The sequence below is a fragment of the Trachypithecus francoisi genome, unplaced genomic scaffold (assembly GCF_009764315.1).
Source record: "Trachypithecus francoisi isolate TF-2019V2 unplaced genomic scaffold, Tfra_2.0 Lachesis_group17, whole genome shotgun sequence".
Lineage (NCBI taxonomy): Eukaryota > Metazoa > Chordata > Mammalia > Primates > Cercopithecidae > Trachypithecus > Trachypithecus francoisi.
The window spans coordinates 101,519,351-101,807,708 of record NW_022681462.1 but is presented as its reverse complement, the minus strand read 5'-3'; the positions used below and the strand labels follow the sequence as shown (position 1 = coordinate 101,807,708).

Below are 288,358 nucleotides of genomic sequence, written 5' to 3'. Positions count from 1 at the left end.
CTCTGCAAGCTTCCTTATCTTTTCATTTATGACACACATATCCTTTACGTCCTTGAGCATAACGATAATAGCTGCTTTAAATTTCTTGTCTACTAACTCCAACAACAGGGTCACCTTGGGGTTATTCTCAATTGATCGATTTCTTTCTCTTGATAATGTTTTACATTTTCTTGGTTCCTTGTATGTTGCATAATATTGGATTGTATCTCAGATATTGTGTATATCACATTATGGAGACTCTGGATTCTGTTATAGTCCTCTAAAAAGAATTGAGTTCTAGAGGGCAATTAGCTTTCTTTGACAAGAACTGCACACCTTCTTTTGGATGTCAGCTCAAATCTTATACAAATATTTTAACTTTTGCTGAAGTCTATCTTGAACATCTGTGATTTGTGAATTAGCCAGATATTTGGGCAGAGTACATACACAAAATTTAGGGCTTCCCCCTTTTGGCTATCTTTTTTGCAAGACTGTCCTTCATTTCCCAGTGGTCTCATTTCATAACAGAAAGACACTTATGTCTTTTCTATCAGGGTTTAGTCACCAAGGTGGAGCTGACATAGGCCTATCATTAGGCTGAAAATCTAAGACATTCCTTTCTTCCAAGCTTCAAGTCCACTCTAAAATCTTCCTCTTTTCTTTACATTGCCTGCAGCACATTTTTTTCCTCCAGAGTTGACAGTTGTTTTCCACAGGAAGTACAGCTATGATAAGAGCTTACTTAGTCATACCAGGTGCAGAAACTACATGGCATTGAGCAGAAGACACTTTAGCTGAGGAATTACATCTGTTTCTAAATTATATAATGACATATTTGAACCCAGATAGAAGAAGGGAAAAATATGACTCAGAGAACAAATTGCCATGAAGTCAACTTTTCAATCCGAGTTTGTTCATATCTTTTCTGCTTCTGTACAAGTGATCAATGCATTCTATATTTCAAAATTCGGTGGTGAAAATGAATACTGACTTAGCATTGGCAAGAATTGAGAAACTCCATTTGGGATCCCATCAGAAAAAGAAAGATGTATATTTCAGAGCCTTCTGAAGACCAGGTCTGTTTTCTAAGATAATTTAAACTGTCACTTACAAAGTTGTGTATAACAAAAATAAATTTGAAGGATGTCTGCCCATTTCTCAAAGTCAAGCTCCATTCCATTCCCTATAAATTTTGTTTTCTAATGTGTGCTTATATCAATATTAACTCATTTCACAACTGCCTATGCCATACCCAATAGTCCTTTGTTATATATTTACTTTTATATTTGAGAATAATAAAGTTAGAAAGAGATCAGTCATATAAACTCACTATAAATGAGCATATTACGTATATGTTAAGATATAACATTATTTTCTCTGAGAGAGAGAGAGAGACTCCCAAATCACAATGCCTTGAACAAGATAGAGATGAATGTTCCTTTCCCATAACAGTTCAAGGTAAGCAGCATGGGCAGGTAAACTGACTCTACCGTCTCAACCTATAACTTCCCTCTCAGAGCCAAAGTGACTTCTTCAAGTCTTGTTATTATCTTCCAATAAGCAGAAAGGCAGAAAAGGACTATGGGATCTGAGCACAACTCTCTGTAAGAGCAAAACAGTCCTGAAGAGGTACATATTTATCTGCTCACACCCCATTGGCCAGACCATACTTCAGTGGCACATTTTCTGCAAGACAGTCCAAGAAATGCAGTCATAATGTAGAAAGTCATGCATCCAGCTAAAATTCTGTCACCAAGAACAAGCGGTAAGTATACACTGGGGGACAAACAGCATTATGTCACTCTCTAAATATATGAAATTTATGAGGACTAAATCCTGACATATTCTTGACTCCTTAAATTTGCAAATACCTCTCTCCCATATAACATATACCTTAAAATGCACATTGAACAACAGATAATCACAGAGCTGCACTGACATTGTGGTGCTGGGCTGAGCTGGCTCAGCCCTCTCCAGAAAGGAGTGGTTGGCTATTTTCCAAGTCTGCCTCACAGACTGTGATTTAACTTCATGCTTTGGAAAATGGTGAGTTAGTAGCTGGCCATGTGACTTCAACTTGCTTAAGAATATTTGAAACTATGTAAGTGGATCAGTGCCTGATCCCAGCTGCTCATCAGATCAAATGGAAAACACACACACACATACACACACACACACACACACACACCCCATTCCTGAATAGTCTAACTTAATAGATCTGTAGCAGGGGTCATGGCATCAATTTTTGTAAACCTTGCACAGGTGATTCTAATGTATAACCAGAGTTGGGAACCACTGAGCTAGGACACTCAAACTCCATGTTAGCTGTGGGAGACATCAAAAAGCACTGGGCATGTCTCCTGGCCTCAAAAATATTTTAAACTGATTCATTGTTCATATCACATAATTTGTACTTTATTATATATTCTAATCCTCTAGTGTAACTTCTGTCTAGACTGTAACTTTGAGAATTAAGCAAGAAACATGAATTGCCTGTCATCTTTGTACCTGGCACTTTCGGGGTATGATGACTTTTACATAGGAAAGTGTCATGGTTCCTTCTCTCAAGGCACCCCAGTCTAGCAGACAGAAAGAAAAGTCCAAAGGATCTAGTCTGTTAAGCTCTAAGCAATCAATCAATAATTGCATATAATTGATTTCAGTATTTTTCTCCAATATACATTAGTATTTGATATCTCATGGGTTCTTTTTATTTATTTTATTTTATTTGAGATGGAGTCTTGCTCTGTTGCTCAGCTGGAGTGCAGTGGCACCATCTCGGCTCACTGCAACCTCCACCTCCTGGATTCAAGCGATTCTCCTGCCTCAGCCTCCCGAGTAGTTGGGACTACAGGTCGAACTCCTGACCTCAAGTGATCCACCTACCTTGGCCCCCCAAAGTGCTGGGATTATAGATGTGAGCCACCACACCTGGCCTCATGGGTTCTTTTTAAATAGTTTTAGTCCTGGCTGGGCACAATGGCTCACACCTGTAATTCCAGCACTTTGGGTGGCTGAGGTGGAAGGACTGTTTGAGCCAAGGAGTTCAAGACCAGCCTGGGCAATATGGCAAAACTCCATCTCTACAGAAAATATAAAAATTAGCTGGGCATGGTGGCATGTGCCTGTAATCCCAGCTAATTGGGAGGCTGAGGCACAAGAATTGCTTGAGCCTGGGAGGTGGAAGTTACAGTGAGCCGAGATCAGGCTGTTGCACTCCAGCCTGGGTGACAGAATGAGACTCTGTCTCAAACAACAACAACAACATTTTAGTCCTATATGTTAGTGAAGGTGTCCTAGGTTCTTGGTGCAAAAAGTAAAAGAATATACATTCACCTCTGTGTGGATCAGAAACCCAAATCAAGAATGGCTTAAACCAGGTAGAAATGTGCTCATCACATGTACAAGGAGGCAGGGCCCAGGGCTGTGGTGGCACTCCACATGGGAGTACCAGTCTCCATTCATCTTTTCGTCCATCTCTCTGGTTATAGCGTTGAGTATGCAAGGTCCAAACATTATCACAAGACATACAGGAAAAAGAGGTCCTAGCAGAGGAGCTAACCAGGTCCAAAACAAAGACTGGAATCCATTAAAAAGGGATTGTAGCCAACAGAGTTTGCATTTTCCCCTAATTTGTTAATGATTCTAATTGAGTTTTTAAGCACTTGTCAATTCTCCTCTACCTGACTGGAAGTGTTGGTCCAGAAACAGCATGCTTCATTTACAAATGCACACGTGCCCCTTACTTCGGCCATAAGGACATCAAGAATTTGTCTACTTTTCATGACCACTGAGGCCAGAGAATTTATGGACTGCTGTTGGGCTTTTTGGCTCCGACAGTTACCTTTCACCCTTGTTACATCACGACAGAAATATTAAGCACTGATCTTTCAAGAAGGAGAATATCACCAAGCCAAAATAGGCCTCTGGCTATTGCATATTTTATTCCTGGTTTTTCTAATATAGGATTGCCATGTGCATATCCTTGCCAGTTATCTCTCTGTTTAATCTCCGTATGATGTCATAGAGATAAATGATCTCCTGTTTTGGTACGTGTGAGGGAATGCACTTTCCGTAAAAGAGACCAAATTGCGGATGTCACCCAACGATGCTACCCTGTCAGTGGGCTTTAAAAATAACAAATTGGAGACCATTGCCCCTATAGTAAGCGTTCCTCTCCAGTGCCTGGAGAGGGTTAAGTGTAGCCTGGAGCCACAGAGAAAGTAAAGCCCTGTTCCCTGAAGGGATGGTGCTATGTTGTGATTCATGAGGGTTCCAGCTAAGTTTAGTCCAGGTCTTATACGGTTACCTTCCCTACATCTAATTAGAGCATCTTTAGAATAAGGATATCCATACTTAATATAGTCATCCACAGTACCGTTTGGAGCTTTACATGCCGGGAGGGAAGAATCTTTTTGGTAAATACAGTTTCAAAAGATCAGAGACAAAATATGTTCCAGCCATATTAAACAGCCCTCCTTACAGGGGCTGTTGGTCCAGACAATCCCTGTTCATCCACAAATTTGCAGATCACTGTCGTTATCAAATGTCATACAAGAGTCCAGGATTCCATGTGTGGGCATGTTTGGGGAGGATCATGTGTTATTTATTACCTGATAATAAGGTTGGTAAGGGGTGGCATTTCTGCCCAAGTAGACATTCCCATTGGGAACTCCACCTGGGAGGTCTGGCTAGATTGTTAAAATTTTTCCATAGTCTCTCCCAATGTTTGTGTCACCCTTGTTCCTTCTTAGTCTCCAGATCTCTGTGCTCTCAGCAGTTACAAGCATAGTGTTGCAATATTTAAGGTTTCCCACGTATGGTCCTTTTCCTTTGCTCTTACAGCAGAGACAGGCATTTGTTATCATTCTATCAACTTCACCTAGTCTAAGGGTGAGAGTTTTACCCTCGGGGGTGTGTCTTTCTGGGTGGGGTTACAAATGCTCCCATACTATGTTCCCTTTATACCTATTAAGTCCTTAATGGTTTAAGGTAAAGTCATCAGAGAGAACCTTAAGATGGTGAGTTCTGAATAATCAAAGAGTCCATTGGTGTTATTAAACTGAGTAAATTGTTCAGGGCAAACACAGTAATCAGTCTTGTTGTACGGATTGGTAATATCTGATATTGTAGGGGCCAAAGAATGTGAGGCATTGCTACATTTAACAGTGAATGCTAGTAAATTTGATAGTAACAAAATCTTCATGTTTATCTCTTATCTGTGACTACTATCCCTGCTATATGAATAATAACTAAGCAAAACACTATGGCAATTGAGACTCTTTTCCCAATATTCCACTTAGAAGGTGCCACAGTATATAGTCCTACTGCAAAGAGCAAGGTGAGTACAATTCCCATATGTGTGAAGTAATAAAATTCCATTTTAAATCTTTCTCACCAAGATATATAATTTTTTTGTGGGGGTGGTTTATGAGGTTATGAATATAATCCCATGGGTAATCAAAATCTGCCTGTAAGTATATGACAAAGTTCTAATATCTAACAGCAAATCTCAAGAAGAAAGGTAGAAATGACTTTGGTATCTGGTAAGGTAAGGGTGGGATTGAACTGAACAGAGAGTTCTCACTCATTTTCTTATCTTCTGTATTTTCAGTTTGAAATCCCCGAATGCTTCATACTGATATCTGGGATGCTTTTCTGGGATTTCAGGGGTCATTCTAGGCCTTGACTTGAGTGTGATGAATCCAAGAGCCCAGTCCCACAAACTTCACCGCCAAGTGGGTGGAGAGGATGGTATAAAGTCCCTCCCAGCTGGGACATAGAGAGGGGAAAAGAGAGGAAAAAGCCTTCACCAGTACCAAGTCTCCTTGGTCGAAAAGAGGTGGCCCTAGTACTTGGGGTTGGAATTCTGATAGCTGTTTTAATTCCTGCTGGAAATGGGCCAGGGAGGTTACATGTTTAACCAATTCAATTATCTGATCTAATATAAAATCATTGGTAAGGAAAGGCCATCCATACACCATTTCAAAATGGTGAAGGAACACCCCTTCGACCCTAAATTTGAAGGGGTGTTCCTCACCTGCACTAAGGCTATAGGAAGATAAGCAGTTTAGAGGAGGTGAGTTTCTTGAGGTGTCTCTTAATGATATTATTTGCTTTTTCCACCTTCCCTGAAGACTGTGGTCTCCAAGCACAATGAAGATGGTATTGTATGCTCAGTGCTTTTGAGACCCCCTGGGTAACAGCCACCTTAAATGAGGGGCCATTGTCACTTTGGAGGTATTTAGGGAGTCCAAAGCGAGGAATTATTTCATTGACTAGTGCTTTTATCAGCTTAGAGGCCTTTCTGTTTGACATAGAAATGTCTCTACCCAGTTAGTGAAGGTATCCACCCATATCCACCCATACCAGGAGTTGTTGAATTCCCCTTATCTTTGGAAAATGGGTAAAATCCATTTGCTAGTCCTCCCCTGGGCAATTTCCCATTCTTTGAGTTGCTGGGGATGGGGAGATGCCATTTGTTGAGGGGATTGTTTTTGAGGCAGATCTTACAAGCATTAACAACTTGTTTGACTGTTTTTGGTAGATATTTACCTGAGAACAACCTCTGGGCTAGTTGATGAGTTTTGTTCTTTCCCAAGTGAAAAGTTTGGTGAAGGATCTTAAGAATTTTCCACCGACTGGAGACTAACAAATAACATTTGCCATCCTCTGATTGTAAACATCCCGAGGGCTGAAAAGTGCATCCTCAAGAGGTGGCCCATTCTATCTCTGCAGGGGAATACCGAGGCTTTATCTCCCTTATGGAGCCCTCCCACATTACAGAGGCTTCAAGTGTGCTGGGACCTTGTTGCGGGGGGGGGGGGGGGGGGGTCTTCTTACTGCTGACTCAGCTGTTTGGTCTGCTAGCCTATTTCCTTCAGCTATTTCATCCATCCCCTTCTGGTGTCCTTTGCAATGTCTACTTGCCACTTCCTGCAGAAGGAAAACTGAGGACAACAATCTATTTCCTAATGGTATTTAACGAAAGACCCATTAGCATTCAGGAAGTGTCTTTCTTTCCAAATAGCAGCATGAGCATGAAGAACCAGGAAAACATACTTAGAATCCATATATATGTTAACTGCCTTCGCTTTGCTTAGTTCAAGCACCCTCATGACAGCAATTCAACTAATTGAGCACTTGTACTTGGTGAGAGAGGTGCGCTTTGAATGATGTCATCCAGGGTGACTATTGCATACCCTGCCCTACAGGTTCCTTGTTCTATAATAGAGCTTTACTTGTAAAGAGAGCCCAGTCTCAGTTTTCTAGAGGAGTTTCCTGGATGTCCTCTCTGGCTGCATAGGTTTGCATCACTATTTTTTTCACAATCATGTTCAGGTTCTCCAATTTCATCTGGAAGGAAAGTGGCTGAGTTCAGGCAAGGACAGGCCTTTAACTGAGCTGCAGATCCCTCCAGCAGCAAAACTTAATATTTGAGGAGGCAATTATTTGTTAGCCAGAGACTTCCTTTAGATGATAACAGTCCTGCTACATTATGGGGAGTCCAAACAGTTAGGTCATTCCCCATGGTCAACTTAGTCATTTCTGGCACTGGCAAAGCAACCACTGCAACTGCTGGGCTGGCCCTCTGGCCTGAGTTAAGACTCCCAAAGCTACCCCCTCCTTTCTGAGATATGCAGATTAAATGCCCTCCCTATGGGAAGACTGTGGGTTGATGCTTTAAGTAAAGTTTGCTTTAGCTGATTAAAGGCCTTCTGAGCCTTAGGTTCCCAGATCAGTGAGTGAGTTTTAGCTACTCGAGTTTCTTTTATAAGATGATATAAAGGGTGAACTATTTCACTGTACCCAGGTATCCACAGTCTGAAAAAAAAAATCCTCTTAGCTGTTTGAGGGTTTGAGGAAGGGGAAAGGAGGAAATAGGCTGAATCTTCTTCTTATCGAATGTTCTGGTCCCTTCTGACAAGACTAGATGTAGGTACCTTGCTGAAGTTTGACAGAGCCAAACTGTAGATTTGGAAATTTTATATCCCCTACCTGCTAGAAAATTAAGAAGAGCTTAAGTGCATTTTTTAGAAAGTCCCTCAGTTGGGACACAGAGGAGAATATCATCTACATATTGTAAAACTTTAATCTGAGGATGAGAGAATTCAGACAGGTCTTCTGATAATGTATGCCCAAACAAGTGGGGGCTGTCTCTGAACCCCTGAGGCAGTACTGTCCAAGTCAACTTGGTAGCCTGACTGGAGGGATCCTCTAAAGCAGACAAATATTGGGAGTCAGCATACAATAGCATTCAGAAAAAGAGTTCCTTTAGGTCCCAAACTGTGAACCATTTAGTTCTCTCAGGCATTTGAGTTAGCAAAGTATTAGGATTAGGAACCACTGGATGGATTGGAATTACAGCTTTATTAATGAGATGGAGGTCCTGAACTAGCATCCATTCCCCACTGGGTTTCTGTACCCCTAATAGTGGGGTGTTACAAGGGTCACTGTAGGGTCCAAGAAGGTCCTGTGCTTTTAAATTATTAATGATGGCTTATAGTCTTTTGAGGGGTACTGCATTAGGGGGTACTGCTTCCAGTTAGGAAGGAGGTAGGATCCTTAAGGTGAATCTGGACCAGGATAGCAGTTGCAGCCTGGCCAATTTTCCCTTGATTTGCCTACACCCCTGGGCTAATATTGATTTCTACTAAGGGGGGACAAATAGTCTGTGCTGGAACTATAGGGATGGTGGCTCCCATATGGGCTAGAATATCTCTAGTAAAAGACTGGGACTCTCAGGCATGATTAAAAAGCCATGAGTAAATAGCAGTTCCCCGCTACTACAACTAAGGGGATATGAAAAATATTGGGTTAAAGACTTTCCTGAGACGCTCACCATGGTTGTGCTATGGGAGGAGAGAAGGCCAGGACTGGAGAAGAGAACAGAGAGGGTGGCTCTAGTGTCCAGAAGGACGTCTACCTTTCTCCTTTCTACATCCAGAATCACCCAGGAATCCTGGATAGTAATGGCAGTTCGAGTTGCTGGAGCCAAGAAATTAAGCCCCAGGACCCATCAGTCCTGCTGGACCATCTGGGAGACTGGCTCTGGAGCTAACGACCTATGTCTCCAGGGACAGTTTGACTTCCAGTGGTCTCCACCACAGGGTGAACAGGGTTGAGGTGGCTTCTTCTTGCTGTCTGGGCAACCCCTTTGAAGCGCCCCAGTTTGCCACAGTGATAGTGATTAGCAAATGCACCCCAGGGATTCTGGATTTTACAGGCCTCTAATGTGACCACTAGAGCCTCTGTTTTTTCTCATATTTCCTCTTCTTCTCCTGGGCTTCCTCCTGGACTGTATTGTAAAAGACCAAAGTAGCCACTTTCAAGAGGTTCTCTAGAGTACTATCTGGACCTATGGCCAGTTTCTGCAACTTCGTTTTGATATCAGGGGCTGCCTGGGTAATAAACTCATCTTTTAAAATTGGCTTTCCCTCAAATGAATGAGGAGATAGGGAGATGTGTTTCACTAATGTGTCACAAGAAATTTTTATCTGGTTTTTGATCTATCATGGATAATTTACAATAATTAAGAGATTTGGTACTGGTCCTTCTCAAGCCTTCCAGTATACACATTCGAAAGTGTTTTCTATTCAACTAATCTGTAGGATCATTGGCATTCCTTGGGATTTTCAAGGAATACTGCCTCCCTCCCTATTGGTAATAGAGATTCTGCTACTTGTTCACCTTCCTTTTCTCTTTTGCCCTCCCTTCTTTTAGACTTCTTCCCTTCTGAACTTTTAGACTGGCTATAGGAGATATATTGTTCATCTATGAATGTTTCTGCTTCCTGTAAGGCTGCCTGCTCTTCTGAAACAGTTAGGGTTTGGCTTAAAAGTAGCATAGCATCTCTCCATGTAAGATAAAACATGTTAAATTTTGGAAAGACTCTATACATCTATCAGGGTCATCAGAGAATCTGTCTAAAGTTGGGAATTTCTTAAGTGGCACAACCAGAGGAACTAATGATTTGGCTACTGGGAGTCCCAAATAAGTGAGGCAGGTAGGGCACACAGAAGTTGCATTTGAGGATTCCCCAAAGGGTTTGACTCTTTGATTTTGGGGAATTATCTTTTGTAGGTTTGTCTGACATGGCTGCCCCGAGTGTGGGGTCAACTGTACAATGCTTACAAAGATTTGGGTTGTCTCGTAGGGCAAAGAAAGCTTGTACATAGTAAACCTTGGACCATGTACCCTCCCACCTACAGAAAATATCTAGTTGTTGAATAGTATATAAAAAAAGACTTCCCTTAGAAGGCCAGGTTTGTTCATCCCCAAGGTGGTAAAAAGACCATGTCCTTGTACAATAGAACATAAGCCATTTTATCATCAGAGCCTCAGGGTCAAAGGAGTTCTACTGATTCAGAATGCACTAGAGGGGAGTACAGACTGCAGATGGTTTGTTATCCATCTAATAAGAGATGGGAGGCAAGGCATCCCTCAGTCCCCTTCCTCCTTTCTGTGCTACCCAGGGTGGACGGAAAGAGAGAAAAGGCATTCCCCTTCTACTTTCTTCTCTCCTCTGGGTCCCTGCAGCCATCATAGGTGCCGCCCCGTGGATGCAAGCATATCCTTCACCCATGGATCCAGATGAGCCAGTAGGCAGGGCTAGTCATGCTTACCTGCATAAAGCTCTAGCTTTCAACCCTGCTGGATTCCTAGACCCACTCAGCCCAAAAGGCTCTCAAGGTACCCCAAGAGGCCTAGGAGAGATTATGTAGTAGTTGGGTTTGGGCAAGACTCTTTAATGCAGGGAATGTCCTAATACCATCTGTGGCTTCCCTTGCTATGGCCCCAGTGAAAAATCAGAATTCCACAGGATGGGACTGATTAACACCCAAACATAAAATTCTTTTTTTAAAAAAATCCCATTGTAGTTGAATGCAGAACAGGTGCCTCAAATGAGTGTAAGAATTGAATGGCTGCCATTCCTTTGATGGGGACAGTACTGAAGCTAAGGTCTGTCTTATCAGGATGGCTACCTCCCAACTGTTGAAAGCAGATTTTTTTTTTTTTTTTTTGGTCTACAAATAGGACATGGGGTCTGATCACTGAAAGAGGTACATAAAAGGGAAAAGAACTGGCAAACAAGAGGTTTGGGGCAGAGGAATGACAAGGCTCCCCACAGAAAAAAATTCCTTTCTACTAGGTGGCACTGTAGGGTTAGAAATGTTAGGTAAAAACTCTGACTCCAAATTCTTTTCAGGCAAAAGTTAGAAAGAGAGATTTGGGGTTTGATAGGTTGCCCCCATAGCAAGCCCCCCACCATAACAAAATTAACTTCTCTCATAAAAGAACTGCTTAAATTCACTGGACAATACTGAACTCTTATATCGGAAGAAAACACAACCCAAACGGAGAGGAAGATAATCACTCCGGGTGAAAGATCCTCCCATATGGTGCCATGAATGTCTATTATTGTGGGACAGAAAGGCCCTTACTAGGTGAAAATTTAGAGTGAAGTCTTGAATTCCCTGTTTCCAGGAAATCACAAAAACAACTCTTTGAATTACATTCTTGATTACTAAGACACAAACTAACTCTACTCAGGAAGATTATATCCCTGGGTTACAAAAATACCCACAACATTGCATACAAAGAAGAGGTAGGAGACATGATAGCCACAAGAAGATAGAAGGAAAATGCAATAGGAAAAGAGTGGAAGTCTTTGTGCTGATTCCCTGATGGGCTGTAGGGGACTGGAGTTAGTCCAAGGGCCTTCAGATAACACTGAGGGGTAGCCCCAGTCAGAAACCTTCAGTTGCCCTGGGACCTTCCAATCCCACTTGACAGCTAGGCCCTCTGTGAAAGGAAACTAGATTGCAATAGACAAGAAGCCTCAGAAATGCAAGTAAAGGGTGAGAGTTAAAGGTCAACTATTATTCATCCTTCTAATGAATTCCCTTCTTCCCAGCCAATGCACCAAAATATGTTGTAGTCTTACCAATGCACCAAGATGTAACAGTCTCCTATTGTCTTAGATAATACCCAGAGTTCTTTGTCCTACTTCCAAGAAGATTAAGGAGTGCAGACACGAAGGTGAAGTTGGAGTGAAAGTTTAATAAGTGAAAAAATAAAGCTCTCTGCCAGCAGAGAGGGGGGCTCTAATGGGGTGCCCACTATGAGGCCAGCTGTGGGGGGTTTATGGGCTGCAAAGGGGAAGGAATGTGCATAGTCTACCAGCTGTCTTGGAGAAGGCGTGACTCAGCTTGGCCAGGCACCCTGGCCCAGGACCAATCAGAAAGCCTGGCCTAGGACCTTTGCCTGGGACCAATCAATGGCTGAAGTTATGATTCATAGAGGCCAGACTCACAGTCCAAAAACTGGAAAGGAAAGTGCCCACTGGAACCCACTGGAGCCCACTGTGCCCATGCCCACAAAAGGAGAAAAATCTTTTTCCTGGGAGCCCCCTGACTATACAAAAGACAAAGGCGTTTTTTATGCCAGGACTTGTTCCCTCATCTGAGGGGGAGCCAGAGGTTTGTGCAAGCTTTTATCTGAATGGGCCAGAGGCTCTCCTATCTGTGCAGCCGCAGGCATGTCTCCAGGCACAACACCCTGTGCTAGTTCCCTTATCAGTGCCTGCAGTTTGATTTCTTCCCCAGGCTGCTTTTTACGTTATGTGGGATGAGGCACTTACCAGTGGGCGGAGGGCTCTCTGGGGACCCTTCCCTTGTTATTTACCTAAGGTAAGCTAATTCCTTTCAGTGTCATCCTTATCTCTTGGTCCTTAGATGGCTCACTATCACCTCTGAATACAGTTGATATGAAGAGTTAAAGGAGAAAGGGATAATATCCCCTTGACATTTCAGATATTCCTTCTGCTCACATACTATTGGCAAGAAACTAGCCAGTCACCCACCTCTAGCTGTAAGGGAGCCTTGGAAATGCACTAGGAATTCTTGGTACCCATGTACCAAGCTAAATATCACATTACCACGGAAGAAAGGAAGAATAAAATTTGGGGTAACTAATGGTCTATCACAGGAACAGAAACAAAGCTCATCTTGCAATGAGCAGAGCCAAGCAAAGGATTACTGGCCATCAGTTTTAGGGTAGGAGGTGCTATTTTACCGAATACTCGTAAGTCATATATACCTATCGGTATATAAAAAGTCCAGGTGTACAAAGAATGAATTACAAAAAGTCTTTAATATTTGTAATGAAGAAATGATATTTAACATCAAACAATAGGCCTCCCCTTTCTCTGAAAGCACTTTGACCACAAATTCCACTTAGCCTGTCAGCTCACACCTTTCAACTTCCTTTACCAAAATTTCCCTCCTTTATATCACAATATTAAAAGGGGAACTGAAAAAGCACTTTTCAGACAAATCAATATGTACCCAGGATGACAGCACAGACTAGGAAACCACAGCAAAGTTTATTCATGTGCAAGGGACATAAAGATACCTTAATTGTTTGTTTTTCTAGGCTGCCAGTATAAGTTTTTCAAAATGTTTAAAGTAAATAAAACCAATAATACAGCTAGATACCACACTGCAAAGAACCCTAATGCTATTTATCAGCTTTAAAATACTTTCAACTGAAACCAGTTACATTTGAATATACATAGATACATTATATAGAAATTACCTATAGCTCTTTTAAAAATCCTATGACATTAACTTAAAACTTTATTAGAATTTAATATTCTATATGCAAACCTGATAAAGCCTTAAATTTAATTATTTGGGGGTAATGTCCTCTTAAGAAATGGTAGATAGGATAAAATAATTTACAGTTTTATCTGCTTTTGAACTGGAAGGAATTTTAGGTAATCACCTGGTTCAACCTACTCCCTAAAGCCACATAGCTCTATAATTTCCCCTTCACTCAGCTACTTTTTTCTATCTAAAGATATCTCAATGCGATTTCATATGTAATCATGAGACATTCAAGTGCAAGATAATTTACCAAGAAATCCCACTCCAAGATCCACTGTACTTACTGAACAAGACAAATTAAGTTTGTGTAATGAAAATACACAACAAACATTGCATTTAGCGTTTTGACTCCACTTTTAATTAGTGAATCATAGCTCCTACGCTGAGGAAACATATATTATGTATAGATCAATATAAATAAATTACTGGATTGGCTAAATGAAATGCATCCAGTTCAATGGAAAATGTGCATTCTATTCAGGGCCATACTTTAGATAAAAAAGAAAAGGAATGTAAATAAGCAAAATATAATTCAGAGAAGATTGGTATATTTGCGGTTAGAACATCTTGGCTTGAATGTCTTTATATATGACTCAGAAGCCTACCAAAAGGGCTCTGAGCCTCAGACACAAGATCAATGCCTTCTTTGTAAGTGTTCCTTACCCAAAAATGGCCCTGCAGGAGTGTCCTTGGATAGCCAGGACATATAGGCAGCCTCTGCAGAAACACTTGGCTCTAGAATTTGGGACTGAGGGAGATGCAGCGAGCCCATCATGATGAGTGCAACCAGATGTGGAAGAAGCCAGTGATAGGCACGTCACGATCTCATCAGCATGCCCGTGTAGAAGGAGGGGCTACGGAGGCTCCCTGCTGATCCGGAAGATCTTCTCTGCTGCTTCTGTACACTGCATGCTGTCTGAGTAAGACAGGTCTTCCAGAGATTTGGTAGTGATGAAGTGAAACATACGTTCCAAGAAAATGTTTACTATGCCAGGAAGAAAGCAATTGCTGGCCTCTCACTGGAACATGATGAGAGGGTCCTTTGTGATGACAGGTCCATCAGTCAGAAGAGGGTATGATGGCTGAAGTAAAATTAAGATGCCTGGTCTCCAATTTTCTGCCACACAACATGCTTGTATAACAGAAATTTGGGAACACTGTGTAACAAATGGTGGATGCAGATGTTTCAAACAACATCTAATCTAGTGAGACATGGCACCTGGCCAGAGTAACTACAGTTCGTTAAAACTATTTTGGATTAGGCTTAATACCGTCTGCAGGACCTTTTCTCTGCAGGGGCTGGCATCAACCACATGGCAGCCAGGATTCTCCATCCGCTGGTAGGACATTTCTACCCTGGGGACAGGCGAAACACAAAGAGTTGGTCTACTTTTTCACACAACTATTTGCATTAATGTTCGTTTCCTACCATAGCATAAACAGCTTGAAACAAGCTTCCCATGTCATTTATCTCACTGTAACTAGCTTTGCCCACAGAAGACGTTGAAGCATTTTGTTTAATAAATAATAAATGAATAATAATGTTTAATAGCTAGCATTTGTTGAATACCTGTTTTCTGCCAAGCATTAGCATTTTGCATGATTTTTCTCATTTAGTTCTCAAAGTGACCTTAGGAGGGAGACTACTGTCATCCCTCTTTTGCAGAGAAGGCAACTGAAGCTCAAAGAATTTAGGTAATTTGTTCAGTGGCAAATTTCCCCCAAGTCTGTGCCCTGCATAATTTTCATACAAGCCAGAGTCCTTAATATATGCATGAGACTCTTCCAATATTTTGCCAGAAATCTACATATCCTTTCCATGCTAGCTAGCCTTCATGTGTATACAGAGTGACTAGTGCCTATTTCCTTATGGAATCCTCACAGCACTGCAGTTAAAACAGGGGTGTCGAGGTGGATCGTCTGCACTCACAACTCTGCTTGACTACTTCCTAGCCAAGTGGATTGGTCAAATCTCTTATCCTCCGTGTCTCAGTTTCCTCTTCTGCAAAACGAAGACTGAAACCATACCTCCCTTGCAAATGTTCACTGAAGTTTAATGGAATTAATACAAGTCAACTGCTTAGCACAGTATCTTAACCCACAGCAGCTACCATTATTCATAACATTCCTATGTTATGGTAATAGAGCTGTCATTATTTAGTTAGAGAAAATATTTCTGCTTCAGTTTTTAAAGGCAGTGCTGTAGAACTGATTCATACTCAGTCATGAGGCAGGAGGCCTGGCCAGACTCTCTTCTGCTGTCGTGTTTATAACTTTCTAATTAAAACAAAAATACTGGCTGCAAAATCAGAAAGATTTTAATCCCGGTTTTACTACTGAATAGTTATGTACATTTAGACAAAGCACTTAATCCTTTGAGCCTTAAAGCTGTAAACTGTAAAATGCGGCTAATGTTTTCCTCGCAAGGATGACATAACATCAGTAAAATGCCAGACACACGGGAAGCATCTAATAGCTAAATGTTATTGTGAGCTCATTATCTAGTGCTCTGTGTGATTTTGCTATGACTGGGGAGACTGAGGCACAGTCACTTACTGTCTTACCCAGGTGCAGCTGCTCCTAGCACAGCCAGGATCAGCGGCAGGGTCTGATCCCTAATCTGATGACCTTTGCTTTAAGATAACAATGCTGCAGACCTGTGGTGACAAGCCCATTGGAAGGGGATGAAGTAACTTAGAGGATGTTGCCTCTTGCATTTGAAAACTGGAAACAGTATCACTTCCTCACAATCCTAAAGCCAGTGCCAGTGGCTCATCTCCCTTCAGGAACGCCTGCCGCTCACATTGCACTGGGACACCTACTTTTGACGAAATACACTGTTGGCCTCAAGTTCTGCTTCTTCCCTGGTCTTCTCCATGCCCCGGCCCTGGAGCCTCTGCAACCTCTCCTCAGGACTCACGGTGAGCAGCAGGATGAGGTCAGGTTTAAGCAGGTCCTCTGGCCACTGGTATACAGGGTGATGGGCTGGGGGCAGGTGCTGGAGACCCCCACTCACCTCGGTGGCTATGGCATAGGTGGCAGTGCTGTGCCAGTACCTGAGAAGGAATGGGGTAGTGAGTTCTCTGTCTGCAGAAGAAGTCAAAGTAGCATCTGAAAATCAGCAGCCGGGAATGATGAAACCAGGTTTGGCTCTACAGACGGTTTTCTAGGATTGTATAAGTTAAATAAAATTAAATTTTATAAACTAAAAAATGTTATACAATATTGTTTAAAACATAAAATTGACAACAGTAATAATGCAGTGTGTTCACACAGCTCCACTGACGTATCTCAAACTACCATTCAGTGTGGCCTCCGCCATCACATCTTTTTGGTCCTGCTGTCTGAGTTCCTCTATGAAAGAATGGAGGGTGACGGGGGACGATGAACCTGTTTGGCAGTTCATTTGTATTTAAGGGCTGTGTCTTGGCAGACTAAAAACCTGGAAAGGCCGTGTCAGTTCCTACACTGTTTTCACCTTGAACTTGCCAGTGAAATTCACCTTCTGGGACCCCTGGGGTAGAAGCCTCTTTGTTTCTCCCAACTATCCAGTCTGCTGATGGTGCCTCAGTATGAGACAGGGAGACACATACACCCTGCCCACCTCCACGGAAGTCCTCACTGAGCAAGTCAGTCGCTCTTTCTGCTGGCTGTTTTAAAAAGTAATTTGGGGGGAGGAAAACAAAGTCACTACCATCAACAAAACTCAAATCAGTCTCTATTTAAAAATGCCTAGTGGCTTCCTCCTACCTACAGGAAATGCTTGGTCTCCTGGTAAGACCCAGATCATCCCTGCTCGTCTGTACCTGCTTACCTTTTCCTCTGGTGAGAGTGATGTTCTCCACCAGCAAAACTCTCCTTCGCTTCAGACTCCTAGGAAGCCCCCAAGCAGAATCGATTGTTTTCTCCTCTGTGCTCTCAAAATTCTTTAAACGTGACTCTACTGAAAAACTCCTCGTTGCAAATTAGAGCTACTTGTTACAAGCGTAATATCTATTGTCTCCTCCATTAGGTAATTTCTTGAGTGGGAAATAATTTTTAGTAATGCATGTCTGGCACATAATAGATATGCAAAGAATGAATGTTCTTTGGGTGTATAAAGGAATAAACGAATTAGAATGATTTCATTTATTGGCATAGCGTATTATACTCTTGCCCTGTTCATGCCATCTTCCAATTTTAAGTGACTAAATGGACAATTCAGATCCAATATAAAAAGACCATCACCAACAATCAATATTTATGATATAAACATTCCAACGTAGAGTTACCCAGGGGCCCCTCCTCATCTGTATTTTCAAATTACCACCTTCAGTTCTTTTTTTTTGTTTTTTTGCTCTTGGTGTTTTTGAGATGGAGTCTCACTCTGTTGCCCAGGCTGGAATGCAGTGGCACGATCTCAGCTCACTGCAACCTTTGCTTCCCAGGTTCCAGCAATTCTCCTGCCCCATCCTCCCAAGTAGCTGGGATTACAGGCATGCACCACCACGCCCAGCTAATTTTTGTATTTTTAATAGACATGGGGTTTCATCATGTTGGCCAGGCTGGTCTCAAACTCCTGATCTCAGGTGATCCACCCACCTTGGCCTCCCAAAGTGCTGGAATTACAGGTGTGAGCCACCATGCCTGGCCCAATTCTTTAAAATCCTAAAATTTTTATCATTTTAGAATTGAGGAACTCCCCTCCACAGTGGAAAGTACACAGTGGTATCCACATAATAAATTCCCTGTGTCACCTGAACTGTGCGTCATTCTGCCTGTGCCCCCCGCCCCACTTGTTTTGTAGATGTAGGTAAAAGTCATCTTAGCTGATATAGCCTCAATCTCCTGATCTGGAAAACAGAGATCATGCAAGGTTTGTTTTCCTTCCATAGTTGTTGCAACCTCTCCTCTGGACCTCTGTGCTTTAAAAAAAACTGTATCACACTGTTACTATAAGATAAATGTCTAATTCTTATCAGACACTGGTTATAACTAAAGCCAGATCATTGCAAATTATGATAACAGAATACAGGACGGCACTGAAAAGGACGCAAGCAAAAAATTCACTTGTGAGTTGATAATTCCGACACCATTCATCCTTCAAAGCCCTTGCTCACCTCAAAAAGTATGCTCTGAGAGCTTTAGGCCACTGCGAGCTCCTGTGAGTTCTGCCTGGACACCTTCCTATGTGTTACTTACCCAACTCCTGTTACTCACAAACTTGTACTTTCAGCTTCTCTGTCAGACGGATTTTGTCCCGCAAGCTCAAAAATGCCAATCAGGGTCTCAGTTTTCTTTTTCTGGTACTTAAACTAGAATTTACACCATGGTCTGCGCATGCTCCAGATTCATTGAATTAAATGCCCACTGATGAATAGAGCCTGATATCATCTTATTTTTAAAGTCTTCTTTATTGTAGAAAAATCGCCAGCAAGAATAGATTTTTCAAGGTAATAGGGGTGATTAAGTCTCCAACCCTAACCACAGTCCCGTTAAAAATTACTGTCTCTCATATTTTTCAGCTAGATGATGGTATTGTCTAAAATGGGTTTCATTAAAATCTTTAAACATGAACAAAACCCACAAAGACAACAAATCACTGCTCTTTTCTTTTCATCTGACAAGGTGATACAGGATTTCTTTAAAGAACTAAATTGCAGACAATTCACACACACAAAGAAGACAAATCAAGGGAAGAATTAGGGACCTGTTTTCTGTAGAGTTCTCCCATTGACAATACAGCTGCTTGTTTTAAATAATCACACCCTTAGCCCATCCATTTCAGACGCTTCCCACTCTTTAGTATTCTCCAATCCTGCCGTCAGGGAAGCCACATTAGTTCAAATCAAAAGCAATTTGCCAACGCATACACAGCTCATATTATAATGCTTTATATTTTAATAGCAATTTCCTATTTTCAGGGCACTTCCACACACATCCGCTCACTGAATCTTCATCACAACTCCTGACCGTAGGAAGGGAAGGGGGCATGAGTATCCCCACTTAACAGATCAGAAAACTGGGGAACAGAGCGCAGAAATCCCTGCCTGCACACAGTGGCCAGTGCTGCTTCAGGATCCGCAGGCATCCTAGGAAATAATGTACCTCGAAAGTCATACCCTGCTGGGAAAACCTTAGTTTTTTCAGTGCTTTTCAGTCCTTTTCAGTGCTGTCCTGTATCCTGTTATTATAATTTGCAATGATCCGGCTTTAGTTATAACCAGTGTCTGATAAGAATTAGATATTTATCTTATAGTAACAGTGTGATATAGTTTTTTTAAATAGTTTTGATACAGGACTATATCAAAAAAGATTCAATTTGGTTTGGTTCTTTGTCCCCACCAAAATCTCCTGCCAAAGTGTATTAGGTTGGTGCAAAAGTCATTGCAGTTTTCGCCATTTAGAATAATATCAAAACCCACAATGACTTTTGCACCAACCTAATAACTCTCATTGTTGGAGATGAGGCCTGGTGGGAGTTGATTGGATCATGGGGGCAGACATCCCCCTTGCTGTTCTCGTGATGGTGAGTGAGTTGTCACAAGATCTGGGGGTTTAAAATGTGTAGCACTTCCCCCAGCTTGCTCGCTTTGTCTCTCTCTCTCTCTCTCTCTCTCTCTCTCCTGTTGCCATTGTTTCCTCTTCAACTTCTGCCATGATTGTACGCTTCCTGAGGCCTCCCCAGCCATGCCTCCCATATAGCCATGCGGAACTGTCAGTCAACTAAACCTCTTTTCTTTATAGATTACCCAGTCTCAGGTATGTCTTTATAGCAGTGTGAGAATGAACTAATACAGGTATCACATATGATAACATTGGGCACATTAACAACAGGGCAAAAACATTTTCCAGGCAAAGCATTCCCATAAATGATCGAGATTTCGTATCCTTCTCAGTTCATCCTAAGATTTCACATAACTTGCCAACTTTGAAATTCTTATTGTGTTATCCCCATTGCCATCCCCATTGTCATCCCAGGGTTAAAACGACTCATGGGCCATCACAGTCTGGACTGTAGCAACAGCCTTCTAGCTGATTATTTTTCCTTTCCTGCCCCTCCCCCACCACACACTTTATTCTCCACATGCACTCAGGGCGGTCTCTTGATGGAATATTTCAGACATACAGAAAAGTGTACAGAGAAAGATATAGTTTCAAGAAAGGAGTAGTTGTTCTGTGTCCCAATATCACGAATCAGCTTTTCAGTGACCAGCTTACCCACCAGGAACAAGTGGAAACGCTAGAGGAGTCAAAATTAAAACCTGCTAATACTAAATGTCAACAGGGTTGTTAGTCACAGGGACTTGACAAACACTGCTGTTGGGAGGGGAGGAGACTCAACATTCTTTCAACCCCTTCAGAATACTTTTTGCAACACCTACCAAACCTGAACAGCCACAAACCCCATGCCCCTGCAGTTCTGTTCCTGGGAACCTATGCAACAGAATGGCATCCATATGTGCACCAAAAATGTATGAAATTAGTTCACAATAACAGAGACAAATCTTCAAAACACATGTGGTATGAAAGAAGTCAGGCGCAAACAGAACTCCATACCTAACAAATAGTTGCATTTGTAGGCAGTTTAAGAACAGGCAGAACTAATATATGGCTATGTCAGTTGGGACAGTCACCACCCCTGGGGATGAAATGGGCAATGACTGGGTGGGGGCAGAACAGGGGTGTAGGGGCTGTGGCAGGCTCTCATTCTTGATCTGGGTACAGGTGACTTGACTGTGTTGACTTCTTGAAATTCCTTGAGATTTACATTTATGATTAATGTTATTTACCAACTATGCCATACTTCAATGCAATTGCTTATGTTTACAAAAATAAGTAAATCTTTGGAGACAATGAACATTCAAGAAATGTTAAGAAATAATCCAATCACAATCGAAGTCCTTCTGAACTCCTTATCAACCACATTTATCTCTACTTCCCAGAGAACAACTTTCTTAAATCTGCTGTTCAACATCCTTTCATTTCTCTACTCTTTGCAGTATGAGTAACTGTGAGTGTATTCTACTGAACATCTTTCGGCAACTTGACATTTTCATTCAACATTATGGTTTTGTAATGTGTGTGCTCTCATGCATTGCACAACATATTCACACTGTTGCTGTATGGTTCTCCACCTTATAAATATGCTGGTATTTATTCATGCTTTCTCCTGTTGATGGGCTTTAGGTTTTTCAAATTTTGCAACAGTATGAAGGAAGCTGAAAGAAACTTTTGTGAGTGTTTCTTCAACAGGCAGGAGCAATCTTCCACTTTGCTACATCTTCTCAAACTGCTCTCCAAGTGATTATGCCAGTATCATATGATATACTCGGACCAGCATCATATGAGAGTTTCTGTTGATCCATATCATATGAGGAAACTTTTAGTTACAGTAGTTTCACCAACTAGATGGGAGTAAAATGAAATCCAGATGGGAGTAAAATGGAATCTCACAGTGACTGTAATCTTTTCATCCCTGTGCCATTGTGATGTAAGTTCAGTATGACCTATTTGTCATATTCTTTCTCCTTTCTTATAGTATTTTTAAAGCTATTTTTATCTTCTTTTTTGTGTTTTTTGTTTTATTGTTTTGGGGATTTTTTTTTTTGAGACAAGGCCCCTCTTGCTCTGTCATCCTCTTGCTCTGTGATTGTAGCCTTGACCTCCTGGACTTAAGAGATTCTCCTTCCTGAGTCTCCTAAGTAGCTGGGACTACAACTGGGTGCCACCATACCCAGCTATTTTGTGTGTGTGTGTGTGTGTAGAGATGAGGTCTCACTATGTTATCAAGGCTGGTGTTGAACCCTTGGGCTTAAGCACTCTTCCCACCTCAGCCTTCCAAAGTGCTTGGATTACAGGTATAAGCTACTGCACCTGACCTAAAGCTATTTCTTACAGATGAATTTTTAAAGTACATATCAGTTATGTCTCTCCTTTATCAGAAACATTCCAGTGGCTCCCCAGTGCACTCAGAATAAAATCCACTCTATGCCATGGCCTACAGGCCCTACAGATCTGCCCCAACCTTCCTCTTCCCATTCATCCACAAAGCACCTCCTCATCTACTACGTTTCCAGAACATAGACCATTTTCTAGTTGTCAGATATGTTAGCTTATTTCAGTTCAGTCTTAGCTTCATTCTTGCAGATTCCTCTCTCCACACTGCTTTCTGTTACCTGGGAATTTTCACATTTGGCTTTTCTTTTTTTAAATCAGGGCTCTAATGGTGCTTTCTCAGACAGGCCTTCCTAAACCATATCTAGTGGGAGGTTAGCCATTTTCTAGCACATTACTTTGATTTTTCCTTTTCCCTGCATTTATCATGCTTTGATATTGTCTTATCTCATCTTATGTATTATTTTATGTATTTGTTCACTTGATACTTTTCTTCTCCTAAAATGTTAAGTTTGCTCAATGAAAGTAGGGAATAACTATCTCATTGGTATGGTTTGGCTGTGTTCCCACTCAAATCTCAGCTTGAATTCCCACGTGTGGTTGGAGGGATCCAGTGGGAGGTCATTGAATCACAGGGGTGGGTCTTTCCCATGCTGTTCTCATGGTAGTGAATAAGTCTCATGAGACCTGATGGTTTTAAAAAGGGGAGTTTCCCTACACAAGCTCTCTACTCCTGTCTGCTGCCATGTGAGATGTGCCTTTTACCTTCCACCGTGACTATGAGACCTCAGCAACATGGAACTGTAAATCCACTAAAGCTCTTTCTTTCGTAAATTGCCCAATCTCGGGTATGTCTTTATCAGCAGTGTGAAAATGAACCAATACAGTAAATTGGTACCAGAAGTGGGGTGCTGCTGAAAAGATAACCAAAAATGTGGAAGTGACTTTGGAACTGGGTAACAGGCAGAGATTGGAGCAGTTTGGAGGGCTCAGAAGAAGACAGAAAAATGTGGGAAAGGTTGAACTCCCTAGAGATCTGTTCAATGGCTTTGACCAAAATGCTGATGATATGGACAATGAAATCCAGGCTGAGGTGATCTCAGATGGAAATGAGGAACTTGTTGAGAACTGCAGCAAAAGTAACACTTGTTATGCTTTAGCAAAGACACTGGCAGCATTTAGCCCTTGCCCTAGAGATTTGTGGAACTTTGAACTTGAGAGAGATAATTTAGGGTATCTGGTGGAAGAAATTTCTAAGCAGCAAAGCATTCAAGAGGTGACTTGGGTGCTGTTAAAGGCATTTAGTTTTAAAATGGAAAAGAGCATAAAAGTTTGGAAGATTTGCAGCCTGACAATGTGACAGAAAAGAAAAACCCATTTTCTGAGGAGAAATTCAAGCTGGCTGCAGAAGTTTGCATAAGCAATGAGGAGCCAAATGTTAATCACCAAGACAATGGAGAAAATGTCTCAAGGGCATGTCAGAGACCTCTGCTGCAGCCCCTCCCATCACAGACCCAGAGGTTTAGGAGGAAAAAAATGGTTTTGTGGGCCCAGGGTCCCTCTGGTGTGTGCAGCCTAGAGACTTGGTGCCCTGTGTCCCAGTCACTCTAGCCTTGAGCAAAAGAGGCCAAGGTACAGCTCAGGCTCTTGATTCAGAGGGGGCAAGACCCAAGCCTTGGCAGCTTCCGTGTGGTATTGAGCCTGAGGTTTGGGAAGTCAAGAATTGAGGTTTGGGAACCTCTGCCTAGATTTCAGAGGATGTATGGAAATGTGGGGATCTCCAGGCAGAAGTTTGCTGCAGGAGTGGGGCTCTCATGGAGAACCTCTGCTAGTGCAGTGCAGAAGGTAAATGTGGGGTTGGAGCCCCCACACTGAGTCCCTACTGGGGTACTGCCTAGTGGAGCTATTTGAAGAGAGTCACTGTCCACCACACCCCAGAATGGTAGATACACCGACAGCTTGCACCATGCACCTGGAAAAGCTACAGATAACACCAGCCTGTGAAAGCAGCAAGGAGGTGGGCTATACCCTGCAAAGACACAGGAATGGCACTGCCCAAGACCATGAGGACCCATCTCTTGCATCAGCATGATCTGGATGTGAGAAATGGAGTCAAAGGAGATAATTTTGGAGCTTTAAGATTTGACTACCCAGCTGGATTTCAGACTTGCATGGAGTCTGTAGCCCCTTTGTTTTAGTCAATTTCTCCCATTTGTAATGGCTGTATCTAGGAAGTAACTAACTTGCTTTTGGTTTTACAGGTTCATAGGTGGAAGAGACTTGCCTTGTCTCAGATGAGACTGGCTGTGGACTTTTGAGTTAATGCTGAAATAAGAGTTTGTGGGACTGTTGGAAAGGCATGATTGGTTTTGAAATGTGAGGACACGAGAATCAGGAGAGGCCAGGAAGGGAGTGATATGGTTTGGCTGTGTCCTCATCCAAATCTCATCTTGAATTCCCATGTATTGTGGGAAGGACCCGGTGGGAGGTAATTGAATCATGGGGGCAGGTCTTTATCATGCCATTCTCATGACTGGAAATAAGTCTTACAAGGTCTGATGGTTTTAAAAAGGGGAGTTTCCCTGCACATGCTCTCTACTCTTGTCTGCAGCTATGTGAGATGTGCTTTTTACCTTCCACCATGATTCTGAGGCTTCCCCAGCCCCATGGAACTCTAAGTCCATTAAACCTCTTTCTTTTGCAGATTGCCCAATCTCAGGTATGTCTTTATCAGCAGCATGAAAATGGACTAATACACTGGTTTATCATTCAATCCTCTGAATTAAGACTAGTCTTTGGCACACAGGATGTGTCCAGTAAGTATTTGTTGAATAAGCCAATGAACAAATGAATGACTGAAAGTATAGACTCATTAATGTCCCCAGTATGCTATTTCCAGCTTACCTTGGCAAGTTACTTTACCTTTCTGAGATCTACAGTTCTCATCAGTAAACTGGGAATAGCACTTAACATTCACCTACCCAAGTTATAGTTCCAGATACTAGTATTATTATATATGTAATTCTCCAGCAAATGCCAGTGCCTGGTATAGGTAATTAACAATTCATAAGCAGAATTCCTATTATTATCATAATACAGTTTGACTTAAACACAATTTTTTCCTGGCATATACATGTATGTATACACACACACACACACACACACACACACACACACACTCTTATATATTAGGGAGAAAATGCCTAATTCAAGGCATCTTTATACCTACCTGTCTACAATCACAGGAGATTTGGCAGATTCTTTAGCTATTTCAGAGGCCACAATATAATTGCCCAAAGAATAAAAAGCTCTTCTAATGATAGTTGGTTCATCATCAAAGATTTTCCTCCACTGGCCAATGCAAGAGGGTGGTGACTTTAAGAGGACAGCCTTAAGCGAATCTGCAACTGACTGGGTCACCGTGGTTTTACCTGCAGATCATACACGAAGTATATATATCTTAACCACAGCCCAAAAGTTAATATTGATGTAGAAAGAGCACAGACATTCTCTCAACCTGCAAATCAAATGAGCAGACTAAATAACAGGATTCTTTATAAAAAGCTATAGACCCATAGGAAGGTAGGATTCCTCTGTGTGGTATTAGGAAACCTGGAGGAAAAACTCTCGTTAGTGATCAAATCTGATATTGGAAGTCTAGATACAAGAGCCCCTTTTATGTGTGACTTGTATTCCCGGCAGCCCAGCTACTGCTTACCCTCTTACCATGTTCCCACCCTGAAGACTTTCTCTCGTCTTACTGTCTGTAGTTGATGAACCCACACCTGGCATCCACAGCAACTCTTCTCACCCCTCCTCTCTTTCTACCTTCTTCATACCCTGCTTCCACTTCTGTGCAATCCCTTTCCAATTTCCAGGCCTGGTTCTACCACTCACTCCTGTGCTTGCCCCTTTGGGCTTGGCCTTTAGAGCTTTTGTATCTGCTTTAGGCTTCAGCCTTCTCCTCAAAGGCACTGCTCAGGCCTCATTGACTTTCTGACTCCCCCTTGCACGACCTCAGGTGACAGATTAGCCCCTTCCCAGAGCCCATCTCACAATTCTCAGCTGCTGCCTGGAGCTCAGGACAGGTGGTGATGAGAAGATGATCTACTCCAGCAAACTGTGCACTAGTTTCTCTGAGCTCCTACTGTTTCGATTTATTTATAAGTTTCTCTATCACACACTTAACACTTTATTGCCAACTGTCTATTTTTTTTTTCTTGGGTTGTCAGGATGGACCTTAACAGTAGCTACCATTTCTCAGTGTCTACTAGGAGCCAAGTACTCAGCACGTTATACTCCTAATTCTCCCAGTTACCCTGCAAAATAGTTATTATTAAATCACCTTACAGATGAAGAAACTGAGCACTGGAGAAGTTAACCAATTTACCCAAACTCGCCCTCCTGGCAGGCCTTGGTGCAGGATGCAAACGCAGGGCAGACAGAACCACTAGCCTGTGTTCTTTCTGCCAATCTATGCTATCTCCTTGTAACATTTGTATGTGTGGATGCTTGTGTTGAGGCAGAATTTTTGTATCTCCTGTAATCCCACCAAATCTAAATTAGTTGTGGGTACAAAATAAATGATCAACAAAACACATCAACTGAAGGATTGATGGTGTTACAATTCCCTCTGCAGCTGAAAGAAACTATGACTGGTCCTGGGCACAGCCAGTACACCTGAGTGATGACAGCTGGTCTCCCTGAAGGCCAGGACACGGCCCGATCCTTCATAGGGAGCCAGGATGGTCAACATGGGCCACATCTCCCTAGCTGGGTACACAAGTGCCTCTATATGGAAATTGCCTTTATATTATTAAAAGTCTGTAGCTCTCAAGTTTACACAGGAGGAGACACTCCTGTGCTGAACCACTCGGATGCTAGTTCTCCAGCATCAACCCTCCCCTCCGTGTGTCCTGGGCCACAGTAGCAGCACTTCTGCCCCTTTTGTACTTTGGGCTAATGTGAGCACACATTGTATTTTGACCTTAGTTTGACAGCTCAGAAGGCTTTTTTTCTTCCATTTCCTAGTTCTTCCACATTTTGCTCCAGAAGAATCTCTGAATTGCCTGTGGTTCCTGGACACACCACCCTGGTTCAAGCCCTGCACCTTTGCCCATGCTATTTCTTCTGTCTGGAGGATGTTACTTGCTTTCATCACCTGACTAACTCCTATCCGTACTTAAAATACAATCCAGGTATCACGCACTCCACCCCACAAAGCCCCACAGAGGCCAGATTCAGTGCCCTTCCTCTGTTCCGCCAGACCACTGAGGGTTCGCGCCCACACATCACGCTGCTTCATATTGAAGGTCTTATTCATCTCTGCATCCCAGGGCCTGCCTAGCACAGGGCCTGCCACACAGTAGGGGCACACAGAAGGCTCTATATAAAGTTTTATTTTGCAGGAAGTATTTCTGTTTCTGCACCTAATCAGTTAGTGGCATTGCCTATAACTAAAAGGTAATGTTATCTTACCCGTGGCATCCAGTCCTTCGATGGCAACAACCTGGAACTTTCCTTTCTGGACCTGTTTTGGGCACTGGTCGACCAGGTCAAGCACCGCCCGGGCTTCAGGAATAAAGGAGGTACACTGTAAAACAACGTCTATCCGTCAGCAATGAAGCCAGGGGGCTTTTGCAGAAATCACACCTAAATTGCTGAGCACAAGATTGCCGCATGCTTATAGGCCTAAGTTATACTGAGAACGTGCCAGACCATGGAAATTCAGAGTATCTGATGCTAGGATGGACCGGAGTGTTTTATTTTATCTCGAGTAGCCGAGGCTCAAAACAGCTGTCCCTGTCTGGATCGCTCGGTGGCATGCAGCCCTCACTGAGCAGCTCTGAGAAAGGCCAGGCAAGGCACATCATTAGTGTCCTGTGACACAGCAACATGGAACTACAGGCCCACTGGGAACACAGTGTCACAAGAATGGGAAATCAGCTACACAGTGAACTGGAGACAGCAGTCTGCATCTGCAGCATGTCCTCTCCCAGCCACTCAGGGGACTGAGCAAAAGAGCCAAGCACAGCAATCACGAAGCCAGCAGAGCACCGTCCCGCTGGGAATTTCCAGTTCCTCAATGTGCATTATCTCACTGCACGCTCACGGCAACTCACAGCGAGGCTCAGACACTTATGTGCTTGCTCTGAGCAAGGCAATCTTCTAAGTGCTTTACAAGTATTCAGTTGCCAATCTCTGTGATAGCTTTGAGGTGGTGGTTGGGGGTACTATTATAATTCCTAGCGTAGGAATTAAGGAAACTGAGGCAGAGAGTTGAAGAAACTTGCTCAAAGTGACACAGTTAATAAATGCCAGAGTTTAAATTTAAATACACGTGGTTGATCTTGCACTCTAAACTGCTCCACAACGCTGTCCTGTAAGCGTGGAAAATATTCCCAAGATCCATGGGGCATCCTCAGGGGTCATCTGTGTCACAGGAGGAAACCTGCCTAGCCTGCGACCAGAAAGCATCTTCAGTCTCTTTCTCTGAGTTCCTGCTGTGAGTCAGATGTTTCCTTAATCATCAGGACAACACCGCAAGGTGGGAATTGCACAAGTCAAAGGGCAAAACTTAGAGTAGTTGAGTAACCTGCACAAGGTTCATGACCAGTCGGTAGGTAAACACTATTTAAGTCTAAATTTCTTAAACCGCCTAAACTCATGCATTTTCTTTTTCACCCCAAGATCCTTGAAGGGTGATCATCAGCAAATAAAATTGCTTCCCAGCTGACATTATTTTTCCCTTACTCCCGGCAACCCCTTTACTCCCTCCGTAGTGCTGGTGGGATGCTTTTACAGCAAGCATCGCGTGGCCTGGTGTAGGTCTATGTTCCACATCAGGTTGGAAGATCCTTGCAAACAAGAATCTTGAAAGAGTTGCCTGGCATACAGGACACCTTCCCTACCTGATTTGCGAACGGAAATAAGCAAACCACCCAGGCAAGAACCCGCTTTACAGACCAGCCTCTTGGTCCAGTTCTCTGGTCTGAAGGGTTCAGATGCCACGCTGGGCGCTGGAAACTCTTACCTCCTCCAAAACGGCCCGGGCGGCTTCCCGGTCCGGGAAGACTACGGAACTAGGCAAGTCGGGCACCACCGGGTGCAGCGGGGGCTCCGGGGCGGGCACGACCTGTGCGCAGGCCACCTGCAGCCGTCTGCCGTCTTGCACCTCCCAGAGGCGCTGCCACAGCTGGCCGCGCGGGTCCGCCTCGAACTCGCCCAGATGCGGGCGTGGTGCCTCCTGGCAGGCGCCCAGCAGCTCCAGCAGCGCTTGCCGGGTGTCAGGGCCATCCAGGGGGTCGCGCAGCAGGAAGCCTTGCTGCGCGCCGGCCTGGCCGCCCGGGCAGTAGCAGAGCAGCCTGAGCAGCTGGCACCGCTGGAAGGGGCCGCGACGCAGCTGGTGCAGCAGGCGTTGGTGCAACCGCGCCGCCCGGACTCGGGCCCCGCAGCCGGCGTCCGGGGTCACCGGCACGCACAGCGAGTAGCTGCGCTCCGGGGGCCCCAGCAGCGCCGCCAAGCGGGGGTCGGGGGCGTCTACGTCGCCGGGGTCATCGGCGCCCAGGGCGAAATGAGCCAGGGTGCAGTCGGGGAGCTCCAGGACGAAGCGGCGCGGCGGAGCCATGGCCCCAGCGCAGACCCCGCGCCGCCCGAGCAGCTGCCCCGAGAGTGGCCGGCGCAGAAGCGGGCGGGCGAAGGCCATGGGCGTCTCAGCGACGCCGCCCTCGGCCCCGCCTCGGAAATGAAACCCGGCGGGAGCCAGGCGTCGGCGGGAAACGAAACCCGGCGGGAGCCAGGCGCCGGCGGAAAACGAAACCGAAGCGTTGCGGGGAAACTAAAGCCAGAGGCCCCGGCGGGGCCTGAGGCTGGCGCGCTCTTCCGGCCTCTCCTCCTGGCCGCGAGATTTGCGCGATAAACAGCCGGCGCTCGGGAGCAAACGCTCGGCCCCGGGGCCCCAGGTGCGCGGCGCCGCCGGCCTGCGCGGTCCCCAAGCGCAGGCTCCCGGGGCTGACACCGAATGAGGCCCTGCGTCCTCGGCCCCAAGGTAGCTCCGTGTGCGTTCTGCGGGTGGCTGGCGGTCCCGACCCTGGTTTGAGTTGCTCCTCTGCGGCATATGCCGGGTGCATGGAAGGGGGCGGGGGTGCACGCGCGAGGGACAGAGGGACAGAGAAGTCCCTTCCCGGTGTAACTGGCTCTTCAACGCCCACGTGCAGGCACACGACTGCCCTTGGATGACTGACCAGGCCCTGCAGACCCTCCCCGACCTCAACTCCTAGCTCTGACCACGCGTCCCCGCCCCTTAATCCTGCAGAACTGCTTTCCTGCGGGAACAGGGCACAGTTCTGGCTCTTCCCTCTCCTGTATCTTATCTCACTTGTTCACTCACTCATCGGTGCACCCACTCACCTGTGTACAAGCTTTTCCCTCTTCCCGGAATTGCCCTCTCCTTTTTGCTGACTCCAACTGGGAAGTGTCGCCCAGATTGACACCTCGAAATCGCCTTTCATCCACCAAATTGAAGTTTCCTGCACTAAGGTGACGTGTGTCAGGATAGCACCCTCTGCCTGCCACAGTCCAGCATCAGCACTGTTGCTGCCCAACAGTGTAACTGCCCAACAGTGTGTAACAGTGTCTGCCCAGTTATATGGATATTTTATTCTGTGTTTACTCATTAACTGATGGCTTTTAAAAATGATATCAAACAAACCAAAAACAAACAAAAGGATAATATTCTCCAGGGAAACTCTCTCAAAAATTTAGAATTGAGACAAAAATTGAAAACATTAGATGAGCTGAAAGCAGTTATATTTTTTATGTCTTAATAATTTTAGACTTAAACTTGGGATTATGTTTAATTCTGAGAAAAAGTATTTTAACAAATGTGAACTATAGATAGGTGGTTGGAATGTGGGTTAATAGGCTAAGAAGAATTAAGAGTTTAAAATTTTTTAGCTCTTTGAGAATAGAATAATTTATCAGGAATTTCACTTTTGGACGTTGAGCATGTGCGAATGGTTTCACGTGTATGTAGTATATGAAAGTAAGAGTCTCCCAGTCACTCTTTTCTTCTCTAAGACAGTACTGCATCCTCAAGCCTGCTTGACGTTTTCCCTATGCCATCCACCTCTCTGGATGTATTAGTCTATCTTGGCTGCCATAACAAAATACCACAGACTGGGCAGCCTAAACAATAGAAAATTTATTTTCTCGAAGTTCAGGTGGCCAGAGAAGTTGGAGATCAAGTTGCCGTCAGGGTTTGCTTTTTCTGAGGCCTCTCTTTCTAGTATGCAGATGGCCGCCTTCTCTCTTGTGTTCTCAGGGCACCTTTCCTCTGTGCTTGCATCCTTGGCGTCTCCTTGAAAGTCCAAATTTCCTCTTCTGGGAAGGACACCAGTCAGACTGGATTAGGGCCCACCATAATGTTCTCATTTTAATGTAATCACCTATTGAAAGCCTTATTTTGAAATAAGTCATACAGTGAGGAACTGGGGATTAGGGCCGTAATATGAATTTTGGGGGACATGATATAGCCTATAGCCCTCCACATATCTGGGTTAGTAGCCCCTCCTGTATCCCCCACCAAGGCTATTTGTATCCTGGGACTTTAACACTCCACAGTCACTTGCCAGTGCTCAGCTCCCACCACTGAGCACCTAGAGGGTAAGTAGGAAGACTAGCTTCTTCCTAACTTTTCTCTGAGCCTCCAACTGAAAGAAAACCTGACATACAGTTTGCCAAATGAAGCGTCCTATCTTTTTTTAATTTAAGTTTTCCTATTTTTCACCTATCTTTGCCCTGCAAAGAGATGTAAAGTTAATAACACTGCAGTATCTGGGCTTAGTCAATATTATGTAAGTGTTGAAGATGTTGAAGACATATCTTCATTCATAAAGAAACATTTCTGTTAGATTTTCAAGCCCCTTCAAATTTGTAGGACAGAGACTCTGAGAGCTACAGCTGGATGTTTATATTGGCTAAACGTGTCTGTAGCAGCCCACGCTTGCAGGTGGGAAGGAGAGAGGCTGCAGGCTGGGAAGATACTTCAAAGAGGTGTCTTTAAATGAATGAATAGCACAGCTGTATCATAGGAAAAGCCATAATCTTCAACATTTACAGTATTAAACAAGAGAAAATGAAACTTTTCTAGCCATTCTGCTCCTAAGAAAGAAATAGAACGGGAGAATTAAAAATATAAATAACAATTAATAAATAATAAAATGAAAAACTAACATTTTTGAAAAAGAACTTTGTTTTTAAAACATGTTTAAACAGATGTGCTTCTAGGTAGTTTATTCAATTGGAAAAAGAAAGAAAATGCAAATCAGAATAGGAATAAATGAGATGATAGAACCACAAGTTGAAAAGGATGCCCGAAAGAGAATATTACAAACAATTCCACATTCGTAAAAGTGAATATTACAAAATAAATGATGAGCTCAGAAAATAAGAATTAATAAAATGAGCCCAGGATAGAACGGTGACTCTATGACTCTGTAACCCAAATCCTAGGCTACAAGTTAACGAAAGGCCTAAAAACCACTGAGCGACTTTCAGAGATCAGCTCTAAGTAAATCATAAGACGCATGAAAAGAAAGTTTATAAAAGCAATTTTCTGTGCAAACAGGTTGGCTACAATTGAAAAGAAAAGAAATCGTATATGAGTCCTTCTCAGGATTAAACTTTGATGTTAAAAAAGCACTGATACAGAACTTTAAAATTTGGTCCCCTGTATTAAAACAAGATTTTCTTAAAATACTGATTTGCTCTTAGTAAAATTGCAAGAGGTTTTAATTTTTAATTTGCAAATCTGTTCCCTTAATAGTAATCCTCTAAACTACAAACAGTTTCTGTTTCTGGCATATTTCCTCCTGAGATCTATATAATTTTCCTGTTTTCAGGTTGTAAATGCAGCTCTCTTTCTCTTGGTCCTTGAAAAGGTAAATTCTTTTTGCATGGCCACAATGATAACCATCTCCTTCAACCTTTTTGTCATCTCCTGTAACTTTTTCTCTGGTTCTAACACTGCTGTCATGGCCTGATGCTAAAATGTTTATTGTGAAGATCTAGAAAGCCAAAGTTTTCCTTCATTATAACTTGATTTTACACTCTTGGCTTTTCTTGATGTGTCTGAATTGTTCATGTAACCAGGCAGCTTCCTGTGCTGTTCCTAAGAACCGAGGATTTCCGTGTTCAAGGTACTAGTTTTCTTGTTTACGTTTCTCTATAATAGCATACGCTTAGAATTCTGGATACATTCTTTCTGTGCCTGATTAAATTCAAATACCTTTTGCATCAGGTTTAACTCTCAGGTTATGTGAATAGGTTTCCATAAGGAGAAGCAATCATACTAAAGGAGGCTTGTTTCCCCTTTACCTATTAGGTAACTGGTCTAGTAAGCTTGGAGTCTGTGTTTTACTGAGATAATTCCTTTGCTTCATGTTGTTTTTATTAGGCTTTTCATTATTTAGGGAAACTGAACTTTAAAAAAGTTTAGGGTTTTCACATCCATGTACATCTGTATTCTTTTTGAAGTCTTCTGATGATCATTTTGTTTATTTAGCAGTGACCTATGATTCTGGTTCATCAAGTATTTTTAACCTTTTGACATCTTTGGCAGGTTTCCTCAATACCAAAACCCTAAACTGAGACTTTTTGGTCTTGTAGAGATATGAAATGATTAGGCTTATTTTGCAAATCATATGGGAAGCATATCAAATAAGAAATGGTGTTTAACTCCCTTTAAATTATATTTATATAACTATGTTACTAATATGTGTTCCAAATTGCATGAGATCTTAAAATTCCGAGATGTTATATGATATGGTTTAGATTCGTGTCCCCAGCCAAATCTCATTTTGAAATTGTAAACCTCAGTGTTGGAGGTGCAACCTGGTGGGAAGTGATTGGATCACGGGAGCAGGTCCTCATGAATGGCTTAGTACCATCAACTTGGTACTGTCCTCAGGATAGTGAGTTCTTGTGAGATCTAATTGTTTAAAAGTGTGTAGCACCTTCCCCCGCCCAACATCTTTCTCTCTTGCTCCTGCTCTGGCCGTGTGAGACATCTTCTCCCACTTTTCCTTCCGTCATCATTGTAAGTTTCCTGAGGACTCCCCAGAAGCCAAGCAGATGCCAGCATGATGCTTCCTGTACAACCTGCATAAGCATGAGCCAATTCAACCTCTTTTCCTTATAAATGAGCCAATCTTGGGTATTTCTTTACAGCAATACAAGAATTGACTAATATATCACAATATGTGTTATCAGTCTTGAGTATGATTGTTTTGTTAAATGATTGTGTGCCACAAAAATATCTAAATTTTCTTGCAATTATTTCTACATTCTTTCTTACAATTTCCTTGTAAACTCTCATCAGAGTTTTGATCATGGCTGTTTTGGATTTTTCTCATCCACAACTATTGTTTTAAATTCTTCTCTAGTAGCATTTGCAATCAGCTATAGCCCAAAATTGCTAATTAGGATTAAGGAAAACAAAATAAATAACTGAAAGTAAGTAATTGATAAGGATAATTTTATGACCTTTATTTAAAATGTTGGTTCTAAAATATTTTTTCAGATTCAAGAAATTTTTCTTTCATTAGCTATAGTTTACAATAATTTGGTGAAGTATACTTTTGTGCACACAAGTGGAAGCAATTGCCTTTCTCCCTACTTGAGTCCTCCAAAATTCAGACACTGTTTGTGAGCATTCTTATTGTATTTCTGTAAGTTCAGTAAACATCTGCTCTCTCTTTATAAGCAGGATACTATTGGAAATACTGATTATGTTACCAGGCTTTGACTGAAAAGTCATATTTAAGAAGGGTCATAAAATGCCTGGCTTCAAGAGTTCCCAGCCTTACAGTGAATGCATAAAACTTGTCACTTCCTGGTAGGCCCAATAACCTTAAGACCCTAAGTAAAATCTAAAGCCTGCCTTGATTTGGCTTCTTAGCCTCTAGAGGTTCTAAAACCTAAAAGTTCCTGTATGATTAATATGGAGAGAAAAAGTCATATTCTTAAGAAAAACTAACATGAACCTATTATTAGGTTAAAGCCCTGTGCCCTGTTTTCAAGTTCTGGTTTTCTACCTGTAGACTGGGCTGGATCCTGAGTTCTCCTAATTTCTTACAATATGTGGCTACAATTAAACCCTGATAAAGTTTACCAGCCCTCTTCCCTCAAGCAAAACTATAGAGCCTCTCAGGACATTTCCCCTACTCGAATTACTCAACTAGGGGAATTAGGTATTAAGATTGGAGAAAACTCATCAGAGCTCTGGTCAACACTGGGGCTACTCTGTCCATCCTTAACCCCAGCATGCTTTCCATGGACCCTCCCCGGGGTTCTGAATTCATCCAGATGATTGGGGTAGCCACCCAACCTATAATGGTTCCTAATCTTCACCTATTCTTTTCCAACTAGTACTCCTCATGGGCAGTTGTTTTCCTTTGGGCTTCCACACACTTCCTAGGAAGGGACTTCTTAGAAATATTCCAGGCCCATATTTTATTCTTCCAGAAAGGAGAAGTAATACTTGAGTTATCCTCACCAGGAGATTTTGCCACAGAAATACCTTTTACCCAAATTCCCATCTATTCAGTTATCCCCACCAGCACTACCTACCCTGTTCTCTAACAGTTATAATCCAACACTGATGATAACTCCTCAGATTATGAAAATAATAGTTGTTGATACTCTCAAGGATATAATTCATCTAGAAGGGTTAACCCTAGAAGGAGCTAGAGTAGGAGGGTTTTTTGGGTCCCAATTTAAACTAGATTCTGCTTGGAATTCATAAATGTTCAGAAACCCTTCCTGAACTGTTCACAGAATTGCCTGCTCCACCACCCAAGCGATCAGAGTGCAACAGAGGTCCATAGACTCCCTTGCTCATGTGGTCCTAGACAAGCACATTGCTTTAGACTCTCTCCTCCCTGCACAGAGTGATGTTTGTGCTGTTGCTGCCACTTTCTGCAGGGTAAATACTTCCAGGCAGGTTGAATTTGGAACATGTAAGATCTTAAGGCCAACCAAATCTCTGAAAAACAGCTTCAAAAAGCCTCCTGGCTGGACTTTCTAGGTTAAGTTTATGATCTCCAGATATTTCCAGCTGGCTTCCCCTGCAGTAGGGTTCCCTCTGCATGCCACCCTACAAGTCTTGATCCTCCTCCTGTTTGGGCTAAGCATTTGGCGCCTCTTTAAGATTTTCCTAGCCTATTTTAACAGATGCCTGCAAGAGACCCCCACTGGAATCGTGCTGACCTAACCTTTGAGACTTCAAACTTTCTCCAGCCAGAAAGGGGAACCAAGTTAACCCAAAAGAATTGGACTCAAATTTAACAGGCACCTGTATGCCTCTCATGATCACATGTGTATGCAGAAGTGAGATCTAGCAAAAAGTGATTTTCAATTGTGCAAGACCATGGCATGAGAGTTTAAGAAACTTTGGGCTGAGATTTCAAGGACCTGAGATAATCTACTATTGAATATTTGGTAATCATTAAGCAGACAATTTTGCAGATGTTAAATGTTAAGTTAAACATGTTTAATGTTTTATTTTAAGTAAAATAAGTCATTTCTGTTTCAATTCAGAATATGACAGTATCAGAATAACAGGAGCTAACCCTAACTGAACACTTCAAGTTTGCCAGGCAAACTTCATTTCTCTGGATTTCACAAAAATTGGCAGTTTTACTCTGCACAAAAGTCACATGAGATATGTGGCGTTGCTGATAAAGAAATAGAAATCCAGAGAAATGAAGTCACTTACTCAAAGTCACCCAGCTACATGATTTGTGGCTCTGGAAGTTCAGCTACTAGGACTCTTCCAGCTTTCTACAGGTGTCACGAAAGCACAAGACCACACACACACAGCTCTGATGGAAGAGGACTAAAAGGAAGATTTCGGTAAAAAGGTCAACAAGGCTTTCTAAGAAAACTGTAAAGATAAATAAACGATGGGTTGCAGTAATTCTCACCATCTAGGAAGCATCTTAGAAAAGCACTGGATTTCCTCTTAACTAAAAACATCTATAAAAAATGATATCAAAATACAGGAAGATGTAAATACCTAAATTTTAACACTGTCACCTTGCATACGTTAGGCTGAATAGCTAATGGAATAAGACATAAATTCAGTTTTGTTCCATGCATTTTTACTGTGATCTGAAAGGGGTCTTGAGGTGAATGATCCTGTACTCATCCTCCACCAGCCAATCAGTCTGTTTATTATTTGGCTCTAAAAAGAAACTTTTCCTGAGGACCACCCCCCACCATGATGGAGCAAAAACTATTACTTGGTTATGTCAAGACAAAGCAATGCAACAAGTACAAAGCGTGCTGATCAATGCGCCTGTGTCTGTCTCTATCAGACAGAAAGCTAGATATTGATAGAGACTACTATCCTCATCTGTAACTACATCAAGCTAGAGAGACCATTATAATACAAGTGGTCTGAGGCAGCCGTGAGTAGAGAAACCAGGAATGCTGGTCCCGATCTCTAGTCTTCAGTCTTGGCCCTGTTTCAACTTTCACTTTCATATGTGGAAAAATCGAAACTCTAACTCAGCTGAGTGTTAGTCAAAGAAGGTGTGTCCTGCTCCCCATGACAGGTTGCTCAGAGACTGCTGATTTCCACCCCTATATAAAGAGAGTCCCTGGCATACAGGGACTGCTCTGCTGCAGGCATCTGCCACCATGTGGGTACTCACGCCTGCTGCTTTTGCTGGGAAGTTCCTGAGTGTGTTCAGGCAACCTCTGAGCTCTCTGTGGAGGAGCCTTGTCCCGCTGTTCTACTGGCTGAGGGCAACCTGGCTGCTAGCTTCCAAGAGGATAAAGCAGCAGCTGGTCCGGAGAGAGCCAGATGAGACCAAAGAGGAGGAAGAGGACCCTCCTCTGTCCACCACCCCAACCAGCGTCAACTATCACTTCACTCGCCAGTGCAACTACAAATGCGGCTTCTGTTTCCACACAGCCAAAACATCCTTTGTGCTGCCCCTTAAGGAAGCAAAGAGAGGATTGCTTTTGCTTAAGGAAGCTGGTGAGTCTATGGTCCCAGACAGAAATCAGGATTCTCAACCATTGGGCAGTGGGGTAAGGCGAGAAGGGGCTGGGGGCATGCACAAGCTGGTGAGCTGCTCCAAAACTCAAGGTCACCATTTGCCATTGCACGGTGAGCATGTTGTCCTGGAGAAAATAATTCAGTGAATTTTGGAGTGGGCACCTAGTCCTTCCTAAATCACAGAGTTGGCCTGGAGCAGGGGATTTGTGGAGCAAACCTGTCCCTCCTGCCACGTGGAAGCGAGCAGGGGTCTATGCAAAGGGCAGGTCCCTGTCACATTCGGTGTTTGGAAAGAGGTGGTTTGGGAAGTTTGTACCACTTTCTGAGTGTGCCCACAACACTAATGAATTTGGGTTTTCTAGAAACAGTTACTAATAATTAGGAAAGTTGGAAACAAAAACAAAAACTTTGACATAAAAACAGCAGTGGTTGAATCTTATATTTAAGTTTGTGTATATTCTTTTAATAGGAAGCCTTACAATTTTTTTAGTAAATATGTCAAGGACTTAGCTCTGAAGACTGCTTACTGAGTATCACCACGTTAGTAACTGGCAGCATCTTGGAGAGTACTCAGCATGTGACCTTCGAATGCAACATCTTCCATTCCAGATCTGTCCTTCTTTCCATCCTTGTCTTCCTGTCTTTCTTAGAGTACCTTCTCAGCTAGTAACTTCAGCAACATCTCTAGCTTCTTTCCCTCCTTGTTTAACTTTTTAACGAAAGCATAGCATACATGCACCAGATTGCACATATTCTGGATGTGCATCCTGGTGAATTTCACAAAGCAGTCACACTCATTTTCTCCAAACACCAAAATCGTTAAGACAATGGTCATATTGTTGTCTCTTCCTAGAATGTCTGTCCTCAAATCTTTGTTGATGAACTTTCAAAGCTCCTTTGAATTCTCCTTGGTTCTCTGCAGCCATTATTATGCCCTTTACTTTTCACTTGTGAACTCATGGCACTTGCTACAAATGTGTCTTGCAGCGTTTTAAAATGTACTATTTTGTTCAGTTTTTTAAAAAATATCTGGTTCCTCAAAGAAATTGCATTCCAAGGTTGAATTTTACCCTCCTGTGTATCTTCATGCCTGGCAGAATGTCTAGAATGTAATAGAGGCTTAAGAAATGTTTTAGATAAATGAATGAATGCATGAGTGAGTGAATAAGGAGACATGTCGAGTGAAATTTCAACTTTCATTCAGAAGGCCAGGGTTTGAGTTTCTGCTCTAACATTTACTAGACTTGTCAAGACATTTAGCTTTTCTGAGTATCAGTTCCATGATCTTTAAAATTATCTTTAGATAATAATGATAACTGATAAACCAATCTCAAAAGTTGGTACAAGGCACAAACAAGGGAATGTTCATGTATTTTGTCATAAAAGATAAATTATTAATAGTTATAATTAATACTTTTATATAATATCCTCTTGTTTTAAGTAAATAAAACCAAAGTTAATTGAAATGCTTACAGGATAATGTAGATTGTATTTTCCTGTAAGAGAGATTTCTAGATAATGGAGGAAACCTAATTTTTTGGTTGTAAGAATTAAAGAAAGAGGAAAGAAACACAAAAGGTGGCTCCTCAGTCAAGGACAGGTTTATTTTAGAGAAAACAAACCTGAGAGGGGCTTGTGACTGAGTTAGGTCAGAGCCCATTTTCTTACAGACCAAGAGTTTTAAGGATTTAGGGTGGGAGAGTTTATTAGAGGCTTGGACTGCTTCTGTTTCTCTTTGTTGTGCTTATCTGGGAGGGAGAGTTGTGTGTCTGTTACCATACATCTTCCTGCAGCTGCAGGCATACCCACCCTAAATCTGCTTTTAGCTTCCCGATCTTAGAGCACTGAAGAGAAACGAATGTGCTTATTAAGGCCCACTGTTTTACTGGGGCCCATTGTATGAGAATGAAGTTTGACAGTTACCTAAGAGACTTCCCCTCAACCTCCCTCTATGCCTGAGCTGTCTTATCTGTGTTTTACTGTCTGCTCTTTTTGGCTGCTTGTAGTTAGAAGAGAAGTGACTTCCTTGAAATGCATAAGGCTAGAAAGGAGCTGGAACTTGAAGTGATAGTGTTTGTCTGAGATGATGATGTTCCTGCTCTGTCAGTGGTAATTAAAGGTTTAAATTTACATTGAAATTTAAATTTTAATATATATTTTATATATTGTATTTAAAATTAAAATTTACTATTCTGGCTAAAGATGGTTCTACAATATACTATTTACTTTCCTGGCTTTTAAACTGTTTTGAAATTCTATTCAGAAAGACTGAATAGAATTAAAAATAATGAGCATCAGATCTGGGCTGTAATATGATCACTCGTGCATGTTAACACTATTGTAAATCAATTACTCCTTGTCTAAGATCTTAACTATGCCTCTAAATTCTATTCCTTCCATTTCCTTATTTTTCCATCCCTTCTAAATATAGTCCTCAAAATTGTTAGCAGTTCTGTGCCACTGGCCAGGCCCCTGTCTTACTTTCTACAGTTTATCTGCCACTACGTCACCACACTACTTAGGTAATTATGTTTTATTTGGTTTTCGGGTTATAATGAGTGTCACTCAAGCTGCCTCCCAGCATGATGGATCATAAATAGGTGGTATAATGTCTCACTGTCCAATCATAGAGACGTCTGATCATGAAAGGGGGCACTAAAACTCACTCACAGATACTGTTTTGTCTACCATAAACCAAAACTGTTCCAGGCACACCAGCCTGGAGGTTTCTCTACTTAGAAAGACTCCAGGCTTTGGAGTCTAGGCATGTACCTTAGCTCTACTTTTCTCTAGTCTTATGATTTTCAGCAAGTTGTTTAACATTTCTTGGCTTCAATTCTTGCACTAAAAACCAGATAATAATTCCTTCCCCATGGGTTATTTAAGGGTTGAAAGCTTTAACCATATTCCCTTGGGTGATGTATGGTGAGACCAGATACAGATTAAGAGAGACCAAAAAGAGGTTTGCACAGGCTCATTCTCCTAGAACACAGGCAGGCAGGTGTATGACGCATAGGTCTGTCCTTCTAGAATGCAGACTGGCAGGTGTATGGCACAAAGGCCCATCTTCCTAGAATGCAGGCAGGCAGGTGTGTAACGCATAGATCCATCCTCCTAGAATGCAGGCAGGTGGGTGTATAACGCACAAGCCCATCCTCCTAGAACACAGGCAGGCAGATATGTAACACATAGACCCCATCCTCCTAGAATGCAGGCAGGTGGATGTGTAACGCATAGACTCCATCCTCCTAGAATGCAGGCAGGTGGGTGTGTAACACATGCAAGAGACAGATGTTCTTCTCTGAGAAAACAAAATGACCCCAGAGTAAAGACCAAGGATATTAGCAGTTGGAGGTTTTCCTGTGAATAAACCAGTTTACTTCTCTGTCTCTCTCTAGTGAAACCCTCCTTTGGACCAGCCCCTCCCTCCATCACATAAATTCCATTCAGCTATTTTTTGCCACACTGAAATTTAAATGAACAAATAAAAACATCAAAAGAAAAGGCAGACACCAAAACAAATACACAGAGAGGATGTAGGAAGAAGAAAACTTCCCAAAAAATCTGTAACTAGTAATTGCAGAGAGATAAGAGAAAGAATTGCATATATGAAACAAGAATAGAATGCCTGGAAAGGAATAGTCAGAATATGGAAATGTCTGGGGAACTAAAAATGGGGTTTCTAAAACTAAAGTCTTAATAGAAAGACGAAAAGGCAAAGTCTTGCCAAAATGAGACCAAAAAATCAGGATAGACATAGAAAGGAAGATGATAAGAAAATAGTGGTTAAATTTAGAAACTCCAATATTCCAGTAATATAAGTTCCAGATTCCTGCTTTTACATTTTTTTCAGGAAGCCTGTAAAGGGATTTTCTAAAATAAGGGAGTAGCCCAAGAGAGAGGGCGACATGGAATCCAGGACAAGGAGTGGGGATGGGGAATGCAGAGTAAGGAGGAGTGTTATTCCCAGGCCAGCAGCTGACCTGTGGACAGTCACGCCACATGGCAGGGATATGGCTTTCTGCTTTGCAAATCCTGGTGCTGCCTCATTGTACCCTTTGGTGTCTGAGCAATTCTATTCATCTGTGTAACCAATTCCCTGCATCCCTGTTTAGACCCCAAATTAAACATATGCTATTCCCCTTGGGTGGGATTGGTGTTGAGAACTAGGGTTAGGGGAGGGGAAGATAATGAGAAAATGTTATTTCTTTTTTTTACATTGAGAAAATATTCCTTTTGCTATTAAAATAATAATGTATATTTGTGAAGTGGTAAAATTCACGTATCACCTTGCACAGGTATGGAGAAGATCAACTTTTCAGGTGGAGAGCCATTTCTTCACGACCGGGGAGAATACCTGGGCAAGTTGGTGAAGTTCTGCAAAGCAGAGCTGCGGCTGCCCAGCGTGAGCATCGTGAGCAACGGAAGCCTGATCCGGGAGAGGTGGTTCCGGAATTATGGTGTGCTTCATGGGATGGCGCTCTTCTTATTGCTATTGTTATTGCTGGTTCTTCCATTTCCTTCCATCCTGGGCCTTCAGCCAGACCTGCTGAGGAACTGGAAGGGAGGAAAAACTAATCTGGCTTACTCTAATCGCTTTTCAAGCTGTGCACGGCATTATGGCAGTTTTACTTCCTTAGGGCTCTCAGTAAATAAGTTTGGCAAGTTAGATAATAGACCTTATTACTGAGATGACTATCTTATACATTGCAATTTAGCAAATGCAAGATCTATGGCCTTAGTTTAGACACTAGGTAGGAAAATTAACACATTTGACAGCTTTGTAATAAAATATCTCTGTTGGGACTGGACTGGATCCATAGACTAATTGTATCAGAACCTCGTGGTGTGTGGATTGGCCAGTGTGGGGAGCTCCAAGGGATTCTACCGTGTAGCCAGAATTAAGAACCGCTGAATTCTAAGTCTGCTGAGATTCCTCCCAGTTTTTGGCAGATGTCATGTCCATAGAGCAGTGCTTGAAACTTAGCAAGGGCTTGGAAAACATTAGCTCTTCTTATATGGACTGCCATGTTGGGAAACAGGTATAACCTGTTACAGTACAATTCTCTGTTCTTGTTTATATGAGCTGTTCGAGACTTGAAGTCTTTCCAAGAGAAGCTGCATTTATAATCTGTTAAGGATGTTGCTGAGACATCTCTGGTACGCCATCTGTGATGGTGCAGACATGGACTGTGGGGGAGGGATGCTGTGGATGTGGGTTGGAGGGTCCATCTGATAAGGGTTAAGCAGGTAGAGAAGAGTCAAGGTGTCAGGTGCAGGTGAATCAGGAAAGGCCTACAAGGCAGTGTGTAAAACCGAAACGGTAGTGAAGGGAGGCACTTTGTCACACTGGGGGTCTGAGGTTCAAAAGTGAACTTTGGGAACCATACTCAGAGAGAAAAAAAAGAAACTGAGGAAGCAGTGGGATTGAGAGTATCTGGCAGGATTTTCTGGGTGGTTGCCAGCCACTGCCCTTCCTCCAAGATCAGTCATCCAGGATGTCCTTGTGGTGTGCAGATCAGGGACAGTGCTGCACGTCCAGGTCGAATTTCTCAGGCTTGTGAGAGAAAGTGGTATAAATTAGTGAATTTAGAAGCATATAAGAAAAGTCACTGTCAGCAGCTTGGAGACAATAGGAAAGCACAAAGACTGGAGAACGGGAAGCATTGTGCCCTATTCCTATAGTGCATGCGTGGAGAGCCAACTAGGAGGTTTCATTGATTTTTGTGCAGCAAGATAATTTGGATGATCCTCAAATTATTAAACATAGATCAAAAATAGACAATTATAAATATTTGTAAATAATTAGAAATACTTTTAGGCATTGTGAGGAACAAATGTATATAGATGCCTATCTGGCCCATAAGCTGCTAATTTCCCACCTCTGGCTTAATGGGTCAGGGATGGGTCTATGTGCTTGAGTGGATGAAGAGAGCTGTTTTAGAACCCCACTGCCTCTCCAAGTTTGGTAATTTGCTAGAAGGACTTCCAACACTCAATAGCCAGCTATACTCATGGCTAGGGTTTATTAGAATAAAGGATACAGAACAGAAACAGCAGGGTGAAGACATATATCACCAGAGTCAAGAGAGTCCAGACACAGGCTCTGAGTCCTTCTCCATCCCAGGCCTCACAGGTTGTACTTTCTCTCTAGCAGTGAACTACAGGGACATAGTTGGAATGTGTTTGCATAGGGAGGTCCATTTGAGTCTTTGAGGCTTTATACAGGGCTGGTCATTTATGCACATGCTGCTATGTAACCAGCTATTGGAACTGAAACTCAGGACCCCAACAATGCAACCAAGGAAGTCGTGGATCTTGCTAAACAATCCTGAGAAGTCTTGACAAGTTGATTTAACACGCCCCATTGCCCCAGGTTTGTACACCTCACCAATGATATGTAGAATATTGTAGTCACCATATATGCAGGGGTTGGCCAAGATTCCACCATGGTTCCAGGTTCTCCTGGAAAGATATAGGGACTGAGCAAACAGATCTGCTCCATTAAATCTTTCTTCCCAAGAGCTCTGGCAAGGAAAAGCTGAGAACAGGAGGATAGTTATCATGGACATATAGCAAAAGTTGGAAAGGGGGCAGAATATAGCAATTGACTTACAGATCCTCAGATGACTTGTCTGACTTTAGCATAACTGATAAGTCTCTATGTTTTTGGTTTTAAACTTAATTTCTGGTCTGTTTGGAGATCAAGTGCTCAGTGACTTGCCTTTTCACAATGTAATATGCCATGAGGAATCGATTTGAGATCAATTTTTAGAATGTTTTGAGTTGTTTTAAATCATGGACCATTGCCTTATTCTGGCTCCAGTTTATGCTAGGTGTTTTGAGGGCATATGTTACATATGGATAACATAAAATTAGCCCAAAATAGGAGTCAAAATGACTCTTTTTGTAATACTAGAGGATAGCTGCTTAAAGAGTTTTTGGAATTTCCAGCTTCTATAATTTGAAAGTAATTTTAAGAAAAGCAGTCAACCTTAAAAACTCACAAAACTAGGAAAACTCTGACTTAATCAACTGCAAGGAGTGACTCAGCCATCGAGAATGCCTGTACTTAAGAGATAAGTGGATAGCATGAAGGAGCAGAGGAAACTGGAGGGGTAATAAGAGAGGTAGAGCAGAAACTAGCGTGACAGAAACCAAAGCGAAGGTAACTGTGAACACTTTCTGTACTCCCGAAATGACATGCTATCACAGCTCTCCACATACCGTGTTGCAAGGAGGGGTCTGTTTACACTTTATTCCCACATCAGGCTTCCCTTTCTCCTGGTTTTCTTGGCATCTGACACAGCTGTCCCTGACATCACCTAGAGTGTTTCTAAATATTTAGATGATGAATCAACTAGCAAGGAGATGTCCAGAAGAAGCTGATGAACTTAGCAAAAATACTAGGGATCTTCAGCAGAGCAATTTTATCTGTGTGACGGAAAGAAAAAGAAGTAAATTTGTAACTGTTCATAAATAAGTCTATAGGCATCCAAATATATCTACCTGCCTCAGAAATTACATACTTTGTATGCAGGAATAAATGAAAAACCTGATATATTTAAATATAACAGTAAGTGCTCACACACATACATGTGCAGAGTTTTCAAATAATCAAGTATTTACATCATTATTTTACGTATGTATTTAGTTTTTCAAGTTTATTTGACACAAGAAGAAAGTATAATTCATATCTCAGTGAGTTTTGTGGGTATAAGGAAAAGTGTCTTTTTAAAAATTAAAACAAGATATATTTTATCACAAGAGATATAATAGCCTGAGGGGCTTGGTGCTTGGATAGAAAAGTTTTAAAATGATCATTTTCCCTCAGGTGAATATTTGGACATTCTCGCTGTCTCCTGTGACAGCTTTGATGAGGAAGTCAATGTCCTTATTGGCCGTGGCCAAGGAAAGAAGAACCATGTGGAAAACCTTCAAAAGCTGAGGACGTGGTGCAGGGATTATAGAGTCGCTTTCAAGATAAATTCTGTCATTAATCGTTTCAACGTGGAAGAGGACATGACGGAACAGATCAAAGCGCTAAACCCCGTCCGCTGGAAAGTAAGTACACAAGGTCGCTTTTGCTGATTTCCTTCAAGAAAACATTCAGGAATGACTTTTTCCAATGAAACTGAAAATAATACTGACACAAGAGAACTCTGGACCTCGCCAGCCAGTCCAGAAGCCAGGTTCTTGGTCTTTCAGCTCTGTTAGACTTAAAACTGTACTTTTCTTTGCCTTACTTCCCGTTTCTGAAAACTTGAAATGATTTCCTTTGGAAATATTGTGAGGATAAACATAAAAAAAAAATGCTCAGTGCTTGGAAATGTTTGGAAGAATATGTTCATAGAAAGCCTACATTTCTTTTTAAAACTCTTGGCTTATGAATGGACAGATACAGGTTCCTCATAAATTCTGATGCAGTGAATTTCTAGAAGACATTAGGGGTAAAGTCATCCCCAAGTTGTAGCAAAACGGGACCTTTACTCCCAGATTCATGCTTTAGGGCTGGCGCCACTACCAGCTACTAAAAGCCTAAAGTCCACACACTTGCAAGCCATCTCCACATATGCAGCTCCCACTGTGTGCAGACACGCATGACTAAAATCCCAGTTTTCTACCTTTGACTGCTCGTCAGAGTCAACTCGGGAGGCTGTTTAAAAAGCAGTTTCTTGGGCCTCATACTTGCTGTCCTGAAACAGGGCCTGTGGTGAAGGCAAGCATAGCAGGGAGGGCTTGCACAAACATGTATTTCTAACAAGCAGTCCTGGGGACTCTTGTATGGCCACCCGGCACCTGTGTCTGGAGCCCAGCATAGATGCAATAAAAGATGAGATGCAGAGCTCAGTGCTAGCACAAACACACAAAAAGAGATGCGGGAAAAGTCACATAATAGAAAGCTATGTGTGTTATCATACCGTGAAATGGCAAAAGAGGCTGAGCTTAAGCGAAGGCTTCGTATAGGAGGAGGCATTTGGCTGTGCTCTGAAAAATGGAAAGAATTTTCATAGATGGCAAAGACCTGAAGAAGAAAGCCACATCCAGACTAGAGGGCTTGCCTGCACAAAGAACAGGTTTTCCTTCAAAGCTGCCTTGGCTGTTTCTTTAAATCCCATGTCAGCATTCCAGATAGAGTTAGGGAGGAGGGAAAGGGATATTCTATCATTTTCCTGAAGCTGTCCTGTAATATGTGGAAATGGGTTAGGGGAAGCTGGAGATGCTACTTTCAAAAATTTTTAATAGGTATGTTGAACTTGAACTTTTGGTTACATGTATAAGGCCATGAAATATCAGCCTCATTTCCAGGTGAAGAAGGAACTGGAGAAAAGCTAAAGAGAGAGGTCTGATAGGAAAAACAGGAACACGATCCACCAGGAAGGCAGAGGCTCCAGCTGGAGGGCTAAGCTACCTTAGAGACGTTGACTTTCCTGCCTGCCCCTCTCCTGTCCCCACCTCTCTCCTCTGCCCCATGTTTCCTGTTACTGTCTTCCTCATTGCTGTCTTTTGGCGTCCTTTTTTCAGATGTGTAAGTATTTTTTCCCCAAGCTTGGTGTTTTCCTGTCTCATGGCCTTTATCTCAGATATTTTGACTCCTACACCGGCTTCCATTCATCTGATTCACTCTAGATTTGCCATCAAGATCCTGACTCTTTTGGTGGAAGGCTAGCTTCTGCCTGTTTGGAAAACCAGATTGTTGATATATGCAGGCTTCCAATTGATGTAAATTGATGCTCCTGGATCAAGTGCCTGTTCTTAGTCCAATCGTACATTGCACTCAGAACCTGGTTTCCTGAGGCTGCCTCCTCCACCATGAGGCTGTGGGCTGGAAGGTATCACCAGCCGTGTCCCCGGGACAACAGCACTGAGCATATGATTGCTCATTGGGAGGCTTTGTTGTGACCTGTAGGCTTGCTCCAGCAACATGGCAGGAGGGAGCTCCTTCTACTCTTCCATGCCCAATCCCACGCCCTCAATATTGTTCCCCTTCCAGCTCCTACAGCTTGGTTTTCTCCTGCAGAGGCCCTTCCATTCTAGCTGGCTGATTCTGGAGTCAAAGTCCCTGGGAAAAAATGCCCATGATGTATGTTTTCTTTGATAGTCAAGTCTGCTCATGATTCAAACCTACATGGAAGGGCACTCCCTCCCTGCCAGGCCTCTCCTTACCCTGAGCCTGGGTGGGGCATGGGGATGGGTGACGACCCCTCCCAAGATGCTCACAGTCTTTTAAGGAAGAAACCATGAAAGCCGATAGCAAAGGGGACAGTGGAGGCAAATATCAAAAGACTGGGGAGCAAAAAAGAAGGGGAAAAAATAAAGAGTGAGCAAAAAAGGCAACATTGAAGTGTTGACAATTTCTTCTCATCTGACTACAGTGGCATCTGAGTGGTTCAGATGATGATATTAGTGAAATTCTGTGTAGAATAATCCTTTCCATTGAAACCCTTTAGATCTGGGCTTGTCCTGGGTCTGTCTTGGGTTAGCTGTCACCCTTTGTCACCTTGGGCAAGTCTCTTCACTTCTTGCCTTTTGTAGGACTGAATTTTATTTTCAAACGATGGTAGTATGTATAGAATAATACACTGTACATGCTCATACATACACATTTGTTCACTTAAAAGACTGTCAAAAGAGAATATTAATGATTTTGAAAAACTGTTCTTAGATTTTAAGTGAGAAACAGACATACACTAGAGGCTTTCATAAGAATACATTAAAAATCAGCAGAGAAAACAATGTTTTTAAAATGTGTTTTTCTTGGTTATGGGATTACACATGATTTATTTTTATGCTCTTTTATAGTTTATATTTTTTCAATAAATACCCATTATTTTGTCAGAAAATATTATAAAAATCAAACATAATCTAGACAAGTTTTTGAAAGTTTATATTTTAAGAACGTTTGTGCTTCTAACAGCATGTTCCTAAATTTCAGGGCTTGCTTTCATTTCCCAAATTAATATTTCTCTAGAATGTTCCTCAGCTCACAGAGTCTTCTTTACTCAGAAGAAATAAAGCTTGAAAAAGGGGAGTGAGGTTTGGGGGGAAACGTAATGGAAAGCTCTCTGCAAAGCAAATGCCACCATTGCCTTTCAGGTGTTCCAGTGCCTCTTAATTGAGGGTGAGAATTGTGGAGAAGATGCTCTAAGAGAAGCAGAAAGATTTGTTATTGGTGATGAAGAATTTGAAAGATTCTTGGAGCGCCACAAAGAAGTGTCCTGTTTGGTGCCTGAATCTAACCAGAAGGTTGTATAAAGCAAAAGTTGTTTTATCATCATACATTCAGATTGACTCCCAAAAGAGAAGTCTGTCGGCCAAGGGCCCCACACATTGTTATTTTAGAGGGTTCCGTGCTGAGAAATGGGAGGAGTGCCATGTCGGCAGATCAGGCTGAGGGCTGCCATTGGCTCTGCCACCTCCCAGCTGCAGGGTCTTTAGAGAGCTTCAGCTGCTCTATCCATGATGGATACAGTGGTACTTTGCAGATGATACAATTGTACGTAGATTCATGTAGATATTCTTTACATATGATTCATATATGTATAAGGTCCCTGTGTGTCATACATGTATGACATAGCCCCTAAACATAGAAAGAACTAACAAACACCACTCTATTGATATCAGCATTATCACTTTATTTAGTGGAATAATCTCTATGTATAATTTTGTTACGTTGCATAGAATATAGAAGAAATGTTTCCTGTTTAGTTTTCTAATGGAATGACAATTAGATCCATCCTCTTAGCTCAAATTTCATACACAGATAAAACAAGGTTGGCCAAAGCATGTCTACACTGTGGAGCTCTCAGGTATTACTAGAAGCAGGGGATCTAAAGATGTGTTCTCAGAAGCTACAGGAAAAAAAATCCGTTAATAAGGAACCTCTTTATTAATGAAAGATACAAACTTTAAAGAAAATTATGGCCAGGCGCGGTGGCTCAAGCCTGTAATCCCAGCACTTTGGGAGGCCGAGGCGGGCGGATCACGAGGTCAGGAGATCGAGACCATCCTGGCTAACACGGTGAAACCCCGTCTCTATTAAAAAATACAAAAAAAACTAGCCGGGCGAGGTGGCGGGCGCCTGTAGTCCCAGCTACTCGGGAGGCTGAGGCAGGAGAATGGCGTAAACCCGGGAGGCGGAGCTTGCAGTGAGCTGAGATCCGGCCACTGGACTCCAGCCTGGGCGACAGAGCGAGACTCTGTCTCAAAAAAAAAAAAAAAAAAAAAAAAGAAAATTATGATAGTATAATTGAATCCATAAAATTAAAAATATATGTCACACATATCATAAAATTAAAAGTGAAATATGTTAACATGTTATACTGAATTGTATAAAATAAAGTATTATATATAAAAAGTTATTTAAATCAATAAGAATCTCTTAACACCAAAAAAGCAAAACATGCAATGGACATAAATAGTTTACAGAAGAAAAACAAATGGTGAATAAACATTTTAAGGGCATTTGATATTGTCTATATTCAAAGAAATATAAAATAAAATACGAAGCATAAAGTTGCAGTAAGAGGCAAATTCATGTTGTTAGCAACAGTATAAATTATTGCAACTTTCCTAGAAAACGAATTGCTAACTTTATAACCTTTAAAATAGCCACATATTTGAATTTAGAAATTCTACCTTAAAGCATGAAATATTCACAGATGTAGAGAAATATTTATGTAAAGATATGTTACTGCAGTATTAAAAATAATACTGGCTGGACGCGGTGGCTCACGCCTGTAATCCCAGCACGTTGGGATGCTGAGGGGGGTAGATCACGAGGTCAGGATATCGAGACCATCCTTGCTAACACGGTGAAACCCCGTCTCTACTAAAAATACAAAAAATTAGCCAGGCGTGGTGGCAGGTGCCTGTAGTCCCAGCTACTCGGGAGGCTGAGGCAGGAGAATGGTGTGAACTCAGGAGGCGGAGCTTGCAGTGAGCGGAGACCGCGCCACTGCAGTCCAACCTGGGCAACAGAGCGAGACTCAGTCTTATAAAAAAATTAAAAGAAGAATACCAAAAAAATTAAAGATAGCCTGTCATTCAGCATAAAGAGAATGAGTAAACCTGTAGGTTCACCGAATGAAATATCACACTGACTAACAAGCATATTCCAAACATTTTTAAGTGACAAGGAGAAATTCTGATAATATAATAGTAGGTACGGATAAAAAACAGTATGCAAAATTAATTTGAAGTTTAATCCTAATGTGTAAAAAAAGTGCATCTTTACATATTTCTATGGTTATCTTGGAGTAGTGGAATTATGAGTAGTTTTATTCACCTTTTTAACTTTTTGAACTTTAAAATTTTGTAACTTAAGTATTAGTTTTATTATTTTAAAAACAGCTTCTCCATCTGCCATCCAAAAATACACATACAGGAAAATCTCTACCCCATATGCTTAAGTAATGCTAGGAACTCAAAGAGCAGACATTCATTCCTTATGTTTTAGACTTCTGAGGCGCTAGGTAAATGGTTCAAGTTTAAAAGGTAATGTTGAAGTGAACACGAATAAGAAAATCTCGGAATGGCGGACAGGATGACCGTGAAAAAGAAGAGAAAGGGGGTAGAGGAGGTTTTCCTCTATGCACGATTTGATTTTTTAAAACTCCATCTTAATTAAATAGTTAATATGACATTAAAGAAAATCTGGCTGAGTACCTCCTTTGTAAGAGGGACTGTTATACCTTTGGCTCATCGCTATTTTCACTAATGCTTCATGAGCCAGGTTTTATCATCTCCGTTGTATACACCAAGAGGCCGAGTGGTAGGTGCTCATTTACCTGACTTGTATTGGGGCAAAATCTGAATTTTGATGACCTCAAAGCCCATGAACCTTTTAACCCGTTTGTTTCAAACTTCATCAAATCACCTGGGATCTTGTGAAAGGGCAGACCCTTACTCAGTGGGTCTGAGGTGGGCCCACCACTCTGCACCTGGAACTAGTTCCCAGATGATGCTGATGCTACTGGTACCCCACTAGACATTCAACAGCAAGTCTGCTCCTATCCCTGCATAGGAGTTGGCAAATACTGGCCCCAGGGACGGGCCTGGCCTGCCACCTGTTGTAGTACAGGATGTAGCAAGTTAAGAGTTGGTGAGGGAAAACATCAAAACAAGAATTGTATTTGTGACCTGTGAACATTATGTAAAAGCTGTTTTTCTGGGCCCATAAATTAAGTTTCAGAGGAGCTCAGCCAAGCTATTTTTCTTATGTATCATCTGTGGTGGCTTTTGGGCTGCAAAGCACAGTTGATTAGTTGTGACAGACTGTATGGCCTGCTAAGCAGAAAATATTTGCTATCTGGCCCTTTACAGAAAACAATTTTGCAGACCCCTGTCTACAAGAATAGGGATAGAAGGAATACCTTCCCATCAACAGTACTGGTACAGCTTCTCCATACCTATAGAAGGCATAACTATTGACAAGTAATGTTAGGGTAATATTAAAATCCTCAGGTAAATCCACCTTTTAGCTCCCAAAAGTAGCATTCAAGAGTTCTGCTTTATAAATTGAAAAGGGGGAAAGTAGATACATGGTGGACACAGTCATTGGAAATATCACGTAAGGAAGAAAAGGGCTCTCCAGAAGTGTGAAGGGATGGGGAAATTGCCTTGGAGTTCACTGTCAGGGAAGCCTTCAGGATGAAAGTTCTGATGTTTGACCTTTTCAGCAAAGAGCAGAGAATCCAGGCCTGCTATGATCTGTTGGAAACCGAATGCACACAAACAGAGCCTTGTCTTGCGAGGGCCATGCCAAAGGCAGCTCAAGGGAAATGAGAAATGCTGGATCCAAAATAATACAATGCAAACACTCCAGGTGGACAGTTGAGCTCACATACTGAGAAATGCACCTGAAACTAAATTTGTATTAACTTCTCCTTTGCAGATGAAAGACTCCTACCTTATTCTGGATGAATATGTGAGTATTTCCAATGAGTTATAAAATTATCACTTAACTAATTAATTAGCAGCAGTGGCAGAGTTGAGGTCCATAAGCATAATTATCCGGTACCTATTTGTCCTTCTTAATTAGCACTTCACAGTTTGATGGTCAGTGATTACGATTATGCCAGAGCCCTCACTTCTCAGGGTCAAACGTGGAGCTAAACACTGGAACAGCACAAGCTTGAACCCAGGTCCCAGCATTGATTTGCACTGAGCACCATGTGGTATTGTCTGCCATATAGCTATGCATCTGTGGATGTCACATGGAACCCGTTATCACACACAACAAAGTCATCTGTTATGTAGTCCTGGGCTGGAGGCTCTCATGAGATAGGGCATCCAGCCTACTTTGGAGGAAGGCCATATCACTCTTCCCATTATCTTGGAGAAACCAGACACAGCCAGCTTGCCTTCTGATTGATAAACTTTGGCTTTGGTAAGGAGAAGCTTATGGTTCTGCTCCAAACACCACTGATATTATTCCTACCCCCACTGCCTTCCAAAGGAAGAGGGAAACCCACACTTCTCAAAATTGAAAAACAAATCACTTCCCCCTTTCCTCTGTCTTTTTTTTTTCTAGAGCTAAAACCTTTGCCGCTCTTTCTAGCAAGGGACAAATAAGTCCATTTGAAGACGTATTTTAAAAAAATGAGCTCCAGCCACCTTGAGTTCCATATTTAAATTGGATTTGTTTTTTGGAGAAATGCTTACTGTCACTTTTGATGTTTGTTTTTCTTTTCTTTTCTTTTCTTTTCTGAGATAGGGTTTCTTGTCATCCAGGCTAGAGGGCAGTGGCACAATCTTGGCTCACTGCAGCCTCAGCCTCCTGGGCTCAGGTGATCCTCCTGCCTCAGCCTCCCAAGTAGCTGGTACTGCAGGTGTGCACTACCACACCCAACTGGATTTTTATGTATTTTTTGTAGAGATTGGATTTTGCCATGTTGCCCATGCTGGTCTTGAATTCTTGGGCCTCCCCAAATGCTGGGATTCCAGGCATGGGCCCCCATGCCCACCTGGTATTTTGTTATTTTCAAGTTAACCAATCATTGTTTATAGCCATTTCATTTCTTAACAATATAAGCTCTCTTAATAGAGCATAAGGGAAAAGGTGATAAGGAAAATACTCAGTTTCTGGGTCCAAGGTAGAGAGGAAAATTCGAACAATTTATTTTTGGAGTGGAAATTATTATGATTGACTAGGGATTTTGACCAGCATCCCTCAACAAACTAGCTGGTCTCCACATATTTGGAAAACACATAGTTGAACCAAAATTTGCTTTTACCAATTGAATAACATTTTGCTTCAACAAGTATTACTTGTGCTCCTACGAAACACTCAGTGTAGGTTGTAAGGAGTGTGAAGAAATCATTTCTGCCTACAGAGTAGAATAGGACAGAATAAAACAAATGAAAATGGATGGAATAAGATTAAAACAAAGAGCCTTAGCAGGTCATAGAAGACTCTTGTTGATCTGGCATCTGCTTGCCTCAGCAGCGCCTCTTTACATCCTTTCTCCCTTTCTCAAAACAAGCCTTTATTAATATTTACGTGTGTACATGCATGCACTTTATACATGCACATCGCTTCTAGTCCAGAAACACCGTCTACCTCCAATTTCCCCAGTACATCATGCTATATCACACTTCTGTGCTTTTATGACACCATTCCCTCCAATTTAAAATCTCAACACATAATTCAGATGTCAGCATTTGGGGGAAGGCTCTCCTGATTACCCGTTCCCCCAGCGGAGCTACATCTGCCCATGCGGAGTGCATATCATTCTGTTTATCGTGCACTTAGGTGTCTACTGTGCTTAGCCCAGCCTCTTCCACCAGATCATGAGCTGGTTAAGTAGAGAGATGGACTCCAAGGGGTTCAATATCAGCCACAGATTTCAAAAAATATCTGTCGACGTGACTGGAATATCAAAAGCTATTTGGGATTAATACTCTAGATTGAATTTTACAGGATTCATCACATGGAAATATATACCAGTTTCTGTTATGAATTTTCTAGATGCGCTTTCTGAACTGTAGAAAGGGACGGAAGGACCCTTCCAAGTCCATCCTGGATGTTGGTGTAGAAGAAGCTATAAAATTCAGTGGATTTGATGAAAAGATGTTTCTGAAGCGAGGAGGAAAATACACATGGAGTAAGGCTGATCTGAAGCTGGATTGGTAGAGCGGAAAGTGGAACGAGACTTCAACACACCAGTGGGAAAACCTCTGGAGTGACTACCATTGTCTGCAGTACTATCCTGTTGGTATTTCCCAGTGGCTGAAAACCTGATTTTCTGCTGCACATGACATCTGATTACCTGGGGTCACTGAACACATAAATAACTTGGATAGCAAATCCTGAGACAATGGAAAACCATGAACTTTACTTCATTGACGTATAACCTTGTTGTTATTGAAACAGCACTTCTGTTTTTGAGTTTGATTTAGCTAAAAAGAGGGAATACACACAGGACACACAGGAATAATGACCCCAAAAAAGCTTAGACAAGGTCCCTATACACAGGACCTGACCTTTAGCTCAATGGTGCATTTGGAAGAAATAAGCTCTAGTGATATCTGTGGGGGCAATATTTAATTTGGATCTGACATTTTAAACAGTGTTTATTGTGATTTCTGTATTTCCATTTTGAAGCCATTTCTTGTTCCAGGTTTGTTCGTTTGACAGAGTCAATATTTTTTGCTAAATATCCAGATACCAGTTTTCACATCTGAGACATTATGAAGTATCTGCCTCAATTATTTCTGCTGGTTATAATGCTTTTTTTTTTTTTGGCCTTTATGCTATTGCAATCTTGTACTTTTTATTGTGAAGTATAGAAATAGTCAACAGATGTTTCCAAGAACATATGATATGATAATCCTACCAATTTTCCAGAAGTCCCTAGGAGATAACACATATTTACATGTGTACATGCATGCTCTTTATACGTGCACATCGCTTCTATTCCAGAAACACCGTCTACCTCCAGTTTCCCCAGTACATCATGCTATATCACACTTCTGTGCTTTTATGATTCCATTCCCTCCAATTTAAAAAGGGTGCAGCGCTGCCCATGGTGGCTGTTCCATGAATGCTGGCTACCTATATATGTGTGGTACCTGTTGTGTTCCTTTCTCCTCAAAGATCCTGAGCAAAACCAAGCTATGCTTTCCATTTGATGATGGAGTTGACATGGGAGCAGTGCGTGTACTGCTTTGTTCGCCTATCATTTGGCCACATGAGGTTGTCAAGCAAAAGAATAGGAGTGTAGTTGAATAGCTGGTTGTCCCTATGTTTCCAAGAGGTGATGGCACATGGGGTTGACATAAGATATCCTAAAATCACGCTGGAACCTTGGGTGAAGAAGAATGTGAGCAAGAGTAGAGAGAGTGCCTAGATTTCATGTCAGTGAATCCATGTCACCATATCATGTTTTGAATGAACTCTGAGTCAGTTGAAATAAGGTACCATCTAGGTCAGTTTAAGAAGCGTCAGCTCAGAGAAAGCAAGCGTGAGGGAAAATGTCACGTAAACTAGATCAGGGAACAAAATCCTCTCCTTGTGGAAATACCCCATGCAGTTTGTTGATATAACTTAGTATCTTATTGCCTAAAAAATAATTTCTTATCATTGTTTCAAAAAAGCAAAATCATGGAAAATTTTTGTTGTCCAAGCAAATAAAAGGTCATTTTAATTCAGCTGCAATTTCAGTGTTCCTCACTAGGTGGCATTTAAATGTTGCCTGTTGTCATTAAACACCATCCAGAAATTCTGCTTCATAATCTGTTTTCAAAACTTGGTGATTTTGAAAGTTTTGGTTTTTGTGACTTTGTTTCTCAGAAAAAAAAATATTCCTACTTAAATTTTAAGTCACTATAATTCAATTTAAATATGTGCATGTCTCATCCAGGATAGGATAGGCTGTCTTCTATTTTCCATTTTACCTATTTACTTTTTGTGTTAGAAAAGAGAAAAATGAATTATAAAGCTGTTCCCCATGGGTTTTGATTGTATCTAAGCTATGATGACCTTCATATAATCAGCATAAACATAAAATAAATTTTGTACTTAACATGAGTGCACTTTGCTGATCCTCACGGCACGGTGGCTCACGCCTGTAATCCCAGCACTTTGGGAGGCCAAGGTGGGTGGATCACGAGGTCAGGAGTTCAAGACCAGCCTGGCCAACATGGTGAAACCCTGTTTCCACTAAAAATACAAAAATTAGCCAGGCATGGTGGCATACACCTGTAATTCCAGCTTCTCAGAAGGCCCAGGCAGGAGGATTGCTTGAACCTGGAAGGCAGAGGTTGCAGAGCCAAGATAGTGCCACTGCACTCCAGCCTGGGTGACAGAGTAAGACTCCATCTCAGGCCGGGCGCGGTGGCTCAAGCCTGTAATCCCAGCACTTTGGGAGGCCGAGACGGGCGGATCACGAGGTCAGGAGATCGAGACCATCCTGGCTAACACGGTGAAACCCCGTCTCTACTAAAAAATACAAAAAACTAGCCGGGCGAGGTGGCGGGCGCCTGTAGTCCCAGCTACTTGGGAGGCTGAGGCAGGAGAATGGCGTGAACCCGGGAGGAGGAGCTTGCAGTGAGCTAAGATCCGGCCACTGCACTCCAGCCTGGGCGACAGAGCGAGACTCCGTCTCCAAAAAAAAAAAAAAAAAAAAGACTCCATCTCAAAAAAAAAAAAAAAAAGCAAGAGTTCAACTAAGAAGGGTCACATGTGTGAAAGCCCCAAGGACACTGTTTGATATACAACAGGTATTCAATCAGTGTTATTTGAAACCAAATCTGAATTTGAAGTTTGAATCTTCTGAGTTGGAGTGAATTTTTTTCTAGCTGAGGGAAACTGTATTTTTCTTTCCCCCAAAGAGGAATATAATGTAAAATGAAATAAAACTATAAGCTATGTTAAATACATTTTCAGCTGTTTTATCCACTATTATTCACGTGCCACGCCCACCCCCCTCAACCCCCCACTGCTGCCTAATGCACTGGCAGGATTTGCAAGGCCTTAATGTTTAAAATATTCAGATGTTAATTTCTCTTAAAGGGGAGAAATAAGGACTTCTAACATTACAATAAATTCAAATTCAGTCTATATAGTGTTTTGCTTTATATTTTCAGTTTTAAATGTGAGTGTTAGTTTTGTAAAACACATTTAATTGAGAAAGCAAAGAACAATTTCTTGGAGGTATCTTACATGTTAAGGGAAGATATTTTACATTGCATTTAATTATTTCTTTTTTTAATCCAAAATTGTATTTGACTGCGTTTGTGTAGAAGTGACACTATCGTTTCTTACATTAACTAGAACTGGAGCCTGGAGATAGAAAATAAGTCTAGTTACATAAAAATGTTAAATGTATGCACATTTGAATTTATCAATTACGAATATGTACACTCTACACAATGAATTGTGGAGAATAATGAAAGTAGCAAACCGTTGTATATTTCAAAGTAATTTCTAGCGCATATATGTGTGTGTGTGTGTGTGTGTGTGTGTGTGTATTACACTTTAAGTTCTGGGATACATGTGCAGAACGTGCAGGTTTGTTATACAGGTATACACGTGCCATGGTGGTTTGCTGCACCCATCAACCTGTCATCTACATTAGGTATTTCTCCTAATGCTGTCCCTTCTCTAACCCCCCAACCCTGACAGGCCCTGGTGTGTGATGTTCCCCTCCCTGTATCCATGTGTTCTCATTGTTCAACTCCCACTTATGAGTGAAAGCATGCATTGTTTGGTTTTCTGTTCTTGTGTTAGTTTGCTGGCAATGATGGTTTCCAGCTTCATCCATGTCCCTGCAAAGGACAGTAACCCATCCTTTTTTATGGCTGAATAGTATTCCATGGCGTATATGTGCCACATTTTCTTTATCCAGTCTATCATTGATGGGCATTTCGGTTGGTTCCAGGTCTTTGCTATTTGTGAACAGCACTGCAATAAACATATGTGTGCATGTGTGTTTATAGTAGAATGATTTATAATCCTTTGGGTATATACCCAGTAATGGGATTGCTGGGTCAAATGGTATTTCTGGTTCTAGATCCTTGAGGAATCACCACAATGGTTGAACTAATTTACACTCCCACCAACAACGTAAAAGCGTTCCAATTTCTCCACATCCTCTCCAGCATCTGCTGTTTCCTGACTTTTTAATGATTGCCATTCTAACTGCCATGAGATGGTATCTCTCATTGTCGTTTTGATTTGCATTTCTCTAATGACCAGTGATGTTGAACTTTTTTTCATACATTTGTTGGCCACATAAATGTCTTCTTCTGAGAAGTGTCTGTTCATATCCTTTGCCCACTTTTTGATGGGTTGGTTGGTTTGTTGTAAATTTAAGTTCCTTATAGATTCTGGGTATTAGCCCTTTGTCAGGTGGCTAGAATGCAAAAATTTTCTCCCATTCTATAGGTTGCTTGTTCACTCTGATGATAATTTCTTTTGCTGTGCAGAAACTCTTTAGTTTAATTAGATCCCATTTGTCAATTTTGGCTTGTGTTGCCATTGCTTTTGGTGTTTTAGTCATGAAGTGTTTGCCCATGCCTATGTCCCGAGTGTATTGCCTGGGTTTTGTTCTAGAGCTTTTATGATTTTAGGTCTTACGTTTAAGTCGTTAATTCATCTTGAGTAAACTTTTGTTTAAGGTGTAAGGAAGGGGTCCGGTTTCAGTTTTCTGCATATGGTTATCCAGTTTTCCCAACACAATTTATTAAATAGGAAATCCTTTCCCCATTGCTTGTTTTTGTCAAAGATCAGATGGTTGTAGATGTGTGGTGTTATTTCTGAGGCCTCTGTTCTGTTCCATTGGTCTATATATCTGTTTTGGTACCAGTACCATGCTGTTTTGGTTACTGTAGCCTTATAGTCTAGTTTGAAGTCAGATCACGTGACGCCTCCAGCTTTGTTCTTTTTGCTTAGGATTGTCTTGGCTATACAGGCTATTTTTTGGTTCCAAATAAAATTTAAAGTAGTTTTTTCTAATTCTGTGAAGAAAGTCAATGGTAGCTTGATGGGGATAGCATTGAATCTATGAATTACTTTGGGCAGCATGTCCATTTTCACAATATCGATTCTTCTTATCCATGAGCATGGAATGTTTTTCCCATTTGTTTGTGTTCTCACTTGTTTCCTTGAGCAGTGGTTTGTAGTTCTCCTTGAAGAGGTCTTTCACATCCCTTGTAATTTGTATTCCTAGGTATTTCATTCTCTTTGTAGCAGTTGTGAATGGGAGTTCACTCATAATTTGACTGTTTGTCTGTTGGTGTAGAGGAATGCTTGTGATTTTTGCCCATTGATTTTGTATCCTGAGACTTTTCTGAAGTTGCTTATCAGCTTAAAAGATTTGAGGCTGAGACAATGGGGTTTTCTAAACACACAATCATGTCATCTGCCAACAGAGACAATTTGACCTCCTCTCTTCCTATTTCAATATACTTTATTTCTTTCTCTTGCCTGATTGCCCTGGCCAGAACTTCCAATATTATGTTGAATAGCAGTGGTGAGAAAGGGCATCCTTGTCTTGTGCCGGTTTTCAAAGGGAATGCTTCTGGTTTTTGCCCATTCAGTAAGATATTGGCTGTAGTTTTGTCATAAATAGCTCTGACTATTTTGAGATATGTTCCATCAATACCTAGTTCACTGAGAGTTTTTAGCATGAAGGGTGTTGAATTTTATCGAAGACCTTTTCTGCATCCATTGAGATAATCATGTGGTTTTTGTCATTGGTTCTGTTTATGTGAAGGATTACGTTTATTGATTTGTGTATGTTGAACCAGCCTTGCATCTCAGGGATGAAGCCGACTTGATCATGGTAGATAAGCTTTTTGATGTGCTGCTGGATTCGGTTTGCCAGTATTTTATTGAGGATTTTCACATCAATGTTCATCAGGGAATATTGGCCTGAAATGTTCTTTTTTTGTGGTCTCTCTGCCAGGTTTTGGTATCAGGATGATGCCAGCCTTATAAAATGAGTTAGGGAGGAGTCCTTCTTTTTCTATTGTTTGGAATCATTTCAGAAGGAATTTGTACCAGCTCCTCTTTGCACCACTAGTAGAACTTGGCTGTGAATCCATCTGGTCCAGGGCGTTTTTTGGTTGGTAGGCTATTAATTACTGCCTCCATTTCAGAACTTGTTATTGGTCTATTCTGGGATTCAACTTCTTCCTGGTTTAGTGTCAGGAGGGTGTATGTGTCCAGGAATTTATCCATTTCTTCTAGATTTTCTAGTTTATTTGCATAGAGGTGTTTATAGTGTTCTCTGATAGTAGTTTGTATTTCTGTGGGATCAGTGGTGATATCCGCTTTATCATTTTTTATTGTGCCTATTTGATTCTTCTCTTTTTTTCTTTGTTAGTCTGGCTAGTGTTCTATTTTGTTGATCTTTTCCAAAAACCAGCTCCTGCATTCATTGATTTTTTTGAAGGGTTTTTCATGTTTTTATCTCCTTCAGTTCTGCTCTAATCTTAGTTATTTCTTGTCTTCTGCTAGCTTTTGAATTTGTTTGCTCTTGCTCCTCCAGGTCTTTTAATTGTGATGTTAGGGTGTTGATTTTAGATCCTTCCCACTTTCTCCTGTGGACATTTAGTGCTATAAATTTCCCTCTAAACACTGCTTTAACTGTGTCCCAGAGATTCTGGTATGTTGTGTCTCTGTTCTCATTGGTTTCAAAGAACTTAGTTATTTTTACCTTCATTTTGTTATTTACCCAGCAGTAATTCAGGAGCAGGTTGTTCAGTTTTCAGGTAGTTGTGTGGTTTTGAGCAAATTTCTTAATCCTGAGTTCTAATTTGATTGCATTGTGGTCTGAGAGGCTGTTTGTTATGATTTCTGTTGTTTTGCATTTGCTAAGGAGTGTTTTGCTTCCAATTATGTGGTCAACTTTAGAATAAGTGTGATGTGGTACTGAGAAGAATGTATATTCTGTTGATTTGGGGTGGAGAGTTTTGTAGATGACTATTAGGTCTGCTCAGTCCAGAGCTGAGTTCAAGTCCTGAATATCCTTGTTAATTTTCTGTCTTATTGATCTATCTAATATAGACAGTAGGGTGTTAAAGTCTCCCACTATTATTGTGTGAGAGTCTAAGTCTCTTTATAGGTCTCTAAAAACTTGCTTTATGAATCAGGGTACTCCTCCTGTATTGGGTGAATATATATTTAGGATAGTTAGCGCTTCTTGTTGCATCGGTCCTGTTGCCATTATGTAATGCCCTTCTTTGTCTTTTTTGATCTTTGTTGGTTTAAAGTCTGTTTTATCAGAAACTAGGATTGCAATCCCTGCTTTTTTTTTTCTTTCCATTTGATTGGTAAACATCCCTCAAACATTTTGAGCCTATGTGTGTCTTTACACATGAGATGGGTCTCCTGAATACAGCACACTGATGGGTCTTGACTCTTCATGCAATTTGCCAGTCTGTGCCTTTTAATTGGAGCATTTAGCCCATTTACATTTAAGGCTAATATTGTTATGTGTAAATTTGATCCTGTCATTATGATGCTAGCTGGTTATTTTGCCCGTTAGTTGATGCACTTTCTTCATAGTGTCAATGGTCTTTACAATTTGGTATGTTTTTGCAGTGGCTGGTACCAGTTTTTCCTTTCAATATTTAGTGCTTCCTTCAGGAGCTCTTGTAAGCCAGGCCTGGTAGTGACAAAATCCCTCAACATTTATTTGTCTGTAAAGAATTTTATTTCTCTTTTGTTAATGAAGCTTTGTTTGGCTGGATATGAAATTCTGTGTTGAAAATTCTTTTTTTTAAAAAAAGTTTCAATATTGGCCCCTACTCTCTTCTGGCTTGTACAGTTTCTATAGAGAGATTTGCTGTTAGTCTGATGGGCTTCCCTTTGTGGGTAACCTAACCTTTCTCTCTGGCTGCTCTTAACATTTTTTCCTTCATTTTAACCTTGGTAAATTTGACGATTATGTGTCTTGGGGTTGTTCTTCTCGAGGAGTATCTTTGTGGTGTTCACTGTATTTCCTGAATTTGAATGTTGCCCTGTCTTGCTAGGTTGGGGAAGTTCTCCTGGATGATATCCTGAAGTGTGTTTTCCAACTTGGTTCCATTATCCTCGTCTCTTTCAGGTACACCAATTAAACATAGGTTTGGTCTTTTCACATAATCCCATATTTCTTGGAGGCTTTGTTTGTTCCTTTGCATTCTTTTTTCTCTAATCTTGTCTTCACGCTTTATTTCATTAAGTTGATCTTCAATTTTTGATATCCTTTCTTTCACTTGATCAATTCAGCTATTGATACTTGTGTATGCTTCATGAAGTTCTTGTGCTGTGTTTTTCAGCTCTATCAGGTCATTTATGTTCTCCTCTAAACTGGTTATTCTAGTTAGCAGTTCCTGTAACCTTTTATCAAAGTTGTTGTTACCCAATTTCTAATTCTGTCAATTAATCAAACTCATTCTGTATCCAGTTTTGTTTCCTTGCTGGTTTGGAGAAGAGGCACTATGGTTTTTGGGATTTTCAGCATTTTTGTGCTGGTTTTTCCTCATCTTTGTGAATTTATCTACCTTTCATCTTTCATGTTGGTGACCTATGGATGGGGTTTTTCCACGGGCATCCTTTCTGTTGATGTTGATGTTACTGATTTCTGTTTGTTAGTTTTCCTGCTAACAGGCCCCTCTTCTGCAGGTCTGCTGGAGTTTGCTGGAGATCCACTCCAGACCTTGTTTCCCTGATTATCACCAGCAGAGGCTGCAGAACAGCAAAGATTGCTGCCTGCTCCTTCCTCTGGAAGCTTCGTTCCAGAGGGGCACCTGCCAGAGGCCAGCTGGAACTCTCCTGTATGAGGTGTCTGTCGACCCCTGCTGGGAGGTGTCTCCCAGTCAGGAGGCATGAGGGTCAGGAACCCACTTGAGGAGGCAATCTGTCCCTTAGCAGGGCTTGAGTGCTGTGCTGGGAGATCCACTACTCTCTTCAGAGCCAGCAGGCAGGAACATTTAAGTCTGCTGAAGTTGTGCCCACAGCCACTCCTTCCCCCAGGTGCTCAGTCCCAGTGAGATGGGAGTTTTGTCTATAAGCCCCTGACTGGGGCTGGGGCTGGGGCTACTGCCTTTCTTTCTTTCCTTTCTTTCTGATGGAGTCTGGCTCTGTTGCCCAGGCTGGAGTGCAGTGGCCTGATCTTAGCTCACTGCAGCCTCTGCCTCCTGGGTTCAAGTGATACTACTCCCTCGGCCTCCTGAGTAGCTGGGATTACAGGTGTACACCACCATGCCCATCTAATTTTTGTACTTTTAATAGAGATGGGGTTTCACTGTGTTGGTCAGATTGGTCTCGAACACCTGACCTTGTGATCCACCCGCCTTGGCCTCCCAAAGTGCTGGAATTACAGGTGTGAGCCTGGCTGGGCTGCTACCTTTCTTTCAGAGATGCCCTGCCCAGAGAGGAGGAATCTAGAGAATCCGTCTGGCTACAGCCGCTTTGCTGTGCTGTGGTGGGCTCCACCCAGTTCGAATTTCCCAGCAACTTTGTTTGAACTGTGAGGAGAAAAGAGCCTACTCAAGCCTCAGTAATGGCAGACGCCCCTCCCCCCACCAAGCTCAAGTGTCCTGGGTCGACTTCAGACTGCAGTGCTGGCAGCAAGAATTTCAAGCCAGTGGATCTTATCTTGCTGGGCTCTGTGGGGGTGGGATCCGCTGATCAAGAGCACTCGGCTCCCTGGCTTCAACCCCCTTTCCAGGGGAGTGAATGGTTCTGTCTTACTGGTGTTCCAGGGGCCACTGGGGTATGAAGAAAAACTCCTGCAGCTAGCTCAGCATCTGCCCAAATGGCTGCCCAATTTTGTGCTTGAAACCCAGGGCCCTGGTGGTGTAGGCACCCGAGGGAATCTCCTGGTCTGTAGTTTGTGAAGACCATGGGAAAAGCATAGTATCTGGGCTGGATAGCACCGTTCCTCACAGCACAGTCCCTCACAGCTTCCTTTAGCTAGGGGAGGGAGTTCCCTGACCCCTTGTGCTTCCTGGGTGAGGCGATGCCCCACCCTGCTTTGGCTCACCCTCCATGGGCTGCACCCACTGTCCAACCAGTCCCAATGAGATGAACCAGGTACCTCAGTTGGAAATGCAAAAATCACCCACCTTCTTTGTTGGTCTCACTGGGAGCTGCAGACCAGAGCTGTTCCTATTTGGCCATCTTGCCAGTCCTCCAAGTCAAGTTTAATTATACAAAAACCCCATATATGCTTAGGAAAACTATAGCAAGTCCACCTCAGATACTACTAAAATAGACTTGAAAGATTGTAACAATATTTATTTTTATTATTAAAAAATACACATTTGGAGGATATTTGAAAACAGTAAAACAAAATGAAGAAAATTAAAATTACCATAATTGTTTCACATAGAGGTAACTGGTAATCTAGCTTACATCTTTCCAGTCATATATATTGCTTAGTAGAATTGCATTCATACTCAATAATTTTATTTTTCACATGTCTTCTGAAGTTTTTTAAAGTCAATTAGCATTTTATACTTTAATGAGAACAGCCAGTTCTCAGCAATTCACACTAATAGATGAGAAAACATTCAATAGCATTAAAAAGTCAGAGTTAACTTGAGAAAAACCACTGGATTTGGTTTTCGAGTTGTTTACATATTTGTTTATGGATGTGAGTGGTATCCTGTTAATTTTGGTAATATTCTCTACACACACACACATAAAGACAAAGCTTCTCTGTGAAAGTTCATTCTTGGGGAATCTGGAAAACTGCCCAAACATTGTTTATTTTTTTCGTTCAGGGCTGTCTCAACTTGTTTCTAAACCCCTCTCAGCAACACATCTGAATAGACTGACCTTTGTCAGTTCTCTTCCTGGATTATACTCAGCTTTATCTTTTATGTTTTCTGACATCTACTCATGTGAATAACCAGAAAATCTTTGTATATGTGCAGCTGGTGCCATCTGCTTTTGTGAAGAATCCCTCATTTTTTCATTAAATCATAACTCAGATACCACTTTTTCCTGGAAGCCTAGTAGACAGCAGGCATTCGAATGCTTGTTGAGTCAAACTGACCTGAATTAGTCAGCTCAGGCTGCCATAACAAAATACCATATACCATGTGGCAGAAACAACAGACAAGTATTTCTCTGGAGGCTGGAAGTCCAAGATCGGTGCCAACTGTTTCAGTTCCTGGTGAGGCTTCTCTCCCTGGCTTGCAGATGGCTGCCTTGTCCCTGTTCTCATACGGAAGAGAGAGAGAGAGAGATCTCTCTCCTCCTGCAAGGCCACCATCCTTTTGCATAAGGACTTCATTTGAACTTAACTACCTGCTAAAGACCCTGTCGCCAGATATAGTCACAGTGGGGATCAGAGCTTTGACATATGAATTTTGGAAGGAGACAGTTCAGTCCATAGCATGACCCATCATTGAAATAGTAAGATGTAGTACACCTAATAGATTTGACCTAACTTTGTTGCCATTTAATAGATTTGACCTGAATTTGATGGCAATTAATAAAGCCACTTCTATTGAAATAGGCAGTGCTGTGAGTAGTATGACTTGGTGACACCTGGAAGTTTCCTATTGCCTCCCTCATCTGTGACAGAGCCTGAAATATCTTCGTTGTGATTAAACTTGCAATTTCTCCACTGATTTTCTGTAAAACTGAGGGAGTTTGGGGAAGTAGCAAACATTAATCTTGTTCTTCCAGTTGCTGTGGGGATGAGTCAGCCCCACCTTTCTCTCAGGTATTGGCCAGGAGAGAGAAAAGAAGGGAACAGAGAGCAAACTGAAGCTATTTCCTACCTATTTGCCTACCATAACCTGGTGATGCATGGCAAGATCCTTGTAGTTGAAAGGTTTAATTCAGGAACAGCTGGGTGCATATCTACCGTGTGGTGAGACCTGTACCAGACGCTATGGGGAATATCCAAGAAGAAGAGTTAGGCTTTTCAACTTTGAGAAATTTGCAAATGTTAGGACAAGAGTTAGACACACGAGAGAGTTAAACAACTGAGTAAGAGAGGCAAAGCAGTGATAGGAAAGGCACAGGCCATGGAGACAGCCCGGCTTGAGCTGCAGTACTGTGTTTGATTAAGCGTGAGATACTTAGGTTCACAAAGGCCCAGTTTCTTCATCAGCAAAATGAGGGATCAATGCAAAGATTAGAGTAAGGACTTGAGTTAATTACACAAACAGCTCCTGGTGGCCTCTGGTAACTACTAGCAGTAATCGATGAGTTCACATTGCGTGAAAGCCATTCTTCATAATCTGAGGTAACGCAGGACAAAATAGATAAAATCTCATGTCACAGTTTCAAGTCCTGATAATTGGCATGAGCAAAAAGAGAGGACATTTGGGTTTGGGGGAGGAACACCTTAGAGAACAGGAGGCTTAAGACAGCTGCCCATTAGTTAACTCACTCATTTAGTATGCACCTATGATATATCAGGTTTTATAGCAAGTGCTAAAAACGCAAAAATGAGCGTGAGATTGTTTTGTTGCTAAGGTGCTCAAAGTTTAGTGGAGAAGGCAGTCTTGTAAACAAATAGGTAAAATAAGTGTTGAAGGATGGTAGAAGTAGCAACAAAGTTTTCACACACACACGCACAAAAGACATGGCTGACTCTGGTCTCTCATTCTACATCTTAATGGGAATGTTGAGATGAGTGCTTCCCCAGAGCTCAGGTCTGAAAAATTCGGTAGAACATAAACTTCTAAAAATGTTCTGACTACTCATCCATAAAAAAGAATGAATTCATGGCATTTGCAGCAACTTGAATGAGACTGGAGACCATTATTCTAAGTGAAGTAATTCAGGAATGGAAAACCAAACGTTGTATGTTATCACACTTAAGTGGGAGCTAAGCTGTGAGGATGCAACGGCGTAAGAATGACACAGTGAGCTTTGGGGACTCAGTGGGAAAGGGTGGGATGTGGGTGAGGGATAAAAGACTACAAATTGGGTGCAGTGTGTACTGCTCGGGTGATGGGTGCACCAAAGTTTCACAGATCACCACTACAGAATTTACTCATGTAGCCAAACACCACCTGTTCCCCCAGTAACCTATGGAAAGAAAAAACAAAACAAAAAAACGCTGTGCTCTGTTTTGTGAAGGGTCCAATGTCGGCCTTCAAGTGGCTTCAAAAATCAGAGACACAGAAATGTGCGAAGCAACTGGATATAACACAGCACACGGTGGTGGGAACCAGGGCGAGGTAGAAAACATACTCCTCTTAGAGGCATTCAAGTTTTATAAAACATGACACTCCCCAAGTGAAATACCTCTGAAGATCTGACTTGTCTTATCAGATGCCTGTCTTCAAATTCAAGTCTCAGTGCCACCATGACTATCCCCTAATTTATTCAATGGTATGTCAGACATTAGCTGTTCACTGAAAACTGCTACCCTTAATCATTGTTCCTTGAAGGAAATATTTTTACTCCCTGTTATAAAGACTTTGAGTAGTCTTTCATACCCCCTTCTGTGAACCTGAGAAAATTTTACTTTCTCACCTTCTTTCAGTTAAGCAAAGCTACTCGTTCTGGCCAATGATGAGTGCGTTTAACTGCTGGTACAAGGCTTGACAACATTTGCTTCTGGGTCTACAGTGATTACAGAGGAGGTCTAATGTTGAGATGGCTGAGTCTGAAAACAGGCAACCTTGATCTTCTGTGCTTATTGGGAGGATAGTATTGAAGAGACAAATATGGTCATAGCAAACTGCATATAGGGGACAGTTCACCTTTTGAGATTACTTGTTACTCTAACACAGATTAGCCAGTCCTCACCAAAATGATCCCATAAGAAATAACATTCAGATTGTCTAAGGCTAATGATGGAGATACAATTTCAGTAGGGGTTAAGGCATTTGGACTTCATAGTCCCATTTCACAATATTGACCAAGATTTACATTCTCCATGGGGGTGGCTCTACAACTGATAGAATCACAATAATCTCAGCTTTGGGGGAATGTGCCTATGCCTCCTACCAGAGGACACACGATTCTTCTCTTAACTTAAACTATATGGTCCTTGAGGGTAGAGAGCATATTTTAGCAGCTAACAATTTTTGAGCCCTGAAGCAGGCATGGCAAGTATGGTGTTAAGTGCTTTGACTAATTTTTATTTTAAATGCTCAGAGAAACCATATAAGAGAAGTGTAATCATCCCTTATTTTATAGCTGGAGCGGAGGGAGTCTAACTGACATGACCACATGCATAACTAGATCTTGATGAAACACAGACTGACTTTGGCAGCCAAGCCCAAACCAAGCTCAGGGAGATGGCTTTGTCCTTCTTCCAAACTGCCTGGGACTCAGCTTCTGGGTTTCTGGGTTTTATTTGTTGTTGTTATGTGTTTGTTTCAATCTGTGAAGCCTGCTCCCCTCTTGATGATTAGAAACTGTGAGTGCATGTCTTCTTTGAAGGAAGTGGCTTGTGGCCTTGCCCTGTGATCCTCTGATAAGAATATGTTCTCAGAAATACAACCCAATAGACCAAACTTTCACACAAAGATATGAAATGAGAGAAGAAGGAAGGAGAAGACAGATGGATAGAGATCTTCATACACATGCAAGATGGGGAAAGGAGAAAGGAATTTGCATTCTTTCATTGGAATATGACATTCTTTCATGTCTAATGCCAAACATACAAATATAATAATATAGTAAGAGAGTAATAAAAGTGGTGTGAGCACAACTCAGCAGAAAGATTGGCTAACCCAGGGGGGTGACAGAAATGTTACTAGAGGTGTCAGTGGTGCACTGAAGTTTAAAAGAGTATGAGAAATTTTCCAGGCTGTCAAGGCGTGGGGATTTGATGAGAGTGTTTGCGTTTGTGATTGTTGTTGATGGGGGTGGCGATGGTGTGTGTGTGTGTGTGTGTGTGTGTATGTGTGCGTGTGTAGAAAGAAAGAGAAAGAGAGAGAGAGAGGAGTTTTTAAGTACTGTATGTATTTTAAGGAGATTGACTAATCTAAGGTTAGGAGCATTTAAAATAATAGCAGAATAAAAGTCAAATACTTAGAAACACACAGCAATGAAACAAAATGATCTCTAAAGGGGCTTTTAAGTATGTTTCAGTCCACAAGGGGTCTCTATAGCCCCTATTCTTATTTTTATTCCCACCATCCCCCAGAACTTTCCATTTTCAGGTGACATCCAAGGCTCTATCCATTCCTGCTCCAGCCCACCTGCCACCTTTATCCATAAAACCTGCTGGTCCTACCAAGTCAGACAGTCTATTGTCAGGAAAATGTTTTATGATTCTCTTCTTCTGCAGTCTTGCTGGAGCTCACTTTCCCCATCTTACTGTGTCAGGTCAGGTTCGCTGGGAAACAGACTCTGGAGATGGAGGTTGGCTGTTAAGAGATGCTTAGGAAGGGTTCCTGTAGAAGAATGAGGAAGCAGGGGAGCTGGGATGCCTTTGCTGGGGAACTCTGGGGCTAGGGAGCCCTTCAGTGTGGTCCCAAGGTATGCCAAGTGGTGCAGGCATTAGCCTTGCCTGGATCAGGCAAGCTGTTTTGGAAGCAGTTTTACAGGAGGCAGCTACCTTTGGCCAAGGTAGACTCCTGGGATGTGAACCTTCCACATCCAACAGTCCCAGCTCATGGGATCATGACTGCCTTGGTTCTGTAGGGAATCTGCACGAAGTATTCAAGCATCCACCTTGCGATATATCACCTGAGCCCTGTTCAGTAGGTGGAGCAGCAAGTCCTTCTTCTCCCCCGTGGCTCTTTATTTTAAACCTCATGTGTTACCATGTGGCAGCATTCACTAGGAATGAGTGGTGGGCACCTGATTTGTTGTCCAGGACACAGACCCGGATTCTGTACTGTGTTCCCCTTCCACCTATCTGCTACCTGAATTTCTTCCAGGTTCCCATCTTTTCCTAGCTGTTGGCTATCTGCCTCAAATGTGCTCTCATGTCTAAGACTGAATGACTTACTCTGCCTACCTAGCACTTTACTTGGGCTCTCCTTCAAGACTCAAGTACCTATGAATTGCTGCTACTCAAAACCAGTTTACAGTGAATGTGTTAGCTTTAGTTGTTAGTTTAGGCAAGACCATGCTGCACTAACAAATAAACCCTAAAATTTCAATAGCTTAACGCATGCAGGTTCAGATTCTCTTGAGAATCATCTTACCAGTGGGCAACCCACAGATCCAGCAGACTCCATGTGGTGGTCCCACCACCTCCATAAGTGGTTCTGTTATCACTGGGATGGGGACGGGCAAGTTCAGTGTCATGAAGGTCTTCTCTTTGCCTTGGCCCAGAAGTGAGGCTTGTGTCTACAGTCTATGGAACAAAATGAGTCACATGCCCTGGCCTGACTGTGAGGGGTCCAGAAAATCTAGGAAAGTGCGTGGCTATTTAGTGAGCATTAAATGTTTGCCCACGGTGAAGTCTGTCTGCTGTTAAATATAATCATTCTTGGAGATTTGAGAAAGCCTTTAAAAATTTTGTCAAGCCCCAGGGGCCATATTCAATTGATTACTATAGAAAGGCAGTGTAATAAAAAGTTAAAAGACCTCTGAATCAGCCTTCTGTAATAGTAGTACCACATGTGCCATGAGCAAGCAGGGATCCCGGATCTGGCACAGCCTCGGTAAACCTCCGTGTTTCCGTGAAGTGAAAAGATCAGACAAAACTTTCTCTCGGGTCCTTTTCAGTTCTAAGTAGAATCTATGGAGCTTGCATTTGAGCCATGCATAGAAGATCTGATTAATAGAGAACCATGGAATGTTCTTTCTTACATCCAACAAATGTAATGTCTTACATTCAACAAATTTTTTTAAGTGTCTAGAACTTATCTTGCCATTGCTGGATATGATGGCAAACAAGAGAGACACATCTCTACTTTCTAGGAGAATGCTAGGAAAAATATCTTTACTTTTAATTCACATGTTAATCTTTTCATTTATTGTCAATTATCTTGCCTCTGTGTAACACTTTTATTTTTATTATAACGCTTGTTCTCAAGTTGTAGTCATGAGTAGACACTTTCCATGTGCTTGTATTAGTTTGCTAGGCCTGGTGAAATAAAGTACCACCTTCCAGGTGGCTTAAACCACAGAAATTTATTGTCTCACAGTTCTGGAGGTGTATTAGGGTTCTTCACAGATACAGAATCAATAGGAGAGAGAGAGAGAGAGAGAGAGAGAGAGAGAGAAAGAGATTGATTTATTATGGGAATTGGCTCACATAATTATGGAGGCCAAGAAGTCCCACCATCTGCTGTCTGCAAGCTGGAGACTCTGAAATACTGGTGGTGGAATTCAGTCAGAGGCCAAAGGGCTGAGAACCTAGGGGTGGCATGGGGAGGGGGAAGCACGCTGTCATGTAAGTGCTGGAATCCTGAGGAATCCTGAGGCCCAAGAACCAGGAGCTCTGAAGTCAGGGGGCAGGAGAAGATGGATGTGCCAGCTGGAACAGAGGGAGCATCTGTGCCCTTCCTCCTCTTTGTTCGGGCTCTCCAGAGATTGGTTGATGCACGTGGGTGAGGGCAGATCTTTAAGGATTCAAATGCTGATCTTATCCGGAAACACTCTGAGAGATGCACACAGACATATTGTCTTACCAGCTATCTGGGTGTCCCTTAACCCAGTCAAGTTGACAGTTAACATCAACAGTCACAGGGGGCTGGAAATCTAAGTCAAAGCTCTGGCAAGATTGGTTCCTTTTGAGGACTGTGAGGAAGAATCTGGTCCAGGCTCCTCTTCTAGCTCCTGATGCTTTGCTGGTCATCTTTGGTGTTTCTTGGCTTGTAGAAGCATCACCCAAATCTTTGACTTCAGTTCACCTGGTGTTCTCCTTGTGTGTGTCTGTGTCCAAATTTCCCCTTTACATAACACCAGTCATATTGGATTAGAGCCCACTCCAGTATGATCTCCTCTTAACTAATCATATCTGTGATGACCCTATTTCCAAACAAGGTTACATTCTGGGGTACTGGGGCTTAGAACTTCAGTGTATGAATTTTAAGGGGACACAAGATGTCCGTGACAGTGCTGTGTTAAGTGACTGGAAGGATGAATTTCCTTCTTCACTTGCACTTTCTTTCTTGAAGTTTTGTCTGAAGCTGCTTGAAGACATCTCTGTATCCTATCTTATGTGGATGCCACACCCACTGCAGAGATTACTTGAGATGTCAAGGTTGGAAAAGAAAGAGAGGGTGCTTTTGAAGGGAGGAGGGTAAGAGTACAGAAAAGGGAAGCTGTATCAGTCTGTTCTCACACTGCCAATAAAGACATGCCCAAGACTAGGTAATTTATAAAGAAAAAGAGGTTTAATGGACTCACAGTTCCACATGACTGGGGAGGCCTCACCATCATGGTAGAAGGCAAGGAGGAACAAAGGCACAGCAGTCAAGAGCATTTGCAGGGGAACTCCCCTTTAAAAACCATCAGATCTCCTAAGACTTATTCGCTGTCACGAGAATGGCACAGGAAAGACCCACCCCCATGATTCAGTTACCTCTCACCGTATCCTTCCCACAACATATGAGAATTATGGGAGCTACAATTCAAGATGAGATTCAGGTGGAGGCACAGCCGAACTGTATCAGGAGCTTTGCCAAGAAGACCCTGAGAGTAGCGGGAACTCTTCTCTGTTCCTTGGCATTACCATGGGAAGGCTGTGTGGCTCACCTGGGGACTGTGCCTCCGGCAGGAAAGCTTTGTGCAGTCTGCTTCTGAGAGAAGGCATGGCTTCCTGAATGAGATGGTCAGTAGCACAGACGGGCTGAAGATGAGAGGTTACATTCCACATTCCCAGAACCATAATATCCCCTAGATTCCTGTGTGTCCCTAAGGAGAGAGAGTCAGAATGAGAACTGGCATTTAATTTCCTGCTACCCTAGAGAAACAAGAAATGGAATTTGTTAACTTTTAAAATTAAAAAATGTGAATTTTCTATATTTATGGAATATGTGATTATAAATTCACACAAACTTCCCTGTCTAATTTTTTTCCTTTTTTTTTTTTTTTTTTGTTTGAGACCGAGTTTTGCTCTTGTTGCCCAGGCTGGAGTGCAATGGTACAATCTTGGCTTACTGCAACCTCTGCCTCCCAGATTCAAGTGATTCTCCTTGCCTTAGCCTCCCGAGTAGCTGGGATTACAGGCATATGCCACCACGCCTGACTAATTTTGTGTTTTTAATAGAGACGGGTTTCTCCATGTTGGTCAGGCTGGTCTCGAACTCCCGGCCTCAGTTGATCTGCCTGCCATGGCCTCCCAAAGTGTTGGGATTACAGGCATGAGCCACCAAGCCCAACCCGTTGTCTAATTTTTTAAAAAAATTCAAGTGTGAGTCTGAGCTTCCCTTGATTTTGTGTCTAGAAGTGTCAGAATGGCTGTCTGCTTTCCCAGCCTCTGGGCCTTTTGCTGCAGCACTGAGTTGCCAGCCTGCTTCCCATGAGCAGAGAATTTTACCCATCTAGTAATCAGGAAGAGCTTGTTCAATGAGTGAAGGGTGAGTCACACTGCATTGGCACAAACACTTGGCAGCAATGAGTGTCCTTTACAATGGGCTCTATGGGACAGCCCTCTGGGGGAGATGGGCCAACCAGACCTGAATAGGGGGCTGGATTGAAAACTCACAGTGACAGCTGGAAGTGAACTTGAGAGACCCAACAAACTTGTTGTTGGAGAGAAGTAGGGCAGCTGCTCAGAGGCATAGCTCAGAGGACAGGATTTCACTCAGTATTTATTGAGCGCTTATTATGTTCAAGGCCCTAAGAGGGAATATGTAGAAAAATGCTGTTCTCTAGAATCTTAAGATCTAAGCATCAGAGAGTGAATGCCACAAACAATAAGTGTGGCAGATGCCATGACCAACATAGACAAAGACTAAGTATTACACCAGCTCAGCGATCAGAGATCTGGGGATGGGGAACGCCATGATAGGCCGGGAAGTCTTCGCAGAGAAAACTGCATCTGAGTGCCTTTTGAGGCCTGCTGCAAACTGTACTTTCAATGCCAGTGGCCCCTCTCGCTATCTCCCCAACAATGATTGCATTCACAAAGACAGAGCAGGGGAATGAAGTCACATGTGTTACCACATGAGCAATTACAAGTCTCGGTTGGGTTAGGGCGGTTTTGCACCTTAACTCTCTTTCTGCAGCCTCAGATGCTCCTATGCAGTCCCCCAGCTTGACTCTTATACCTCTGTATGTCATGAGAACGCCTGCATCTTAATACAGACCACTTTATTGTGGGGAACACAGTACAACGTCCACTTCTTGTGCATTTGCAGTCACCCACCCATGCATTCCCTGAATCCTTCATTCATAAGTAGTACTCAACCAAGAACTTCTCTGGTATCCCAACTCAGACATGGGAGGTGTGAATATATTTTTCATAAAGCTCAGGCCTTTATGCAGAACTATTTTCATCTTCTAGTGAGAGGCTGGAGTAACAAAGTGCTGTTGTTAAGATTCTTCCCATTGTGCATTTTTCTTGAATAATGACATTTCTAAAAAGAATCTGAAACTGAGGCATTAGAAGGCAAGTGCTCGTTCATATCTTTGAAGAGGTCAAATATTTACCAGAATAACTTCTCAACACAGAGGAGGCAGATTTATTTTATTTTATTTTATTTTACTATAAAAATGTATGTGTAGCAGAAGACAAATTATGCAGAGCTTTGAGTTAGTTAATAATCATCTGATTTAATTCTTTGGAGAAATGAGACAAATTGTAGCTAAGGACTATGGAGTTGCTTTAGTTTGCCAGTTATATTTAATTTGACTATCTATTTATTGAAAGACAACGTCTTACTCTGTTGCGCAGGCTGGAGTGCAGTGATGCAAACACAGCTCACTTCAGCCTTGAACTCCTGGGCTCAAGCAATCCTCCTGCCTTGGCCTCCCAAAGTGCTGGGCTTACAGGTGTAAGCCATGGTGCTCAGCCTATTTGACTTGTTTAATGTCTCCCAAGAACTCACACATACTATTGCCACCTCATTTTCCACATATGAAAATGGAAGCACAAAAACGTTAAGTAACTTGCTTAATGGCTAGTAGGTGGTAAAGCTTGCATTTAGACCACACAGTGTGGAGGGTCTGCCATTAAGGAAAAACGATGTTCTAGTGGGGTTTCCGTTTAATATTGCAGAAAAAAGAATCTTTATATTGAAGAAGGTGTTATTTCACGCATACTCGTAGGTTTTGTTCATATATGCACATCTGACATATAATTTAACATTTGTGTAACTTGAAGCTCCTATGGGGAGTGGCAGAAGATACAGGAATTCTATTAATACCTTCGCAGATCTTAGATTCTAACAAGCTAGATACCTGAAGAAAAAGAAAGAAATTGCTATGCTTGGATCCCAGATGTCCGTTCCACCTTTTGGGACCACCCGGGGGGCGGGCCCTCTCTTCTCCATCCTTCTAGACAAGCAGGTAGTGGGATGAACAGACAGACTTTCCTTGCGAGGGTTGGCTCAGGAAGGCTCTGGGCTCATCTCACAGCCCCCCCACCCCCAGCAAGGGTCTGGGACGCAGGTGCTGGCTCCGGTGGGGTCTGCAGCAGAGCGGGACCAGAGCCCAGGGCGCAGCTGCGCAGCTTAACGCCGGTTCGCGCCCTGGTTTAGAGCCCTGGGCTGGGTCACCCCTTGTTTCCTAGCTTGCTATTATATGTTCCCTCGGTGTGGGAATCAGGGGAGTGTCTTCTGGAGGCCACTAAAGCAGGAGTAGCATTTTCATGTTAGCGTGCGCAGGCGGTCTCCGCAGCCCCTCGTGGTCTCGGAGTCTGTCCTAGGGGCCTGCGGGGCGGCTCCCGGCCTCGGGCGGGCGCAGGCGGGCGACAGGGGGCGCTGTGCGGCTCGGGGCGGGGGCGGGGCCGAGCCTGCCGCGTGCCCGGCCTCTGTGCGCGCTCGCGCCCCGCCTGCGCCGCCGCCTCTCCCCGCGCGGGCTCTCGGCAGGCGGGAGGCAGCAGGGCCGGCGTTGCAGAGCGGGCTGTGCGGGGTGCGCGGGCGCGGGGAGGCGCGGGCGGCAAACGGCGGGCACCCGGCATCCCGCAGCCGGTACCGGGCGGAGCCGTCGGAGCCGCGCGCCGCGGACGAGCAGGCCCAGGTAGGGTGACGCGCGTCCCCTTTGTGTCGGCATCTCCCGGGCCGGCCGCGGAGCCGGGAGGGCGGGACGCGGCACTGCGGTGCCAGCCTTGGTGCTCGGGGCTTGCGGCCGCGCCTGCCCCGCTGGGTCCTGCCCGGGCGCCGGGTGGCAGCGGGCGGGGGGCAGCGTCCCTGGCGGGGACTCGCGGGCTCGGTGCAGAGGACGCCCGCCCTGCCCTGCCCATGTCCCTGCTCTCGTCCGTGCTCTGCTCCTGCCCCTGTCCTGCCCTACCTCTCGCTGGTGGCGCCCGCGCCTCAGCGCAGTGGGCGCTTAGGGACCTGGCGGCCCCCTGCTTGCGCTGCGCTGTCGCGGGTCTGCGCTGCGGCGCGGGATCAGGGCGCCCCGGGCCAGGGTCCCGCGGGCGATCTGCCGGCGGAGGCTTTCACGGTTCGGGCCCCGCCCGCAGACCCTGGGGCTGGAGCCTCGGCCCCAAGAGCAGGTCTGGGAAAGGACTACGCGCCCGGGGCACCGCCACCGGCGGGGAAGGTCGGAACTGGCCAAGAGGACGCCCTACACATCCCCTGCGCGCGGGGTCCCCGGCCACTACTGCCCGCAGTACCCACCGCGAGCCCTTTCCCGGGGAATGAGCCGCCGCCCAAGCCCCGGAGTTCCCTGCGGGTCTTACCCACCCCAGCCTCCGGCCGCCGCCCCCAAGCCGCCTGCACTGTGCTTGGCTCCCAGCTGTTTGGTCGCTTCTGCCATCCTGGAGGCTTCCTGGTTCTCCAGTGGAGGGGTGACTTCTTTACCCTAATGGTCTTCGTAGGCAGGTCTCAGGATGTCCACTCCAAAGTTCATGGTCTTTTTTCTAGCCAATAATAATTTTTAAAATCCTTTGAACAAGTATCCTGTGCTGCCTCCTGCAGGGTCAAGGCTGGGGTAACAGAGAAGTGAGACAGGGCCCCAAGAAACTATCCCCGGTGGATCCCTGCTGCCCTGCGGTGAGAGGGGGTCTGGCTCCTGCACTGGGAGACTGGGAAGAAAGCACTTCCCGTAGTGGGGCCTGGGAGATGGAAGGAGGACATGCCCCAGTGAATGGGGCTGGGGTTGGGGGTTGAGAGTTGATCCTGGCACCTAAGATGCATTTGTAAATGGAAGGCCAGGCAGAAAGTAAGTTGGTGTAGGCGCCTGTGGAGCTGTGGGAGTCCCTAGGAGTCAGGGTGGCTTTGCAAGGGAGGGGGTGTCTGAGTCAAAGCTTGCAGGTGGGTCAGGTCCAAGGTGGCAGGAAGGGCCTCTGTCCAGAGAGAGCTGCTCCAGCAAAGGAAAGGGGAGGGCCACCGTGAACTTTCCCAGGGGGTTCACCCAGTGGCTCCAAAGGAGACAACAGCCTTTTTGATTGTATTCTCTTCTCCAGTACTGAGATTAGGGAACCTCGATTTTTGCACTTTTCTAGTGCCTTTTACATTTTTGTTTTTATTTTTAAAGCGTGCAAAGGAAATGTGACTAGAGGGGTCGAATGAGGATAAATCGTGAAATCTTTGAATTCTAGGCCAAGACTTTGGGTTTGACTCTGTGTCAGTGGGAGCCATTGATGGTTTTGGAGGAGGAGAGTGATCTGAGCCCTGCTCCAGAGTGATTGCCACAGTGTTGAGTGGAAGGGAAGGCACAGTGCTGTGTGCCTACTATGGCTTCAGAGTCAGACCCCCACTGGCTGTGGACCTTCACCTGCATCAGGCATCGAAGGTTGTGCATGGATTGAGGACCTCATGAGAAAATGGGTGCAAATAACCCAATTTTAATGGGATGGAAATTTTCCAGACCCAGTGCAATTTGATTTTTGCAGTTTGTGTTTTTAAAGGGGCCCTGATTCTGATGTCAGGAACTCTGGAAGAGGAACTAATGAAGGGCAAGCTCAATTGCACGATGCAGGCACCCCCAGGTCATCTGTGCCATGAGGATTTGGGGAACTCAAAGAGCATTGTAAAATGTATGTATTTTATAAATAGATTCCAGTGCCCTCAGCTTGGTAGTTGGCAATCCCTGTATCCAGACTGTTACTAGAGTAAGTCACATCTCCTGGGGATTCAGTGTGGTTTGGGACTTTGAAGGGACCTCACACTGTTTGGCTGAAGCTGCTGAGGTTCAGGGGTAGACGTGCCACTCTGGCAGGCAGCAGCGGGGCCAGGAGCTACAAGCCACGTTGCCTGCCTCTGAGAAGTTTTTTTTCCCCTGTGGTCCACCATGTGGCCCCACTGCCTACTTTTGTTCACATTTCTCCCTCCTAGAAGCCTTTCCCTCTGGGGGTAGAGATGGAAAGGAAGCCTGCCCTTGGAGACTGACAGTCACAGAACCAGGTGGGCCAGCACCCATCTGCCCTACGAACCCTCATTGTAACCATGGGAACCTTGTAGCTTGGAGAGGAGGGGTAGGTAGCCCAGGCCACACGATAAGCTGTGGCTGGTCCAGCCCTGGCATCAGCTTTTCTGGTTCTGTCTGCTGTGCCTTTTTTCCCCACACCTCACTTGCAATAGTGGATGAAGCTGTGCTCACTGGCCTGTGTGTTGGGTGGTCTGGAACCACTCAGGATGGTACTGAGCCCTCAGACTCTCCCAGGGAACTGCCAAGCGAGGAACCCCTGGCTTCCCAGGATGTGGGATCTCAGAGGCAGCCCAGAGGTGGGGAATGGAATGGGATGCTTCTAAGGAAGAGGGACTCTCCGTATTTTCTCTGGGGAATTTTCTAACTTTGAGACCCAAGAATGACGTTGAAGGTGCCTTTCTTTTCTTTAAGAAGTAATCTTTTCCAAGACCAGCCTCTTTTCTCTGTTGTTTCTGCATTACTGAAACATAAGAATCCTCTTTCTGAATTCGATGAAGAAATTAAGTTGAAGCCACTGCTCACATACCTGCTGGGTAGTGCGGCTGAAGAATAGAGCTTATTCCAATTTCCTGACCCAGCTGTCTGGCCCTGGGCCAGCGTCTTAACCTCCCTGGATGGCTCCAGTGTTTTGAGGATAAAACTGAGGTGTTGGCCTAAATATTTTCCAAGATCCAGAAATAAAAATGTACTTGTGGATCATATTTTTTTTTCCAGGAGAATAAGTATTACCGGACGACTCACCAGGTACAACCATTCGTAAGGGTCTGTTTGTTTGTTTCCCAAGAGAAAATATTTTAACTTTCAGAAGAGTGGCTTTTTTCCACAGTGAAATGGTGAGAAATGAAGCTTTGAGGAGGCTGGCACATTGCCTTCACCTTGCTCCACGCATCACCCGAGACCTGAATTTAAAGGTGCTTGCTTCCTGGATGTTCTGTAGAACTGGAAGATGGCCTTTCTCTAAGGAGCAGGCTTATCAGCTGGATGCAGTGTTCCAGACAAAAGCAAGCTCCTTGATGGCATGAAGTGTGTCAACCAGTATTTTATCATCTCAGGTGTGTTTGGCACTCGAGGTGGAGGAGGTCGTGGTTAATATTCATTATGCGTTTGCCTGACTTTCAGGGTTTTGCTTGGATTGTGGATGCAGTTCTCACACAGCCCCATAGCACAGGCATAGGTGGCCGTCCCTAGCTGGCAGAGGAGCAGAGTGACACAGGGAGCAGGGATGTTATCCAAGGTCACACACACATCGTCAATTTTGAATCCTGGCTTTGAACCCAGAGGCCTGCAGATAAGGACAGATCCCATGACCTTGAGGAGGCTGTCGTCTAGGGAGCGGGAGGCTCAAACATGAACAGACGGTTTGAACTGTGGTGTCAGGGCAGCATGGGAGGTCAGGGCAGAGTGCAGTGGGACTCATAGGAGGATGCCTCCGTCAGCCCCGGGTGGCAGGGAGGCTGCTTGCTGGGGCGATGCTGCTGGTCTGGGATGGGAGGGACAGGTCAGAGTTAGCTAGGCAAATTAGAGGGTCAAGGTCACGGTCTGGGCCTGCGAACAGCAAGAAGCAGCCTGGGGTGGACAGGGAACTTAGGACCGGCACACAGGGCCAAGCTCCCCAGCTGCCCTACCACTGGCCTTTTTAGGGTGGCTGGTGGTCTCTGAGCTGTTTGGACCTAGATTTCTGTGTGTGACACAGCCGCTTTCATTACTGGCATCTCCTGGAAGCTCCCATCGCTGCATTTTCGTTTTCACTGTTTTGTTTTGGAGCCTCTTTCTCTGTGTTCCCTCCATTTCCTTTCTTCCTCCTCCAGTTCTACCTGGTGGGAGAGTGAGTTCAGGGAAAGATCCGGGAAACCACCCATAGCGACCATTGTTTTTACAGTCAGTCACGTTGCTCCCATGTCTTCCGAGTGACCCATAGTCGCCTGGGGCCAGCGACTGGGAACCTCTGAACTAGACATTAGCCCAGCGCAGGTGCTGGATATGGCAGTGCAGGCTCTGGGGGCTTCTGCCTGTGGGAGCCTGTGGGAATGCAAAAGGGAAGTGTTCCAAGTCCTGAAAGTGGATGTTGTCAGAGTCTTTTACTGGTTAAACGGGCTTTTGTATCTGTCCTAGGACTGTGCACATCTCTTACAACATTGTGTTCCTGGGAATAGTATTTAGGTTTCCCAAGAACGGCTTTCAGGTAATTCTTTGGAGCAGGGCATGTTTATTGTTGATGTGTGGTGTGTGAAGGTCCTCTGGAGGGCAGGGGAGTGCAGAATGCAGCAAGCTCGACTGCCTCATGCGAGCCATGCAGAGGGGACCTGCCCGCTTTTTCTTCTTTTTCTTTTTCTTTCTTTCTTTCTTTTCTTTTTTTTTTTTTGAGATGGAGTCTCGCTCTGTCGCCCAGGCTGGAGTGCAGTGGCGCGATCTTGGCTCACTGCAAGCTCCGCCTCCCAGGTTCACACCATTCTCCTGCTTCAGCCTCCTGAGTAGCTGGGACTACAGGCGCCTGTCACCATGCCTGGCTAATATTTTTTGTATTTTTAGTAGAGACGGGGTTTCACCGTGTTAGCCAGGTTGGTGTGGATCTCCTGACCTCATGATCCGCCTGCCTCGGCCTCCCAAAGTGCTGGGATTACAGGCATGAGCCACTGCGCCCGGCCGACCCGCTTTTTCATAGTGTGTCTCAGATTCCAGGGTGTGCCACCTGGCTGGTGATCTGGTGGGTTGCAGGAGTCCCCTCTGTGCACCCTCCTTGATTGACTGGTCTGCACCCTCTTCTGTAAGTTTCCAGCATTCGAGAGTGAACTCTCCGATGTGTGCAGCACCTGTTTGACCCCTGCTGCAGCCTCTTCAGTGAGGCCTGTCCGTATCCTCTGAACAAAAGGGAGCCTGACAGGGAGGCAGCAGCACTTCCTCATGTCCCCATTTGGCTCCTGGGTGTAGGGAGTGTTCCCCTTCACAGAAATACTCAGATGTCTGCATGAGGGGACTTTCTCCTCAAGTTCAAACAGTCACTGAAATGGAAATGCACTGTAGCTGGAGTCAACGCATGCCTTTTTTTAACTTTCTTGAGCAGCTTATCTGCTAAGCCTGTCGGTGTCTGTTAACACTTCTCTATTCAGACACCTCCAGCAACCCTCATTGCCCAAGTTACCTGTGAGCCCGCAGTTGAGTGTTCAAGCCTCTTCCTGCCTTGGCTCCAGCCTGTCTTTCCAGGGCTGATCTCAGCAGCTGCTGACGTGTGCCCTGGGATGCTCTCCCACCATACATGTGCCAGCTTCCTAATGATTCTTGAAGGCTCATCACAAATGCTGCCTTTCCTTCCAGCTGTAAAATTACCCACATGGGTGACTGTGGAGATGCTCTCCTCTGACACTGGCATTGCACAGATGAGAAGATGGAGCCACAGGGAGCAGAAGGGGAGCTGAGTTAAAGCCACAGGGTCCAGACCAGGTCCTGCATGCCCAGGTGCCTGCATTCTCTCTTTTCTCTTCCCAGGCACAAATGTTTTCCCCACCAGGTGCTTCCATAGCAACTTTTTTTTTTTTTTTTTTTTCCCAGAACCTGTAGTTGCATTTAAAACTCTCTAATCTAATTTTAGTGATTTATGTAACCATCTTATTTCCTCTCCTAAATTATAATCTCTGCACAGGTAGGAACTTACTCACTTTTACATTCTCTCAGTGCCTATCGTGCTCTTTCTGAATGGATTTTTGTTAAGTGATTGAATACAAGATAGGTTCAAGAGGGAAGCCTGGAACAGATTATGAATGAAAACATGGAATTCGAGTTTAAATTCTGTACTCCACCATGATCCGAGCAAATCAGATTCTCTCTTTAGGTCAGGTCACAGAACAACACACCGCAAGACTGTGAGAAGTCGGGTGGGACTCTTTGCTTGGGTTTAAGAGTGAGGATGGTAGAATGTAGCCTGGTGGCCCGGAATGCAGAGAGAGAATCCTGGTACCATGGTTGTGTAGACACCATGTAAGTGAGATCCAGTATAATAGCTGGCGAGGCTTCCATGGCCATGTTGCTGGGGGTCCCTGGGGCCCGAGGCACTCTGTGATGCACAGGAAGCATGTGACGTGGCCTTTGCTCATGATGTTCCTCATCCAGCAAAGGGAGACACATAATGCAGAATGGTTAGGACCAAGCTCCAGAATGTGCCCATCCGAGCGCATGTCCTGGGAGTCTGGTGAGGAAGCGATTGTGGAAACGGGAGTCGGCATAGGTGGGCTTTGAAGAGCTGGGGAGAGTAGAGAAGGGGGCGCTCTGAGCTGTCAGCGCAGCAAAGACCCAGGCCAGGCAGGGTTTGTTCTGAAGGATACTAAGGAGACAACATTGTTGGATGAACCCTCAGGAGCAGCAGAGGAGGGCCTCCCTCTTCCCTCCGAGGGCGGGACTCTCAGGAAACACTGGGATGCTTTCGCCAGTGCCTTGGAACAGCTTGCCAGGTAAGGCTCCAGGGCCAGAGATTCTTGTGGTTCTTCCTGTATCGGAGTTGAAGAACTGCAGCTGCTAAGTGTGCTGTGAAGTGTGTGAGGAGCCGTCCTTCGTGTTCACTGTGTTCTCTGTCTCTGCGGAATCCATTTTCTGAGTAACTTACGTGCCCTTGGTCTAGGGTGCCAGTTGTGCACTCACAGGCATAACGTAGGCTGTGTGCTCTGAGGGAGCCTGTGCTTTGGGAAGGGTGCGGGCTTGCAGAGACCTTGGGGCTGACTCTTTGATGGATGGAGAATGTCAGGAAGCACCCGGGTCCTTCTGTGAGTTTCCTGGCGACCCTGATTGCCACGCGGCGAATCTTGGTCGCGTATGCACTGGAGCGATGTAGTCTAGGGCAGTGGCGTCCAAAATGCTTCCAGGAGACTTTCTGAGTTGGCACCTTAGATCTGAACTCTCTTGACTAAAACACGTGCATTTCCTTCTAATCACTTGGCAGAAGTAAGAGGATTGTAATCCCTAGTGTGGACGGGATGAGGCTGGCTCTGTGCCACAGATCTCACTCACAGGTTACGGGTCTTTCTCTCTTCTTTTTGTCTCAATGAAGCACTAGCCAAGGCCCTGAAAACGCAGCCAGTCTGGTCGTTGGCGGCCGGCAGAGTGGTGGATAGGGCCAGGTGTATTAGGAAAAAGAAAAAAACAATCTCTTTAGTCCATCGTGTGACCCTAAGAAACCAGCTGTGTTTCAGCTTCTGTCCTCCTCCTCCCTCCCCAGTTGCTTTCTTTACTTCCCTCGTTATCATGTGTAGGGGTGAAAATGGCCAGATACGAGAGGAAGATTTCCCATTTATCCAAGGACAGAAGCAGGCAGGAACCTCAGGATCTGATGTGGGCAAGCCACAGGTAAAGGGCAGGTTCAAGGCCCAGAATACGGGTAGATGATTCTCTCTAATATCTGCCTGCATCTTCATGTGGCTGTCTTCTCTCTCTGTCTCTGCGCTGGGAGTGCGTCTCTTCTCACGAGGACATCCGTCATGTTGGATTAGGGCCAGCCCTGTTGATCCCATCTTCGCTTGATTGCATCTGCAAACACGTTAATAAGGTCACATTCATAAGCATCAGGGGTTAGGAATTCAATATGTCCTTTGGGGGAGACATGATTCAACACACACACATGTGCACACACACACACACATATACACATACACATGCATCGATACACACAACACATATATATGTATCAGTATCAAGTGTGGTGTTTGTTTGTGTTTGGATATGTTAGCATATGTTTGGCCAGCAACATAGCACTTACTAACAAAGACTTAAACAGCTTTCTGTTTCCTTGATAGCAAGGCACTGAAGGTAGGTGCTTGCTTCCAGGCACTGGTGCAGCGGCTTGGGATGTTACTGAGAGCCCAGGTTCTCTCTTCTTTCTACTCTGCCATCCTCAGCATGTTTTCCTTTGCTCCGTGATGCAAAAGGGTTGGCCACAGCTGTGGCACATCTGTGTTTCAGGCAGTGAGAGAGGTGGGGGATTTGGTGTCAGCTGCATCTGTCCATTTTTGTCAGGAAGCGACAAGCTTTTCCAAAAGTTTGGTGACTGACTGTATTCAGGGCCCAGTGCCAGAGCTGGGCTACATGGCTGGCTCCTGGAGAAAGAGAAGGCGAGAAAATGAGGGTCTCCCTGGGAGGAGGTCCTGGAGGAATGGAAAGGATAACACATGCAAGAGAACTGCCCCATGCAGGGTTTGGCCGTGCTAGGCCTTGATAAACTGCCTTTCCCTCTCCTACCTGCTCTTCCTGGCAAAGCAGGAGCCCATATGGATTAGGCCCAGAGCCATGTGCATGCAGCTTCAAGGCTGCAGGTGTGGTGCTATGCACACCTGTGCGTTCCATCAGTAGGTTCGGTGTGGGTGCATTGTGGGCCGGGAATCCCAGTCTTGTCCTCCTCGTCTTTGTACCCCTCTAGCACCCGGCACGCAGTCGTCTCATAGGAGGCGCTCAATAAATATTTGTTGAGCTGAATTTGCATCTTTTCCCTTCAAAGACTTTTGAGTCCAGAAAAAACCACACCCATTCACTATAATATTCATGAATATCTTACTCTTTATTTCTATTGTTGTTGTTATTTATTTACTTTTGCTCTTTTATCCATCATTTGGCAAAAACTACTTGGTACCTGGGATTCAACGACACACTGAGGACTATATAGTGAAGGTGAGGACTTGCAGAGAGGAAGGGATGGGGCGGAGTTGGGGGTGCCCTTTCTGAAACAAGGGAGAGTTTACCATTCTGGAGTCCACATGGCAGGGATTCATCTCTTAAACTTGAGGAATTTTATTGAGTCCAGTTTCACTGTAGTAAAAACAACCAGAACACATAGGAAGCCCTATTGGTTCCGTCAGGTTGCCTGCTCTTCACTTCTCCTCTTTGTGAAATAGCACAGGATTTTAGGTGCAGGGTTTTTCACATGCTGAATAGATATTTGTGTAGCCTTTGCTCTTGGCCAGGTACTGTGCTGTCAACTGTGAAAACCTGAGTAAGACTCAGAAGGACGTGTTGCAGCTCCTCCTGAAAGGAATGCACAATTTCTGCCTGCTGATTGGCCGAGGGAAGCATTTCTTATCTGTTAATACTTTAATCACTCCTGAGACTCTCTCCCTTTGGCCTACAGCTCTGCTTCCTTGACAGTGACCTTGTTTTTCTTTCTGTCCCTGGCCATGTGCAGTGGATCCGGCCTTTCCTCGGGAGGACCAGCATGACGGTGCCTGCCTAGGCAACTGATCAGGGCCTTGAGCTGTGTCCTGCTAGCCTGGCAGATAAGGGCTGCTTTCTGGAGGCAGGCAGGACTTCTTCCTCGTGTAGCAGGGAAAACAGAATGCAGACAGGCGGAGGGGAAGCGAGGACCTGGAGCCAGCTGTCCTCTGTGGTAGCCACTGGCCCTGTGGGGCCCCGGAGCCCATAAACTCTGGCCAGTCCCAGTTGAGCTGTGCTGTCAGTGGGTTTGGGGTGTGAAAAACAGAATGTAAAGTACCCACTCATAATTGTTATATGGATTCTATGTTGAGATGATTATATTTTGGCTATATTGGGTTAAATGAAATATATTACTAAAACTAATTTCCCATGCTTTTTAACAAGTATTAGCTCTAGAGTATTAAAAAAAAAAAACCAGAATTGGTGTTAACACGTATAACATGTCAATAAAATTTAACTCTTATTGACTTGATTGAAACTCCATGCATAGTTACATAGAAATTGTATTTAACCGGATGTGAGGGTACTTTTCAGTGTTTGGCATAAAGAGAGATGAGACCTGTGGAAGTCATGTGCCCCTGAGTTAAATACTGCCCTCGCCACCATATTTTATCTCTTCCCAACTGTCCTGGACAGTGGAGTTGAGACTCAGAGTTTGACATTTCTTTGTTGCACTTCCATAGGGTGAATGTACAGTGAGCTGGGCTCCTGGAGCTAAGCCGTGGGTGTTACTCATTTTGAATTTCCAGCACAGGACGTGGTATGCTGAACTTCACTCTGGAACTTTTCTCTGAACTCTCTCTCTCTCTCTCTCTCTATATATATATATATATATATTTTTTTATTTTAAATAAGGAATATTGGGATCCTGCCTGAAGGTCTGTGTTTTCTTTTTACTGAAACACCACAAAGTGGTGGTTTTCAAAACCACGCATGTCTGCAAACTGACCTCAAATGGCAAAAACCCTTAGCTGAGGTGCTAATAAAAATAATTATTGTGAAGCTTATACAATTGTAGTTTGGAAGACTTTAAATTATATTTGAATATTTCCTGGTATTGACATATGTTATCCACACCTACTGTTTATGTAGAAATCAATTTATTTAAAATACAACTACCATTATGTGATAATAAATAGCTTTGGAGATAGGATAAAGTTTTTCTTGTTAAGCATGGAACTGTTATTTAAAAAAAAAAAAAAATTCTAAGAGAAAGTAGCTAAAGTGCATTTCCTAATATGATGAAGTGGGCCCTGGTGTAGGAAGGAAATAAATGTAAGTCGTGTTGGCTCGGCGGGAAGAATGAATTTCTAGACCTAAACTGGTGAAAGGATGGCTTAAGGAAAGACGCATTATTTTTATTTGCAATGGTATGATTACTTTGCACAGTTGCACTTTGGGGAATCCAGCTCCAAGAAATGATACTAAATGTGGAGAAAAAGAAATGCTTGATGCACAAATGCATTTCTTCATGTTTTATAAAGAATAATAGCCTCAAATGGAAAACTTCTAAATATAGTTAAGTAAATATCATGCTCTAATTAGATAAGATTTTTGGAGATAGTGGGCGTGGGAAATGTTTATATTATTAAGTGAAAACAATGGTGAGGCAGAATAGTACACTTTGATGTACAAACTTGAAAAATGTGCTGAGGAGAGAGAGGAATCAGAACTCTTAAGGATTGTGACATTTTTTCTATTTTTTATTTTTCAATTATGGTTATATTTCATTTTTAGTGAAGTAAATTATTTTAGTTTTGTACAAAATTAGTTGTAAATTCAATCACTCGCTCAGTCCACACAAATTTTATTACTTCATATACCAAAAATATATGTGTACAGACACATGCCCACCACACACACACACACATATATCTATGTGTATATGTCTATATATATAGACACACACACACACACATAACGTGTATATATACGTATAATTTTTTTTTTTTGAGACAGGATCTTGCTCTGTCACTTAGGCTGGAGTGCAGTGGTAAAATCTCGGCTCACTACAGCTTTGATCTCTGGGGCTCAAGCAGTCCTCCCACCTCAGCCTCCTGAATAGCTGGGAGCACAGGTGTGTGCCACCACACCCAGCAAATTTTTATATTTTTTCGTAGAGGTGGCATTTGCCAGCTTGCCCAGGCTGATCTCGAATTCTTGAGCTCAAGCAGTCCTCCCACCTTGGCCTCCCAAAGTGCTCGGATTACAGGCTTGAGCCACTGTGCCTGGCTAACTATATATATTTCAACCAATACATCCACGTTATATCATAAGTGGACATTTTGCTGCCGTGCGGTTGAAGTGAAACAAGGAAGAAACCCTCCTATTATTAATATACTGGACAAAGCTATGCAGGCACGCACGTGGCTCCTAAAGGGCTGCCCTCCCAGGCTGACCTGATACTGTACACCTGCAGGTCTGGCTGAGAGTACTGTTCATGTCAGAACTGGGACAGCATGCCCGGCAGAGTCCAGAAGCATCTCCTAGTGCAGCGGTTGTGGTCAGTGCTTGAGCAGAGAAGGCAAGACTGTGGGAACAGAGACAGGATCCTGCTCAAGACTTCAGGCCCCACTGGATTTGTAAAAAGACCTGTGACCTCTCTGTAAATGTTCCTGTTTTATTCATCTCTAAAATGAGAATAGTACCAGGGTTACTTATTTTGTGGGAATCTTCTGAGGATTAAAGAAATCATGCCCATGAAACTTCAAAGGAAAACCTTGAAGGCCTATCCAAAATGCAGATCCACAAATTACCCTTGGAATTCCACAGGCGGGAAGCTGGGTTTTGGGAGTGGGGAGGGACAGGCCTGCTGACAGTATTCAGAGTCCACTGTGGAGAGCTTAATGGGCTTAATAAAAGACGGCCCTCTGGTCCACAAAAATGGAAGTATTTGACCCATGTAGTTTTTTCCCCCTAGGTTTCAGGTAAAGATAGCCTAGATGAAATAATGCCGTATTTCCATTTTTTCTCTAATTTTCCGTTTTGGTGGTGGTTTTGTTTTAAATTTATGGTGAAAATGCCAGTGGCTCTTGTGTTATCTAGAAGTGTGCTGTTTAATCTCCAGATATTTAGAGATTTTCCATCTCTCTTTCTCTTACTAATTTCTAGTTTAATTCCATTGTAATATGAGGGCATACTTTGTATGATTTTTGTTTTTTTCTTTGTTTTTACATTTAAGGTGTGGTTTGTGGCCTGGACTCTTCCCTTGGAACTAAAGGAATGTGTATTCTACTATTGTTGGATGGAATATTCTTTATCAAGTAGATCAAGTTGATTGTTAGTGCTCTTCAGTTCAAGTGTGTTCTTATTGATTTTCTGCCTGCTGTATTTGTCCATTTCTGATAAAGGGGTGTTAAAGTCTACAGCTTTTAGTGGTGGATTTGTCTGTTTCTCCCTGCAGTTCTGTCAGTTTTGCCATATGTATTTTGATGCTCTGTTTTAGGGTATTACGTGTTTAGCATTGTTTTGTCTTGGAAAATTGATCCTTTATTATTTTGTGATGGCCCTCTTTGTTGTGATGATTTTTTTCTTGCTTTGAATTCTGCTTTATCTGAAATTAACATAGCTAGTCCAGTTTTCTTTTGATTAGTGTTAGCATGGTATATCTTTTTCCATCCCTTTACTTTTAACATGAATCTTCCTGTTTGAAGTGGGTTTCCTGTGGACAACACAACATGTAGTTGATGCTTGCTATTTTAGCCACCCTGAATATCTGTACCTTTTAACTGATATATTTAGACCATTCACAATTATACATACTTTTAAAATAGAAAATACTGTGTATTGCTATTTGGAGATTTTTTTTTTTTCCTTAGTGTATTAGGTTACCTTATTCCTTTACAAAGTTACATAGCCAAAGGAATTACTTTCTAAGGTCTTTAAAATTGGTATGTGTTTTATCTCACCATTGTAAATAAACTATTTTTTCCTGTGGTAATGCCTCTACTATAACAAGCTTCTCATTTTGTGCCTAATTTGGTATCCGGTCGGGTAAATCAATTGGTTCTTTGTGAGCAGTTTAAGCCTAAGACTCAGCTTCATTTTTATGAGTGGTATCTTAGAATGAGGAATGGTGGCAGAATTAGCCAAATGCCTTTTATCACAATAAAATAATTTTAAACAATACTCAATTAATTGATAACCAATGAACCAACGAGTTTGTTCCATAGCTATAATTTGACAAATGTCTCCACTGCCGAAGAGTGTATTTTATTTTACCCCAGAGAAGACAAGCGCAAAATAACTCACTGCAGGGCAACTCTAAAGGGATCCCTGTGTTTCCCAGTATACAGACTGTTAGTATACGATGCATGCAAACAGAGAGGTGCTTTATCGAAGCGGGACAAGACCTCTATTCATAGTAAAGTCAAGCAAACCACACATGTGAAAACCTCCACTTATAGTGGCTGCATAAGCTTAACTGCACAGAGCTATACTGCTTTTTGAAATATTAACTTGTAAGTTCAGCAACAGCTACGAAAACAATCCTAGACTTGGAAATTGAAAGACTGGAGGGATTCCTTTGGAACCCCTCTGTGTGCATGTGTGTGAGGAATTGTAGGTAAGTGGGAGGGTCTCCCTTGAGCAGTATTTCGCTGTGATAACTGGTGGGCACAGAGTCTAAATGTTCCTTCATTATGGAGAAGAGGGAGAAAGGATATGGAGAAGGAAGAGCCTCCACTAACTTGGATTTCTATGTGAATTTCAGAGCAGACCCTGCTCTAAGGATTTGCTTCAGTGAAGCTGCAATGCAAAGAAACGCTGTCTTTTTGTGGCATTTTAATTTAGAGCTTGCAATGTGTTATACTTATGAGATACAATCCTTGGTGAGGCAAAATAAAAATAATTGTTTTCTCTCAGTGTATCGTATCTCATGGGTACTGTATCGAAAGTCTTTAGCCTCTAAAAATTTAAAGTTATGACTGCAGAGAGTAAAAAACAACTTTGAAAGGAAAAAAAATGGAGAATAAAATTCCCTTTATTCTAAAGCAATTATCCACAGCTTTTTTTTCAAGTTTTAATTCTTCTAGAAAAATTGTATTGTGAGTATAGAACTTAAATGTGTGTTCACAAATGGGATCATAGTGTATAAATATTTTTGTACTCTGACTTTTTATTTGCTGATACATCTTAGACATCTTTTCATGCCAAAACATGAAATACTAACTAAGGTTCCACTTATTATTCACTCATATAGCTGTATTATTTATTCAGCTTTTCTTCTGTTGATGTAAAATAAGTTGTGTATGTAAGTAGATTTTCCGTTTTTGCTGCTGTGAAGATTGCTTCCAGGGTTTTTTGTTTTTGTGTCATTTTGTTTTAACATACACATGATTTTATTTTATTTTTTTTGCCAATGTATCTCTAGAGTAAATACTTAGGACAGCACATGTGGGTCAGAGTTATGTGTGTTTTATGTTTTCATCTGTTCCGAAGTTGTTTTCCAAAATGACATCTATTGTTGTACTGCTAAAAAATGAATGAGAGTTCCTCTTTCTCCACATTCCACAGTATTGGGTTTTCATTCAACAGTATCAAGGTTTGTCATCATTGCTGATCTGACAAGTGAAACATGGTATCTTTTTACCTCACGTCTTTAATTAGGAGTAAGTTTCAGTGGGAGCTGAAAACAGCTTTTCAAATGTTTATCAGCCGCTAGTATTTCTCTTTCTGTGAACCTGTTCACATTCTTTACCTGCTTTTCTATTGCAGTGTTTTCTATTGATATTTTTCTGTATAAATTAGAAGTATTAATTCTTCATTACATGTAATGAGAGTAATTATTCCCAGTTTTGTTATTTACTTTTTACTTGTCTCATATTATTTTTTTCCAAATAGAAATATAATTTTTATGTAGTTAGAACTTTACCACTTCCTTATTTTTGAGGTTTGCTTTAAAGGCCTTTCTCCCTGCTGGGTTATACATATTTTAGTTATTTTTTTCCTCTGGTAAAATTGTAGTTTTACTTCTAGCATTGTTAGGAAACCAGCCTAATCTTTTTTCCCAGCCTATTTTTTCCCCACCTATAGCTATTTGTCTGAAAACTGCTTAGTGAATAACCCATCTTTCTTCTATTGTTCTGAGACACTACTTAGAAGTATTTAAAGATATCTGCATAGAAGACTCTGTGGAGTCCTGGGTAAGAGCAGAGCTCTGCATCTGGACGTGGGTTGCCACTGATAGCTATCTGACCTGGGCAAATATTTTAACCTGTTTCCTCTTCTGTAAGATGCAACTCTTTTGCAGTAGCTGTGCTTTTGCCAGTATTGTGCATATCACAGCCAAGTTCCGTGACTGTCACGTGGTCATCACTCAAAAAAAAAGAAAAAAACCACATGGTCAGGGTGGAGTGGGCACTGTCTGTGCTTCTCATTGCTGCTTCCAGGCCATTGCGCCTTCTTCCTCCCTAAAACTTCCCCTGCTCCCTTGAGACATGTGCCATCAGGCTTTACCGCCCCTCTTCCTTCTTCTTTGAACCTTCTACAGATGCCCCCTCCTTTTGTCGTCCTCCGCATTCATAGATGAGTTTAGCAACGGATTCACCGTCTTCATCTTCCTTCCTGTTACTACTTTAGCCATTTCAACATCTGCATAGCAGGCCATTTCAAAACTGGATCCCTCGCTTTCTTCTTTGGCCTCCTCCTTTTGGTCATCCTCTTTGTCTTACATTAACTACCCATTCCTTCAGTAACACCCAGTTCTTCTAAAATCTGGACATCCAGCATCCTGTTCTGAGGGCACCACCCTCTCCGTGCAGCTCTCCCTGCAGCTCCCTTTGCAGCTCCCCGTTCCTCCTCCCTCACTGGTCACTCTTCATTTCTGAACTGTGTCTCTTTGTTTGGACATCCGAGGGCCCCATGGCTCCATCCTCAGGCCTCTTTTGCTGTCTTTCCTGTCTACATCCCTGCCCAGGTGAGCTCATTTATCTTCCAGTGTTAATGTTAACAGCATGTAGATAGGATGGCCTCTCACTTTGTGTCACCAGACCACCCCCAAGAGCCCGTGCTTGTCGTGGGCATGGCAATCTGCACACCTACCCCAGGGCTTCTGAGGGACACCCGTGTCATGGACAGGGCTGCTCACACAACCGTGCAGGACAAAAGTCTGGAAGCATCTTTGACTTCTTTCTTTCCCTCCCTCCTTCCCTGCCACCCTTCCTTTCTCCCATCACATCTTTGGGAGGTACCTGCAGAATCTGTCGGTTTTCTGCTTCTCACTGCTTTCACTATTCCTTTAGGCCGAGCCACCTAAGGGAACAGTTCCCTTAGGAACTCCGGTGGCTCGGCCTACGGAAACAGCGAGGGCGGGTAGAGCTTCACTGTCAGTGCTTGTGAGGAGCAGTGAGCGTGTTTGTGGAGCATGTTCTTCCTCTGCACATTCTCATGCCCTGCTTGCTCATTTCATCCAGGACTCACTTGAGATATCACGTCTTCAGAGAGGCCTTAAAGACTAAGAAAATAGCACATCCTTTCTTTACCTGGTTGTGTTTTATTGTAGCTATTATCACTAGCTGATGGCATGTGTATACACACGCCCCCCCACACATACATAGATGCATATATACATATGTATACACATCCATGCGTCTTTAGATGCATGTGTGTGTGCATATAGAGAAATACTCAGACTGCAAAGTTCTAAAGGTTTTGAGTGGTTGTCACTGACTTTTTTTTCTCATAAGCCTTTTTATTGTAGTGATTTCAGCTGCTGCTCTTTTGGTGCCTTTATTTAATAAGGAGTCATCTTATATAATCTTTAAAAATCACCAACAGGATCCTTTTCTTTTTTTTTTGAGACGGAGTCTCGCTCTGTTGCCCAGGCTGGAGTGCACTGGCCGGATCTCAGCTCACTGCAAGCTCCGCCTCCCGGGTTTACGCCATTCTCCCGCCTCAGCCTCCCGAGTGGCTGGGACTACAGGCGCCCGCCACCTCGCCCGGCTAGTTTTTTGTATTTTTTAGTAGAGACGAGGTTTCACCGTGTTCGCCAGGATGGTCTCGATCTCCTGACCTCGTGATCCGCCCGTCTCGGCCTCCCCAAGTGCTGGGATTACAGGCTTGAGCCACCGTGCCCGGCCTAACAGGATCCTTTTCTATATTGATATACACACACTTGGTGAAAGAAAGAAATGAATAAAATAATTTCTTTAATATATGTTTTTGCATCAGGTTGACTTTCTCAGGTTATTCTGAACCATTGAGTCTTTTGTTCATAATTTGAAGTAGCATCTGTGTTCCCAGAAAGGTGTAAATTAATTAATTGTATTGAAATTACCAGAGAAGCACACTGGTAGGAAATGAGAAGCCTCATCCTGTCCTTCAGTATATCAGAGTTTTTTCAATGACACACGGTAGTGTGTGTGTGTGTGTGTGTCACTGAGGGCCAGGTGCGGTCTTATAGATTCCTACATAGTCTGAGCTCCTTGAGAGCAGAAACCACATCTTATTCACCTTGTTATCACTCCTACCTGCACATGGTCGAGGTGCAAGAAGAGGCTGAGGAGTGCATGAACATTTACTACAGATGTTTCTGCTAAAACCCAATACATGCATTCCTGGTGTTCTGTAAAACCAGGTACTAAAAATATGAGGGCTTCTTGAGTATTGAGGGACTGACCACTCAATACCCGTGTGGCTTTGTAGCCAGAGTAGTATGAAGAACAATTCTTGATACCTGGGCACACATGCAGCTTGGCTAGAGGCTGTTAAAATATGTTAAAAATATGGATGACAAACAACCAAGTGAAATGCATGGCACTTCATTAGCGCCTGTTTGCTGGTGCTGAGAAAATGCGGATGCCAGTCAGCTATGTGACCGTGGGCCACTGTCCAGTTGGGGGCAGGAGGCTTTGCAACCTGCCAACAGCCCAGGAGCCACACTGGGCTCCCAGCACACCCCTCTGGGCAGAGAGCTCTGTGGCCAGGCTCTCTTTATAAATCTTTTTATAATGCAGCTGGGAAAGGCTTCATTTGCCAGTGCACCAGCTGAGCAGAGAGCTTTTCTTCCTGCTGGAGGTTATAATTCTGTTTATAGGCTCTCTTACCTGGGAAACATGGCAGAAGCTGCAGTAAAAGACACTGTATTGTCTTTTATTTGAAGGCTCAGAATTTATTGCCAAGTAAAGGCAGAGAATAGATTTGCAACAAAGTGAATACCACTTTCTGGAATGGGTATCTAGATGCTGCTCAGGACTGAGGAGGAGCAGCTTTCTGGAGGTGAGAGGCTTGCTCTGTGCACCGCTGGTGATGTTTGGAGGCTGGGTCAGGACTCTCAGCTAGTGGAGATATTAGCATTAAAGGCTTTAGCTTGAGCAGCCTGGTCCTGAGTGTTGCAAAAAATCAGCATCCTCAGACTGCATGTGGGCAATGCTTGCTATTTTAGTAAAGGAGCAGTAACGAGGGAATATCTACCAAAAAGATACGTGGGCCTGTCCACCAGGCTGTGTCTTCTCGTCAGATGGAAACACTGGTCAGATGGAAACACTGCTCCTCTGATTCTCTGCTTTGAGAAAACTAGGATGGCCCTGCACAGGCAGACGGGGAGAGAGAAAGATGCAGTTGAATTTGTTCTTTGCTTCCCGAACAGAAATGCCTAAAGTTAAGCAGAGTTTACATATAGTGTTGCAGTCTTGATGAACAAAAGCTATACTGAGAAAGAGAACATTTGGGAAAACCTGAAGTAATCTTGCCTTCGTCTTTTACATTTTTTTCCACTTGGCATGTTTCTTCTCTCTCCTCTCCTCTCCTCTCCTCTCCTCCTCCTCTCCTCTCCTCTCCTCTCCTCTCCTCTCTTCTCCTCCCCCTCCCCTCCCTTCTCCCCTCCCCTCCTTCTCCTTTCCCCCTTCCCTCCCCTCTCCCTCCCCCTTCCTTCCCCTCCCCCTCCCCTCTCTTTCCCCCCTCCTCTCCCCTCTCCTTCCCCCCTCCCCCTCCTCTCCCCCTCCCCTCCACCTCCCCTCCCTCCTCCCCCTCCCCCTCCCCTCCCTCCTCCCCCTCCCCCTCCCCCTCCCCCTCCCCCTCCCCTCCCTCCTCCCCCTCCCCCTCCCCTCTCTTTCCCCCCCCCTCCCCTCCCCTCCCCTCCCCTCCCCCTCCCCTGCCCTTTCTTTTCTTTTTTTTTTTTTTTGATGGAGTTTCACTCTTGTTGCCCAGGCTGGAGTGCAATAGCGCGATCTTGGCTCACTGCAACCTTTGCCTCCTGGGTTCAAGCGATTCTCCTGCCTCAGCCTCCCATGTAGCTGGGATTACAGGTGCCTGCCACCATGCCCAGCTAATTTTTGTGTTTTTGGTAGAGATGGGGTTTCACCATGTTGGCCAGGCTGGTCTCAAACTCCTTACCTCGTGATCCACCTGCCTCGGCCTCCCGAAGTGCTGGGATTACAAGTGTGAGCCACCGCGCCAGGCGTCTTTCTTTCTTCTTAAATAGTAGTTTTATTAAAATAGAATTCAAACAGCATAAAAGTCATCAGTTTAAAGTACACCATTCTGTGGTTTTTAATCAATCTGTTAATATATTACTTTGGAAAGTGTTGCTATCTTAGCAACATTGTCTTCCATCCATGAGCATGGGATATCTACTTTTTTAGGGCTTCTTTAATTTTTTTTAATGATGTTTTGGTAGTTATTAATATACAGATCTTACACATCTTTTGTTAAATCTGTTTCTAAGTATTCTTTCTGGTGCTCTTCTAAATTATGTTTCTTGTAATAACATATAGTGTTACTCATTCAAACAATTCCTGCCATTTGAATGGAGTGTTTAAACCATTTAGTGTAATTACTGATAACATTGAATTTATGTCTGCCATTGTACTATTTGTTTTCCATGGATCTTAATGTCATTTGTGTTCTTCTGTTCTTCCATTTTGCCTTCTTTTTCATTAGCTTATTTTATCCTCTTTTAATTCTGTTTTTATTGTATTATATTCTTTTGAGTTATTTTTTTCATGGTTGCCCTGAAAAGCAAGCTTTTCTGTGGATTTGCACCTCTCTGTATAGGAGACTCACTGGGCAAAGCTGAATGGCTGTGATTGAAAAGGAGGGGACAGAATGAAGATCGAGGGGACAGTTTGTTATCTCAGAATTGTCTGTGTTGATGGATTTATTCATTAACTTCTTGGTGGATTTTTTTTTAACATAGTAAACCTCAGTTTTTTCTCCGGTGTTCTATTATGCCTCACAACTGTCTGACTGGATAAGATTTCTAATGTCAGTAGCGTTTCCTCTGGGCTTGAAGAAAGGCTTTGGACCCTGCTCTTCTCCTCCCTGCTTCTCTAACTGCCTGTGTTCTTCCCTTGTTTCTTAGGCATCCAGCACGCTGCTGACTCTGACATGCCCCCAGCATCCCCCAGCTCTGCAGGGAGCCCTGGTGCCGGAGACCTTCTCCCACTTCTCCCTATGGGCGCCTGACCTGAGGGCAGAGCTGTCTGAGTGTGCATAAGCACAGTAGGACATCAGGACCTGGCCGGAAGACACTTCCTCTCGTCCCCTCTGGACTTCTCAGAGGTAACTTTGAATTTGGAAAATGAAGGCTTGCAAACCTTCATTGATCTCTTCTTAGTGGAATCTCAGGCCATTGCTAGAAAAGATGGTAGGCCTGCCTGGGTGGATTTTTCTATACCTCTTAAGCCACACTATATAGGCAGTTTTCTAGTAGATTTCCCTGGAATGAATTTTAAGATAGTGTTCAACACATTATTTTATGCCATTGTAGTTATTTATACTTTGGAAAGATTTCCAGGTTTGTTCATTTGCTGTTTATAACAATCTTTTGAGACTCCTGTTTTAGATCTCCCTGATTCACCAGAGAACACGCGGATTGAGCCCCCGCGTGTGCCAGGCACAGCTCTAACTCAGAACACAGTGAGGCTGCACCAGTTCCTGCTCGCATGGAGATTCTGTATTTGTGGGGAGTACAGGTGGAGGATGGGGGTAGGGACAGGCAGGAAGAGACAGATAATTTTCATTTGACAGTAGCAGAAGCAAATTACATGCTATGCAACAAGCCCTAGATATTGTAGAGAAAAGAAAAAGTAGACTATTTAGTCCTGTTTAGTAGGACGGGGCAGGTTGCAGTTTTAAGTGGAGTGGTCAGGGAGGTCTCTAAAGGAGAAATTGAATATGGACTTTAAGGAGGTGCAGGAACTAGCCACTTAGCATCTGGGCAAGAGCGCTGCAGAGAGAAGGACTGGTGGCCGTAGCACACAGACAGCTGGAGGAGCACCCAGCCCAGTGTGGCTGGGAGGACACAGCACAGAGCCGTGAGCTGGGACTGAGCGGGACATAGCAGGACCTGACTGTCCCTGCCATTGCAGGCTGTTGGGGAATTCTGGGTTCACGATCAGAAATCAGTGTAGGGTTTTAAGCAGAGAAGCATGGTCTAATTCATTTTAATCAGCTTACTCTGGCATCTACATTGAGAATAAACTGTAGAAGGTGGAGGAATGGGTAGAATCCAGGAGACCATCTTGGAGGATATTGCAGATGGCAGAAGACAAGGCTAGAGTCCAGGAGACCATCTCAGAGGACTTTGGAGAGAGTGGAAGACAAGGGTAGAGTTCAGGAGACCATCTCGGAGGCCATTGCAGAGGGTAGAGGACAAGACTGGAGTCCAGAAGACCCTCTCAGAGAGCTTTGGAGATGGTAGAGGACAAGGCTAGAGTCCAGGAGACCATCTCAGAGGTCATTGTAGAAGGCGGATGACGAGGCTAGAATCCAGGAGACCATCTCAGAGGACATTAGAGAGGGTGGAGGACAAGGCCAGAGTCCAGGAGACCATCTCAGAGGATGTTGCAGAGGGTGGAGGACAAGGGTAAAATCCAGGAGACCATCTCACAGGGTATTGTAGAAGGTGGAAGACAACGCTAGAGTCCAGGAGACCATCTCAGAGGATATTGGAGAGGGTGGAGGACAAGGGTAGAGTCCAGGAGACCATCTCAGAGGATATTGGAGAGGGTGGAGGACAAGGGTGGAGTTCAGGAGATGATCTCAGAGGACATTGTAGAAGGTGGAGGACAAGGGTAAAATCCAGGAGACCAACTCAGAGGACATTAGAGAGGGTGGAGGATAAGGGTAGAGTCCAGGAGACCATCTCAGAGGATGTTGGAGAGGGTGGAGGACAAGGGTAGAGTCCAGGAGACCATCTCAGAGGATGTTGGAGAGGGCGGTGGAAAAGAGTACAATCCAGGAGACCATCTCAGAGGTCATTGGAGAATTCTACTTTAGTAATCCAGGCAAGAGATAGTGGGGCACACTCTGCAGATAGCAGCAGCAGCAGCAGCAGCAGGGAAAAGTGGCCACATTCTGGATACAGTTTGAAGAGAAAGCCCTTACCGTGTCCTTCCAGAGTGTTTGTTGAGTATGAGGAAAAGGGGAAGGTCTGTAATGGTTCCAGGGACTTTAGTTTGAGTAACCAGATGAAATTCTCACCAGTGGAGTTGGAGTAGGTTGCAGCCAGAGAAGGTTTGGGTGCAAAAAGGGATTCAGAGGCCGGGCACGGTGGCTCACGCTTGTAATCCCAGCACTTTGGGAGACCGAAATGGGTGGATCACCTGAGGTCAGGAGTTCGAGACCAGCCTGGCCAACATGGCAAAACCCCGTCTCTACTAAAAATATAAAAATTAGCTGAGAGTTGTGGCAGATGCCTGTCATTCCAGCTACTCGGGAGGCTGAGTCAGGAGAATCTCTTGAACCTGGGAGGCGGAGGTTGCAACGAGCTGAGATCACGTCATTGCACTCCAGCCTGGGTGACAAAAGCGAGACTCCGTCTCAATTAAAAAAAGAGATTCAGAGTTCAGTTTTGGACTTGCTGAGTGTGAGAAGATTATAAACCACCCACGTGGAGATGCCGAGTGGGTGATCCTATCCGGAGCTGGTCGTTTAAGAGGGCGGTCTGTGCCGGAGATGTGATGGGAGTCTTTGGCCTCTGGTTGGTGTTTCAAGGAATAAGATCAGATGAGATCTCCAGTGAAAGAAGAGAGGAGTTGTACGGACAGGGCCCTGGGGCATTCCAGCTTCATGAGGAGCAGAAGAGGACAAGCCAGCAAAGGAGAACAAGAGGGAACAACCAGGGAGGAAGCGGGGAAACTAGGAGCATGGAGAGGACTGAGAATGGAGGCTCAGGTCAGTGCTGGGGCCAGTGGTCCGGTGGCTGTGGCCACACATGCTGGACTGGAGAGAAGAATGCAGGGGAGGTAGTGGATACAGGGATTGTAGACGACTCAGTTGAGCTTTGCTGCAAAAGGGAGCAGAGTCTGAGGTGGTAGCTGGTGGGGTAAATAAGCTTAGGAGAATTGGTTTTCAGTTGGAAGCATTATCAGCATGTTTAGATGCTGATGGGAGTGATTGAGTAGAGAGTGAAATATTGATTATGTGGGATGGAGAGTTTCTGAAAACACTTCTTGAGTAGGCGAGAGAGATGGGTTTGTGGACAAGTGGAGTTACTGGCTTTAGGAGGAACATGGATAGTTACCAGTGGGGATGGACCAAATGACGGATACATGCATGGGTGGTGCTCGGAGGAGGAGGCTCCGCAGTTCTCTTCTGATTGCCGACCTTCCTTTGTGAAATGGGAGTCAAAGCTAGCATCTGAGCATGCCACATGGAGGAGGGGTTGGACGTCTGCAGAGACCGGGAGGCAGCAGAAAGTCCTCTAGAGAGGCGGAGGTGCAGAGCGGTCATCAGAAGCTTTCGCAGCCCTCTGGAAGCCCTGGCCGCAGACTGAGGGAGCCACTGTGGTGACTGCATCTTCTCTAGATAGCTCTGCTGGGGAGTTGGTGCATGCACATCAAGAATTGAGTGATCGTTTGGCCAAGCTGAGGGGGACACAGTGAAAGAGTGGCTGGAGTTGGTAGTGTGTGCCGGGGAGAGAGGATCCTAATCTCGGAGGGCACTGAGACAGGGAAGTGAGGAGCGAGGACAGCAGGGCTGAGGGAGGAAGGAGCAGAGGAGGAGCCATTGGAGATGCGGGAGGAGGCCGAGCACTGTGGGGCCGGGGCGATGGAGAAGGGACCTGCAGTGGCACAGGCAGGGATCTGAGGTGGTGTGAGGAATCCGGAATGTGGGGTGTCTGCGAGTGCCGCGGGTTCCAGTGTTCCTCCCAAAAGCTCGGCTTCTTAGTCATCCTGCCTCACATTTTCATTGTCCGTACTTTAAAAGGGCTGCTGGAGAGATCTGCCCCTCCACTTACCCGATTGCCTAGTTACCCCTTTGGTGGGTAATTGCTAAGGTGAAAAGGCATTGCTAAGGTGTCACTGTTGCATTTCCTGGCTGGGGCACTGTGGCCCCGATGTGACCACCAAGAAAGCTGACATTTGAAGTTTCCCCTCCCACTTTCTCTTCCATTCCTTGGAAAATAAATGCATTCTAACTTTATGGTTATTTTTTAATCTTAACATTAACATATTAGGATTATTGCATCTTTCCCTGCAGTGCTTTTGCTGGTCCTGAGACAGGGACTCCTCAGGTGTGAGGGAGACATTAAAGAACCCTGGAGAAAACTCATCATGAGGCCAAGTGGAATTTTGTGTTCTCTCTGTTGGCCACGCCCACCTCCCAGGACGCTCTGTTTGGGAATCTGTCTCAAACAAATTCCAAGAACTATGAAATGGCTTCATATTCACAAAAGAGTCGTGGTGAAATGGCCAAAATACTAGGAAATGACATTCCAGCATGAACAAAGATGTTTTTAAATGTTCAGGATTTATAAAGAGAGATGGTTTTCATGGACTGTAAACCAGCCTCAGTCCAGCCTTCTATGACTGACGTAGCTAAATCTGAAGTACAGGTTTTTTTTCTGTTTGGTTTTGTTGTTTTGTTTTTCCCAAGTGGAGAAATATCAGTAGTGTAAAAAGAAAAGAAATCATCGGTTAAAAACTTGGCCTTAGCCTTGGCCATCACTCAGCCTTGGGACCGGCCACGTTTGGGAACTGCAGCTTTGTGTGGCCGGCTCATTGCTGGTCTGCCTTTGGCTAGCTGACCTTTAGGGCAAAGGTCGTTTTTAAAGCATGAACTGGAAGCGAAAAGATCGATACCTTGCGCTAGTTCCTCCTGGTTTCAGAGTTCCTGATGTGGAGAAATAAGCAGTATTTTTAGAAATGGAAACAGAGATGCTCTTCTGAGATGCAGCGGCTGATGGTGTCGTTAAAACCAATCGTAACCACATTTTCCACATTTAGCTCAGTTACAGTTTTCTGGGGTTTGTTTTCTTTTGTTTTTCAGCACTTTGGGCCATTTTCCTCCGTGTTCTGTACTCTAGGCTATGGTGTTAAGTCAGTCTGTTGCTGGGTCAGTCTTCTCTGAGCCTTCTGGGTGTGTATACTTGCCAAATTGGAGGGGGCCAGAGAACTACTGGCAAGAGAACAGCAAGTGCCTGTTTTCTATGGCAGTATAGATTTCTCTAGAAAGATCAAGTCGGCATTTAATGAGCACCCATGATGTGCAAGGTCCCATGCTTGAGGCCCGCAGGATAAATGAGGAGACACAGGCCGACTTCTGTTTGTAAGATTGTGGGTTTTTTTGTTGATATTCTTTTTTTTTTGGGGGGGGTAATGTTGACAAGCTGAGGATGTGGACTCCAGTTCCCAAAACTTGGGCACAGGCCAGAGTAAAACTAAGACAATGAGAAATGGGTGCTGACTGTTAGAAGAATTCTCACAACCAAGACAGTTTTGAGCCTGCTGTGAGGAAAGACGTGAGGAGAACCTGGGCCCTGGAACAGCAGGGCTGGGGGGCCGCTTGGAGCCTGGAGTCTGAAGATTTCCTGTCGGGAGGAGGTAGAATCTGTCTCCTGGGCAGGAAGAACCATTCAGATGTGTCAAGGGTAGTGATGTGATTCAAAACAAAAGGGTTCTGGATGGTTGATTGGGTGATATCTGCTTCTGGGATAAAGGGAAGAAGACCCAGCAGGAAATGTTGCGTCATGAGGCTTAACAAAAACAAATATATTTTTGTCCTTATTTTAAACATATATTTCTTTTGATTATTCCCAAAAGCCTAACAACAGAGCTTCATAGACACATGCATATACATTCGTTAAAGAAATATCATGCCTACTCTCAGACTTACAGCTTCATCAATAACTTCTAATTTTAGCTCAGTTTAACACTGCTTTATTAAGTATTAATGAGAACACCATTAGTATCTTGCCTTTATAATTTGTTATAAAATGGGTAACATAATTCAATCACCTCAATCTTGATTTAAACCTGACCTTACTGATTTTAATAATCTGTTTTATGAGTTATGTTTCATAATTTATCTCTCAGTACTTTAAAAATTACTTTTCCTTTTTTCTTTCTCTCTCTGTAAATATATATAATATAAATAAATATAATACCTATAATTATAGATACATAAATATATAGTCAATGTAAAAACATTTATTTGAATTTAAAAATAAGGTGAAACCTCTTCTGATAGAACATAGGGTTGATCGATTTGACAGTGAGAACCTCCTTTGTTTCTTAGGTTATTAGAATGAGCTAAATATACAAATAATATTGACAAACATGTAATTGAAACATTTTTAATAATAAAATCGTGTATTAAGATTTTTTTCAGGCTCGTTCTGAGTATATTGACTTAAACAAGGTGGCTTTAAGTGAAAAAGTAATGAGTACAATTATTTATAAAGTCTTAGTATAGTCTCTTGATGTATTTCCCAGAAACTGGACTTGAATGACTAATGTCTTGGTTGTTCATTATTTACGTATCTGGTGGTTCCCCAAGGTTTACTTTTGTGGGAAGATCTGCTGATTAAGTTGTCAGCTGATCACTTAGAGTTAGTTTTTCTTTGATTACTATGTGGTTTTTGGCATGTATGTAGAAGTTCAGGACTTGAGTTTCATTTTTACAGTGTGTCTTCTAGTCCATCTGTGTATGTATGTGAACAACATAGTGAAGTTATTATAGCTATAAAAGTGAAAAATTGGAACAAAATTGATCTTGAATTGAGTCTTATTATACATATAAGTAATATTTATCTGTAGATATACAAACTTAAAGAGAAAAAAATCCAAATTCTTGTATTTTCAATAGAAGTTTATTTTTTAGATTTAAGAAATATACATTAATTTTATATTTATCCTGTTTTTATGAATTATATAATCATTACAATTGCTGTCATTTTTAATAGTTGGAACCTTATGGTAACAAGCTATTTCAAAAATTAATACTTTTCTTAATTTTTAAAATCAGTAAAATACTTCTGCTGATAAAATATAGACAAAGAATCTTAGCTTACATTACATGAAGTAAAAATTATGTCAGGAGAATAACAATGCTAATATAGTTTCAGAGAGATAAAGGAATGCTATAAAATTTCTGCCCAAGAAGAAAGTTTCTGCATATATAAAAATTAGTGATAGGCCCAAAATTAAATCGTTTTCAACTGACCTTGACTTATTTTTCAAAAGGCAACATGCCAGAAGTTACATCATTTTCAGTGATTTGTAGTTCTTATGAATTTTTTAGATGGCAACTGAGGGCGCGTGCAAAGGGCCTGAGTAGTTTTTAAAAATTATTTTAAGCCGTATTTAAGCCAAAAAAAGGGACAGCCTCTGCTGCAGGCCACACAGTGCCGATGAGAGGGTCTGTGGGAAGAGGTGGAGCTGGAGAGTTGGTGAGGCCTGGCTCTGCCCTGTCCTGCCCACGTGATCTGGAGAAGCCACATCTCTCTTGGATTTGTTCATTGTACAATGGGAATGGCAGATGCTCCCTCTAAGGATCAGATGTATTGAAGGATGGGGAAATTGTTCATAACGTGTGATCAACATTCAGATATTAGCCACTCACATGTTAACTATGGGCTAAGAACTAAATGCACACAAAATGACCACCTACAGCCCAATCTAGGTCCCGAGGGAAGAGGGAAGGAGGTCAGTATGTGCAGCTGGTGCAGCCATGCTAAATGGTGGAAACTCAGCAGATACAAACAAGATACCAGCGAGCTCTGTTGCTCCCAGCTGCAAGGAAGACTGGGTGTGGAGATGGTCTACATGTTTTATTCTCTTAGGGGAGAATACTGTGATGGTGCTGCAGGGCTGCAGGAATTGGGGAGATCCAGCTCTGGCTGAGGGATGTCTTCTGTCACAGCACAGAGAGAAGGGACAACTTTAGAGGAGGTTGATTTTGATTCTCAAGCTCTTGGAGCCACGCAAGTTTGGATCCTGCCCAGAGGTCTAGGGATGCATGAAATACCTCATGGTTGCTGCTGACAGCTATCATTTATTTATCACTTTGATGTTTATAAATGAAATTCCATTTGCATGGTTATTTTGCCAGCTTACACAATTCCCCTGTGAGCTATGGTGTTTCCCATCATCCAGCTGAGAACACTGAGACTGAACAAGGCTTGCTCAAGATGAGGCAAGGGGCCATTGGTGGAGTTGAAACAAGCCCAGGATGCTCCATTTCCAAATCTCACATTACCTTTCTGCCTGGTTAAAAATTTGGAGGGACTCTTAGGAGGTGACTCTTAGCACCAGGAAAGCAGGAAGATTAGAACGTCTTGGAAAATATCTTGATTCCAAATGGAAGTGATTTAGGATTGCAAGACTCTCCAGGGTCCAGATGGGCATGGGCCTGGTGGGAGTGGAGTGGATCATTTCTGGACATTGGTGTTTTGGAGGAGCCATTTTAAGGGCTATCAGCTGGTGTTTCATGTGCTTCAGAAGAGATCTTGAGTACCAGAAATAATGGTGTCCAGCAGTGGGAAGAAGCACATATTGAAATCAGATGAATTATTTTGCAGAGATTAGGAACATGACTGTGAAGTCCATTAGTGGATGAGGTCACTGGGGACAGAGGAGAGGCACCAGTGGGCTCTGGGGTGCCTGTCCATCCCTGAAAGCATAGGCCACATGGGATGACCACATGGGGCTTTTGATTTCTCTTCTGGGTCCTCTTTGCCCAATTCAAGTTGAAAACTTCGGTGCCGGCTAAAGTCAGCCCCAAAGAGTGTCCTATTATCACCAATACTTCCCAGAAAGAAAAAGTCAAATGCAATTTGAGGTTTTGAAGAATCAGAATGAAGAGCCTGCTGTTAAACATTTCTCCACTCTGTGAATAAGTCAACTGAATGTGAGGATTAACTACAAACAGGAGGTTTGTACATAAATGTTTCCAGAATGGGGGAAAAAAATTACAAAAATCACATTTCAGAATCTTTGAAGAAGGGGTTAACCTGGGGAAGGCATTTCACAGTCCCCTCCCCTCCCCTCCTTTTTTTTTTTCTTTAAGGAAATCAAGAAACTTCTGGTAGAATAGAGAATAAATTGAAAGTGCATCGTCCGAGGAAGGTTCTTATATAGGACAGGAATTAAAGGACATCCTCTGTATTAAAAGGATCATGAAATCCACAGACTGCTAGCTGACCCTGGAGGCAGTCTAGGCCTCTTTAGCACAGAGCTGAGTCTCTCCTGGAAGAGACCATGGAGTGAGTAGGGTGTGGGCGTTACCCGGGACTTCCATTTCAGAGACCTACACTCAGCCCTGGGCCATTTCTATGTTCTTTCAATTCATTGACGAATCAACACTGGATTTTTGAAATTCATTCAGGATCTGTCTTTGCTCTTAATCTTAACTTTTGTATTTGAGTTCTAAAAGTTCTCTAAGGAATTACTCAGTTAAGTAATTGTGGATAATTTATTTTAAAAATAAATATACATACACAGTAACATTATTAAACTACAGAGAGTGTATTAAGTTAAAATTTAAATTCTCTACCTTCTTCCCCAGAGAAAACCACTATCATCATCACCATTATTATTGTTATTTTTATTTACCCTTCTAGAAAATTTAGGAGGCATAAAAAGATACCCGCTTTTTAATCAGAACAGGATTCTGCCATATTACTGTTTTAAGCAGTGCATTTAAAGAGCTGTATTCAGTAGAATTTGACACATGAAAAACTGAGTTATGTCAGTTTTGGAGCATCATTCGCAAATATCTGTGAACCTTTCTTTCAAACGAGAGCATTGTCGATGTGAATGGTGCCCCCATATATTGCTGCCCTGGCATCCCACCTTTCCCCTGAGCTATCTACTAATCTTCCCTTGCTATTTTAAGCATTCTTTATTGCTAAACCTCGTATCCTTTTACTTGTTAACAATGATATTGTGCTATAGGTAGACTTGCTTACTCAGTGTTCTCTAAGATTTAACCATGTTGTTTTGTGTAACTGTATTTATTCATTTCATGTTGTGTGATATTTGATAATCGTAGCATCAGTTTCTTCATGCATTCTCCTGCCATTGGATGTTTGGATGATTTTCAATCTTTACTGTCAGAAAACAGTCTGCTATTAGCATTCTTGGTTCCTAAATACTTGGTCCATGAGTGCAATTTTTTTCTTGGTTATATACCAAGGAAGAGCACAGCTGGGCCTGAAAAAAAAAGCTAATTAATGATTAAGTTTGCAAGAAAATGCTGTAATGATTTCTGAAGTGTGATCATACCAATTCACATTGCCATCAGCAGTGAATAAGAGTTTCCTTTAAAATTTATGCCTTTCTTATCCCAACACTCGGCATTATTAGGTGTGTTAAGTTTTGCCAAATTAATAGATGAATTTAAGGTACCAGTAATGTTGAGCTTCTTTTCCCATGTTTAATCACCATTAAACTGTAAAATGACTGCTCATATTTTTGGTCTAGTTTTTTTTATTGGATTGTGTTTTTCTTGCTGGTTTGAACGCATTTTTCCTATATTCTGAAGACTATTGTTAGTTTCATGTGTTAAAAATATTACCTCCCAGTTTGTGCGATCCATTTTCACGTTCTGTAAGTTACCTTTTTAATAACTAGAAGTTCTTGATTTTAACATGCTGACTATATCAACCTTGCCCATTTATAGTTAGGGCCTTTTATTTAATACAGTCTTCTGTATTCTGAGGTCATAAGTCACTCTCTTATATTTAATAGTTTTAAAAGTATTTAGAATTAACTTTTGTGTGTGATGGAGGAATCCAATATGATTTTTATTCATAAGGAAAAACAATACCTAGTAACATTTATTGAATGGCCCTTTTTCTCTATTTATCTGAAATACACACTCTGTTATGTGATATGTTTCCATGTATTCATGTTTTTTTTTTCCTGTGTCTCCTTTATTACCTTGGTTAGATTGTCCACCTCTCTGTCAATGCAGCATGCTCTTTTTTTTTTTTTTTTTTTGAGACAGAGTCTCGCTCTGTCGCCCAGGCTGGAGTGCAGTGGCCAGATCTCAGCTCACTGCAAGCTCCGCCCCCCGGGTCTACACCATTCTCCTGCCTCAGCCTCCCAAGTAGCTGGGACTACAGGGGCCCGCCACCTCGCCTGGCTAGTTTTTTGTATTTTTTAGTGGAGACAGGGTTTCACCGTATTAGCCAGGATGGTCTCGATCTCCTGACCTCGTGATCCACCCGTCTCGGCCTCCCAAAGTGCTGGGATTACAGGCTTGAGCCACCGCGCCCGGCCCCAATGCAGCATGCTCTTAATGACTCCAGCTCTCTAGTAAGTTTTGGCACTTGGCTTTCAGCCTTTTCCCTCTTATTCGGTGGTGTTTGGCTATACCTGGTCCTCTGCCCTCTATAGAGATTTTAGAGTTAGTTTATGAACTAACAGCACCAATGATAACAGCAGCAAACCCGTATTGGGAAGTTGCTTGGATTGCATTAAATCTGTAGGTCGGTTTAGAAAGAATTGGCATAATCTGTGATATTGACTTTTCTCATCCATGAACATTGTATCACCATCCATGTATTTATGTCTTAAATTTCTATGTTTTGTACTTTTCTCTAGATCCATACACCTTACTTATCTTTTGTTGAATGTGCCCCTAGTACCTTAGTTTCTGTTATACCCTTGGAAATGGAATCTTTGCTGGAGTGTATAAATGTAATTACCTTTTTAATATTGATCTTGCATCTAGTCACTTTACCAAACCTTTGGTATTCTTAATATTTTGTCTATAGATTCTTGTACATATGCTGTGTTTTTTAAATAATGAAATTATTGTTTATTCAATTTCAATTCTTATAGTTTCTCTTTCTTTTTATTGTTTTCTCTTTTGCATTAGAGCCCAAGGTATAATATTGAATTGAAGTAATAGCAGATATCTTTTCCTTCAGCCTGAGTTTTGTAGGGAATGTTCTAATTTAATTAAGAATATGTTTGCTGCCATATTTTTGTAAATGTCCTTTGTTAGGTTAAGGAAATTACCTTGTGTTTCTAATTTGTCGAGTTGTATTTTATGTTTTTAATCATAAATGCATGTTGAATTTTATCAAAGGCCTGTTCTGCATCTATTAAGAGGACCATATGGTTCTCACTGTTTTTTTTTTAATGTTCTATTACACTTACAGTATATTGTAATGTTAAATTCTCTTATACTTCTGAGATAAATCTAGCTTGTTTAAATACACATCTGACACACATCTGGATTCCATTTGCTCATATTTTGTTTTAAATTTTTGCTTCTTTACTCATGAGAGAGTTTGGCCTATATTTTTTCATTCCTTAACTGCTTTTGTCTGATTGAAGAGGGAGGGTTTTTTTTTTTCCCCTGTTTTTCCCAATTTACCAGAAGATTTTTTGTACGATTTATATTATCTGCTCTTGAAATTTTGGTAGTACTCAACTGAAAACGAGACCTGGTGATTTTATTGTAGGAAGATTTCTAGTCAACTTTTTTCAAAGTTCGTAAAATTATTTGCACTCGTTTCTTCTTGAGTCAGTTTTCTTAAGCTTTATGTGTATATATATGTTATATATAAAAAAGTATGTTAACATATGTTTATATATATAACTTAAAAAAAATTTAAAAATGAGCAAATAGAATCCAGATGTGTATTTATATTTTATATATACATGCACACATACATATATATGTTTTAGAGATGGAATCTTACTGTGCTACCCAGGTTAAATTGTATTCTTTTAGGCGTGTTCATAATTCCTTGCTTTTCAATTTAATTAGCATAAAATTATTCACAGATTTTAAAATCTCTTCTATTATTTATTACAATACAGTTGTTCTTTTTTCTTCCTCAACGAACCTGCCAGATTGTGCATTTATTATGATTTTCAAAGGAAAACACTCTTGACTTTGTTGAGCCTCTGTACTGTAACTTTACTTTGTGTTTTATTTATTTTTGCTTTTGTTTGTTATAGGTCTTCTTTTGCTCTCCTTGAGTTTGGGCTATAGTTGCTTTTCTGACTTGTTCAGCTAAAAGCAACTCAATAAGTTTTAGCCCTATAAGCATTTAAGATTATGAATTTTCGGGGCTGGATGCAATGGCTCACATCTGTAATCCCAGCACTTTGGGAGGCCGAAGCTGGTGGATCACCTGAGGTCAGGAGTTTGAGACCAGCCTGGCCAACATGGCGAAACCCTGCCTCAGCTAAAAAATACAAAAATTAGCGAGGCATGGTGGCGGGCGCCTGTAATCCCAACTACTCGGGAGGCTGAGGCAGGAGAATTGCTTGAGCCCAGGAGATGGAGGTTGCAGTGAGCCAAGATCATGCCACTGCACTCCAGCCTGGGCAACAAGAGCAAAACTGCATCTCAAAAAAAATGTTTCTTCTCACTGCTGCTTTAATGGTGTCTCATATGTTTTCTTTTTTTTTTTGAGACGGAGTCTCGCTCTGTCACCCAAGCTGGAGCGCACTGGCCGGATCTCAGCTCACGGCAAGCTCCGCCTCCCAGGTTCACGCCATTCTCCTGCCTCAGCCTCCCGAGTAGCTGGGACTACAGGCGCCGCCACCTCGCCCGGCTAGTTTTTTTTTGTATTTTTTAGTAGAGACGGGGTTTCACCGTGTTCGCCAGGATGGTCTTGATCTCCTGACCTTGTGATCCGCCCGCCTCGGCCTCCCAAAGTGCTGGGATTACAGGCTTGAGCCACCGCGCCCGGCCTCATATGTTTTCTTAAATAATATTCTCATTAATGTTCAGTTCTACATATTTTTTAAGTTACATATTTTTCTATAACCCATGAGTTACTGATAAGTCTTTCAAAATTTTCCAACATGGGGAATCTTTTCATTATCGACATCTATCTTAATTGCATTGCGGTCAAAACATATGGTCTGCTGAGTTGTTCTTTATGTCCCAGTGTAATGTCAGCTTTTGTGAATGTTCTGTTTTTTTTTTTTTTTTTTTTTGAGAAAACTGTGAATTCCCAGTGTATTGGTTCTGGGTTTTACAATCTATTACATCAAGATTGTTTACGGTGCTTTTCATGTTTTCTACATTTTTACTAGTTTGCATGTTTGCCATTTTAAAGTCATATATAATGAGTTTTCTCAGTGCGATGGTGTACTTGGCATTTTTCTCAGTAAGTGTAATTTTTGCTTTGTATGTTTTGAAGTTGTTTGATGTATACAAATTTAAAATTTTATGCCTTCTTAATGAATTAAGCCTTTTATAATTATTACCTTCTTTTTCTCTAGTTAGGCTTTATTCTTTAAAGCCTATTTTGTCTGATAGCTTTCTTTTGATTGGCATTTTTCTTGATCACTTTTCTCCATCCTTTGACTTCTAATTTCTCCAATTTCTTATAGTTTTAGGTATATTTATCTGTTTTTAAAATTTAATTTTGCCATTTCTTTCTTTTGGCTGTCAAGCTTAATCCATTTATTTTTTATGATCTTTAATATATTTGGTTTTTTTTTCTCCAAATGCTTTTATGCTCTTTCCTGTTTTTTAAGTACATATTTGTTTCTTTATATTATTACTTCCTTTTTCTTTTATAATTTGGAAGTTATACATTCTGTTTCTCTTCTCTTAGTAGACACCACTGATATTTTTCTGTGAGCACAGAAAGTTGAAAAAAAAAGGCCTTCAATTCTCAGTTTCTAAAAACCCTAAGAGCCTTAGAATTCTGTAGTCCACTTACAGGTTTATAAGCTCATTCATTTTTTAGTTCAATCTGTTTTAACTGGGCTTTAGTTATTTTCTGGTGGGAAGGGTCTTGATAGAATCTGGTTCATCATAATGAGGGAAGTGGATGTCTGCAGTTGTTGATTTTGTTGGGACTGAAGACGTGGGTGGCCCCTTGGTTCAAAGCCTGTTTAATCATTTGGATGGAGCATCAAAGAAGATGGGAACTCTTCACTGATAGGTTTTTCATGACACTTATGTAGATTTCCAATTAAGTAGGCACAGATTTTCAGTGTAGAAAAAATATTTTATGATCATGTGAACTAGACGAAGGACTGAGATCTTATGTACGTGTAAGTCCAGGGCCGTGTGACACACTTTGCAAATGTGGAAAGAACATAGCACTGGTAAACTTAGCTGTCACCAAGTTGATATTCTAGGTTATTTTCATTCTATAATTTTTAAACCTTATTTTCTGTAGCAAACGTATGTCAACATTTATAAGGTGACCCACGCACTACCTTCTCTAAAAGATAGTGTTATTTTAAAAATAGATGCGTCTTTGCCTTATTTTTTCTGTGTGACTTGAAATTTGGGAACAAATCAGGATTTCATTATCAGACGTGTTTATTAGGGTGTCTATAGCACAATGACAGAGTCTGTTAGGGTAAGATAAGAAACCTTTTTTTCTTTTGATTGTTTTACTGTAAGGCAACACTGTTGTGTACAAATATGAACGCTTAAAGGAAATCATAGAGATCATGCAGTACAGAGTTTTCAAAATTTGGGGAGTAGTTTTGTGGTGATCCATTTTCCAAAGGAAGTCTTATGGAAGCCCGGTGTCTTAAAAATAAATAAAAATAAAATTCAGCTCAGGCTGACATGGGAATAAATTTAGGGTACCTGTGACCCCCATCAACTAAGGCTTCCCCTCCGTGGTTCCCCTCCATGAAACCCAAAAGAGTATCCTTTACATTTAAGGCCTTCATGTTACAGAGGAGGGATCGGAGACCTGCGGGGGTCCCAGGGCTGGCCAGTGGCTAGATCAAGTCAGTTCTTCTCAGCCCATTCCAGGCCCTCCTGCCATCCACAGCTCATTTCCACAACCAAATAGAGTTGCTCCTTCATGCAAAACCAGTTAGGAAGTGTCTGGTGCAATTTCTTTCTTAATTATTTCCTTTACAATCATCACTGTGTCTAAATGTTTTGCTTGGATGACCCCCGATTTTCCAGCCAGACTTGTCCTGTCTGCTGCACCCTAGCTCCGTGCCTGCTCCTGGCTTTGTTGGTGTCTCCTGGACTGGAAAAGCCTGTCCTGTGTCCCAAAACAGGGATTTGGTGACAAGAAGCCCCGTTTTAATGGCTGTCTTTTGTTTGCGACAGGCCCTTTGCTGGTCTTCTAGCTGTTGTCACAGAAGGATTGATTCTTTTCAGGCAGACAGACCACATGCTATTTCTGTGCTGTAAATTTCCAAAGCTTCTTCCCTGTCCACCTCTCCAACCACACACTGGAACAAGAAGCGTGTTTGCAGCTATAATCAGCACACTTAAGTACTAGTTAAATTCAGAGTGAGGACAAAATCCGTATAGCTCCTGACTCTGAAAGAGGCTGTAAAAATATTACAACATGGCTTCAAGCCCTCTAGGACCTTTAAAAATAAGGTGATCCCTCCTAACCCATTGAAAGCTTATTGGGGGTTCTAAAATAGCCCAGATTACATGTTAAGGGAGTTGTCTGATTCATAGAGGATTGTGTCAGACACCAAGGAGTCCTGGCTGCCAACTAGCAAATTCTTTTCTTGTTTCTGTTTTTTTTTTAGGGGGCGGGGGATAATATGCACAGTTATAGCCACTTACTTTCCTGTAAACTCTTTGAGGCTAGTCACCTTCCTCTGTATCCATGGTGTGTACCTGAAATGGTGGTGAAATAGCCAAACTAGAGAGTCAGAGGTGCCTCCGGAAGAAGCAGCTTTCAGCTCTTTAATCTCATCTATACACCACACATCTTTTTGGACGTCATTGCTGTAGGTTATTGCAGAGATCCCCATGACAGCCCTGTGAGAAGCAGGGCAGTTCTCAGTAACCCAAATCACAGATGAGGATACTGAGGCTTTATGGCACCATGGAATGGTCCAAGGTCTCATGAATTTAATTTGCAGTAGGGTCTTGAATCTGGGTCTCTTGGATCTTAAACCGGGATTTTTGTTTGCTTGGCCCACTGTTAATCTCAGGTCTGGCTTTGGGATACTCTGTTCTAATCTAGTGGCATCCTGGTATGCTGCTCAGCTTCAATGTAGGAACAACCCTGCATGCGTCCGGGAGGCTTGGTGGTTTGTACTCCACTCCCTCATACGTTGTCTGATAAGCTTTCAGCACATACATATGCTACGAAAAATATGCAGGGCACTTGCAAATTATTACTTACCTGCAGCAAAGTTCTGACTGCTTTCCTTGTCTCAGACTGTAGGAAATCATGCGAAAATGACAAGCATATTAAAATATTCTTTGTTGAAAACTCCATCAGTAGTTCTCAGGGCATCAGAAGCAGGAGCAAGGTTTGGACTCTTCTCCTGAACCTGTGAGGAAGCTGCTGGCCTGGCTGCAGACTCATTTACTCTTGGGCCACCAGCACACTCCAGCTGGAATGTAAGGAATAACTGGTGGCCCTGGACAGCCCTTTGGTGCTATGGTTTCTCACTGGCTCTTCCCTCCCCTTGGTCCAGTGTCTGCAACAAGCTCTTCGTGGGAGCTCTTCTGGTTGAGGAACCCCTTCTCTGCCCCGCGTGCTTGCCTCTGTTGAATCCTGTATCCCTCTGCCCTTCATGTAGGGCTTTACCAGCTGCATCTGGGCTCAGAGCTCAGTGTAGAAGGCCTGGCACCTGCTCCGGTGTTAAGAGTGCTCAGAGGTCAGAAGGCACTTGGTAAATATTTGCTGAATGAAGGAACTGTATTTTAAAACAATTCCCTTTTGCATTGTATTTGTGCAAAACTGTGTGCAAAGTGTGACTGGAAGGATGTGATTGTGTGCGGATAAGTGCCGGATGTTGTGCTTAGTAAGAGAGAAACTGGTCTACCTGATGCCCACCTTGGCGTTGACCACACCAGTCTCAGAGAGCTCACTGCATAGAGGCTGCTGTGGGATTGGCAGGAAATGGGTACCCCGCATGGTTTATCTCTGTATTTCCTCCAAGCAACTCTGCACACTTTTACATAGAGCTGGCCCTCAACAAGTGCTTTTGGGATTGAATGGCACTGTCATCTCTCTAAATACTTGGACTTTATGAGCCCTCTGGTTCTAGGCGCTGCTGAGATCCCAGAGGACACCGAAAGGCATATTCTGAGAGCTACCTCTTTGCAAATGCTTTTATTTTTAAGTAAAAGAAAATGTCCTTGTTTCCTCCTACCCCTTTTCCAATCTTAGCACTCTATATTGCCTTGCAGGGACTGGGGGCCATCACTAGTTCCCCGCCTCTCACCACTCAATCTCAACATGTCTGTTTTTTAGCAGCTTGGTGTGAGGCTCTTAGCTTTCCTTCTGGGGGCTGCAGCTGAGGCTGCCTAATCTTGGATGTGCCCAGTTAGGCGACGACAGAATGGGGTGGGGGAGTCGGGATGGAGCTCCAGGGAAGCAGATGGATCGCCGGAGGGCTGCTGTCACATTGCACTGGAAGGTGACAGATGGAAGCACACAGTAGTCTGCAGCCAGGCTGTCATGCGCAGGCACCACGGGGCACCAGGCACGCTGTCTCTTCCTGGAAGGTGGAACCTGATCACCGCTCTGCCTGCCTTCAGCAGTCCCTTCTGCAGGGCTCTGCTCTGGGCTGGTGAAGGGACAGAAAGCAAAGTGAAGTGATTGAAGGGCACAGCCCAGTAACTCAGCTGCCTGCCGTGCCAGAGATGGAACAAACGCATGGACAAGGGCAAGCCTTCCTTGCTTTCCTCCCCCACACCCAGGTGATCACCCAGTTTGGGAGAAAAAAGAATGTTGCCATTTAGGTAGAGCAGCTGGTTAAGGCTCTCGAGGCAGATGTCTTAGTGATTCATAGTGCCGTCAGCATAGACCTTGAGCAATAACCCGTGTGGCCCACTTCGGTCGTTCTTGGTGGAGTGCTGGCTGCCTCTGGGAGTTACAAATGTTGGATTGTGACTAGCACCTTGAGCTAATGCAGTAGCCTCTCTCCTGTGTCATGGTGGGGAGTGTGTGGGACGCTGAGGGACAAAATTGAAGGTCAGTGTCCATGATTCTGGGGGACTGTCCACGTGGATTTCCTAGAGGGTCGCAGGCTGGCTGCCTTCCCAATCAGGCAGTTGCTTCTGTGGATCCTGCAGGAGGAGGCAGAGGTGGACATGGGTTTGGTATCTCACCTGCAAGGTGGCAGTGGGTGGGCTGTGCAGAGATCAAGGTTAAGAGTGGGCCCTGCTGAAAGGAGCTTGGACACTCTTCCAAAGCTCCTCTTTTACCCAATGGCTCCCTAAAAGCTTCTCTCTTACCCAGTGGCTCCCTAAATGGTGCATTCGATCATCTTGTGGGTGCAGCATGGGGCTCCAGTTACTGCTCCCCAGTGCTTGCTCCCCGATCACTCTCTTACTGCCCTTGGAGCACAGAACACGTGATGCTCCTGGTGAAGCACCTCATTGACTCATTCCAAATAAACTCCCTCAGTGAGAGGACAGGGCTTCCACATCCCTGTGGCCAAGTCACAGCACTGGGTGTGAGGCTGGTGATATGATACATGAGAAGCGCCCTAGCCTGTCTGCAACTCCAGGGAGTTCCGATTTCAGGGTCTCATGAACCCTTGTAACTTTCACAGCTTGTTCTCTCAGTGGGACACTGGGGCATGGCCAGGAGTCAGAGACTATAAAAAGGAAGCAGAGAGACCGATCGGCGGGATGGAAGTGAAAGTGGAGCATGGCTCATTGGCATGATCATTTAATAGATTACTAGGAAAACAGGGATTATGATGTACTGTTGCGTGTGCACATCCAGCTAGGAGAGCTGCTGTTGGATGTCTTTGTTCATTTTCTGTTGCTGTAATAGAGCATCTGAGACTGGGTAATATAAAGAAAAGAAGTTTATTTCTCACAGTCCTAGAGACTGGGAAGTCCAGGATCAGGTGACCTCATGGGGTGGGCTCTTGGTGGGGGGCCTCACACTGCATCATAGCACAGCAGAAGGCATCACAGGAGGAGGGGCGCACAAAAGAAAACCAAAGTGGCTTCTATAACAGACCCACTCTCATGACAGCTATTCTGCTCCCGTGATAACCCGTTAATGTGTTCATCCATGACCTGGGAATGGATTCATCCCGTTAATGTGTTCATCCATGACCTGGGAATGGATTCATCCCGTAATGTGTTCATCCATGACCTGGGAATGGATTCATCCCGTTAATGTGTTCATCCATGACCTGGGAATGGATTCATCCCGTTAATGTGTTCATCCATGACCTGGGAATGGATTCATCCCGTTAATGTGTTCATCCATGACCTGGGAATGGATTCATCCCGTTAATGTGTTCATCCATGACCTGGGAATGTATTCATCCCGTTAATGTGTTCATCCATGACCTGGGAATGGATTCATCCCGTAATGTGTTCATCCATGACCTGGGAATGGATTCATCCCGTTAATGTGTTCATCCATGACCTGGGAATGGATTCATCCCGTTAATGTGTTCATCCATGACCTGGGAATGGATTCATCCCGTTAATGTGTTCATCCATGACCTGGGAATGGATTCATCCCGTTAATGTGTTCATCCATGACCTTGGAATGGATTCATCCCGTTAATGTGTTCATCCATGACCTGGGAATGGATTCATCCCGTCATGAGGACAGATGCCTTATGACCCAGTCACTTCTTAAAAGATCACCACCACCTCCCATACTGTTTCATTGAGGATTAAGTTTCAGCATGAGTTCCAGAGGGAAAAAACATGCAAACCATTGCACTGGAGCAACAAGTGAAGTTCCAAGTCCCCTGGATTCCCCGGGACTAGCCTACTACCAAATAGACATTTGGATCGCAGTCAAGGGGCTACCTGTCCCTGCCCTCGTGTGGAGATCACACAATGCCGCTGCGTGTTGTTCCCCCCCGCCCTCGTGTGGAGACCGTACAGCGTCGCTCCGTGTTGTCTCCTCCCTGCCCTCGTGTGGAGACCGTACAGCGCCGCTCCGTGTTGTCTCCTCCCTGCCCTCGTGTGGAGATCGCACAGCGCCGCTCTGTGTTATTTCCTCTGGGTGGCCCGTGTTCCGGAGACCCTCCAGCCCTCACGTTCTGTGATTCTAACAGTTAGAAATGAATGTCTCGCCCCTAGTATCCAGGAGGATATTTCATGGCAATGGAGACCACAGGAGAACTAAAGGGAAACATGGGTGGAGGAAAAGTAAACTGTATTGTTCAGTGAAGCCCTAAAATCCTCTTTTTCCTTTTATTCCCTTGGAGTAGACTAGGGACCATGTACATCAAAGACCCTTGTGCCTTTGGCATGGAATCTTTGCAACAGAGTGAAAACCTTTGAGGTTCCCAGATCGACTCTGAGAATCTGCCTTACTCTCTTATTTTTTTAAAAATGAGCCCAGCCGAAGGTGGTTTCCGACACTCGGAAGGCATACCATGACGGGACTTTGACTTTTGTTAGAGAACTTGAGTCGGGGTGAGTCCACCTGGGCCCCTGGATGATACTGTTTTATGAAGGCAATGAGAGTGGCCAAGGTTGTGTTCTGGAAAGTGATGGTCACAACATACAACCGGGGAAGGATAATGCCATCTGGAATTGAAGGAGAAATTAATCATGACTGGGGAGTGTTGGTGTGTAGAGAGAGGATTCTCAGACAGAACAGCACTGACCTGCTCTCTGCATAGATCAGGCATGTATTTCTTCTCACCGTGAAGGGAAGAGGTCATGCCAGGTCAATGGCGCTTCCACACCTGAAATGTTCCTGGCAAATACGTGGGTTCCCTGGTGTGGCGGTATGAGAGTTCTTTTCTCCTTCACCATGGGCAGGCAGGTCTGTGGCAGTTTCAGGCTCTCCGCTGCATTCACACTCACAAGTGGTTTGTTTACTTCCTTCAGCATGAAGGAAGAACTGAAGAAAGTGCTGGCATGCACTTAGTTTTGAAATTGGCAGTGAAGTGATTGTATGAAGTCATTGGTCAGCATAATGCCAATTTCAATTGTGTGTGTATATGTGTGTGTGTGTGTGTGTGTGTGTGGTACTGAAGAAGGCTTTCAGAAAAATCTGCTTTGCTGTTTGAAATACAACTTGGTCCTCTGGATATCTTTCTTGGACTTCCGTGTTTTTTTTTTCTTTATGGCTTTTAGTGTAATTTCTCTTTAAAACATGTAATAATTTAGCAATTAGAAAAGGAATAATGCATGCTTTTCTTTTTTTAAGTCTGATGTTAAATTAGTCCATGGGTTTCCAGTTATCTCTTACTGTATCACAGAAAGGTCTGCTGCTTCATAGACATTTAACATGTTGCGATTATCTTTATGATAATAAACCTTTATGATGATAATGATTATGTGCAGCGACAATATGACCAGGAAAAACAATTAATTTCTGAGGAGTGGAGGCGTTTTCTTTTCCAGACTGAATTCCTATAAAGGTATAGTTTTTTTCTCTTAGAATGTGAACTACTCTCTTACAGAGCTGCACCAAGTGCCTACTGTGCCCAGAGCACTGTGAGTGGAGTCCCTGTGATCCAGAGCACTTGATACAGATCCAGCCTTAGGAGATAGTAATGTATTTGGAGAGATGAGACATGCATGCATCCTAAGGACAAGAGGACACTAAGAGCCAGAGAACACTAAGAGAGGAAAGCTCCAATGCAGGGATCTTGCTGTGGATGACATCCTTGAGGCCATGCCTTCATGTCTGGCACATGACTTTGAATACCCACCCCCCTTTTGTCCTTCTGCCTAGAATTTCTTTCACTCACATAACAACGTCACTCCAACCTTAAAGCCCAGCACGAATAGCCCTTCTTCCATGAAGCATTCCTGACTTGGCCACCTGGAAATGCTGTGTTTTCTTGGAATTCCTAGGCAGTGTGTGGTATTGTGGGAGTAATATTAGCGACAGTGTTTGATTGGCATTTGAAAATTTCTTTCTTATTTACTAAATACATGTGAAATGGAAACAGCCTCACTGTCTGGGGTAATACCCGAGGTTGGTTGTCTCATGGCCAGGGAGAACAAGGACACGAACACATGAAGAGTGAGGTTGGGAGTGGAAGTTTAACAGGTGAAAGAAAGAGAATAGCTCTCCGCTACAGAGAGGGGTCCTGAAAAAATGGTTGTCGGATCCACAGTGAAATACAAGGAGTTTATAGGTAAGCTGGTGGGGAAGTGATACCTGATCTACACAGGAATCTAAAGACTGGTTAGACCAGGTGTGCCATTTGCATAGGACACAAATCTCTGGTAGCCCCCGCCCTAATGTTTTATTATGCAGGCGGGTTCTCTGCCTGAACTGTACCATGTTGCCCTTTTATTTATTACTGTATACGTGGTAACAGAAAAGGGAAGATGGAGCCTCCGTGTTGGACATGCCTGGCCCCCAGGTAACTCTTTTCTATTGGTGCAGCTGCTGGCATCCCCCATCCAAGCTTCTAGCTTCCTTCTTTTTGTTTGCAGCTCCATTTTTCAGGCTGTTCTTTGTTACAAGAGAAATGATTTTGGGGGGCAGACTTTTGGTAGAAGGGAAGCTCTGCCAAACACTCTTTTGCCCTCACTGCCTGCCTAAATACTTTCTTTCTACCTCCTATATCAAAACTTTGTGCTATTTAGCCTTCTGACTGAACACTGGTTTCCTCATCTGTGAAGCCACGTATCTCATCAGATTATGGATAGTTAAATTCACTGAAATAGGGAAAACTTCTAACACTTAGACCAGATAGTTAATAAAACATTAGTTCTTCTCCATTCTCTTTTACTTGAATATTTATGCACTTGTCTTATTAACTGCAGCATAAACTTCCAGAGGCAGGGCAATGCCTTTCCCATTACTGAGCATAGGCATTCATGCACAGAAGATCTTCAGTTAATGACTGGCCCCGCCTTGCTGGTCTCCATGGTTTATGTCATCATGATGCCAGTGTTGAATTTGTGGTGGTCTTTGAACTATGATTGATCATTGAAGGGAGATGACAAGATTATTTTGATAATTTTAAAAGATGGATGAAGAAGGGGACTGTCCTCAACACTGAGAAGCAGAGGTCAAGGATGAAGTTGTACTTGGACTTGAATTAGGCTAAGTTGTAAGTGGTGATTTGATGCATGAAATCCACCTTCTATTTTTGAGATACTGGAGGATATCTTTTCTGAATTGTGCCTTTTTTCACAGAGAGATACTGAGGCCTGAACAGACAGGATCATAGGTAACATCAGGAGTCCTCAGGTAACATGAACATGAAATACCTGAAAAATGTATGTTTGATTTTTATCCTTACTGGCCAAGCAAGGAGTCTCTGGGTTGAAATGTTTGTGTGCATTTAGAGATAAGTGAATCTCCAATGATTTTGGGGGCATGAAAGTTAATATGCAACACATTCTGATCCGATGTACCTTCTTTGTTGGCTCCATGCTGTTCCTTAATGGATTGATGAACTTCTCTTGGTATCGTGTCACTTTCTGAGCTCATAGACATTCCTCAACACACAATTAAATTCTTCGTGACTTTGTTTTCTAAGTTAAACCTTTTCTTGCCTCCTTCCTCTTCTCAGAATGAATCTGTGTAATTGGATGTGTAAGGTCTGCTTACTTGCCATTTACCTGAATCTATTTCCAAAAATGACAGAACTATTACAAGAGAAGATTATTACAAGAGAAGAGGCCCAAACAAACCCTACAGTTTTAACAAATTTCCTTTTCCCCTTACTTTTTCCCTCTCTCCCTCTCTCTTTTCCTCTTTCTTCTTTCCTCTGTTTAATTGATGAGCAAAAGTCTTTAGCTAGTTAATTACATATCTAGAGTTAAAACTCAGGGTTTCTGAGTCATGTGTCCTTGGTGTACAGTCATTGGGTGAGGAACTGGGGTTGTTAAAAATGAATTTAATATAGTCCCTCCTGTCAAGCAGCCGCAAACTAGAGGCAGGCATGGGACACCCTGTATGCCCAGGAGTGGCTTTGCATTTGAGAACCATCCTTCTGGAAGCTGTGCGGGGAGTGGGTCAGCCTGGTCTTGCATTTTCCTCACAGCCCTCCTGGCCCACTCCAGCAGCTGGTAGGCAGAACTGTAAAGGAAGTAATGATGTTACTCAGGAAAGAGGCATGAGGTTAAAGTAAAACTGTGGCAAGGGTAGCAGAGATGGAAAACAAAAACAAAACAAAACACAGCAAGAGAACACATTGGCTTCCCATGTGAATTTTCATTCTTTGAAAGAGGGAGCGTGGTTTTGCACTCAATACAGTAGCAAGGAGTTTAGGTATAAAATTAGGATTTCTGCACACAGAGGAGTTCTGCTTGCACGTGCGTGCTTGGTGCCCCGTTTGGAATTGTTCACAGACAGTTGTACTCAACGAGTGTCAAATGTTTGCCCCACCATAGCTGGCAGGCGTGTTATGAGGATATTTACAAGAAATGTGAAACAGCCCTGCAGACACATGCACTGGGACGAGGCACGGCTTTTCTGGGCCTGGAGGGAAAACAGGAAAATAGGACACGATCTCAGCTCACGAGGAGGGCGTGTCGGAGGCCATCATAGGAGGCAGTGGCGTCCCTGCAAGGTGGGGAGCTGCCCCCATCACACATGCAAAGGCAGGTGGAAGCTCTTTGGTGAGTGGGCCTACAGCACCAGACATGTACATGTACGGAGAGCAACTTTCTGTCAATTACTCAATTATAGAAATGTCTGTATATTCAGGGCCTTTATGGAGTTTAAGGGACCAGTGCCTTCCAGAGGGAGAAGCTTTTCTAAGCCTGAGGCATAACGCAAAACCTAAGCACAAATAGCGGGAAGGTGGGGTGGGGACTTTGTGGCAAGTGTGGAGCTGCGGCTGGTGCGGTGGCGCAGAGCTTGGGGAAATGGGACGGGATTGCATCTTCAGGATGCATCTTCAGGATGAAGCTGTTTTCCCATCCTTTCCAGGTAAATAAGGAAATTGGCACGAGATTTATAAAAATTGCTTTTGATAATTATCATCTTAAAAGGAAATGTCTCTTTTACCTTCTAGATTGCTATGCTGTTTGTATTTGGTGAAGAGACAGAAAATTTGCCTAAGTTTATCGGGGTTTTCACTTATTAAGCTTTCAGTTTTTAAACAGGATGTGTGTTTTAGGTTTGAAGGAGTTAAATGTTTAGTACCGTTAAAAAAGAAAGAAAAGGAAAAAAGACACGCCCCCCCCCCCCCCCCCAGCCCCTGCAACACACACACAAATACCAAAATTGCACATTCAGCGTTGGAGAAGTTGTTTACTCAGCAACAATTGTTATACCCTGACCTTTGCAGGCACTTCAAAGTCTTAGCTCATATATTTCACAGTAAGAAGAAATGGTGGTTTACATGGACCATGCGAGGATGATTATGACAATATTGGCCAGAGAAACACTGGAATATTTTAAAATTTGAGTTAGTCTCCAAATGTTGGATGTGTTCTTCACCTTCTAGCTAGGATGCAGAAACAACAGCAACGCGAAGACTCAACAGCCATGGTCAGCGTCACCCACTTTGGTCTTCCCAGAACCTGAAAAGTCTGTGCTCTGAGGTTTGTTTGGGGAGAAGGATGAATTGCTCCTGGAGAAATCCCCAGTCACCAAATGTCTAAAGCAGCCCACTATAAAAAGAATATTTTAAGAGGTTAGTAGTAGCCAAGTTCTTTTTCCATGACAACCTCCTGTCTTGCGTTTTGAAGTACAGTAAATATTGGTATGAGAAGGGGAGTGATTTAGGGGCTATTTTCAGGAGGCCTGAAGCATTTCAACTTTAATAGAATAATCACCGAACAGAGTGTTCCGTGAACAGGGTAATTAGGAAGTCCGTGGTTAGGGCAGTAGCACAAGCTTGTGCATTGAAGACGATTCCTGAGCTGGTGTTACTCCTGATGGGATTTTCTACGGCCAGGTCTCTTACACATCCTGGCCACTTCCACCTGGGAGCCCTCCTGATCCTTGAAGATCCATGCTTCTCCCCTGTACAGGCTTGTTTTCCCGACCGACCTTCCTCTCTTGGCTTTAGCTTTAGTTCTTTGGTTCATGGTGTCAGGAGTTTTTACAGCCATCCACGCAAGACATTTTGGAGACAACTTTGTCTCCTCCTCCTCCCCACATACCATCCCCCATGCCTGTATGATGTTCTCCCTTTCCGTGACTCTCCCAGCAAGCCGTTGCTTCTCCAGTTTCCCATTGTCACCCGCTGAGTCAAGGTTCTTATCAGTTCGTACATGTGTGATAATGAATTTTACCCATCACTATGCATGTAGGTCATTCTTCCTCCAATGAGAGTTTATTCTGACAAATTACTACAAATCAAGCTTTGAAAATGTTATGTGAAACATGTAATTCTTCATCTACAGAAGACACCGTTCGTTTGTCATCTGCGACAAAAAACTTCCCTTGGGGCGTGTGGGCACCAGTGGTTATGGGGGAAGGAGGATGAGTGTGAAGGGAACCTGCCCAGGGTCTTATTAGTACCCCATTGTGCCCCACCCTTGCCCCTTTTTGCATGGGGACTTTGAGGAGCCCCTCAGCCTTGTCCTGTGGTGGCCTGCCCTGGAGCAGCCCCCAGTCTTGGGAGATAGAGTTGGTAGATCTCAGCCCCTGCTCTCTACTTCTGGGTAACTATGAGGCAGGGGTGTGACAGTGACTGAGTCCTCCATGGGATTAAGCATCCATTAACCTCAGTAGTGACTGGAGTGTAAATCCTTCACTTGTACTTCATTCACTTCTTCACGTCTACAACTGTTTCCTTAGCTCGAGAAACTCACCTACCAAATAAATCACTTGCATAGGAATCATTGTCTCAGGGTCTGCTCTTGGGGAAGCCAAATTAAGATACTTCCATAGACTTCTTTTTTTTTTTTTTTTTTTTTATGTGCAAAATGAGGGAAAAGTCAAAAGCTCGCTGGGAATATCAAATGAATTAAAAGTTTATGAACATCTTTGCACACCCAAAGCACTAAGCTACTTGATTGGGGAACTCGTGTTTCAGTGGACCTGGACCTTCTATTAGCATTTTAAGGAACAGTGTTTTTTTCAGAAACGGGTGACTGTGTGCAGTGAGTTGTTGATATCTGTGGAGTAGGGGAAGTGGTGTCCGCTTCAAAGGATTCTTGATTCCATGGGATTTGACATTAGTTGCTTTTGAATGGTATATCTCTTCTGCTCATTACTCCCAGAATGGTATCATGTAAAACAGCCCGGTGTGGGCAGCCACCCTGTCCTTGCTGATCCTTCCTCAAGGGCCTTCTCTTCTCTGGGCAACCCTTGAGAAGGCTAGAGGAGGTATGTTCTAAACTCTTCTGGCGTTCCATATTTTCATTTGAAAAAACAGAAAGAGAATATCCTGTAGGATGAGTTGCAAGTTAAAATACGTGGGCATAGTACTTTCTTATATTATTTTGGTTGAAGGAGGGGAACAGTGAACACTTTGGGCCCAGAGCAGCAAGGTTAGAACAGACTCCTGGTGGGTGCAGCTGGCTTTGCTAATGGCTCTTTACCTCCTCAGCTGGGACAAACCACTGATTTATTCTGGGAACATAGAACACGGCTCCAGTAATTGAAATGTGTTCTTGTGGCTGCAGCAGTCCTGCGGGTCCATGCCTGCTGGCCCATCGCCTGGTCCTGAAGACAAGAGCTTTGCTCCCCCTACTGGGATCAGTCTATTCTCATCACAAGAAACATACACGTGTGAGAAAACAAATCCTTTTCTCCTACCATATAAAATAACACCCAGAATTACCTGTCAATGTGTTTTTTACAAATTTAGCCACAGTGTCTGGAAAAACGCATCAACTCTTCTTCAGGGCAAAGCAGGCACTGTGAAGTTGGCGAGGGCATTGCCAGTGTCTCTTGGCATCATCCTCCTCAAGCATGACTGGTGGTCAGAGCTCACGGTGTTCCCAGTTGTGTGTTCGGGCTGTCCGATTGAGTCCCTGCAGTGGTAGTGAGAGGCTGGTGAGATGTGGGGGTTCCTGCTGGTCAGATGAGGTCTTGGGCTCAGGGACACTGTGGGCGTAGCACAGAGCTGCACCTCGAGAGCGTAGCATGTGGTCTCAGGGTGCACCCAGGTATACTGCCTCTTGGTCCAGGGCTGTAGCTAGTAGGTTAGGTAATACCCCATCCTTGAGGCTGAATGTCAGTAGTGATGACAATCATGATGGCCATTCCTGTAGTGTGCATCAATGCCATCACTGGCCTTGTTAGTAGGGTGCCACATCTGTTAACTTATTTAATTCTCATTATTCTAAATGGTGTCATGGGCTTAACCATGTCCCCTTAAAATTCATATGTTGGAATCCTAACTCCCAGTATGTCAGAGTGTGTGACCTTATTTGGAGAGAGGGCCTTTACAGTGGTCATCAACTTTAAATTAGGTCATTGGGGTAGGCCCTCACCCGGGATGACTAGTGTCCATATAAGAAGGGGAAACTGGGAGACAGAGATACACATAGAAGGAAGATGATATGAAGAGACACAGGGAGAAGACGGCACTGACAAGCCAGGGAGAGGGGCCTGGAGCAGATCCTTCCTCTGAGCCTCAGAAGGAACCGACCCTGCCCACACCCTGCTCATGTTCCTGCATCTTCCAGAAATGTGAGAAAATACATTTCTGCTATTGAAGCCACTCAGTCTGTGGTGTTTGTCACTGCAGCCCCAGGAAACTAATAAAAGTACAGGCTGAGCATTCCTAATTGAAAAATTCCAAAATCTGAAATCCTGCAGAGTATGAAACTTTGAGTGCCGACTGTGCCACAGGTGGAAACGTTCATATTTGACCTCATGTGACGGATTACAGGCAAAATGCAGTCAGTCTTCCTTTCATGCACAAAATTGTTACAAATCTTTTATAAAATTTTACCTTCCTTTCATGCACAAAATTGTTACAAATCTTTTATAAAATTTTACCTTCAGGCTATGTGCGTATAAGGTGTATATGGAGCAAAAGTGAATTTCATGTTTAAACTTGGGTCCTGATATGGTTTGACTTTGTGTCCTCACCCACATCTCATCTTGTAGCTCCCGTAGTTCCCATGTGTTGTGGGAAGGACCTGGTGGGAGATGATGGAACCATGGGGACGGGTCTTTCCCATGCTGTTCTCCTGATAGTCAGTGAGTCTCCTGAGATCCGATGTTTTTAAAAACAGGAGTTTCCCTGCACGAGCTCTCGCTCTGCCTGCTGCCATCCACGTACGATGTGACTTGCTCCTCCTTGCCTTTCATCGTAATTGTGAGGCCTCCCCAGCAATGTGGAACTGTAAGTGCAATAAACCTCTTTCTTTTGTAAAGTGCCCAGTCTCGGGTAAGTCTTTATCAGCAGCGTGAGAACAGACGAATACACGTCCCATCCCCAAGATATCTCATCAGGTGTATGCAAATATTTCAAAATCCAAAACACTTCTGTTCCAAGCATTTCGGATGAGGGATATTCAACTGGTACCATTTTCCTCATTTTATACAGGAGGAAACTGAGGCCTGGAGAGGGAGGAACTTGCCCAGGTCTCCTCAGAGAGCAGAGGTTATGGTGGACAATGAGCCCGGGATCTGTCCCAGTGTCCACACCCTCAGCCACCAGCTTCATCAGGTGGTGACTTGCACCTTCTTTCTGCACAAGCCACAGGACTGTGTTTTTCTCACCATGCGGTGGCTTCTCCAGTGGCCTAGGCCTTCCTCCTGCAGCCCTCATTCCTGTTTGAAGTTTTGAACCAAATTTGTTGCCCCCAAAGCATGACCTGCACAAAATTGAGTGCACAGACTCATGTGTAAAACTAAACTTTGAGAATATGAATTTTGTGCACTAAAATCACTCTTGTCTTTACCTTGCTTTCCTTATTTGACAGATTTTTCTTGTTTTTCTTTTTGCAAAGTATAACATACACTTCGTAAAATAACTGGCAAGTATAGAAAAGCAGAAATACTTAGTGACCATGTCATTTTACTTTGTGGTGTGTGGTCACTGAGTTTCCCATTGTTCTTTGGCCTTGTCCTCGTTGCAGGAGTTCCAGCTGATTGGACAGTAACCTCTGGCTGGGAAGCCATGCCCAGTCCTCTTGGGACGGGTGTGCAGTTTTCCACGTTCTCCTGAGTCCCTTTCCGTTTCCACGTCTGTAAACTATTGCCTGCTTTAATATCCCTGCAGTTGTCTGGTTCCTTGAGTGGGCCTGCCTTCTTTCTACTGGGAGCCCCAGCAGGGATGGTAGGGATGGCCAGGGTGTGGGGTCCCAGTGGTAGGGCTGTCTAGTATATGAGGTGATTCTAGTCTTCTTCAGCATATCTGCCAGAAGGATAATAAATGTTACAGAACTAAAATCTGTAGCAAACCAGGTCATGGGCGAGTTAAGACTGAATAACAAATTGCATTCTGAGGTGGGGTCTGGCAGAGAGCATGCTGCAGTTTCAGGATCAATGAGAGATTTTTCCTTAACCCTTCTCTTTTGCAGTCTTCAGCTGTGTGGAACTTGCTAACATGGGGCAGTCAGTTATTCTAGACACAGACAGCTCTGGCACCTGAGTGGGGAGTGGCAGCACTGCTCACCTGGGCCTTGGAATCCTGTCCTCTGATTTGCCATGTATCTGAGTGATATCAGATGAAGTCTTGGACAGAGGCACTCCCTGGGCTCTCACTAGTTCTGACTTTCACTTTGTTTTTGGCATGGATTCAACTCCCAGTTTCCAGTTACCTAAGCCTGCTTCTCTACTTTTCAGTGGGACCTGGGATATTTCTCTACTGTGGGATAAGAGAGCATACAATGTTTATTTCTAGATTCCTGATTTCGTTCTTTTGAACCGAATGCAGTTTCCTTAATAGTCTTTTCTTAATGGTTTTCAAAAAGAGGGGATTGCAGATTGGTTCATGAATGGAGAGCCCTGGAAGGGGAGTCTCATTTCTTCTCACACAGGCCCCTGGGGAGGAATTACTGTCTCCCCCAGGGTTCCGATCCAGCCCACAACTTTATACAAGTAACTTCAAATCAAGCTGAAGCCACCTAAACCCACCCATTTCCCTTGAAGCCAGAGCGACAGCCAACAGCAGAGTGGATTCTAATTTTAACTGGTCTGCCTCCTCTTCTTTCCCTCCTCCTCATTCCAGGCCTAAATTGTGGGCACACGCTCCGTCATCTGCCAGGCAGGTCTGCAGCAAGATTGAGTGACAGTCTGAAATGCTGCTGTACATCTGTGTTCAACTGTCAAACTTTGGGAGATAACTTTCCTCCTAGCTACAAAGGGGAAATTATGTAACTTCTTATGCTAACCGCCACTTACCCTCTTTAACTGCACATGGCTTCGTATGTTTATCACTTATTTTTTCCTTTTTAGAATAATTTTTCAGGTGGGTTGGGTGGAACGGAAGTAGCCCTGGGGGGGTTGTTCCTCGGGCTAATTGCTGTTTCTTGGAGTGGGGCTGTGGGATTGGAAGATTCCCCTTGACAATCCTTTTCCTTTTCTGGTTGCCTCCCTTCCTGGCCTCTCTGGCACATAAACCATCTTACCTTAGAGACTGACTGTTTGGTGCACATGTTGCGCAGGATCATAGCTAACAAGGCAGCCAGCTGTGTATCAGGGTTGCGTTCCACCCCGGGGATGCAGTGGGTCCCAACGAGGCCAAGGACTGCCGTTCTGTTCCCGAGCCACATCCAGGCCCAAACTCCCACAGAAAAGGACCTACAGATGCTTGCATCTGGCAAAGCGGAGGCTCCGCAGGAAAGAGTTTAGTTCTTGACTAGAAAGGTGCACGCCCTCTAACGGTGGGGGATAATCGTTACAATAATGGTAGACACCAGCACCCCTGAAGCCCAAGAGGCGGTCACATTTATGGTTTGAAGAGTAGGATTCTGGAGCCAGATTGCCTCTGTTTGAAGCGAGGCTCTTGACATTTACTAATTTTGTGCCATTGGACAAGTTGGGGAACTTTAAAGCCTCATTTTCTTATCCGTGAAATGGGGATGAACATGCCTGCTTCATAGTTTACTGAAAGGATTAAATGAGGCAATATACCACGAATGCAGGTTCAGATGGTGCCTTAGTTACTGGAGCTGGTGTTAAGTGTAGGCAATTTGCCACAGTCACGTGGTTGGGTGTCTGAGCTGGGGTTCAAACTCAGTGGCCTCTGATCCCAGAAGATTGCACACTTTTTAGTATAGGATGTTGTGTCTAATATTAGGATGTCGTGTCTAATATTAGGCTCACGTGGTGTCTTAGGATCTTTGGATAAAGAGACTTAGGCTCTTATCCTAAAATTGTCATTAACTGTTCAGCCACAGACTAGTTGGATTAATTTTATTGTACTTCCTCCATTTCTTCTGTGTGTATTGGCATGTAAGGCTCTTGTATTGCCATCAAGCATGCAGATTAAATGCTGATGGAAGGTGGCCTGGGTAGAAGGTCCTCCTGGTCACCTCATAGTACAGGGTGGGCATCTCCTCAGAAGACCAGCCCGGCAGCACAGTGCACACTGTCTGCTGGAAGATAGGCCAGTGAGGATGAGGTTGGGAAAGGGTTTCACATCAGGCGTAAGTCTTTGGAGTAGAAATGGAATTTTAGGAAAACTAACTTTCTTCCAATATTTACTAGAGAAAGGAGAAGACTGGAAGGGTGAGATGGATTTCCACCATCCCTAGAAAATTGTCAGTACCCATCACAGGGGTCAGCATATGGTCCATGGGCCAAATCCGGCCCACTGCCTGTTTTCTTAAATAAGGCTTCACAGGCACACAGCCGTGCCTGTTGGCTTACGTGCCATCTCTGACTGCTTCGTGCTCCAGGATCAGAGTGGTCTTGTCTGTAGAGACCCCATGGCCTACAAAGCCTGAAATGTTTTCCATCTTGCCCTTAGCAGTAGACTTTACCAATCTCTGGTCTATAGTGTTACTGGACTTCAGGATAGCACGTTGTTCACCACATGAGGAAGGATGTGGAAATTAAGAGTAAGTGAGAATTCTGGAGGATCTAGTTTTTTAGGCTATGACTCATGCCCATTAATTGATCTTAGATTCGTCATTTACCAGCTCCACCTCATTCTCAGCCTGTGAAGTGGGAGGGTGGAAGTTACAGGCATATCTGTTCTTCAGCAGTGCTGAATAGTATAGATGTCTCAAGAAGGGAGAATGGCGTTTGTAGCATGATTCTGCACATTGTCAAGATTATGGCTGCCTTATGACCATCAGTGTCACGTGCATTCTAATATTCAGAAAATAATTAAATACAATATTGTGGTTCAGAGCATGGGGCTGGCTGCAGGCTATGGAGATCCATATGCTGTTTCCATGTCCGTGGTGGTGTGATAGTCAACAAGCTTCTTAACCTTGCTGTGCCCCGGTCTCCTTGTACCAAATGGGAGGTAATAATACCACCTCACTAAGCTATTGTAAGATTAAGTGGCTTATGAGTTGGTATACCTAGTAAGATCTTAATACATATTAGCTATTATTAGTGCATAATTCTTATTTGAATTAACACTGCTTTTTTTTTTTTCTTATGGGAAAAAGAAAAGCCTCCCTGAAGGGCTGGCACTGTGAAAGTAGTCAGACTTTACTGATTGTGAAAGTAAGTCTTACATTCACAATGCCGTGAGCTGACCAACCTTGTCTAACTCTTAGCTCTTGACGGGCAGATGCATCAAGGATGCTGCACCTTTTAACAATAAAATACATTTCAGATTTTAAATTAAGAAGAGACATGTAGGGGAGCTGACGTAGGCTGACCTTTTTGGAACTCTGAGTTAGCTCAGAGACAAAAAATTAATTAAAATATTATTTGGAATTTTGGTGGTAATGTATACAATACTAAAATACATTTCCTAACTTTCTTTGAGTAGCCAAATAGGTGTATAGAATGAGCAGGCATGATGGCTTGGTTGTGACCGGAAAAGAAGTTAGAGACCGTCTGTTTATTCTGAATGATTATAATGGCTTTTATTTTTATTAAAACCTTTGCGATGTTTAAATATGCACGTGTATTCGTCCGTTTTCATGCTGCTGATAAAGACATACCCAAGACTGGGAAACTTACAAAAGAAAGGTTTAATTGGACTGACATTTCCATGTGACTGGGGAGGCCTCACAATCATGGCAGAAGACGAAAGGCATGTCTCACATGGCGGCAGATGAGACAAGAGAACTTGTGCAGGGAAATTTCCGTTTGTAAAACCATCAGATGTCGTGAGATCCATTCACTATGACAAGAACAGCACGGGAAAGACCCGCCCCCATGCTTCAGTCATCTCCCACGCTGTCCTTACCACCACTTGTGGGAATATGGGAGCTACAAGATGAGATTTGGGTGGGGACACAGAGCCAAACCCTATCAGCATGTGATTCATAATCAAACTTCTTTAAAGGTATATATTGAGAATCCAACTGGCACCTGTGCCTGCTCATTCTCTCCACTGCCCAGCTCTCCTTGCCATGTTAAGTAACTCTTTTAATTAGAATCTTGGATATTCGGCCAGATGCAGTGGCTGACTGACGCCTGTAATCCCAGGACTTTGGGAGGCTGAGGCAGGCACATTGCTTGAGCTGAGAAGTTTAAGACCAGCCTGGGCAACAAGTTGAAAGCCCATCTCTACAAAAAATACAAAAATTAGTCAGGTGTGGTTGTGGCACAGGCCTGTGGTCCCAGCTACTTGGGAGGTTGAGGTGAGGATCACCTGAGCCCAGGAGGGCAGTGCTGCAGTGAGCCAAGAGTGCACTACAGCACTCTAGCCTGGGTAACAGAGCGAGACCCTGTCTCAAAAAATAAAAGAATCTTGGATATCCATGCAGTGTTTATTTATGTGAATACAAATAAACACACAAAGTTTATCATAGGATATATTGCTGTTCTACGCTTTGCTCTTTTTACCGAACACATATTGCAGATCTTTCCATTTGAATGCATAGAAGGCATTTTCATCCTTTCTTCAGCGGCACAGTATTCCATTGTGCAAACCTTCCATGGTTTAGTCCACAGCCTGCCACTTGGGTTGTTGTCAGTCTTCTGGTGTTACAAACAAGACCCCAGGGACTAACTTCCTCCACTGGGCACATGCCTGGAAGTGGGATTACTGGGTCAACTGGTACATGTAGTAAACCTTTGGTAGAAATATTGAGGTAGTCCCCATTTCATGTGTTCTATCATTTGGAACTCCAACCAGGAAAGTGTGTGAGTGATGGTTGACCTACAGCCTCCCCAACAGGGTTTGCCAAATATTTGAATTTTTGCTAACTTGATAGTTGGAGAATGGCATCTTGATATAGTAAGAGCGAATTTCTCTTCTTATAAGTGTGTTTGAGGGCCGTGTGAGTTGTATCTTGTTCTTTGATCATTTTTTATTCCGTTGTTGCTCTTTTACTTCTCAGTTTATAAAGTTGTGTATGTATTAAGGAGAATAACTCTTAGGGATACATTTTGCAATGTTTTTCATTTTGTTATTTGTTTTAAGTTTCCTTGGTTTGCAGAAGTTTTTGAAATTTAACTTTCCTTGGTTTGCAGAAGTTTTTGAAATTTATGTGTATATAAATGTCATATATGTAAAACTATATATAAATTTCATATATAACTATATATGTCCTATATATGTACATTTCATATATATAAATTTATTATATATACATTTCATATACAAACTTTGTATGTAATATGAGTATTGCACAAAGAAAAACAGTTACTTCTCACTCTCATAAATGATTTTGTGTGAGTATGTACTGTCCTTGTCTTTGTCTGTAGTACCATTGTAATTAACAGATGGGTTTTATGCTTACTTTTCACCTACCAAAATTATACCAAAAGGCTATTGGTTAATCCTACAAAATGTCATTCTATAACACATATTCTTCTTTTTTTTTTAACTGGTGTGATATGCCTTTGAAAATATTATATTCATGCACTTACAGCTTTTTAATGTTATAGACAATGCTGTAATCCACATTTTCATGCCTGCAATTATTTGTTCAATGGATGAAATTCCCGGAAATTGGGCTTCTTGATCAGGGATTTAAAAATTTTAAGTTCCTTGATAAATATCACACATTGCCTCTCAAAAGTGTTATTTCATTTTATGTTACCATTAGCCATGTTTATTGCTTTCTCTAAGACTATAACCAAGTTATTACAATGTTTTTAAATGTTCAGTTGATTTTATAGGTGGAAAATAAGCCCTATCATTCTCCACATGAGTAAAGAAGGATGCAGAGAGCTTAGGAGATGTGCCAGGATCCCAGGGCTGGCAGAAGGCAGACCCAGGGCTGGAAGCCAGGCCTCCTTGTTCCCAGGGAGGGAAAGCTGCATATGCCTTTTGAGTTAACCCCACGGAAGCACAGGCAACTGGACATGGTTCTTTTGAACATTTTAACATCAATTCACTGGGACCAAATCAACACTGAGCAGCTGTATTCAGTGTTTAATGCACATTTTAATTTCAGTGCAGAGAGGATCACACCTCATTAGTAGCCATTATTGAGTCACCACTCAGTAAATATTTACTTTCTACATGTAGTACATTATACCAAATAGTTGATGTTATATGGGCCTAAAATGATCCCTGTTACTAGGAAGCTTCTGGTACAGGAGAGGTGGTCAACCTTTTATTGCTATTACAAGAGCTTTCTCCAGCAGCAAGCTTTAGAGTGTCCATTAAACTTTACTGACCAATTTTTATGGAGCACCTCCTCTGTGCTTGCACTGTTGTAAATTCTTGGGATAGAATAGTGAACCAAGCAAATAAAAACTACTGCCCTCATGGGGTGTCTACTCTGGAATGACAGAAAGAACATAAACAAGAGAACTAAGTTATACAGTAGACTGTACTAAGCCTATTGTTTTAAGGAGAACATGAAAGCATAGATGGTAGCGAGTGTCAGCGGGGAGCTGTTGGGGAGTTTGTATTGAAGATACATCACTCTGGAGTCATTGGAAGTTTCCATCTGGGAGATATCTCTTGAAATAGTGTCCTTGGTGGGTATGTGGTCAGCTGGTGAACCCATAGAACTGCAGCACAGCCCCACTCCTCATCATCAACAGGGATGAGTAGACCAGGAGAGGAGAGCAGGTGTGGGCACCCTCATGAGGTAAGCGTGCCTGTGGTCCTGCGTGGTCCTGGAGGACTTGGACTTACTTCTTTCTGGAATGACAGGAAGCTCCTAACAGGACTTTATGTGTCAGAGGCATACAATAGCCTGTGAATGTGGAAAACATGGTTGCATACAGTGGGTTCTATTGTTTTTGGTGCTGTAATTTTATATGAATGGTGCTCAAGTGACCAAGGACTTGTACTCTCTTAAGAGCACATAGTCCCATTAGGCCCACTGTCGTTTCAACAAGATGTTCCTGGGAACAGACTTCTAGACAGCCCATGTCTGATGTTTGTGACTGGGGCCTCCAAGCTCAGGGACACCTTCTAAAGGTTCCAAGGGTAAAATTTACCCAAGTTTGAACGTGGGGCTGGAAATAATTACTCCATACAGACTTGTGTTATTATGGGTATTCCCAGCAGGAATGGTTCCTGCCTTGAAGACTGTTCCCAGGTTGCTGGGGTTTTCTTGGGAATAATTTGAAGTTGGCATCTCTGTTTCCCTCCAGGAGAGGTTGCATCAGTTTATGCGATGACGTTCAAGTCTCTCGAGGTTGGACTCAGAACCAAGCTGAACGCTCAGGAAATGAGTGGGCTGGTTCCGCAGTCTGAGCCTGGACCCTGTCTGTTCGGAGGCTTTCCTTCTCTCTTTGTGAATGTTCTCTTTAGGAGAAAGCTCTCTTTCTGCACCTGTAGGGGTCATCACCACCATGTCAGAACTAATTCTGAGTAAGTTCTGTGGTTTGTTTTTATAGCTAACAGTTTCCCATTGTTGTCCAGCAAAGGGATGGAGCATTGGATGGGTGAGGATTGGCTTCCAGGAGAAAGGGTGGCATGAAGGGTCCACAGTCCTGCAGTGACCACATATCTCTACCCAACTTCTGGGCTGCCTCTCTGTCTCATGAGCTCATCTGCACTTGGTGGTCTCTGCAGCCAGCGTCAGAAAGTAGAGAGATAGGGGCAGCCTTGTGGGTTCCCTGAGTGCCTATTGGAGTCTGAGTTCTAGAATGGTGGGTGAGGGGCTGGGACAGAGGCTGAGCCTTGTGGATCTGAGGGATGTTGGACAGAAATGTCTCTTCTGAATGAGTTGGAGGTGCTGCTGTGGGTTGACCCTGAGCCTGTGGTCCTCAGTCTTGGCCAAGGCTGTAGGGATCACGCAGACTTCCTCACAGGGAGGGTAGGAGATGCAGATGAGATGAGATATTTTTTTCCTGGTTATTAGGACAGGCAGTTTCCAGCACTGGCTGTGAAGGAGGCAGAGGTGCTTTCTGTGTAATTATGACCGGGGAAGTCGAGCACTGGATTTATCTCTGTATCCTAGCCAACTAAATGGTCTGTCATTGCCATTGTTAAACCAAAGGCCTATTTAATACCTAGAGGACTCTGTGATGAAACAGACATTCTTCTCAGGTGTGAAAAGTTAAAAGAAATCATTGACTTTTTTTTTTTTTTTTTCCTGAGGATGGCCTCTTTAGTATTTCTAAAGGTGAAACAATCAGATTTGCAATTACATCTTTGGTGGGGGACCAGAAGTTATTGTTTATGAAGCCTTCCAGGCTCCACAGAAGCCTCCAGGATGATGTGTACATGAAAAGAATGTGGGGTTCATAAGTCAAGAGACTTAGGTTTAAGTTCTGAATTTGCCACTTATTACCCAGGGACTTTGGACAACTTGTGCATCCTTCTTAAACCTCAGTTCTTAATCTGTTACATGAAGATAATTGAGTTAATGTATTAGTTCATTTTCACACTGCTGTAAGGATACTACCTGAGACTGAGTAATTTGTAAACAAAAGAGGTTTCATTGAATCAGTTCCGCATGGCTGGGGAGGCCTCAGGAAACCCGCAATTATGGCTGAAGGTGACACAGGGGAAGCAGGCACCTTCTTCGCAAGGAGGCAGGAGAGAGAGCACACGCAAGGGAAACTGCCACTTTTAAACCATCAGATCTCATGAGAACTCCCTCACTATCATGAGAACAGCCTTGGGGAAACTGCTGCCATGATCCAGTCACCTCCCACCAGGTCCATTGTCCCTCAACATGTGAAGATTACAATTTGACATGAGGATTTGGGTGGGGACACAGAGCTAACCCATGTCATTCTGCCCCAGCCTCTCCCAAATATCATGTCCTTTCCACATTTCAAAACCAATCAATCCTTTCCAACAGTCCCCCGGAGTCTTAACTCATTCCAGCATTAACCCAAAAGTCCAAGTCCAAAGTCTCATCTGAGACAAGGTAAGTCCCTTCCACCTAAGAGCCTGTAAAATTACAAGCCAGTTAGTTACTTCTAAGATATAATGGGGTTACAGGGATTGAGTAAATATTCCCATTCCAAATAGGAGAATTTGGCCAAAACAAGGGGGCCAGAGGCCCCATGCCAGTCTGAAATTTGGCCAGGCAGTCATTAAATCTTAAAGCTCCAAAATCACTTTTGATTCTATGTTTCAAATACTGGGCATGGTGATGCAAGGGGTGGGCTCTCATGGCCTTGGGCAGCTCTGCCCCAGTGGCTCTGCAAGGTATAACCCCTGCAGCTGCTTTCACAGGCTGGCATTGAGCACCTGCAGCTTTTCCAGGTGCCCAGTGCAAGCTGTTGGTGGATCTACCATTCTGTGGTCTGGAGGACAGTGGCCCTCTTCTCACAGCTCCAGTAGGCAGTGTCCCAGTGGGGACTCTGTGTGGGGGCTCCAACCCCACATTTCCCTTCCACACTGCCCATGGAGGTTCTCTGTGAAGGCTCTGGCCTGCAGCAGACTTCTGCCTGGACATCCAAGCAATTCCATACATCCTCTGAAATCGAGGTGGAGGCTTCCTAAACTTACCTCTTACCTTATGCTCACCCACAGGCCCAACACCACGTGGAAGCTGCCAAGGCTTAGGGCTTGCACCTTCTGAAGCAATGGCCTGAGCTGTACCTTGGCCTCTTTTAGCCACAGCTGTAGCAGCTGGAACCCAGGGTGCCATGTCCCAAGGCTGCACAGAGCAGCTGAGGGCTGGGCCTGGCCGCAAAACCAATTTTCCTTTCTACACCTCTGGGCCTGTGATGGGAGGGGTTGCCTTGAAGATCTCTGAAATGCCCTGGAGACATTTTCTCCCATTGTCTTAGTGATTAACATTCTGCTCCTGGTTACTTATGCAAATTTCTGCAGCCGGCTTGAATTTCTCCCCAGAAAATGGGTTTTTCTTTTTTACCGCATGGTTGGGCTGCAAATTTTCTAAACTTCTATCTCTGCTTTTTTTTTTTTTTTTTTAAACATAAGTTTCAATTTCAAATCATCTCTTTGTGAATCTATATAACTATGTGCTTTCGGGAAAAGCCAGGTCGCATCTTGATGCTTTGCTGCTTAGAAATTTCCTCTGCCAGATACCTTAATTATCTCTCAAAGTTCCACAGATCTCTAGGGCAGGGGGAAAATGCCACCAGTCTCTTTACTAAAGCATAGTAAGTGTGACCTTTGCTCCAGTTCCCATTAAGTTCCTCATCTCCATCTGAGACCGTCTCAGCCTGGACTTCACTGTCCATATCACTATCAGCATGTTGGTCAAAACCAGTCAACAAGTCTCTAGGAAGTTCCAAACTTTCCCACATCTTCCTGTCTTATTCTGAGCCTTCCAAACTGTCCCAGCTCTGCCTGTTACCCAGTCCTGAAATTGCTTCCACATTTCCAGGTTATCTTCATAGCAGTGTGCCACTCCTGGTACCAATTTTCTGTATTAGTCTGTTTTCACACTGCTATAAAGATACTACCTGAGACGGGGTAATTTATGAAGAAAAAAGGTTTAATTCATTCACAGTTCCCCATGAGGCTGGGGAGATCTCAGGAAACTTACAACCATGGCAGAAGGCAAAAGGGAAGTAGACACCTTCTTCACAAGGCGTCAGGAGAGAGAGGGTGCACGAGGGAAACTGCCGCTTTTAAAACAATTGGATCTCGTGAGAACCCTGTTGTCACCACAACAGCATGGGGGAAACCACCCCCATGATCCAGTCACCTCCCACCAGATCTGTTCATCGATGTGGGGATTACAATTCGAGGTGAGATTTGGGTTGGGACACAGAGCCATATCTTATCATTGACTTCACATGAGTGGCAAAATATAAAGTAGAATACAGAATAGAGATATTAGTAAACCTTGTAGCTACTCGTAAGTGTGGTGCAATGTGCTATGTATCATTATTTGATCAGAAGATGGATGCATTAGTTACATGGGGACTTCTTTATTTTATCAATGGAGGGAGAGCGCCTGTCACATTGACTTGGCTCCATGGTTGTTGAAGAGGAATTGCCCTCTTCACACCAAGGAAGAAGTCATTGCCTGATTCACGCTAGTATTTTTTTCTTCCTAGATAACTAGGCGGTAAAGAAAATAACAAACTATAGCAATTATTTGTATTCGAATAGATATTTTTAAAAAGTTGGATGATAAGACTGAGTCCCTGATGCAGCTTAACTTTTTTCCTTTGGGTAAAGACAACAAATACATAAGCCTTTGTCAAGTATGTCAGAGAACGACTGTGGAGTGAAAGGAGGAGGCTCAAGGGAGAGAGTGGTGAGAACCCTGGCTGTGTCTGTAGCAGTCAGACAATCGAGAAAGTGGCAACTTCATGGATTCTGGGCCAGTGTGCATTGGAGAACATCAAGCTTGGTGACATTATTATCACAGACATCATCCTGCTGCAGTAACGTTGGGATTCTTCAGGTTTCTGTGCTTGTTTTCTAAAAAGAGGGACCTTTTAATCATTCTCACACTTTTAGTACATTGGAAAATAGCTGAGGAAAATAGCTGAAAATTCCCCGTGAAATGGAATGCCACAGCTTCTGCCTAGTGGCTTATGATTTACTTGTGATTCCCAGTGAGCTCTGGCTGTACCTAAAGGTAGAAATAAGAACGTGCAGAGAGCCTAGGAAAGGCTTTTGTCCTAGAGGTGCTACAGTTTCCAGGTCTGTGGATACCCCACGTGTTCTTCGGTGGCATTTGCTGGCCTCTCCCGTGCTTGTGCTGCTGGCTGTCAGATGTTACTGTTTCCTTTGCTAAAGATACCACCTCCATTACCAGGAGGACACAGTGTTTGCAAGTCTCCTTCCTAGTGTGAGCTGTTTGGCATGCTTTAAGTGGTAGAAAGGGAATTTAAAAGCTCCAGTTTTCTTTTCTATGAGAAGTCTTCTGGAAACTGTGTGTGCCCTGGGTCCTCTCCCTGGCTCCATGCTGTTGTCTTTCTAGGACAATCCCTGGGGGACTGTGGATCTCTGTGAGCTCAGGTTCTAAGAGGGGACAGTGCTGACTTGCCCTACAGCCTTTTTATCTAGTAGTAGGGTTTACAGACAGCATCACGCCTGTGGCCATCTTAAGTCACTGGATGGAGCCCAAATCGCTAGTCCTGTCTCTTCTTTCTGATGGCAGAGGATGCTAGAGGGCTACTTATTCTTATGCAGATCTTAAGTGACACTTTCAGGATGCAGGTGGCTGCAGTCCATTGCTTTGGTCCTGACCTCTCACGCGCTCTCCTGGAGGATTTCTGGCAGGAGTTTCCTGACTGTCTGTGAGCCTTGTTCCGGAATCCTCCTGTGTGGACTCCCACTGTGTCTGTCTACCTTATAGCAAAGCAGAGGCTGAGGCTCAGGGGGCCTCGGTGTTCCCAAAGCCATGCAAGCAAATGATGGTGACCCTCCTGACGTCACCACAAAAGTGCTCCTCCCCAGACGTCGCAGTTGGTAGGGCAGAAGCCTCGGAACCACCCTTGGCTCCTCTCTTTCTCCCACACCGATCTTGAAACTCCACATTCTGAGCAGCTTCTTTTTCAAAGTATATCCTGAATGTGACTACTTGCCACCAGCTCTGTTTGTCACTGGGCCACGTTGGACAACCCCCCATCTTGTCCCTGGATGGTTGCAGTCACCTCCCAATGGGCCACTGTGTTCTGCATTTTCCCTGGTGCATCGGGGTCTCAGTGCACAATGTCAGCCCCAACTCCCTCTCCCTGCCTCATTGTTCCACTGAGCCTGCATAGTTAACAAGCTGTGTATCTCACTGATTTATCTATTTATTTTCTGTATCCCCGCTAGAGTATAAGTTTCTCGAGGGTGGGAATATCTGCCTATTCTGTTCACTGTTCACGTTTCCAGCAAGGAGAGCACTACCTGGAACCAAGTTTCTTTTTTCTTTCCTTTTTTCCCCCCAAGAGGGAATTTTGCTCTGTCACTCAGGATGGAGTGCAGTGGCGCCATCTCAGCTCACTGCAACCTCCGCCTCCTGGGTTCAGGCAATTCTTCTGCCTCAGCCTCCCGAGTAGCTGGGATTACAGGCTCACACCACCACATCCGGCTAATTTTTGTATTTTTAGCAGAGACGGGGTTTCACCATGTTGGCCAGGCTGGTCTCGAACTCCTGACCTCATGATCCGCCCGCCTTGGCCCCACAAAGTGCTGGGATTACAGGCATGAGCCACCGCACCCGGCCCCAAGTTTCTTGAATGATTGGAAGGATGTCTCTGCCTTTTGTTGTCGCATGTGGGAATAACTGTTTACTTTTAACTCGTATTTTATTCATCTTAATAGCATTGCTATACACTGGGAAAATAGGAGTGCATAAGTGTATTTAGGTTTTCCTGACCATGCCGATCCTGAATATTCCCAACCTTTAGGACTTAATGTGGTCCTGACATGTTGCCTCTAGCACCCGAGGCCAGGATCATTTTCCTCTCTTTGTTATTTCATACCATGCATGGGGTCCACTCGCACACCCCGCTGGGTTTTGTCTCCAGAGTCTGCAGATATGTTTGCATCCCTCACTGGAAGTGTAAAGTAGCTGTTATCACCCCATAGAGTTCATTGTTTTAGTTTATTCCTCTCTTTCAGTGTTTCCCGTGCTCTCTTCTGCTCACTGACCAGTTACTAGAAAGCAAAGACAAAATCAAAATAAACTTCACATAAGAAATACAGGACTTGGTGGAACAGGAAATCTTCTCTATGTATTTGAAATACATAATGTTCTGGGCAGATGGTCAAGTAAAGCTGTGGCCTAATACTGATAAATGAAAGGTGATTCCGTGGGACTCCTCCAGGTTTCTTTGAACAGATTTAGTGCCATTTTGCATGTTTTAATTCATCTCCCTCCCCCGCCCCCCGCTTTTTTTTTTTTAACAATGAGAAGATCATCAAAGGCAATTGCTTTAGGGAAAAGGGGCTTTGATTATTATTATTATTAGACAGTGCTCCCTGGGTGGCCATTCTGCCCTGGTTGCTTTTGTAATCGTTTCTCTAGAATAGTATTTAGAACTTTCTAGGAACCTAATTCTGGTTTGCTCAATAACTGATAATGAGTAAGTGGAAGCATTAGGGGCTTGTAAATGTTGGAATAAGAGATGGAGGGACCTCTGGAGTTGGAATTGCAGGTGAGTTCCTAGGAAGGTGGACGTGGAAGGTTTAGATGATTTAGTAGACGGAACACAACTCGAGCCACAGGTGTAACATGTGCTCTGAAGTTGATCTGTATCAATGGGGTTTTCAAATCGGAAAGCATGTTTTATCTTTATCACCCTCTTACTTCGAGATCAGTTCTCCTCCCTGTGTGGAAGAGGCGTCTCACTGAGGAGCAGAGTCACAGGTTTTCACGTGGGGAGAAGGAGTGAAGGCTGCACAGGTTTAGAGAAAGGACGGCTTAGAGACTCCTGGAAGCCAGCTCTCCCAGCGAGCATCCTGGGGTTGTAGATGAGGCCACTGTTCCGTGAAGGTACCGTGACAGCCTCAGGGTCACATGGTCAGTCATTCCCAAAGCTCGCAATAAAACCCAGGTTTTTTAAAAAGAAACTTATAGAGGCCCATTTCCACCCGATTTCCTCCTCCCTTCTCCGTTACCTCCATTATGTCTTCTTCCGTTAACTCAAGGGATTGACAAGCTCCAAACCCAGAGATTTCCCAGGCTTGTTGCTTAGCAACAAGGTTTTTGTTTGGGGCCCTGAAGGAGACTGCCATTGTGCCCAACCTGCCCCCATGTCGAGCTGGCCAGAGGCCTGTTCCTAAGCCACCCTCGAGATCAGCAAGTACTGACCTGAAGGAGCTGAAGAAACTGCAGATGACCAAGTAGACGAGTCTGCCACACCCCACAGTGGCTCTGGCTCGTTGTTTAATAGAGTATGATTAAGATCACTGCAGGGCAGGGAACTGGGTGGCCCACTGCTATTCAAGGTTTATCATGGATGTCCATATATCTCTCTCCTGCTGCTTTTTCTTTGTGTTCTGTCTGACACAGAGAGAGAGAGAATGACTATGTCCCTAGCAAAAATGTTGCAATAAAATGTTAAGGGTCGTTCTTTATCTAATAGAAGGAAGCGGGGTTGGGGTGAGGGGCAGGGTTGCTGTGACTTCTTAGCAAATCCCTAAACAGCTCAGGAGGGAATTTTCTCTAAAAAGAAGGAGGGATGATCCAAACATCCCCCCTTCAACTCTAAAATTTAATGAGTTGATGTTTGATTTTGACAGCGTTGCTCTCTGGTAGCTGAAGTGTAATGTTTATCTGGGCAAATACATTCGGTTGAAATAATAGACCCTTTGTGCCTTCCTCGGCATCTCATTCCCGGACGGGGGTTAGAACGCATGGCTGAGTCTGGGGCCCTCAGTGGGAAACCAGCCATCATGTTGAAGCCACCGAGAAATGTTTAAGTTTGTGTGTGGAGTGTTTTATCAGCGCTCTGGGGAATGGCTGAATCAATTGTTTTGGTCTTAGAAATAAAGAAGGAGCTTCCTGTCATGAATAGCAGTTGTTTTCCAAGCCAGGTGGCCTGCAAGAGAGGCTGCCTCCAGAAGCTGGTCTGCAAATCTGCGGGGCCCAGGAGGGAGGCGTCTCGGGGCCACACCCGGGGCAGTGTTGGCTGCTTCTCTAAGGTCGTTTTCAGCAGGGTGTCTGGAGTGTGTGTGTTTGTGTGTGTGCGTGTGTGTGTGTGTGTCCCTGTCAGATCACAATTCCGTCCTCTCTGGCCCTGCTATGGGACGTGCAGACTTAAGAGCACATCGATGGGTGGAGGGAGAAGCACAGGGCTCTGCGTGGAGGTCGCCTGGTCGACGAAAGGAAACAGTTCCATGTAAGTAGACTTTCTGCTCACCTGTATGTTTTAGTGTCCAGTTATGGATGCTGTCCTCTGCAGTTGAAGTGCTCCCAGTGGCCGGCCCTTCACCGTCACTTGCAGGTATAGGTAAAGGTAGAAAGCAGAAAGCACCCATGACCTCCACTTGGTGCCAGTCTGTGGCCGTTTCTCCAGTGAACCTGTCTCCATCTGGCCCTGTGCTCAGAAGGTGGGCGCCCTTCCTCTGGTCCCTGGGTTCTTCCTTATTGATTGTGTCTGTTCTTCTCTGTACTGCTGCAAACTCTTCATTTAGGGAAATCTGTTAACATTGAAATGACTAAGAGCAGCTTTCTTTCTTTTTTTGTATTTCTTTTTTTTTTTTTTTTTTGAGACGGAGTCTTGCTCTGCCGCCCAGGCTGGAGTGCAGTGGCCGGATCTCAGCTCACTGCAAGCTCCGCCTCCCGGGTTCACGCCATTCTCCTGTCTCAGCCTCCCGAGTAGCTGGGACTACCGGCGCCGCCACCACGCCCGGCTAGCTTTTTGTATTTTTTAGTAGAGACGGGGTTTCACCGTATTAGCCAGGATGGTCTCGATCTCCTGAGCTCGTGATCCGCCCGTCTCGGCCTCCCAAAGTGCTGGGATTACAGGCTTGAGCCACCGCGCCCGGCCTCTTTTTTTGTATTTCTTACAAAGCTTTAATGCTATGCAGTAGTGCTTGAGAAAGTGTTTTATGGGCTCCTTGGGCCCTTCTATGTACCTTTCTTGGACTGTGACGGTCTTCATTAGCATACCAAAAACCACAAGAAGTTTAAAATGCTGAAAAATAAGCAAACTCATCTGTTGAACTGTATTTAATTTAGTGTTTCTCAGATTTTTACTGTCAAAGTGTTTTGTTTAAAAATAAACATTTATTTTAGGGCAGTTTAGATTTAGATTTACGGGTTTAGTTTTAGATTCAGATTTAGTTAGACCGTTTCGGATTTAGATTTAGAAAATGGCGCAGGTAGTACAGAAGGTTCCCATAAACCTCATGCCCCGCTTCTCCTGTTAACATCTCGCGTTAGTTGAGTCCATTTGTCACAATGTTAAACCAATACTCTCACGTGCTTATCAACTCAAGTACCCTCTTCGTTCCAGGTAGTTGAGTTTTTACCCAGTGTCCTTTTTCTGTTCCAGCTTCTCTCATTGCATTTAGGGGTCTTATCTCCTTAGGTTCCTCTCCACTGGGACAGTTTCTCAGGCTTCCATTGAAGACTTGGACAGGTTTTGGTTAGGAATTTTGTAGCATATTCTTGAATTGGGATTTATTCGATGCTCTTCTCGTCAGAAGACAGGGTTTATTGGTTTTGAGAGAAAGACCCCAGAGATGAAACCTTATTCTCCTCACATCCTGGGAGGGTGAGGGGTGTGGTCACCGTCAACACCATCCATGTGCACAGTCACCCCTGATGCCATCGGGGTCACCTCACAGCGGCAGCGTTTGTCCTCTTCACACGGGTGAACTCCTTTTTCCATGCTTTTCTAAACTGTACTCTTTGGAAGGAAGCCATTCTCTACGGTGCACTTCAGAATGAGGAGTTAGGCTCCACTTCCTCGAGTGTGTAGCATCTGCGAAAATTATGTGGGGTTTTCTGCCTGAGAGATGTGTCTTTTCCCTCATTTATTTACGTGAGTATGGGCTCGTGTGTATATATTTCCTATTCTGGGCGATAATTTATGCTACTCTGTTGCTCTGTTTTTTTTCAGCTACAACCACTGGGAGCTTTTTCAGTTGTCTCCTATACTGTTTGGACATCCTTCAGCTCCACTTGAATGTCCTTCCCCAGTCCTATAATCAGCTGTTTGTCCAGTGAACCCTAGTTTCGGTAACTGAACATTGTGTTAGAATCAAGATCTGGGCACTAGATGTGCTTGTTGCAAACTGGGATGTCATTCCTTCTGTGCCCTGCTAGAACAAGGAAACATATGTATATACACTAACCGGTGTGTGCACAAAAATCTATATATATTTCTTTATGTAGCCACCTGAATCTATATTAAGCTAAACCTGAGTTTCTACTGATGAGGCCAACCCTATTCCGTGACCACCCTTGCTTATCTGAGACCTTCCATTCCGACAGTGAGAAACCTGGATCCCACCAACTACCATCCCTTTACTTACTTGTTCCATTCCAGTGTAAAGGAATAGTGGCTTCAGAATTGTTAACCCATGCCCTGCAGCAGGCAGCTTTGTCATCTGGAGAGCAGTGCTTATGAACTTGGCCATTATTATTACAGGTTCAGCCCATTGCTGAAATCATTCTGGTCAGCACCTTTCCCCCACCCGCTTTTAATACAGGTCTGGATTCCATCCTGCCATGCCCCTGACCTCCTCAATGATTGTTTTTTAAATTGCATGCATTAAGGATCACCCTTTGTAAAGTTCTGTTTTATGGGTTTTGATAAGTGCAGAATGTCAACATATCCATTATTACAGTATCATACCACTCAAGCCTCCTCTGCTCTCCCAGCCCTCCCCAAGCCACCAGTAACCACTGATCTGTTTGCTGACTAGGGTTTTGCCTTTTCTGGAATGTCATATAATTAGAATCATACAGTAGGTACCCTTTTCTTAAAAAAAAAGAAAAAAATGACCTTATTTTTTTTTACAACAGTTTTAGGTTCAAACCAAATTGAACGGATAATACAGAGTTTCCATACACCCATCCCCACCTACACACAATTAGCTATTAACATCCCATACCACAGTGGCACATTTGTCACAATGAATGAATATACATTGATCAGCATTCTCTCCCAGGGTTCGTAATTTCCTGTGGTAGTCAGTTGGGGATGCTGTAACAGAATACCATTGACTGCGGGGCTGAAACAACAGAAATTTATTTTCTTGCAGTTTTGGAGGCTGGAAGTCTGAGAGGAGGGTGCCAGCGTGCTTGAGTTCTGGTGAGGACATCCCCTGGCTTACAGAGGCTGCCTTCTTCCTGTGTCCTCACATGGCCAAGAAAGTGCATAGGAGCTCTCTCGTCCTCTTTGTGTAACTCCAGTCCTGTTGTATTATGGTCCCACCCTTATGATCTCATTTAACCTTAATTTAACCTTAATCCCTTTCTAAAGACCATATATATAATTTTTTTATATGTAGCAGTGTGTATATATATAAAATGTAACATATATAATATAAATATATAACATATATCGTATATCATATATGGTATATCATATATAATATAACATGATATATAATATAACATGATATATAACATGATGTATGTTATATTACATATGTTATATATAATATATGTTATGTATAATGTATAATATATAATATATAACATGTTATATATACTACTATATATGTAGAGAGAGACTGCTACACACACATATACAGATACACACACATAGATATAGATATATAGACTTCTAGATGGGCTAAATCTCCAGATACAGTCCCAGTGGGGGTTAGGGCTTCCACATACAAATTTGCCCGGGGGGTAAAATTTAGTCCAGTTTACGCTAGGTTTCACTCACCCTTAGTGTTGCACATTCTGTGGGCTTTCACAGATGGATAATGACATGTAATCACCATTACGCTTCATGCTGAATAGTTGCTCTCCCCTGAATACTCTCTGTGCTCTGCCCGATCATCTCTCCCTCTCCATGATCCCTGGTAACCCCTGATCTTTTGATTGTCCTTATAGTTTTGTCTTTTCCAGCATGTCCTAGAGTTGGAATCATTTGTGTGTAGCCTTTTCAGATTGGCTTCTTGCATGTAGTAATGTGCCTTTAAATTTCTTCCGTGTCTTTTCTTGGCTTGATGGCTTATGTTTTCGGTGCCGAATAATATTCCACTGCCTGGATATACCATAGTTTACCCATTCACCTGCTGAAAGACAGCTCGGTTGTTTCCGAGTTTTGGCAGTTACAGCTGAGCGGCTCTAAGCATGCCTGTGCACGTTTTCATGTGAACGTAAGTTTTCACATTAGCTGGGGACCTAGGAGTGTGATTGCTGGAAATAGCTAAGTTTTTATCATTGAGTGGGCACCATCTGCTTGGGAGGAGACAATGTCCAAGTAGTTTTCTAAAGCATCATGGAACTGTACACTTGAATAAGCCAGCTCTTTTACAGCCAGCTTTCTACTCAGCCACCGTTCTCCAATTTCTGCTGCTGATGACAGCTCCAAATTATGAAGATGTAGCTTTTCCCAGCCACTGCCAATCTGTACATGCTTAAGTTAAGCCCAGCAAGCTCAGAAGCAAAACCGAAGTTGGTTTGTCTTATATCTCTACAAATCCAAAAGGCTCCATCTCATTCAGCTGATGAGGATATACAGAGGAGGAGTAGCACAGTAAATGGCTGTGTCTTAGGGCCACACAGACTGTGAATAGCCCTTTATGTTTGTGCAGGTTACCCTAATCCTCTCCGAACCTTGGTTTATTCATTGGTAAAGTTTGAATAATAGCAAACTATCAAAGTCTCAAAGTCATTGTGCAGAGAAATGAAGTAGTATATGCAAATGATGAGCGCAATGTCTGATGCACATTTAACAGTCTCTCTCTCTCATACATATATATATATGTGTGTGTGTGTGTGTAATTGTTGTTATAATTATGGAATATCTGCAGTGATCACTGTCCAGAAGGCTAGAACATAGTTCCTACCCTTGAATAATGTATCATCAAGTTGAGGAGATAAATTCAAAGTCTGTCAGACTTTGAAAGCCACATTTACCCAGAAAGACTGGTGAGCTGGTAGACTTCCAAAGCCACACTTACCCAGAAGAAATGAGAGTTACTTTGAGAGTCTAGCCCAGGGCCTTGTAGACATGACAGCTGAGTGTTGGTGTTGTTGAAGAATGGTGCACTCGGTGGGCTTCAGCCCACACAGCCTTGAGTCAGACGGACTTGAGTGGAAATGCTGTTGAGTGGAATGATACAGACCAGTGGTTCTGGGGCTTCATTGTGCATCACAGTCCCCGCCAGGCTCATGGAAACAGATCACTGTGCTGCCCCACCCACCTCCCCAGAGTTTCTGTTTTAATGAGTCTGGGTTGGAGCCCAACCAGTTACATTCCAGCAAGTTCTCAGGTGATGCCGATGCTGCTATTCAGAGAGCACTGCTCAAGAAGCCTCGTGGACCCCACACAGCAGAGACCCAGAGAAAGGGGAGACGGCTGAGAGACGTGAGAAATCAGAGGGGATGTCACCCAGCACCAGGACTGGTGCTGGGTGTGAAGGGTTTGCAGGATGTGGAGAAGGGGTAAGGAAGGAAAAGGGAGTTAGGCTGTGGAGGAAACATGAGAGTGTTCCAGGCAACTGGAGGAGAGCGGGGACTTGTTGGAGGAAGGCATGAAAGTAAGAGGTGGATGACGACTGGCTGGCAGCTGCTTACCTTTCCCAGTTTTGCTTTGAAGGAGTAAAGGTGGGAAGAATAGGGGCCTACAGAGGTCCATAGCCCTGGGGCTCAGAGATGGGATAGTTTTGGCCAAAGAACCACCTTGGACCTTACATGAATCTGCCGAATCTTTTCACAATGGACTATTTTCTCTTCCAGCTGTCTCTCATCCTTGTGTCCACACCTCTTTCATCACAAGACACAATCCTTTGCACAGCCTCGGTTATGCTTAATAAGTAAATTGCCTTATACAGATTTGAATTGCTTAAATTGAATAATACTTATAATTGACCAGATGTTCCTAAAACAGTTTGCCATTTCATATGACTTGACATTCACATTAGGAAAACAAAGACTCTGCTTTCTTTTATTGTGTATTGTGATTCTCTTAGCACAATCTAATTGCAAGGTCGCAGCTGTTCACTGTTTGCAAAATCATATTAAGGCCACCCTGTGCGTAGGGAAGGTCCATGATGGGTTTAGACAATATAGACCTTTTTTTTTTTTTCTGTGAAATATATCCTGTTGTTGTCACCATTTGAATCACGATTTTAAGCACAACTGAGAGACTGTGTATTCTGTTGGGGAAAGAATAGTGATGTGATTCCTGGAAATGGTGATGTGACCTGCTTCAAATCCAGCTCACGGGGCTGGCGGGGGAAGTGGGAGGTGAGGGCCACGGGCTGACCTGTGCCCAGGGCAGGGGAAGCCACTGGGGGCCAAATAGAAATCATGGTCCAGGCAGAAAGGAAATCAGACAGATGGAGCCCTGTACGCCGTGCGGGGGGGGTCACAACAGAGAGGCCGTAAACAGGAAAAGGAGCCCAGATCTGAAGCTGGAAGGAAAGAGAATTGTCTTGGGACCAAGCACGATGGGGCAGGGCAGAGGTCCAGGACAGAGGCTGTAACTGGCTTGTGGGACAGGGAACAGTTCACGCAGGGTGGAGACGGGAATTCAAGAGCCCTCTGTGGAGTGATTAAGCTCTGCCCTTGGGGAATGCACTCTCGGTGATGTCCAGGCTGGGAGCATACTGCATGGCTGATAATAAGGGAGGAGGCTTTAGGAGGTTTTGATGTTTGATTCTTCTAAACATTTTCTCCATTGGATTGAACTTCCTAAATGACTAATTTTACCATATGATATCTCTGCCCAACAACTTGTTTTATCCATTTTGTCTATGTAGGTAAAGGTCTAAGCTTGTTAACCAGACATATTGTAATGGCTTCCGCTTACCAAGCTCCTAGTATCTCCCAGGAACTTGTAAATATATTACTTCTCACTCATTCTTCCAAAGCCTACATGGGTGGTGATGGTTATATAGGCTTTACAGAGGGAAAAAAACAAAACAAAACAAAAACAAAAATTAAGTTCATAGAAGTTAAATTTAAGTTATGTAATTTCTTCAATGTCACATAACCAAGTGGCCAAAAAAAAAAAAAAGGAATTTGAAGCCAGGTCTGCTTGATTGCAAAGCATGAACCCTGTATCCTACAACCTTCCCAACAGCCTGACAGAACTTGTACCCTGTGTTTTTTCAACATTGTCAAAAACAAGCTCTCCCCAGATCTCCAGGCCAGAGGAGCCAATTGCCAGCCACTGCCCCCTTGAAATTTTTCCAGCCCTGGCGGATTCCTGCCACCTGCCCCAAGCCTCGGTGCCTGGGGTTAAGGTTTATGGTCCCATTTAGGGCCAGCTGACATTTTAAAATATAATTATCACATTGTCCAGTGAACTTTAAGAGATGTGACTTAAAAAAATATTAAGTATTAAAACAGAAAAAAAGATACAGAGAAATAAAAAGAAAAATGTCATGGCCTGTCAGCTTAGGATCCAGAAAAACCCCATGAGCGTTTTAAAACGATGGCAATCATAAGCATAAGCATAGTCATAAAATTCAAGGTGTAGAGAAATGATCCAAATGAAAATGACCTTGGGGAGGACGCCTTGATGTCTGTACCCCCTGCAGCCACAGAGAGCTGTGTGATGCTTCCAATTATCTCACTCCTCAGGACCCACCAGCTTGAGGTCAAATCACGATGCCTGTTTAAACTATCTTGGAAGTGCTCGCCAGTCCAGAGGAATTTGTGCCAAAGAGTCCTTTTGTAACGAGGGAGACACACGTGTTTTAGACTGAGTGACTTGCAGGCATCAACTGCCCTTGGAAGAGGCCCCTCCGACTGCGGCCCACTCCCGTCCCAGACGCCGAAGGCCTGCGCAGATTCCCAGTGCAGATCCCGGGTGGCCTTCAGTCACCCCCTCAGTTGCCTGAGCTCTGATAGTCAGGGTGTCCTCCCCGGATCTGGCTCCTTTCCGCCTCTCATGTCCTTCCTCCTGTCTCACTGGGTCCCATCTGCTGGGTGAGCTTTCAGGGTCCTGCAGACGCTTCCTTCTGGGCCAGACGTGTCTTCTCCTCCTGGTAGAATTCTCCCTCCATGTAGAATTGACCAGATGGGTGAATTCTCCCTTCTCCTTCCACGTAGAATTCACCAGGTGGGTTTTCCTAATGAAATATTCGCTCAGTGACACCCAGTGAGGTGTGAGTCACAAAACTTGAGAAAGGGATGATAAATTTGTTTTTTTGTTTTAAGTTAGGACAGCGCCTTGACCCTGGGAATAAGCTCCTCAAACGACAGTAAGTCCCACACCTCCCTGCGGCGTGCAGTGGCATCTTCACATTCTCTGACTGCTAAGCAGTGGCTGAAGGAGACATCACAGGGGAGGGGAGTGGATTTGTTGGGGTCCTCTAGAGGGGCAGAACTAATAAGATAGATGCTTGTATAAAGGGGAGTTTATTAGGCAGTGTTGACTCACACGATCACAAGGTAAGGCCCCCCATTAGGCCGTCTGCAAGCTGAGGAGCAAGGAAGCCAGTCCAAGTCCCAAAACCTCAAAAGTGGGGAACTGACAGTACAGCCTTCAGTCTGTGGTCGAGGGTCCAGGAGTCCCAGAGCTGAAGAACTTGGAGTCCGATGTTCGAGGGCAGAAAGCCCAGCACAGGAGAACGACGGAGGCCAGAAGATTCAGCCAGCCTAGTCTTTCCACGTTTTCCTTTCTGCTTTTTATTCTGGCTGCTCTGGCAGCTGATTAGCTGGTGCCCACCCTGGCTGAGGTGGGTCTGCCTCTCCCAGTCCACTGACTCAAATGTTCATCTCCTCTGGCAACACCCTCGCAGACACACCAGGAACAAGACTTTGCATCCTTCAGTCCAATCAAGTTGGCACTCAGTATTAACCATCACAGGGAGGAAGGGATTTTCCTGAGCGCTTGCTGTGTGCAGCTGACCCTTTATATGATCTCACATCATCCTCAAAACACCTCTGTGAGAGGGGATTATCAGCCTCATCGTGTGGATGAGCCAGCCGAGGCTGAGAGTGGTTAGGGAACCGTGCTGCTTGTGGGCAGAGGGAGTTCGGAAATGGAGTTCTCTCTGATCACAAAGCACAGCATTGGTTCTGCCCCTCCAGGTGGCCCTTGTGCCCTGTCTTCTGGTGATAGATGCTACGACATTTCTTCCTTCTGTTGGATGTCTACCTCCTTTCCAGCTGCCCTGAAAACTCAGACCTCACAACCCCAGCCAAGCCCTTCTGCTCCGACCCTTCCACCCGGGCTTGTCCTCATATGCACAACGTCTTTAACACTGCAGAATAGTTAAATCCAAGCGATATGTATTTTAGCAAAAGCTTCTTTTCCAAGATGGCTGAGGTTTTGCCCTCCTGGGTTAGCAGCCTGGTTGGCAGGTGTCTTAATAAAATGCACATCAGTGGGAGGGAGAGAAAGATGGGTGTGTGGGTGAGTTCTTTGTCATTTTGAGGGCAGACATGAAAGTTACTATCAGAATGGTAAAGGGAGCCACTCACAGACCTAAGGCAGGCACCCCTGGTTAAAATTTCTCAGAGCTTGGCAGGCCGACACGGGCAGATCAGGAGGTCAGGAGATCGAGACCATCCTGGCTAACATGGTGAAAATCCATCTCTATTAAAAAAACAAAAAATTAGCCTGGCGTGGTGGCACTTGCCATCCAGCTACTTGGGAGGCTGAGGCAAGAGAATCGCTTGAACCCAGGAGGCAGAGGTTGCAGTGAGCTGAGATCACACCACTGTACTCCCACCTGGGCAACAGAGTGAGATTCCATCTCAAAAAAAAAAAAAAAAAAAATTCTCGGAGCATCCAAATGCTCTAGGCCCCACCAGCAGTCAGTTGGCCACCGCCCTGGGTCCCAGCTACAGCCAGGAGATGTGACCCCTGCCACGGAGCAGGTGGATGCCAGGGGTGGGGAGGTCTGACCTTCCATGCTTCTCTCGTTTCAGACTGTTCTGCGATGACCACAGCAAGGTACCGGCCCACCTGGGACCTGGCCCTCGACCCGCTGGTGTCTTGCAAGCTCTGTCTTGGGGAGTACCCAGTGGAGCAGATGACAACCATAGCCCAGTGCCAATGCATCTTCTGTACTCTGGTTGGTCTTTTTGGATAAAATATATGTTGCATTGATTTTGGGATGAGCTTTTTGCTTTCGTTTGCAGAGACACTAGGCAAACCTTTGGACTCAATTTTGCCTGCCAGTGGAGGCTTCTTGTTGAGGCCTTCACACAGTTCTAGGAAGAATTATTCTGTTAGGCAGGCAGGCTCCCAGAGTGGAAGATTTCCATTACAGTTGCTTGTGGTGCAAAAGCAATCGGTTAAACAGAATTTTAGAAGCTCGTGATAACAATTCACAAAACTTATCATAGGGCATATTCTCCTTACTACACAGCAAAAGCTTCCACACCTTATATCAAATGTATTTTGATAGTCACGTGTCTGAAGTATGGCAGTGCTAAGCTAGTGATTGTGTGGAGTTAGAATATTCCGTCCTCAGTGTCATCTTTCCCTGGCTTAGTGCTAAACTAGAATATAGATATTTTAAAATCACATTTAATATTTATTATGATGTAGCCAACATTCTTTTGGGGCCAGATGATCCTTCAGGGCTTAATGAATATGGGGACTTCTAAGTCAAGAATTTGGGGTTTGGGTCAAACTCAAACCCCAGATTTTATCTATTGGAAAAGATAAATGAGTGTGTGAGGTTTACTCATAGTTAATCTCATTGAATTTTGCATGTTTTTTCTGTCCATTTAAGGAATGAAAAAAGAAAATGAGGCATAGAAGCCAGAAGTAGGATGGTAGTTGCCCCGGGGTCTGCAGGGAATGGGGAGACGTAGGTCAAAGGGTGTGAAGTTGCAGTTATATAGGTTGAATAAGTTCTAGAGACCTAATGTACAGCATGACAGTTATAGTTAATCATGCTGTTTTGCATACTTGAAATCTTCTGTGAGGATAGATCTTAAGTATTCTCACTACACACACACAAATTGGTAACTATGTGAGATGATGGATATTTAATTAGCTTGATGGTTTTACAGTGTAGTATACAAAAAATGTGTATCAAAACTTCACATTGTTCACTTTTAGTATAAAATGGCAGTCTTTATCAATTATAACTGAATAAAGCTGAAAAATAAAAGACAATGTTTATCATTTTAAAAAGTACAGAAAAGAAAAATGAAAAACTGTCTTCAAAAAAAGAAGTTGCTTCTGAATTTAACTGCTGTTGTATGTGGATGGTGTAGACGGCTTCCCTGTGGGTTTTTCAAATGCCTGGATTATAATCTGTCACTCGAACAGTCACTGACCCGTTCATCTTTCTTGCATAGCTTTCAGACTTGATTTCATTTGCGCCTCATGATGTCCTTGGTATGTAGGCACAGCAAATATTTTTATCTTTGTTTTATAGATAAGGAGAGGGAGCTTTACAGACATTTATGTCTATGTCTTCTGTTTCTTGTTTATGCTAGATTCAGCCTTTCTTAAGGGTAGAGGAATTTCTGGCCCATTCTCTATCCACCTAGCACCTAGTTTAGTGCAGGACCCAGAAGAGCTGACCAGTAAAAGCTCACGGATTGAAATGAAGTGTATTGATCTCAGTACTGTAGTTGCCATCCAAGAAATGTGCCTCATTAAAGCTCCGGGAAGATAGCTCCAACCTGGAGGAAAGGAAGTTGCTTTTGACATGTTTCTGAGATGGAGAAGGATAGAAGGGAGATGATCTCCATCCTGTTAACACCATGAGTGGGGCTTGTTGTCATTTCTAGATGGGTTAGGACGGTAGAACCCATCAAGATGAATTCAATAATCAGCTTCACACAAAATCACCTCCTCTTGCCTGAAAGGACATCTTCCCAGCTGATGGAATGGCTCCCCCTCTGCCAAAACTGTCTGTTGGGTGGGGGTGGGGGGGCGCGTTTGTGGTCTCTGCAGTCGCCTGCCTGCTGTCAGAGGCCATGGCTTGTGTTCTTACCCTTGAAATAGTTTCTTCTCCCTGGCCTTTTTGCTGAGGCCTTCATTTTTGTTATTGTTGTTTTAGTTTTCTATTTCTAGAGAATTGTAGTAAAAACAAATAAGACACTCGAACTGAGACCAAAAGCCTAACTGAAGTCAGTGATGTGAAGGAAGAAGCTGGCACTGTGTTCTCCGAAAGAGGCTGCTGGGGACACCAAAACACAGTGACGCTGCTGTGATTTTTTTTCACAACTATTTACCAAAATTTAAGATGTTGAAAATAGTTCCACCTCTGCCCGTAGCTCGCTGTAGCGTGAAGAGAAGGAAGCACCTGTGTGTTGAAGATTGAGAAGGGGAGAGGTGTCGGGGTGCCCTGATCTTTTCGGTGGCGCCTTTGCCTCTGCGTGGGCTGCAGGTCGCCTCAAGCTGGGGGCAGGGCATGGGGAGGAGCCCCGAGTCTGAGGCCAGAGGAGTTGCAACTGTCCTTTTCTGTGGGGTGCAGACATGGGAAGGAAGAAAATTAAGACTAAAAAGAGGCACTCTTAAAAGAAAAACAAACAGTTACTACAAAATTACAGTAAAGTGCTGAAGTAAGTTTATCTTAAGGAGTCCAGGGCTGGAGGGAAAAGCGCGGCATTTGGAGTCAGGTGTCCCGGAGCTGAAATGCCAGCTCTATTTCTGCCCTGAGCAGGCCTCGTTTACCCCATCTGTATAATGGAGATAAAAATAGTTTACCTCGAAGTTCACATGGAAGAACGTGTGAAGTCATGTGGTAGGCAGTCAGCAGCCCTAGTTCTTTCTCATTTTGCTTCTAAGTTTGGGGTTAGAACTGCAGGAGTAAAAACAGAGTTTGGGCAGCTCTCCCTAAATGTCTGCTGAAGAACATTTATCTCAAGAGATGCACTCAGAAGTGATTTGTGTGGTTCAGTGGGTTTGCTAACGACGGACGCCACATCCCTGCCCACATCCTCCACCACCACCACGGCATCCTGGGTGCCCAAGAGCAGGGTGAATGTACCGAGACATCTGCAGTCAAAGACGTACTGTCCGCTTCCCTGTGTTTCTTAAATGTATTTCAGCACGAAAGGGACTTCCCTAGCAGTTGCTAATACGGCACTCCCCTGAGGCAGGTTCTCCAGGGCTTTCCTTGCTTGCAGGATACCTGGTGGTTTCTTTATGATTCTCTGGAGGTCACAAGAGCCTGTGCGTGGGGCCTGTTCACACGTTCCAGGTGCTGTGCTAGGCCTTGGGAGCTTGGGGGTGATGAGCTACCAGATATCTTAAATTGTTCCATTTGGATTAGTGTGAAATCTAACTTTTGAAGGCCAAATGTAAACCTGAACATTTGTGTTCAAAATAGTGACATGTAAGTATCACCAACAAATTCTGTGCTGGACACTGGCCAGATAAAGATAAAAATGTCACTTTTTGCCCAGGCACAGTGGTTCATGCCTGTAATCCCAGCACTTTGGGAGGTTGAGGTGGGAGGATTGTTTGAGCTCAGGAGCCTGAGAGCAACATAGTGAGACCTTGTCTCTACAAAATATAAAAAAATTAGCGGGGCATGGTGGCAGACACCTGTGGCCCCAGCTACTCAGGATGCTGAGGCAGGAAGATTGTTCAAGCCCAGGAGGTCGAGGCCACAGTGAACCATGCTTACACCACTGCGCTCCAGCCTGGGCAGCAGAGCAAGACCCTGTCTCAAAAACAAACAAACCAACCAAATGTAACATTGAGTAGACAGAATCTTTCCCACGCAATGCATAACTATAATAAAAGCGACTCTTAGTTGTTTAAATAAAAAGTTGGGACCAGATGGTTGGTTGAGTTGTGTGGTTGAACATTGCAATGGAATATAGGTTCAGATCTCTGTTCTGCCTCTGCTACCTGCTAACTGTGTGATTTGCAGCAAGCTTCCTAACTTCTCTAAGCCTTGGTTTATTCATCTCGAAAATATGATCGACCTCATGAATAAATTAAATGTGATAATGTGTATAAAGGATTGGACAGTAGCATGCCTGGTGGTAAATAATACAATATTATTTACTTTTTTTCCTATGTATTTGCAAGGTCATTCACCTGGTATGCTGCAGAAAAGCTACATGTAAACCCTAAGCTTCTGATTAGGTAACTTATTGGGAAATAAGTGGCATTTCCTCACCTAGAAATTAAGCTGATTTGAGGGATGGTCTTCCTTTGCACATCTTTATGTCCCTGTTAGCTTTGCATTATGTGTACTGCACATAGTGGGTGCTTTTTCATGTACATAGTGGATATTTATTTAATTTTTCATCCATTTTCGAACACCTGGCTTGTGCCAGGTACCCTGGATGTGTAGGTAAGCCATAATCCCCGCCCCCTCTGATCCCTTGCACAGCGGGAGATGCAGGTGTGGGCTGCGATCGTTTGGGGCTTTAAGGGCTATATTTGCAGTGTGGATAGTGGGTTACAGCACAGAGAGAACAGTGAATTCTACCAGAAGTACCCAGGAAGGCTTCAGGGGCATTTGAACTATCTCCTTGAGAGAGCATGAACGGATAGAGCCACCATAGTGGGACCAGCGAAGGAAAGAGGGTGTTGGGGCACGATGGGTCCAGATGGAGAGGACTCTGCTGAGGTTTCTACTAGTCTAAAGCTCAGCAGAGATGTACGGTAACGCACCACATCACCATGTTTTGCTTAATGATAGACAACATATATAATGGTGGTCCCATACTATTATAGTGGAGCTGAAAAATTCATTCTGCCTTGTATTTACTATTCTATACCTTTTTATCATTATTTTAGAGTGTACTACTACTTATGAAAAAATAAGTGAGGTGTAAAAGAGCCTGAGACAGCTCCTTTAGGAGGCATTCAGAAGAAGGCATTGTTGTTAGTATCATATGAGATGACAGCTCCATGGTGTTACTGCCCCTGAAGAACTTCTAGTGGGAGAAGATGTGGAGGTGGAAGCCAGTAACATGGATGATCCTGACCCTGTGTAGGTCTAGGCTAATGTGTTTGTGTCTTAGTTTTTAACAAAAAAAGTTTAAAAAAAAAAAATTAAAAATAGAATAAAGCTTACAGCATAAGGATATTAAATATACATATACACACGCACATATATATGTACAAATATATATGTATATATATATGTGTTTTCGGTTTTCCACACTGAGCCATCCTAAACTACAGGGCTTCCATGTTTCTCAGCTCTTCAAACATCTGGGGCTTAAACTTACCATAGCATTTCACATACTGTGTGGTGGTTGTATTCACTGATCTGTAACTTCCACTAAAGGAGCTTTTTAAGAGAAGGGGATTTCTTGTGTTCTGCTTTTTCATAAATGTTGGCACATAGTGGCCCTCCAAAAAAATGTTGATGCTCAGACCTTACATACTTGAGTTCTAAGTGGCTTCAGGCAGGTAAGAGTGAGGTGGTTCTCTTTCTAGTCTTATTTTTACAATTGCAGCTGCTGTTGCTGTGGTTTTATCTCTGTGTTTTCTATGAGATGTATCTGAGAAATCATAGGGTCATCAGATTAAGAAGAAACTAAATATCTTACCCTGTGGTATTGGCCTGCCCTGGGAAGAGTGAATGCTGGGAAATAGTTTTCAAACTGTCCTTCAGCTCAAGGCCCCTCTGTTCAAATGAACAGTCAAATGAAAGTCTACATGAAAGCCTAGTATATGTAGAATGGTTGAAACCAGGCTTGCTCTTTCAGTGTGGAGTTTAGGCACCAGGAGGCTGACTAATCATGTCTGCTCTACAGGCTGGCTCCTAGGGGTTCCGAGGACTGTGGTTGGGCTTCCCAGGCCTCTCTTCTGGGGTCTGAGAGGTTCAGAGATGCATGAATCCAGCCAGCAGAGTTGCCTCTCCTAAGCGGAGGGCATCCTTTTAGTCTTGGTTTTTCAGATGGGGAGAAGGCTGACTTGGAGGGTGGGCTGACTTTAGGATGCAAAGGATGAGTTCCAGGGCTATTGCAAAGAGCTTCAGCTTCCAGTTGCCAGATGCCTGCAAAGTAAAGAGCTGCCTCTGCAAGTCTGTTTCATGTTCCCAGAACACGGAACGGCTTCCTAACCTCCTTTGTCTTAAGACCAGCAACTATGCCCCTCAGATTCCCTGCTCACAACTCACAGGCTACAACCAGAGTCTTCTTCATTTTTATCCGTGATTCTTAGAGTCCTTCTAAAACTGTAGCTTATTGCTTCATCTCACTTCTCATCAAAACCTGTGAAATAGGCAGGATTCTCCATCTCATGGGAGGACGCTGCAGCTCGGAGACATGAAGAGGCCTGTCCTGGGGTGAGGTGCTTGCTGGAAAGCCTGACTCAGGTGCACCTGCTCCTTGCATAGCTGCCACTCCTTTTTTTTTTTTTTTTTTTTTAAACTTGTAGTATTGATGAGCTGAAGTGCTGTTAGAGAATTTCACAAACCCTGATTTATACACACACACAAAGTGGTTTTCTCGGTGGCATCTTTCCTTTCATGGAAAGCATTTTTTCCTAGTGTTGCCCCTGAAATCATGACAGCTCTGTTCCATCCCAGTCTAAAGCCCAGAGCCCAACAATCTCTGTTACCCAGATCTCTGTTAGCTCAGAACCTCCATGAAGCAGAACAGCTTGATGAGGATCTGGAGTTGTCAGAGTTCCTGCACATTAATCTTGGCAGAGGACTTCACTCAGAGCCCAGGGATGCTGTAGTTATAACTTTTTCTAACTTGATGTTTGTTTTTCCTAATCAAGAGTCTGAAAAACTAAAATGTGGAGGATGAGCAATTCTCTACACGATTAACAGGAAATGACACTTTGTAACCTGACGACACAGGATAAGTGGCAAGCCAGAACATCGCAGCCTGTGCTGCAAAATGCTCCCAGGACACTGACACGTGTGTCACCAGGACCTGTGTTTTGGGAAGGGACACCCGCCTCCTCAGTGTCAGAGGGCAGGAGAGGGTAAGGGCCCTGTGACTCCTGCGTCCGATGCCTGTACTGGCCTCAGAGGAGAGTTGTGGCCCCACTACCCCAACCCTTGCTGGTCTTCGCAGGTCGGTCCTGGTACCTCATACCCCAGCCCCTTCACTGCCTCCTTCTCTCACTGGGACCTCTGGGACCAGGCTGGCAGCCCCTCTCCTCTCTCCATGGCCACTTACTGAAAGCCTCCCATCCTCGCTTCCCTGTCCGTGGCCTGCCAGTCCAACAATATTCTCTGAAATAGACACTAATGTAAGTGGGACTCCTTACCCTCTTCCACCCTCTGACATTGAGGAGGTGGGTGTCCCTTCTCAAAACACAGGTCCTGGTGACAAGCATGGGCCTATACCATGAAGTAGGCTGTCTCTGCACTAGACATTTGGTGTCTATTAAGGGTCCTTGAGAAAATGCTGATTCCTGTTATTGGCTTTGCTCAGAAAATAAGCCAAGGGATGAAGGGCCACTCCGGAAGCCTTTGCACACCCTGCCCCAGTTAAGGTCAGAGAGTGCCTTCCCTCCGTCTCAGAACACTGCCCCTTCTTCCTACCTGGGAAGGATCCTTGGGATCTGCTTTCTCTCCCCATTTTGTGGATTTGACTCTTCACCCCAAAACCCTCCTGAGTGCTTTCTTCCAGGAGGCCTGTCCAGGACCGACAGCAGGTAGCCTCATCAACCCTGCCCCAATATTGGCAGGATCCCTATCAGTCTCCCCAGCCCTTTCTTAGACAAGCAATAAAGAGCAGACAAATAAAACTTTCGGTTTCACGATGGGCTGGAATGATCTTCAGTTGTCTGGAAAATTCAGATCTTCCCAACAGAGGCTGAATTAAGAAAGTGTCACACGGTTACAACTGAACCCTCTGCTGTTACACATTCTGAGCAGTAGCACGCCTACTCACATTGTCTCACACTCGGCTCTCAAGCCCTCTGTGCATGTGTCCCCTTCTGCGCAGGTCTTCTTAAATGTGCACACACTCGATTTCACAGACACACTCATTGCAGCTCCAGTAGGAGTCTGACCCAGGGATCATCCTGCCTCAGCTTTTAAGCACCCTCAGTATAGTACACTTGCCAAGCCATGGTATGCCTTTCACCCAATGTCACAGCCTTGGTGCAGAGTACATAAATATTTGTTGAAGGGACAGAGAGATCGAGTCTCTGCCTGTTCCTGCCTCATGTTGGTGGTGTTTATGTGCACACCCTGCTACCACACTGCCTCTGTTCTGTTCCACTGGGAGGTCTTCGTGATGAAGCCGTGGCTGGGTGAAATATGCATTTTTGCTCCTCTGTGAATCCGGGTTTTCATATTCAACAGATAGAACAAACGGGCCGCGCTGCCCACACCACTGCTTCTCTTGCAACTTGTTTGGAAGCTGAGGCTGCAGGAGCGAGCTCCTTGCTAAGGAGGGAACACGCATTCTCTGCGAGATCTTCCCTCTCCGCCAGCCCAGCACTGCCTCCAGAGGTGAGGGGAAGGCAGCTGGACAGTTCACTAGTCCCTGTGAGAAAGTGGAGAGCACAGCCTCCACGTCAGTGTCTTCCCCTGGTGGCTGACGAGGGGGAGGATACGCCCAGTGGCGTCCCTAGAGAGCCAGATCTTCCTGGCTGTCACCCCAGTCTCGCCCTGCCTCTGGCTCCCTGGGCTCAGTCTTCAGATCCTATCACAGCCTCTTTGGCTGCCACCCAGACCTCAGGACAGGCAACTGTGAGAACAAAGAGTGACCTTCCTCCTTTTTGGCAGCGGGTGCATGGTCACATGTGCAAGCCTCCTCAAGAACGTCCAGCTTCTGGTGGCTTTTGTAGACCGTAGCATAGCTGCAGGCCCAGCTACAAGTTGTGCCCTGTCCCTTTACCCTCCAGCTGTCCCCTCACAAACACCTCCCCGAATCCCTACTGACACAGTGGCCTGATGGAGAACCGATGGCCTGACCTGTCGCACTGGCCTCCCTGCCCTGAGTGGGTTCTTATCAAGCAGCTGTGGATGACACAGGCCCCCTCCCGAAGCAGTGCGATTTCCACTGCCCACAGGAGTGAGCCCTGCGCTCCGCTCAACACTGCTGCTGCCTCCCGGCCAACCGTACCCGTGCTTCCCTGTCCCCCCGGGCCAGATGCTGTTCCTGAGCACACCCCTTCTGGTGGAGCCTGCTTCTCTTTCTCCTGACTGCTGTTTTTCTTGGACAAACTCAACACTGGAAGGGGCAGTCTCTTCCCTGTATAAGGAGATGGAATAAACAGCCTCTGCCTCCAGCCCTGCGCCCATATCTTGCTCCTGAGACCTCTGGATAGCCAGGGAGCCAGGGTTCTGGGCATCCTCCTGGCCTCCATGCCAGGTTCCTGCATGCCTTCCCACAAAAGCAGGTGCTCGGTGCTAACTGCTGAGTGAACTTGAGAATCCCAGATAAGTGACAGCCTTGCTACTGCTAACTTCCCACCTGGAGTTCTTGAAAGAGAGCATTTCACATGAAATCATTCCATCCACATCTTCACTGAGCATCTGCAGCCACCAGCCACCGTGTGAGGGCCTGTGAGGGCTGCACAGGGCCACAGAGGCCTTACCCCTGGCCTTATCTACACTGCAGGAGATGAGGTGTGCACTCACCCTCCACATGAGTGACAGGGGGCCCATACACAGTGTGCATGCTGGAAGACTCTTTGACGATGGAAATTGTGCATGGGCAGAATGAGGTTAAGTAGGTGGAGGATACTGAAGGGGTAAGAAGAACTAGTATTTGCCGGGGCCCTACTTTATATAGGGCAGAATCCACCCTTCCAGCAAGGATGCCACCTGCAAAGCAGGATCATCTTCTTGCTCTGCAGCTGAAGGGACTTAGTCTTAGATACCTTAGGAGAAAGGCGGTGCAGGGGAGCAGCACGCCGATCGCGACCTGAAGCAGCTGATCACGAGCGCCTGCCTCCTGTGCGCCACCCAAAGCTGTGGCGAGAGCACGGGAGACGGCGGGTCTAAAGGCTCGACAGAAGCAAGAACTCATGTAGATGAGAGCGTTCATTTTATGCATAAAGTCTGGGTTTTTGTTTTTTTTCCCAAGAACTTTATAAAAGCAAACTTTATAATTGGAACTCTTCAGCTTGTGAGCGAAGTCACGTTCCCAAATCCTTGAGGAAAGTGATCCTTGCCAGAACACATACTGTGCAGCTTGCTGGGCAGTTCGCTCCAGGTTCCCAGGGCCACCCGGTGAGAGCTGCCAGGGGGATTCCCATGAGGCTGTCCTCAGAAGCGAAGGTGTGCGGGGGGTCGTGCCTCCAGCCTGCTTAACCACAGCCAGGTATTGCCAGGTGTCTGGCTACTCTGTGGGTGTTCTACTCATCTCTGTGTCCTTCCATCCACCCTCTATCTGCATGGCTTTGATTCATCTTTTGCTATTTGCCAGCACTCTGTTAGGTATGGGGAATAGAAAGATAAATAATTAATAGATCTCGCTTTCAAAGAATTCACCATCGACTAGAGGAGAAACATAAACAGACCATGGATTATTGATGGCTCTAGAAAGGCTGAGAGAAACCCTTGCAGAGTGTCTGAGCAGTATGCCAGAGCACCACTGTCTCCAGGGCACTGGAGCTGTGGAGTGATTGTCTTTCTGTCCGCCAAGCTTATCCCACAGTATTAGGAAGGGGAGGCACAGGGAGACGAAGGTCCCTGCTAGACCAACATATCTGCACAGTGGGTGAGCTGTAATTTCAAGGCAGCCTTGTGATTCTAGGGTCTTTGCTCCCAACCACTGTTTGCGGGACTCTTGCTGCTTCAGTCTGGACCTGCCTGCATGTAATGCTTGTGTTCATAAATCGTGGATCCCAGATAAGCACCTTTGAGCACAGTTTCTGGGCATTATCTCCTGCTTGTAGGGTCATCAGTAGCCAACAGGCCTTCGTGTGAAAAAGCAGACAAGAATCAGACTTGCTGTAGTTTTAGGCGAGGCAGATATTTCTCCATGGCCGCTTCTCCTTGGCAGGAAACTTGTGACGCACCGGAGGTATATTAGCAAATCAGCAGTGCTGTCTCCTCATCAGGTTTCAAAGAGTTGGAAACCAAAGTGGAAAATGAAATTCCTGGAACATTCTGTGGCTTACCCCCCTTTCTTCCCTCTGTGTGGCTGATGCCTTTTTTCCTGTAATGCTTTTGACCCTCTGGCCAACTTTTCTTCTCTGGGAAGCTTTCCCTGATCCCCCCCAGGTGGGACCCCTGCTCTCTACCCATATACTGGCCTGTTAGAGCCTCCCTGTCCCCTTGAAGTGGCCCCATGAGAGCACGGAGCACAGTGCATTGTGATGATGATCTCTGCACGCCTCTTTCCCCCACACTGGGCTGTGTGGGTCTTGATCGCATTTGCAGCCTTGCAAATGAGTCATTGCATTTGCAGCAGCTTGAACATATAAAGGAGATGTTCTTGGGGTTGACTGACACTATGCCCCTTTAAAGTACGTACAATTCCTGGTCTATAAAAAAAGTTTATGAGGTAAACAGAAAATACGTATTGAATGATTGCTTTTGAAAGAGTTCTTTTTTTAAAAAAATAAATTTTATTGCATGTATTTGAGGTTTACAACGTAGTATTATGGGATACATATAGATAATACAATGGTCACATAGCAAAGCAGCCCAGCATATTCATCATCTCACACGGTTGCTTTTTACGGTGATGAGCAGCTAAAATCTCACCTAACAACAATCCCCGATACGATACAATTGTATTAAAGGTAGTCCTCATGTTGTATGTTAGGTCTCTAAACTGGCTCATCTAAAAGTTTTCAATTGAGGAGTAAGTATGCAAAAAATTTAAAACAGACAAACATAAAACCTCACCAGCCTTGGAACCAGCCACACGTGGGTTTGAGTCCTAGTGCTTCTACTTGAGCTGTTGTCAACGTCTCTGAGCCTTGATTTTCTCATCTGTCGTGTGAGCCTGGTAACACACCATATGCCTTTTGTGCATGTTTACTGAGCTAACATAGGTAATGTGATTCATACAGAATCTAGGACTTAGAAAGCATTTGACTACTATAATGAGTGCAATAGTAGGAAAATGTGTCAGTATCTGCTTTTAGGCTGTTTTACAGAAGTTTCTCTGTTTACCTATTTTTGTGCTCATGTCAAGACATCTTTTTGCAATTAGAATGAAAACCATAGCTTGTGAGTCATGACCCACTTTATATCTGGAAGAAAGCTGGGCTTGTTTTTGATGGATGCAAGGTCAGGCGCTTGGAACCTCGTCTCTTTTTATATAGTGAACACATTGCTATTCCCAGAACATAATCCTTTTGCAAATTGCACAGATAGCTGCATCCTGATGACACATAATGTTCACTCTTGGGTAGCTTCGAAACCCAGACATGACTCACTACTTGTTGCATACGGGTGTACGCTTCATGCTGGTTTTAATTGTTGTATTTTGCTTCCTAGAAGAGTCACGTTCTATCATTACATGCTGATCTGCACAATATTCTGAGAGTCTCCAGCATCGTATATTGGTTTAAGGCATTCCAGTATCCTCCAGAGACCCAGTTTAGACAAACTTCATAATAGAAAGTAAAATAATGATCTTGTTGCTAAGGTTTTGGGATTTTTAAATGCCTATAACTGTAAGAGACATATCACATAAGTAGACAAAAAAGAGACAACAGCCACTATTTACGTAGCTGGTGCTGTCTACCAGGAATTACGCCAGGTGCTTTTATAGATTACTGTCACAAAAGTGCAGGGAGATGGGCATTCTGATTTTGTTGTCAAGGGAGCTGTTGCCCAAACTCTGACTTGAGGGACAAGGATTGGTTGAGCCTGTCTGGCTCTGAAGCCTACAGTCTTTCTCCCTTGTCATGTGGCACCCAGTCATAAACAGAAAGTTCCACTGATCTGCCAACTGTCCAGCTCATTGTTACAATGGTTCACCACTCTAGTAGTCCACAGCGCCACCGCCACTTAACATGTCGGCAGATGCTGCCCAGAACCAGGCTGCAGCCCTGCTGGAGGCTGGGTGTGACTCCTGTCTTGCTCATCCTCTGCCTCTCCCTTGTTCTGAGAAAAGCCTTTGCATTGGTTTTAATGAATTCATCTCTGAAAATTCTGCCATCTGGAGTCTCACATAGAACTCCAAGCCTGGACTCGTCCATACTCACTACTCTGGGAACTGTCTTCCTAAACCTTAGGTTGGCAAAATGTAGATTATCTGTGTAAACCTCAGTTCAGTGCCACTGCAATCATCAGAGCCCAGGCAGATCAAAAGAACGCAGACTGGAACACAGGGTTCAATGTGGAGCCACCAACATTGTAATTTGCACTTGAAGTTGTAGCTCTTGAGAAAAGCTTTGGGAAGTAGCTCTTTCTGAGGATGACCTTGATTTTTATTTTTTAAAGAAATTGCAATCTGGAGTCTTCAATGAATGAAATACTCTATTTTGCTAGGATGGGGAGAATTACCAGTTTAGATCAAATTATTCTTTCTATATGAAGCATATACTCTTTTCTATGTATTCTTCTAAACTTTTTCCCTTGCCTGAGATTCTTACAACTCCACTGTGAGGTAGGTTAAACCACCGTAAATTGCAGAGCAGGAAAATAAGGATGGTAGAGAGAGATTAACAGACTTGTTCTAAACATGGAGGTAGAAGGAATTGCAGTTGGATTTCCGTTTAGACCCATTCATTAGTAATGATCATGCATTCTTGTAATAAAGTGGATTATACATTTTTGCGGGGAGGTATCAGCCTAGCAAACATAGCTTATGGATTTTTCTTGATTAATTGCAATTATATTTTAATAACGGTATTGTAATATTATATATTATTGCTAATATGAACTTTAAATGTACTGGGACTGTGATTGAAGTTGATTTGGGGATGCCATTGTGGGATTTTACATCATTTTCTATGCTCTTTGAGTTCTTATATAAGCTCTACATCTAGCTTCTCTTGGTAGTGAGCCTAGCTGGCAAAGGCCATGTTGTTTCTTCTCATTGCTGTTTATAATACGCTTTTCAGGGAAACACTAGATTTCTCAGACTAGTAGACTTTGTAAAGCAGGAGTGAACACCACAGATTCTTTTATGTTAACTCTGCTTCGTTTCCTTCACTTCCTCTTGTTTGACTTACTTCAGGCTTGAAGCAGGGCCTCCAAGTAGGTAAGGTAGATAGTGAGTAATTGCCAGGTAAGCGAGGCACCCTGAGTGAGGAATGCCAAATACAGTTGGGTCCTCAGCAGGGAGAACGTGAGCATTTTGGCTGAGCAAGCTTGGGTTCACATCGAGGCTCCGGGTACTGTCTGGAAGTTGGCAGCTTCCTTCTTTGCTGACTCAGTTTTCACATATGAAAAATGGAACAGTCATACCTTTCTTGTAAAAATGCTCTACGGCCTCAATGAAACACTGGGAGATAAAATATGGAATGCAGTGGCTGCATCTCATAGGCGTTTGAGAAATATTACCTCCCAGCCTCCCTGGTAGTCTTTCTTCTTGCTTTTAGAATTCTTGGCTCTTGTGTTTGCTGAGGTGCTGTGCGGGGATCTAACCCATAGCCTTAGCTTTGTGATTGAGCATACAGTCCCTGGCACAGAATGGGTACCCCATAAATAGTTATTGAATGAATAAAACCTCGAAACCTCAAATTTGTGGGTTGCTGTGGGCTAGACAGTGAAAATTATTAAACTGTAATGCAACGATGTGCCTGGTCCTTTTTTTAATGCATCATGATTTCTTCAGCATTAAGGAGGTAAAGATGTTTATAGACCCTTCTCTGTTTTTCTTTCAGTGCCTGAAACAGTATGTTGAGCTCTTGATCAAAGAAGGATTAGAAACCGCAATTAGCTGCCCAGATGCTGCCTGCCCTAAACAGGGCCACCTACAGGAGAACGAGGCATGTGCAATTGAACAGACGGGGCTGTTTGATGTGCTCTAGCGTGCACAGCTGAACTTGTCAGAATAACGTGGGTTTTGTTTGGGTGTACATTGCATCGTATTGTAGCCCTCAGCTTGTTATCTTTCTTGTTTGCATTTTTTTCCCTTAGATTGAGTGCATGGTTGCAGCTGAAATTATGCAAAGATATAAAAAGCTACAATTTGAAAGAGGTAGGTGCCTGATATGTCTGCCAGTTGTGCTTCGTGTAATGTATGAATGTGGATAATTTTGTGGGGAGTTCTTTTGGTAGATATGGTTATACAGCATTTGATAGGAGTTAAAAAGTTGATGTAAACTAAACTTCTGAAATTAAACTGACATTCTGGATTCTCTGAACAGCTCACAGTTTGAAGACCTTGTCTAGTGATCTATTTGGTAGCAGGAAGAATTTATGGAACACAATTTGTTTATAGGGATTTATAGGCTCCTGGGGGAGGTTTAAAGATGATGGCTCTCATGAGATATTAGATTTCAGCCAGCTTAAGGCTAAGAGGTTGAGGGTTAAACTCTTGGGCTGGCCCAGAATTTAAAAAATGCAAAGTCACAGAGGGAAGTCATGAGGGTAGGCGTAGCAGAAATTACAGTAACCCCCGTCGTAACAACAGTCCAACGGTAGGTGTCCTGTCTGCACTTACTCACCACTGGACACAGGCCTAGATAGTAGGTGCTAAATGAATAATCAAGTCCCTTATCCCAGTAAGTGACACAACAACTCTGCAAAGCTAATTTGTCATTATCTAATAAACGGCTCCCCAGAGAGGCTAACTGACTTGCCCTGATTTCTAAATATAGTGGGTGCTTTGGGACCACATCCCATGACCCTTCGTCATGCGCTCTCCACTGGGCCCTGCATAGCCCTCCTGGCTGGAGCAGGCCTGATGCAGACCCAGGGTCCTCTGGGAGAGCAGTGTGGCAGGTGCGCACAGAGCAGAATATGATTCTCAGGATCCTATTGCAAAGCATTAAGCCATGTGGAATGTCCAGGAGAGGTCTTCAGCTCTACTCTCTGAAGTACTCCGGACTCATACAACGAAACTGTAAAGGGTCTGTGGACTCTATTTGGCTTTGTTTTCATATCTGTTTTGGGCCCCGGGCTCGTCTGCTAAAGAGCAGAGTGACAGTTGTGTGCAGGCGACACTCCCTATGCAGAACATCATCGTGAGGGCCCTGCAGACAGATTCTGAGTTTGGATTGCTGGCATCTGCCCTCCCTCTCCCTGCACGGATTCTCGGGTTCTTGACCTGAGCAGGGTCTCACTACTGAGACACAGCCTGGAGGATGGGCTTACATGAAAGTATGGCCAGATGGGGAGTGGACAGCAGAGGAGACGAGACCAGAGGACAATATCCAGAGACTCCAGTTTAGCTGCATGCAGAGACCTGCTGTTTGTATATTTTTGCTTTTTAAAAGAAATGCTAGAGATAGCTGGGCCCAGTGGCAGGTACCTACAGTCTCAGCTACTCAGGAGTTCAAGTCCAGCTTGGGCAACATACCGAGACCCTGTCTTTAAAAAAAATAAGAAAGAAAAAAATATGTAGCCCACTTAAAAAAGACTCAAACAGGATTTTTCATGGCATTGCCATTTGTTTTCAAGAGTGTGTTTATTTAAGTGTCGTATATCATTTGCTTTAGGGCAGTTTATAGCTTTAATATAATGTCATTTGGTACAAAAGTCAGTATGTAGAGCAATAAAATGGATTAATTTGGATTTCTGAGACTTTCAGGCTCTTCTGAGAATATTTTCCAGAGAGAATCTTGACAGAAACTGGCTGTTGTTTGCGTTACAAGTATATGAACTTTCTATGACATTGAATTTAATTTAAAAATGCAGCTGGGTACATTTTCCAACCTAATAATTTTAACTGTTATTTCTTTAGTACTTTGGCTTAGTCAAAAAATCTTTTTTCCTTTTGCATAAACATGAAGCCAACTTGGCTTCCGTTAAAAAAAATCTCTCAAACCTCTCACTTTAAACCATTTTACTAACATTATGTTAAAAGTATTTTTTTAAAGTATTCAGACTTAATACAATAAAAGACCTGTCTAGATAAAATGTTAGAATGTCAGAGCTAAAATATAGCTATGGATTATAGCCAACACCTTGAAAGAGTTTGGAGACAAGATCAGAAAGCAAATTTTGATTTCTCTGTGCCTCTAAAATCTAGTCAGTAGAGGATGCTCTGGAAGAAAACTGAGACAGTTCAATGATTTTCTGAAAACATTTAGTTACCAGAAAGTTCTATGGTTAGGTCATGTTGCGCACACTGTCTGCATTTAGTCTTAGAGTGTCTCCTCTGATATAACAGAGGAGACATTGGATTTAGTGTCAATGTCTCCCCTTCTGGAGCAAGCAGGAAGCCAGGGAAGGGGGCTAGGAAGCTGAGTTTTCATTCTGAGCACCTCCTCACAACTGGCTCACTCCAGAGTCTGGGTAGGGACAGATTCTTGAGCGAGGGGGTGTGGATGCCTCTCACTGCGTGGACCCCTCTCTCCATGCCACACTTGACGCCCATGCCCCTCTGAGACCCAGCGGTGCTGTGCTAAGGGAGTTCCTGCGCACGTTCCTCTGTCTGGAGGCTCAGCCGTCCCAGAGACAGGACTGTGGGTCCTCATGCCTACGTCCCACTGCCAGCCCAGTGCCTGGCCAAGTGAATGCTGATGTTAAATCTCACTATGTATTGTTTTGTTTTGTTTTTCTAAAACAAAGTAAAGCTCAGAGAGATTAAATAATACAATGGGTTATCCACCTGTAATCAGGCCCAGGCCCGACTAGAGCCAACACCTGAAAATGTTACCATCTCACAGTAGGATCAAACCCAGCATCCCAGCCCCGCGCCAGGCACCAGCCGGGCCAGGCAGGGTAGTAAGTGCAGGGATGAGAGGGCATGCTGGGTGCACTGTCATCTGTCATGTGCTTCTGAAAAGAAACTGTTTTAAAAGGAAAGCCACCTTTTTAAAAAGTCTTAGGCATTTTTAAGCAGGGAGTTCTTAGAGACCTGCTTCATTAATCTGCGATGAATACACTCTGGGAGATAAGAGTTAACATTAGTTTCCTCTGGTGTGCCAAAAATATATTATTTGCTCTGTTTGAAAAGATGTCTCATACACACGTGTATGTAGATTGGGGAGGATAATGGGGAGGATCATGCAGAATGTTAATAGACATGTACACCTGAGCCTGGGGCCATGTTCACAGGGTGCGACGCACCCTGGCAGCACAGGAAGCACGTTTGCAGTCGGCAGTCTGAGCAGCCGTTTGTCCCTGACCTATTCGATGAGGAATCTGTCCGTGTGAGGACAGGCAATGCCAAGTCACAGCTCTGTGAGGACAAAACTAATAAGATTTAAATCGTTCCCACGGAAACCTTAGCCAGGTCTCCCCTGCGTGCTGTCCTGGGGGGCCTTTCGTGATGGGGGCGCATAATAGCATCTCCCACTCTTGAGCCAGGAGGGTGGGCAGGAGGTGGTTCATGACCATCACGTGCATGAAGAGACTGAGACCCAGCTTTGGGACATCTGCTCCTGGCTGACGTCAGACGCTCCTCACCGCACAGGACAGGTGGGGACAACAGTGGGACAGAAGGGTCCCTAGCAGGCAGCACTGCCCTTCTGGGTCTAGCCCCAAAGCTATACCGGGAAGAGAGCAAAGAGTGGGCGAGGATTTCTCTTCGCGCGCAGTGTATTGTTTAGTGCACAGAGCACTTGCACCCTCCTGCAGGGCTGGGCAGACACGGGCCTCCTATCTCATCAGGGACAAAGCTGGGCTCACCCCACAGCATGCACAGACGGCAGGCAGAGAGTTGTTGGAGGCATCGCAGGTACGGGATGGGAGCGTGACCCAGGCCAGCTGCCTTTAGCCTTTGGCGTTTCCACTTCACTGCTCAGTGTGGCGCTCAGTGCCCCAGGCTGGCATGTGCACCCCCTCCTTGCTTTGCTGTGGACCCTCAGCTCAGGGTAGCCCCAGGCATCTGCCCCCACACAGGTGACCCACAGACAACAACTACATTTTCTCAAAAAGCCACCTTGTCAGAACTGACAGCTAGGAACATTCTTAGAAAAGCAAATGCAGAAACTCAACAAGTAAGAGAAGAGCTAATTGTGTCCATTCACTCAATGTGAGGAGCACCCTGGGGATTTTAGATTATTCTAATGAAGATAATTAGAGTAGAGCACCTGTTCCTGACCGCCAGCGTTCCTCATTATTATCAAGTTCTTCTTAATCTACCACCCCTAACATTCAGACAGTTTTTGTGCTGTTGATTAATTCACGCTTTAAAAAAAAAGGCAGGGGGCAGCCAGATGAGATCAAGGGTCAGCCCGCCATGGCCAGTGGGCCAAATCCAGTCCAGCCAGTGGCCTGCTGCTGTCAAGTTTTGCTAGAACATTCATTTCCAGGTCACTGTGTCTACTTTTGTGCTGCAACAGCAAAGCCCAGTAGTTACTACAGAAACCCAGAAACAACTTGGTCCTCAACTTGTATGATGACTATCCGACCCTCTACAGAGGAAGTTTGCCAGCCCCTGGATTAGATTACTAGATTATTTCAAAGCTAGACCCTACACAAGATGGCTTCTAGAGAGCTGAATCTGGCTTCCCCGTGTATTTGGGGAACATGTAAACACACAGAGCCTTACACGTACATATGCGTGTGCACCGTCAGGACACCCAGCTGATGATTTGTCATTAATTTGCTGCTGGTCCCGTGGCAATGCGTGTAGGTGAAGTCCTGGTCCACACGTGGCGCCAGCCTGTTGGGGATTCCAGTGAGTAGGAATCCCATGTGTGATGCAGGTGAGCGGGAGCTGCCCGGCTGCCAGTCACAGGGCCCACACATTTGCAAGGACTTGTCATCGCCTTTCAAGTCGTCTCTGAAACTCAGTTGTCCCGACAGATGACTACTTCCCAAGAAGAGCCCCGCTGAAAACTTGGAAACCAGTGGCCTACCAGAACGCCTTTGGAAATAGCCCCCATTGCACTGGCCTCGGGGAGCTTTCTGGCAGAGCCTTCCTTCTCCCTGGGGTGGCCCCTCATCGAGATTCGGCATCATGCTGGACAAGAGGGAAGATGAAATGAACAACCAGTCTCCTGACAAAGGGCAGCCAATAATTTAAAGAAATGCAATTTTTGGACAAGGATGTGAAGAAATAGATGTGTCAACGTGTCCTGTTTTTAGCAATAAGCTTGGCCAATTCCATAAGATTGGGCTCTTAGAAATGTGCGCTGTGATGCGGAGAGAAAATCTGGCCCTTGAAGGGTTGGTTTCGCTCCGCAGTTAACTCATGGCTTGGATTTGAGAAGGGGAGGCCATCTTAGGCAGGTGAACCGTTTGGTTAGAAGAATAATCCAGCCATCTGCTTCCCTCTTCCTTTCCGTCTTCTAACAGCGTTTTCCTGGTGCTGGTTGTGTGCCCAGCACGGGGCCATCAGGGGCCCGGCTGCAGAAAGCTGTCCCTTAGGGGAGGCAGATGAGCTAGCACGATGTGCGTGGCTCTGAGAAACCTGACAGGCAGGTGGGACAAGCTTTCCAGAATGTGGAGGCCTTTGAGCTGTGAGCGGAGTCCCAGAGGCAAGCAGGGCTGACCCAGGGCTCCCAGGGTATTCCAGGGACAGGAGCAGCATTCCTGAGGGATGCCTGGGGTGTCTGGAGGTCTATTGCATGAAGGGAGAAGCTGGGAGGTGGAGGTGGAAGGGTGACTTGGGCAGTGCTTTGGTTGGGGCTGGTGGTGCTGGCTGTATTACCTGGACGTGTTCCTCCCTGTCCGTGCACTGAGGGGCTCCTTCCTCTATAGCCCACATGACCCTCTGGCTTAAGTTTGATTTGCCCATTTTGTCTCCCTATACCAGAGGTGCTGTTTGATCCCTGTCGGACTTGGTGCCCAGCGTCCACCTGCCAGGCTGTGTGTCAGCTCCAGGACGTGGGGCTGCAGACCCCCCAGCCAGTGCAGTGCAAAGCCTGCCATATGGAATTCTGTTCCACCTGCAAAGCCAGCTGGCACCCTGGCCAGGGCTGCCCGGAGACCATGCCGATCACCTTCCTTCCCGGGGAGACCAGGTAGCCTTTGTACACAATCTCCCACAAAGGCATGGGCTATGGGCCAGGAGAAGCAGGCAGGCATGTTTCCTCCTAAAAGTGCTGTTGCAGTGTAAGTGGCTGTGGCTCAGTCAACCCTAACACACACTGTACCTCTTGAGCCTCACTCAAGCCTGTCATTATTTGGATGTCATTTATTTTTGAGAACTATGTACCAGGCACTGTGTGAGACCCTGGAAATAGGTGTGTGAGAACCACACTTAACACGCTTGGCTAGAATGACAAATGCATGCATGATTTGTGACTTCTAAGGGTTGTAAGTCCTGCAGTACCTGAAGTTTCTCCAAGACTTCACTGTGTTGAAGGTGATCTGAAATGGGGATACAGGAACAAGAACAGGAGTAGGGTGCACCGGTCATAAATACTGTCCAGAGGGGGATGGGAAGACACTCCCTGGTGGCAGCCTCCCCTGCAGCCATAGTCGGGCTGTTTGCCCAGGAGGATGCTGCACACTGTGCCCTGTACCTTGACATTTCATAGGTTGATGCACAGGAAGTTGATCATATCCAGGTCTTTTTGTCCTACAAAATCTGCGAGGTCACATGGTTCCACTAGACACTTGACCCTGTTCCTGTTGAGTCCAGGATCCTCATAGAGGAGCTGCCACTCTGCCCACCACCCTCCCCGGGGTGTGCTCACCAGCTGCTCCCTGTGTGCCCCTCTTCCCATTCCACTGTCCGCAACTCCCGTTCCTTTCCACATGGCCCCTGTGCCCTGTTCTAGCCCCAGACCCTCTCAGGGTCCCTGCCACACACCCCTGGTCTCCTTCCGGGCGAACCTCTCTCCCTGTGTCTGGAGCGCCCTGCTCCGCCCTCCTCCTTTCCCTGGAGGCTCCTGGCACACTGCAGGTGGAGATCACATCCCTTTATCAAGCTTCCCAGTTCCCAGGACAGGGTTGGGGCCTCCACCCTCTGTGTTCCCCCTGAGACTGTCTGCATTGATTACAACCCTGGACATAATTGGATTGGAGTTCTTCCATCCACAGGGCCGATTCTGCCATCAGGTTGAGCTCCTGACGCACAGGCCTGTGCCTTTCTGAGCAGCCTACATCAGGCAGGCAGCTGCAAGCACAAACCACTTGTACTTAGACTTCACTTGTGCTTGGCATCTTAGAGGCTTCAAAACTTTAGATGGAGGCTGGTGAGTGTTTGGAGCCTGATGACTTCGTTTTCTTTATCTGTGACATTCTAGTCTCATTTAAATTATTCTCCAAAGACGATCTAAATCAAAATTCAGAAATCCCATGTTGTGGAAATTTAAAAATCAGAAGATGTCACATAAAAACTGGAATTTCTGGCTTCTCTGGGAAATCTGAATCCTGAGCCTCTCCGAGCCTGCCTCCCCATGCTGGCAGCCAGCGCAGCAGAGCAGCGGCCCGTGCCTGGGGCACCTCCTGGGCCAAAGCCCCATAGTCCTCACTCTCCTTCTTGTCCCCCTGGAACTGAGGCTGCCTATCAGCTGCCGTTTATAAGTGAGAAGACACTCAGCTAGTTTTTGTATTGGAGAGTTTTTTTTTTTTTTTTTTTTTGGTTAAATCTCCTCACACCATGTTTTTATCCAGCCCCTTGACCACTTCACTCATTTAGCATCACCTGCCCGCCCCTTCAAGATGCTGGGCCACATGTGGATTGTGATTAAACTGTCAAAACTCTTGTCTGCATTTATAATGAGTTTACAGTAAATGTTATTAGTAATAATTTTAAATCCAACTCAGATACTAGGAAATATTTGAAAGCCATTGTCTATGTCATGCAAAATTTTATGCAGAGCACAGTACACCAGAACTTGCATATTTTAACTGTTTTCATTTTGAAATGTCTCCCCAGGAGACACTGTACACGGTGTTCCTGCCGTTTCTTTCAAAATCATCTTGTGAGTCACATGAGAAAACTGGTTTCTTAGCTTTAAGGTGACACCTGGCTTTCAAACAAAAACAACGTTATCTAACCTGAAAACCAACCTTGATCACCAGATTTGGTGTCTCATGACTTCCAGCTTTTTGCAAAATCAAAGTCATTCTCAGAAGGAGGCCAGGGCTACCATTTGCTCGGAGCTGGCTGTGTGCTGGATCCCTCTGGAAACATTTGCACGTATGCCATCTCATTTGCTCCTCGCAGCAACCTTAGTTCATTCTTTATCACATTCTGCGTGGCCAGGTTGGTCTGCAGTTTGCTTTTAAATTGGAAGCATTTGAGCTAGGGACCGTTGTGTTATCTTTCAGTAACAGTTCTTAATAATAAGTACTGTTTATCGAGTGCCTGGTACTTACGTGCTGGCTTCTGCGCTTAACATGTGCAACCTCTGTAATTCTCACGACAGCCTGTAGAGATGGATGCTATTAGCCTTATTCATCTGTTTTGCAGACGAGGAAACTGAGACACATAAGGCATAAATAGCACAGCTAGAATCTGTCTGTCTCAAGACTCTGTGCTCTTAATTAGGAGGACATACTGCTTCTCTCATTATTTCTTACTCTGTTGCCTTCTACTAATGGACCAGTCACATTCAGTTGGAATGTGCACCCCAAGTGGAGGATTGTTCACTGCCAATCATCAGACAGCTCATACTAAAGTGAAACTACATTGAATGCTCATATTGACTAGGAAGCTTGTGAGAGATCCTTCAGCCAGAATGCACTCAGAATGCCAGAATTTGCTCAACTTCAGTGAATATATACTCACAGATGTGTTAAATTCTGAAAAAGCTGCTCACTGCAAAGGAGGGATGCATTTTCTCCTGCTGATGTTGGTTTAAGTTAGCGAGTTCAACAGTATAGCCAATGCACCCCCATAATCAGTGATCACTTCTCTTAACAGTTTATCATTTATTCCTTCAGATGCTTTTATGAATGTTCTTACCCATCTTTTAAAAATTAACAGCATGAGGTGAGTCATACCTAATGTCTGTGTTATCTTTCTTAGCCACATTGAACTACGGCTGCCCCTTATCAAGCACTTCATAAAAGCTGCAGCCCTGCACTGTGCTCTTGTCACACGGAATCTTTTCTCACGGTCACACTGATGAGAAAACTAGGGCTTGGAGAGTTGCTTCACAGCTAGTTTGTAGCAGAGCCAACCCTGACCTCAACTTAAAGCCCTTTGTGCTAACCCTGCAGACCTAGCCAACTTCTGAGGAAAACAATTTTGTAAGAAGAGCCAGGTGGAGCTATCCAAGTAAACAGTGTGTGTTTATGTGTGTGCATTTGCAACATTTGTTTATTTTTCTTTTAACAGCAAAGTACATACAATTTATATCAACCCTTTGGAAAGTAGACAGCCCTGTGACTAAGCAGACACTGTTTGACCTTAACATGATTATTCAGATACCTCCGTTATAATAAGCCTTTTACTGTATTTTCTTTTGTCTATATACATATATCTCTAAATTTAGATACGTGTTGATGTTGCTCGTTTTTTTTTTTGTTTTTTTGTTTTTTTTAATTTTTCCTAACTGAAATTGGCTGATTCACAGTGTTTTGGTTAATTTTTTTTTCTGGAGTTTCCGTTTCTTTGTTTTTTGTTGTTTTTTTTTTTTTTCATCTAATACCAAGAGAACTCAGTCTGTGAAGTGGAGCTGATGCTTCCAGCATAGCCGGTGCTCCTGGGTCTCCCGTGGGATCTGTCTGTGCAGGGTCCTCACGGCGTTTCTCCCACAGTGCTGCATTCAAAATGGAAGAGGACGATGCGCCCATCAAGCGCTGCCCCAAGTGCAGGGTCTACATCGAGCGAGACGAAGGCTGCGCCCAGATGATGTGCAAGAACTGCAAGCACGCCTTCTGCTGGTACTGCCTGGAGTCTCTGGACGTGAGTACGGCTTTCGATTTCACCTTGCGCGTTTAGCTTTGAGGTGTAGATTTGGAAGGAGAAAACTAGAGCAGCTATTTCCTAAACAGCTTGGTGCTTACTCCTGTGGAACAGCGAAGGAACACTGGTGTCTCTCCTGGGTTTGGGAAAACATTAACTCATGAGCGCCACAGTGACCGAAGCCTTTGTGACTCGTATAGTTCTGGGGCCGAAACACTCCATGGAGGTTCAGGATCCAGCCTGGGATTTGAAGGGGTTTTAGGATCATAGATTTTGTCTAAGCGGGGACTGTCATTGTCATTTTGGGCTGCTGTGACATAATATCATAGATGAGACAGGTTAAATGACAGATGTTTATTTCTCATGGTTCTGGGGGCTAGAAACCCAAAATCAGGGTACACCAGATTTGGCTCCTGGGTTCTTGATCAGGGTTTCTTCCTGGTGTTCAGGATAGTGAGGACAGACAGAAGCAGGGCCTGGGGAGCTATTGTGCTTGGGGCCAGTTTTAAGACTTCCTTGACACTCATGTCATCCACAGGGCAGGAAAACATGCAAACCCTTTGCTCTCTGGCAGAATGGGAGTTCTAGCTGCATATGGCAACCTTCTCCCACATGTGCTCTGCTTGAATGTGTCTCAGACACACCACTCTGCGTATGCCTGTAAGAGCCATGTCCCTGACAGGAAGGCACAGCCTCCCAGGCCCACGCTTTTCTGGAGCTTTGAGGCCTGATGCACAGGTTGCTGCTATTTCACTTCTCGTTCTCCTTCCTTGCCCATATTAGGGCGTGGGCATCTTGCTAAAATGATGAAGCTATGATGTTAGTGTTAGAAGAGTTTATTGGTGCATACTTTTAAAGGAACTATAATTAGGCAGGGCACGGTGGCTCACGCCTGCATTCCTAGCACTTTGGGAGGCCTGGGTGGTCAGATCACCTGAGGTCAGGAGTTCGAGACCAGCCTCGGCAACATGGTGAAATCCTGTTTCTACTAAAAATACAATGGTGGCATGCACCTGTAGTCCCAGCTACATGGGAGACTGAGGCACAAGAATTGCTTGAACCTGGGAGGCTCAGGTTACAGTGAGCTGAGATGGCACCACTGCACTCCAGCCTGGGCAACAGAGCAAGACTCTATCTCAAAAAATAAAAATAAATAAATAAAACTATAATTAAATAGCAGACCTACTTATCTATTGAAACCATTGTAGCTAGGACAGTCCAAGCAAATGAAGTCGTGTGTCACGAAGGGATATATTTATGTCTGTTCTGCACAGCAAGGATGAATGTATCCAGTCCATCCAATAATAGTATTAAGCCATTCAGGTCTCGTTCAAATAAAGCGGGTTATGGGAGTGTGTGGCAGTCAGAGCAAGTCCATGCTTCCCATGTTAGCAGTTATTCTGTCCAGAGACTGTTCTTTCTTACCAGCGTTTCTGGGCAAGCGTTCATACCATGGGGCTATCTCAGAGCAGTTCAACGTGGCACCCAGTGGCTGAGATGGGTTACCTCTGGCCTCCAAGGTAAAGGAGAAGTGGTTCAGACCAGTGGGCAAAGTGGAATGAAACACAGGCTGAGAGATTTGTCTAGAAGAAAATGAGTGTCTCTTTGAGATGGAATATTACGTATGATACCAGGTCTGTAATACAAAGGCAACCTTAAGAAATTAGATTGCTGCTTTTGGAATTGTTCCTTTGAAAGGCCTGTTGTCTCTTTAGGAACTTTAAATTGCTAAATTAATAGTAGAACCTGATGTGGCTGACCAAACCTGGGTAAAATATCACCATCTTCTATCCTGAGGCTTCATTTTTACTTCCTAGGCAAGCTTAATGAATCCGCGTGACAAGATGGGTTTTCTTTAGCTCAGGTCCTCAAGGGGATTTGTGGAGTGACATCTGAAGCCTCACCAACTTTTTTAGGGCCTTCAAGGTCTTATTGATTGATTTATTTATTTTTGCATTTTACTGTATTCCAGTTTTTTTTGGAAAACTGATCATTGAGTTATGATATCATGTGTAATATCTGGCCCACGATTTACTATTCTTTTAACTTTCCTTAAAGAAGGAAGAAAGTGAAATGTCAGTTTTCCTGCACCTTGTCACAGAACCCCTTGCAGATCATTTAGAAGCGGCATTAGAAATGGACTGACAGAAGTTTGGTTTCCTCAGGCTGCTTGGACCAAGTGACAGGGACGAGGAGGGAAGCTGCTGTTTTTCTCCTTCCAGCACAGAAGTGTGTCTTCTCTGCTGTAGTCCCTGCGGAAGGCCCTCCCTGTCCAGCTCCACCCTAAAGCAGGTTCCGCCTCTTGTTGATGGAGAGGAACCAGGCTGCACTTTGCCTCCATCAGAGGCATCATCCTCACCGCCGTGCAGGGTTTCCTATGTTTTCTTTGTCCTGGATGAAAAATGACCCTGTGGCCAGAGGAAGCGGATGTGAAGGAAAGGGAGTCTGCTGTTGGAGCCCTTTACCAAAGACATTACCAGTGATTTAGGACAAGCACGTAAATGCACTGCCTGAAGCTAGCCAAGAGCACTCAGAGGAGAGAGGAGGGCTTTCCACGGAGCCGTTCTCTCCTGTTTCCCCCAAGCGTGCTTTCTGGCACATGCAGACATCCAGGAGTTATGAATATTTCAGACCGCCTCCTCCCCGTCGTGGTCCTTACTCCGTCTCCTCCCCTGCTTCCCTCTCCTCATCTGCCCCTGGCTGAGCCCATCTCCCCTTGAATCCTCACTGCTTCTCAGTGATCACTGCTGGCCCAGCGTTTCCTATCTGCTGTAGAAAGGGACATGTGCACTTTCTTTCTTTTATGTATTTTTTGGCAGTAGATAGTTAATGTTTATTGAGGTGATTGTTCCAGATCAGCATGATACAATTTGCTCTGGATACCTGCTTCCCTTAACACACACAGTATTTCAGTGAGTTGGAATGAGGAAGGCCAGAGAGGTTTATCTTTCTCAAACTAGTAAGGAAGGGAACTAGCCCTGATCTTGCAAACTCTAAAAACCACATCTTTATGTTAGATCAGGCTGTGTCAAGGCAGAGTTCGAGTGGCCATTTTAAAGCTGAAGGTGAGGCCGGGTGCGGTGGCTCAAGCCTGTAATCCCAGCACTTTGGGAGGCCGAGACGGGCGGATCACGAGGTCAGGAGATCGAGACCATCCCGGCTAACACGGTGAAACCCCGTCTCTACTAAAAATACAAAAAACTAGCCGGGCGAGGTGGCGGGCGCCTGTAGTCCCAGCTACTCGGGAGGCTGAGGCAGGAGAATGGCGTGAACCCGGGAGGCGGAGCTTGCAGTGAGCTGAGATCTGGCCACTGCACTCCAGTCCGGGTGACAGAGCGAGACTCTGCCTCAAAAAAAAATAAAAATAAAAATAAACTGAAGGTGCTAGAATTGCTCTGGGGCATTTGCTCTTTCACCAGCCCTCTCCCTGACTGCAGCCTCCCGGAGCATGCACCGTCGTTTCATCCCACGCTGGAGCTGAATGGAACTTCTCCCTGAACAATAGGAGGAAAGTGTTCCCTGCCACAGAAATAGATCCACGTTCCTGCTGCTCCTGGGATTGTGAAGCCCCAGGGCTTCGTCAGTAAATTAAAAATCACAAGTCAATCATTTCTATATTGTAAAACCATATTTGAGTGCTTTCATCAGGGGATAAGAAAAGTGCTTTTTAAATAAGCATTCGTTTTGTTCATGAAATCTTGACTGCGTGTCAGCAACTCTGCTCCGTGGGACCCCATGTGGGTCTGGTGAGATGAGGGCGGGGGCGGGGGTGGGGGGTGAAGTTCTTGACGTTGAGGAGCTTGTCATCTCCCAGACGAGCCCCGTAAGGCATGATCCAGACACATGGCTGTGAAGGAGGCTGCAAGGCTAAGGGTATCAAGTCCCCGTCGGCCCCAAGGAGGAGTCAGGAGGTTACTGGGTCTCGGGGCCACGGGGTAGTTGAGGACTTGAAGGCTGAGTGAGTTTGTTCACCAGGGAGGACAGAATGTGCTGAGCCAGGTTACCACCAAAGACCTGGGCACGATGAAGGAGGATGTGAACTCATACGTGGCCTGGCCAGAGATGCTGGAAAGGTAAGGTGAGGCCCAGACGACGGCCCCTGTGTACCAAGATCAGGGGCCTGGCCCCCCCAGAGGCCTGTGCTTGCCAAGGATAGGATGGGTCAGAATCACTTAGGGAGCTTGAGGCCTGGGCCCTGCCTCGGACCTTGGAGTCAGAATCTTCAGCTTCCAAAAGCTGCCCAGGTGACTTGGATGTGCAGCCGGGCTTGTCCGTGTCTGCTGGCAGGGGTCAGTAACCGCTTCTCAACTGGGTAGTACACAGGATTTGGTTTGAGTTTCAGAAATGTTTAAGTTGCGTTTTAGAAACGTTTCAATTCAAAAACGTTTAAAGAGCCCACAGTGCCAGACGTTGCGAGAGGCAGTCTGGAAAATGGAGGCGTACAAACGGAGAATGAGCTCATCTCAGTGGTGTGTGAATTCACATCAGCACAAAGGAAATTTCGGTTAAGAGTTCAAGGAGGAGAAAGCTCACAGTGATGGAGGTGGGCAGAAATAGCATCGTAGAAGAGAAAGGTGTGGCCAGAAGTGACTTTGTGTTTGCGTGTTCCTGCCCTTCCTCTCACAGATGAGGCGTCTAAGTACAGAAGCGAGGCGGACAGTGGTAGCTGGGACCCCAGGCCCCAGCCAACGCCTCCTGCTACTGCACCTGTAACAGCCAGGATTTGATGGCCCTCCATTCACTGTACATTCAGACACCAGGAGGCTTGACTCCAAAAATCAGCAAACTCAAATATGGTGTCCTCCCCAAAAGGAGAGGAAGGCCAGATGCGTCCCCCAAACCGTCTTACCAGAGTTGATTGAAAGGAGCAGAAGGCCGTGACCCCCTGTCCTGCTCCTCCTGTTTTTTGGAAGAGTGACTTCCTGTTCCCCGAGGCACATTGGGCCCTGTGTTTATTTGCTCTTTTCTGAAAAAGCAGCTGTCCTTTTACAGCCTCGTTAAATGAATCAGCAGCCTTGCCCCTCCCTGGTGCCATGTGCCTCACCATTTCCTTCATTGATCAGGATGGAAAACGGCGCCTCCTGGGCCTGGAGGTGCAGAGGGCTCGGTATAGACATGCCGTTCCCCTCATGCCAGTGGGTAGTCGTTGAGATCTGGGTGCCAAGCGCTGAGCTGAGGAACACAGTTAGAGAGACCAACTTGTGTGAGGGTCCCAGCTCCAGGAGATGGAGGTGAGGTGGAGGATGCCTGGAGGGAGGCGTCCCCAGGCGTGCAGAGGGCCACTGCCCACTCAGGATGGTCTGAGAAGATGCAGATAGAAAGCGCTCCCCGGGCTGAATCTTGAATCATGAGGGAAATCAAGTGGCCTGAGTGGAGAGAAAGCACTTTCTAGGTGAGAAGCCCGACCCGACGGAGGGGGATGGGCCAGCAACAAAGAAAATCATCCAATCCCGGGAATAGCCCTGTCACTGCAGCAGGAAGATGCCAGGGCAGAGGGACTCTGGTGGAATTACACACAGCCAGGGCCAGCAGGAGCTCTTTGGAGCAACCGTGACCTGCGTGTTCAGTAGCCTTGTGTCCCCACAAGATCCCTTCTTTCCCACAAGCTCAGAAGCCAGCCAGTGTGCGGGGGAGGCCCTTCTTTGGGCTGGGCCTGAAGTCTGCTCCAAAGCTCCCTCTAGAGCCCGAAGCTGTGCTGTCCAGGGCTACTGGCTGATGAAGGGAGGCCCTGAGGAGGAGCAGCCTGGGCCTGCAGTGGCTGTGGCCAGGTGTTCCCGGGTGCGCACCCTTCCCTGTGTCACCTCCCTCATGTCTCTACTTATGGTGAGCATAGGAGAAGAAATACATCAATGGCCGTGATACACGCCGAACTGAGCAGGGACCGCTCGTTCACGCCGTCTCTGTCTCTGCTCCTCACAGGATGATTTCCTTCTGATACACTATGATAAGGGACCCTGCCGGAACAAGCTGGGCCACTCCCGAGCGTCTGTGATCTGGCATCGGACACAGGTAGGAGGTGATTCACCTAGAACTTTGATCTCAGACAGAGAGAGACTGTGTGTGTGTGTGTGTGTGTGTGTGTGTGTGTGTATCTTTAGTGTTTCCAGACTTGCCTATAGGACAAAGATCTCCTGGATAGAAAGAGCTAGTAGATGTGGTTCCTACTGGGTTTTTGCTGGTCTAGGGTTATCCTTATGGAAGCCCTGGCCCAAAGTTAGTGTCAACGCGCATCACATTCATTGTCTGATGGGCCTTCAGCATCAGACTTCAGATTGCTTGCCCGGGACTCATGGCCTTGGTCGTGATCTACCGACCATGTTTAGGTAATCCTTGCCTAGCACTTAACAAAGAGCTTTCTCTTGAGGCCCTGAGATAAGCAAGGGAGTAACAGGAATGGATAACAAGGAAGGAGTGGAAAAATTCCTAGGTCAGTGGTCCCCAACCTTTTTGGCACCAGGGACTCACTTCGTGGAAGGCAGTTTTTCCACAGACTGGGCAGGGGGACGGATTGGGGACGATTCACCACGTTGCATTTATTGTGCATTTTATGTATGGCATGATTACATTGTAATATATGATGAAACAATTCTACAACTCACCATCATGTGGAATCAGTGGGAGCCCTGAGCTTCCTTTCCTGTAACTAGATGGTCCCATCTGGGGGTGATGGGAGACAGGGACAGATCATCAGGCATTAGATTCTCATATAAGAAACGTGCAACCTAGATCCCTCGCATCAGCAGTTCGCAACAAGGTTTGTGCTCCTATGAGAATCTATTGCTGCCGCTGATCTGACAGGAGGTGGGGCTCAGGCGGTAACGTAACGATGGGAGCAGCTGTAAATACAGATGAAGGTTTGCTCATTTGCTCCGCCCACCCCCCACCGCTCACTCCTGCTGTGCACCCTGGTTCCTAACAGGCCACAGACCACTGCCAGTCCATGGCCCAGGGGTTGGGGACCCTGGCCCTAGGTGGTAATGCCTGTGCAGCCTTTGGAGTTGATAAAGGACCCTCGTGTTGCTTAATATTAACTTGTGCTTTCAGCACATATTTATCGCCTACTGTGTGCTGGGTACTGACTGCTCTAGGAGCTGGAGATACAGTGGTGCATGAGACAGATACGTCCTTCTACGGAGCCTACGTTCTGTTTAGGGACAGAGATGATAAACCAGCAAGCACACAGAACCTAATAAATCAGCTAGAGGTGATGTGATGGGGAGGTGGTCAGAGATGATGACTAAATCAGCTAGAGGTGATGTGATGGGGAGGTGGTCAGAGATGATGACAGGGACAGACCCTTTTAGGGCTTGGCAGGCCACAGAGCAACCCTGGATCTTGTGCTGGGTTTGTAGGAAGCTGCTGAGGGATTAGCAGCAGGAGGCATGTTGGCTGCTGCTCCCTGCCTGTTTCTCGAGGCGTGAAGGGCTCAAGTCTGTGACTCCTTCATGACATTTCTCAGGAGAGCCTCCGAGGCAGGTGTGTCAGCCTCATCTAAAAGATGGAGAGGCTCAGTCTCAGGGCAGTTGCCAGGACGAGGGAAAGGTCCACCTACAAGGGCACTTCCTGCACAGCCTTAAATGCCGACCACGTGGCAAAGCGTGTGGGCGTCCGCATTGGGGATAAGACACGCCTCCCATCAAAGAGCCGATGCTGAGCATGCTCGGCCTCGCAGGCGGTAGGTCTCTGCTGCAACTGTCAACTCCACCTGGCAGCACAGAAGCAGCTGACAGTACGTCAGTGAGTTACCTTGGCTGTGTTCCAGTGAAACTGTTTACACAGGCAGGTGGAAGTGACTGTGGCGATGGTTGCGTAACTCTGTGAACACACTGGAAACCATTGAGTGTGTACTTTAAATATCTGAATTGCGTGGTACGGGAATTATGTCCCAGTAAAGCTGTATGGATAAACAAAACAGAAACAGATGATGAAGCCGGATGTGACCCGAGGGCCATGGCGTACTGCCCTCTGGTCTAGAGGGTACGTTTGAGCTCCTCGGGCTGTTTTCTCTGCACTTGGCCTTGCATGGCTTGAATCCACACCCCTTCCAGATCTGCTCTGGCTGCTGTGACAAAGCACTACAGGCTGGGTGGCTCAGAACAGCAGAAACGTGTTGGCTCAGTCCTGGAGGTCAGAATTCTGAAATCAAGGTGTCAGCAGGGCGCTGCCTGGTCTGAAACCTGCAGGAGAGTCCCTCCTGGCCTCCTCCAGCTTCTGTGGTTTGCCAGCCATCTATGGCACTCCTGGACAGCTCAATGCATCGCTGCAATCCTCCATCTTCCTCCGGCTGCCTCTTCCCTGTGCGTCTTCACCTCGTCTTCTGTCAGTGTCCAAATCCCCGCTTTGTCTCAGGACATCAGCATATGGGATTGAGGCCCGTGCTAATCACCTCCTGGTAACTTGATTGCATCTGCAAATACCCTGTTTCCAAAGAAGGTCACATTCTGAGATACTAGGGGCTAGAACTTCAACATACTGTTTTGGGAGGATACGATTCCACCCAGGACGACACCTATGCCCACCTCCCCACACAGCACAGAAACTGCCACGAGACTGCGTTCCTCCTCGCACTTGGTTTGCCCTGGGCTGTAGGTAGGGGTTGACTGGGTGCTGACTCAGAGTGGCCGGCATTTGCACAGCCACCGTGTGAGTGGATGCTGTTGTGTGCATGTTGGCAGAAACCGAGTCACAGCTTGGTGAGAACTTGGAAACCATTTCCCAACTCTGGCAGTTTCCCTGTAGAGAAGGTGAGTTCCGGGGTGAGAGCAAATGTTTTCCACAGGGACCCTGGCTGGCTGTTGCTGGATGCTAAGCCTCTCACATACTCAGGCTGACCATCCTCACATGTATTTTGCTCTGGAATCTGCGGTGTGAACAGGGCTCAGCCAAGGCAGCCCACGTGCGGCTCAGGTGGCGTCAGCTGGGGCAGCTCTGAAGCCGGGCAGGAGCCCGTGCAGGCCCGCACCCCATGCTTCTGGTGCTTGATCTAGCTGCTGGCTGGGGCCTCGGCTGGGGCGGGCAGTCGGATATCCTCACGCCATCATGCCCAGGAGCTGCCAAAGGCCCAGTGCTCTGAGTACCTGGGACAGCCTGAGCACGGGTCTTGGCGGCCACATCTTCCCTGCTCCTCCAGGCTCACTCTGAACTTCTTAGACCTGCAGCGCCCGTGCTCTCCCTGCCTCTCTGCGTTTCCCCGGCTGTTGCTGCCACCTTGGTCTTCATCCCTGTCTTCCTCTCCTTCTCCTGTTCCTGCCCAGCTCTGCACATCCACATTCCAGACCTCTCTGTGGCCCAATCCAGGTGTGACCTCCTCCGTGAGGTCGCTTGTGCCTGATTGTCATGCAAGAAGCCCTCCCTCCCACATGGCCCACCCTACTCTGGCCATAGCCCAGTGCTCATCTGTGTCTTATCTCTTAGGATACAAAGAAGTGCTCTTGAGAGCAGAGACCTGTTTTGCTCGTCTTTGTAACCTCTTTGGCACCAGTCCTGTGCCTGGGACACAATGATCCTTGGAAGTAGTGCACGGGCAAAATCGTGAATGCCCCATTTGGCGGTGGGTGTTGACTCGCAGTCCTCTCCGCGGGGCCAGTGGTCGCCATGCCTTCGGCAGCTTTCTACACGTGGAGAACTTCACCGGGCCCGGGCAGGGAGCTCAGGGTTGCTGTGTCCCTGTCCCAGGACCATGACAGCTGCTTTCGTTTCTGATTCTGCTCCTGGTGAGGAGAAGGTGGAAGTGCATGACTTGGAGCTTGTTCGTCCCCATTCAAAGACAGGAAGAACTTTTTTTGTTTCTCGTAGGGAGGGACAGGAGTAATACCCCCTCTCTAATGACACCTAACAGTTCTTCCTTTCTTTGAAGGCGGAGGTTGCAGTGATCCAAGATCGCGCCACTGCACTCCAGCCTGGGCAACAGAGCAAGACTCTGTCTCAAAAAAAAAAAAAAAAAAAGTTCCAGTTTACACAAGTGCAGATGGGACCTGGAGCAATAGTGTTTGGGGAAGCAGAGCAGGCAGGAGTGCCAAGGTGCAGCAAGCGACAGCATGCAGCGTTTGAGTGGACGCCCACCCTCCTTAGGAGCCCTGGCTTTGCTCGGACTCTTCTCTGTCTGCCTTTTGGAAACGAGTCCATGTAAAGAGCTCGCTTCTGCCACCTCCTGCCTGTTTTCGGGCTTCCGGCATCTCCCTTGCCTGTCCTTCCTCCGGACTGCTACGGCACTGAGCACGCTGCCAAGTGCAGTGCTGGGAAGGAAACCGGGCAGCACCAGGTGTCCTTTGTGGCACGTGCACCTGCCAGGCTGTGGGAAACTCGGAAGATCGCAAGGCAGGGTGAGACGTGAGAAGCCAAGAATTATTTCTTGTTGATAATTCAGCAAGCTGGAATATTCAAGAAAAATAGTATGAAATGAGTGGCACCTAAATCAGACCATAAAGGTCCTAAATACTGTATGTTGCTGAAAGTGCTTTGAAGGAGGAGAGGACAAGTGTGAGCAGAGGCACAGAATAGGACACTGCGGGGCTGGCTGGGGAGCCTTCGGGAGTACAGCTGATGGGAAGTGAGGGGCAGAGTAGTGATTGGGCTTGGAGAGGATGTGGTGTCATGCTGTAGACTTAAGTCTGTGTGGCACTAGGGAGCCACAGAAGGTTTTAGAGCAGCAGAATTAAATGCTCAGACGGGGCATAACCTGAAGACTTCTGCTGACACCCTTGGTCCTCCACGTTTGGCCTCCCTTGTCATCTTCATCTCTACAAAGCAGCATCTGTCAGCCTTGTGGCCTCGGAGGAGCCCTGCTCAGGCTGTTCTGCCTTCTCCACTCCTGTGTCTCTCTCTTTCCCTGTTGTGTTCCTTCTCCCTGTCAATCTATATCCCTCCCATCCATTTTTAAGGCTCTGCTCCAGCTCCTGCTTCTCTCGTTACCTGTCTCTAACCAGCCCAGACCACAGCACGTGCTGAGCAGCGTCTTTGGAATCTTACTTGATCGTAGCCCCCAGGGAGACATGTACCAGGCGTGGTACCCTGTAAACCCTATAGATCCCTGCGCACACCCACATCGACATAACTTACCCACTCTGTGCTCCTGCATTTTCTGTTCTGCTCTGTTGGCTAAAGTCGTCTCTTGACCCACCAAATTGCTTTACCATCCTACAAATGGGTCAGCTGGGCCACCCTCTGTCACTGACCCTGCCGTGGTTTGGAACTTCTTGCCTGAGTTGGGTTTCATAGGTTCCCTGGGGAAACATTTCTCTGTCACACAGGGGATTGCTCAACTCACATCTCAAGAGCACTCAGAACATGCCCTGAGTTCAGTGTCCTGTGATTCCCGCAACGTTCAGGGTCATTTGGAAAGGTTCCTTCTCCTCAGTTCTTCCTGCCTGTAGATGTGAAGCTCAGTAAGATTATTCTAAGAGATTTGGGGGAAATCCAACGTGTCTCCTTGAGATTGCAGGCTGCTTTCATTATTTTTATGGGAGCAGAGGTTTTGTATGCCACCTGTATCTTACCTGGCACTCTTGTCAAACGGACCTTTGGAACAAGTGCTGTAAAGGAAGAATTGTCTTTGTTGCACCAAGTTATTGTACAGTTGGTTTCATCCCAAGTGATACATTTTTTATTCAGTATAGCAGAGTCTTCTGTTGAAGCAAACGAGCATGAGAACCAGCAGAGTGGCCGCAAAGGCTGCAGGGTGGGCAGATATCTCACGTGGAAATGACTGTGCAGTTGCTGGAGTGAGCGTGGGTGCTGTGAGCCACACCTGTGCCCTGTCCATCTGCCCTCTTGTGCATTCGCTGTACACACGACTGCATGAAGTGCTTGCCGGCCTTTTTCCAGCGCTATCCCAGAAACCAGCCATCATGTGGAGGAGCGTTTCATTTTCACTGGAGTAACCTTACTTCCTTAGGACATCAGCATCTGACAAGGGATAATCTTAGCCCAAACCAGCTCTTCCTTCTCTTCTGAGAAGTGAAAGGAAACTTGCTTTACCCCAGTCCACCTCTGATAAAGAGCTCATTTTTAGTCATAGGATGGCATTTACTAAAGCCAGCTAATAACTGATCTTCTGTGTTCACACGCATCTGTGGAGGGGCACAAAGTGATAGTTTCAGAGACTGAGCTGAAGGGCCAGGCGTTCCTTCCAGAAATGCTTCTGTCCTGGAAGCCACATGCAGTGACTGTTCTAAGGGTATTTCCCGCTGAGATCAGTGAAATATGCACGATATATCTCTTGTACTTACACCAGGATGCTGAGCTCTGTCTGTTTTAAACAAATATTGGACCTCTGGAATAGCTTTTTGGGTATAGATTTTGCATCTGTGAAATGAGGAAATCAGTCTGGATTATAATCCAGGGATCAAATATGATACCGTGATTCTGAACTTGGCTGTGCCACCTTCAGGTACCTAGTTTCAGTGACTTAATAGTGTTCCATTCACCTACCAGATCTCAGATTTTGGCTTTGTTTTTCCAAACCCTTGAATATGGTTTGTAGAAGAATTCTCTGGGGGAAGCCGTTCAGAACATGGTCAGTTTATTTTCAACGGGCTCATCCCATGAATCTGGGTCGGACATTTATTATGAGAGGTGCCGGGCTGTGCATGGGAACTTACCATGGTTTGCAGAAAGGGTGTTCTGGCTTTAGGTGGCATACAGCTAAGAAACTTCATGGAAAGGGGTAACTGTTCCTTTAAATCTTAGGGTTTGCCAGTACGAATGAAGCTGTACTGTACAGATTCTCTCTGGAGCCTGAAATTGTTTCCCCATCCGTCTGTCTTCTCTGAGCAAGTATCTGACACACATCCACAGCACACATATACACAGAGTGATTCTGTTTTGTGATGTTTGCTTCCTGTCTCATTTTTTCACTGCTGGCTGCATAACTCTGGCAACACCTGCATCTGCCTGTTACCCATTGGCAATACGCTGGGTGACCAACTTCTCAAACAGCAGGCAGATTTCAACACGAGGTAGACTGAGTGAAAAGCGAAGATGGTGTGTGATTGGCCGAGAATGTGATCATTTGGTCCAGGATTTTGGCATGATTTTGACTGCAAAGAATGTGTGGCTCCTTCGAGACTGACAGTTGTGTGCCAGGTAGTCGAGGTTGCTCAAAATTGCCCTTCAAATAAGGTAGAGCTTACTGCATGTTGTCTGCATTCTGCATATCAACGTGCACATGATTTCAGTAAAGCACGACCTGAATTCACACTGGGTAATTCCACCGTCGAAATGTTGTTCAGACAAATGAACGTAGCCAACTGGGCAGCAAGCATGGATCCCAGCATTAGCACAGTCGAATGTATAAATGCAATGTGACATAATTTATTAAATGCAGTCTAGTTTATAAATGCATGCACATACCTGTGTGTGTTGGTGTTGATTTTCAGGAGAAATCTCAGTCGAGGTATACTTTCTTCCACACATCTGGGATGCTTTAGTAGAGTCTCATATTTTAGGGCTGATAATGACCCATTAGTCTTTTACTTCCATTGTTTATTTTATAGATGAGAAAACAGACCCAGGGAGAAGTGAAGGCTGAGTTGGAATGAGAACCATGTGCTGGTGCTTGCATTTACTGGTCACACTGAACACTAGGTGGCGGTCTAGCCCTGTCTTCGGTCTCAGTTCTGCAGGCTGCATGCCTGGGTTGGGATTCTGCGAATGGCGAGGCTGGCTGGAAAGCAGGCTCTGTGCCTCTTTGACCAGCCATGCTGCCTGACTCAGATGATGGCATGTCTGCATTTGAGGCTTATTGCTTTTGGCCTTTACTCATAACTAGGGATAAACATGTTTTCAAACAAAAATCAAAATACGTAACAGTCAGTATTGGGCTTTAAACTCCAGGAAGGACAGGGGGCCAGGTCATTCTCTGATGCACTACGCCTGTGTCTTTTCTGTTTTCTCGTCGGAAATGAACTATTCCAGTCTTCCTTCTGTAGTAACAGCCTGCTTGTGTCCACTATCTCAGCCACTTGCCATTGGAAACCCTCCGTTCCCCTAGCAAATGGTGTCTGTCACTTGCATGGCGGGGGTGTGGGGGGCTGCACCCCTGGAACCTGATGGCAGTTTCTGTAGAATGTCTTGTTATCAGTTGATTAGATCTTGGTCTTTTTCTGCCAGACAGGGTGTTCCTCGAGGGCCAAGATGTATGCACTTCTGTATTTGCAGCATCAAGTGTAGTGTCTGGGGCATGGTGGCTGCTGAGAGGAAACTTGTTAGTTAATTGGATATATAGATGTATGAATGTTTGGGTGTTTAGATGGAAAAGGGTGGAGAGAGCGAGAAGGAAGGGAAAGGAAGAGGTGGAAAAGAAGAATGAGGGAAAAATGAAGGGAAGAATATTATAGTGGGTTGATGGATATATAGTGGGCAGATGAGTGGGTGGGTGGGTAGATGGAGGGTGTATGAATGGAAGGGTGAAGACTGGTGAATTGGTGGGCAGATGGATGATGGTTAGATGGGTAGACGGGTGGATGGATAGGTGGATGGGTGGATAGGTGAATGAACAAATAGATGGGTGGGTGAGTGGGTGGACGGATGAATGGGTGGATGGATGGATGGATGGATGGATAGATGGATGGGAGTGGATGGATAGATGGATAACGGTTAGATGGATAGATGGGTGGGTGGATGGGTGGATAGGTGGATGAATAAATAGATGGGTGTGTGAGTGGGTGGATGAGTGAATGGATGGATGGATGGAAGATGGATGGGAATGGATGGATAGATGGATAATAGTTAGATGGATAGATGGGTGGATGATGGCTAGGTATTGATGGGTGGGTGGATGTTTAAGTGGATGAATAGATGGATGGGTAGATGAGTAGATATATGGATGGGTAGGTGTTTGGATGGATAGAGAGATGGATGATGGTTAATGGATGAATGGGTAGATGATGGCTAGATGGGTAGATGGATGGGTGGGTAGATGGATGGATGGATAGATGGATGGGAGTGGATGGATAGATGGAAAATGGTTAGATGGATAGGTGAGTGGATGATGTCTCGGTATTGATGGGTGGGTGGATGGTTGGATGGATGAGTAGATGGATGGGTGGATGAGTAGATGGATGGGTAGGTGGATGAATAGATAGAGAGATGGATGATGGTTAATGGATGAATGGGTAGATGGATGGATGGATAGATGGATGGGTGGATAGATGGATGGTGGATGGATGGATGGATGGATAGGTAGGTGGTTGTGTGGTTTACACGTTAGCTCTGGAACCTACAGGCCAGCCCTCCTTACCTCTACCCCTTTGTTTCCTTCTTCCAGGTCGTGGGCATCTTTGCTGGATTTGGGCTCCTGCTCTTGGTGGCCTCGCCTTTCCTGCTCCTGGCCACTCCCTTTGTACTTTGCTGCAAGTGCAAGTGCAGTAAAGGTGATGACGACCCTTTACCCACCTAGAGGAAGCACGATGCTGGAACAAATCCCTGCCTCCGGGAAGTGTGGCTCTCCCCCAACCCTCCCCACCGTCCCCCTCTCACTAAACATCTTTCTTGCCTTATGTGCCCCATTGAGCTTCACAGTGTCAGGCTGGACGCCGTGATTTCAGGGACCTATGTCACAACGTTCGCTGAGGCCCCAGGTGTGGTCACCTAGGTGTGGGAGGGGGAGGCAGGTGTGGGTAGGGCACATCCCCACAGATCAATCTCTGCAGATGACAGGGAGGTGCTGTGAGAAGCGCACCAGGCAGCTTTCTCTCTGTGGTAGACTAGGCATGTCTGGGGATGGCCTAAGAGACTTTCTCCTCCTTGGCTTCTAGATGGCTCCATGTTGTTGGAGAAGTCTTTTAAGGATTGTGACTCTCTTCAGACAGCATCTGATTATTCCAGCTTGAGAAAGGCACTCTGTTTATGACAACTGTTTTTATTACTAATGGCATTTAGTAAAATCCTTTTTAGAAGGTATTTTTTTTCCAACTGAGTAGTGAAAATCAACAAGGTGCATATAAACCATCCTATGCCTTTCTTGAAATGTGCATTTTAAGAAGTTATAGTTAAAACGACTTTTCAGGAGATTTAGAAAGCCTTATGCACTCTTTGTGTTTTTCTTGAAACTTGCTGTAATAACTTTTTGAACGCTGTAAGCTATGTACTGTTATAAATGTGGTTCCTATATTGTTGCATTTCCTTGGTAATATTGACATGTTTAGAGGAACATCTCATCTCCATTAGATTTGCCTTTTGTTGTTTTCTCTATTTGGTGATTCAGCTCAGCTCATGGGTCTCATCCCTTCTCTCCCAGGTAGCAGAAAACGCCTTTTATTGTATTCAGTCCAACTGCTTTGCTCGGAAATGGCTCTCCTCCAAATTGTTACTGTCTGGCCTCTGGCCTAAGTCTTCAGGTAGACCGGAAGAAGAAAGCAGCCTTATTGATCCGCAGAGGTAGGGCCTCTTGGCAGAGGCTGGAGAACTCTGGGGGCTAAGGAAGAGCCTGCCAGATTTTCACATTTTTAAAATGCTCTAGTCATTTTGAGAAATCATATATCTTACACAGTTCCAAGTCCTGTTGCTAACCGTTTTGCTCTTGTTGGGGAAAAGAACCTCCCATTTCACTTAGTTTTACTGTGGAGATTTTACCACTTGATCTTTTACAGGGCTGTCTGTGACCATTTCCCTGGCAGCAGGATGCAGGGATGAATAAGGAGAAGAAGTTACACATTACTCCACCATTACTCCACGTTATACATTTCACACACATTACTCCACCGGCTGACTTTGAAAAGTGGAGAAAGTGTATTCTTTAAAGAGAATTTACTTCTAAAAGCCACAGGTGCTTTTACAAAGCAAACTGCATTGAACTGAAAACTTCTGAAAATAACAGGCAAATATTATAGATACATTACAGTGGGATTTTAAAAATCTTGTTAACCATTCTATAAAGAAGTAAAACAAACACGAAATCCTTTTATCTCAGCTATTTACTCATCACAAGCACATTTTAAAAATGCTGCTTTGTGTGTGTTTGACTTCTGCATTTGGGTACCAGTCTCAGGTCCTAGTTTACCTTCCCTGGTTGGAGATTTATTTCTTATTTCCTGACATTGAATTCGTTAGAAGAAACAGCATCACCTCACTCTTCACCTCTCATGTTAATTTTCCTTATGAAACTGAAGCCATTTAGAAGATCCCTCTGTGTCAAAATTACATTCAAAACGCTCTCCTTGTAATTGCGATTTATAAGTTCAGTAACTCAATAAGAACATGCCTGTGACTGCCTTTCTGGATGAAACCTGGGCTGTGCCTCTCTGTAGTTTGTGGTGCTGTGATGGTGTCTACTGGTAGAATAGCTTTTCTGGAGGTGGGTGGCAACTCCATGCAGGAGTCATTGGCTGGGCTTGAGCCCTCAGCCTGTGATAGGTGGATGCAGCTGTCCAGCCCCTGCCCTTTAAAATGCCCAGCACACATGGAAGGCCTGTGGCCCAGTGTCCACCATATGCTTGTCCCTCCTGCCTGAAATTGCTGCTGCCCGTTGCATGAGCCCACACAGTAGCACCCCCATCCTTGGGATGAGAGTCAGAGCCTTTGGAAAGTCTGCATCCCCAGGGCTAGAGCGCAGATGGCCTTATTTCTAGAGGGACAGGCTGTTCTCTTAGAGGAGTCTCTGGCCCAGTCATGCACATCTGTACCCAGCCATCCTCGTGCCTTCACCTCTGATGCGTTTCACGAGCACGTAGTTCAACCCAGATGGGACCACAGAGACTCTGGGGCCGGCCAGGGGCAGCCGCATTAGCACCTACTGGCTCTGACTTTTTGTATGAAGCATGCCTCAGTTTGCTCATTTTGATCTAGTTACAAAATTAAAATTGTCCATTTCCTAGATAAATACCAGCAAGACCACTCTGAGATACATAAACTCGCATTTCCTTCTGTTTTGGTAAGGAATGCCGCACTCATCTTTGATGGGAATACAGTATTAACCCTGCTTGATGTAAAATGTAAATAGCACACGGGCAGATGGCCCTGGCTTTGGACTTTGGTCTTGCCATCACCCCCCAGTAACACCTGGGGAGTTCTGCGTTGAGTGGATGGACTTATTCCTGTGGAGCGGCATAATTTGTCTCCGTTGAAAAATGGCATTCACTCTTGCAGACGGTGTTCACTGCAAAGCCCTGGAAGCACATGGCATGTGTTCACTAAGAGGCCTTTAATCCTGGGGAGTAAGGGGCGAAGGCCCTTAGACAACCACGGCTGCTGTACTGCCGCCCAGGTGGGGTGGCCAGTGAGGACTGGCCATAGCCCAGTGAACCTGTGGCTTATCTGAGGCCCTTGAGTAACTGACCACATTTGGAGCTTTTGCTGGACATGCCTGATCTCTTGGTCTGGCTCTGCTGTGTCGTCCGTAGCCAGATGAGTTTGCCCCTCCCAGGAGGCCAGCACCTTGCAAAGATGCAGTCACCATCGATATCCACATAGCAGAGACTGATTAGGATCTGAGATAAAGCACTGGATTGCAGGAATAACTGTCCAAATTAGGTCTTCCTCCTCAACTCACAGGAGTAGCTGTGGATAGAGGAACCAACATCTGCCACCTCTGGCATTTTCTTTCTTTTTTTTTGTTTTTTTTTGTTTTTTTTTTTTAGATGGAGTTTCACTCTTATTCCCCTGGAGTGCAGTGGCATGATCTCGGCTCACTGCAACCTCCGCCTCCTGGGTAGATGGGATTACAGGCGCCCGCCACCTCGCCCAGCTAACTTTTGTATTTTCAGTAAAGACGTCGTTTCACCATGTTGGCCAGGCTAGTCTCAAACTCGTGACCTCAGGTGATCCACCCACCTCGGCCTCCCAAAGTGCTGAGATTACAGGCCTGAGCCACCGCACCTGGCCTGTTTTCTTAAAGGGGAACAAATGATCTTGACAACATATTATTCCATAAAACCAGTTTAGGGCGCATGCCAGTTCCTGATCAGAACACAGGGCCCATGGGAGGGGCTATCAGAGGTGCAAAAATTACTTCAAGATGAGTTTATTGTTTTCATTTATATTACAGAAGTTAGAAGTCATTTTACAAATTTAGAAGAGAAAACTTTTTCTTGGTAGTCTTTAAAAATTAGGGGATTGAAAGGATCCAGGATGGGCTTTGTGCGTGTGCCTCCGATTCTCATTTATTAGTGAGCACACTTGTGTATATATAGAAATCACAAGGAGATCATCAAGGGAAAACATTTTGCATGTGTAAAGCTTCATGAAGTTCTCTTTAAAAAATACCAAAGCTTGTTTATTTCTGATAATTAACCTAAGCCCTTATGAAAATAGACAAAATGAAGGAATTATGACCGGCATTACCAAAAACACCAAAAGGAACAAAGGGGCCTGCATTAAAATCTGTTTGCTAATGCTTCACAACTAGGAGAGCATGCCGTCTTGATGTTAAAAAAGCCCAGGGTCTCCGCCCTTCCTTTGATTTGTACAATTCTGTCTTCCACAATTCCGGAGCCTTCAGTGAGGGGTAGCTACATGCCCCATGCCTGCCCTTTCTTTCCTTCTTTGCTCTCTTTACTATGGGTGTATTTTAATCTTGTGTAAAAATATGCATGAATGAGTCATGCACATGTATACGTTATGTATTTGACAAGTGGTGGTAAAACAAAATCAAAACAGATTTGGTTTGTGTTTTTGAAATGTCAGTTCATTTTGTGCCACTAACACTGTGATGTATAAAAGAGCTGTTTGAATGCCTTTTAATGTTGTGTTTTGTACTCTGGAATTATATGGAAAAAGTTTGATTTGTAATTTCAATACATATTTTAAATGTATTGTGTCTTATGTAGTTTGTCCCCCCCCCCCCCTTTAGCAGGGATTCCTTTTTAAAGCTATTTTGGCTGGAATACAGGTGATTTTTGTAAACCCCGCGTGGCTCCGTCTTTTGTAGATGCTTATTTGACTACTGGCCTGAAGATGGAAAATATTCTATCTTCAATCTTCAATATTTAACCTATTGAAGATTGAAAATATTCAATATGGGAACTGGGGGTGGAGGGAGAAAGGGTGAGGCAGGGGAGGGATCTTCTATCACTGAGAAAACAGCTCTTGTATTTTGAGATTTTCTGTTTTAGGAATGTTCTCAACTCTTGGATGCCAAAATTACTTGGTTTGTTGGGTCAATCAACCCGTCCAGCCATTCTTGGCTCCCTCTTGTGGTGCTAAACCGGTACTGCAGCATCAGGAAGCATCTCATCCCCACTTAGGGCGCTCTGCCTCCATCCACAGAGACAAGTGCCTTACAGACCTGTCACTTTCTATGGGATGCATCATGAAAGTCAGGAGACATCCTTTTCCCGCTCAAGGGAAAAAGTGGAATAAATATGGATCCTTCTCATTTCGTTGGATAAATAATAATAAGCTGAAGATGTGGTGGTTCACCTTGATTTTCATTCCCCTCCCTCCAGCTTGTAGGAGAATCTATACCTCATGCATTCATATGCTAAAGACTGGGATAGGCAATTGCTTCCTTGTCCTGTGTTTAAATTTTAAATCCATTCCTTGTATCTACAGGTACACATTAAGGGAGTGGACTTTGTTAACCGGTGATTCATAGTGGGCACTGAAAACTCAGTATATTTGCCCTCAAGGAGCTCGTAGTCTCCAGGGGCTGACAGATAAGTCAATCAATTATCATAAGGTGTAATAAATCCAATGGTAGATGCATGCTCAACAGGCTTTGCGGACACAGACAGCGCAGCCCTTCAGCCAGGCCTGAAGGTCAGGGAAAGCTGTCCAGAGGACGCCGTGTATGAGCTCGGTCTTGCAGACAAGTAGGAACTAGCCAAGCAGAACTGAGAAGTGTGTTCAAAGGAAGGGCCCAGTTCAACAAGCGCATGGAGTTTGGTCCGACTGGTATGTTGAGGTTGGAGAGTTACTCAAATGTTTGACCTGTTTGGGGCACAGTGTATGGAACTCAAGAACCAGACCTTCATTATAAAAGCTGTATGGGAGGACTGAGTTAGGGTCCTAGGGCTGCTGTCACAAAGGACCACACACCGGGGGTTACAATAGAGCTTTACTGTCTCCCAGGTCTGGAGGTTGGAAACTGAAGGTTCAGGTGTCTGCAGGGCTGGATTCTTCTGAGAGCGGTAAGGAGGATGCCTGTGTCGTTCTGCAACCTCCTGGTACTGCTGCCAGTCCTGGGTGTTCGTTGGCTGGTGGATGCACCCCCAATCTCTGCCTGCAGGTTCCCACAGCATTCTCCCTGTGTGCACGCCTGTGGACACGGCTCCTTCATCTAAGGGCAAAGTCATACTGGATTAGAGCCTATCCTGATGACCTCATCTTCACGCCATCATCTGCAAAGACCCTATTTGCAAATAAGGTCATATTCACAGGTTCTGGGGGTTAGGACTTCAACATTTTTTGTGGGAAACACAGCTCAACTCCATAGGAGGGAGCACGGACTCTGAGTGGCCCGTCTGGCCCCAGGGAGGTCAACCAGAGAAGGTGGATGGGTACAGCAGGTGGCGGGGCTCCATTGCTGGTGGTGCTGCCTCCAGGTGCGGTCCAGAAGCAGTCCTTCCCTGTGCTGGGTTGCACATCAATTCTTCTAGTGGACCTGGGATGTAGGAATTGCCCCCCAGAAAACACTGCCAAAAAACAATGACTTTTAAGCAAAATACATCCATATTTGCCTGTCTACATAGGTACATACATTTGTTTCTAAAAATTGAGAAAGAAATTTGCCAGCAAAGAGTCTTACCAACATTAAAGAGAGACTCTTAGAGGAACCCGAATTACAGGGCATAGAGGGTGGGAATGGCACTGACTTTGATAGCATGTGCTTGTCTGGAAGGTTATTCTAAACTTGACCTTGTTTGCAGGAGGCACATGAGAGAATATAACGGCTGATGTGGCTCGACCACAAGACAGTGTCCACTACTCAGCTCAGCTCATCTCTGTCTATACCAGTGAGCAACTCAGCCATTTATAAACAGCAATTGCTGCCCACGACCTGGTGGTGTTTGTTACTTGCTCTTCTGTAGCTAAAGCTACCCAGGATTTGCATTTTTGGATGAAGCCAATGTCGAATGGGGCACAGAGCAGCAGGGTGAGGAGAGCTGCAGTGGCTGCTATACCCAGGGAAGGCTGGAGCCACATCGCAGTGGGGTGACTTCCCGTACATGTGACTCAGGCTGGGGGCACCTGTTTCCTGTTTGAACATTGGGATAAAAAGTCCCACACAGGATTTTTCTGAGGATAAATGAGGAAATGACAAGTAAAACATAGAGTACATTTTGGTGACATTAAGTTGCTCATGCAGTTCCACTGTGAATGTGGATGAGGCTCCCAACAAAGATACCCACTCAGCACTCCTGCTTCAAGCACAGAAGGACCCTCTTCCCTCCTGTTTTCCTTGTAGGACCTGAGAAATGAACAGCTCACATCACGGCTCATGCTACCCAGGGGTGCAAGGAAGTGGTTGTGCACAGCCTGTGGTTAATGCAAAGAAAAATGGAGTCAATATTTTCATATTGGAAAATCTGAATTTGCAGTATCAAAAGTCATTCACTTGTTCTCCTGGGTAACCGTCTGGGTCTTTTTAAAATATATTTTTATTTATTCTTATTTTTTCTCACTAACTTACAAAATTCATTCAGAACGTGAATACATGTGGTGTGTTTTTCACTGCATAAGAAAGATCCAACAAGGGGGAGTCTCTTCTCACTTCTCAGAATTTCTCAGCTTATCACAACTTTTATGAAAAGCCCAAAATGCAAAAGGGATTACTTTTCAAACACTTCTGACGGTTGGACTCCATGTTCATTTTATTTAGGGATGTAGGAAATTAACATTGTAAATAGGTTTTCATATATGCCTCCTCAGCCCCTGCTGTTATTGGACACGTAGTAGTGACTTACTGAATGCTTGTCAGGTAAAGGAATTAAACTTCGGCTGCCAGGGTGTGTGTGTGCAAGAGCCTGTGTGAAGTACATGTGTGAGTGTGTGTATGTGTCTGTGCGTGTGACTATGTATATGAATGTGTGTATTTGTAGTTTGGGGAGCATATTAATCCGTTTTCATGCTGCTGATTAAGACATCCGAGACTGGGAAGAAAAAGAGGCTTAACTGGACTTACAGTTCCACATGGTAGGGGAGGCCTCAGAGTCATGGTGGGAGGTGAAAGGCACTTCTTATATGGCAGTGGCAAGAGAAAAATGAGGAAGAAGCAAAAGCAGAAAGCCCTGATCAAGCCATCAGATCTCGTGAGACTTATTCACTCTCACGAGAATAGCATGGGAAAGACCCGCCCCCATGATTCAATTACCTTCCCTTGGTTCCCTCTCACAACATGTGAGAATTCTGAGATCTACAATTCAAGTTGAGATTTGGGTGGGGACACAGCCAAACCAGTCACTTGGGATGGTTCAGCTACAAAAAAGCCTTAACACTTGAACTGGAAGTGTAGACAGTCTAGAAGCAAAAGCCTCAACTGTAGTTGGAAGAAATCCCTATTTTGAACTGAGAACCTCTTCTGAGCCAGGCACTTGCTTACTGCTTTCCATGGGTTGTGTTTCATGCTCACAAAGCTGCGAGTCTTATCTTCATGTCACTGGGGCTTGGAGAGGCCCATTTGCCTCAAGTGACACCAAGGATAAGTGGCGGGTGAAGCTGGGAACCCAAGTCTGCCCTACAGGGACCCAGTGTTCCTCCCACCACACATGGCTTCCCTGGGCCTCTTTCCTTCCCGGTTTACCCTGACTGGCACGCAGAGACTCTCTCAGCCATGCTGAGTGGTTTCCTTTCTGTTCCTGGGATGGTTTAAATCCTGCATCTGAAGATCGCATCCCAGGAGAAAATCCCAGTCCTGTCTATTTTCAAGCCAGCAAGATGAATGAGAAAAATGAGCTCAGGAAATCCTGAGGGGGAAATAGTTGCTCTCAGGCACACTCATACGATCTCAGATGATTTCAGAGACTACAGACAAAACATGGCTCATCTCCACCTTCAGATAATCGCATACACAAGGATCTTCCAGCAGACCAGCATCAGGTGGGAGACGGTGCCCATCGCAGGACAAACACTGCACTTCCTGGATCCACATTTTGTTCCCAGGAGAAACTAATTATCAAAACCACCCTGGGACGTAAACTATTATTGTCACAATTCTTCACTTTATAGGCAATAAAATTAAGGCTCAGAATCATTAAGAGTCTTGCCCTATAACAAACAATGAGCAGACCATGGGGCCCGGCCCAACGCCACAGCCAGTAGGAACACACCCAGGCAGAGTTCAGTAAGACACCCAAAGCCACGTGAAGGGCAAGGATGGCCCAACAGTGCCCGGAGGAGACTCCCTGCAGAAAGGGTGTTAGGCTGCAGTAGGGACCACCTTGCTTGGAATTAGGGGGTGACCACAGCATGGGGACCTTTCTAAGCTATGTTTCCTTGGTAGCAAAGTACTTCATAGGAAACGATCACCTTGGAAACGAACATTTCCACAATCTGAAATAGAATTAATCCAAGAGCTAAATTGACACTGAAAACTGCAGCGGTAAGTGCTGGTGAGGTCAACTCAACCTTCTGGAAGAGATTCACTTTCACCTAAAGCCAAGTATGAATGCATAGGCAGCAGCTAAAACACAGCTGTCTTGGGTGCCATAGGCTCTTCATTGGATGCCTACTCTGCAGAAACCCATGGCAACTGAGAATGATAGAGATTCAAAGCCTCCTAGAACCTCTTCCCCCTGGGGCTCAGGGTGTGATGGGATTTACAGTGTAGACACTTACACTCCTATGAGAGCATTTGTGGGGCCCTATAGGATCACAGAGGAGGAATGAATGGCTGCACCTGGAGGGAAGGCAGGGCCTGGGGAGGCTCCCTGTGCAAAATGAACCCTCTGAATTGAGTGTTGAAGGCTGAATAGTTTTCAGCCGGGCTGTTGGGGGAGGGGCTGACCTTCCAGGCAGAGGAGGGTAAGGGATGAGAAACAGAGATATGAAAGTACCGCCTTTTCAGAAACACTGTGCATAGTGGCTGAGCACAGTCAGTGCTCAACAAACGTTGCTTCAATGAGCAAATGATGCTTCCGAAATAACTAAGTCCAGGAATGAGGTGAAATTGGCTGTATATAAATTATTGATCAATGGTAAGGGCAATGGATGAGAAATGGCTGATTAGGTAACATCCTTCACACTGAGGAGAGAAAACCTCTGGAGATTTTGTTTGCTGATTCCACCTGGCATGCAAAGTACCGAAAAATGAGTCTCTTGGAATCCACACAGAATGAAGTTGGACAAAAATTCAACTGTGCTCAGTGATCTGAGTTTTCAAAGACACAAAAATGAGGATTTTTAGGAGATGCAGATGATGAAGAGGGACAGGGGAAAGAAAGTTCCAACAAAGTGAGCTTCTGTCTTGCAAATACAAGCAAATGCACCTGCAAAAAATGTGTATTGTGGGAAGCTCAGAAGGCAAGGCTAACACAGGCTTAGGAGGGAAAGCAGTCCAAATGCAATGGCTTTTGGAAATGCCAGGGGCAGGATGTGTGATAAAAGTCATAAGAAAAAGCACAATCTCCCTGGCTTTTTCAGTCGAAGATGCATTCAATACCTAGTCTTCTCATTTGGTTGCACGTTGGAAACTGGACATGACTTTGAAGGAAGAACAGTTTGCCTTTCCCAGGAGATGAATTCACCAGTGAGTAGGACCTGGTTCCCTGTCCTCAGTTCGGGTCCTGATATGGTTTGGCTGTGTCCCCACCCAAATCTCACCTTGAATTATAACCATCCCCACAGGTCAAGGGTGACGCCAGGTGAAGATAATTGAATCATGGTGGCGGTTTCCCCATATTGTTCTTGTGGTAGTGAATAAGTCTCAAGAGATCTTATGGTTTTATAAATGGGAGTTCCCCTACACAAGCTGTCTTGCCTGCTGCCAAGTAAGACATGACTTTGCTCCTCCTTCACCTTCTGCCGTGATTGTGGGCCCTTCCCCAGCCGGGTGGAACTGTGAGTCAATTAAACCTTTTTTCTTTATAAATGCCTCTGCCTTGGGTATGTCTTTATTAGCAGAGTGAGAACAGACTAATACAGGTCCTCTTCAGTCTCTCGTGGACACACCTGGGGCCTCCTAAAATAGCTTCTCCCAGCCTCCTCCCCTCTCACCATTCTGTTCCAGGGGCATTCTCTGTTTCCCTCTTGTGAAGCTTCTGTTAAAAACCATTGAGAGCCTTCTGCTCCCTGTGTGGTTAAATCCCAATTCTTCACCATTGCCTATATTTCAGTAGCATAAATTCTCTCATATACCTTTAAGGGAATGTAGAGCAACTCTCTTTTGAAAGATGAGCAGATTCTTAGCTCCCTCACTGACCTCCATGGGGAAGTCTTAGGACTCTGTATACCAGCATTGCAGGGGAATGTCGAAGGGAACAGGAGCTCCCAAGGGAGGAAGTGCTGGAATCCCAGTGCTGGCGGGACCACTCAGACCCCATCTATATTTATAAACAAGGAGAAGCTCAGTGAGGCAGAATGCTTCGAGTGCAGTCTTGAAGCTAGTTCCCAGCAGGGATTGGACTGAAGTTTGGATCCTCCCTTTTCTTCATCAGTGCCTTGGTACCACACCACACAAACCAATGCAAATGCACGGAGACATCACAGTCTAGTGGGGCAGGCCCAAAGGTGACAATCCCACCCCACAGGTGGTAGCAGAGAGGAGCTCCACCCCCTGCAGGAGAAGTCAGAGCACATTCCTGGAGGAGACAGAATTGGGGTCGAGGATGGAGAGAGCAGGGGGTTGCTCAGAGCACAGATTGGGAGGGAATGCCAGCACACAAACACACCTGTGCGAGAAAAGCCACAGACGCCCCAAGAGAGCCTGGCAAACCTTCAGGACAGAGCTGAGATCCAGTAGGGGTGAGGGGATTGGAGGTAGAGCAGGCGGATGGGGAAGAGCAGTAAGAGACAGACGGGACCCACTCTTTAAGGTTTAAGCCAGGCTGGAGGATTTCAGGGTAAAGTTGGTGCTGACACAATAAGATGTGGGATTTGCCTATGCCACGGTAGCTGCATGTAGGGGAGCTCGGATGCAGAGGATGAGGGCCGGGACATGATGTAGGAAGCTGCCAAAAGGAGCAGGGAAGAGGAGATGGGGGTCTATGCCCAGCCTGCGGAGTGGAAAGTAACAAGCATCAGTAAAAAGACAGTTGAGTGTGGGTGCGGTGGCTCACGCCTGTAATCCCAGTACTTTGGGAGGCCAAGGCCGGTGGATCACCTGAGATCAGGAGTTTGAGATCAGCCAGGCCAACATGGCGAAAGCTCGTCTCTACTAAAAATATAAAAATTAGCTGGGTGTGATGGTGGGTGCCTGTACTCCCAGCTACTTGGGAGTCTGAGGCAGGAGAATGGCATAAACCCGGGAGGTGGAGCTTGCAGTGAGCTGAGATCCGGCCACTGCACTCCAGCCTGGGCGACAGAGCGAGACTCCGCCTCAAAAAAACAAAAAACAAAAAACAAAATTAGCTGGGTGTGATGGCAGGTGCCTGTACTCCCAGTTACTCGGGAGGCTGAAGCAGGAGAATCACTTGAACCCAGGAGAGTGGCTTCCAGATGAAGATGTTCTGCACTGGCTGCTCCACTCTGGTCTGGTCTGGCTGCTTCAACCTTATGGGATCTTCCTGAGCTTAGTGCTGACTTCCGAGAGTATCACTGAATCCCCCAGTAATCGGAATAACCCAAGGACACCCTCACCCAGGTATGCCCAGTTCTCACTCATATTACTCCTCCCTTAGTCCAGCTTAATTAGAATGCCTCATTGGAAGTAACAGAAATGCCTCCAAAATGCCCTATTGCCTCTGTAGCTGTGCCCTGGAGAGAGGAAGTCACAAGTTAACAGTCCATGGTGTCACTCAGAAAGCAGGTGGTTTATACCTTGGCATCACCTCACCTCGATTCTGAACAAGAAAAAAACAAAACACTGGCTGTGGCAAACATGAGAAAAGGCCGAGATGATGAGGAACCTTTTTCCTTTCTTCTGTGATGCTTCACTCCACCTGGGAGCTCACTGCTTAGCATCTAACATGAGGAGCCCTGGCACTTTTCATTTTCTAATCCTTACAAAAGTGCTACAAATAAATATTATTTTGTGCCCATTTTATAGATCAGAAAACCTAAGTCTCAGTTAAGTTCACCTGCTCACAATGAAAATTAGTGACCCATGAAGCCAGAATATGTCCCATGGCCTCCAAGGACGATTCTCTCCACTGAATCATTGTGTTGCCTAGTGCCTCTTCTGAAACAGGACTCTGTAGAGGCAGGGAGGGGTCATTATTTTAAGAGAGAAGCTCAATGTGGTTCAGAAAATGTGTTCTGAGCATGACCCATGCATGCATCCACCCAGGCTCCCCAGGGACTCTTGCAGTCTGTCCCCAGTCCTGTGTTTCAGAAGGAAAAACTCTGGCTGTGACCCCCATGCTAAGAGCATGTTTTGGGTTCTGTTGTGATATGGGGTGGGGGATCACTCGTTTACTGAGGACCTTCCTATTCTCTGGAAATGCTCAGCTTGTATATGAAACAGAATGATTCCCACAGAAGAGCCTCCTCTCCAACACACACACCATTTACATATGTAATATTTAGGCAAATCTGGGAAGTTTCCTGTATTTCTCTTTACAATATTTATTTCATCAGTTGTCTTTTCTTTCTCCTGCACTGCATTACGTATCTCTTGGAAATGACTTCTGTGAAATACTTCCATATGCATTGAAACTTCTATAACATAATTTTTCAGTTCTTAGTGAAATTGTGAAAGTTTAGATATTTGCAACTGGTGATAAATTCTTTTATTTGATTCCCATGTTATTTTCTTCTCTGGCGGGTATATAATCTGAGAGTTGGAAGGAATCTCAATAGGCATCTATCTACCGTTTACTGAAAATGTGGTTTTAGACCAGAAGCATGAGCGTTTGCCTGCGAATGTCAGAAACGTAGAATCTCAGCCCCACCTCAGACCTACTGAGTCAGAACCCCCAGGTGATTTTCAGAAGATCCCCAGGTGATCAGGATGCACGTTATATTAGTTGTTTATTACTGTATAACAAATTAGAAAAAACTTAGTGCCTTTAAATATGTTTATCTCCCAGTTTCCATGGGTCTAACTGGGTTCTCTGTTCAGGGTTTCACAAGGCTGAGAAGATGTCACCTGGGCTGGTTTACATCTGGAGGCTCAATGGGGGAAGAATCGGTTTTCAAATTCTTTCCATTTGTTGGCAGAATTTATTTCATTTTGTATGACTGTGTTCTCAATTTTTTGTTGTCATCTGGAGCCCACCCTTGAGACTTGCAGACTGCCTACAGTTCCATGCCATGTGGGTTTCCTCAACATGGATGCTTATTGCATCAAATCAGCAAAGAAAACTTATTTTTAGTATATGATAACGAGATAAATATTTGTTTTTGTGTATATGCATACATTTGTAAGGTACATGGATAAGAATTAGGCTGAGGCAGATACCCCGACCTGCATGACTCAGCCGGATTGGTGCACAGGTGCCCACCTCCAGTTGTTATATAACCTGTTTGTGTAAGCTCCTACTTGGCTTGGAGCCACTGTCATTTGAGAAAGATATAACTGCCCTGCCAGTGCCGTACAGGTGCTCTTGGGCATGGCTCGACATGGCTGTTGTGCAGGCAGTGGTGCCCAGAGAGAGAACCAGAGCTTGTCCGTCTTGTAGACAGACAGAGGGGAGCCAGTGCACAGCTCAGCATGGCACAGCATGGCATGGCATGGCATGGCACAGCATGGCTTGCCCTTGTCCCCAGAGAGAGAAACAGCAAAGCTGCTGACCCTGAAGGCAGGGGAGAGCCGGCTGCACAGTTATGTGTGGGAGTGGCCAGCTCAAGGAGCTAAGACAAGGCAGACAGTGTGAGAAAGCTGTTAGTGAGAGAGCTGCTGAATAAAACATTTTGTCTGCCTACGTGCCCCCAAGTGTTCTTTTAGCCATCACCCACTACCCAGGACATAACATTCATGTCTATACATGCACACACATACATATACATACATATGTACATACACACAGAGATCTATCATCATAGGAGTGACATTTTTGCCTTGGTGAGAAGTAAGTTGCAAGTCTTGCCCACACTCAGGTGAGGGAATTGTGTAGGATATGGGACACAAGAGCTACCCTAGTATTTTTCTGTCATGCAAGTTAAAGTCTGAGAAAAATAATGGGCAAATCCAATCTGTTGCCAAATCCCTCATAGGTGCTAGTACCTAAAGCTTTGTGCCATGGTCTGAATGTATGTGTTCCCCCAAATTTATATGTTGGGACACAAGACTCACTGTGATAGTATCAAGGGCTCAAGGGAAGTAGCTAGCTCTTTTTGCTTTCCGTCTCTTCCACCATGAGAGGACCATAGCAAGAGGCACCATCTTGGAGGCAGAGAGCTGTCCTCACCAGAACCGCACCTGCCAGTGCCTTGATCTTGGACTTCCTGGCCTCCAGAATTGTGGGAAAATAAATTTCTGTTCTTATCAATTACCTAGTCTAAGGTATTTTGTTATAGCCATACAAGCAGACTTAGACACTTTGCTTCTGTACCAATTTTCCTAAGTGACACACTTGGGTTTCTTGCTCCCCTCATTTGCTTTCTAACCCCTGTCCCTAGCTCCTACACCACCGTTCCACCCAAACCTCTCCTGCTGAAGCCACTAGTAACTTATCTGCCACCACGCCCTGCAGGTGCTTTTCTCTACTCTTCCTGATGGCTTCTCATTAGCATTGACAGGCTGGAGCCTCCTCTTTGAAACGCTCTCTCTTCCTTTGCTGTCCTGTAGCTCTCACTCTCCCAGTTTCCTTCCCACCTTTCTGGTGTTTTTTTTTCTCAGCCTGCTTTGTGCCTTCTCTTCTCTTCTAAGCTTTGCGAAAGATGGAATTATTCAATCCTGAGCCTTGTAGCTCTTCTCAGTGAGCTTTTCTTTTCCAGACAATGCCCCCAACCTTCTCCGCTGAAACTGCTTCTCTGAACTGCAGTCTCACACACTGAATGGTTCAGGCTCAGTATCTCCTCTTGATTTGGTCTCAAAAGTTCTTCAAATTACACCTGCTCCCAAATTAATGTTTGAAACCATTACACCACCTTTAGCCTACTCCTTCCCTGCAGCTCCATAACTTAGTACTGATATCACCATCCTCTCTGCTGTTCCTTCTCAAAACCATTGTTGATACTGACCTTTTTAGCACTCACACATCTGATCTTTCACCAAGTTCTTTCAATTTTACCCCTAAATATCTCCTCAGCATGTTTATATCTTACCATTTGCATGGCCAGGAGTCTAAGCAAAGCCATTACCCACTCCTGTGTGGGCTACTGCACAGGTGAGTCTGAAATCCCAGCAGGTACCATTTATCAAGCCTGTACTTTCCCAGACTGAACATTTACAGTTCCAAATTCCATGCATTCCTATGATTCTAAGTTGATTCTCAGGAAGCAAACTGAAAATGTCAGGTTTTTTCTTACCGGTGGAGAATGGAGTTCACAAAAAGCATCCACGGATCAAAACTAGCACTGTCCTGTGCAGGTCTCTGTCTCTAGGACTTTCCTCAGAGCAAGTGAGTTTCCTTGTCACTTGCTTCCTCTCATTGTCTGGACATTCCTACCCAGATGCTGGGTGGGCATGCACACTCCGTAACCTACTGATATCTAGTGAGGGTCCTTACAGAGCCGCTGCTCTGCCCAGTAACTGGTCAGGAGACTATGTGAAGGCTTTATTTCCTTCCCCAGCCCTAGCCCAGTGGCTTGCTGGGAATTTCTCACCCATAGACTGATTTTAGCACTAGAGTTAATGACTTTACTTCGCTGTGGTTTTGGTTCTCTTACAAATTGGGAAGCCTATAAAATGCACTAGCCAGGTGAAGGAGAGCCTCATGGTGGCTGTTCTGATCTCATTTTACCCTCTCTGACATGCTCACTGTCGGTCTCCCTTCGAAGGCCTCTCCATGACAGAGTGAACTTGCTTCCTTTCACCCCACATGCGTGGTAAGATGTGCCCTCTGTGCTTCCCTTACAACCTAATTTCTCCCATTCTACCATCAATTTCTCGGGCAATTGTGAACCTCCCTCCTTATCTTGGTACATATCTCTCCTCTACCACTTGTGACAGTTATAGACTGAATTGTGCCATTCCTCCCTCCCCCCAAATTCATATGTCGATGCACTAATCCCTACTACCTGAGAATGTCACTGTATTTGGAGATAGAGCCTTTATAGAGGTAATTAAGGTTAAAAACAACAAAAGGCTGTTAGGGTTTGCTTTAGGCCAATCTGACTGGAGTCCTTAAAAAAGAAGAGATCAAGACACACAGAGAGACACCAGGGATGTGCGGGCACAGAAGAAAGATCATGTGAGGACACAGGGAGAAGAAGTCCACCTGCAAGGCAAGATGAGAGGCCCCAGAAGAAACCAACCCTACTGAAACCTTGATCTTGGACTTCTAGCATCCAGAACAGTGAGAAAATCCACGTCTGTTAAGTTGCCCTCTCTGTGATATTTTTACTATGGCAGCCCCAGCTGACTAATACAGTGACACTGTGTCTGATTAATCTTAAGTACTTCAGCCACACACCAACCATCCCTCCTCAGCCCACCCGCCATTCTCAGTCGTAGGGTATCTTGGCTCTTAACTCTCTTCTAGGTCATTCCAGTTATGGTTCCTGCAGCACTGGCCCCATTTTCACTTTTCGGGTTTTCAGTATCCTCCCAACAGCATTTCCTGCCACTGCCCTCAAGTGTTCCCTCCCCTGGGTTAGGGAATCCCCACTACACATTTTTTTCACAGTCCTTGGGGCCCACACTGGATTCAAATTCCATGGTCTCCCTGCAGTTGTGGCCTTCTCTTCTCTCGCCTCAATAGCTGCTTTGGAGACATCTCCTTGTGGCTTCCTTGTTTGTGTGTCTCATGCACCTGCTTCCACTGCAGTCAGGACGATATTAAATATGTGCACCAAAAACTCCCTGGCAGTCTGTCTGCCTGGCACAGCATTTCAACAGCCTCACCTTGGGGCTCTTAGTTCTGTGGAGCCTCCATCTGCTGAGCACCCTGACGTTCCTTGCCAGGGACTGCTGGATCTCACCCCCAGGGGGTCCTGCCAGTGTGGTGTTTACCAGAGAAACTGCCCATCCATCAATGGGAGGTGAGAAGGGATGCTTGTGAGGAGTATTATACAGCTTTAGTAGTGGAAAATTAGAGGTTTAAAGCCATCATGCTCTGTCTCTGTGCCATACAGACCTTTCTATATACCCTATACAACAGATTGGAACAAAGAATTGCATTGTACTTATTTACAATAGATCCTAAGTTATTGATGACTAGCCTGTTTTTCTAGGTAAAGTCTAGCCCAGCTGTACTGCAGCACCTGGTACCTCTTAGAGGCTCAGTAAATACCTCCTGAGTGAACGCTCTGTGGTCATGGCAGATGCAAGGTTTAGGGACAGCTTAATGAGGAAAGACTTTCTAATCTGGGGGAAATTGGGAAGTCCCTTGGCAAGGGTATTGCAGAGGCAGTAAGATGTTAGACAGTCAGGAGACCTGGGATGTCATCCTCAGTTCACTTGCTAGCTAGATGCTCTTGGAAAGACACTCTTTTCTCTGATTCTCAAGTTTTTTAATTTGCCAAATATTGAAAATAACTCCCATCTGATGGCTCTCTTGGATGGTATAAGAATAATGGATGAGGAAGCTATTATTTGCCTTTCATGCATGAGAGAGGTTCCATTCGTCATGTGGAGATTGGAGTTAAGATCTTACAATGCCTAACCATCCTGGAATTATCAAATCCTAGTTGCTGTGCATCAAATTGGATACAGTTTAGATAGCCATACCATCATCATAATTGCTTGGAGTGAATAGATAAAAATTGAAAAAAAATCTTGTTATATTTTCTCATAGAAGTCTGCCCAGGGATCAAATGTTAAGCAGGGATTTATTAGTGGACATGATGTAGTCAGCAAAGAGGCTGGTAGTATTTTGAGAAGCTTCCTGGAGGAACTGGAACTAGGTGTTGAAGGGATGTTCAGGTTTAAACGATAGAATAGAAGTGAAGAAGTTAATGAATATGGCACTTCTGACACGTGCCAGGTGCTTAATAAATGTAATTTAATCCTCACAACACAAAAGAGGTAAAGATAACTATCTTCTTTTTAATGTAAGTACTGACAGTGTGCCAGACAATGGATAAGTCAATATGATACCTCTGAGAACCTGGGGACAGCTCCGAGAGCTGAGACGTGAAGAAAAAGTAGGAATTAGATCAGAAATGAAGAAAGAGAAGGAAAGTAATGATTGAGAAAAGGGTGCCCCAAGTCATGAGGATAACATGAGCTATGGCACTTGGTTGTGAAACCACAGGAAGGTATGGGGAAACCAACAAACAACAAAAAAGTAATTATCAGAATGTTTTTAGTTTTTTATTCTGGAAAAAAAAATTGTTTAAACATAGAAACATCTAGAATAGTACAGAAAACCTCTACAAATTAAATATCACAACGATCATCAAATTGTGGCCGTCAACTCTCCTTCCATCTATATCCGTTCATTTTCCAGTCCTTATATTCTAAGGCACATATCAGACATCTGTAATTAATTTCTAAATATTTATCCAGATATTTCTAAAGGATAAAAACTTTTTATTAAACGTACCTCTAATAATATCCCATCTAAAAAGTTAACAATTTTTTATATCACACGTCTCTGGTTTGTGTCTAAATCTCCTCTATTATTTCAGAGATTTTTATATTGGTTGGTTTTCATCAGAATCCATTGCAGTTGGTAGACATATATAAGTCTTTTGGACTTCTCCTATTTTTGTCCTTGCAATGTTTTTGTTAAACAGTTTTTTATTCTACAGAGCACCCCACATTTTGCATTTTGCCAACCATATACCTGTATGTTGTGATATGCTCCCCTTTTCGTGCATTACCTGTATGTATGCAGGTCATGGTAGTTACCTGTAGGTATGTATGGTGGGTCTATCTAGAGGGGCATTTAAAGAACTTGGAGTGGGAGCTTTTTAACATGAATTGAGAGAGGGTGAGGTGAAAAACCTGTTTAAAGAAAATACTGTGCATGGGCAGGGTGTGGTGGCTCACGCCTGTAATCCCAGCACTTTGGGAGGCTGAGGCAGGCGGATCACAAGGTCAGGAGATCGAGAGCATCCTGGCTAACATGGTGAAACCCCGTCTCTATTAAAAATACAAAAAATTACCTGGGCATGGTGGCGGGCGACTGTAGTCCCAGCTACTTGGGAGGCTGAGGCAGGAGAATGGCGTGAACCCGGGAGGGGGAGCTTGCAGTGAGCCGAGATCGCGCCACTGCACTCCAGCCTGGGCGACAGAGTGAGACTCCGTCACACACACACACAAAAAGGGCAAATACTGTGGATGTACCAGAATAATATTGTAAAGGATTAACCAAAGGCTTCAGCTTTCAGTGCTTTCTGTCTGTGCCATGTCCCGTGTTCCCCTCCCACCCACTTCCTGAGTCAGGCAGCAAGGACATCTATGTTCATGCTGTCTGGTAGGGTTATTACATCAGATATGCAGAGAGAAACAAAAGAGTCAAGTGTCAGCTTTCATGTTGTAGAAGAGACTTTTGATGAAGATGCAGAGTGACCAGTATAGAGAGAACCCTGGGGACCAGCTGGAGGCAGATAGCTCAAGCCATACCAGAAGGTCCAGGTGCCAGCAACCAGAGTCCAGCAGTTAAGGAGAAATCTCAATAAATTCTAATGATGATAGACACTGAGCACTGAGAACCCAGCAATTTCCTTCTCAGTGCTTTGCTGCTGGAGAACTTACACCAACTCAGAGGAGAAAGGATGAAGGAGAAGCACTAAGCCAACTGAAGGCAAAAGCCTTGATTTGCTTGTTTAACATGAATTGCTTAAAATTTAATTTTCTTCTCTTGAGTGAAAGTGGTGCTGCAGGTAGAAAAATAAAGTTATGTTGTTGTGGACATCTGAACCCAAACAAGGGCTTGTGTGTGTAGCTGTTTATGCTTACAGTCTTAAAATGCTGTCATAGGAAAATAGCACATTCAAATTAATATTCCCCATCATGTCAGTGTCTCGAAACATTATCCGTGTTATGGAAATTTCAGTCATCAGAATGAATCTTCTAGAGTGAATCTACTGCTAAACATAGTTCCACCAATTGTGTCTTCTCTTTCTCCTTCAGCCCCTCCTCTCACTTCTCTTCCTTGTTTCTCTTCTTTCTGCCCCTTCTCTTGGCACTTTCCTCAAAACATTTGAAAGTTGAAATAAGACATCCTGTGTTTTTTTTTTTTTTTCTAATCTAAGGTTTCCAGATGGATTATGCTGGCGTTCTGCTTTCCCAGAAAGATTTCCAGAGCTGAGAGGGGCAGGACAGAGAGCACATGTGCTGTTTCAAGCTGTCTGTTGCCTCTTTGTGGCCATCTGTCATTTTCCTCAGGCACACGATGACCTGCAGGGCTGGATCTTGCTTTTGTTACCTTCAAATCCTGAAGGATTCAGACAGACTAACATTCCAATGCCCTTTATAACCTTTCCCCCTGGCAAAACTTCAGCCAGAATAAACCAAAAATGAAATGGAGAGAAAGATCATTGCATCTTTCTGGATCCCCAAATTTCCATTCCAGATTTAGGGCTGATGTTTCCAGCTCATGGTCCCTAACCACATCGTTGTCACCGATGGTTTCCCAGACCACCCCAGAGAGGCATAGCATTCCCCTACTCTTTTCTCACCTGCAAGAATTTATAACTTCTTCTGAGACCCACTCAGATGCCCCATCTGACATATAGAACCTTTCCTGTGCAGTCCTCCACCTAACCCATTGCCCCTGCAACCCCTGCAGTCTTTTTCTTTTTCTTATGCTCTAGTAGCACGTGGTCAGATCAGCATGTCAGCACTTGTGTTGAGTTGCATATACCTACGTACTCCTTTTTGGCATGTAGTTTCCTTGAGAGGAGATGGGACCTGAGTGTAATAGTTTGTTTTTCCTAGTGTCTAGTAGGTGGCACCAAATGATTTCTAGAAGGCTGGATGGAACCTGTGGAATCAAAGGGAAATAAAGCAACATTTTGATGACCTGGGCTCTGCTATGGTAGTGGCCCAAGTGTTTCTACTCTGCTCACCCCTGACATTTATGGGAGCTGTCCATGGGTATAAAAAAGCTGCTCTGATTTCAGACCTGAGCTTCACCATCAGGTCCAAATTAATTCCCAGCGTCTGGGCAAAAAAGGAACATGGCACTCTGACAACTCACCCCAAGCTCATATGTGTAAATATTTTTACTGCACAGTTTTATGCCTCCGAGTTGGTTTCTGACTTCCAATGTCAGCCCAGAGCTCTCATGGGAGCCTAACATTCCCACCAGGCTTCAGCTGAATATTTATGAATGTTCTGTAGTAGATATTTTCTATTGTTCCTGGAAGACTTTTATTATTTAGAGAGCAATTAATCATATTCTGAGGGAAAATGGAGGAGCCAAGTCACATGGCAAGGGTTATGATGGTTTATTTTTCTTCCAGGATGAGCAAAATAATCTCAGCCAAGGCTTTCTCAAAGATTTGCTTATCTCCTTTGTCTAACTGCACACATTTCTACAGGCCATGTTTCCATCACAAGCAGCCAGCTAGAAAGTAGGGTTTAGGCAAATCTTCTGCTCTCAGGATTGCTGACCATTGGCACACCACTCTTTAGGCCCTATGATTTACGCCGAATGCTGAAGCCTAGAACTACATCTTACATTTACTTTGGTAAGGATAGCAATGCTTTTTAAATTACTCAACACAAGAATGAGAAATATTTATAGTTCTTAGAGGATAATATAAGGAGGGATGAATACTTTGTTGAGTGCTTATTATGTTCTTTAGATATATTATTTGATGGACATTACCTATCATGTATGTATGGTAAATAATATATGAGAACATTTTTCACATTTTACTCTGATACACAGAAAAGAGGTAAGAGATGATGTGCGAGTTTGTTATTGATAAGTAACTCATCACTCCAAAATCCAGTTGCTTAAAACACTTAACATTTGTTATCGTCCATGGGTTGAATGCTGACCTGGGCAGTTCTAATCTCAGCAGAGAGAACTCAGGCACCTGTGACCAGCTCGGGGTGGGCTGGGTACCTGGTTCTGCTGATTGAGGCTGGGTGCTCGTTGTGTCTTGAGCTTTGGCTGGAACAATTGGACTAACTTGGCTCTGTTTCATGCAGTTTCTCATTTCCAGCAGGTTTGGCAGGAATTGTCTTCAGTGCATCCTGAGCAGGGGTACGAGAAAGAGCGGAAACATGCATGGTCTTTTGAGATCTGGGCTTGAAACTTACATCTTAATTCTGCTGAGTTTTGTGTTGGTGGTGGTTGTGTTTTTGTTTTTGCTTTTTGCCAAAGGAAATCTCAAGACTGGTACAGAGTTAAAAGTGAAGAAGTACATTCTCCCTCTAGCTGGGAGTTCCTGCAAAGACCCATTGAAAAGGTTATGAATAGAGGAGGTCATATAATCAAGTACAGATGTGTTTTGAGAAATAATGCTGGGTGCTAAAAAAAAAAGGAATAGAAAGAGGGCTTTCAATATTAACAGAAAAAGGTCACAAAAGACATTGCAGTATAGTAGCTGGGACATTATAGCCCCAAGGTAAAATAAATTGATAACACACAGTGAAGGAAGAGAGCCAGATAAAGTTTGCTCACCACTGATACTGGAGCAGGATGGACCAGAGGAAAGAAAGCAGAGACATTTATCCAGCTTCTCTGAGTCCCTGATAATGTGGAAGCAGAGTCTCTCCCCTGCCCAGGGAACTGGCTGATTAATCCTTAATCAGCTCAAATATTGAACTTCTGGTTCCTCTGCATTTTGAGATGCTCACATTACAGATTGGATAGTTTCCAGTGAGCACCAGTGAACCCATCAATCCTCTCCTTTGTCTAGAAACTCTTCTTTTGGTGGAACAAAACATACAGTAAGAAGACAAAACAATAAAAATGTATTAGAAATATTTTTGATCTGAGTACTGAGGAAAAAAAGGTTTGATAGTTTTCCAGAGGCTGAGCTTTAGGCAGGTGAGAGACATGATCAGCATTGCAGTTGGGAAGGAGGACACCTAGTCTGAATGCTAAGACTGGCTTAGAGGGCAAAACCTAGATTTGGTGGTAATCCAGGTAAGAAATGATGAAGCTCCTAACCACAGCACTGGCAGTTTGTTTGAAGAAAAGGCTCCTAACCACAGTATTGGCAGTTTGAAGAAAAGAAGACATATTTATGAGATGTTTACAGAATAGATCTTGGAAGTTGCTTTTGTGTAGAGATGTGGAGGTTATGGGGAGAAATAAGTGGCTCTCTGGATTTTGTCTCCAGACCCTGGATGAATGTGCACAGCTTCCAGGGCCTGGTTGATACAGGAGGAAGAGTGAGATGAGAGTGATTATGGGTTTAGTTTGCAGACAGGTTGAGCTTGATGTGCACACTTGGAACTTAGTGGAAATGTCCAAATGTCAGGTAAATATAAGAGAACAAAGGTTAGGAAAGTAATTAGGGTGGGACCTTAATTTTAGAGCCGTTGTGGTAAAGATGAACAGTAAGGATATGGGAGTCAAAGAGGTGTTTGAGAGAGAGTTATACCAAAGGAGAAGAGGTTCAAGGCAGCTGACCAACATTAAAGGATGGGCAAAAAAAGAGCAGCCACAGAAGGCACACTCAGAGGTGGCCCAAGTAGTAGAGGGAAAAAATGGGAGTAGAGAGCAAGACATTGCAAAAAGGAAGAAATGATCTAATGTCTAATGCTCCAGATAACTCAAGATCTTTCTGAAAGTACCCATTACCAATGGCAATAAGGAGATCATTAGTGATCTTGATAAATTCCACTTCATGAAATATGCCTTAGTCCATTTTCTGTTGTTATAATAGAATACCACATAGTGGGTAATTTATTAAGAAAAGTTTATTTAGCTTATGGTTCTGGGGGCTGAGAAGTCCAAGAGCATGGCACCAGCATCTGTTGAGGGTACCCATGGTGGAAAGTGGAAGGCAGAAGTGAAATGTGAGTACCTGAGACAGAGAGACACAACGGGGGTTGGACTGGCTTTCTAACAAACCAGGCTTGTGATAACTAACCTGCTTCCACAATAACAATATTAATTAGTTTATGAGGGTTTTGCCCTCATAACCTAAACTGCTGTAATTAGGCCCCACGTCTCAACACTGTTGCTTTGCATTGTGGATTAGGTTTCCTGTGCATGAACTTTTGGAGGACACATTAAAATCATAGCAGAAGAGAAAGAAGAAAACCAGAGACTAGGAAGCAGGGTTTGCCAAAGCATCTTCACATGCTTTGAAGATGTTTGAATGATGAAATAGAGAAAGAAACAGAGCAGTACCAAAGAGGAAAACTTCTTTTTAAAAAGATAAGGTGAAAGAGATTTAAGAGCATTTAAATGCTGATAAGGAACCAAGAATAAGCAGGGGATATCATGGAGTGAGGGGGCTTTAGGAAGAGGAGAACTCTTGTACTGTGACTTCAGGGGGAGGCTAACCCAAGGAGGGACAAGTGAACTAGTAGGCAGTGCCAAAGGAAGTTAAGGAGTTTCTGTCTTGAGGCTTTCAGAATCTCGCTGAAGTAAAAGGAAGAGTCCTGTGGTTTCAGTCATGGAGGGAAATGAACAGTGAGCACAGACCAACGCAGCCTATAGATTAATGAAGATTCTGGTAATAACTTTGATATACTTTCAGGAGGTTGGGAAAAGGGGAGACTGAAGTTGCCCAGAGGTAGGAAAGGATGAAAGGTGGTATTTGAGTTTCTCCTTGACACATGAATAAACAGATCTCAGTTTTCTATAAATTGTAATTGAGGATGAAAGGAATATTCACATGGACCCCAGAAAGTTCTAAGCAGCCCTGAAGACAGACCTAGAGGTAGCCAGGTAGGCAGAACCCCTTCAGGTCACTTGCATCAGATTAAATCACCAAGCCCTGCGAACTCAGGGCAGTAGTAGGTCTTTCCTGGCCATGACAGGTAAATAAAACATTCTGTGACAATCTACATTCTGAGACAGCTCTGTGATAAAGTGAGCCTACAATCATAGTGCAGTGATAATTCTAGCTAATGTTTATAGGCTGTCTGCTATGTGCTAGGTACCACTCTGAGCGTTTTCCATGTGTTGACTTATGTAATTCTTATAACATTCTGACGAGGTAGGTACCATTATTCTTCCCAACATACACATGAGAAAACTGATGCAGAAAGAGGTTAATGAACTCATCTCACATCATATGGCCAATAAGCACATCTTGATCTTTAGTGTGGAAGTCATGTTGTCATCCACTGCACTGAACTGTCTCTTGAAATAGATGCTGAAAAAAGTGAAAATGTTTGTGAATAAAGAATCAAGGGCTGGGCACGGTGGCTCACACCTGTAATCCCAGCATTTTGGGAGGCTGAGGCGGGCAGATCATGAGGTCAGGAGATCGAGACCATCCTGTCTAACATGGTGAAACCCCATCTCTACTAAAAATTCAAAACAAAATTAGCCAGGTGTGGTGGTAGGCGCCTGTAGTCCCAGCTACTCGGGAGGCTGAGGCAGGAGAATGGAGTGAACCTGGGAGGCAGAGTTTGCAGTGAACCAAGATTGTGCCACTGCACTCCAGCCTGGGTGACAAAGTAAGACTCTGTCTCAAAAAAAGAAAAAAAAATCAAGAAGAGTTCCATGGCATAGGTAGCATGTGAACTGAGTTTATGCCTTATTTCCTAGGCAGTTAAGTGACTTGATGAGAGGTATGTTTTAGCAAGTGTAATCCAGCAGCAATGTGAAGATGGGCTGTGAGAGAGAATGGAGTCAGGAATACCAACTTGTAGTAATGAGGAACATAGTTATTACATTAAAAGGACTTCTGTGCCAGGAACTTTGCCTGGCAGTTACAGTATATATGGTATAAGCTAACCTTTCTTGAGTGGTTAACATGTCTCCCATGAGGCGCTTTGTGTTTTAGGCACATTTTCTTTTCAGATACACTCAACAACATTATGAGTTTGACATTCTCATTTTCACTTTATAACTGAGCACCAGCAGCGTAGAAATGTGATGTAACTGGCCTGAGGTCCCACAGCTAAGAAGGAGCAGAATGGAATGGAATTGCAGATGCTCTGATCCCAAAAGCAGCCGTCTGAACCAGTACTTGATGATCACCTTTCATGATATATTAGTTCAGACACTTTGGCCCGAAAGTACAAAATGCCACTCTTTTAAGTGCACGAGAAAAAAGAGATGGATTTATGAGATGATATAGACAAGAATGTACATGATTCTCCTATTTCCTGGGAAAAGGGTGTGGACTTTCTAGTGAATTCAGATGGTTCTCTCCAACTCTTTTGCACTGACCTTTTTCCTTTACTGAAGACTGATTCTGTAAGTTTCCCACACATCCATTTTCTGATTGAAACTGTTCTTAAGTTTCTATTTCTTTTGTCCAAAAAGGATTTAGATCAACACTGGAATCTCTTGGTTCCAAATCCAAATTCCTGGAAAAAAACTCTTGATTCCTGGAACAAACTCATCAAATGCCTTCTTCTGGCTCCATCAACTGAAGTCAGGGCCTGGAGCTATTGTAAAATGACTGCTTCCATATTGACCATGTCAGATAGGGGGAGTTTAGACAGGCAGGTTCCTCAAAAGTGGGATGGGATTGACAAAGATTCTTTCCTTGGCCACACTTTTGTGGAAAAAGGATCCTGGAAAAGAAATATTATCTTTTGCTGCCAAAACTGGCTGAGATTGGATAGGTTCTTTTATAAAGTTTTATTAAAATTAGGTTTAGTATTAATTGTACACTAGTGCAGAACTAGAATTTGGTCTTCTCCATTAAAATTATGTGAAAATGCATGTCACAGAAATAACCAAATATCTTTGGCAATTGCATAATTATCATAATGAACTCTCATCATATTTTTAAGCATGGCCATATGGCCATTTTAAGTCTTTTGTTATTTATGGACAGTTATTATTTCACTTTGGTTCTTCTCTGAAAGCATTTTAAATCAGCTACAGTCCAAACTTGCTTCTTCTTTAAACATATTCATGGAAAAGACTATGAAAGTTACTTTTAAAATACAGGCTTCTGCTGAAAACTTTAAGATCATACCAGCGGACTGGGTAAGAATTTGCAGAACTCTAACGAAGAAACCGATGGCTTCATGAAAGTTCTATCCCAAACTCAAGAATAACAAGAATTACATGGGACTGAATGAACTGGTGAGGACAATATTTTAGTGACTTTTTGTTTGAAATGTTGCTGGTTCTCCAATATTTTGTTTTCTAAATTTAAGAAAAGTTTTTCTCTTTTATGTTAAGCTATCTATAGCTTAGAACAATTTGGTAATGTATACCTTTGTGAATAAAAAGGAAATAATTACTTTTTCCTCCTGCCTGATCCCTCTGGAATTAGAAAACTATTAGTAAACATTTTTATTTTATGGTAATGTAGTTATTTGCATATGTGCAGTAAGAATATGTTCTCCTTGTAACAGTACACAATTGAAAACATTGGATATATTATAAAGGCCTTAACTGGAATGTTGTATCTTCAGATATGACCATACGACTTTAAGAAACTAAGGTTGACTTTATGGAGTCAATAAAGCCTCTTGGAAAAAAATTATCACTATGATGTGTTGCATACTTGGTTCACTTACATAGTTTTCTTCCAGGTAAATAAAGAGTGTCACTTCCTGGCAGGCCCAGGAACCCTAGGATATTTTGGAGACCTATAAAAGGGATATTCACTCAAATCCCTAACTGTTTCAGAAACAGCCTGAGAGTGCGTCCTTGGCTTAGCTTTCCTGTTTTAAGAGGCTTTTAACTGTTCAGTCTGAGATTCTCCTAAAAGTTCCAGGAAAGTAAACGCAAAAAGAGCCTAGGTGGTCAATCATTATTTTTGCTGCATTTATATAAACAATCAAGCCACGTTAATGAGACTAAACTTATCTTGCAAGCAAATCGGTCTTTGCTTATTTTTGATAGGAATGGGGGTGAATGGAGAGAGATAAATTATGTTTCAGAAGAAAACTATAGCACACCCCTTATTGAATTTTAGTCCTGCTCATTGTTTATGTGCTTTTCTGATTTGTCTACACACTGGACTGGATCCTGAATTCTCCAAGTTTCCTCCCAATCTGGCAACCACACTCCAGACTAATATTTCCAATTTTCTCCAGCCCTTCGGACTTGGAAGCATTAAAATTAAAACTGCTCCTTTCCTGCAGCCCCAAAAGCTGAAGCTGGAGGACTTGATACAGACATCAGAGAGATCACCACAATAGCTCAGGGGTAGACAACCTTCATGACGTTAAAACTGAAAACCAGGAAGGTCTATCAGCTTGCCACTGCCTGCTCCCGCTCCGTCTGAAGAGGCTTCAAACGAAGTGTTTAGAAATCTTTTTGATTGGTTGCCCTCTGGGCTCAGAAACTGAGTTTCCAACTATTAATCTTTTTTTCCATTAAAAAAATCCCCTCATTAAATGCCTGACTGCTAGCACCATCCAGTCTGTTGGAACTATCAAGTCCCAGCAGGTGACTCAGTGGTTCCTTAGTGAACAAAAGGTGACCACATGAGAAAAAGAATGTCTCTTCTTTCCTTGAACAAGAGGAAGGACTGACAAAAACTCCTTGCTTGGCCAAACTGTAGCCAGTCTCCTGAAGCTTCTCCTATGTCTACCTGTGTACTTCCTTGTAAAGTCCAGTTCTTGGGCCAAGAACCCTGCTAAGTCAGTTTATCAAGAACTCCCCACTCTTGATATCTGATACAGTAATCTTCAATATATGACCAAGTTTCTCATTTTCCATCATCCCCAGGTGATATCTGATCACCATGGCCTGTGATCAGAATCTTGTTAGATTTCTTTAGCTAGAATCCCTGCACCCTCACCCCTGATATCTCCTCTTAGTAATTTTCTATCCAGTGGTCCCCACCCTACTCCTTGACTATAAATTCCCACTTACCAGTGCTGCACTCCGAGTTGGTCCCAATCTCTCTTCCCTATTGCAAAATCCCATTGCAGTGGTCCCTGTATTGTGATGCGCTTTACACAAGTATCATTGAGTAAGGTTTTCTTTAACACGGTGATGCCATCTTAGAGAAATGCATTCTCCATAATATTGAATCTGAGTGTCATCTGTAAGAGGTGGGTTGTTTATAACACATTTTAAAGATGAGAAAATTAAAACAGTAATTCATTTGGGTAGTGAAATGAATTACTCTGGCACTGTGTAACTTTATAGTGAAAATGGTGATAGGATCTAATGATTGGCTTTCAGGCATTATAGAAGAAAGAAGAATCAACAGTGGGTTGAGCTTCAGATCCCTGTGGCCAAGAGGTTGGTGCTGCTAACAGAAACAATAAGCAGAAGAAGCAGAAAGAGAAGGTGATAGCAGTGATTTTGAGCATGATATGTTCATCCAGATTGAGACCATCAGAGGAGAGGAAGAGCATTTCAAAATGCAGACTGCGCTGGAGACTCCGAATCAGACAAGAGAAGCCAGGCTGAAGATAACAGCCCAAGGGCTAGGGGTTTTACTGAGCATAACAGAAGTAGCTGTGTATGAGTGAGGAAACAGAATTAGAACAATGAGAGATGGCAGATAGAGATGGGGACTAAGCTTTCAAGTTCTAAGAAAGAATGATCTTGGAGGATGCCATCAAAGCAAGGTCACAGATAACGTGGAGATGGCCATGAAGAGTCTGGGACCCAAGGGGCTTGCATAGACCTGAGTATCATCACCCCATATGCTGAAGTCACCACACACACTTAAGTGGAGGCTGCCTGGCACCTCCTGGGTTCCAGCCTCCGAGCTGGGTGCCCTTTTTCACAGGTTATTACAGCGCCTTATCTTCACAGCAACCCTGCAAGATAGCTTTTGTCTGTATTTCAGCTGAGGAACCTGGAAACTGAGAGAGTAACTTGCCCTAAGTCAATAGTAGCCCAGCAAGGAAGCCAATCGGCTCAGTCAGCCTCCAAAGCCCGTGACTTCACATGGGGCTTGTCCAGATGTACCTGGTGGGTGTTGAGCTGGGGGCAGCTGTGTGGGAGGTTAACTCAGCACATCAAATGTAGAGGTTTTGGCCACCCTCCCATTGCCTTCCACTGTCTCCTGCACGACCAGGAGGACCATGCCACAGCCTCCAGGGCTGGCTGGGACTGGCTGTTTCATCTGTGTGGCCAACAAATCTTTATCTTACTTCTTAGCAACAAATTAATCCTATTTTGAGAACAAGCTTGAGCACCAGAGGGCTATTTGGTTGGAAGTTTTTCTACCAAGCATTGTTTTTCTCATAACATCATTCCAGCATTGCCTATTTTCCCTTCTGAGTGGCTTCAATACCTTCATTTCCTTCACATTCTCTCTTTCCATCCCCTGGTCTCTTTGTTGTTGTTGATTTCTGTATCACTTGCTCCCTCTCATTCATATTCCCATCTTTCCCACTCCTTCTCTTTCTTCTTCTCTCTGCCTGACTCTTTTGTTCTTATTCAGGCAGCTTAAAATACAACACTTTTTAATGAATCTCTAGCCATTTGTAAATAAACACAAGGTAACCACTTATGTTTTATTCCCTCCCAAATTTTGGAGGGTTGAGCACAGGGAATTTGAGTTCAGGGAGATGAGAACTCAGGCGCAGGCTTATACTAGAGAAGTTTATGTAAAAAGCACTCCATAAGATGGTAAAGACACAATTTCTAACTAGAAGTTTCTTAACATCCCAGAGATTAACTTGCTGAAATAGTTAAAAATTTTGTTTATAATGACAAGGAACAGCTTAGCTTCCAACATGTTGTCAACAGCTCTCCTGCTTGAACTTTTCAAGGTTTTGAGTTGTCTTTTTGTGTGCCTGGAAGTGCTAACACGAAGACACAATTGTCTCTCAATCTAAATGTTGCACATAGATGAGAAGGTTCACAGTGTCTTCCAAGTATCAGGGATGTCCCAGTATTAACCAGACTGAACTTTGAGTCTCTAGGAGACTTCTAGAAAAATGAAACTTCAAAGGCCACATTCAGCAGAATTAGTAAAATGGAGCTTTTCTTTTCTCTCTCTCTATTTATTTTTTAATCTTCTTGAGACAGGGTTTGACTCTGTTGCCCAGTCTATAGTACAGTGGTGCTATCACAGCTTACTGTAGGTTTGCCCTCTCTGGACCCAGGTAATCCTCCCATCTCAGCCCCCCGAGTAGCTGTGACTACAGGCTTGTGCCACCACATCCAGCTAATTTTTGTATTTTTTTGTAGAGAAGGGTTTTTGCCATGTTGCCTAGTCTGAGAAATGGAGCTTTTTTTTTTTTTTTTTTTTTTTTTAAATAAAGAACAGCGTGAGGTCAAGGGAAAACATTGTGACTGCTTTTCAGAGTTTAGCTTTTTCCTACTGGTGTGAGCCTATTGGGGATTACATTGTGTCCCTCCAAAAGTTATGTTGAAGTCCCCCCTCCCAGTACATGAGAACGTAACCTTACTTGGAAATAGAGAGTGTTCGCAGATATAATCAAGTTAGGATCAGGTATTACTAGATTAGAAAGGACATTAATCCAATGACTACTGTCTTTATAACATTAGGGGAATCTGGACGCATACACCCAGAGGCAAGTGCTGTGTGGAAACAGAGATGCACTGAGAGCGCTCCATACGATGGAGGAGGTAACGATTGAAGTCATGCTGCCACAAGCCAAAAAAGTCCCACAATTGCCAACAACCACCAGAAGCTAGGGAGAAGCCAAGAAAGATTCTGGCCAGTCTCAGGAATGCTGCCCTGAGGACCACCCTGACCCTGGACTTCATCCTCCAGAACTGTGCACCAATATGTCTCTCTTGTTTTGAGGCTGCTTTGCTGAGAATTTTTTTTTTTTTTTTTCTGAGATGGAGTCTCACTCCATCACCCAGGCTGGAGTGCAATGGCATGATCTCAGCTCACTACAACCTCCACCTCCCAGGTTCAAGTGATTCTTCTGCCTCAGCTTCTCAAGTAGCTGGGATTACAGGAGCGTACCACCATGCCAGGCTAATTTTTTGTATTTTTAGTAGAGACAGAGTTTCACTATGTTGACCAGGCTGGCCTTGAACTCCTGACCTCATGTGCTCCACCCTCCTCGCCCTCCCAAAGTGCAGGGATTAGAGGCGTGAGCCAGTGCACCTGGCCTTTGCTGTGATATTTTTTACAGAAGCCCTGGGAAACTGACACAGAGCCAGCTGCAGATGTGTGGTTGGGCAGAAATGCGACGGGCAGTGACTTGGATTTCCCTAGCATGTTCGGAAGCACTGCGGAGCTCCTCATGTGCCTGATGGTCAGGGACAAAGTGTGGGCCAGCAGCACACTCCTTCTTTGGACAAGGTCTTAGGGCAAAAACATTAGTCAGACAGTGAAATTTCACATCACAGCCTCACTACTTCCTGGCCGTGTGACTTGGCCTGAGTCATTTACATTTGGCTCCATGTCTCAATTCCAGTTTCATTGCAGCACCTATGTGATCACATTTCTGTGATGATTACAGGTAAATATCATCATGGGTGAAGTATAAGAAGGAGGCCTGGCATTTACTAATTACAAGATAACTCTCCTCCCTACACTGTGCTTCTTGAGCTGTGGGATCCTGAATGGATTCCCTCCTGGTGATAGTCAGTGTTGTATGTCAGTGTGGCGAGGCTACAGTCTCCAGTCACTCAACAAACCCTCGTCTAGGTGTTGTTCTGAAGCTATTTTGTAGATGTGATATCACATTTACCACCAGTTTGCTTTAAATGAAGAAGGCCATCTTTGATATTCTGGGTAGGCTTGGTCCACTTCACTTGAAGGCCTTCAAAGAAGAAAGAGCTGAGGTTCTCCTGAGGAAGAAATTCCACCTGGAACTCTAGTGCCTGCTCCTGCTCAACAGGTTCCAGCCTGCCCTAAGGATTTTGGATTTGCCTAGGCAGCCCCCCACGTTGCCTAAGCCAGTTGCTACTGGTTTTGTTTTTAGGTCGTTCCACTTGATGACAGTAAGAAGTAGAATGACAGTAGCTCGATGGTGCTGTAACAAATGCCTAAAAATGGGGAAGTAGCTTTGGCATTGGGCAATGAGCAGAGGCTGGGTAAATGTTTAGCCACATGCTAGACAAAGCCCAGATTGCCTTGAGCAGACTGTTGGTAGAAATTTGGAAGCTACAGGTGCTGCTAGTGAGGGCACAGATGATTCTTGCTATAGAATCACAGAAGGCTTTGCCCAGTCACATCCTTCTGCTGTGGAAAGCAAAACTTGTAATCAATGAACTCGGATGTTTAACAGAGGACATTTCAAAGCAAAGTATGGAAGGTATGGCCTGGTTTCTCTCGGCTGCTTACAGATGAATGGAGGGAAGAACTGTTAAGCAAAGAGAAGCCAGAGCTTGAGAAAGAACTGCCTGTCAGGCTTGTAGAATCCTGCAGGAACCTCAGGAAATGGATGGACTTCTCTAAGAGCCATCCTTCAATGTTTTCTGCCATTTGTCTCTCCTCTTCCTCCCGCATTCCATTTTAAGAGCATATTATTTTATTTTCTCACTTATCTTGCCACAGAATATTGCTGATTTATTTACCTGTCTCCTCCCAGCTAGTGTCTGCTTGAAGGCAATGGCAATGTCTCCACTGGGTTTTAGAGCTTAGTGGTGTCAGGTACAAAGCAAAAAATAGATATTTGTGGAATGAGTGAATGAATGCATGAACCAACTTTGGGACACGTGCTGAATGATCAGGATTTAAAGATATTCTGGAAAATCAGAAAGACCAGAAAGGCATTTCCTTGACTGGGATCCAAGTGTGTACCTCAAAGGGGCTGAGCTAAAGCCAGCATCATGGGCCAGAATGAACTGGTGTTGACCTGGAATCTGTGGACTGACACTCCTCATGGCTTCCTGTCCTTCTGTCCTTGAATTTCCCTCTGTCCCATATGTATCACAAGACTCCTTTGAACTCTCCACCACTTCTCCAGCCTCACCTGTCTATGATCCACCCCATCTACCCTGCCCATACCAGACAAGCTTGAGTTCCCCCAAAGAACCCTGTCGCCACTCAGGCCCTTACCTGGCTGTTTCCTTTGCTAGGGATCCACCCTGTCTCCATCCCTGAGAAGGTCTACTCCTCTTTCAAGACCAAGCTCATGCAGTAGCCCCTGTGGGAAGCCTTTCTCAGTCTCCTCCTCACCCCACGTTTGGTTGTTGGGAAACCATTCCGCTTTATACTTTCTCATGCTGGATTACAAATGTGTCTATCACTCCCCGGAATTGAGTATTGGCTCTGGAGGCAGGAATGATGTGATGTTCATATTTGTATGAAGGCCAACAAGAGGTCAGAACACTGTGTGATTCATATTCATATTTATAGATTTACACATATATGATGTTCTGAAAAAGGGCAGTAGAACGTCCTAAGGAATGGGTAATAAGGAATGAATCATTTTTAAAATGAACTCAAAGTCACCCCTGGAGATAATGAGGTGTCCTCATGAGGTCTGGCAATCTTAGCCTATGCAAGTAGAGGAACCCAATGCCTGGCCCATTGACTGTGTTAAATAACCATTGTTATTTCAGTGAAGAGTAAAGATTACAACAAACTGATGTTTGTTAAGCACATAAGCTATGCCATATGCTGTTCTAAGCACATCCCATGTGTGAACTTATTTAATCCTTACATCTTATTTAATCCATACATGAAGTGAAGCTATAAATTGGTCCTTGTAGGGTCACACCACTGTGAATTCAGAATATTCTGCTAACTCTTCAACCCAGGTCCTCAATCTGGTCTGTGCAGCGTGCAAGGGCATGGGGGAGGCCCACTTCAAACATCAGCTCTTCTTTGAGCATATTCCTCCATTCTTTTGTTCTCAGGCCCATTAACCCTCACAGAGCAGGGTCTGTCCATTCAACATCCCCCTTACCTGACTATCCTGTCCCTTTAGAACAAATCTCTTGCCCCATCCTCAAGAGAAGACTGCAAGTTCCAGAGGGCAGGAGTGATTCTGCCTAATACTCCCCAGAGCCCATATCAACACCTTGCACAGAGGACACATGAAATACATTAAATTACAATGACTCTGTTACATGTTCCTGGTTTTCAGGAATTTGGGAGCGTGCATCACATAAACAAAAGTCAGTGGATTTCTGGCCACCAGAGCTTTCCTCTCATAACACTTACCACCAGGGCATGATAAAAACTGTGCTCGTTCTGGGCCTGCCTACCCATCCGTTTACCCACCTTGCAGCCTACTGGCACACCTACTATATATAACTCCACCCTCCATCCTAGCAAGCATATGTGAGTGCAACCATACCCCATACCAAATGTAATCTTAATATACAATCATACAAATTGAAATGGATTTCTAGTTGACATGTTATTTTTATAGATATTTGAAAAAACATTCAATTGTACTTACAGCTTTTAAAAATTTTTTGTGGTCAATAATTTGTTGTAGTTGTCTTAAATATTTTGCTGGGCCCTTAAAAGCTCTATGCACTTGGTACTTCTCTTTATTGTATAAAGAATTAAATTAGTTCAAGCTCATTATATGTCTGTCCTTTCATCTGGGTTATAAGCTTTGTGGGGCAGATACGTCTGTGTCTATGTCACCCCCAGAGCCCCCCACACTGAGCAGAGTACCTGAAACTTAGGAGGTGAACAATGAGTATAACAAAGAAAAGAAAGGAAGAGAAAAAGGAAGGAAGGAAAAAAGGAAGGATGGAAGGAAGGAGAGAAGGGAAGAAAGGAGGAGGGAAGGAAGGAACCCCTGTATCTTTAGAATTTATTTGGACGAGATGGGATTGAGTGATCAAAGAATGCCATGGAAGAGGAGGTTCTCATTTTTTTCTATAGCATGGCTTGAATTTTTTTAAGGGTAAGAATTATTAGCAAAAGTTTTATTTCAGTTACAAATACTTGCATTCCAGGCACAATTGCTACTACCCTTCCCAAAATTTTTTTTATACTCATGGATTCTACAGATCAGAAGTTGGGCAGGGCACAGTGTGGATGGTGGATGGCTCACCTCTGCTCCATGACACCTGCAACCCCAGATGGGAATAATAAAAGGTTGGGAAGACATCTTTCCCATTCTACCCCACACTCCAACCAGAATCATCAGAAGGCATCTTTATTTGTATCTCATGGTTGATGGCAGCTAGAGCGACAGCTGGGCTATCAGCTGGAACATCCCCCACCACACAGTGTTCTCTTCTCATGGGCCAGTTTGAGCTTCCTCCTAGCATGGTGGGCTCCAAGTGACTAAGGCTAAAGTATTAGCATATCTATGACACAGTGCTATGGACTGAACATCTCTCCCAAAATTTCATGTGTTGGAATCTTAATCTCTAAATCTCTCAATTTATATGTTGATGGTGTTTGGAAGTGGGGTTTTAAAGAGGCAATTAGAAATAGGTAAGGTCATCAGGGCCCCCATGATGGGACTGGTAGCTTTATAAGAAGAAGAAGAAAGAACTTAGATAGCACATTTGCTTTTTTAGTCATTTGATGCCTCCTGCCATGTCACGACAAAGCAGAAAGGTTCTCACCAGATGTAGCCAGCTGATCTTGGACTTCTCAGCCTCCAAAACTGTGAGTAAAATAACCTGTATTTTTTGTAAATTACCCAGTCTCAGGTGTTCTGTATGGCCCCAGAAAATGGATTAAGACATTCAGCCTTGAAAGACACATGACATCACTTCCACTATATGCTACTGACCAAGCCTGTTGCAAAGGTTGCTGAGGCCTGAGGGGAGGGGACATGTGAGGCGGGTCATATTGTTGAGGCCTCCTTAAAAAGTGCAATGTGCCGTTACTGGTTCACCCTGTAAAATGTATTTCTTACTGTACTTTGTGGTCAAAAAAGTTTGAAAAATCTCCGCTTCTTATTGTGTATGTTGTGAATAACCACAAGTATTGCATCAGGCTATTTTGGTGGACATTTGTTTCTAATTTTTCTTACTTGCAAGATCAGTGCTGCAGTGAGCCTTCCTCTGTTTCTGTATGCACGTGGAGTCGTTTCCTGGATAAGTATGCTGAAAACTCCAAGCCCTTTCCCTAGGGCTTGCCGAGGGGAAGATGGCCTGTGTGGTTGAGGGTTTTTTTCTAATTTCAAATATGTGCTACTGTATAAGAAATCCATTGTTAATATAATTGATTCCTATTTTGTACTAAAATGATACTGTAATTTCTTACTTTACTAGAAATTATTTGTAAATATAGCTTTTTTTTTTTTTTTCCAATTTTTGGGTTATAAATGATTCTGTTGCCACACTATATTTTTTGTTAGCCTGATTGCTACCTTAGGAGTTTCATGGAAAGAGAATAAATGGTTCAGAGGAGACCAAAACCACTTTAAAGTTTCCTGGTACATATTGCCAATCAATAGGATGCTCTTTCAGCTAGGCTGTGGAGATGAAACAAAACCTTTTGAAACCCTGTTCGTGTGGCTGTATTAAGTCCTCCTGAATATAATTAGAGAAAATTTAAAGTAGCACAAAGTAAGCAATTATCAGAAGAATAACTTCCAGTTAGTTCATAACTCAGTTTCTGAACCACTCGTTGGCACACCAGTGGGTGCATACAACCCTGTATACAGTGCTTGCAAGGAGGCAGGGGGGTCTGTAGCATCACTCATCCGAAGACATACATCTCGGGAGTTTTTGTGAATGAGCAATAGTTCGTTGGCCACGGATGTCCTGTGGGACAGGCTGTGGGGAAGCCTGTCCTGCAGGGGTGCGTGTAGCTAGTGCCAGTCATGGTTTATGACAGCAGAGTAACTCATATCAAACACCTGACTCTGAGGCAGCACCTTCCTCCTCAGCAAGATCTTGCAAAATTGGACTCTTTGTTGCTTACAGCATCTGTTCAATTCAGTTTAGCACTCAGGGTGTGCCAGCCTCTGTGCTAGAAATACAGATGTAGACTGTTTTTTTTGGTTCATTGCTGGGGAAGCTAGTCTAGAAGACAGAGAGAGGTCGGTGAGCAAATGCTTAGAACACAATAGGATAGTAATGATAAAGACACATACAAACTAATGCCAAATGTTTTCATCATCCTGTGAATAAGAAGTTATAATAGAGTAAGCCTCTTCTGGTAAGTATAATGGTGGTGGAGGGATACAATTTTCCCAGAGGAGTGAATGTTTAAACTGAATCGTGAAAGATAAAGTATTTACTGGACAGAAAAAAGAATGAAGGTGATTTCAGGCAGGGACAATTTGCCAACAAACATACTTTGTAAATTAATTGGGAAATGACTTGGCACTTATCAGGAACCTCCACCTGTTTCTTAGAGAAAAAGGAGCAGAAAGACCAGAATTTCAGGGCTGGGATCTTCCATCTATGTAGAAATACAAGTAAGTGGCCACAGAGTGAACTGTTTAGAGTTCTCACTCCAGAGTGTGGAATCATGATTTCTCAGCATAAAATTTAATTCTTTCTCTGAAGTTCTGCCTCCAAGAGCACTTTTGTTAGATCTCTTGACTGATTCCACCATGTTTTGCTGACAGGACTCTGACACCATGTACTGGGCGAAAACAGGCCCATACACACTGTCCTTAGAGAATTCAGGCCTAAAATTGCTCATTACATACGAGATCCTGACCTTGTCTAACACACAGCTTGGAACAGTTTTTCCTGACTTCCAGAGAGTAACCCAAAGCCCTTTTTCTTTTAAAGCCTTATATAAGCCAGCTTCAGCAGGCTCAGGTGGTCAGTGGGAGGCGCTGGACTACAGCATGCTGGGGTGCCATCTCTCTGGCTCCATGGGCCGTTGGACAACGAGGGGATTGTCCCTCCCCACTGAATAAATGACATCTGGGGCCCATTATTTTCCATAATTATTGTAATATAACTCAAAAAAACTAAATGCTTTATTTGTGTTGCTGCTTGACAGCAAGTTTCCTTAACAACACAACACCATTGCATGCCTACGGAAACAGCTGCACGAGGCAACGGAGTGATGACACATACTTGCAATTTTCTTGCTCTTGCAATCCTGTTTCCCAATGACTCTCCTGTGAGAGGAAGTGCTCTGCTGTAACAGGCCAGTGGGCACTCCCAGCTGCTCCCTGTTCTCCCCAGCAAGTACTAGGACAGCCCACTGTAGTAAAAACTGGGAGCAACTCTCTACTGAAGACCTTCTAGGTGGCGCCTGTTGTGCAAAGCAATTCCTCCTTGATATTTCAGATCCTTTCTTCAACTCTGAGCAGTGGGCTTCATCCTGAAAAGGAGAGATGAGAAACTGAGTCAGAAACTATAAGAAAAATTGCGCAAGATGACATTGTTAGGAAGAGGTGACTGGATTTGGCTCATCCCAAAGTCTGAAGTCTCAGGACTTGATACCTGCAGGAGTGAGGAAGCCAACTCAGGCCGGGACTGAGACTAGGTGGAGAATATGGAGTGTACTCTGTATCTGCCTCTTCCCTACTCTCCTCCCCTGGGTGCAGACATTTCCTGATGTCTTTGGGGGATCTAGAGTGTTATCAGTGGGCTCTTTACTTAATGTTTACGTTCATGTCTAGATCTCCGTTCATGCTCTTCTTATACTTTACAACAAATCTCTCCTTTTTCGTCTTGAAGTCTTATCTCCAGAATAGTGGTGACACTGGTTCTAGGACTTTCCCCTGCCCTCTGTTTTTGGTAAGCAGCCCAGGAGAAATTAACTCTGGTCCCTGGGATCCTGTATAATGTTGAACTGTTTACCAGGGTGAATTCTTTTCTGTCTCACGTCTAAGAACAAGTTCAGATGATGACAGGTAAGGTAATTCCACTATTACCAACACAGGTGAAAGGGCTGCCACCCTACTGCTCAAACATGGTGGTCAACCCGTGGGACTAAGGAGGCCTTTGTGAGTCACAAAGGCATTCCATTCACGGAAGGAGGTCCATTCTCCTCATGTCCACCTAAACGTCGGCAAAGAAAACAAAGTTCCTTGCTCCAAAACGCTCGCACATCCCAATGGCTTGATCCATGTGTGTGATTCTGATGTTATAAAATATTAAGCAAAAAATATTTAAAAGTTTTATTAACAATCCATTCTTATCACTGTGAAAGCCACCCTTAATTGAGCATTGTTCTGGAACTACTGTGTTTTTCCCAGGATTGCTTTTAAGAGGAAAAGGCCCTGCAAATTTGTCTATTATATAGAGGGCAATGTGGACTATTACAATTACCCTTGAACACCTTCGACTTCCTGCCTACCTGCCTGCCTGCCTGCCTATCTGCCTCCCTTTCTTACTAATTAAGGCTTTATAGCCAGAGCAGGCTCTGAAGTTACAGTTAGCAAGAAACTTTTCATTCAATATAGAAGAAAGATATGAACTACTACTACTAATATAATATGGTAGGAACTGTCATAGCTCTTAGAAGCTGTGGAAAGTCAGCCGGGCGCGGTGACTCAAACTTATAATCCCAGCACTTTGGGAGGCCGAGACGGGCAGATCACGAGGTCAGGAGATCAAGACCATCCTAGCTAACATGGTGAAACCCCGTCTCTACTAAAAAAATACAAAAACTAGCTGGGCAAGGTGGCGGGCACCTGTAGTCCCAGCTACTCGGGAGGCGGAGCCGGGAGAATGGCATAAACCCAGGAGGCGAGGCTTTCAGTGAGCTGAGATCTGGCCACTGCACTCCAGCCCGGGCGACAGAGCAAGACTCCGTCTCAAAAAAAAAAAAAAAAAAAAAAAGAAGCTGTGGAAAGTCAGTCAAGGAAACACCATCCATCCCTTCCTGCATAGATGTGGTTCAGGGAACGTGACTTTAAAGGAGGTAGCATGTGATGGGTACCAGGATGAGCAGAAAGCCTTGAAGGCCATTCCAGATTTTGTGCCACTCCTATATTTTATCTCCTAGAAAGATTTTACCTCCTAGAAAGCAGAGGGATCCTTACATATTGGAAATATTAAAAAGATTTGGCCTTTCCAATATCAAGAATGAGACAGATTTTGTAATGTTCCTACAAATATCCTAGACATTAAAAAGTGAGCAGAATTATGAGTGCATTTGATAACCCAGATTAAAAGCAAAATTCCTTGAAAAGCACAAGTAATCATACATGACAAAGAATAGAAAAACTCGAAGAGCTCCATATTTCCTAAAGAAACTGAATTTATAATTAAAATCTTCCATAACAAACAAAACAAAACAAAATCTCTAGGCCCAGATGGTTTCACTGGTAAACTTCATCAAATATTTAAAGAATGTTTTTTAAAAAAATCTAACAAAGTCACTCAAACTAAATGAAGTGACAGCTACTCGCTTTATTTTATAAGACTACCATAACCCTGATACCCAAACCTGGAAAATTACAACAAAGTAATATTATATAAATACAGATGCAAAACACTTTATTAAATTTAGTAACTCAAATCCAGAAATATACAAGAAATATAATTCACCATAGTAACAGAATAAAAAATAAAAACCATATAATCATCTCAGTAGGTATTGAAGAAAATCTTTGACAAAAGTTTACTATCTTTTGTGTAAGAGCTCTCGCTAAACCATGAATAAAAGAAAACCATTGCAGTTGGTTAAGGGATGTCTATAAAAAATTACAACTAACAATGAACTACTGACTGCTTTTTCTGTGATATTGACAACAAGGCAAGATTATCCACTCTGTCTATTTCTATCCTCCATAGTACTGGAAATCCAAATTAGGGTAATAGGCAAAAAAGAGAAATAAAAGGTATGAAGACTTGGATAGGTGAATGTAAATCTGGCACTTTTTCTGGATGACATGTTTACTTACATAGAAAACTTGAAAATTCTAAGAGATCCACACAAAACTACTAAATACTAAATGAATTTAACTATGTGTAGAATACAAATCAATATATAAAAATTTGTTGATTTCTATATACTAGCAACAAATATTTGAAACATTAGTTTTAAAGAGTCCATTTTAATTACATCAAAAATTCAAAATACTTAGGATTAAATTTAACTAAATATGGGTAAGATTTTTACTTTGAAAATCTCAATACATTGCTAAGAGAAGTAAATAAATAGGACATATGCAGTGTTCATGAATGGAAGGACTCAATGGTGTTATGACATCACTTCTCTCCAAACTGTTCTGCAGATTAAATGAACTCCCAAAGTCCCATCAGACATTTTTGTAGACATTGACAAGTTGATTCTGAAGTCTATATGAAAATACAAATAATCTATTAGGTTGATGCAAGAGTAATTGCAGTTTTTGCTATTAAAACTAATAGACTACCTAAAACAATCTTGAAAAAAAAAAAGCGAAGTTGAAGGACTTACACTACTGATTCCAAGATCACCTATACAACTAAAGTAATGAAGACATTATGGTTTTGGAATAAGGATAGGTGAAAACAAGGATTGGCAAAATACAGCTGTGGGCAAAATAAAGCTTGTTACTTGATATCATACTGCCTGATATTCTACAGAGATAAGAATACTTTTTATATTTTTAAAAGTTTGACAAAATCAAAAGAATAATCATATTTTGTGGCACTCAAAAATTATGTGGAAGTTAAATTTGTGTCCACGAAGAAAGTTTTACTGGAACACAGCCATGCTCATTTGTTTATCTGTTTTCTAAGACTGTTTTCCCACTATAAGAACACAGGTAAATAGTTGTATCACAGATCATTATGGCCTGAAGGACCTAACATGATGACTTACATTGGTCCTTTACAGAAAATAAATTCAATCCTTGGACAAATAGATCAAAAGAGCAGAATACAGCGGCCCAAAGTAGGCCCATATATGTAGGATAAATAAGCCTTCAACAAAAGAGGCCAGAAAAGTGTTCTCAACAAATAGATCTGTAACTGGGTAAGTACATGGGGAACTCTGAACCTAGAAACCACTTCACATCTTAATAGAGTGAATTCATGATAGAGCATAGATTTGACTTAAAAGCTACTAGAAGAAACATAGAAGAATATATTTGTAACTTTGAGGTAAATAGGGACTCATTTTTGAGAAGATACAAATACATTAACCATAAGAGAACAAGATTGATAAATTGGATTTGTCATAATGAAACCTAAAACCCAAGACAGGATGCCATTAAGAAAATTAAAAAGCAAGCCATAGAGTGGGAAAAAAATATTCACAATGTAGTATCTGACAAAAGACTTCAATCTAAAATATATAAAGAACTCCTGGAAGTCAATAATGAAATGAAACTAACCCAATTTATTTTTTTTTTAATTTTTTTTATTTTTTTTGAGACGGAATCTGGCTCTGTCGCCCAGGCTGGAGTGCGGTGGCCGGATCTCAGCTCACTGCAAGCTCCGCCTCCCGGGTTTATGCCATTCTCCTGCCTCCGCCTCCCAAGTAGCTGGGACTACAGGCGCCCGCCTCGTCGCCCGGCTAGTTTTTTGTATTCTTTAGTAGAGACGGGGTTTCACCGTATTAGCCAGGGTGGTCTCGATCTCCTGACCTTGTGATCCGCCCGTCTCGGCCTCCCAAAGTGCTGGGATTACAGGCTTGAGCCACCGCGCCCGGCCGAAACTAACCCAATTTAAAAGGTGGATTATACAAGACTTCTTTCTATAGCCACATCACAAAAGAAAATATATGATTAGCCAATAAACATAAGAAAATGTGCTTGTGTTATTAATCATCCAGAAAATGCAAATTAAAACCACAATGGAATATTATTAAACATTCACTAGAAACATTAACCTTAAAAACACTGACAGCACTAAATGTCAGTTTAGTGCTGTTTCTAAGGATGTTTCTCAGGCTGTTTCTGAGGATATGGAATAATTCTGAGGATATGGAATAACTTGAACTTACATACCTTGGTGTTAGGAATATAAAATGACACAGCCTACTTGGAAAGTTGTTCCATTTTCTCATAAAGTTACACATAAACCTATCTTAGGACCTAAGATTTTCACTCCTAGGTATTTACTCAAGATGCATACAAATATATTTTTACAAAATGATTTAATAAAACTATTCACAATAACTTTATTCACAATAGCCAAGAGCTGTCACAGAGTTTTTCGACAATCCAAATGTTTGTCAAAATAACAATGATTACAAAAATTCAATATAAAAATTGAAATGTATTTTCCAAAAAAAAAAGGATTAATCATTGCTATATACAACAAGATGGATAAATTTCAAAAATATTTTTGTTTGTAAAAAGCTAGGCAATAGAGTGTATGTAGTGCATGATTTCATTTAGGTCAGGGTGTCCAGTCTTTTGGCTTCCTTGGGCCAGATTGGAAGAAGAATTGGCTTGTGCCACACATAAAATACTGTAACACTAACAATAGCTGATAAGCTAAAAAAATCATTAAAAACATCTCATCACGTTTTAAGAAAGTTTATGAATTTGTGTTGGGCCACATTTAAAGCTGTCCTGGGCCACATGAGGCCTACGGCCACTGGTTGGACAAGCTTGATTCACATAAAGTTATAGAACAGATAAAACTAGTCTATAGTGATAGAAATGAGAACAGTTATTACTTAGTGTAATGGAGATTGATAGAATGAGGCTGTGAGGAAATCTTGGCTTCAGACTTGTTTATGCTGTGGCTTTAAAGTGACAAAAACTTAAATTTTATATGCTGAAATTATATTTTGTTCACATATGTGTATTTATTTGAAGTGGATGAGATATTTAGTTGTAGTCTTCAAAGATCTGTCAATCTTCTGAAATAAGGCTACTCTCAAATTTGTTGTGCAGATTGGTACAATAAATATAATATCAAAGTGGTAAACTGTTGTTACAGACAGAATTGTGTCCACCCCTCCTGCCCAATTCATATGATGAAGTTGTAATTTTCAATGTGACTCTATTTGGAGATACAACCTGAGGAGGTTAAGTAAGGTGAAGTGAGGTCATAGGGTGGGGTCCTAATCTGATAGGTCGATGTCTCAGTGAGAAGAGGAGGAGACACCAGGGAGGTGTCTCTCCATGCACATCCACAGAGTCATGGCCGTAAGAGGACACAGTGAAAAGGTGCCTTATCAGACATCAATGCTGCTGGCACCCTGATCTTGGAATTCCAGCCACCAGAACTGTGAGAAAATAAATTTATGTTGTTTAAGAAACCCAGTTTGTGGTATTTTGTTATGGTATCCTGAGCTGACTAATACAAACCTGCTGAGATGCTCTAGAATAAAGAATAAAATTGGGTGGACTTTTTCTGTAAAGGGCTAGACGGTAAATATTTTAGGCTTTACAGACCATATAGTTTCTGTTGCAAATATGCAGCTCTTCTGTAGAGGGAAGAGTCATGGACAATATGTAAACAAATAGGAGTGTCTGTGTTCCATTCTTCAAAGGGGACTCTGAAAAAGAAAAAGTTGGTGCCTGCACCCACAGACATTCTCCACAACCCACTTGGACTCCACCGAGCACAGAGGACCAGCAGGTCCCTGGGAGTTGTGGGTCTCTTGGGGACCTAACTATTGGCTTGGGCAACCCGTAAGGGAGTGGAGAGTGCAGCCCGCCAGGGCCTGCCTTGAGGCTAAGGAAATGTGGGGGCAGTGCCCGTGATTAGAGGGGCCTCCTCGAAGGCTTATGAATGAACTTGGTAAGGGAAGTTCATCTCTCACCTCCTCCTCCATTTCCCGCTCCTCAGAGCACTGCTGTGAATGCACTGAAATACAAAACAGGTGCTAAGAGCCTAGTGCCATCTACTGTGTCGCAGCCTGAATTGCACCACCAAACAAAAATAAATTCCTTCAGCACGCATTGCTTGTGAAACCCAATGCAGGAAACTAGCCTCAGCTAAGGAACCCATACAGAGCCTTGGTCCTCTGAAAGCACCCAGAAATGAAGCCAAGTGACTGTGCATAACATACAACACTGTCTGTAAAAAACAAAAGACTCTTCCAAATGACAACAACTTCAAAAGGATAAAGAAACACCAACCCTCTCAGATGAGAAGGAACCAGTGCAAGAACCCTTGCATTCCAATAAGTCAGAGTGTCTCCTTACTTCCAAAGGATCGAACTAGCTCCCCAGCAATGAATCCTAACCAGACTTAGATGTCCAAAATGACAGACATAGAATTCAGAATCTGGATGACAAAGAAGCTCAATGAGATTCAAGAGAAAGTTAAAACCCAATCCAAGGACCCCAGTAAAGTAAACCAAGAGTTGAAAGATGACATGGCCATTTTAAGAAAGAACCAAACTGAGCTTCTGGAACTGAAAAATTCACTACAGCAATTTCAAAATAAAATTGGAAGTCTTAACAACGTAATAGAGCAAACTGAAGAAAGAATTTCAGAGCTCTAAGCCCAGTCTTTCAAGTCAACCCAGTCAGACAAAAATTTTACAAAAATGAACAGAACGTCTGAGAAATATGGGATTATTTAAAGAGACCAAACCTATGACTCACTGGCATTTCTGAGAGAGAAGAAGAGATAGTAAGCAACTTGAAAAACATATTCTCAAGAAATGCAGAGAACCCCTGCAAGATACAAGACAACCATCCCTAAGACACATAGTTATCAGACTTTCCAAGGTCAATGCCAATAATGGTGTTTCCTAGTTTTTCTTCTAGGATTTTTATAATTTTAGGTCTTCTATTTAAATATTTATTTAATCTTGAGTTGACTTTTGTATATGGTGAAAGGTGGGGATCCAGTTTCAATCTTCTGCAATAACTACTAGACAGTTATCCTAACACCATTTGTTGAATTGGGAGTCTTTTCCCCATTGCTTGTTATTGTTGACTTGGTTGAAGGTCAAGTGGTTGTAGGTGTACAGCTTTATTTCTAGGTTCTCTATCCTGTTTTGTTGGTCTATGTGTCTGCTTTTTTTTTTTTTTTCCCCAGCATCATACTCTTTTGGTTACCGTAGCCTTGTAGTATAGTCTTAAGTCAGGTAGTGAGGTGCCTCTGGTTTTGCTCTTTTTGCTTAGGATTGCTTTGGCAACTTGAGCTTTTTTTGTTGTTGCATGTGAATTTTAGGATAGTTTTTTTCTAATTCCTTGAAAAATGACATTGGTAATTTGGTAACATTGAATCTGTAAATTGCTTTGGGCAATATGACCATATTAACAATATGGATTCTTCATATCCATTAACACAAAATATTTTTCCATTTATTTGTGTCATCTCTGATTTCTTTCAGCAGTGTATTTTAATTCTCATTATAGCTATCTTGGTTAGCTATATTTCTAGGTGTTTTATTCTTTTTGGCTATTGTAAATGGTATTGCATTCTTGATTTGGCTCTCAGCTCGAATATTATTAGTGTATAGAAATGTTATTAATTTTTCTGCATTGATTTTGTATCCTGAAACTTTACTGAAGTGTTTTATCAGTTTTAGGAGCCTTCTGGCAGAGCCCGTGGGGTTTTCTAGGTGTAGAACCATCATTTGTGAAGAATGATAATTTTGCCTCCTCTCTTCCTATTTGGATGCCTTTTATTTCTTCCTCTTGCCTGATTGCTCTGGCTAGGACATCCAGTACTAGTTGAATAGGAATGGTGAGAGTAGGCATCCTTGTCTTGTTCCAGTTCTCAAGGGGAATGCTTCCAGCTTTTGCTAATTCAGTAGAAGTTGCCTGTGGGTTTGTCATATGTGGCTCTTATTATTTTAAGGTATTTTCCCTCAATGTCTAATTTTTTGAGAGTTTTTCTTTTATCATGAAAGGATGTTGAATTTTATTGAAATCCTTTTCTACCTCTTTTGAGATTATGATTTTTTAAAAAATTCTGTTTATGTGGTGAATCATATTTATCGATTTGCATATGTTGAACCAATCTTGAATCCCAGTAATGAAGCCTACTTCATTGTGATGAATTAACTTTTAGATGTGCTGCTAGCTTCAGGTTGTTAGCATTTTGTTGAGGATTTTTGTATCTATATTCATCAGGGATATTGGCCTGAAGATTGTTTTTGTTATTGTTATATCTCTGCTAGGTTTTTGTGTCAGAATGATACAGCTTTGTAGAATAAGTTAGGAAGAAGTCCCTCCTCCTCAGTGTTTTTGGAATAATTTCAGTAGGATTGCTGCTAACTTTTCTTTGTATATCTGTTGAAATTTGGCTGTGAATCCATGTAGTCCTGGGCTTTCTTTTAGTTGGTAGTCTTTTTATCACTGATTCAATTTTGAAACTTGTTATTGGTATATTCTGGATTTCAGTGGCTTCCTGGTTCCATCTTAGTAAGCTGTGTGTTTCCAGGAATTTATCCATTTCTTCTAGTTTTTCCAGTTTGTGTGCATAGAAGTGTTCATAAAAGTCTCTGAAGATTTTTTGTATTTCTGTGGGGTTGGTTCTAATGTCACTTTTGTAATTTCTGATTGAGTTTATTTTGATTTTGTCTATTTTTTCTTCATTAATCTAGTTAGTGGTCTGTTACTCTTGTTTATTCATTCAAAAAACAAACGTTGGTTCATGGTTCTTTTGTGTTAATGTTCGCATCTCAATTTATTTCAGATTAGCTCTGATTTTGGTTATTTATTTTTTGCTGCTAGACTTGGGGTTGGTTTGCTCTTGTTTTTATATTTCCTTTAGGTGTAATGTTAGGTTGTTAGTTTGAGATCTTTCTAACTTTTAGATATAGGCATTTAGTGCAATAAACTTTCCTCTTGACACTGCTTTATCTACTTCCTAAAGAATCTGATATGTTATGTCTTTGTTTTCATTAGTTTCAAATAATTTTTTGTCTCTGTCTTAATTTTATTCTTTATCCAAAAGTCATTCTAGAGCAGGTTGTTTAACTTCCATGTAATTGTATGGCTTTGAGAGATCACCTTTGTATTGATTTCTATTTTTCTTGTACTGTGATCTGTCTGAGAGTGTGGTTGGTATGATTTTAATTTTTCTGATTTTGTCATGACTTGCTTTATGGCTCCATATGTGGTTAATCTTAGAGTATATGCCATGTGCAGATGAGAAGAAGGTATATTATCTTATTGTTTGATGGAGCATTCTCTAGATGTCTACTAGGTCTGATTGGCCAAATGTTGAGTTTAAGATGAGAACATCTTTGATAGATTTTTGCCTCAATGAACTGTCCAACACCATCAGTGGGGTGTTAAAGTTTCCCACTACTATTATGTGATTATCTAAATCTCTTTATAGATTTCTAATAATTTGTTTTATAAATCCGGGTGCTCCAATGTTTGGTGTGTACATATTTAGGATAGTTAGGTCTTCATGTTGAATTGAACAACATTATGTAATACCCTTCTTTGCCCTATTTGATCAGTGTCGGTTTAAAATCTGTTTTGTCTGATATGGGAAGAGAATCCCCTGATCATTTTTTTTTTTCCATTTGCCTGATAGATATTTCTCCATCCCTTTAATTTGAGCCTATGGGTGTTGTTACTTGTGTAATGGGTCTCTTGAAGACAGCGGACAATGGAGTCTTGCTTCTTGGTTCAACTTGCCACTCTGTGCCTTTTAAGTGGGATGTTTAGCCCATTTATTTACATTCAAGGTCAATATTGATAAGTGAGGAATTGATCTTGTAATTGTGTTGTTAGCTGGTTGTTATGTAGAATTGGTTGTATAGTTGCTTTATAGTGTCAATAGGCTATGTACTTAAGTGTATTTTTGTGGTGGCAGGTATCATTCTTTCATTTCCATGTTTAGAACTACTTTTAGGACCTCCTGTGAGGCAGATTTAGTGGTAATGAGTTCCCTTAGTATTTGCTTGTTTGAAAATGATTTTATTTTTATTTTTCTTATAAAACTTAGTTTTGCAAGATATGAAATTCTTGGTTGAAATTGATTGTCTTTAAAGATGCTAAAAATTGATCCCCAGTCTCGTCTGGTTCGCAAGGTTTCTGCTAAAAGTTCTGCTGTTAGCCTGATAAGGTTCCCTTTGTAAGTGACCTGCCCCTTCCCTTTAGTTGCCTTTAAGATGTTTTTCTTTTGATTTGACCCTAGGTAATCTAATGACTATGTGTCTTTCAGATAGTTATCTTATAGAGTATCTTACAGGAATTCTCCGAACAGGCCACACATGTTTCTTGGAAGGAGGACAGAGCCTAGCAAGGATGCTACAGGCCCCCAGGAAGAGCCTGTAACAGAGAAGGAAGCAGTGAGTACTGGGGCTGGAGGTTTGGATGGGCTACACTGAAAGGAGATAGGAGCTAAACCTAGAAGGGTGGATACAATTCAGGCATGTGGCATTTGAAGAGGACAAGCCAGTTAGAAAGAAAGATATTAGCAGACTTAGAAGTTTAAAAATATTCATGAACTCTTCAAGTTGGTTAGTTTGACTGAAGCCAATGCACTTTTTAGAGGAACGAGGGACAGTGTGATGGAGGAAGGAGCTGGAGGATGACTGCCTTGGTCCTAGCACGGGGCAGTGTAGCCTTTTCCTGGGAACCAACTGTCTTAAACTGGGTTCCAGGGACAGCAGTATGTGATGATGTGGTACTAGGTGTTCTGCAGAGATAGCCCTTGGCTTCCACCAGATAAAAATAGATGGGGACATAGGAGAAAACTTATAGTCAGATATATTTGGGAAATGACGGGTTAATAAAGTTACGCGTTTTTCTTTCTGTGTGATTCGTCAGACCCTCTCATGGATCAATTGACTTTGGAATCTCTGTTGAAGGCAGAACATGTGGCACTTCCCACTGGCACAGACTTGGAAATTGCTTCTTTTACCAGGATCTGGTATACGTAGGAGCCCCATTTCAAAGTTTGGAGTAAAAAGAAAGCTGCCCAAGTAATGGTTCAAAATATTAACCTTCTATTGATGTAGGTTAGCATTGGTTTTTAATTTAACACACCCAGGATTCTGGCCCTCAAGATAGGCTCAGAAATATCCAAACGCCCAGTTCTACTTGCTCCTGCCTTGTTCCTGCCAAAACCCTGAGGCGCCCTCTCCAGAGGTAAAGAAATTGACAGCAGGAGGAAGGAGTCCTGGAGCATCCAGCACAACCCTCTGCTCCCCACAGCGGCTCCCGCTGGAGCCAAGGTGCCCGTCAGAGCTCCCCATCTGTGGCCCTCCTTGCTTTCCTGCTGCAGAGGAACAGAGGCAGGAGGTGAGGGCCTCTGGCCAGACTGGAGATTGGCGGCGCGCACCCTCCAGAGACCTGCAGCAGGGACTGCCTTACCAGCTGCCTCCTTGGAGAAAGAGCCTGGTATCTGTGAGAAGGGCCTGTGGCGGGGCCTATACTCAGGTGGAAGGAACTGGGAGGTTTCTGGCCAGATGCTTTTGTGTGTAGGTTGTGGTAGTGAGGTGTGTGCACATGTGTGTGTGCATGTGTGTGCATGTTATGTGCACGTGTTAGCCCAGTTGCAGACGCTTTTCACTATGAACATAAAGGTAGAAAATGAGATCAGTGTGCACATGAAATCGTTGCAAAGATGATATTCGGTATCTTTAGCTACCACTAGGAAGTACAATGGGCTAAAGTTAGCCTGATCGCTGACTTCTGACAGCTGAGTGTGTGCTGGCTGCACTGGAGCCCTCTGCTCCCTGCCAGGCAGTCGCTGGCCTGTGCCCTGTGCCAGCAACCCAGGCTCACCTGTGCCCCTGCAGGGAGCCCCGCCCTCAGCTGTCTCTGGCTCCCTCCTGGAGTCCAAGCCCTGCCACCCTCTACCCACGATTTCTAGCTTGTCATGGGCCCTCCGGGTGTGGAGGAAGACTTGGTGAGATCTCTTCTTTGGGCTCAGCAACCTCCTGGCATGGTGCTGGCTCCTGTCCCCTGCAGCCCCAGGATACAGAGGGGCAGCTGGGCTACTGTCTTGATGAGGGTCCCACAGTCCCCGCAGGCTGGGTGGCTTCTGAGGAAAGGCCTGGGACAGGCTCCGGAGCAGGGCCCGGCTCATGGCCTCCGGACTTTGGAGGCTGGATCCTGGCCAGAGACGAAGGCCCCTGGAACCGGGCTGTGTAGCCCACAGTTCTGCCTGGAAGGCAGAGGAGGAGTGTTGGCTCCCGCCCCCAGGGGATCAATGGAATCCTTTGAGCCAGGACGTTTTTCCAGTTTCTGAATCTAATTGTAAATCCCTCATTTTTTAAAACCTCTATCAGACTTTTAAAAAGTTGTCCTCAAAAAACTTTCTCATCTAGAGAGAGAAACAGCATGGCAACTTCTAAGTGATGCTGGCTAGAAAGTCAGGAGACGTGGCATTCGCAACTTTCTAAAGATCTGAATGCAAATGTCATCTGGAGCACTGGAGTATGCCGAGGGCCTGGGTGATGAAAGTGGGGGAGAAACGAGAGGGCAGGGGTGCGATAAATAAGGGGACATTTCAATCCTGTCCATCTTTGGGCTTGTGTAACTCAAGGTATTGGAGAGTCAAAGTGTGCTCTTGGTTTTGCTGCTAACTCGAAGCGATGAAAAGCGTGCCGGCAGACTTGTGGCCCTTTCCCTGACCTGGTAAGAGAAATGTTGCAGAGTGTTTTAGGATGATGCTGGGAAGAGGCAGGAGCCCTGTCTGTCTCTGAGGGTCTGCAGGGCACTTCCCCGAGGGCAGGTGGTGCGGACACAAAGGAGCTTGGGGCCTCCTTCCTCTTGGCCTCCCTCTGGGCTGGACCCTGAGCTCTGCCTGGGGATCATGCAGGGAATTCCCCATTCCCTTGGACCAGGCATCTGCACCTCCGGGCTGGTCTCTCGGGGGGCCAAGGGTGAAGGAGGAAGGAGAGAAGTGTGCACCTGGGTCAGAGGCCAGGCTGGGCGACAGGAGCCTGTTTTTTATTTAGTACTCCCAAATGTCCCATCACATAGCGATGGCCACTATTCTCATTTTATAAGTGAGAGAATGCAGGCTCAGGAGGGTTAAATAACCTGCGGTCCTACCATAAATGAGACCCCAGTCCTCTGGGCCACACACAGAAGTCTGCTGACTTGGCTCCAGGAAAGCCTGGGTGTGGTGCAGGCTTCACAGGGACAGACTCCACGGCTGGCCTGGCCTTGCCCAGTCTGCGAGGCAGGCAGGGTCAAAGGGCCTGGAGGAGGAGGCAGGTGGGCCTTCCCTGAGCAGGGCTGGAAGACGCTGCCAGGCCCGACTTAATGGCTTTTTGGCACCGGAAACTTCTGAGGAGAGAGTAGGAGCATTCAGGACAGTCCTTAACAAAGAGGGGGAGTTTCTGCAGCTGCCACCCCAGAGAAAAGGCAGCATTATTTCACACTGCTGGCTGATGTCCTGTGGGGACAAATGCTGGGGTTTTACTTGGGGCTGACCTGCTTTGGAGGGTCCCCACTTGCCTGGGGCCGGCCACAGGTCACCTCCACCCCGGGTTCCCCAAGACCCTTCACGAGCCCTTCCCGGTTACTTTTGTCCTTTCTGGTTCTGTGATAACACAAAATAATGATGACAATGATGTGTATGTATCTAAGGCTTATTTGCCAGGTCCATGCTCAGGGCAGTCTCAGGCCACAGGTGCTATCCTCATCCCCGCCCTACCCATGTGGAGACCCTGGAGAAGGATGCAGGAGGCTTCCTCACCATCCTCCCACTCTGCTGCCCCCTTCCCTTCCTTACCCCTGAGTTCTGTCCATGGGGATGGTGGCCAGTCCAGTATGAGAGATGATCCTCTTCTGGGATCTTTCTTCCAAATAGCAAGACTCTCCCCTCATAATTATTACTCAGCTTAGAGATGCTTACTTTCAAAGGAAGCAACAGGTGTATTAATAAATATTGTCAATCTTTTTGTCCTCACAACCTACCGATGCTACACTTACAGCTTTTAGTTTTAAAAAAGCTGTGGATAGAGATTTTTCAAGGCAAAATTGTGTGTCTATGGTTTGCAAAGCTACTGTCAAATCACAGTTTCAGCCCCAAGAACAGGCACGCCATTGACTTACGATGTTCATGCCTAACATTGCTTTTTTTTATCCTGACTTGCATAGTTTTGAAATATAGTATGTAGTTTTATTTTCAACCAAACTATATTAAGAATGAAATATATTGGCTGGGCATGGTGGCTCATGCCTGTAATCACTTTGGGAGGCCAAGGCAGGAGGATAGCTTGAGCCCAGGAGTTCGAGACCAGCCTGGGCAACACGGTAAAACTCAATCTCTACAAAAGAGTACAAAAATTAGCCAGGTGTGGTGGCACACACCTGTGGTCCCAGCTACTTGGGAGGCTGAAATGGGAGGATTGCTTGAGTCCAGGAGGTTGAGGCTGCAGTGAGCTGAGATCATGCCACTGCACTCCAACCTGGGCAACAGGGTGAGACCTTGTCTCAAAAAAAAAAAAAAAAAAGAAAAAGTAAAAGAATAAAATATACTGAAATATTAAAAGTTGCATAGTCTAGATGGTAAAAATATGGAAAATTTTAATTTTATTTATTTTAAAATTATTCATAAGTAAAATAAACAACTATAATGATATGGGGAAACATTATTTAAAGAAAATATGTCCTTTATTTTTTATTTTGTAATATGTGATATTCATCATAGAAAAATATTGGCTATCTATGTAATAAGATGGGAACAGTATCTGCCTGATAGTATTGATGATAAGAAGTATTTTCTCTCATACTGTCTATAAATTCCAAATTTGCAACAAGTAAATATGAATTCATTTTATTTTTTCAGCTTTACTGAAGTATAATTGACCAATAAAATTTGCACATATTAAAAGTGTACAACTTGATATTTGTATGTATTGTGAAATGATCACCAAAAGCTAATTTACATATCCATAGCCTCAAAGGTATTCCTTCCTTCCTTCTTTCTTTCCTTCCTTCCTTCCTTAATTCCGTCCTTCCCCTCCCTCCCTCTCTCTTTCTTTTCTTTCTGTTTTGAGTGGTGTGAATACTTTGGATCTACCCTGTTAGCCAACATTTTTAAAGAAAGAGTCGGGCTAATTGAGCTAGAAGGAGTATTTCATGTATATCGCAGGTTCTGCACTTCTGAAATGGATTCCAAATACTGTGTGGATCCTGGAAGTCCTTATAACCTTCTCTGCATTTATCCTTCTGTTCTCTGTCTCACATCAGGTCAGGGATGGACAGGAGTGAGCAGGATGGAGTGCAGGCATCTTTCTTGGACTGGGAGAACAGCCTTAGGAGGACACAGTGTCATCGGCTCTCAGGCTCCTGGGCTCCTACAGATGCTCCTCGCAGCAGCAGAGTGAGGCCAGTATCTTATAAAATGTTCCACAAACTTCTATGCACCTGCAAGCATGTGGACAATGCATAGGAACCCATGGTGGGTAATTCAGAGTGTCTGTTCGAGAAAGTTGTACTTTATGTTAATGCTCATGTTTTCTTGGAGCTAGATAAAACCTGGCATGCTCCTCTTGGAGCATTATTAGGTTTTCAGAACAATTTTTCTTGTTGAGCACACTTAAAGTGGAAACTGAGACTGGTTCCTTCACCCCCACCCCAGGAGGCCTAGAGAGGAATCACCAGCCTGAGCCAGAAAGAGGAAAGCAGGCGAGAGAGGAGGAGATGGTGGGGACGTGTTCCCTGATGTGCCCATTTCCTAGCTGTTATGTGGAGTGTGTGTGTGCGCATGTGTGTGTATGTGCACACGTGTATGTGTGCGTGTGTGTGCATGCGTGGGTATCCGTGTATGTGTATCTGTGCGTGTGTGTGTGTACATACATGCTCAGCAGCACAGCCTGGTGAAGGGCCTGGAGTGGCATGGAGGAAAACGCAAGGTGAATCTGTAAAAGAAGGACCAGCACGGATGAGAGAAATTTGCAAGAGGGAAATGTGAGGAGAGCTTGGAACACTCACTGTCTTTGGAACAGCTGTCCAACAAGCTGACCTCTGCGGCTTGAGGGTTCTGATCGCTGCATTTACTATGTCCTAATGTTACAGAAGGTAGCTAGTCAGGCATGAGCAGGGCAGGAGAGAGCTCCCCCCCACACACACCAGGAATGTCTGGTGACCATCAGGTGATAGGCGATTGTAAAGTGTCTCGCTAAAGTAATAATTGGTCACAACTGGCACTAGGGAAAGGCACTCTCCAAATAAAAATTTAAAAAAAACACCTGAAGCTGGTGATCGGCAGCTTCCCGATAAGATCTCAGGAGGTGGGCGAGTGGGCTCAAGCAGGTATATTAACAGGCAAAGTGGTGGAGTTTCACTGGTATAGGACCTTCCTAGAGGAATGCTAGACTGGTAAGGAAAGAATGTCTTAAGTGAGCATGCATACAACTCCAGGAAACACACAGCACATGCTCCACTCCCAAGTGCTGGCGGGCCACTGTGCATGCAGACAGCCCACCCCAAGGGACAAATCAGGGGAGAAGGGACACAAGACCCCAGAAGCATGCCAACATATAAAAGCCCAAGTCAAAAGGTCAAACCTCGCACTCGTCCCTCAAGTGACCTGCTTGGGCCTCTTCCAAGTGTGCTTTCCTTCCTTGGGTTCCTGCTCTAAAGCTTTTTAATCAACTTTCATTCCCGCTCTAAAATATGCCTTGTTCTCTCCTTCTGCCTTATGCCCCTCCGTTGAATTCTTTCTTCTGAGGAGGGAAGAGTTGAGGTTGCTGCAGACCCTTAAGATACGGATTCGCTGCTGGCGACACTAACATAGATGCTGAGCTGTAATCCAGTGCAGACACCAGTGGCCCGAGTAGGGGGTTGTGTGACGGAAGGAAGTGTGACTTTCAGAACATGCTTAGAAGGCAGAATCAGTGGGACACAGTGAGTAACTGATGATGAATCCCACATTTCTGTTCTGGGCACCTGACAATGGTGGGGCCTCTGCTTGGTGTGCAGGACTCAGCAGATGGAGCGTATTTTAAGGGAGCAGGAAGCTGGTGAATGTAGGTTTGCCCCAGGGAGTTCAAGGTGCTGCAGAATATCCAAGTGGAAAGGTGGCCAGTTGACTCTTAGGATCTAGGCTTCAGGGGAGACACCTGTGTTGGCAACATAGCTCTGGCAAGATTAGTTTATACTTTGAGTCCTATCTGAATGTTTTTCCATGTGAAAGCATTCAGTTTCAAGGATGGAGTGCACTTGGGTGGGGCAAAGAGGAGAAAAGCTGAATGAGCAAAGAAACTCTGTGGGGAGGGAGGGCAGGGCCCCGCTGCAGAGAGAGGAGGCTGGGGGGAAGCATTGCTCAGGGACACACTATGAAGGCTGTCCTGGGGGTGGCAGGCCCTGTCAAAGAGAACTTTGTTTCATGCTGCCTTATCCTTCTTGGGTATGAGTAGGTGTTGGGTGCCTCTTCTGTGCCGGTCACTAGATTCTCCAGGGGGCAGTAGAATCCTGGGAGCAGCTGGTCACTTCATACACGGGGCTCAGGAGGAAGGGTCTCTTAAGTCCACGTGGTGAATTTTATTTTTGAGACAAAGTGTTGCTCTCCCACCCAGGCTGGAATGCAATGGCGCCATCTTGGCTCACTGCAACCTCTGCCTCCCGGTTCCCAGTGATTCTCCTGCCTCAGCCACCCAAGTAGCTGGAATTACAGGCATGTGCCACCATGACCAGCTACTTTTTGTATTTTTAGTAGAGACGGGGTTTCACCATGTTGGCCAGGCAGGTCTCCAACGCCTGACCTCAAGTGATCCACCTATCTCAACCTCCCAAAGTGCTGGGATTACAGGCGTGAGCCACCGTGCCTGACCCACGTGGTGAATTTTAAGTGAGGGGCAGGTTCTGGCTCTTCACCATCACTTTTTCCCGTGAAAGACAACCAACGACGGAAAACCTTTTGGATTTTTAGCTGGTGAAAGCCTCAGCATTTACTTAGCAAATATTGAGACATTGGATGGGAGGCCTGTGATGTTTCAGGCACTGTGTTCCCTGAGGAAGAAATAAGATACTTCCCTGTAGGATCTCAGAGATGAGCAGGATGATGAGTCAGGAAAGGGGCCAGGTACTCGGCATGGAGTCCCCAGAAAGGGGCACAGGGAAAGGCAGGGGAGGACGAGCTTTCCTCCAAGGAGAAGGAGGGAGGTGGTTTTGAAGTGACCCTAGAGAGAGGCATGGTGGTTTAGCCAAAGGACCCTAGGGTAAGCCATTTCTGAAGCAGAGACTAGGGCCAGGTTTTGTTAGCAGCGGAACGTCTCTGAGGCACAGGGCACCGAAGTATGTTAGCAGCAGCAACTCCGGACGAGTCTGCAGCAACTTCATTCCGTGCCTCCTCGGAAGAAAGAACTCATCTGAGGAGCGTTAGGCAGAAGGAGAGACTGAGGCAAGTTTTTGAGCAGGAGTGGACGTTTCTTAAAAAGCTTTAGAGCAGGAATGAAAGGAAGCAAAGTACATTTGGAAGGGGCCCAAGCGGGAGACCTGAAGGACTAGTGCAGGGTTTGAGCCTTTGACTTGGGGTTTTATATGTTGGCACACCTCCGGGGTCTTACGTCCTTTCTCCCGACTCTTCCCTGGGGGTGGACTGCCCGCATGCGTGGTGGGCGGGGGGTGGGGGGGGGGGGTGGGCTTGGGAGTGGCGCGTGCGCAGTGTTTCCTGGCGTTGTGTGCATGCTCCCTCGACGCGTTCTTCCCTTACCAGCCCAATGCCCCTCCCTAGGAGGTCATATGCCACTCACACGCTGCCATTTTGCCTCTTAGCGCGCATGTGTTGAGCCCGCTCACCCGACGCCCGAGGTCTATCTGAAAGCTGCTTGATCAAGGGCTTCAGGTGTTTCAATCTATTGGGAGATGCCGTTCCCTGGCGCCGGCTGCAACCAATTATGATTTTAGAGAGACAGCTTACCAACCGCCTGACCACCACCTGATGGTCGCCCGCCCCTTATGGTGGGGTGGGGGCCCTCTCCTGCCCTGCTCCTGCCTGACCAGCTACCGACCTAACATTTGATGTCCTTGTGAGCCATGCTAAGGAATTTGAACTGGCTCCTATACGAAATGGAGACCACTGGCAGATTTTCCGTTGAGAGTGAAATTTAAATTTCTATGATTTAGAAAGACTTTCTGTCGACTGGACTGGACTTGGAGGATCCTGAGGGCCGCCAGATTTGCTGGGGATGCTGAACTGCGCAGGACGCTGGAGGGACGGCCAGCATGCAGCGCCAGAGGTCGGTCAGCAGGTGGCGCGCGAGCACCGCGTTTAACTAGCGTCTAGGGGCGCGTGCTTTGCTATCTTTTGTTACCATTTTGTTTGTTGTTTGTTTTGGTTTTGGTCTTTTTGTTTCGCGTGTGAGTGATGGATTTTTGTGTCTGCCCTGAGCTCTTCCACCCTATGCCTGCTCAGCCTTCTTCAACTTCTGATTTTCTGCCTCCCTCTCTCCACCCTGAGATTAACCAGAATTAGACTGGGCAGCTTAGACAGAGAAAGCAGGTATGCAGTTTCAGAAAGACCACGTGGCTGCAGCCAGCCCAGCCGGCCTTATGTGCACCTCCGTCCTCCACCAGAGCACTGCAGCAACTTGCCCTGCCCTGGGCACAGCAGGCATCACAGCCAGTGGGAGGGGCCACGGGCTGCCCTGGGGTGTGAAGAGGCACCCCCTAGCTCCCCATCCCATGCGCTCTGGTCCATTTCTTCCTACATCCCAGATGGACTCACCGGTTTCAAGAGTCCCCCATCGCATCAACTTCAGCCTTCACCTTGGGAGTCCTTCAGTGCAGGACTCAAAAGTCTGCATTTGTTCTTAAGGGCAGGAGATTTGCTTTAACTCAGACAATTTCTCCTTATAGACTCCTTTCTTCATAGTATAAAGTGAAGGAGCCCCCAAAGGCACATCCTCCTAGCAGGTGGTTCTGGCCCCTGTTCTGCCAGTCACCTGCATACAGCCCAGGCGTGCCACTCAGTCACACTGATCCTCAAGGGCCTCACCAGGAACATTTTTACCTTCTGTGCCCTATCCCCCAGGGTGATGAGGATAAGAGAAAAATAAAGCAAGTATCGCAATTTCCCCTTAGCAAGTGTTTTCAATAACTTACACCATTTAATCCTTGGATGGGCTATTTGAGCTAGGATTTCTGCTCTTACTGCCTTTGACATTTAATGCCTATGAGACCTTGGGCAAGTTCTTCTACCTCGCTGACCTGTAGGTTCAGGTAGAGTTTCTTGCCCAAGTTATGTGCTCCACACTCATAAAATATGGATAATAATACAAATTCATTAAGGATTCCATTAACTGAAAAAAATGTATAAAGTTGGGTTTGTATTTCTTATGATTAGTATACTGTCTTAATATCTAAACTGATCGCCAATCCACACATGGATAACAAGAAGACCTCCTATTTTTTTGGTTTTATTTTGTTTTTCTTTTTTATCCACTTTTTGTTAATGGATAAATAATTGTAAATATTCACAGGATACATAGTGGTGTTTCAATACATATAATGTATAGGCATCAGACAAGGTTAGGTAGCATATCCATCATCTCCAACATTTATCGTTTCTCTATGTTGAGAGAACTCTTATTTTATTTTTTCCATTAATTTCTTACAAATTTATATACATCTATGGGGTACAGGTGCAATTTTGTTACATGTACAGATCATATACACTTCAGCAAAGCCACTTAATCTGGCACTTATCAAATGCCAGATTCTATTCAGTAAAAGGTGTCAGAGATATTTGTTTATCTTAAGGGTGAGACCTTTGCACTGCAAAGCAAAGTCTTATCACAAGTAAAACATTTCTTGCCTAGCAAGATGAGTGATTCCAGACCATTCTCACACTGAGGGGCTTGGCCTAGCCCCAGGGTTGGGATCAAGGGGCAGTGTCCAGGATTGTAGTCAACTGGAAATTGGAAGGAAAAAGAAAGAAGACCCCAGGTTCTGCGTCTGGGTCTGTGCCATTAACCGGCCAGGTGGTCTTGGGTGATTCACTTCATGTCTTTGTCCACGTTTCTTATTAGTGAAGCAGGACTGTCACCTTTCTATGCTTTCTCACAAGGCTCTCCTGTAGGCCAGGTGGAGATGGCGGACGGAAAAAGTGTTCTGCAACCACAGAGAGCTCTGTGGATGCAGCTGTTAATAAGTGGGCCACTTAATTCTTCAGATGGTTTACAGAACTCTCTGTAACCTGCTGCTATGTGAATCAACGGGCATAAAGCAGGGTGAGAGAAAGAGTCAGAACTGGACAAGACATACTTTCTTAAGTTGCTCATATAAAGCCCTTCAGTTGGATGAAGTTTAAGCCCATTTATTTATTAAGTTTGTATTCCCTAGATATAATTCCACCAAATAGGAAGGTGATTTCATGTTAAAGCTTTAAAAAGAATATACATAAAATATATGCCCCTGGACTTTATTTTCCATATAGGACCATTTGACTAACCTTGAGAATCTGTTCCCTCAATGAGCATTGCTGTGAGTTTTTTACTAACTACCACAGTAGGTGATATTGTTAGGCTTTTTGTCCCCACCCAAATCTCATCTTGAATTGTAATCCCCAGGTGGTGAGGGAGGAACCTGATGGGAGGTGATTTGATCATGGGATGGTTTCCCCTATGCTCTTCTCATGATAGTAAGTGAGTTCGCAGGAGATCTGATTGTTGATAAGTGTTTGGTGAGTTCCTCCTTAACTCACTCTTGTCTCTCCTGCCACCATGTGAGAAGCGTTCTTGCTTCCCCTTTGCCTTCCACTATGATAGTAAGTTTCCTCAGGCCTCCCCAGCCATGCAGAACTGTGAGTAAATTAAACCTCCATTGTTTATAAATTACCCAGTTTGGGGTATTTCTTTATAGCAGTGTGAAATCGGACTAATACAGTCGGCAAATTCCTACACTTTATACCTCAGTGATACTGAACTTAAAAGGGTACTAAGCCCATGAAATCATCTGTGGGCTTTGAATTCTGGAAACATTCCTAGCTTTCTTCTGAAATCACAGCAGGCTAGTACATTTAAAAATGGGGACTACTAACTTTTCTTCCTCTCTGCCTGGTTATTATCCATTGCTTATGTATTTTTTCCCATATGGATTATTTATTCTTTGTCCTTCAGAATCATGCCCGATTTTGAGAGATTTATCCTATCTTCAGGCAAAATTTTTCTATGTTCTCCCAATTTCGTTTTAAGTTACCTCTTCTTTCATCTCCATAATAATTATAACCACTTTCCTATTAACTATTTCAAATCTTGTACCTGCGTATGCCTTATTAGACACAAGGTTAATATATTTGGAAAAGCTTCAGATCTAAGCACCATGCCACATGTATACCTTGGGTGAGGAGCAGCATGGTGTCTGGCTGTCACTGTTGCCTGCACTGCCCAGCAAGTAGGTGAGATTTTCTTCTGGGAGATCTTTTGTCCAGTCTAAGAAAGGTCTAAAATTAAAAGTTTGTGAATTAAAAAAAAAAAAAAAGTACACTCTTGTCCATCTCTATTGCAGTAAGAGTTTTAAATCAAGAATAGATCTGTAATTTTATCAAAGAGTTTTCCTGCTCTTACACAAGGATTAAACAATTTTACCTTTGGGTTCACTCAAATGGTGAATTGTATTGTTAGGTCTTCTAATATCGAATCACCTTGCATTTCTGGGAGGAGCTCCGCCTGCCCATGGTGGTAGTCTTTGGATGGGACTGGATTATATTTGCTAATATATATCAAGAAATTTAATATAATTATTTAAAAGTGCAGGTGACCCACAGATTTCTTCTTGCTTCTTCATTGGGTTTCAGTTGTATGTGTTGCTAGCTTTACAAAAGGATTTGGAACTTTTCCTCCCCTTCTCCCTTCTCCCTCTTCCTCTTGTCTCCTCCTCCTCCTCCTTTTATGTCTCCTGTTCACAGAAACATTTAATATTCAAGTAGTCTGTTTCTCAAAGATTTGTTAGAAATCTGTTAAACATGCAGGGCTTGGTGCTCTTTTGCCAGGAAGAATGTTAGTTCTCTGAGAACTTCATCTGTTCCATATTAACTGGTCTATTTGGAATATTTTCTCTTTAATAGGGTCAGTTTGGATACTGTACAGTTTTATCTCTTCCAGATCTTTACATTCTGGAATGAAAGCAAAGTATGATTTGATCTTTCTTTTACTTTCCCCTTCTGTAGTTACTTCTTTATTATTAGATAATATTAATAGTTCATCATTTTTGCTATTGTTATTTAATATTCTAAAAGCAACACTTGGATTTATTTAGTCCTACAATTTTTTGTTTCTTATAAAATAATTTCTGCCTTTATCTTTGTTAATTATTTTGTTCTGCTTTCCATAATTTTGTTTTTTTAGTCTTTCAAATTTATTGAGTTGAATAAAAAATCATATTGCCATTTATACTTGCTAGTTAATTAATGTTTTGCATTTAAGTATTGAGACTTTGATTTACTCTTTGACCAAAGTGTTGTTAATGGAAGAGCCTTAAATTTCCTTATGAAAAGCTTTTCAAATTAATTTTACTTTCTAATTTTGTTTTTGAAAATTTTTCAAAGTACTGTATACAGCATTGCTACTCTTTGAGTATTTAGTGAGGTTTTTCTTGTGACCGAATAAAAGGTCAGTTTTTTGTAATTGTGACATGAACACCTGAAAAGGCATATTTTCTGTTTTCATGATGAAGAATTAGACATATGTTCATTATATTCACCCTAGTAATTATGGAACTTAGGTCTTCTGTATTGAGATATATTTTTTGTCTATTTCTATTTTTTATGAAACCAGAGTGGTAAATTAATGTTCCACCACTGGTGTGTTTCTGTTTATCCATAGGCTATCTTAATTTTTGTCTGTAAATGTTCATTCAGGGTATTTGGAGCGTAAAGCTTAGGTGTGGCCTGGCTTCGTGGAAACCCTGGCTCTCCCACCTGCGAAAAGTTGGCTTCTGGGAGTTACCGTATTAGCTGAGCTTCCATGTACTTATCTGGAAAATGGGATAATGATTTTTTTTTAGACTGAGTTTCACTCTTGTCACCCAGGCTGGAGTGCAATGGTGCAATCGCAGCTCCCTACAACCTCTGCCTCCCAGGTTCAAGGGATTCTCCTGTCTCAGCCTCCCGAGTAGCTGGGATTACAGGTGTGTGCCACCATGCCCTGCTAATTTTTGTATTTTTAGTGGAGACAAGGTGTCATCATGTTGGCCAGGATTGTCTCAAACTCCTGACCTCAAGCGACCCACCCGCCTCGGCCTTCCAAAGTGCTGGGATTACAGGCATGAGCCACCGTACCTGGCTGGGATAATGATTCTTATGTTGTAGAATCAAGATGAAGTTTAAGAATAATGCTTGTAAAACACCAGGTCCATAGTAGACGCTAATAAAATGCACTGCTTTTAATTGTTGTCATTATTCTTAGACTCATTCTGTCAGCCAACATAATGGCTTTGATCATAAACGGAAGCATACTTTCCTAATGTTTTCTCTATTTCTTGGGAGTTGTACATGTAAATACTTCTACACACACTGCTCTGTTACTCATAGTATTTTAATCGCTTCTGCCCCGCATGCTGCTGCTAGTTCTTAAGCTATTTTTATTCCTATTTTTATTTCTGCTTCTGTTATTGTTCTTCAGTAATTCTACTTTTGCTCTTTTGCTTCTATGTCTATTGTTGACATGGTTTCTAAGAAGGCTTCTCCTGCTGTTATTTCTATATTTACATGACTACTGCAACCACTGTTGGTGTCTTACTTTGATCTATGAGTACTTGAGTAGGAAAGATCATGGGGCTGGAAGCTGGAAGTTTAGGCTGTTGTCCTCATTTTGCTCGGAGTCTGGAACCCTCTCTGCACACACTTCCTCATCTGACATTTGAGAGCCTCACTGCTCTAGGAGTTCCCTCACAGGATTGCCTTAAGATTCAAATGATGTCACGTTTGCAAAAGCTCTGCAGAGATGCCGAGGGCCCTGGAAGCTACTTTCATTTTTTTTCAAGTTCAGTAGATCATTTGGGTCCCAGAGAGGACTTCAAGGATTATGAGGTCTTGGTTTCCTCTCTCTTTATTTCATAATGGGCCTGACCTTGTGAATGAGTGTGTGCCAGTGTGTATGCATGAGTGTGTGTGTGTGTGAGAGAAGACAAAGGGATGAAGAGAGAGAGAAATTAGTGCCTCAATTTCTGCCTCTAGTCTAAGATCAGATGCCATTTCTGCAGAGAGACGACTATGCGGGGCTGGAAGTTTTGGAGCTGCATTTGTTCCTGGATGCTGTTCCTAGAGGGGAAAGTAGGTATGGAGAGGCCAAAATGTTAGCGCCACTCCCTTTTAGAATATTGCATTTCAGATTTCCAGTGTTCTATCTTAGCTAAAAATATGTGTCCATAGATACAATAATCTAGTTTAGGTTCCAAGATTTATTATCTCGCAAGTGATGCCAAGAAGATGGCTTCTGCCCAGGATTCCAGGAGAGTGGGACTGCACACAGCACACAACTTACTTTGCAAGGAGGGATTGCATGTGGTTTTCATTGGTTCTGGAGCTTCTGAAGTCACTGACAAGCCAGCTACTTCCCAGGAAAACATGCACTTCGAAGGACTCCTGGGCCGTCCAAATTGCAGGACAAAAGTGGTCTTACCTGTGTGCCCTTCTCTAGCCACCTTGGGGCCCGAAGTGATGTTATAGACAAGCTAGGGCCCCTTCAGTCCTGGTGTAACCATGGCTGACTTGGGTGCTTTGACCAAAACAGTCCCTGTCCGGACTTCCAATTTTTGGTGTCTGTGTGGTGTTAAGTAATATCATGCATGTAAAAATGTTTGAAAATGAATGTGCATGGTAAGCGTTCAAGCAATGTTAGTGTTTATTATCAATGCAGAATACCAGGTTCTAAAAGAACCTGACTAAGCTCTTGGCACATTTTGGGTGTTTTAGAAAGATTACCACATATACTTAAGATGTTCAATCATGAGAAACAAAACACAGGATTGAGCATTAGAACAAAAGAGGGTGTTTATGATGCTGACAACAACCAACTGGAATAGTAGAATTTTGGTGGAGTAATTAGGAGAGAGTTGGGCTGCCTTAATTTCGTTCAAACACTCATATGTGTGCGAGTACGTGAACACACACGAACAGAACACAGCCCCATAATATGTAATACTATCTAAGAATAAGTTGTGTAGCTGGCTTCCCTGCATTGCTGGGCCTTGGAAGCTCCTTATCTGGAGCAGGGGTCCAGTAAGGGTGACACTTGCTCCCAGCTACAACGCATCCAGTCAAGGGAAGGGACCACGTCAGCACATTTCAGAGCAGCCAGCTTAGACGGTCAGGTGGATTGTTCTAAGCTGTCAGTAGTTGGAAGAACTGGGACCCAGTGGGCAGGGAAGCAAGGTGAGCTGAAGGAAGTTGTCTGAAGTGGGAGATGAAGAAGCAGTCTAGAGGAATTGCCTGAGCCCAGGGGTATATACCTAACCCTGGTTTCCATTGAGAGCTCAAGCACTGTGCTGGGGTGGGGTAGGGGTTGCTGGAAAAGGAACTACCTCATGAGCAGTGTGGACTGAGGCCAGGGGGCCACTAATATGGTTTGGCTCTGTGTCCCCATCCAAATCTCATCTTGAATTGTAATCCCTGTGTGTTGAGGGAGGAAGCTGATTGGATCACGAGGGTGGATTTCCCCTTTGCTGTTTTCGTGATAGTGAGTGAGTTCTCACAAGATCTGATGGTTTTATAAAATATTCTTCCCTCTTCGCTAGGCATTTCTCCTTCCTGCTGCCTTGTGAAGAAGGTGCCTGTTTCTGCTTAGCCTTCTGCCATGATTGTAAGTTTCCTGAGGCCTCTCCAGCCATGCAGAACTGTGAGTCAATTAAACCTCTTTCCTTTACCATTACCAAGTCTCAGAAAGTTATTTACAGCAGTGTGAGAATGGACTAATATAGACACACAAATCTGAGTTGGGGAAGGACCCAAGACCCACTAGAGGAGCTGCCTGTGTGGCTGGAGGAGGACTCTGCTAGAAGCCGTATCTAGTTTGGAGCAACTGAGCTGTCACCACCATATGAAAAGACAATAAGAGGCTCTGATATGGCTCAGAGACTGTGTGCACATCTGCCCCAGGGCAGGAGCACCCAAGGTCAGGAAGGGGCATCTCCAGGTAATTAATCAGGAACTGGGGTTCTGATTCATGAGAGGTCCTCAGTGCAGGGAGACCAGAGGCAATGGGATCAGAGGAAGTAGGGGGTCACAAACGGGGACACAATCTTTGGCCTTTAAAAAATTTTCTTAGGGCTTACTTGCTTTAAAAAATAATAATTTATATCTGTAATCCCAGTGCTCTGGGAGGCCAAAGCAGGTGGACCACTTGAGGTCAGGAGTTTGAGACCAGCCTGGGCAACATGGCAAAACCCTCTTTCTACTAATAATACAAAAATTAGCCAGGTGTGGTGGCACATGCCTGTAATCCCAGCTACTCAGGAGGCTGAAGCATGAGAATTGCTTGAACCTAGGAGGCAGGGTTTGCAATGAGCCAAGATCATGCCACTGCACTCCAGCCTGGGTGACAGAGTGAAACTGTGTGTCAAAAAAAAAAAAAAAGTAATTTGCCAACACAGCAATCTGCAAATTTCACTTTTTAGGTATATTTAATCATTAAAACCACCTCATTTAGATATTACAGGTGAGGAAATGGACTCTCAAGATAAAAAATATGGCCAGTTTCATGCAGCTCTTAAGAAGTGGAACCTAGATGTGATTGCCTTCGTAATGTGGGTTCTTTTACTCCGCCACTGGGCCTCATTGTCCTATACCGATGTAGGCTTTTGGAGGTGAGCAATGGCTTCCTTCCTTTTCAAAGTTCCTTATGGTAGCCATGTTTGTTCAAACGCTGCCCACGGGCAGCCTGGTGCTGTGTGAATGTGTGTGCACACACAGAAGCAGGTGTGTGTCTACGAGTGTGTGACATTTACTTGCGCATGCACCTGATTTGACATAGGGCAAGCAGCAGTGGTTCTCACGGAGCTCATCCAAACACCTAGCAAGGGTGTAGGGCTATTTTGTGACCAAGCAGGGTCCGCTTCTGTGGTATGATGGTGCATAATTCTTTTTCATTAAGCGATGGAAACATCTGTTCTCTTCAGCCTCTTTAAAGGTTTTACTTTATGAGATATTGGTTAATGATCACAAAGTAATTTGCCTTTAAAAACAGGTGCTCCTGTCTGCACATAAAGCTGGTGTCTGGGGCTAGTGGGAGAATAAATGACCCTGTACACAAAGTGTGGGCATCCCCCAAAGAAGCCCTAAAACACTCTGGAGGCAGCAGAGGATCCATCTGAGATCCCGTGGCTTGCCCTGTCTTTATACTAGTCCTGTCTACGCAAGATTATTATCATTGTTGATGTGGGTAGGGATGTGGGGAATGTACTTACTTCCATCATTGTGGAATGTCCCATTTGGACATGTGAAAACATTCACAGTGGAGTTAGTGTGGTGACAGTTTACGGTTGCTCTGATCTTCCTTTTGCCAATAAAATCGACGGCCTGCCCTAGGATGCTGAGAAAAACAGTGAACTTTCATAGTTTCTTGCCCAATTCTTTCGGAATGGTGTACCCTGACTTTTCTCGAGCCAAGCATTAGAAGGAGTCTTGTAGCCAAATTGCAAACACTACCAGCAACCACAAGCTAGCAGGCTGTAGAATATGACTTTAAAATAAAATGGTCTATGCAATGCCTGCAAAGTTGTCCTAGAGATGCTGCAGCTGTTGGCTGTGAGTGCTGCTTACTCCATACACAGGTGAATGTCAGAGACTTTACAGAAAGTCTAGGAGAAAAATTTCAGAAGTCATGATTCTTTGGTTTTGTTTCATTTTAATTCTATAAATGATTCATGTGGTCCTACTACGTGCAGAGTGTCCTGAGGGACACATGATTGCTGGAAGCCATCCTTCTTTTGATAAGTTTAAAAAATATTTGTGAGCACCTAATCAAAAATTCAATTTATATCTCCATGACTGTTAACAGCCACATTCTTTCTACAACAGTGTGTGTCATAAGCAGGGAGTTCCATTTGTTGTTGTCAGTGTGTCCAGAAGCAAATGGATGTGGTGAGGTAGCCTATTCTTCAAATGAGGACCATTTCACCCTCCTGTCCATTGGCCCTTAGTCTAGACTATGCATTAGAGTCTAGGAGCTTCTAAGCATATCCAGGACAAGGCCATGCCCCAGAGAATAGGAAAGAAACTTTGGGCTCAGACATTGACAACAGGATTGCCTTTTCATCTCCCAATCATATCAACATGCAGTGACTTTCAAGAGCCAGTGTTCCAGTTGTTCGAACAAACAACAGTGTGCCACAGCAGAGAAGCCAAGTTTACTCCATTCTGAAGCAGCCAAGGTTCTTATCTTTCAAAAGCTTGGTTTAGTCAAAGAGGATTATTTTAAGATCTTTAACACCTAACAGTAAAAAGTTCCTTAAACTTGAGAGATAGAGAGGACACAACATGTACAATTTCAAACATCCATTTATTCAGTTGCCATTGGCAAGGGCGTACTCCATGCTGAAGCTTGTGCTGGACACAGTGAGACATGAGGATGAGCTAGCTAAACTCTACTTAAGAAAGTTGTAATCCAGTGAGTGAGAGGACCAAGTAAATGGATGACTCCAATCCAGTGTCATTGAGGGAAACCCATTTTATAGCAAACTGGCTTAAGTAAAAATCACTGTCGGCCGGGCGCGGTGGCTCAAGCCTGTAATCCCAGCACTTTGGGAGGCTGAGACGGGTGGATCACGAGGTCAGGAGATCGAGACCATCCTGGCTAACACAGTGAAACCCCGTCTCTACTAAAACAAAAAAAAAATACAAAAAACTAGCCGGGTGAGGTGGCGGGCGCCTGTAGTCCCAGCTACTTGGGAGGCTGAGGCAGGAGAATGGCGTAAACCTGGGAGGCGGAGCTTGCAGTGAGCTGAGATCGGGCCACTGCACTCCAGCCTGGGCGACAGAGCAAGACTCTGTCTCAACCAAAAAAAAAAAAAAAAAAATCACTGTCCATCTTAACCCCATCAGATGGACACAGGACCCCCGCTTCGGGCCATGATGCAGGCAATGAGTCCAGCCCCTCACCTCATAGCTCAGCTCTTTCTATCAGGTAGATGACTGGCTGTCTTCTTTGGTTCTGAGACGTGTCTTAGCCCCATTCTGTGTGAAAATCCGTACACCTGGCCTAATGCTATGTACTTGTGCATTCCTATAAAAGTCCGTGATTCTGTGTAGTAGATGTTGTCATACATTTATACATTTATTTTATGGATAAGAAAATGTGGGTTGATTAGTTATTTTTCCCTTCTGGGATATCAGCCTTTTGCATAGTTCTGCTTTGGGTGGAGAGACCTCCCCTTCCATCTGTGACAGTGGAATTCCAGCAACCACACTTCAGCCTCCTTCTTATTTGAAAAGAGAGAAAGAATCATGTAAGGAATTAAGTCCAGGCCCCTAAAAGAACATTAGTGGAATGAGACAGACAAAGAGAGCTGGGATGCCGAAGAGCTGCGTAAAGTTCTGTGCTGGCATGTGGGTGGGGCCTTCCCCTCGACTGGTTAGAATCCAGCCAGGTAACAGACGCGTTGGTGGTTATCAAGTCTCCCCCATCCTGAAATATACCAACAATCTTTGTTTCCCCCAACACTCCATTTTTATTCCCCAAATCCAGATATTTATACAGTGATTTTAAAGCCTCGGGTTCCGTAAAATTCCTTTACACTTAAAAAAAATTAGAGTCTGTGTATTTACTGTAATCAATGCATCTTTATTCCATCCATGAATAGCTGACCTAGAAAAGTTTTAAAAATCTTAACTTTTGGCTCATAGGACCACATTGCGGAACTTGAGAACTTATGCTATGTATCTGACACATCATTAATTTTCTTTTGAAGTAGGGGTGGTGCTACTGGGTTGCCTTCGAGAGAAAAATTTGCATAAAGACTACGGGTATTTATGAAAAGGCTGAGTTCTACTTTCTGCTCTCTGTCAAAGTAATTGTGTGAGCTTGAGCAAGCTGTGTGGTTGGACTCTCAAGGCCTTAATTTTCTCACATGTAAAATGAGAAACTGGTGTTCCATTTGAGATATAATTTGAGTTTTTGAACTCCATACAGGATATCATGTGAGACTACAAAGAACATCTGAGCCTCAGTTAATGAGAGTGGAAACACCAGTGATTAAATGGTTCACCTAGAAGGTCATAAGGAAGGTCTGGGGGTCACCACTATCTCTAAAAACAGCCCCATACCCCATACCCCATACCCCCTGCTGAGGGGCACCTCCAGGCTGAGAAGAATGCTCAACCCTCCTTCCCCTCTGGCTCTCAGACAGCACTTGGGGATTAAACCTGGAAGTTCCCATCAGGAGGCCGGCTCAGAGCAGGCGCCCGCACATGCCACTGCCACCTCCCAGCCCTGCTTTCACACAGACCATAGTGGTGGGGCCCTGTGAGAACTGGACATTAGTGATGGCATTGCACATGGCACTATCCTCTGTGTCCAGGTGACAGGTTCAGGAGTGTCAGCTTCCCAACAGGGCTGCAGGTGGCAGGTAGTTAGATTGTTTAGTAGCTAAGGAATGGTGAGGTGTATGTTGGCTTTAAGAAAAAGAAACACAGGAGCAGTTGGGTCTCTTCTGTTTTGCTTTTCTGGCTGGCTGCTTCCTGCTTCATAAATCTGGGGAGGGAAGCGAGGGAGGCAGTGAGCTGCTTCCCTGAGCCCCAGGCCTCTGTGTCTGTGTGTGTGTGTGTGTGTGTGTGTGTGCATGTGCATGCATTTGTGTGCATGTGTATGTGTTGGGGGGAGTCAGCCGCAGCACCTCTCTGGACCAGCTGCTGCGTCCATCTGCAGCTGGGGCCGGCTCAGTGATCTGTGGCCACAGCACTGCACCGTAGGGGCTTTATTGCTGCTCCGTGGCAGCTGGTGTGGATAGGAGTGGAAAAATAAGCTCTCCTCTTCCCCAACATCAGGAAAAATGCTCCCAAGGACAAACAAGCACACACCTCAACTCTTCCATCCTGGGTCACAATTCTTAGGCCTATGATGTGAGCTCCTGTGGCTGGGGCTTTCAGTCTTGAAGACCTGCCTCTTTCATCCAAGAGCAGATTGAATCCCCCAAATCCCCCAGGCTATATCTTAAGATTGGCATTCCGGCTCCCAGCTTCCAGAGGACTTAGGAGTCCATTGAGAAAGGTTGGTCTTGAATGAAGAGGAAAAACACCTTCATTTTCATTTACTTCGGATTTGAATTTCAGAAACATTTTTTGAAATGACTGATCGCAAACATCTATTGCATTAGCCATTGATTGCACTGCGTTTTACTGGACCAACTTGGCTACCCATGGGCCTGGAAATGGTCGGCGAGTCTGTGCAGCCACCACCAAGTCCTAAATCAGGCCCAGCACATAGCAGGCCCCACTGAATCATGGGGAAACACCTCTTTGTGAAAATGTCTTGACTCCCCTCTGGAATTCTGATGGTCCAGTTCAATAGCACAGAGACCTTGATAGGAGCTGAACTAAAGAGCCCGAATAGGCATGCCATTTCCTTTCATGGTGCATAATTTTTGTAGATGCAAATAAGTGCCAAGCACTGTCTTTAGTCTTTGGTTTAGAGAAATCCCAAACACTGAAGGGGTTCAGAGCCCAGAGAGGAAACAGAACTGTGTGCAATAGTGATAGCGTCTTAGAATAATATTGGTAGGGGGCCTTGTGGAGTACAAAGGAGGTCGCCAGGCCAGCCAGTAAGGAAGGGCAAGGGGAAAGGACAAGGCATTTCACAGTGGGAATGTTGGAATGTGATCAAAATTGCCAATTCATTATCACACAAATTAAATGCTACTGTCTCCAGGAGGCCTTTCCTGATGAGCTCAAAGTGATTTTTTCTTCTTCTGGGCTCTAATGTTTTAGTGTCTAAATTTCTTTTCTTTTCTTTTTTTTTCTCTGAGACGGAGTCTCGCTCTATCATTGCCCAGCTGGAGTGCAATGGCGTGATCTTGGCTCACTGCAACCTCTGCCTCCCAGGTTCAAGTGATTCTCCTGCCTCACCCTCCTGAGTAGCTGGGATTACGGGCACGTGCTACCATGCCCAGCTAATTTTTTGTATTTTTAGTAGGCATGAGGTTTCACCATGTTGGCCAGGATGGTCTCAATCTCCTGACCTCGTGATCTGTCTGCCTCGGCCTCCCAAAGTGCTGGGATTACAGGCATGAGCCACTCACTGTGTCCGGCCTTTTTTTTTTTACTTTTTCTTAATGGAAAATTAATTTCTGTCCTTTAGATATCTTGAGGGGAAAGATAGTATGTGACATATCTTGTATCCCTACTTTATATCTGATATGGTTTGGCTCGGTGTTCTCAACCAAATCTCATCTGGAATTGTAATCCCCACATGACAAGGGCATGATCTTGATATGACTTGTCTGTGTCCCCACCCTACCATCTCGAATGGTAGCTCCCACAATTCTCACGTGTTGTGGGAGGGACCCAGTGGAAGGTACATGAATCATGCGGGCGGGTCTTTTCCATGCTGTTCTCGTGATAGTGAATAAGTGTTGCGAGATCTGATGGTTTTATAAAGGGGAGTTCCCCAGCACATGTGCTCTCCCTTGCCTGCCACCATGTAGGTTGTGACTGTGCTTCTCTTTTGCCTTCCACCATGATTGTCAGGCCTCCCTAGCCACGTGGAACTGTGAGTCCATTAAACCTCTTTTTCTTTATTACCCAGTTTCAGGTGTGTCTTTATTAACAGCATGTGAACAGACTAAGATAGACCTGGTGGAAGGTGATTGGATCATAGGGATGGATTTCCCCCATGCTGTTCTTGTGATAGTTAGTTCTCACTAGATCTGATGGTTGAAGTGTGGCACTGCCCCCTGCTCTCTCTCTCCTGCCACCCTGTGAAGAAGGTTTCTCTTGCTTTCCTTTCACCTTCTGCCATGATTTAAGTTTCCTGAGGCCTCTCCAGCCTTTCAGAACTGTGGGTCAATTCAACTTCTTTCCTTTCCAAATTACTCAGTCTCAGGTAATATCTTTATAGCAGCAAGAGAACAGACTAATACAATATCCTTGGCAGGGTAGATAGAGGCACATGTTTCTTCTTTGTCTGAATGAACAACTGGACAGGAATCCACTTCACTTGAATTCATGTTAAGACCTGTGTGCCTTTGAGCTCCATTTGGCCCCCAACCTTGAAAGATCTTGACAGGTCCAAGGTGGAAGCTGAATCTGTTGCCTGCAAAACACCCTTGAGGATGGTGCCCAGCCTGATGCAGTCAGTGTCTGCAAACGTCCTTTAGCCTCATCCTGTCAAGTGAGGATGGTGACAGCCAATATAGAGAGAGCAGCTGATAGGGTTGAAGAAAGCAAGGCCTGTCCTGGCTAAAGGAAACAAACACGGAGGAAGCCTGGATTCACAGGATAAAATATCAGATTAGAGTAGTCATAGATCATGGACTTTCTTATTCTACTACCATGGATATATGGATTAGTTTCTCCACACTTTGGTTTCATCATCTTTAGTGGGCATTTTTGAACCACATTTTAATAATGTGGAAAAGAATTCACACACACACACACACACACACACACACACACCAGTATATACATAATACAGGTTAAGCATGTCTGATCTGAAAATCTGAAATCCACAAAACTCCAAAATCTGGAACATTTGGCACTGCCATGATGCTTAAGGATAATTCTCATTGGAGCACTTCAAATTTTGAATTTTTGCATTAGGGAATGCTCAACTGGTATGTGTTTCTGCAAATATTTCAAAATCCAAAAAAACTCAGTGTCTGAAACACTTCTGGTCCCAAGCGTTTCAAATAAGGGATATTTAATCTGCATATAAAAAGAGAAGACTGGATCATGACTCATGTAAAGACTCATGATTTTTTTAATAGAAAGAGAGAGACCTATTATTGCAGAGAGGGATCCATGATTTCTTTCTTTAAAAATCATAGTAACAAGTGTGCATGGTTTGAAAAAACTCAACGAGTAATAGAAAGCTTAGGAAAAAAAAAACACTACAGGCTTTTGTCATAGCTCTCTTAGGTCCCAGAGACAACTAATTCAAACCCTTGTAGCAATCTGGTATAAAACATCTGATTTCTAAACAATATGATTATTCCTTTTTTTAAAAAAATTAAGACTTCTCTGTTGACTTCTACTACGGAAGAGGAGAATTTGAAGGTCAAACCACACGCTCCTCATGTATATTTTTCATTTAAGGAATGATTTTTTCTTATGTACCCGGCAATGATTCTTTTGGAAATGAATTTTGGAATCCCATTCAATGTAGTCAGCTCCATAGAAAATATATTGATCCCATTGTTGCCTTTTGAGACACCCCTCTGAGATCTTCCATCTCCTGCTGGAACGGGGACAGCTCCTCACTGGGTCTGTAGCATTGGTGTCAACTGGGACTTTAATTTACCAATTTCCTGTAAAAGTATTTTATATCACAAATATTTTGGTATTCCTATTTTCTAAATGTAATGACTTCCTCTTTTGTTTGGAGTCTCCTCCTTCAGCTGTTGGAGCAAATCCTTTGGTCTCTTATTGAGAACTTTGGCAGAGGGGGTAAATCTAGTGACACACTGCATGAAAAACAAACTTATTTGGGGCTAATATTTTTGTTTGCTTGGATCTATAATTCTAAATCAGAAATGGCTTCAATTTCAGAATATTAGATTCGCCTGATATTGCTGCATTGTATTGTAGTAATCACTTTTAGGTTTGATAAATTTGGTTCCTATCTGAGTCTTGTTCCTTTGGAGACACTTGCTTCTCCTCTGAAAGCTTTTAGTCTTTTATCTTAATTCCTAATAATCTGAAATTTTGCTTTGATGTTTCTTGCTCTGGATTTTTTTCTTTCTTTTCTTTCATTTATCGAGTAAAGCACTTTCTGGAATTCTTATTTTTAAGGTCTTCAATTTTTTTCAAGTAACCTTTTTATTATCTTACCTTTTCCTATTTTTTGCCTCTTCTATAGTTTTAATAGTTTTATAGTTCTATGGTTTTATAGTGTTCAAATTTCTAGGAGATTTTTTTTCAAACTTAGCTTTCAACCCTTTTCTTGTGTTTTAAATTTTGTCTGTTATAGTTTTAATTTCCATAATTAAAAACTCTATTTTAATATATAGTTCTATCATTCTCTTATTATTCACTTTCATCATTTTCATTTTGTGGCTGCAAAAATTATCATAGACTGGCCTAAAACAAAGAAATTTATTGTCTCACAGTCTCACAGTCTCATAGTCTGAAATCATATTGCTGTATGGAAATCAAGGTGTTGTCAGGGCTGTCCCAAGAGCTCCAAGGGAGGATCCGTCCTTGCTTCTTCCAGCTTCTGTTTGCTGACAACATTCCTTGGCTTGTGGCTGCATTACACCAATCATCTCAAGATTCTTAATTACATCTTCAAAAATCTTTTTTTTTTCAAAAATTAACATTTCCACGTTTTAACAATTAGGACACAGATATCATTCAAGGGCTACTATTCAGCTCATCACAGTTATTCAATAGAAAATCAAAATACTTTGCTTCTGAGAGATTTTCTTGGATCATTTATTTAATAATTCTCTTCAATTTACTCTGTTTGCACTTTCTGGAGTTCTTAATTTTGAGATCTTTAATTTTTTTATACTTTTTAAAAAAATTTTCTTACCTTTTATTTCCCATCTTCTATAGTTTTTGAATTTCCTGGAGGGTTTCTCAAACTTAGCTTCCAGCCCTTTTCTTGTGTTTTAAATTTTATCTATAATAGTTTTAATTTCTATAAAAGCGATTTTAATATAGAGCTCTCTGGTTCTCTTATTGTTTGATTTTAACAGGATTCTGTTCTTGTTTCATGAATACAGTATCTTATCTCCTTCAGGATATTAAATCTGTTTTTAGAAGTTTTTTTCTACTCATTGTATTGCCTCCGTTTTCTTTTTCTCTGCTCTTATGTTTTGATTTGTCTTTCATGTTGGAGGCTTTCCTCAAATGGCTAGTGCTGCTTGGTTTTCTGCTTAAAAACTCAAGTACTAAAAAGCTGATTTGAAGGTCTATGTGTATGTGTGGCTTATTAATCGGCAAGCTTCACTTAGAGTCATGGTGCTTAGGATAGATAGGATTGTGCCCTAGCACTATGTCTTAACATGTTGGGCTCTTCCATTCTCCAGATCAATTCTCTCATCGCCTGCCTGGGCTGTGCTGAGACCCAAGGAAAGAAGGAGGTTGGGAAGACTTCCTCTTTGTTGGGATGACTTATTTATTTCCTGTGTCTTCAGCCTCATACTTTATCTTCTTTCTCCTCTTTACCAGCTAGCTCTAAGTCTAGAGACTCTGGTTCAATTTCTCCATCATGTAAACACCTGGTATCCCACCTGGACAGAGGAGTGTTGATTCGCTGCTCAGGGTGGAGCCCATGGACTGGAGTGCATTCTCTGTCTGGGATTCTAATTAGCTTTTCTTTTTTCATTTTCTCTTCTGACTACTGCTTTCAGAAGTCAGTGGGGGCTCCAATTTCTAAGATTTTCTGTGGCCTTAATAAACAATTGAATTTAACATACAACTGTTTTTATTTATTTTTTGTTTGGATAAACAACAGACACTGAGCACCGTCTGTGTGTCAGCTACGCTGGGCACAAGCTGGGGAATGGGATTGTTTGGCGAGGTGAAGTATCAGTAGAGGAGCATGCAAGAGATAATCAAGAATTAATTGAGAACAGTCAGGACAAAACCAATCAGAAAAGTCCCCATGTGCTTTACCTGAGAGGCTGAATTCATTTTGTGGGCAATGGGGTTCCCATGAAAGGTTTGAAACAGAGAAGTGTAAGTGTCTGGCAAAAAGCTCAAAGAGAGCTTGCACACAGAATGGTCCCATCTTCCTTCCTTGTCATTGCTTTTCCTCTTTGTGCCCCATCTCTTCTTCCCGTTTCTTCCTTTATAATCTTTCTGAGAATAAACACGTTCATTTATAAATCTCTCAAAGGATTTCTTTGATTTTGAAGTATTGTATCATCATCTTTTCACTAATTTAGGTACTCTTGTTTTATGCAGTTTTTTTAGTAACAGGCACAAAGAGTTTGATTGTTTGAAGCCGTATTTTAATTATTGAAATGAACAGTTTACACCAATCAAAAGAAGTCAGTGCTTGGAATAGCTGCAAATGAATAGACAGAGAGATTTGGAGCGTATTCTGATAACTGAACAGGAGGACAGCTTCAAGATTTGTGACTCAGGGTTGTCCAAGATTCCCATATTTTGAAGATTTGCAGGCGAGCTCACAACCTGTTTAAAATAAGGCTCTCCTGTCTCAAATGCTGATCACACTTGTCCTATGAACAGACAGAGCGTATTTTATAAATGTCATCCAAGGGAAGGTCAGAGCTCCCCACCTGGTCCTTGTCTTTACCAGCTGTGAAAAGAAAAAGTTGTGAAGAAAGAGTTTCCAAAAAATTCACATCTCTTGACACACATGAAGAAAAAAAGAAAATGAAGCCAAATTTATTGAACACCTATTATGTGCAAGGCACTGAGCTGGGCACTTTCCCATGCATTTATCTTATATCATGCAATCATGCCGAGAGGCAGGTGGCTGTAATCCCATCTTCAAATGACAAAACAGAGAGTCAGAGATAGACAGGTCCATAGCACAAAGCTGGAATAGGGAAGAGCAGAGTCTGCGCCCAGGGCTGTCTTTGTTCCCCAGCTGCATTTTCAGGTTCCAACAGAGTCCGAATCCATCCTATGGCTCCTTCTCATCCTACACTGCAGAGGGAAAAAGAACTCCAAAATGCTACTGCATATTCAGAGGGAAAGCATGTCTCTTTAGTGCCTACTCGTCAGCAGTGACAGTCTGTCTTCCCCTAGCTTGGTGCAGAGGGTCAATTTAAATCCTCGGAAGTGCCAAGAGCCCCATCTGCTCCTCCATCTGAAATGGGAATATTTTGCTCTTTTTTTTTTTTTAAATCTTGATTTGGTCTTTTGCTGTTTGTGTTGCAGCCTTCAGCCCAGATGCCAATAAGTAAGAAAGTGTATTAAGTGATAAGGGGCAAATCAATGAAATTAAAATGAAGAAGGGAGGAGAATTAGACAGGGGGGAAAAAATGAAGTCTCCGTGTAACATCTAGTCCAGGCGCACCAGGGAATGCGAGCAGGTTCCTATGCGATTCCAGCAGACACTGACTAAAACCACACGTCTAGGGTAGGGGAGTCAAGACGGCTGGGGAAGACGTGCCAGAAACACCTTGAAGAGACTCTGCCTGAAGACACAGCCTGCTCTGTGGTACAGCTGCTGTTCATTAGGGATGCTCATATTTTATGTATGCTAGCCTGAGAGGGGAGTGCTGTGCTAACTAACGCACAATATGTTGGAATCATAGATTATCGGTTTTACATCCATGTGCAAAGCTACGACTCTCCATTATGAGAACGTGAGCACAAAGTTTCAGAGAATGGCAGAATTACAGAGCTCTGGGCTAGCATGGGTGGGAGTGTGGGATCAGGGACTCATGGAGCATTCACTAGGAATCGCAGGGACACGGGAACCAGCCTTGCTATGAGAACCGGCCTTGCTATGTGCTGGTAGCTGACTTCCAAAATCTCCCTGGGCCTGTTTCGTCAACCAAAAATTGGAGCTGAAGATGCATGTCATAGCAAGCCGATGTAAGAAGCCAAGAAAATGACTGTGTTTAACATATTGTCCGAAGATAACAATGTTTTATTAATGACTTTCTCCTAATCAAAAACTCTTATTTTATAGTTGTGAAAGGAGAGACCTACGGAAGTAAAGTTATTATTTTCCTCTTGAACAGTGCAATATTAGTTTATCTTTTGGCATTAATTAATGCTTTCTCAGATGAGCGGTCACCCTGGATCCTCACAGGGACTGTGAAGGAGCCCAGCAGGCTGAGGCACCCTCATTCTCTAGATGAGATGCAGATGTGGGGTCCTGGAGCTTGAAAGCACCCCGGGCTGGAGATCAGGGCGGCTTGCCCTGTGCTGGGCAAACTGCCCCTGAGGGTCTCCATGCTGCCAGGGAGTCTTTTCAAGGCTGCTTTGGGGAAAAGTAGGGACCCTCATCTTTTCCAATTTTATAATTAGACTTTTATGCAGGATTGTGTTTCGTATATGCAAAACAGATTCAACCGATTTCTTTAAAAGTTTAAAAACTCTTGAGTTATACTCTGATTTCTTGACTTGGTGCACACAGAACGATGACTCAACTTGGAGAGGTGAAGACATCTCCCAGGACATGCAGCTGCGGACAGTGCTCTGCCACCCCTTGCAGGACTGTCACTCCTGCCACCAAACTACGACTCTTCCTTTTTAGGTATTAGTGGCATGTAATTAATGGATTCCTTATGAGGGTCAAAATGAAAGCTGAACTTCATATACATATAGGTGAGAAAATATTTTTGGAACCCCAAAATAATCATTTTGAAAGTATTTCCATGACTACCTGGAAAACAGGTCTTTTCAAAGATTATCTTTAAAAAATCTATACGATAAGATGTTGAAAAATCACAGAAACTTCAAATCCTGCCTTATTTAAAAGTTAAGGGAAATTAAAATAGTAACAATAGAATTGTTTCCTAAGATACAGGGCAAATGGGAAATAGGCGTAGATGCCAAATGCTTCCTGTTTGAATTTCTAAGGCGTTAAAGCAGTCAGGGGGCTGTGTTGTTGGATGTGTCTGCAATGTCAGGTGAACTCTGGTGAGCCTGGAGCAAACAGGATTCTTTTTCACAATGCAGGGTAGACAGAAGAGTGAGGCCATTTCTCATTTCTCCCTCCCCGCCTCCGATGAAGACGGGACCTCAGCAGTTCCATCTGCAGGAGACAGCTCCATTGTGGACAGACTCTGCTCTGAGGATGCCTGGTCTCAGTGTCCTGTGTTTTGACGGAGGTGCCCGGGGACAGCGCTGCCTGTCCTGGGTGGAGAGGGCCACCTCTTGTTTTGTCTTTTCTGGCAGGGCAGACCCGTGACCAGGCTGCTTTGTACCATGCCAGGGGGGTCTTTGATTTCTTTGTTTCTCAACCCAGCAGACATTTTCTTTCCTTTCATTTATTTCTTCCAATCCCTGGCCTCTCATTTGAGTTTTGCTTGTTCAGCACAGTGGTATTTATTCCCCACAAAATGAATCGATTTCTCCTTCCAGATGTTGGAAATCTGAAAGTCATCTTGGTCCCACAGAGAATTTTCTTTGAGAAATCACCCACTTTGTCCTGAACAGCAGGTGTCACTGTTGCAGCAGAAAAACCCTGCTGCTTCCAGGGCCCGGACCAGCCCAGAGATATTTTTACCCATAAGAGAAAAGGCCCAACGTGAGATTCAAACTTGGCAAAAGAAATTCCAAAATGAATGTGAAACCTCATAAAAGGCTGTAAATTATCAGCGTGTCTTTAAACGCTGAGCCCAGGACTTTGAGCACCCATCCCTTGGGAGGAGAGACCATGGCGCTGGTCCCAATCTCTGGTCGCTCATGATTTCATCCATCCTGCAGCCCCAGGGCTGCTGTCCTGGCCTCCCAAGGATGTAAAGGAGCAGTGACCGAATCCCCTGCTTGTCTTCCAGACCACAAACCTCAGGGGAATACAGGAAATTTTGCTGTGCACGTGCTGGTGTCTGGCACTCCAGGATTAGCTCTCCCGAGGACGCTTTCAGCAAAAAGCTTGTATGCTGGAGCTCACAGGTTTATGTGATTTGCCCAAGGACACTCAGGTCATGAGTGGTGGAGCTAGAAGCAAAGCCATCTTTTGCTAGGCCCCACTATTTCTTCTATATATGTGCTATAGCTTGAACCACAGGGATAATGTGGCACGCGTCGGCATGACTTCTCCCAGTTCTCTTTGCAGAACACAGCATTTTTAAGTGAACCCAATTTAGACTCCCTTGTGGCCAGGGCATTTGGTGTGGCTGGGCCAACCCCACTGGGAAAGGTGGTCATGGTTTTGACATTCAAAACCCTATCTTTATTCCAAAATGTGCTTTGTTCTTTGCAAACATGATCATTCACTTAAAGTTCAAACATCACAAAATTTTAAGAAGTCAGAATTTGTATACCTTTAGCCACACAGTAAAACTGCCATGCCAGTAAATTGGACCTTGACATGCTAACATACAGCTTAGCACATGGCCATAGAATTTAAGTACACTGTGTTCACATCTAAATAGAGAAAACAAAAGAAATGAAGAAAATTTGGGAGAGCCTGGAGCTGGAGACCAGATGGGCATAGAGCATGATCCATCAACTTCTCAAGCAGTGTCCGTCATCCCCAGCAAGGCCTGTACTGAAGGGTGGGTTGGGATTTGGAATTGCTGTTTAGTAGAGTGGCTCATTCTTTTTTCTAAAATTTTTTATTTTACCGGGATACATATGCAGAACGTGCCAGTTTGTTACACAGGTGCACATGTGCCACTGTGGTTTGGCGCACCCACCACCTCTCATCTTGCTTTGAATCCCCACGTGCATTAGGTGGCTCATTCTTAACAGGCAAGCCAGGCCCGCTAAGGCAGGGCTGTGGCATCGGCAACACACCAGGACAGAGACCTCATTTTTATCAAGGGGAAGAGAAATCAGAATATTTGTGAATTAAAAAGTGCTGGGCGCTGAGGATCCCTCAGAGGGAACAGATACATGTTTCCTAGAAGATGGAGGCTGTCTCGGTTGACTAGCTCCAACTCCACATCCCCAAAATGGGACTAAAATTCTGAATCTGGAGCCAGCTGTGTAACCTTAATTAGTCATCTCATCTTTCCAAGCTGCATCTTCTGAATCTGAGAAACAGAATTTATAACACTGTCTACTCGATGGGGCTGTTGTGAGGATTAAGGGAGAAAATGAATACACGTCCTTATATACAGCAAGTGTCTAATGCATGTTAACTAAGAGTTTATTCATAATAGATGGATGAGGTGAATTCATACTTGGTCCTGCTTCCAGATGGACACAGCTTCACGGCTAGAGGCACCTTGACTGTCAGAGGTAACTGGATGTCTTATCCCATGAGGCACCGTGATCAATGTTAGGGGTTGTTTGGAGTGCTGTCCTGTGTGGGATCCTGAAACCTGATCCCACTTAAGAAGACAAGAGTTTTGATGTTAATTATCAATGCCTGTCAAGGGAATAGGAGAGAGAAGTGACATCACAGAGCTGCAAAGTCCCAATTTCATTCCCAAATTAGTTCAACAGCCTTATTTTCAGGCAAGCCTAGAGTGGTCAGGAAAACTTGGGAAACACATTTTTCAAGCCAGTTTTGTGGCTAATGGAGTCCAGATCTCAGTCTCTGGGTTTTCCTGAAGCTATTTCTCATTCGATTCTGCTGCAGCCACTGCCCCTCCATGCAGGAAAGGCAATTCACCTCCGTCAGAAATAGAAATCACCGTGTACAAGAAGGTTTATGATATCCCTATGTTATTTTGCGCAAATCTTTGTCTGCGTTCAGGGAATAAATTCCTTAACTCCAAAGTGGAATTTCTGTCATTACTCTGCCTTCATCTGTACTCCCAGGACAGACCAAGGCACTGTGAATTTTGCTAGGTGTCCATCAGAAAGATGCAAGAGGACTATGGTTGAACAGAATCCCTAGAGACCCTGCCCTGCCCCTGCTGAGGTGTCCCCTAAAACATGTACCTACAGCACTCTGGAAAGATGTGGAATGAACAATATTTTACATGGAACGTTACAGGGAATATATGTTACAATAGTATAGAAGTAGCTGGAGGTGACCCTTTATGGTTTGGGCTAGCTTTCATTCTAAATGAGTCATATTCTTTTTTGCTCCTTTTCTCCTCCTTCATGTTTTCCCTTCCCTCCGTTCCCTGCATCCAGACTGAAGCTGGTTGAGAGAATGGGATCCATGTTAATCTATGGGTAGAAGTACTTCAGATCTCCACTTCTGATTTCAGACAAGCAGTGATCCTGCTTAACTAACCCCACCTGTTCAGTTTGGCACTGCCAGAAGGATGGACTTACTTTGGATTAACCCTCATGGTTCTTGCTCTGTAAGAGAAATATCCTGGGATATAACAGCCACTCAAACCACAGGCAAAATGAAGGAGCCGACTGGAGGTAGCGCAGAGTGCCTGACACAACAGGTAACTTCCATGAGACCAAGCCTCCACACAGCTTGTCCAGGCCGTCTTCTCAGAGTATGCTTAAAGTGATCTGTTTGTGGCCGGGTACAGTGGCTCATACCTGTAATCCCAGCATTCGGGGAAGCTGACGTGGGCAGATCAACTGAGGTCAGGAGTTCAAGACCAGCCTAACCAACATGGTGAAAACCCGTCTCTACTAAAAATACAAAAATTAGCTGGGCCTGGTGGTGTGCACCTCTAGTCCCAGCTATTTGGGAGGCTGAGTCGTGAGAATTGCATGAACCTGGGAGGTGGAGATTGCCATGAGCTGAGATCACACTCCAACCTGGCAACAGAGTGAGACTCTGTCCTCCCCTACCACACCCACACACACAAAAAAGTAATCTGTTTGCCTTCTTTTCCTATCTGAATTTTTACATCAGGGGCCATGTAAAACTTCAGTTTGTAGCAGATCAAATACCTATCTCTAACAATATCCAAGGACCTCTTTAACTCAATATTTTCTGAAGATGGCAAGAGAATTGAGAAGGACCAAACCCACACTCAGGACTGAGGAGGAAAAAACTCTACACATTTTATTAAACCTATTCATGCACAACTACAAGCTCTGTCTGTAGCGTGGGGTTCTAAAATTAATTCCAGCAGCCAAGTGTGACTAAGATAACCACCTCTATGGCAGCCTTTCCCTGATTTCTCGTACTCTCTTAGCTGAACTCTGCTGGTCAGCTTCTGCAGGTGCCATGCCTCGTGGGCTCATGGCAATATGTGCTAAAATGTTCCTTTATCGTGTTCTTTTAATAATTTTTAGAAAGTCCTTGATTTTTAATTTCAGTTGCTAAAATATCACCATAAAGACCTCATTCTCACCAAGGATGTTGCTAAAAAGGCTTCCTCTCCTCCCTCTGCTCTGCTTAGCTCAGCTCGTTACCTGATGAGCGGGCAGAGGAAGGTGGGGGTGGGAGTCTGGTGGGATCAGTATTTCTTTCTCTATTTGCGTGAACTCCAGCTCAGTTGGTGCCCATGTGTCTTTCACCAACTGCCTCTCTTTGTTCCATTATAAACATTCTGTGTTTCTTCTGTTATAAAGATTGCAAGAGATCTTTAAAACCTGTGGGGTTTGGTTTATTTGCATTACCATTTGAAGAATAACTTCTGGATTCAGTTCTGAAATGACAATGATCCATCTCCTTCCATCTTTGAGCTTTGACGATCTTCCTTGGTGGAAGCAGCTCCGGGTGTTAATATTTCACCAGTTCATGTCTGTTGATAAAGAACCCAGGTGTGAGCAGGCTGGCTGCTCCAGGTGTTCCGTTTAGGAGGGAACAACACACTCAGGACACTCCAAGTCCTGCATCACAAGGTTCCAACATCCATCCAGGTTGGCGCTCTTTGAGAGGCTCAGGCTGAAGTCACAGATTTCCCCCCGTATCTTGTGAGACTCACAGACAGGCGCTTCAAGCATCCATTGGCTGCCGAGGTGTCTGCTGGTCTTTCTGATCACCCACGAGGGCAGATATTCCTGTGTAAGAACCTCCTGCCAAGGAGAAACTCTATCAGCCAAGGTGAGGGGAGATGCCTCTCCTTCAGTCCCCAGTACTTCGTCTTTTGGAAAATGAATGAATTTTTGCAAAACCACTAGCAGTACATTTTCAATAGGTGATCACTAACTTTAAATGAAAATAGTCAATTATTCCAAATAAAAGGGCCATCGGGGAGCTGGTGGTTGCAGCCATTGTGTTTGCCTGTGCATTGCTCAGTTTGGAGCATCCTAAGTGCCAAGACACCTGGGTCTCCTCTCCTAGGAATTCCTAAGAGGTAGGGGCTCTGTAGCGCAATCTGTTTCCTTGGCTCTGCTGTCCCTGTGCTTCTGAGGTGGAGAGGTAGCCAGGAAACGTGCAGTTCTAGAGATATATCCTCTAGGTTCTTTTAGAAGTAGGTGTTAAGCATTCAGAGGGGAAAGAAACAAGAAATGCAGAAAGTGGGGAGGAACTTGGTAAGGAAAAAATTTTTAAATAGCATAGAAAAAACTGTAGCATAAAATCTAAATACCTTAAAGTTTTGGGCATGTTTTGTATGTGTTGAATATAACTTGAAATGAGTGGTCTTAATTAGTCAACAATGAGTTTCCATTTTCTTTTACTGTGAAGACTGACAATGACTAAATAGAATAAAAATATACAGTGTTGAAGAGGGCGAGAGGGGTTGGCATACACGTACACAGCTTATGTGAGAACAAATCACTGTAACCTCTCTGTGGCACGCATCAAAGGCTTTAAAGGTGATCAGTATTTTGATCTGCTTTTAAGGATTGATTGTAAGAAAATTATTGATCAAGTACTAAAATATGGGTATACAATGATGTTCATTAAAGAGTTTTTTTTAAAGTAACAACAAAAGTTAATCAACTGTAATCTTAATAATTGAAGGCTGTAATAGTCTAGGCCCATGCAGTAGAATGACACAGCTACTGAAATAATAATGGGTATTTTATCTACTCACATGAAAACTTGATAAAATATTACAGAACATATATGCAATACAATTGTAATGTATGACATAAGCATGTTTGTTGGAAATCTATAGGAAATTTTAAGACAAGCTCCAAAATTGTTATAAGAACATAAAGTCCCCTTGTTCCAATTAGGTTCACGGAAGTCAAAGCAAGTTGATTTCAATACCTCATTGTTTTTAAAGGGCTTAAACATAATCTTTCCTTTCCTTTCTTTCCCTTTCATTTCCCTTCGTTTTCTATTTTTCCAGCAAAGCCATGCATTAATTGTATACTAAAAGTAATGAAAATGAAAATGGGTAAAACGTCAACCTCAGTTTGAACTTTTTCTTAAAACAAGAAATTAACAGTTATTTGATTGATCTCTGTTTTTTTGTCCCAAAATACATGTTTGTTATATAATCTGCATATCTTGTTTCTACAAATTTCAAATAGTTTATCACCATCATAAACATCAATCATCACTATCACTATTATTATTATAGCAACATAATATTACTATTGTAGCAATGTGATCTTGGTCAAGCTAATTGCCTCATAATCTATTACTCCCATTCATTTCTGAAAAAAGGAATTATCATTACACGGAAGTGCTACAGGATCTCAAGCCTAATTTCAGGCTTTTTAAAAAAATTATATTTTAAGTTCTAGGATACATGTGCAGAAGGTACAGGTTTGTTCTATAGGTGTACGTGTGCCATGGTAGTTCACTGTACCCATCAACCCGTCACCTACATTAGGTATTTCTCCTAATGCTATCCCTCCCCTAGCCCTTCACTTCCTGACAGGCCCTGGTATGTGATGTTCCTCTCCCTGTGTCCATGTGTTCTCATTGTTCAACTCCCACTTATGAGTGAGCATATGCAGTGTTTGGTTTTCTGTTCCTGTGTTAGTTTACTGAGAATGAAGCTGATGGTTTCCAGCTTCATTCATGTCTCTGCAAAGGACATGAACTCATCCTTTTTTATGATTGCATAGTATTCCATGGTATATATGTGCCACATTTTCTGTATCCAGTCTATCATAGACAGCATGCATAGATGCTATCCATCTTGTATTGCCATATAATAGCTTTAGAAAGTCTCCAGTTTGCTTATCTAGTAGGAAACTTATCCAATAGTTTATTTATTATTAACCACTTCAGCTAGTTCTAGTTTGGGCCCAGTAGAACCGAAGCTGAATGTTAAGTGTATGCCCTGTGGCAGCTGGGGCTAGAAGGTCCTAAGGCAGGACCATGTGACTTGTGTTGCTCAGTGGATCATGGGAAGAAGGAACAGCCCCTTTGAACTTTCAGTGGCGTTCTCCACACTATCTCTTCTCTCCATGCTGAATGGCTATAGAGCATCTGGGGGAGCCTGAAGCTGGCAGATGCTCCTCAAAGGATGCTGGATCCCCTCAATGGATGGATTCTTGGAGGAGAACTCCCAGAGGAGTCTCAGCCCACGATGATCCACACGGGGCCCTCTGCAGCTGTGGAACTGACTCTTGTTTGATTTTGTTAAGCTGCTAAGGTTTGAGTTGATAAATTCCCAGTATCAACTCAAAGAAGATGAACATTTATGTGGCTGTGGCTAAATATTGCCAAAATCATATGACTACTATACGATTTTGCTTTATCTCCAGAGATACATGCCTATATGAACTGTACATCTTTCATCTAGGGCAGAAAAGAACATTGTATTGGTCAGGGTTCTCCAGAGGGACAGAACTAATAGGATATATGTACATATGAAAGGGAGTTTGTTAGGATAATTGGCTCACATGATCACAAGGTGAAATCCCACAGTAGGCCATCTGCAAGCGGGGAAGAAAGAAGCCAGTGGTGGTTCAGTCCAAGTCCAAAAGCCTCAAATGCAGGGAAGCTGGCAGTGCATCCTTTAGACTGGCCAAAGGCCCAAGAGGCCCCATCAAAAGAGTCCAAAGTCCAAGAGTCCAAAGGCCAAAGAACCTGGAATCTGATGTCCAAGGGCAGGAGGAGAGGGAGGAAGCATGCAGCCTAGGAGAAAGAAAAAAGAAGACTCAGCAAGTCAGCTTGTCCCACCTGCCTCTGCCTGGTTTATTTTAGCTGAGCTGGCAGCTGATTGGCATCCACATTAGGGGTGGGTCTTCCTCTCCCAGTCCACCGACTCAAATGTCCATCTCCTCTGGCAACAACCTCACAGACACAAGCAGAAACAATATTTTACCAGCCATCTAGGTGTCCTTCAATCCAGTCAAGATGACACCTAATATTAACCATCACAAACATCTATACCTATGTCTGTAGAAATATATATCTGTATATATTTTGAAGCAGGAAAACTATAGTAATGTAGGACCTGGGCTTAGGCATTTCTATATTTCTTTCCCTCCCCTCTCCTTTCCCCCCTCCCTTCCCTTTCCTTCCCGTCCCCTCCCTCCCTCCCTCCCTCTCTCTCTCCTTCCTTCCCTCCCTCCCTCCCTCCCTCCCTCCCTCCCTCCCTCCCTTCCTTCCTTCCTTCTTCCTTCCTTCCTTCCTTCCATCTTCCTTCTCTCTTTCTCCACCTCCCCTTCCTGCCCCAGGCAGCACTCTCCTTTTGGAAGAGAATCCAAAATTTTTTAGTCTTACTTGGAGGAGATAAAGTGTTGTATGCACACACACTGTTAAATTGTTGCGCATTGCTAGCTCTCTCCTGAAGCTCTTTGCTTGCTGCTTTTCTGATTGATCAGTTTGTTGTTCTGTTTACTCCTGGTCATGGATCTCTGTAATTGATCACATGATTTGGAGTCCTTATATTTGTTTTCACTTTGATATTTTCTTAGCATCCATGAAACACACGTTTACTGAGCTCCTCTGTATGCCAGGCACTGTACTAGGTTCTTAGTATAGTTTAGTGGATAAAACTGACATGGTCTTTGACTCTATGAAATTTGGAATTTGCAACACTCCATCTTTGCCTCCCAGCTTTCTGTATATAACCACAGAGTGGAGGCACCCTTCACTCAGGTCTTCTGACCTCCCAACTTCAGCTAGGTAAAACCGTCCTCTGCCTACTGTTTTCCTATGAAGAAATTAGACATGTAAAGGGAAATGAGGCCTGAGCTGGGAGAAGATCTTATATGAAAACCCACTCCATTGGTATCCCAAAGTTTTAAAATAGAATAGGAATTTGTATATTATTTTTGTAGTCAGAGTATTTTAGAAGAAACTAATTTATATAGGTCAGAAAATTTGCTAATGTTGGGGAAACTTTGCAAAGAAATTTATAGGATCAATAAAAATATATGTATCTATTTGATTTTACTTTTGAAACTCTTTCAACAAAGATATAGGTGAGTGGATGGAATATATGTTCATATATCTTCAACTATATTGTCTTGAATCAAGAAAACTGTCTTGTCTTCACAAAGAAACACTGGAAGATGCACTTCCTGTTCTTTTTCAGCGCTATACAAAATATTTAATAGCTGGTTCAGCCCTGAGCACCAACTAGTTAGAATGGCTGTGGTTTTTGTTTTATGTTTTGAAAGCTATTTGTGATCATATCTGCATGCTGGTGGGATAGCAGGGGAGGACTGGTGTAGGAACATAACTTCCAGTAAAACCACTGGGTTTCGAGGAACATCTTATTTTTCTTTTTTGGAGCAGGAAAACTATAGTAATGTAGGACTCCTGCTTAGGCAATGTCTTAGTTCATGCTGCTCTAACTGAATACTATTGACTAGGTGACTTAAACATCAGAAATTTGTTTCTCACAGTTCTGGAGGCTGGAAATCCAAGGTCAAGGCGCTGGCAGATCTGGTGTTTTGTGAAGGTGCCCTTCCTGGTTTGCAGATGACTGTTTTATCGTGGTACCTTTACATGATGGGTGGTCGAGGAGAGCAAGCTCCCTTATTTCTTCTTATAAGGGCACCGATCCCATTCATTAGACTCTACCTTCATGACCTAATTATTTACCATAGGCCCTACATCTAAATACCAACACATTAGGAATTTTGGCTTCAGCATGTGAATTTGAAAGTGGAGGAACAGCACACACACTCCATTCATAGCAGCAGTGCATAACTTGAAGTTTGAATTTATTTCTATTCCCTTGTCTAGTGGATTGTCTTCAGCTGGATGATAACTGTCTGTTCCATTTAATAACATCTTTGGATTCTATTAGAAGATTTGAATCTCAGTTGCAGCCCTCAGCAATGACATGCTCTTGGGCAAATTATTTGCACTTTGGAGGCTTAGTCTCCCAAACCACAAAATCGGGGCAATATTATTTATCTTGCCCAATTGTAGTGCAGTTGAGACAGTACAAAACATGCAAGATGCCTGCATGGTCTAGCAAAAGTAGAGACTTTGTAGTGGTTCTTCTTATAAATATTAATAAAACAAAGTTAAAGTTGGCTTTTCAATAAAAAACCTGCTTCCCTTGGAGGTAGTCTTTGAATGTGAAATAGTCTAAAAAACAAGCTAATTCTGCAGCCAGTGCAAATATTAATTAGCAGTCTAGCAAGAAGCAGGTCACAATGCTGAATGTCAATGTGCTAAAATGTCTGCTAGTTTCAAGACAGTAACACCTTGCTAATTTATCATTAAGGGGCCTCTGGAGCTGAGAGAGATGACAAAAATCTGTGTGAAGAAGAAATTCTCACTGGTTAAATCAAACTTCTGCAGTTTTATAAAAATGTGCTACTTTTGTTAGCTTTGCTTTGGAGTTTTTAATGCTATTCACATAATTGGCAGTGTTCTTCTAGAGGTGAACATGTACTTCTTCAATTAAAAAAAAATTGGCAAATATTGTTTTCCATCTAAAGGGGCAAAAATATGCACATTGTGGACCTGAGACTAGAGACTTGCCCTAACATAAATTTCTCTCTGAATTTTGGTTGAACCATCTAGACATTTTCACCTGGCTCTGCCATCAAAATTAACACATTATGTTACTTTATCAGAAGAATTTAAAGATTCTTTTGCTTTGTCACATAAAGATAGAGAAGTTTAACAGATTAAACCTAATGAGAAAGTTCAGATTTTCAGAAGTAGATACTATGTGTTGAAAAGAGCCAACATTTTGAATTTAGATAATTCTCAGTGTGTTTTCTTATTTTAGATTCAGTATATGAACTTGGGCCAGATACATAAAACAGGGAAATTTTTTCCTGCCTTATAAGATTGATAGAGGTGAAAAGTGCAAAGTGTTGGAACATAGAAGACACAATTTTTCTTACAGATGTCTTTTAATTCACTGGAAAGGGAAAAACAGGCTCAGGTAGCAATTATCTTCTTGATTGCAACTTTTCACCCATCACAAATATTTAGAGACTTAGAGCTTTCCAGCAGTACCTGCAAAGGCCTACTCAAGACAGACAGATACTCAGTTTTCAAAACAGCAACTTGGGGTGGGAATTAGACTTAGCAATATTTGGGGGTAGGGGGTGGTCTTTCCAAGTGGCCTAGTGCACAAGTCTCATGACAGATATGCTCCTAATAAGTAGGGCTTGGATTTGAAGTCTTATTCAGAGTGTTAGAGTGAGCACACTCCATGTGCACACTCTAAACCAGAATAAAAACCCTGGCAGGATCTCACACCACCACGTTGCTCCTTTTGTTGATAGAAGATCTGCTTCATACCAACAGTACCAACATTTTAGTTGGGAGGCAGACCTGGGCTGAGGAGGCAATGCCATGCTGTTTAAATGTGAGAACGTGGGAGCTAGGCTCTGTCTCAGTTCTGCCTGAAAACTTGAACAAGGCGTGCAGTTACTTTGTAGTAAATTTCCTTATCTGCATGGCCTATCAGAGCTTTCCACTCTGCTCCCTGATCCTACAGTTCAGGAAAATGCATCTGCGCAAGCCTAGGTTTGCATTGGAAAATTGCTTGGTCAATAAAGAAATAACAAAGGAGTAACTAGCTTGTAGACACTACTGTATAAAAGCTTTTAGTAGTCAGAAACAGAATATTCTAACTGGGCTCATTTACATGTTTATTAGAGTTTATACTAAAGGAAACTCAACTGAGAGTTTTGCCAGTGGGATAGTTTTCTGCTATATATGTCTGCAATGTTCATTTTCCCTGCTTTTAGCAAATAATAAAATTCTCCAATGGAGACATTTATGTTCTATAACATTTTTTGTGATTTTTGGCCATAATTAGTATTAAGATGCTCTCTTTTACCTCCCAATGTTAATGCATACTTATGAACACTTAATACTTTATTTTTACTTATAAACCGTAGTTATAAAGGGTCTACTAATCATTTTTATAAACAAAATTCTTTAGAGTAGTCAACTTATTTCTTCCAATGGGAACTTATTTATAACCCCAAGGTATAAAATAGATAATAACATCTAACACTTTTTTAATGCACGTTTTGTGTCTGACCCTTTGCTAAGATATTTAACTCGTATAATCCTCATAATAAATCTACAAGTTTAGGAAGGTAGCATCTCAATTTATAGATGGAA

The 288,358-nt window shown here is 43.9% G+C and overlaps 3 protein-coding genes and 2 long non-coding RNA genes across 12 annotated transcripts; 4 read left to right on the top strand and 1 right to left on the bottom strand.

The window, feature by feature from the left end:
* Positions 1–13,343: 13,343 nt before the first annotated feature.
* Positions 13,344–30,427, bottom strand: CMPK2 (cytidine/uridine monophosphate kinase 2). Of its 2 annotated transcripts, none has more exons than XM_033176638.1 (5): positions 29,560–30,427; positions 28,005–28,119; positions 25,756–25,957; positions 16,472–16,705; positions 13,344–15,005 (listed from the first exon to the last, which is right to left on the bottom strand). In XM_033176638.1, exons 1-5 carry the CDS (start codon positions 30,229–30,231, stop codon positions 14,882–14,884), a joined length of 1,347 nt encoding a protein of 448 aa, XP_033032529.1. In that variant the 5' UTR covers positions 30,232–30,427; the 3' UTR covers positions 13,344–14,881. The 2 variants fall into 2 exon arrangements, with proteins under 2 accessions (XP_033032529.1, XP_033032530.1); XM_033176639.1 differs by having other exon boundaries at positions 16,570–16,705.
* Positions 30,428–30,442: 15 nt separating this feature from the next.
* On the top strand, positions 30,443–57,620 carry RSAD2 (radical S-adenosyl methionine domain containing 2). Of its 2 annotated transcripts, XM_033176641.1 has the most exons (7): positions 30,443–30,573; positions 38,506–38,571; positions 42,891–43,052; positions 46,427–46,656; positions 49,690–49,839; positions 53,489–53,521; positions 55,565–57,620. In XM_033176641.1, exons 3-7 carry the CDS (start codon positions 42,893–42,895, stop codon positions 55,727–55,729), a joined length of 738 nt encoding a protein of 245 aa, XP_033032532.1. In that variant the 5' UTR covers positions 30,443–30,573; positions 38,506–38,571; positions 42,891–42,892; the 3' UTR covers positions 55,730–57,620. The 2 variants fall into 2 exon arrangements, with proteins under 2 accessions (XP_033032532.1, XP_033032531.1); XM_033176640.1 differs by lacking the exon at positions 30,443–30,573 and having other exon boundaries at positions 37,218–38,571.
* Positions 57,621–77,373: 19,753 nt separating this feature from the next.
* Positions 77,374–232,975, top strand: RNF144A (ring finger protein 144A). Of its 6 annotated transcripts, none has more exons than XM_033176632.1 (10): positions 77,374–77,599; positions 98,439–98,638; positions 154,964–155,109; positions 169,686–169,790; positions 169,942–170,002; positions 175,676–175,883; positions 179,578–179,725; positions 185,645–185,734; positions 229,786–230,029; positions 231,682–232,975. In XM_033176632.1, the coding sequence occupies exons 3-9, from the start codon at positions 154,975–154,977 to the stop codon at positions 230,014–230,016; spliced, it is 978 nt and encodes a 325-aa protein (XP_033032523.1). In that variant the 5' UTR covers positions 77,374–77,599; positions 98,439–98,638; positions 154,964–154,974; the 3' UTR covers positions 230,017–230,029; positions 231,682–232,975. The 6 variants fall into 6 exon arrangements, with proteins under 6 accessions (XP_033032523.1, XP_033032527.1, XP_033032528.1 ...); XM_033176635.1 differs by lacking the exons at positions 229,786–230,029; positions 231,682–232,975 and adding exons at positions 78,502–78,576; positions 194,991–195,219 and having other exon boundaries at positions 77,387–77,599; XM_033176634.1 differs by lacking the exons at positions 229,786–230,029; positions 231,682–232,975 and adding an exon at positions 194,991–195,625 and having other exon boundaries at positions 77,429–77,599.
* LOC117062772 lies at positions 180,804–183,416 on the top strand. Its single transcript, XR_004428580.1, has 2 exons — positions 180,804–182,790; positions 183,107–183,416. It is a non-coding gene; the product is annotated as an uncharacterized LOC117062772 (long non-coding RNA).
* Positions 232,976–241,715: 8,740 nt separating the features above from the next.
* Positions 241,716–272,887, top strand: LOC117062769. The gene is made up of 5 exons (XR_004428578.1): positions 241,716–242,177; positions 245,611–245,710; positions 250,575–252,233; positions 254,454–254,566; positions 272,650–272,887. It is a non-coding gene; the product is annotated as an uncharacterized LOC117062769 (long non-coding RNA).
* Positions 272,888–288,358: the final 15,471 nt, after the last annotated feature.

What these genes read in the sequence shown, in the direction of transcription:
- RNF144A (XM_033176632.1), top strand. Translation starts at nt 154,975, where the DNA reads ATGACCACAGCAAGGTACCGGCCCACCTGGGACCTGGCCCTCGACCCG. An exon ending in AATGCATCTTCTGTACTCTG is followed by an intron (nt 155,110 to 169,685) that starts GTTGGTCTTTTT and finishes TTTTTCTTTCAG; the next exon opens with TGCCTGAAACAGTATGTTGA. An exon ending in GCCACCTACAGGAGAACGAG is followed by an intron (nt 169,791 to 169,941) that starts GCATGTGCAATT and finishes TTTTTCCCTTAG; the next exon opens with ATTGAGTGCATGGTTGCAGC.
- RSAD2 (XM_033176640.1), top strand. Translation starts at nt 38,229, where the DNA reads ATGTGGGTACTCACGCCTGCTGCTTTTGCTGGGAAGTTCCTGAGTGTG. An exon ending in GCTTTTGCTTAAGGAAGCTG is followed by an intron (nt 38,572 to 42,890) that starts GTGAGTCTATGG and finishes CACCTTGCACAG; the next exon opens with GTATGGAGAAGATCAACTTT. An exon ending in ACCTTATTCTGGATGAATAT is followed by an intron (nt 53,522 to 55,564) that starts GTGAGTATTTCC and finishes TGAATTTTCTAG; the next exon opens with ATGCGCTTTCTGAACTGTAG.
- CMPK2 (XM_033176638.1), bottom strand. Translation starts at nt 30,231, where the DNA reads ATGGCCTTCGCCCGCCCGCTTCTGCGCCGGCCACTCTCGGGGCAGCTG. An exon ending in CGAAGGACTGGATGCCACGG is followed by an intron (nt 25,958 to 28,004) that starts GTAAGATAACAT and finishes TATGATCTGCAG; the next exon opens with GTAAAACCACGGTGACCCAG. An exon ending in AACAGTGTATTTCGTCAAAA is followed by an intron (nt 15,006 to 16,471) that starts GTAGGTGTCCCA and finishes GCCTGTCCCCAG; the next exon opens with GGTAGAAATGTCCTACCAGC.